Source organism: Thamnophis elegans, chromosome 16 (genome assembly GCF_009769535.1).
Source record: "Thamnophis elegans isolate rThaEle1 chromosome 16, rThaEle1.pri, whole genome shotgun sequence".
NCBI lineage: Eukaryota > Metazoa > Chordata > Lepidosauria > Squamata > Colubridae > Thamnophis > Thamnophis elegans.
Genome location: NC_045556.1, coordinates 1,869,924 through 2,127,963, shown reverse-complemented (window position 1 = coordinate 2,127,963; position 258,040 = coordinate 1,869,924). Strand labels below are relative to the sequence as shown.

The following is a 258,040-nucleotide window of genomic DNA, read 5'->3' as shown; positions in this document are numbered from 1 at the left end:
ACGCAATTTCAAGCGGGCGTGGGTCATCGTTACAAGCTCCGTGTTCTGTATATGCAGAGTGGAAGGTGCACACCGCCCCTCCCAAGCGCCCAACGAGTTTTGGGAGGGTGAGAATCAACGCTTCCCTGCCTATTGCCCCCCACCCCAACACGCAATTCACACACACACACACACACACACACACACACACACAATAGGGGGGCCCTGGCTGAGCACCTGATGATTATGAAAAGAGACCGGAAGAAGATTTAACGAAGGCTCAGCAAAGCTTATTAAAGTCTGCCACGCCGGGAAGGAAACTTGCAATCATCGAGAGGTGTTGCAGTACAGAATTAACATTTACACGCCCACACAAATAAGTCACTGCACAAAAAAGGAGAGAAGAACTGGCACCCCTCCCACTTCAAGGGATGGCAGCCTGCTTGGCAAGGGCGGACAGAAAAGGGGTCGCCCCGGGGGGGGGGGGGGGGAAACAGCAGGCACGTTAGCTGACAAAGAGGAAGGCTGAAAGTCTGCGCAGCTGGAACTCAGGAACTCCAGTTCAGGGGAAACTCCCCCCGTCTTGTTTCCAACTTATAGGAAGGAGGGTGGGCTGCCTAGGTCCGTTCTTGGCCCCCTTTTATACAAGGGGGCCTCAGGCTGACTCACGACGGGTCACCCGGAATCCGAAGAATGGGGGACATTGGGTTTCTCTTGGGATCCACTCGGATCCTCTCTTTTCTCCATCTCCCCTTTGAAGAGCAAAAAAAAACAACTCCCAGCCGGTGAAAGAGAAGCAGAGAACTTCCCGTCTTGTCGCTTTAAAGAGCGGAAAACACGCTTGTTTCACGCTCTTTACCAAGTTCTGCATGGTCTACGGAGATCCACCGTCATCCAGGTCGGACTTGTCCCAAAGTTGCTTTTCTTCCAAAAGGCAAGTGGAGTTTTTTTTTTTTAAACAAAAAAATATGCTTTTTTTCCAAAAGGCAACTGGAGTTTTGTTTTAAAAAGTCCATCTTCTTTTTTTGGGGGGAAAGCACCTTTGGGACACGTTCCACTTACACACACACACACACACAGACAGACACACACACTGAACCAGTGAGATCAAAAAGATTTGGAACAGATCCCCAGAGGACGAAAGGCTCTCGAGCGGCTTACCCAGAGATGTTGTTGAAGCTGAGGAAGAGGCGCTGCAGGCTGGGCAGGGTATCCGCATCTTTCTAAAAGGAGACGGGAGGAAGAGTCGTCGTCGGCGGCTGGGGAGGCAGCGCTCCCGAGGAGGAGGCAACCGTGCCCCCACCCCACCCCTTCCCTCCTTTCCCTACCCCCCTTTCCTGCAGCCCTGGTGGGAGGAGACTTGCGTGGCGCAGGTCGGAATGAAGGCAGAGCCCTCTTTGGGGAGGGGGGAAGGAAAAAAAAAACCCCCGCTGTGCGTCTTGCGACAGGGTGAAGGTGGCGGAGGAGAGAGAGGGGTGGGGAGGCTGGCCGGGGTGCCAGACGCAGCAGCTGCTCTCTGTCTGCTTGAAAGCCGGCCGGCTGGCTTCTCTCTCTCTCTCTCTCTCTCTCTCTCTCTCTCTCTGGTGCTGTCTCAGCATTTGAGGAGGGGGGGAAGCACAGTGGTGCGCAAGGAGGAAGGGAGAGTGCCGCAATGAACAGCAGGCAAAATAAAACAGGGCTGGAGAGCCATGTGGCTCTTCCTGCATCAAACTGCTAAGTCATGCCGGCGTGACGGCAAAAGACGGGGCTTTTAAGCCATGATGGCTGTTTCCCTTTGTTAGGGAACAGAGTCGGGGAGGGGGAAGAAGAAAGGGATCGTTTCTGATTTTGCAAAAGGGAAAAGACTTTAAAAAACTGTGTTGTGAGGGGTGGGAGGGGGGTGGGAGAAGAATTAACAGACCTTGGAGGTCTTCTAGTCCACCCCCCTGCTCAAGCAGGAAACCCTACAACATTGTCTGATCTCTTCTTAAAAACCTCCAGGGTTTGAGAGCAGAAACATCTTGCAAATTGCAGATCAAGGCTAAATATCTACGGAGATTTCTCTGTCATCCAGGCCATCCTTTTTTTATTTTTTCAAGAGGCCGCTGGACTTCCTGGTTTTTCTTTGAAGGTACGTTTCGCTTCTCATCCAAGAAGCTTCCCCAGCTCTGAGCCCGAGGACACCGATAAACCTCCAGGACTCCTATCGAAAAGGATTGAGAAACGACAGGCTGTCTGCAAGGAATTATCAATCTTTCCATTCCTCACCATCCAGTCAAAGCCGGAGAACTTCTCGGAAACTTCTTCAAAGAAAAAAACCAGAGAGTCCAATTGCCTTTGGGGACTACGGATCAGGCTGTTTTGGAGCCAAGGGGCATTTTCTTCTTCCCTCTGGTGTTGATTGATTGATTTGATTTATTACATTTGTATGCCGCCCTTTTCCCCGAAGGGGACTCAGGGCGGCTCACAACTCAATCAGGGAAGGGGGTACAGACAAGGGAATAAAAAAAGACGAGACATAACAATACAAAAATTTAAAAAACACACAACAGCCATACCATTCGAGAAGGGGGGCAAAAACTCTTTAGCCCCAAGCCTGTCGGAACAGCCAGGTTTTAAGGGCTATGCGGAAAGCCTGGAGGGTGGTGAGGGTTCGAATCTCCACGGGGAGCTCGTTCCAGAGGGTCGGAGCAGCCACAGAGAAGGCTCTCCTCCGGGTAGTCGCCAGTCGGCATTGGCCGGTGGATGGAATTCGGAGGAGGCCTAATCTGTGGGATCTGATCGGTCTAGTGGAGGTAATTGGCAGCAGGCAGTCTCTCAAGTGTTAAGGAAAACCCCTTTAAGGAACGAGTCGGGAGTCGGGCTGAGTGAGCGCTTACCACCGATCTGATCTTGTTGTAGCGCAGGTTGAGTTCCAGCAACGAATCCAGCCCACTGAGGTTTTCGGCGTGGGTCAAGCAATTTCGGGCGAGGTTCAACATTCGGAGATCTTTTAAGTGACTCAGGTTTTCCAGGACAGAAATCTGGGTTGGTGGGGAAGGGGGGTGGGAGGAGGAAAGAGTCACTATTTGACCCATGCATTTCCCTCTCATCGCCGCCATCGAAGAACCATTTGCCTTCTGAAATCTGAGATTTAGCAATAGCAATAGCAGTTAGACTTATATACCGCTTCCTAGGGCTTTCATTCCTCTCTAAGCGGTTTACAGAGTCAGCATATCGCCCCCACAGTCTGGGTCCCCATTTCACCCACCTTGGAAGGATGGGAGGCTGAGTCAACCTTGAGCCGGTGAGATTAGAACCGCCGAACTGCAGTCAGCTGAAGTAGCCTGCAGTACTGCGTTTAACCACTGCGCCACCTCGGCTGTGGCGATTTCAATGCCACAAAGGGATGTTGTAGAAATGAAATTGCCCATTATTTAATTAGAACACGTCTCTGCGCTTATTCCCTTGACGTCTCTAATTAGCGTATAAAGGAACAGTAAATCGCCTAACTTGGAGATAGGTTGGTTTCTGGTTCCAGTTCATCCCAGTTTAAATCTGCCATCAGTGAAGCGCCTGAGCAAACCACGTGCCTTTTATTAGAACAGGGCTCTCCAAACTTGGCAGCTTTTAAGACGTGTGGACTTCGATTCCCAGAATTCCCAGTGATGCTGGCTGGGGAATCCTGGGAGTTGAAGTCCACACGTCTTAAAGCTGCCAATTTTGGAGAGCCCTGTACTAGAATTAATAATTTATCAGAGACGGTGCCACCAGATTCCTCCTGATTTTGGGCTGCCGCAGAATAATACACCGCTCCTCCTACACGGTAGAGAAGGTGAAACCAGGAACAGTGTCAGAGTTCCAAGTAACACACACACCCCCACGAAAGAAGACTCTGAGACTTGAGGTTCCTCAAAGTTCCATTTGATTAGAGATGTCATATCGGCACATCTGGGAAACCCCGAATCTGAAAGTTTCCAGGTTTTCCCCACCCAAAAGAAAGTCCAAACCCTTGCCCAGCACCCACATCTCCCTCACATGGCCCAATCAGGCACCGTCGAAACTGGAGATGCCTCCCAGTCACACCCCTCAAGGTGCAGAGCAAGGTGTCCTTGACTCTCTGAGAAAGGAATGTTATTTAGACGATCTCTCCCATATTCCATATAATCCCCGCTCCCATTTCCCCCACAGCGTTGAACGGGGCAGGTCTGAAGGCCAATGTAAAAAAAAAAGACAGCTTCCAGGCCTGAAAAATAGTTGAGGCTCTCTGTAGTATCTCCTTTACACCCAATCCTTGGACACTCTCTTCTCTTTACTCATCAGGCTGTCGGAAGGAGTAGTTCCTACTAACTGCCAGCTGACAGTGACTTTCCCCCCCCCCTCCAACTGCCAAAGCATTGGTGAGTCCTACCTGATTGCCATGAAGATCCAGGACATCAAGGTTGACAAGATTATCCAGGTTGGAAATTCTCCTTATTCTGCAGCGGCATTTGAAGCGGATGGAAGGGGAGAAAAAAAGGGGAAATCCATTATGGCATCGATCTGAGAAAGAGCTCAAGGATCTTGTGCCAGGTGGCAGGAATTCTTTTAGCGCTGAAGAAGCTTCTTGGGTGAGAAGCTGAAAAAACCTTCAAGGAAAAACCAAGGCCAGATGCCTCCTGAAAATGCACTCTCACCAAACGGAAGCACCTCCAGCCATTTGAATCTTAGTAGCTCAGTTGAGGTAGTTACGTTGTTGGTTTGAGCTCCGAATTGCTTGGCAGCTTGGCTGCAATCGCTTCGTCCCCATTCGGGGAGACATCTTCAGTCCTCTCGGAGACAAGCACCATCGAACCAGAAAGTTCTGCTTGATCTAGACTGGATATCTGCAGCCAAACCAGAACTCTACTCCGCACAGGAAATAAAACCTGCCATAAGAACCCTGCTTTCCCCATTTCTTTACCTGTTATTCCCCAGCGAAAGGACCCGGAGGCACCTCAGGGTCGAAAGGCCGCTGATTTCCTCGATCTGGTTGTCGTACAGGTCTAAGAAAATCAGGCGCTGCAAGTTGGAAACGTTCTGGATTCGAGTGATGAAGTTGTGCTGGAAGCTCAGGAGGCGAAGGTGCTCCTCCCCGTCGATGAGGGGGCAAACGGTCAGCTTCTGCCTGAGAAGGGAGTGCCCAGATACAGCTCTGAGAAGGGAAAGGGTAGCCGGTGCCCCGGGGAGGGGGGTCGCTCTCCAACTGTGACCCCAGGCCTGTGTTTCTCAACCTTGGCAAAACTTTAAGCTGTGCGGACTTCAACTCCCAGGATTCCCCAGCCAGAAAAGCTTCTGGGGGGAATTTGGGGGAGTTGAAATCTGCGTAGCTTAAAGCTTCCAATGGAAGGAAACAACAACTTGAAACGAAAGGGAGGCGCCAACAAAACAAAGCATTACCCCCATTCCTAGATTTTTCAAGATTTGAAACAGCTCCCAATGTTTTTAAAAACTGTAAAAGCTAAGGAAGAAGAGGGGGAGAGGGGGAAAAGGGAAGACTGGAGAAGGAAAACAAGATTTAGCAAACCTGCTAAAAATGAAAGTCTTCCCAGATCCCTAAATCCATCTGTTCAAGCAGAATATACATTGCAAGCTTTTGTTAATTACTGGTAGAATTCCGAAGCTGGGAAACAGGGATTCTCCCTCCCAGGGGCACCAGGGCTGCAGATGTTTGCAGCCAATGTCCAGCTGCAAACACCTGCAACAAGAGCAGTTCCCCCTCCTCCCCCCCCCCGCCTTCTTTTTACCTCTCAAGGGTCATCCGGTCCGAAAGCTGGATTTTCTCTTCTGCCGAGCGGAAGACCAAAGGAAATCCTGTGATCCCATAAGTATTGCTATCTAACAAGGAGGGAAAATGAAGAGTTGTCTTCAGCTACCAAAATTCGGACCATTCTTAAAGCCAAGCAGCCCTTGCAGCCTCCGATGGGACATACTGGTTTTGTCACAAAGGAAGGGGCCATTGTTAAAGGCATCAGGCTAGAATGGTAGAGCTGGAAGGGACCTTGGAGGTCTTCTAGTCCAGTGTTTCTCAACCTTGTCAACTTGAAGATGTCTGGACTTCAACTCCCAGAATTCCCCAGCCAGCGAATGCTGGCTGGGGAATTCTGGGAGTTGAAGTCCAGACATCTTCAAGTTGACAAGGTTGAGAAACACTGTTCTAGTCCACACACACACACACACACCCCGTCCAAGGGCCTGTTCTCCCAGAAACTGGGGGACCATGAGCCAGTCACTTCCTTTCAGCCCTAGGAAGCAGGCAAGGGCAAAGATTTAAGTGACAGTTTAGAACAGAGTTTCCTCGACTTGGGAACTTTCCAATGTGCTTGGGCTTCGATTCCCAGAATTCCCCGACCGGTTTGGACCATAATTGCATCAGGCCTGCCGATTTGCAGAATTACCTGGGCCGTTCGCACTGACATTATGGCAGCCCTGTTGAACTCGGTACTTCAAAGGGTTTGGAAAAGAGCCGTCTCCACAGACTGCCAGAGAACCCTGGCTGTATTTCATTTCCAGACTGGGGACATCGACAAAATTCGCTGCGATGGGGAGGCAAGCTTTTTTACTCCGTGACAAAGGACTTAATCTTCCATCTGCTAGAAGGAGGGGGGGGGGCGGGGAGAGAGAGAGAATTATTTGCCAACAGCAAAAAGATTAATATCAAATTTTAGAGCCTTTCAGACTCCTGGGCATAAGAGCCTCTGAAAATATCAGGGGTGGCTATTTCACTATCCATTTATTATTTTGCAATCTTTTTTTTTTCATATATACATTCACAATTATATGATCTCATAACTGTTATTAATAATATGTATTTATAACAATTTTTTCCTACTGTTAACAATATACTTGAAGATTGCTTTTTTAACATCCCATAGATCCATCTTGCCTTACAACGGTCCTACTTCTTCTTCCCTCCCTCCCTCTTTCCTTCCCTCGTTTCTTCTCTCCTACTCCCCTTCCTTCCCTCCCTCCTTCCCCTTCCCTCCTTCTCTCCTTCCCTCCTTCCTTTTCTCCTTCTCTCCTTCCTTTCCCCCTTCCTTTCCTCCTTCCTTCCCCCCTTCCTTCTCTCCTACATTCCCTTCCTTCCCTCCTTCTCTTCTTCCTTCCCTCCTTCCTTCCCTCCTTCCTTCCCTCCTTTCTTCTCTCCTTCCTTCCCTCCCTCCTTCCCTCCTTCCTACCCCCCTTGCAATCTTATATGCTGTTGAATTGTTAGCAATCTTGATTTTGAGACAGCCACTTCCCCCCCCAAAATACCTAGTTTTCCAGGATGGTTTTTCTCAAGGTCGTGCTGCAAGAACCGATTGTGGAGATACGGCTGTTCTTTGTGCAACCTCAACTCCAGCTGCAGTAGAAAACGTCAGGAGGGAAATGCATTAGAGGCACCTTATGAAAACCAAAAATAAAAAGGATTCTCCCAAGAAATACTGAGATGATGAAACACACAAGATTTTATGGAGCTACCCTTGAAAAGCATCCGGAGACTGCAACTAGTCCAGCATGCAGCCGGGTGAGCGATGTTGGGTGTATCTAGGTACACCCACGTCACACCGATCCTCCGCGAGCTGCACTGGCTACCCATTGGTCTCCGGACGCAATTCAAGGTGTTGGTTATTACCTTTAAAGCCCTACATGGCTTAGGACCAGCATACCTCCGAGACCGCCTACTGCCACATGCCTCCCAACGGCCGGTGAGATCCCACAGGGTGGGCCTCCTTCAGATGCCGTCAGCCAGACAATGTCGACTGGCAGCTCCCCGGAGGAGGGCCTTCTCTGTGGCTGCCCCGACCCTCTGGAACGAGCTACCCCCAGAAATCCAGACCTTGCTCACTCTCATGGCCTTCAAAAAAGCTGTGAAAACCTGGCTATTCCGGCAGGCCTGGGGCTGTTGACCTCATTGTTGAGGTCCAGCCCCGATCGTAACGAATGTATGTGTGTTGTTTTAACATGTTTTTATTGCTATTTTTTTTTAATTATTCTTCTTTCTTCGATGTAAGCCATCCGGAGTCCTCCGGGATTGGGCGGCCTATAAATCGATTTAATAAATAAATAATAAATAAATAAAAGGAGTGGCCAGTTACAGTGACATTTCTCAAATTATGTCACGAGAAAGCTAATAGGACTACGTTTTCCAGGGGTTTTCGCAAAACCATTCCCACTCATTGATTGAACCTTATTACTGCTTCTTTATTTAAGGTAAGTTTTATTAATTCCAACAACGGGAATAATGGATGTGCTTGGGAGGTGTAAACGGTGCTCACCACAACACAAAGCGTGCAAGAAGCGTGAGCATAAGAAGAGCAAGAGACGGCACATCTACGCACCCACATCAGAAGACATCACAAAACACCAAATTCACTACACAACTTCAGTCGGGAGCTGGGGGGTGGGGGGTGGTTCTCTAAATGTTTATAATAAAAATACAAGTCTCACAGCTCTGTTCCTTTCTGCCGAAGACGTACTTTGGAGAACTAGCTGAACTCCGTAATTGTTGGCCTGTGAACAAGAAAGGAAAATTAAACACCTCTAAGGATCTCACATTGAAAAGAGGAATAGGCAGAAGAGCATTTTATCTTAGCCTTGTTTTAGGCAAATGGGGTGGGGAAAGGGCTGCTAAAATAATGCATGCATAAAATAGGGGGCATTTCATTCTGGGGGCCTTTGGGAAACCCCCACATTTTTCTAAGAATATATCGCTAAGGTTTAAGGTATATTGCTGTCTGTCTCACTTGGGTGATACTGAGGGGGTTGGAAGCAGAAAGCGACAGGATGAAATGAACAAGAGAGAGAGCAGAAATCTATTCCAAAGCATTATAATGAAATCAAAAAATCAAACCAAACTTAGAACCTAAAATGAAAATTGGAGGGGGGGGGGACAAGTAACATGAAAAATGGCTAAAAACAATGAAGGTAAAAAAATATATATAACTCAAATAAAAAAAAATAACAATAAACCATTAGAAGAAAATGATTAAATTTTAAACAGGATAAAAATCGATTAAAGTTTATTTTTAAAGGCCAAAATAAATATAATTTTAAATGACAATTTTAAAAAAGGTGATTTAAATGAAATTTAAAAAGTTTAAAAAATGCAAGGCGACATTATTTTGGGATTTAAAAAAAAAAAAAAAAAAGCAAAATTATTTCTGGATTTTTTTTAAAAAAAAACAAAAAGCAAAATTATTTCTGGATTTTTTAAAAAAGCGAAAAGCAAATTTATTTTTGGATTATTTAAAAAAACGAAAAGCAAAATTATTTCTGGATTTAAAAAAAACCGAAAAGCAAAATTATTTCTGGATTTTAAAAAAAAAACGAAAAGCAAAATTATTTCTGGATTATTTAAAAAAACGAAAAGCAAAATTATTTCTGGATTTTTTAAAAAAAGCGAAAAGCAAATTTATTTTTGGATTATTTAAAAAACAAAGCAAAATTATTTCTGGATTTTTTTAAAAAAAACGAAAAGCAAAATTATTTCTGGATTTTTTTTTAAAAAAGCAAAATTATTTCTGGATTATTTAAAAAACGAAAAGCAAAATTATTTCTGGATTTTTTTTAAAAAAAGCAAAATTATTTCTGGATTATTTAAAAAACGAAAAGCAAAATTATTTCTGGATTTTTTTTAAAAAAAGCAAAATTATTTCTGGATTTTTTTTTAAAAAAAAAAACGAAAAGCAAATTTATTTTTGGATTATTATTTTTTTAAAAAAATGACCAGTTGGAGGAGGAGGAGGAAATGGGGAGGGGGGGGAGCCACACTCACAATGGCCTTCCCAAGCAGAGGAAGGACTACAGCCCCCATGCTGCACGCCCCCGGCTGCGCTCCATGGGACCTGTAGTCCCCGGCCTTCACGGGGGGCCCCCCTCGCTTACCGAGACGCTGTGGGCCGGCCTCCCCACCCCGGCGGGCCTGCATTTGCTGGGCACCATGGCAACCGTCCCGGCCGCCGCAACAAAGCGCGGAAGTGGCCGCCCAGAAGCCGCCCCGGCTGTTGCCGTGGCAACGCCCGCTTCCGGGCACGCTTTCCAAGAGACGCCAGGCCGGGGTGCGCAAAGGGGATGCGGGCTCGAGGCATTTGACAAACACTTCGGGTTCCCCACCGTGGGTGGTTGGTGAGGGGGAAAAAATAAACGAACTTCCTCCCCTCACAAGCCGTCCTAAATGAACCGGACGTTGCTGTTGCAATTGGAGGAGGAGGGTGGGGGGAGAGAGAACGCCTTGGTTCGAGCCGGGGTGGGGGTGCAGGCTGCAATTCGAGTGGGAGAGCAACGGGGGCCCTGGAGGACCAGCCTGGTTTGTCAAGCGGGAGAATAACCTCCTCCTGCTTTGCTACTTGTAGTTGGGTCGAGTTGCCTGCAGAAGCCACGATGGGCAGACCATCATGGTTAGCTTAGCATCCTTGCCCTAAAGAAGCCCCCCGTTACTTTTTTGAGATCCCGCAGCTGGGTTTGAACCCACAGCTTTCCCCTCGGGCCAAGCCCAGTTGGCAAGAAATGCCAAGCACGGATGGAGAGTTTGCTGGCCAAAAAAAAGCATCGACAGCTAAATCTCAAAGTTAGTTTGCTTGGGGTTCCCATGACCCGCTAAGCCAGTGTTTCTCAACTTTGGCAACTTGAAGATGTCCGGACTTCAACTCCCAGAATCCCCCAGCCAGCATTCGCTGGCTGGGGAATTCTGGGAGTTGAAGTCCAGACATCTTCAAGTTGCCAAAGTTGAGAAACACTGTCCTAGACACTGAATTGTTTATACGTGAATGCTGGCTGGGGGATTCTGGGAGTTGAAGTCCGGACATCTTCAAGTTGACAAGGTTGAGAAACACTGTCCTAGACAATGAATTGTTTATACGTGAATGCTGGCTGGGGAATTCTGGGAGTTGAAGTCCAGACATCTTCAAGTTGCCAAAGTTGAGAAACACTGTCCTAGACACTGAATTGTTTATACGTGAATGCTGGCTGGGGGATTCTGGGAGTTGAAGTCCGGACATCTTCAAGTTGACAAGGTTGAGAAACACTGTCCTAGACAATGAATTGTTTATACGTGAATGCTGGCTGGGGAATTCTGGGAGTTGAAGTCCAGACATCTTCAAGTTGCCATGGTTGAGAAACGCTAAGCAATCCGAGACTCCGCGCGCTGCAGGAGACACGCAGCTGGCCCAGATTTCCCTTGTGCAAAGTGGCATCCCCAAGAATCGCTAGGCACACGGGTTGAGAGTCCGTCCCCACGAAGCCCTGGGAGTCAAAATCGGATTCGTCCGCCGGTGGGTTTGCCTTCTGCGAGGCTGCAGTTCCCACCCCCTGCAATAAGCCGAGGTGAGCGCAGTGGTTAGAGTGCAGTAATGCAGCCACTTCAGCTGACTTGTTAGTTGCAGTTCAGAGGTTCAAATCTCACCGGCTCAAGGTTGACTCAGCCTTCCATCCTTCCGAGGTAGGTGAAATGAGCACCCAGACTGTGGGGGCGATATGCTGACTCTGTAAACAGCTTAGAGAGGGCTGAAAGCCCTATGAAGCGGTATATAAATCTAACTGCTATTGCTATTGCTATTGATCCATCTATCTATCTATCTATCTATCTATCTATCTATCTATCTATCTATCGGATTGTTGGGGGCGATATGCTGACTCTGTAAACCGCTTAGAGAGGGCTGAAAGCCCTATGAAGCGGTATATAAATCTAACTGCTATTGCTATTGCTATCAATCCATCTATTTATCTATCTATCTATCTATCTATCTATCTATCTATCTATCTATCTATCGGATTGTTGGGGGCGATATGCTGACTCTGTAAACCGCTTAGAGAGGGCTGAAAGCCCTATGAAGCGGTATGTAAGTCTAACTGCTATTGCTATTGCTGTCTATCTATCTATCTATCTATCTATCTATCTATCTATCTATCTATCTATCTATCTGGGTGAAATGAGGACCCAGACTGTGGGGGCGATATGCTGACTCTGTAAACCGCTTAGAGAGGGCTGAAAGCCCTATGAAGCGGTATGTAAGTCTAACTGCTATTGCTATTGCTGTCTATCTATCTATCTATCATCTATCTATCTATCGGATTGTTGGGGGCGATATGCTGACTCTGTAAACCGCTTAGAGAGGGCTGAAAGCCCTAGGAAGCGGTATATAAGTCTAACTGCTATTGCTATTGCTAATAAAAAGCCTGTCCAATGGCCCATTGACAAAGACGGGGGCTAGTAAATCTGCTCCCTGCCTTAAAAAAACACCTTTCTCCATTTCTGATGCAGGGAAAGAGAATATTCCGCCTTTTCAACATTCCCCAGGAGATTCCACTTCTTCTAGGGGAAGGGATGGCTTTTAACCTCCTCCAAGCCCAGCTCTGAATTGCCCACCGCTGGGTTCGACCTTCTGTAAGGCTGCAGCCCCCCCACCCCCCGCCTTGCAAGCCAAGGCTGGACTCCGCTGGCTCCAAAGGACGCAAAGCGGGGACCACCTCCCTCCTTGCGCCCGGCAGGCAGGGCTGATGCGCGGCGTTCCCCCGTGCAGAAGAGGGAAGGTCTCCGCTTGCCCCCAGCCCTGCCCAGCATCGGAGGAGGAGCGCGGCGGAGGCGGAGGCGGTGGTGGGCTGGCTGGCTGGCTGGAGGCGAGGGAGGGGAGCCGCTGCGCCAAGGCCGGGCTGGAGAAGGATGGCGGAGCCGGAGCCCGCGGTGCAGATCCGGGTAGCCGAAGCGGAGGACGAGGAGCCGCGGTGGGCGAGCCCGCCGGGCGGCGGCAGCTGCAGCGAAGACGACTACGGGCGGGGCAGCGGCGGCTTTGGAGGGGACAAATCCAGGTAAGGGGCATCCCAGGGACTAGCGCCTTGGTCTCGTTTGGATCCCGGGGATGCCCAGCGATGGAGGGAAGTGGGGGGGGGGAATCCCGGGAGGAGGGGATCCCCTCTTGCTCCGCCAGGGCAGCCTTGGAATAAGGGGAGGGGGTCCCCAAGAGCCCCCCCCCACTGCAAAAAGGGAAGGGGGAGATGCAGCCCCGGAAGCCAGAATCCAGCATGGGCTACGAGGCTGCCAGGGGGGGAAAGGGCATGCAGGGGGGGGGCATGCATGCGTGGGGAGGGGTCTGTTTTGATGCCCGAGGGGCTGCCGGATGAGGGTCGTTCTGAGTTGGGCAGGCTGGGCACGACCCTCCTCTCTGCTGGTGGAGAAAGTCCCAAGGGACCTCCTGCCAATCAAAGGATCCGGGTTTGGTTGCTCACCTTGTGGTCCCCTTTCTGATCTGCTTTGGAGTCCCCTCCTGGCACGAGGTCTGGGGTTTTTTTCCCCAGCTCTGCAGGGAGATCCTTTCCGGATGGGATCTCCATCAGAGGGAGCTGCCTTAGCTAGAGGTCCCGAGCAAGAGACCCAACAGACAGAGTTGGATTAACCCAGTTTGTTGTCAAACCACCTTCTCTCCCCCCCGCCCCCCGCCTGAAGGAGGCTTCCCAGCTGCTGGGATCTCCAGCTTCATCCTGGCAGATTTTGGAAAGCTTGGTTGGGTCAGACTGGATCCGTGTTTGGAAGAGAGACTAGGGAGGGTACATTTTGTTAAAAAGAAAAAAGGGAGCCCCCCCCCCCCCCTGTGTCCCATGGTAGCTCATCAAGTATATGGTTACTACTCATTTAGCGACCAAAATTATAAAGGTTTTTTTTTGGGGGGGGGGAATTACTTATGACAGATCCTGGCATCATCTATGCCCGTCTCTATTTATCTCATTATATATTGGGCTGAAAAACACCGGTGTTTCCATGCTCTTAGGAAACCAACAGGCCCCTTCAGAAAGAAGGATGTTTCCCTTGGCATCTTTCTTTCCGGCCTGGCCATTTCTAGGATATGGGCCCGAGGTGGTGGGTGGTGGTATGTATTTTCTCTAGGGGAGGAGTAGCCCAGGAAGATGAGACGCTGGGCATCCCCATGTCATTGGCAGAAAAAACCAACAACAACAAGAAGAAGGAAGAGCTGGTTTGATTCTTTGCTCCCCCTTTGCAAGGAGGAGAAAAGGTTTTCGTTTCAGCCGACTCTTCTTCTGCCTACAATCCTGCTGGAAACAAAATTCTGTTTCTGACATTTTAATATCTTTTGTTGGGTTTAAAAGCTGGGAAAGGAGAGCATCTTTTCTGCCTGAGTTGCAGGGAGGGAGGAAGAATGGGCTGGGGGTGGGGGGGGGCTTTCCTCCCCACCCCCTCAAGGCTCTCCCCTCTTATATCCTCAAGCCAAGCCCACGTGGGCATCCTGTGCCAAGGCTGGGCCGGGCCGAGAGCTCGCCTGTTGCAAATTCGGACGGATGTTGCAACAGCCCTCCTTGGCCCCCTCCTCTCCCTCCTGAGCCAGATGCTGGGCAGGGAGCCGGGAAGGAGGGTCCCATCCCCACCCCACCCCTGTCCACCCACTAGTCCTAGGAACCATGCCGGGAAGGGGCTCTCCTGCTGACTTGGCACTGTGGCGGGCAGGAGGTGCTTCGGCTGCTGGGGAACATCTGTAATCTGATGCTGGGGAGGAGCATAAGCTGCCCTGCCCCACATCTGGTTCTCGGCAAAGCTTCCCCCTGGCTCAACAACCCTCCGTCTGACTCAGCTGCTGCTCTGGAGTTTTCTTTTTTGAGAGGGGGAGATGGACATTTCCCTCCTTTAAGCCAAAGCTTGTGGGTCCCCCTCCCCGAATTCTCCAGCCTTTCTCATGCTTGGACAGTTGAAGGGCTGGGGGATTCTGGGAGTTGAAGTCCACCCTTCTTGAAAGAGGCCAAGGTGTGAGAAGGAACTAACTCAGTGTTTCTCAACCTTGGCAACTTGAAGATGTCTGGACTTCAACTCCCAGAATTCCCCAGCCAGCGAATGCAGCGGCGCCATCTTGTTTTTTGGTTCTGCACATGCGCAGAACAATTTTAATTTGACGGCGCATGCATGCGCACATGAGAAAACCGGCAGTAGTGTTTGCCGGAACTCACCCCTGCTTTGAAGGTCACACAGAAGGGGATCAGAACGACCCCCCCCCGGTCCCTGCAACCGTCATAAATACGAGTCAGTTAGTTGCCAAGCGAACCAATGTTTCATCCTGCGACTATGGAGAATGCTGCAATAGTGGAGTGTGAAACGGTCATGCGTCTCTTTTTTTCCGCGCTGTTGAACGTTTCACTGAACGAAATCGTTGTAAATTGAGGATTACCTCTTATCCTCCCCGATCGGGAGGGTCGCTTTACTTGTTTAATGCTTTTAATTCCCTTTCCTTCCCAGGTCAAAATGTTCCTTTTGCAAACTTCCCACACTTTTAGGCACGCTGTATTTTATTTTTAAAGATGCACCGTTCGTTGCAAAAGACAGCGATTGTTCCAAAATGTTTGGGAGTTCGGGATGCCCAGAGACCAGAGCGAAATTTGTTTGGATTAAATATATATATAGAGAGATATTTGTTTTTCTGCTCACTGCTGGAAGCCCGGCTGAATTCTGCAGACTGTTTTCACGCCTGAAAACACCATCGAAGCACGTTGAGCAACATTTGAGGAATGTGGAAAGGAACAGATTCCTGGAAAGGAAAACCACACACGCGTTTTTATTTATTTTACCAGTCCATTTTATGTAATCTTTTCTACATTTGTTACGGAGAACGGATCCACATGAGCCTGATCTGTTTATTATTATTCGTTCCTTTCCTGGGCTATCCTTATCCTCTCTTTTTTTCTTCTTCTCTTTCTCCCCTTTCCCAGCGAGAATGACGGGGATGATTCATCCCCTGCTTGGAAGCCCCCCGAGCGCGACCTGATCCTGAAGCTGGTGGCTCAGGTAGAATATTATTTCTCCGACGGCAACCTGGAAAAAGACGCTTTTCTCCTGAAGCACATCCGGCGGAACAAGATGGGGTACATCAGTGTGAAGTTGCTCACCTCGTTCAAAAAGGCAAGCGCTGGAGGATCCACAGCTCTGCGGCCTGTGGTTTGGGGAGAAAGGGACCGTAGGAGATGACCAGGCTGAGCAGGAGGGAGGGTTCAAATGTGTCATCAGTCACGAGTTCCTGCGTGCCCACAACAGATCGAAATCCAGCCCAATTTCAATGCCTTTCTTATCTCCCGCTCATTTCCCTGGACTGTTAGTTGGCCAGATTCTTTTTTTTTTAATTTTGGGCTTGGGCTTTTTTTAAAAAATATTTTTTTTATTTATTTATTTATTTCCAAAACAAACATATGTTGTAAAAAGTATATCAGCTGGTTACAAAAGGCTTTTGTGCATCTCTCCCACCGTCATCTGATATAATTCATATTAATTCAAATGTCTTAACTCAAAATATTTACTATATTAACATCATCATACCTCCACTTTTATTTGACTACAGTTATTTAAACACCCTTCATCCTTAAATATACCAAGATTCAATCCATAACCACATGCTGGCATTTCATTTACTTATTTATAAAATCCTCCATTAACATTAAGTCCTCATATTCTGTTTTAGCTAAACATCCATAATATTTAATACCAAAGATTTCTAATCCTCCATGTATATAATTTATTATCATTATCCTTTCTTTATTTAACTATATCCTATATCATAGCATTTTCCCCCATTAGTTAAAATTTAACTGTATATAGTTTTGTTTTTATGATAATTGTTATTGTTATTAATAATCTTTATATATAGTCCTATATATAGTTGTGTTTTTTTTTTTGATGCCCGTCTGTGGGATCTGTGAGTGATTCTGGTCTTTTGCTCAAGATGGCCTCCTCTTTCTTTACAGATCAAACAGCTGACCCGGGATTGGAGAACCACAGCTTACGCTCTGAAATATTCCGACCTTCTGGAAATGAATGAAGATGGACGCAAAGTCCGCCGAAGCACGCCGGTTCCCGTCTTCCCGAGCGAAAACCTCCCCAGTCGAATGCTTCTGGTCTACGACATCTCCCCAGCTCAAGACCGGCACCCTCCGGATGACGGACAGGAGAACGGGGAAGTCCGGGAGAAGGTCATGGAGCATCTCCTCAGGGCCTTCGTCCAGTTCGGAGCCATCTTGTCCGTCCGGATTCTCAAACCCGGGAGGGACCTTCCGGCGGACGTCAAGAAGTTCAGCGGCCGCTACAGCCCGGTGGGGACCCAAGAATGCGCCATCGTCGAGTTCGAAGAGGTCGACGCCGCCGTCAAAGCCCACGAGTCGTTCTGCGTCGCGGAGAAAGCCGCCATGAAAGTCATCCTCATCGGGACGAAGCCGCCAAAGAAGAAAGTCGCCAAGGAGAAGAACGCGGAGAAAAACTCCGCCAAGGATCCGGGCAAGAACCGTTCGATGAACAGGAGAGTGGAGGAGCTTCAAGACGTGGGCGAAGACTTGTCGGCCAACAGCTCCTCGGATCCAGACAGCGACCCGGCCTCTCCCCGGCCGAGAAGAAGCAGCTCCTCCAACAGGCTGAGCCCTTCGGCCTACCCCAACCACCACCTGAGCCCCAACGTCTCCCCGAGGTCAAGTCCCTGGAACAGCCCTTCCTCCCTGCGCAAAACCTCCCGGATGTCCCCGCTGGCGGAGGACGCCAGAGCCCTTCTCGGCACCAGCCCCGAGGCGTCCAAATGGCCGGCTGATTACTCTTCGGACAGCAGCATCACTCCTTCCAGCAGCCCCTGGGTCCAACGCCGGCGGCAAGCTCGGACTCTGGCCCAGGAGAAGGCCCCCGCGGGCAGACCAGAGCCCAGCGTCAAAATAGCCGCCCCTGCTGGACTGCCCGTCGGGGTCCTGCGTTTGCCCAGGGGCCCGGATGGAACGAAGGGCTTCCATAACAGCCACGAAAGGAGCAACGTGGCCAAGAATGTATAAACTCTTGTTTTGGAGTGGGGTTTGCAGGGAGGAGGAGGAGGAAGAGAAGGAGAGGGGGGAGAGGAAGAAGGAAGAGGATGCAGACTATGGGGTCCTTGGTGCTCTCCGAAATTTGGTTGCTGGGGGTAGCCCTGGTGGTGTTACCTAGTTGGGTTATGAGATGTCTGCAAGAAAACCACCATGCTCAGAGAGCACCAAGGACCCCATAGTCTGCCTCCCCCTCCTCTTCCCTGCAAACCCCACTCCCTTCTAATCCTGATGGTGTTACCTAGTTGGGTCATGAGATGTTTGCAAGAAAACAACCAGGATCAGAGAACCCCCTCATTTCAGTCCTGAGCTACAAATATTCACCTTTATTGGTACTGATGATGTTACACAGTTGGGTCATGAAACGTCTAAAAAAAAGCCCCCAGAGCTCAGAGTGCACCAAGGACCCCACAGTCCTCCTCCTCTTCCTTCTTCCTCCCCCCTCTTTCTCCTCCTCCTCCTCCTCCTCCTCCTCCTCCTCCTCCCTGCAAACCCCACTCCCTTCTAATCCTGATGGTGTTACCTAGTTGGGTCATGAGATGTTTGCAAGAAAACAACCAGGATCAGAGAAACCCTCATTTCAGTCCTGAGCTACAAATTTATTCACCTTTATTGGTACTGATGATGTTACCCAGTTGGGTCATGAAACGTCTAAAAAAAACACCAGTGCTCAGAGTGCACCAAGGACCCCACAGTCCTCTTCCTTCTTCCTCCTCCTCCCTGCAAACCCCACTCCCTTGTAACACTGGTGACGTTACCCAGTTGGTCACGAGACGTCTACCAGAAAACCAGCAAGCTCAGAGAGCACCAAGGATTCCTCCTTTCAACCCCGAGCTGCAGAAATTCTCCTTTATTGTGAAGTTCCGTTTTTATTCCGTGTGGACACATTGCATCGTCTCCAATCGCGGAGTTCATTGCCTGCGGGATACAGGCAGTCCCTGACTCACGTCCATTCATGTAGAAACCATTTGAAGTTACGACGGTGCGGGGGGGGGGGAAAACGGGACTTATGAGCAGTCCTCGCAGTTAACAACTGTCTCTGTGTCCCACGGTCACGTAATTGAGACTCTGAGCATTTGTGGCGCTCCAGAATTACTGGGCCAAGTCATGGGGGGAAGCCAGATCTATATAATGACCATGCGATTCGCTTAATGACAATGGGAAACGATCGTAAAGTCATGCATGGTTCAACCTGATATCTCACTTAATAACTGCATTGCTTCTGGTCCTATTTTCGGATGTAGGATGAGGACGACCTATATCCCTCCCGAGCTCTTGGCACGAGAATGGTCCTTTCCTTTTCCAACAAAAGCTTTTTGTATCTCCATTGCTTCTCAGGTGTTGTCCGAAGCCGCCTTGTCTGCCCTTAAAAGTTGAATTGTTACTGCTGTTTTTAATGCCAGCCGCCAACAAGCCTTTTCAGTGTTTATCAATGTCTGTTTTGAAAAACAATCCGTGTGCAAATATATTTAGCAAGGGCAAAGCCCGAGGTTGGTTTTATCCCACCAGTGATGGTTGACGTCCTTCTCTCTTGTTCTCTTCTGCGGCTTTTGAAGAACTCAAGGTGCAGCTCTCAAGTCTTTTGTCTCGTGTCGGGAAGACGCTTCCTGGCCTAGAAGCCAGGCAGGGATGGGCATTTTGGGTGGCATGAAATAAACAGCACCTGCTCTTCAAACCGTCTCTCGGGCTGGATGGGCTGAAGAGCCGCAGATTCTGGTGCTGGAGTCGAGAGGTCCATGACCATTCGTAATAGCTTTAAAAAGAGACAAAATTAGCAGGGGAGGAAAACATCCCCAGGCTTTTATTACAGGAAAGTCGTCTTCCTTGTGAGCCTGAGGAAGGGTTGAGGGGGGGGGGGGGGAGAAGAAGGGAAGGAGGAGAGGAGGAAGCGAAGGGGAAAGGAAAAGGAAGAGAAAGGGGAAGGGGAAAAGGAAGGGAAGGGAAAAAGAAGGGGAAGGAAAAAAGAGAAAGGAAAGGAAAAAGGGAAAGAGAAGAAAAAAGGAAGGGAAAGGAAAAGGGAAGGGAAAGGGAAGGGAAAAGGAAAGAAAGGAAAGGAAAAAGGAAGGGAAAAGGAAATTAAGGAAGAGAAAAGGGAAGGGGAAAGGAAGGGAAGGGAAAAAGACGGGAAAGGGAAAGAAGGGAAAGGGAAGAAAAAAGGAAGGGAAAGAGAAGGAAAAAGGGAACGAAGAAAAAGGGAAGAGAAAGAAAAAGGGAAGGGAAAAGGAAAAAAAGGAAGGGAAAAAAGGAAGGGAAAAGGAAAGAAAGGAAGAGAAAAGGGAAGGGGAAAGGAAGGGAAGGGGAAAGGAAGGGAAAGGGAAGAAAAAAGGAAGGGAAAGAGAAGAGAAAAAGGGAAAGGAAAGGAAAAAGGGGAAGAAGAAAAGAGGAAAGGGAAGGGAAAAGGAAAGGGAAAAGGAAGCAAAAGGAAAAAAGGGAAGGGAAAAGGAAAGAAGGGAAAGGGAAAAAAGGAAGGGAAAGGGAAAAGAAAGGAAAGGAAAAGGGAGAAGGAAAAAGGAACGAAAGGAAAGGAAAAGGGAAAGGAAGGAAAGAGGAATGAAAACAAAGAAAAGGGAAGGAGACACCCATTGGAGAATGGTAGAATTCAGGTTTCTTCAGTCATTTAAATTAAAAAATGTTGTGCTTTAGTAGAGAGATTAATCCCAGCCTACGGTGGTCCACATCTCGGGCCACAATGCTTAGGCAGCCCTGGGTACAATCCATTGTGAGATCACTGCTCTTAGCAATGGGGTGGACATACACAAACACACCCACTGGCATCCCAATTCACATACAGGGCCGGCCAAGGATAGAAGATGGCTTATTGCTGCTACAGGTTAGAGTTGCGTCTGCTTACCCCATGGCTGGCTGGGGAATTCTGGGAGTTGAAGTCGACGAGTCTTAAACGTTGCCACAGTTGGAGACCCCTGTGGGTGTCCAGCAAATGTGTTGAGTTCACTGATGGTCCCACCTGCTGTGGGAATGCAGAAAAGGACCTGATTTGGTGGCCAGGTTTCATATCTTGGCGAATTCATCCTTTGGGCCGGCTGGGTGGAATCAGGATTGGGATTTCTTGTTAGATCTTGGGTTTGTCCAAATAGGTTGATTTTGGTGAAAAATAGTGGGAATTTTAACATCCCATGGACCTTTGGGGTTTTGTCATTGTTTTGTTTCCCGTAGACCACTCATTCCTCCTTACGCCATTGCTCCGGACTACACCTCTGATAGACCTCCGAACCTCTACTTTCCCAGTCCTGTAAGTCTTGGCCTTTCCCCGTCCTCCTTGGGGGGTTGGTTTCTTGAACCTCTAGAAGCAGCTGAGTAGTCTCCCTCAACTCTAGATTCCCCCGGATCTCAACTCCCAGAATCCCCAGTCACGTTGGTTAAGAGTGATGGGAGATGGGAGGTGTACACCTCTGAAGCTCCCGATTGGAGAAGACTGTTCCAAGGCCAGAGGACTGGACACCAGTGGGAAGATTCAACCGTGTTGGGTTAAAAATTAGACCAGTGTTTCTCAACTTTGGCCACTTGAAGACACCGTAGTAGGTGGACGTCAACTTCCAGAATTCAACCAGCCATGACTTCAAGATGTGTTGGATGTCCACACAACTCCAAGGGGCCAAGATTGAGAAACACTGCATCAGAAGAGGCTCTCCTTCTAGGTCAGGGGTCAGCTAACTTAAAGACTCAAAGAGCCATTTGGACCCGTTTCCCATAGAAAACACCGGGAGCCACAAAGGTCCTAACCGGAAGCCCCCTGTTCAATTCTGGGGCTGACCGGAAGTTCAGTTCCCCCACCATAGAGTCTCCTCCTAGCGTGGCGTCCTTTCTCCTCTACCTGTCATAACCGAGAGCCCTATCAATTGTGGAGACAACTGGAAAACCTTCTCCTTGCCATAGAGTCTTCTCCTGGTGCACTGTGCTTCTCTTCCTCCCCCACCACCACCGGAAGCTCCTTTCAAAATTGTGGTGCCGACCGGTGACGGAGCCGCAGCAGAGGGAGGAAAGAGCCACATGCGGCTCCAGAGCTGACTCCCGTTCTAGGTCCAAGGGTTCTGCAGGCCACTTCAGCTGACTGTTATCTGCAGTTCAGCGGTTCAAATCTCACCGGCTCAAGGTTGATTCAGCCTTCCATCCTTCCGAGGTGGGTGAAATGAGGACCCAGACTGTGGGGGCGATATGCTGACTCTGTAAACCGCTTAGAGAGGGCTGAAAGCCCTATGACGCGGTATATAAGTCTAACTGCTATTGCTATTGTTCTGCCTTGAGCAGGCTGGACATAGAAGGACCTTCAACAGCCCAAGTTTTGCACCACATTGTAGCTAACGGTAGCCCTCCAGCTCCGCGGTGTCATGTTCTTTGACTTAGTTGTGGTGTGAAGGATCAAGACATGAACCCGGTATTGTTGAAGGAGATGCTTTTCCTGAGCTCACCTCAGGATGGGTGGGTCTAAAGAGAAGCAGTAGAACCTTTGAAGGACTTCTTCAAAGCTTGGGTTGTCCCCTTTCCACCAGGTTTATTATGAGGAAGTATCAAAATATCCACCTTGGTTCCCGTTTCTATTATTTAAACAACTGGTTCTTTAAAAAAATGGCTCTTCTCGGGGCTTCCGGGGGGAGGGGTCTGCCGTCGCCGGTAGCTCAATGGAGCTGCCCTCAGAGTTCTGGTTCGTATATCTATTCAAGATCTATAGATATCTCTTTTTTCAGGCAAGAAAGAAGCAGGGAGGGACTCAGTCGTTAGAATCCTCTTTGTAGTTCACAGCTCTTTTTTTTTTTTTTTTTGGCTGTGAATGGAGAAGGTTCAACAAAAGCTGAGTCATTCACTCCGGCCAGATCTTCTCAGCTGTCTTTTTTCAGCTCAAGGCAAGTTACCCCCCCCCCCAGGACAAATTTTTGAAACTAAGTTATTTAAAATCAATCCGAGCAGTGACCATTCCTGAGAACCCTTTTTTTTTAATTATTATTCAAAAAAAATGGCTCTTCTCCAACACAAGGGAGTTAATTTGCTTTCTTCTCCTCGAGATTGTAGACAACTACGGTTACATGAGAGAAGCGATTAAACAGCGGGGAGCAATGATCATTGATGGGACTCGGGAGACAGGTAAAACCACGTTGGGAGGTTGAAACGTTCACCTTGGAGACTACCTGGATATTCCACATGGATCCATAGCAAAATTTGGGGTTCTCCTTTCCAGGACCAGGCCGTGCCTGGAATCAGAAGTGGATTAATTACGTCAACGTGATCAACTCCATCAATCCTTGGAGAGCGGCTGGGAAACCATTCGGTCAGTTGAGGGCCTCTTCTTCTCTGCCTCCCATCTTCTTCATCACTCATGGGTGGAAAGACACCTTCTGATGATCCCAGGCTTCATTTGCACCTTGGCGAGAAGGCCCCAATCGTGGCTAATCTCTAAGCCAGGAATGTCTCCAAACTTGTGGCCTTCAACTCCCAGAATTCCTCAGCCAACTTTTAAGACTTGTGGACTTTTAACTCCCAGAATTCTGGGAGTTGAAGTCCACAAGTCTTAAAGTGGCCAAGTTTGAAGACCTCTGATCTAAGTGGAGATATTGCAGAGGAAGGGATTACAAGAGAGTCAGTTATGCTGGCTGAGGAATTCTGGGAGTTGAAGTCCACAAGTCTTAAAGTTGCCAAGTTTGGAGAGCCTTGCTCTATAAAGGGGATTGCGACTGGTCCTCACACTTATGACCGTCGCAGCGCGCTTGTATGCCATTTGCAACAATCGCATGTGATTCGCCCTTTGCCACCTTCCCGGGGGGGGGGAGACAAGCAGAGTCAAAATAGGGGGAAGCTGGTTTCATTTAATGACCAAGAGATTCACTTAATGACTGGGGGGGAGAAAATGCTTATAAAATTGGGTACGGTTGATATAACGGCTCACTTAAGGAATCGCGTTGCTTAGCGGCAGAAAGTTCTGGCCCCCCTTATGGTCATAACTCAAGGACCACCCGTATTTTTCTACCGATTCTAGTTTCCCGGCTGTTGCCTGTTATATCATTCTCTTTGGCCCTTTGCAGTGTGCGACCGTCACTGGCTTTGGACTTCCTGAAAAGCAAAGGGAAGGAAGAAAAGAACGAACGAACGACAGAAAATCCACGGGAATCTCCTGTAAAACTTTGGAGACTTTTATTAAATTTGCCAGTTCCCAGGTCACTCCAGCAGGCCAGGCTAAATTGGACGCCAGCTTTTCTCTTCGAAAACTTTGGGAGGGGGATTGGGTGGGTGGGGGAGGGCAAAACTGGGAAGGTGTTGGAGGAAAACCCCAACTTTTAAAGGGAGGGGACCTTCGGAATTGGGGACCTTTTTCTTCCTTATATTGTGTTATTTTTTCCCCATAGATTTATTCTCTGTATCATATAAGGTAAAGGTTCTACTTGCACATCTTGTGCTAGTCGTTCCCGACTCTAGGGGGCAGTGTTCATATCTGTTTCAAAGCCGAAGAGCCAGCGCTGTCCGAAGACGTCTCCATGGTCATATCGGCATGACTAAACACCAAAGGCTCATCGAACGCTGTTCCCTTCCCACCAAAGGCGGCTCCTCTTTTTCTACTTGGAATTTTTTACATGCTTTCAAACTGCCAAGTTGGCAGAAGCTGGGACAAGTCACGGGAGCTCACTCCGTTACGCGGCACTAGGGATTCGAACCGCCGAACTGTCAACCTTTCTGATCGGCAAGCTTCAGCGTCTTAGCCACTCAGCCACCATGCCCCAATTTCTTCCATATATTGTGTAGTTTTTTTCCCCATAGATTTATTTAACATCCCAGAAAACTTAAAAAAGCATATGGAATGGAAAAGTAACAATGTGGGAACTAACAGAAGCGATAAAAAGACAGGGAAATGATAAAACTCCAGGCCCGGATGGGCTACACGCAGAACCGAGGAGTGTTACGGATCCGTCTCTCCATCTTCCCTCCGGAATCCAGAGGCCGCTGAGATACGAAGATACGGAGGGGGAAGTTTAAATTCTCATTTTGTGGATATTGTAGTCTTTCTTAGTACCGCAGAAAGGCACAGAACACCCCCCCACCCCCACCCTCCACCCCTCCTGAGGTGAAATGCTCTGAAGTCTGCTACCGGTTCGCTTCGACTTCCTGCTTTCTAGCGAATATAAATCTTGTGGCACAGCTGATTGTCGCACAGCTGATCATTGGAACTACCGCTTCGCCCAAATCCGTAGCATTTTTTTTTACTACCAGTTCGGGTGAACTAGTAGCATTTTTTACTACCGGTTCGACTGAACTGGTGCTGAACCAGTAGCGTTTCTCCCCTGCACCACCACCCCACCCCTTGTTTTAAGGTGGCGCAGTGGGTAGAGTGCAGCACTGCAAGCCACTTCAGCTGACTGTTATCTGCAGTTCAGCGGTTCTAATCTCACCGGCTCAGGGTTGACTCAGCCTTCCATCCTTCCGAGGTGGGTGAAATGAGGACCCAGACTGTGGGGCGATACGCTGACTCTGTAAACCGCTTAGAGAGGGCTGAAAGCCCTATGAAGCGGTATATAAGTCTAACTGCTATTGCTATTGTTTAAGAGAGCTACAAGCATTCAACAGCTCCTCTTCGGCCCAAGAATAAGAGAGGGAACCCATATTTTGACCACCTAACCGTGGGGATGCTACGACGGTCCTAAGAGCGAGGAACGGGGCCTTAAGTACAAATAGTCCTCAACTTAACCACAGTTCATAAGTTACTACGGGACTGAAAAAAAAGGACACATCCTTTTTTCCACACTTAACGACCGACGCAGCCTCCCTGCGATCGCGCGATCAACATTCAGGCTGTTGGCAAACTGAGTCATGTTTATGACGGTCGCAGCACCCCATGTGTGTGTGTGTGTGTGTGACGTGATTCGCTTTTTCGTTTAACAAATGTGGCGCTAACTGAACAACGGCAAGGAACCTGCAGAGCCAACCTGGCAAGGGAAGTCGCAAAAAGGGGACAAAGGTCCGCCCGTGTCTCACTTAGCAACCTAAAATTTGGGTGTTGGCACAACTGTGGTCGTAACCCGAGGACCGCCCGCCCATGCCCGTTGCCGTCGCAACTTTGAACCGTTGCTAAAGGGAGGGTTGTAAGTTGAGGACCACCTGTGTCGATCCAACCCTCCGCGGATCCCACCAGGCGTGTCCCGGGGGCCTCTCAATGATGTTCCTGCAGCAGGAGGGGCTTCAGCGTCCGCCATTGCTCCTTCAGCTTCGTCTTCGTGTGGCCGCAGGCAAAGACGTGGTCGATGGCCTGGGAGGAGAGCGCCCAGATTTGCTCGTCGGACAACTGGAAGGTCTCGGCCACCAGCTGGTACTCCGTGGACAACTCGGTAGCAAACACGCCTTTGTCGTCCGTCTAGGAAGGAGACAAAACTATGAGGAGCGAGACCTTCCTGCTTTGGGGGGGTGCAGAAAAGGGGGTTTAGCAAAGAAAACTCCTAAAGGTGGAGACTGTAGGTAGCTCGGGGTGGACACGAGGTGTCCTTACCACTCTCTGAGCTGGGCTGTTTTGCTGAAGATGTTTCATGACCCAACTAGGGAACGTCATTAATGCTAGAAGGGAGGAGGAGGAGGAGGAGGAAGAGGAGGACAACGACAACGACTATGGGACCTTAGTGCTCTCTGAGCTTGGTGATTGTCCCCAGACATTTCATTACCCAACTAGGGAACATCATCAGAGCTAAAAGGGTGTGTGGAGAGGAGGAGGACTGTGGGGTTCTTGGTGCTCCCTGAGCTGGGTTGTTTTCTTGAAGACGTTTCACGACCCAACTAGGGAATGTCATCAATGCTAGAAGGGAGGAGGAGGATGAGTAGGACAACAACAACGACTATGGGACCTTAGCACTCTCTGAGCTTGGTGATTGTCCTCAGACATTTCATTGCCCAACTAGGGAACATCATCAGTGCTAGAAGGGTGTGAGGAGAGGAGGAGGAGGACTGTGGGGTCCTTGGTGCTCTCTGAGCTGGGCTGTTTTCTTGCAGACGTTTTCATGACCCACACTAGGTAACGTCATCAGTGCTAGTCAGTACTGGTCATCGCTAGCACGGATGGCGTGACCTAATTTGGCTCATGAAACGTCTGGAAGAAAACCGCCAATTTCAGAGAGCACCAAGCATCCCTCGAGCAAACGCCTGGGTTCTTTTTAAGGGCTGGAGGAGTTTAGGCAGCCATGCGGGGCCCGTAGCATCCCAAAAGAAGGCCGTGCCGTGTCCCCAGGAGAACCCAAAGACCCCTTACACAAAGGACCACGGGATGACCCAGGCGGTACCAGAATCCAAAATGGTGCTCAGCCCTGGAGGGCACCGTCTCCGCTTTCAGGTTGGACGTCAGGCAGAGTTCTGGAGGGGGGCAAAACAGGGATTTAGTGCAGTATAAAAGCTAGTCCACAAAAACAGGTGGGTAAAAAAACAAAAAAAAGGCCAGTTTAGTTCATTACTTCTCAACTTCAGCAGTTTCCAGATGGACGGACTTCAACTCCCAGAATTCCCCAGCCTGCATTTCAAACTTAACACCTCCCCAAAGCACCCTCCAATTCCCAATAGTGCTTTTCTTAGCACAACATATCAGCTTTCCCAATAGAAGGAGTGGGGAGTGCGGTTCCTTTCTTTAAAAAAATGTTTTTATTCAACAGGGTTCCCCCCCCCCACCATTTTTTAAAACACAAATATCATCTTTGCAACATTTCCACATCAGTAAGCCTCCATTATACTCCTTTTATGCATACATGTATACATATATGTATGTATGTATATCTATGTATGTGTATGTATGTGCATGTATGTGTATGCATGTATATATGTGTATATGTATATATGTATATGTTATGTATGTATTTATGTATGTATGTATGAATGCATATGTGTGTGTGTGTGTGCTCCATTTGTGCTGATAAATATACATATACATATGCACACACATTTATATATATACATATACACATACATACATACATACATATACATACACATACATATATATACATACATATACACTTACATACATATACATATACATACACACATATACATACATATATACATACATATACATACATATATATATACATATACACATACATATATACATATCCATATATATATACATACACACACACATTTTTCATCTATTCATATGGTAATTTATGCTTATATTTCTTCTATACACATTACTCTTTCAATGTACTTATTTCTATACATCTCCTATCATTCTATGTACATATATTCCTCTGACAACTATTATTCTGTACTATTTTATATACAATCTATCTTACATTTTTTTCCCCTTCTTCTTAATTATGCGGCTTTAAGATCGTTTTCTAATTTCTTCATCTTTTTTCCCTTTAATGCTTTCTTATTCTTTACATCTTTCCTCTAGCCATTTGTTCCATAAATTCCATACTAAGTAGCACTCAGATTCTTCGTTCTTTATTTCTTTGTAAATCTGTCCATTCTAATACCTTTTTTTAAAATCACGTTTTCTTCTGTTGGTGCATTTTTGTTTTTCCAATTTTGTGCATATATGATTCTTGCTGCAGTTATTACATCCAGTATTAAGCATTGAATTTGCCCCCCTCATAATTCCCTGTAATTATCGCTAATAGAAATAGTGGAACACAGTTCCATCATCCCCATCCAGCCAACCCACCACCCATCAACCAGCTTCCGCCCCAAGTCTTTCCTTGCCTAAAGGTATCCTCTTTCGCCTCACGAGATCCACCAGATCCTGCGTGGCCAAATCTGATGTTTGAAGAAACGTCCCGTGTCCGATTCGGTCCGGAGAAAGACCCAGAAGCAGCCGAGTTTCGTCCTCCTGTTTTGGGATCTGGAAATAAAGACGTGTTGTGAGGTTTTATGACCCAGCTAGGCAACATCATCGGTGCTAGGCACTGTGTGACTTACTCCTTTGCCTTCTTCGAGATCTTCTACTTCTCAATCTAGTCCACCAACTAGAACAGTGATCACCAACTGGTGGTCCCTGGTGGACCACCGGTGGTCTGTGAGAAAATTTTCGTGGGCTGCAGAAAAATTATTTGCATTTTTTATACTGCACCAAATCAGTGGTCCTCAAACTACGGCCCCCCTGGGATGGATAGTTGCAATGGACGCTTGTGCTGTCAGGTTTCCGAAAGATGCCCTAATCAATTCACGAGCCTTAAGCCAAGTTTCAAAAGAAAACCAGTCATTTATTAGGAAATCCTGGCAACTTGATAACAGACATGCCAACGCTTTATGAGTTAAGTGTTGCTGTAGAGTTTCCCCCTTTCGGTGTCTTTTTGTACATGTCGGAGGGGGGCAGAAATTCTGACTTGGGGTCTGCGTCAGACTCCTGGTGGGGGGCTTTGGGCGAAGGCTGGAGGGAAGAGCCGCTGGTGGTGAAGAGCCGGAGGGCCTCGTTCCACTGGGACTGCATCATGGCCTGGAACTGGCTGATCATCTCAGCCTGCTGAGCCTCCAGGCGCCGGCACCTGGCCTTGCACTCCCGCAGGTCTTCCCTCTGCTTGGAAAGCCCATGCTCCTAGTCCTCAGTGAGGTGCTTCTGCTGAGCCTCCTTCTCGGTCAGATCCAATTTGAACTGAACTGTTTTGCCAACTCTTTCTCCTGGGGGCTGCTTAACTCCAGCAACTGCTCCCTATTGGGGCCCTAAGGAGCCCGGGCGGGCAGGCGCAGAGTAGCGAGTAGAGGTTGGTAAGGCACCCCTCAACGTGACATTGAGTTGGCCACACCCACCCAATCACATGACCACCTCGCCACGCCCACCCAGCCGGTCATTAGGCAGATCATATTAGTGGTCCGCGGGATTTAATATTATGAATTTAGTGGTCCCGGAGGTCCGAAAGGTTGGTGCCCCCCCCCCCCCCCCCGATCTAGAAGATGGCCTGGTGATCTCTCTCCGTGTACAGATGTGAGCCAACGAAGCGCAGAGCTCTCTCGGGGTGACCAGTCCAGTGTTCAAACCCTTTTAATGAACCTTCTCACCCGAAAACCCAGAAGGATGCTCGGCCGGCATCCAAGCGTTACCTCTGAGAGATGCAACGACAGCTTCAAACCAGCTTTCTTGGCTTCCAGAAGGGGCTCCAAGAAGTCCTGGCCACGCCACGCCTTCAAGTTAAGAGAAAAGATCAGCCCCATAAAATAATGATCTGACAGACCTGTCCCAAAAAATAAATAAATAAATAAACCCCGCCTGTCGCTTAAGATTTTACTTTCTGAGAAAGCTTACTTTCGGATTTCCACTGAGGTCCAGACCAAGGACCACACCGTCGGTGGAGAGCAAAAAATCCCCCGCCAACTTCACAGTTTCCTTGGCCGCAGCTGCCCCCTTGCTTCTGTCCACCGAGACGAGAAACCTGGAACGTATATATATAAAAAAAAACTCCCTGGGAACTTGGAAAAGCCAGGGATAGCACCAAGGAAGTGGGGAAGTTTTCGTTCCGACCGAGGTTTCCCCAGCAGCACGAAGCCACAACTCCCCGTCCCGATAAACCCCATTTATTTCATTGACAGCGAATTCCTCTCCAGCAAAGTCTTTCCTCTCCCGCAGCCTTTCAAGATAGTTCACCATTACCGACCTTGGTCAGGTTTGGAGAGCGGCCAGGTTGATATCTTTCAGACGCCGTAATACTTGGCGAGAATGCAGGAATGGACTAATGGCCTCCTGCAAACTCCATTCCCCTTTCGCTCTTCTTTTATTTCCCCTGGGAGGGGCCATTCACCGTCCACCTGTAGCCTTCCTCCCAAGTCGACCCCTGTTCCTCAGCTGCTCCCTTCGTCTGGTCACTCTGCGCATGCGCACACTGGGAACAGGCTCCAGCTGTTCTTCTGCCCCATTGATATCCGACTCTGAAGGCAGCTGATAACTGGCATACGGCTCTGCCCCCATCTCTCCGACACAGAGCCCTCATCCGAGCCTTCCCCAGACTCCAGGACTGGCCCATCTTCCTCCTCAACTTCCCTCCCTGTCTGAATCTGCTGTTCAGCTCCGTTGGCGGGCCACAACAGTTTTAAATTTAAAATTTTTAATTGATTTCTGAATATTTCAGAGGCTAAGGGTCTTCAAATGTGTTTTGGACATACGATAAACAGTTAAATGGTTTTTTTTTTTTTAAAGCAAATGGAGATGAAATGCAATATGAGGATTTCCCCGCTGGAAAAGAAATAGGGGGGCGTCTTGTGTGAGTTCCGTCCAGTCTCCGCTGGGAATTGGGTGTTACAAACTGGTGGACTTGGGCATTGTGTGGTAAGCTACGATTCAGCCGTAGTCGCTGAAAAAAACACATCCTGGGTTTCACTCAATGCCCCAAACAAAGCAATTTTGCAACGTGAAACTGGACTCTTGAGGATCTAACGTACCTCACATCTATGTCCAGTCCCTCTTCCTGACTCTGCTTGATGCCCTCGAGGACAGCTTCCACGTAGGTCCGTTTGGTCATGCCTGCAAACGAGGGAAAACAGATCATTTCCGGCTGCCAACAAGGAACACATTGGAGATGTACCTCTGGAGATGGTTTCCTTCAAAACCAGCCGAGAGGACATTTCAGGAAGAGGAGGCGACTTGGAGAAGCGACGAGCAGAGTTACCTGTGCTTTTCTCCTCCCTGGGCGTGCTCCTTAGTTCGAGATACTTGACTCCATCTGCAGCAAATTCTCGAATGACATCTTTGGTTACCTAAATAAAAATAGGCCGGGATGGATTCAAAGGAGGCTACGACGTCTCTTCTACCAGCTCTTCTGAGTACCCCCAACTGATAGAATAGAAATAGAAATAGAATACGAGAATAGAGAATAGAATAGAGAATATAGAATAGAATAGAGAATAGAATAGAATAGAGAATAGAATAGAATGCAATAGACTAGAATAGGAGAATAGAATAGAGAATAGAATAGAATAGAGAATATAGGATAGAATAAAGTAGAATAGAACAGAGAATATAGAGAATAGAATATAGAATAGAATAGAATATAGAATAGAATATAGAATATGGAATAGAATAAAATAGGAGAATAGAATAAAATAGAAGAATAGAATAAAATAGAATAGAGAATAGAATAGAGAATAGAGAATAGAATATAGAGAATGGAATAGAGAACAGAGTAGAATAGAGAATATCGAGAATAGAATATAGAATATAGAATACAATACAATACAATAGATTAGAAAATAGAATAGAGAATAGAGAATAGAATAGAATAGAATAGAATAGAGAATAGAATAGAATGCAATAGACTAGAATAGGAGAATAGAATATAGAATAGAATATAGAATAGAATAGGAGAATAGAATAGAGAATACAGAACAGAATAGAGAATACAGAATAGAATAGAGAATACAGAATAGAATAGAGAATACAGAATAGCATATAGAGAATAGAATAGGAGAATAGAATAGAAAATATAGAATAGAATATAGAGAATAGAATAGAATAGAATAGAGTAAAATAGAGAACATAGACTGGACTGGAATAGACTAATTTATTGGCCAAGCGTGATTTATCTTTGGTGCAGATGCTCTCTGTGTACATAAAAAACATGAAAAGATACATTTGTCAAGAATCCTCAGGTACAAACACTTTAGTGATAGTCAAAGGGTGCAATGTAATAAACACAACATTATCCAAAACGAAAGAGACCTTCCCCCACCAAAGCCAATGATGGAGCAGCAAAGGGGCCTTTTCAAAGGTTAACCCGGGATCTGGGTTCAAAATACCTTACCATTAATATGTCTTCGGGTCTGCTGGTCATCTGGTGTATCAACTGGAACATGTCGAAACATCTGGATGGACAAACATGTGTAAGAGCCACAGCAACAGGCAGAAGCTGGGAAACATACAGCAACCAGCATATAAACAGCCGTCTTTGACTTATGGCCACAATGGATATTTCTGTTGTTAACCGAGACAGTTGTTAAGTGAGTTTTCGCTCCATTTTAAGACCTTCCTTGACCCTGTTGTTAAGTGAATCACTGCGGTTGGTAACTTAACGACAAGGTTGTTAAGTGAATCCGGATTCCTTGTTGACTTTTGCCTGCCAGAAAGTCGCTAAAGGGGAATCACAGGACCCCGGGGCACTGTAACCGTCGCAAGTACGAGTCAGTTGCCAAGCGTCTGAATTTTAACCACAGGACGCTGGGGGATGCTGCAGTGGTGGTTAAGTGTGAAAAACAGCCACAAGTCACTTTTTTTCAGCGCTTGCCGCTGTAACTTTGAACAGTCACTAAATGGATCGTCGTAAGTTGAGGACGATTTGCATTTACGACAGTTGCAGCATTGTGGTGTCCTGTGATCGTTTTTGTGACCGTCCCAGCCAGCCCTGGAGAAGCAAAATCAAATGGGAGGTGTGTGTGGGAGAGAAGCTAGATTCTCTTAATAACTCTGTGATTCACTGACCAACAAACTGTGGCAAAAAAACGGCACGACTCACTTAACGGCCGTCTTGCTTGGGAATGGAACTTCTCGTCCCAAATGTGGCCATTAAGTTGAGGACCAGCTAGGTGGTCTCCAAGGTGCCCCTGAAGTAGGACTCACTCTTCCAGAGTCCTTTTCGACCCCTTGTCAATCACGACCATTTCCTCTCCGATCCGAAGGTGGGTTTTTTGGGCCATCAGCTTCTTCATGGTGGCAGCACTGATGGAGCCATTTAAGTGGGCGTGGAGCTCCTAAAACAGAAGGGGAAAAGGGTTTGTCTCTTTGGAAGCGTCCCGGGAAGAGAATTTGCCCCCTCGGGAGTTCTCCACGCTGATCTTTTCCCTAAAAAAAAAAAGCATTTAATTCTACTCCCAGTGAACTTTCTAGCACTGCATTTCTCAAACTTGTTGACTTTTGGATGTATGGACTTCAACTCCCAGAATCCCCCAGCCAGCCACGCTGGGAATTGCAAACCATTCATCTAAAAGTGCTTTATGGGTGTATGACCTCATAACTGAGGTCCTGCCCCACTAAAATTGAGTGCATGATGTGTTTTTAACCTGCTTTCTCTCTATTTTATTCTTTCTCTTTGTATTCTTTTTTTAGCTGTTTTTATGTAAGCCGTCCGGAGTCCTTCGGGATTGGGCGGCATATAATAAATTCATTAAATTTACAATTTAATTTACAATTTACAATGAGCCAGGAAAACTCCCTTGTTTGGTTCCTTTATCTATGGGGCCCTGATATTCCCGTGTAACAATTTCTTCTATGTTTTCAAGAACATCCCTAGCTTTCAAACCAAGAATAGAAAGCGGAGACACAGCAGCGAGATAACATTTGCAGTTAACGCCATCCAGGTATGAAGGTTACCATTAGAAAGCAACTCCTTTCTGACAGTCTACTCAATAATATAAACAGAAACCAAATAACAAAGCTTAGTTCCTTAATAAATGATTTTTTAGCAGTCTATCACAGCAGAAGCCAACAGCAAATATCGGTTTAATCAGTTAACAATTACAAATAGTAATGTAAGGTTTTTGAATTCAGCTCAGAATCTGGTCATTCCAATGAAACTCTGAACAGGAGGCTACTGATAATCAAGTTTTTTTTTTTAATTTTCTGCAGAAAGCAAAAAGACTTGATGGCATTTTTGTCTCCCACCTTAACAGAGCAGGTAGAGAGGGAGAAAAAAAACAGGCGTGAGCCTCACCCTCTGTGGAAAAAACACCTTTTTGTCAAACTTCTGATAGTTTTACAGATCATCCTAGTGTTAGAAACATTATTTCATGCTACGCAAAACCTCATGAGTTTTCTCAGCGCACTGAAAACAATGGACCTTAGAAGAGGAAAGAAATAATACTTTTTTGGGCATATAAGGCAGAGAGCTTTGTTAGGGAAAGCTGAACACGCATTTCAAGTTACCAGCAAGGTTGCTTTGCAGAAATCCCCTTGTTACTTTGCTAAAGAGCCGAGGTGGCGCAGTGGTTAGAGTGCAGCACTGCAGGCTACTTCAGCTGACTGCAGTTCTGCAGTTCGGCTGTTCAAATCTCACCGGCTCAAGGTTGACTCAGCCTTCCATCCTTCCGAGGTGGGTAAAATGAGGACCCAGATTGTTGGGGGCCAGAGGCTGACTCTGTAAACCGCTTAGAGAGGGCTGAAAGCCCTATGAAGCGGTATATAAGTCTAACTGCTATTGCTATTGCTATGCTAAGCTTGGCAATTCGCTTAGAAGTTTTATCTATGAGGTTGGCACCTTTAGGTTACAATGGAGCTTCTTTCGACAGCAATTTTAACAAAAGCTGGATTAGGTTACACCTTGTGTATGCTCTAAATCAGGGTTTCTCAACCATGGCAACTTGAAGAGGTCTGGACTTCAACTCCCAGAATTCCCCAGCCAGCAGAGCCCCACCTCTAGGCCACTGCACCACTTAGAGCAGTGTTTCTCAACCTTGGCAACTTGAAGAGGTCTGGACTTCAACTCCCAGAATCCCCCAGCCAGCAGAGCCCCACCTCTAGGCCACTGCACCACTTAGAGCAGTGTTTCTCAACCTTGGCAACTTGAAGATGTCCGGACTTCAACTCCCAGAATCCCCCAGCCAGCAGAGCCCCACCTCTAGGCCACTGCACCACTTAGAGCAGTGTTTCTCAACCTTGGCAACTTGAAGATGTCCGGACTTCAACTCCCAGAACCCCCCAGCCAGCATTCGCTGGCTGGGGAATTCTGGGAGTTGAAGTCCGGACATCTTCAAGTTGCCAAGGTTGAGAAACACTGTCCTAGACACTGAATTGTTTATACACGAATGCTGGCTGGGGAATTCTGGGAGTTGAAGTCCAGACATCTTCAAGTTGCCAAGGTTGAGAAACACTGTCCTAGACACTGAATTGTTTATACACGAATGCTGGCTGGGGAATTCTGGGAGTTGAAGTCCAGACATCTTCAAGTTGCCAAGGTTGAGAAACACTGTCCTAGACACTGAATTGTTTATACACGAATGCTGGCTGGGGAATTCTGGGAGTTGAAGTCCAGACATCTTCAAGTTGCCAAGGTTGAGAAACACTGTCCTAGACACTGAATTGTTTATACACGAATGCTGGCTGGGGAATTCTGGGAGTTGAAGTCCAGACATCTTCAAGTTGCCAAGGTTGAGAAACACTGCTGTAAATCCTCCAGGGGTCCTTTCAGTAACATAAGCAATTCATAATGAAAGCAAAGAGCCGATATTGATTCATATACTCCATCAATTAAAAGATTGCTAGGTTCTGAAGCATGCTCAACCCCCGAGACCCTCCCGATGGTCACTGGGTGCCCCACGCATTGCAAGCATTGGAGGCTCAGCTGCCCTGTCCAGTCCAGCGGGGGCAAGGGGACCCTCGGCTGGGGTCTCCCCGAGCTCCTTCCCCTTCCCTGGAGACCCCCCGACCCGCCACCCGCAGCTTCCACTCCAGGGATGCCCCCGGGCGGCTCTCACCACTTTGGGCAGCCGCTGGAAGAAGCGGGGCGCCCGCTCGGTTGCAGCCGCCTCCGCCATCGCCCGCAGCTGCTTTCCCCGGGGCGGGACGGAGGACGCTGCCCGCCTCTCGCGGGCGGAGCTCGGGTGCCGCTTCTCTGCAAGCAGCCGCCCCGGGGAGGGTCCGCTTCCCATCCTCCCCAGCCGGCTTTTTTCTCTCTGCGGCTGGCTGCGGGATTGCAAGTCCCGTCGTTCCCGGCCGGCTGGGGAGGATGGGAACCGCCGTGCAATGCCGTTGGAGGGCGAAGGGAAAGGCTGCAGGGGCGATCCCCCCCCCACCCAAACCAAGGGAGCCTCTGCGGGCAACGGGGCAAGGCTGGGGATTGAGAATGCTGGGTTCACACGACCCTGGCGCTTCGCCTACTGGGGGAAATGCCCGTAACCCGCTTTTTTTTTTTAAAAAGTATTTTTATTAGTAAAAGAAAAATACAACAACCAATAGCTGGTAAAAGACAATACAACATCCACTGTTTTGCTTTACATTTGACTACATTTCAAAACATTCCCATAATCTCAAAATCATTATAGACATCAAAGGTTAGGTATCTTCTTCCCTCCCTCCCTCTTTCCTTCCCTTGTTTCTTCTTTCCCACTCCTCTTCCTTCCCTCCCTCCTTCTCTCCTTCCCTCCTTCCTTGCCTCCTTTCCTTCCCCTTCCCTTTCCTCTCTCCATCCCCCCTCCTTCTCATACCTTCCCTCCGTCCTTTCCTCCTTCCCTCCTTCCTTTCTTTTCTCTTAAATTCCCTCCTTTCTTCCCTCCTTCCTATCTACTCTCCTTCTCTCCTTCCTTCCCTCCTTACTTCCCTACCTTCAGGTTAACCCGCTTTTTTGGGAAGCACTGGACCATAAGTACACGAGCTCCTTTTGCACACTCCCGAACCAGGTTTAATTTTTTTGCACAAGGGGCAAAACTCCCAAACTGGGTTTAATTTTTTTGCACAAGGGGAAAAACTACCAAACTAAGTTTAATTTTTTTGCACAAGGGGAAAAACTCCCAAACTGGGTTTGATTTTTTTGCACAAGGGGAAAAACTCCCAAACTGGGTTTGATTTTTTTGCACAAGGGGCAAAACTCCCAAACTAAGTTTAATTTTTTTGCACAAGGGGAAAAACTCCCAAACTAAGTTTAATTTTTTTGCACAAGGGGAAAAACTCCCAAACTGGGTTTGATTTTTTTGCACAAGGGGAAAAACTCCCAAACTGGGTTTGATTTTTTTGCACAAGGGGCAAAACTCCCAAACTAAGTTTAATTTTTTTGCACAAGGGGAAAAACTCCCAAACTAAGTTTAATTTTTTTGCACAAGGGGAAAAACTCCCAAACTGGGTTTGATTTTTTTGCACAAGGGGAAAAACTCCCAAACTGGGTTTGATTTTTTTGCACAAGGGGCAAAACTCCCAAACTGGGTTTGATTTTTTTGCACAAGGGGAAAAACTCCCAAACTAAGTTTATTTTTTTTGCACAAGGGACAAAACTCCCAAACTGGGTTTGATTTTTTTTGCACAAGGGGAAAAACTCCCAAACTGGGTTTGATTTTTTTGCACAAGGGGAAAAACTCCCAAACTGGGTTTAATTTTTTTGCACAAGGGGAAAAACTCCCAAACTGGGTTTGATTTTTTTGCACAAGGAGAAAAAACTCCCAAACTGGGTTTGATTTTTTTGCACAAGGGCCAAAACTCCCAAACTGGGTTTAATTTTTTTGCACAAGGGGCAAAACTCCCAAACTGGGTTGGATTTTTTTGCACAAGGGGCAAAACTCCCAAACTAGGTTGGATTTTTTTGCACAAGGGGCAAAACTCCCAAACTGGGTTGGATTTTTTTGCACAAGGGGAAAAATTCCCAAACCAGGTTGCATTAACCAAGTTGGCTTGTCGCGCCACCGCAGCAACAGACGGTCGATGCCCCTCCGGCCCTGGCGGGGGCGACCGAGAGCGATCGCCGAGGACTAAGAAAGGAACGTCCGACAGCCCCAGAAGCGCTTCTCCTTTTTTTTTAATCTCCGCGCAGGCGCAGAGCCGCGGTTTGCCTCGCTGCTCCGCCTCTTCCTCGGCCGTTTCCGTGGAGAGGGGAGGGGGCGGTGGGCGGAGCCGGGCGCAGTCCCCGGATGAGGGCAAGATGGCGGCGGTGGGGATGGCTGCGCTGCGGGCGCTGAAGCGGCTCTGCTGGGTCGCCGTTTTCCTCTCGCAGCTCTACGTCCTCTCCGGCCGGGGTGAGGAATGGGGACGGGGGGACGCTCGGAGGGTCTTCTTTCCCCGCCTTCATGAATTAGGCTAATCAGGGGAGACTCCTGGGGGGGGCACTTATGGGGAGGGGCCACAGGAGGAGGAGGGGGGCACTTATGGGGGGCCTTGAGGGTCCCAAGACCCCCTCTGGGGTATATGTGGGGGGGCTCTTAATATGGGCTGGGGAAATGCACTCTACACATGTCCAAGGAGGCTTTGATCCTCCCCAGTTGCTTCTGAATTGAGTAGGTGGGCTTCTGCCATGGGGGGGAGGGGGGGCTGTTGGAGCCCCCCACAGAGCGGGGAGGGGGGTCTTCTCTGGAGGAAGGGCTCTGGGGCAATTCTTCCCCCCACCTTTGGGGGTCGTTGGGGCAATTCTTCCCCCCCCCCCGCCTTTGGGGATCGTAGGGTGGGTGCAGGATGGGCTGAAAGCATAAACAGGAGGGAAGAGTGGGAAGGGACATCGGAGGTCATCTAGTTCAACCCCCTGCTCACGCATGAGACCTCCCCTAGGATTCGAACTGCCGACCTTTCTGATCAAGGAGCTCAATGTCTTAGCCACTGACATGGCTAAGGGGGTGGGGGATAAAAATGAAAAATGCAGGACCAAGGACAGCAGTGCTGCTCTTTAGGATGAGCTCTTCCCTACAAGCAATAGCAATAGTAGTTAGACTTCTATACCGCTTCATAGGGCTTCCAGCCCTCTAAGCGGTTTACAGAGTCGGCATATCGCCCCCACAGTCTGGGTCCTCATTTCACCCACCTCGGAAGGATGGAAGGCTGAGTCAACCTTGAAGGAAGGAAGGAAGGAAGGAAGGAAGGAAGGAAAAGGATGGAGAGAGAGATAGAGGGAGAAGGAAGGAAGGAAGGAAAAGGATGGAGGGAGGGATAGAGGGAGAAGGAAGGAAGGAAGGAAGGAAAAGGATGGAGGGAGGGATAGAGGGAGAAGGAAGGAATAGCAGTAGCAGTTAGACTTATATACCGCTTCATAGGGCTTTCAGCCCTCTCTAAGCAGTTTACAGAGTCAGCATATCGCCCCCAACAATCCGATAGATAGATAGATAGATAGATAGATAGATAGATAGATAGATAGATGATAGATAGATAGATAGATAGATAGATAGATGATAGATAGATAGACAGACAGACAGACAGAAAGACAGATGATAGATAGATAGATAGATAGATAGATAGATGATAGATAGCAATAGCAGTTAGACTTATCTACCGCTTCATAGGGCTTTCAGCCCTCTCTAAGCGGTTTACAGAGTCAGCATATTGCCCCCAACAATCCGATAGATAGATAGATAGATAGATAGATAGATAGATAGATAGATGATAGATAGATAGATAGATAGATAGATAGATGATAGATAGATAGATAGACAGACAGACAGACAGAAAGACAGATGATAGATAGATAGATAGATAGATAGATAGATAGATAGATAGATAGATAGATAGATAGCAATAGCAGTTAGACTTATATACCGCTTCATGGGGCTTCCAGCCCTCTCTAAGCGGTTTACAGAGTCAGCATATCGCCCCCAACAATCCGATAGATAGATAGATAGATAGATAGATAGATAGATAGATAGATAGATAGATGATAGATAGATAGATAGATAGATAGATAGATAGATAGATGATAGATAGATAGATAGATAGATAGATAGATAGATAGACAGACAGACAGACAGAAAGACAGATGATAGATAGATAGATAGATAGATAGATAGATGATACATAGCAATAGCAGTTAGACTTATATACCGCTTCATGGGGCTTCCAGCCCTCTCTAAGCGGTTTACAGAGTCAGCATATCGCCCCCACAGTCTGGGTCCTCATTTCACCCACCTCGGAAGGATGGAAGGCTGAGTCAACCCTGAGCCGGTGAGATTTGAACAGCCGAACTGCAGAACTGCAGTCAGCTGAAGTGGCCTGCAGTGCTGCACTCTACCCACTGCTTAAAACAGTCCTTTTAGCGACCCCTTGAAGTTACAACAACTTAAACATAGTGACTTAGGGCCATTTTTCAGGCGTGCGACCGTTGCAGCCTCAGAATCCAGATCAGAATTCGGATGCTTGGCCACCGACTCCTATTTATGACGGTTGCAGTGTCCCCGGGGGGGGGGGGTCACGGGATCCTCTTTTGGCGACCTTCTGATCTTCTAAAGCGGTTAAGATTCACTTAACAACTTTGCTGGTCGCAGAGAGCTTCTGCGCCGAGGACAAATTCCTTGCGTTGTCCAATCACTCTTGGCCAATCAAGAATTCTATTAACAACGGTGTCATTAACTTAAGAACCGCAGTTATTTCCTTAATGACGGCGGCAAGAAAGGTCGTACAGTGGGACACTGGGTACAATGGGTTGACTCAGCCTTCCATCCTTCCAAGGTGGGTAAAATGAGGACCCGGATTGTTGTTGGGGGCGATATGCTGACTCTGTAAACCGCTTAGAGAGGGCTGAAAGTCCTATGAAGCGCTATATAAGTCTAACTGCTATTGCTATTGCTAAAGCTCACTTAACCGATGTCTCACTTAACAAACAGAAATTTTGGGGCTCTGTTGTAGCTGTAGGTGAAGGACTACCTGTAAGTCTCCTTTTTGTGGGGTCCCAGTCTCAGGTCCTCTCTCTGCTTTTCCAGGGTCGCTGAGCTTGGAGCATTCCCAATCACAGGCTTCGCTCCCCAAGATGGCGGGGCCCCCTTCCAGCACCCACCTCCCAGCGTCCCAAGTGCCAGGTAGGTCAGGGGTTACAATCCCATGGCTTGGCTTCAGAAGAGTTTCCGCTTTCTGAAACATTCCAGCAAAAAAAATTTTTTTTAAACATCCGTGCGTAATAAGAGTTCAGGAAATCAGCTTAATCCAAACCGCCCGGAGTCCTTCGGGATTGGGCAGCATATAAATGTGTTTAATAATAATAATAATAATAATAATAATAATAATAATAATAATAATAGATTGTTGATCACATACTCAGCTGTTGTAAAAAAAATTGCGCAGACTGATTATAAATTGCGGCACAATTCAGTGGCACAAATGATCCATTGGAATTTGTGCAAAAATTATAATATTAAAACAGCAACAAACTGGTGGGAACATCAGCCTGAAAAAGTCACCGAAAATCAGATGGTCAAGATCTTGTGGGATTTCCGTATACAAAAGGACAAAATACTGGCGCATAATACACCAGACATCACACTGGTTGAGAAAAATAAGGTCACAATCATAGACATAGCAATACCAGGTGATAGCAGGGTCGATGAGAAGGAACGTGAAAATATCGCGAAATACCAGGACTTAAAAATTGAAATTCAATGACTATGGCACAAACCAGCAGTGGTAATTCCAGTGGTGATTGGCACACTGGGTGCTATTCCAAAAGCACTGGAATTACAGTTAAAAATTGGCAAAATCACCATCAGTCAAATGCAAAAAGCCGCACTGCTTGGATCTGCATGCATATTACGAAAATACGTTACAACGTCCTAGGCCCCTGGGTGGGGCCCGACTAGTAACCAATGCCAAATCCGGCGAAACAACTGGCCGCTGCGATACAATTGTATAATAATAATAATAATAATAACCTGCTACTTTCTCTCCCCTCGTTTATTTTGCTAGTTTTAATATTGAAAGTCACACTCCGCTTTTCTCTACTAAAGCCAGTCGGTCACTGATGTTTTCCAGACGAAAACCATCCATCATTTCCTCTGGGGGAAAGTCACGGCATTGCAGGGTGGATTTGATTTAAATCAAGTCGATTCAAATCACAATTTAAATCACTAGTAAAGAGGCTTGATTTAAATCGACTCGATTTAAATTGTAATTTTTAAAGAACAGCTGTCATCTCTGTCCCACAGCGGCTCCTCCTCTGACCCGCTGTTGACTCACCGACAATCCCAATGTTGCAGAATATGCAGCCTCCTCATGCTACATAGCTAAGCTCCATTTTCACGCTGAATAAACTACATTCTTAATGTATCTTAAATAGAAAAACATCGTTAGATTTTTTTTTACTCCAAAAGCTTTTTATTAAAATTAATGTGATAAAAATCAGATTTAAATTTTTAAAATTCATTTTTTTTTAATTTAAAAAGTCCCATTTTTATCTACCCATTGTAAAAATGTCTAAAATTTGGTTACATATCATTGCAGGGAGCAGAATTCGCCCAGGTTTCCCCCCCCCCCCCCCCCGGGAGCTACTGACCTCCAAGAAAAACCAATTCAGAGCCATGCTATCTCAGTTAACTATTTATTTATATTTCATGTTTCTTAACCTCCCATCGCCCTCAGAGTGAGTACTCCTATGAGTAGCTACTTGTAGAATTGCTAAACCAAGAGCTATAAATACGTGGTCAGAGAATGGTAATGTAATTCCCGAGGACTCAAAAGAAGCTTCATATATGTTATTTTAGGGAAGATAGGTAAAGGTTCCCCTTGCACATATGTGCTAGTCGTTCCCGGCTCTAGGGGGCGGTGCTCATCTCCGTTTCAAAGCCGAAGAGCCAGCGCTGTCCAAAGACGTCTCCGTGGTCATGTGGCCAGCATGACTCAACGCCGAAGGCTCACGGAACGCTGTTCCCTTCCCACCAAAGGTGGTTCCTGTTTGTCTACTTGCATTTTTTATGTGATTTCGAACGGCTAGGTTGGCAGAAGCTGGGATAAGTAACAGGAACTCACTCCATTTCGCAGCACTAGGGATTCGAACCACCAAACTGCCGATCTTTCTGATTGAAAAGCTCAGCATCTTAGCCACTGAGCCACTGTGTTCCTTAAGGAAGATACTGAAACATTTTTTTAAAAAAACTATATTTTATTTCTGCAGAGGGTACCTCCATCCCAACTTACGTGACCCGATGCCCCAGTAATGGGATTTGTAGCCGGCTGCCTCCAGAATGTATGGCCTGCAGAACGAATTATTCTTGCGTTTATGGCAAATCGGTTGCGTTTGAATGTGAAGCCAAACCCCAAGTCCATTGTGTTGTAAGTTAAAAACCTTTCTTTATAAACAAACAGACGTGGCATGGAAATAGCCCCTGGGGGTTCACTTCAGATAGGAATAAGTAATTATTTTAAGTCTATTCCAGAAAAAACGAACACTAACAATTACTTTCTCCTTCTGATTTGAAGTGGCGTTTCCTTGCTGGAGGCGAGATCGGTTTACTTGAAAAGAACAATTGCAGAATTCTCAACTAGCAGAAACATCACACTTATTTAAATGATTTTTTTTTAATTAAATAGCCTCGATTTCTATTAGGGCTGAAATCTGTATTTTTTTTTAGTTTTGTTTTTATTCTCATATATAGTTACAGTTATATGTTCACATAGTTATTATTCTTATTTATCTCTCACTTTTACATATTTGTTTCTCCATATAAGGTTAAAATATACATTCTGGCTTGCTTTGGTTACCATCCCATACACCTATTTTGTATTATCACCACCCTATTTTTTATTTTTATTTTCACCCTCCCTCCCTTCTCTACTTCCTTCCTTCCTCTCCTTTCCCTTACCGCCTTCCCTTGCCTCATGCCTCTCCCCTACTCCTCTCTTCCTCCTCCTGCACTCTCTTCTCTTTCTATCCCCTCCTTCCTCTCCTTTCCTCTTTCTTCCTTCTCTCCCCTTTCCTCTCCTCTCCCCTTTCCTCTCCTCTCCTCTCTTCCTTTCATTTTCTGTTATTGTGGTTATCTCTTTTCAACTCTGAACTGGTGTGTTTTCGGGATGATATTCCCGCAAACCCTATTATAACTTTATGCTTTCCTTTTCCCTTTTCTTCCATTATCATGTCCTAAATGTTAAGGCTGAAATCCGTTGTTGACAGCGGAAGGGATGAAACAGCAAGTGAGCAGAAACGTATTACTTTTAATCTCAATTTTTCAACCTCGACAACTTTAAAGATGTGTGGACTTCCAGAATTCCCTAGCCAGCCATGCTCTCTGGGGGATTCTGGGAGTTGAAGTCCAAACCCTCTTAAACTTGATGAAATTGAGAAGCACTGGCCTTAGCTGTGAATCACACCCAGGAGGAGGATGACCTTCACTCCTTCCTTTGCAGGATCAGAATAACAACCCTCAGAAGACTTTCTTGATTAACATGACTTGCCAATTTTGCTGGCAGCTGCCACCCTCCAGCTACCTTTGCTCCAATCCTACCAACTGCAAGACGGTCTCGTGCCCTCGGGAGCGCTACACGGCTAATTGCACCGTGAGAGACCACATCCATTGTCTAGGTAAGCCAGGCGTCTCACCAGAGGATGGGTAACCCGTCCTCTTTTCCTGCAGTTCCCGGAAGTCTGCCTTGTAAATCTTTAGCTTTGTATTCTGAAAGAAATAACGAGCTTATTTTATTTTTTTTGGAAAGTCAGCAGCTGAGCTACCCACAGAGATCCGGACCCTCCCCACTCTCTCGGCCTTCTTCCGAAAGGCTACTAAAACCTGGCTATTCCGGCAGGCCTGGGGCTGTTGAACCTCATGAATGAGGTCCAGCTCCGCCTAGATTGAGTGCATGATGTGTCTTTTTTAACCTGCTTTCTTCTCTTATTTTTAAATTTTTTATTCTTCTTTCTTTTATTCTTCACCTCTCTCCAGGCCTTCCGAAAAGCCGTCAAAACCTGGCTTTGCCGGCAGGCCTGGGGGTGATGAGTTCCCTCCCCTCTCGACATGTATGGTTGTGCGACTGTTGTTTACTTTTATTATTTGTATTTTGTTTTTTTATGTTCCCCTTTTTCCCCCTTGAATTGTTCGCCGCCCTGAGTCCTCCCAGAGAAGGGCGGCATACAAATAATAAAATTCTATTCTATTCTATTCTTTTAGGGATGTATTCCTGTAAGCCACCCAGAGTCCTTCGGATTGGGCGGCATATAAATTCATTAAATTTGAATTTGAATTTTTCCTCTGTGCCCCAAATACCGGGCTTATAATGTCTCTCTTGTTGCGATGGCAACTTTGCGGTGACAACAATTTCAAGGCTGTGCCTTGTTTTTCTCGTCCACATCCATCTTTGCAATCACACTTTCAAGACTTTTACATCTGTTTTTTTCTTTTTTAAAGGAAATCGTACTTTTCCCAAGATGCTCTATTGCAACTGGACTGGAGGCTACAAATGGTCAACAGCCTTGGCCTTAAGGTAGGATAAAGGTTAAAGGTTTATTGCATTTATATGCCACCCTATTCCCGGAGGGACTCAGGGCGGCTAACAAACCGGGGGCGGGGGGGTAGTATACACAAGGTAACACAACAAACAAAATACAGAGAAAAGCACCAACCTCTGGACACTCTGGATAATACTCGGATAGTGCTTTAAATATATATATATATACCAGGTGCTTGGACAAAACACCTAACCATTCCCCTGGCTCAGCTGATAAAGGAAGGAGAGCTTGTGGCTTAAAGGTTAATACAACTGCCTAACATGTAAAGTAGCCCAAGTTCAAATCCCAGTAAGGGTATGGCTAGCTGATGAGAGATAAATAGCTTGAAATAGATCTATGCTAGTCTCCATTTATTTATCAGCAAAAAAATGTTATATCTATCTGTCTATATTTCAAATTCAGGCTGCTGGGAAGAAATTGTAATCTACGTGTTAAATAAGCAAACTTTCTCCCAATTTTTAACCTGCCCAAACTGGCAGCATGAGTTCTTTCAGCGCATTGTGTTCCCAAACAACCCACTTAGGATTTGCAGAGTCCTTTTTTTTTTTTTTTTGCAATAACATTTATTCACTTTTGCTGCAAAAACCAACAGTGCCGGGACAGTTTCTAATCCTTTCCCGTGTCGCCTTTCAGCATCACGCTCGGCGGCTTTGGCGCAGACCGTTTCTACCTGGGACAGTGGCGGGAGGGGCTGGGCAAACTCTTCAGTTTTGGCGGCCTGGGGATCTGGACGCTGATAGATGTGCTCCTGATTGGAGTCGGGTACGTGGGTCCCACGGATGGTTCGCTCTACATCTAAGCATCGCAAACAATTGGGTGGATCACCCTGAGGAATTCACAGTTCGGACTTGATCTCTCTCTGGAACCACGTGCACGTCTGTTTTAATGTACAGTATCTGTACTCGGCCTGCCTTTATTTTAAGGTAAAAATAAAATGACTTGTGGAACGCCTGGCTGGTGTAGATTTCTTTCTGTTTTGGGGAAATCACCTTTATTTTATTTTTACGAAAAAACAAAGCCTACAGTATTATTTCCTTGCTGCATTGAACAAATTTAGCACAAAGCATGGGTGTGATATCATAATCGTGCCTACTACAAGCGTTAAGGATGGAGTTGGCTGTTTTAAGATTATTTATGATAGAGCCAAAATACAGCCTATACTAGAGGCTTTGCTGATTTCTTGGTGGGAGAAATGAAGCAAAAAAAAATGTTATCTGGACATATATTTATAATATTTTATACTTTTATCTCTTGTAAGGTTTTTTTTAAATCGAAATGTGAACGTGTGATACGATAAATTGTAATTTCCCAAAGAAAGAGGCTGGTTGAGACGGTTACCAGGATGAAATGTTTTAATTTTATTCAGCCAAAGAGGCAAAGTGCTCTCTACTTATGCCGTCCCTCAATTCAAAAGCTCCAGCTTTGGAGAATCTTCTGCGGCTTTCTTAGAAAAACTCCAGTGAGAGAACCAATCCAGGAAGACACAAATCTGCTTTCCTCCCCCTCCTTCCCCCTCCCCCGGGCAAGAAAGCAAAGTGTAAGGCAGGCATCATCAGGAAGGTACTTGCAAGCTCTCCAATGCACTTGTACAAATTTAGACAGCAACGAGACAGCAAAATTGATAAACTCATTTGGACAGAACAGCTTCCTCACAGATAGCATCCCTCCCAAAAATAATGAGAAGATATGAAGATGGAAGTTGGCCTATTTTGTAACAACTTCCTTATAGGATTTGAACTTGAGGGTTCTGGAGAACCGATAGTGGAAATTGTGAGTAGTTCGGAGAACCGGCAAATGCAACCTCTGGCTGGCCCCAGGAGTGGGGAGGGAATGGGGATTTTGCAGTATCCTTCCCCCGGAGTGGAGAAGGAATGAAGGTTTTGCAGTATCCTTCCCCTGGAGTGGGGAGGGAATGGAGATTTTACAGTATCCTTCTCCTGGAGTGGGGAGGGAATGGGGATTTTGCAGTATCCTTCCCCTCCCACGCCCACCAAGCCATGCCCACAGAACCGGTACTGGATCATTCCCTGCCTCTGGAGATGATGGTGCCTTCGGGTCAAGAGAGACCGCCTGCTGCCAATCACCTCCACTAGACCGATTAGATCCCACAGATTAGGCCTCCTCCGAATTCCATCCGCCGGCCAGTGTCGACTGGCGACTACCCGGAGGAGAGCCTTCTCTATGGCTGCTCCGACCCTCTGGAACGAACTCCATGTGGAGATTCGAACCCTCACCACCCTCCAGGCCTTCCGCAAAGCCCTTAAAACCTGGCTGTTCCGACAGGCCTGGGGCTAAAGAGCTGTTGCCCCCCTCCTCGAATGGCATGACTGTTGTGTGTTTTTAAATCATGCATTATTATGTTTTGTTTTATATTTTGTCTGTACTCCCTTCCCTGATTTGAATTGTGAGCCGCCCTGAGTCCCCTTTGGGGGAAAAGGGCGGCATACAAATATAATAAATCAAATCAAATCAAGTGCCAGGACATGACCCAGCAGTTTTCTTGGCAAGATTTTCAGAAATGGTTTGCCATTGCTGCTTTCCTAGGGCTGAGAGAAAGTGGCTGGCTCTGAATCCTCCTCCTAGCTCCATGCCTAAGGCAGGATTAGAACTCACCGTCTCCTGGTTTCTAGCCTGACGCTTAATCACTCTGCCTCTCATTCTGTATCTATATTCTACCTTATACTCTGCTTATCCTATATCATCAGATAAACTAACCTGATTCTATGAAGTTGCCTATAAAAGGCGGCTTCTGAGTCTAAATATTTCTGTCCATGAGAAGGGAGGACATCCTGCTCCCTCGCCCATCAATAGCAGCAACCACACTTAACAAATAAATATCCGCAAAAGGAATCTGTTACACTCTATGACGGGGCTCTCCAAATTTAGCCACTTTTTAAGATTTGCGGACTTCGGCACCCAGAATTCCCCAGCCAGCCGCCCTGGGAGTCGAAGTCCACAAATCTTAAAAAGTGGCTAAATTTGGAGACCTTTTTTTTCTATGAGATCCAAGCTGTTATCTTTGGAACTCTCTTTTTCCTTTTAAAAACAAAACATGCACGCAAACTGCCAAAAGAATCTAAAAGTAGTTTCAACATCTTTGGGTGACTCGAAATGCTACAACCCTGGATAATGGCAAGTAAATCCAAGGTTACAATTCCACCTTTCTGGAATTTTTCTTGGTTAAGCAATAGAAGTTAGACTTATATACCGCTTCATAGGGCTTTCAGCCCTCTCTAAGCGGTTTACAGAGTCAGCCTATTGCCCCCAGCAACAATCCGGGTCCTCATTTTACCCACCTCGGAAGGATGGAAGGCTGAGTCAACCCTGAGCCTGTCAGATTTGAACAGCCGAACTGCAGATAACAGTCAGCTGAAGTGGCCTGCAGTACGGCACCCTAACCACTGCGCCACCTCGGCTCCGGTTCTTTGTTGGCGATGAACTAGAATTCTTCCTCTGCGTGTAAAGTACGGGAGTCTTTCAGCTTCTGTAGTTTCTGGAGGGCCAAAGGAACCGAAACCTCTCCGTGAATTTTGTTATCCCGGGTTCGGACGTTGATGGCGTTGCTTGCTTTTTCCTTCTCCCCAACCACTGCAAGGAAACCAGATTAGAGCCACGGTGCCTCAAAGGAGGGTTAATTCCTTAGAAACCCCGATGGCACCAAGGAAGCATTTAAAAGACTGCACTGTCAAGAGTTATTTCAAAGAATTGCCCCCTTAAGGAAATTTCAACTTGTACAAATCTAAGTTTAGACTTCTCATTTACAGAGAAGTCCTTGACTTAACAACCGCTCCACTTGGTGGCCAAAATTACAGACTTTGTGATCTAGTTTGGTTGCTAGGCCATAAACCGAAACTTCTTCTCCGTGAATTTCAGCCTCGATGGCCATTTGTAGTGGCCTATAGTCACAGGAGCAAAACTTACAGTATATATTTTTTTGCTGGAAACTAGCCTTTATTTAAAATAAAAATGGGTTTACTTAACTATTATTTGCTTCCATAACACTGCCCCAAAAGTTATAAAATTGGGCTGGTCATGTGATGACTTGCTTAACAACTGACATAATTTAAGATGATAATTCCCAGCTCAAGCGGAGAACTGCCTCTATCAGGGATGTCCAAACTTGGCAGTTTTAAGACTCGTGGAAGCTAAGACTTTAAGCCCTGCTGGCTGGAGAATTCTGGGAGTTGAAGTCCCCAAGTCTTAAAAGTGGCCAAGTTTGAAGACCTCTGTTCTAAGTGGAGAGATTGCAGAGGAAGGGATGACAAGAGAGTAAATTATGCTGGCTGGGGAATTCTGGGAGTTGAAGTCCCCAAGTCTTAAAAGTGGCCAAAGTTTGAAGACCTCTGATCTAAGTGGAGAGATTGCAGAGGAAGGGATTACAAGAGAGTCAGTTATGCTGGCTGGGGAATTCTGGGAGTTGAAGTCCACAAGTCTTAAAGTGGCCAAGTTTGGACACCCCGGCCTATAAGGTTGGAAGAAATATTAATGGCAATTCTCTTTTCTGTAACTTGGCAAAGAGGCTCTTTATGTATTAGGAATAACATTTATCCTCATCACTTCTCCTAAGGTGATTCCCAGCCCCTCCAATGATTTAACAATTCTACCGCGCTCAATCGGCAGACCTGGGACACGGGAGAGCCGGTTTAATTTTCTTAAAAAAATATCATAGGTACCAAAAATGAAATTATACTGAGCCAGCTGTGCGTTTCTTATCTTCTTATTCAGCGTGCAGCTCTGGTCCAAATCAACATCCGCCATGAGCCCAGCTTCACAAGCCTCGTTGCAGACCTAAGCATGAAGAAATGCTGTTTTATAGCCCTGGCAGAACAAGAGATTAAAAAAGCAACAGAACCACGGAGTTGGAAGGGACCCTGGAGGTCCTCTAGTCTCACGTAGGAAGCCCTACAGCATTTCACAAAAATGGTCGCCCAATCTCTTCGTAAACGTTCCCCTCGCACATACGTGCTAGTCGTTCCCGACTCTAGGGGGCGATGCTCATGTCCGTTTCAAAGTCGAAGAGCCAGCGCTGTCCAAAGACGCCTCCGTGGTCATGTGGCCGGCATGACTCAACGCCGAAGGTGCCCGGAACGCTGTTCCCTTCCCACCTAAGGCGGTCCCTATTTTTCTACTTGCATTTTTTACCTGCTTTCGAACTGCTAGGTTGGCAGAAGCTGGGATGAGTCACGGGAGCTCACTCCGTTACGTGGCGCTAGGGATTCGAACCGCCAAACTGCCGACCTTTCTGATCGACAAGCTCAGCGTCTTAGCCCCTGAGCCACCGCATCCCTTAATCTCTTCTTGAACACTTTCAAATTGGAGCAGCCACAATTGAAATATCCACAGCGACGTTTTGAAGCATCCAAATGGGGCATTTCCCCCCCCCCTCCCCTTGCAGCCCTCTACCTGCCCTGCTCTTCCTTTCTATGGATCACCTCCGCTCTTACCTGCTGGGCATATCCTTCGCAGGTAGGTCCGACGGGAACCAGCATGACTTGCCGAGGGGAGAGCCAAAAGGGCCTGGATGAGAAAAGGGACGGGCCCAGGTTAACCGTTTTTAAACCTCACCGTGACAACCCGCAGGGAACCCTTTATTTCCTCCTAGGATCAGCTGCCCACCATTTGCCACTGTAGTTTTCTGCCAGAATAGCCATCATCCTCTCCACAGAGCCCAGAATCGCTCGGTGGATGATTACGGGCCTCGTCTTGTCGTTGCCGTCTTTGCTGAAAAGCGAAACGAACGAGAACATTTCAACTTCCGTTTCTTTTGCTGTCCTTCTAATTTGGGTTTCTGTTCTGTCCCCCCCCCTTCTTCGCTCGTTAACAGACGACAGGCAGACAGACTTAAAAGGAAATAACTTTATCAGTCCTCGGCTCAGACTGGCTGCGAGCCCAAAAATAAACATAAATCAAGTCTCTGGCAAGAAGATAACAGAATGCAAAACAAAACTCTTACAAAGCAATTCACTTCTCCAAGTGTCTCCTTGAATCAGGGTTACAGAAAGCAAATCACTTCTCCAAGTGTCTCTCACAAACAAACCACGACCGATGAACGATGAACGTTGACTCCTGCAACCAGGGCGTGGCACCATCCGTTCTTTTATCACCAGAAGACGCCACTAACGAGCCCCAGCTGCATTGTTAATCTTGCATCCCGACTCAACTCACAGCAGACTTCTGCTGAGTCACAACAGGTGTCCTCGTTTTCCGCCGTGCAATGTGGCCAAACAAGGCTACGGTTCCGGTTATTCCTTGCCCCTTAAGAGACCTTTTAAGGAAGTCGTCGTCAAATGTCTAAGCCAGGAGCTGGATATAATCAGAAAAGCGTTGGCCTTCGCGGAAGCAGATAGGCTCACTCTTGAACTTAAAAAATAAAAGGGGATTCGGAATATTTCGAAGCCTGGAACAGATTTTACGATTGGTGTAAGACAAGGTGACAAGACTGGAACAAACTGTATTATATTGTGATTGGACAGAAGGATAGATAATGCACTGAGTAGGCTAATAGTTAAATGGTTGAGAATAATTGTGTATAATGTGAATGTATGGTCATTTTGACTCTGGGGTGCTGTTTTAAATTTAAAAATAATAAAAATATATAAGATGTCTAAGGCAGGCCTCTCCGACCTTGGCAACTTTTAAGCCTGGTGGATTTCAACTCCCATAATTCTGGGAGTTGCCAAAGTTGCCAAGATTGGAGATGCCTGTTCTAAGCACTGACGTTTCTGTTTCTGCTCCTATCCCCCTTCATCTTTGCACAATGCAATATTCCTTCTTTCAGCTAGCACTGATGACATTCCCTAGTTGGGTCATGAAACGCCTGCAAGAAAACCACCAAGCTGAGAGAGCACCAAGGACCTCACAGTCCCTCCGTGCTCAAATACAAAATATCAAACGTTTCTCTTCTCCTTCTGGCCACACAGTTGGATTGAAGGACATTCAGGAACTGCCTAAGTGCAGATCGAGCATCTGAACTGGCTTAATTCCTCCTCGCCTCGTTGCTACCACCTTTGCTCCATCGCCTTGCCATTCCTTCCTGTTTTCAGCCTCTTTGGTCACAGCCTTTTCCGCAAAGCCTTCCCAAACTTCCCTGATTCCTCAGGGTTACAACCTTGGGTTGTGGATACTTACCCAACGTACGTCAAATTGAACCGGACGGGTAGCTGGAAATCAAGCTGGATCGTAGCACACTGGTGGTAGCGGCCGATAGCATCTTTGATTGTAATATCGATCTGCAAAAGTCAAAATAATTATCCATCCATCCATCCATCCATCTAATGAATCTCTCACTATATCTCTCTAATCTATCTATCCATCCATCCATCCTTCCATCCATCTATCTAATAAATCACTCACTATCTCTCTAAACTATCATCTACGTACGTACGTACGTATGTATGTATGTATGTATCTATTTATCTATCTATCTATCAAATCTCTCACTATATCTCTCTAATCTATCTATCTATCTAATAAATCTCTCACTATATATCTCTATCATCTATGTATCTATGTATCTATCATCTATGTATCTAGCTATCTATCATCTATCTGTCTGTCTGTCTATCATCTATCTATCTATCTATCTATCTATCTATCTATCTATCTATCTATCTATCTAATAAATCTCTCACTATATCTAATCTATCATCCATCCATCCATCCATCCATCCATCCATCCATCCATCTATCTTGTATGTTGCCCATCTTGTCTGACATTATGAAGCTATAACTTGTGATCACCAAAGAACAGAGCATGCATCTCTTTAACTTTAAAAGGAAATAAAAATCTAATGCATTGATGACCCACAAAAAAACACACAACAGGGAGCTTAACAACCACAGTGCAAACGGTGGTAAAATTAGACGCAACTCACTGCTTAACAACGGTACCAATGCTGGTCATAAATTGAGAAGTACCTGTGCAGAGTTTGCACGTTCCCGGGCAATATTTTGGCTCGAACCCAGAGCCTCTCACTAACCTTGGGCCCATAAAATGCCCCGTCACCTGGATTGAGTTTCCAAGGTTCCCCAAAGTCATCCAAGCTGTTCTGGAGTTGCTGAAGTCGGAAAGAAGAAGCATGGCGGTTAAAATCCCCTCCGTGTTCTGCCCCGCCCCACACACCTGGCCACCCTCACCTTCTCCGCCTGGTCCCAGATCTCCTTCTCCCCTAGGAAGTTGCTGGGCCTTGTGGACAGATGCAGCTGGAAGGTGAATCCAAAAACAGCATAGACGGACTGCAGGAAATGAAGACATCCTTTCATCTCCTCCTCGATCTGAAAGTGAAGACATCCATCAGCAGGAACTTCAAAGGTGAAAGGAGCTGGCATTTTCCTAAAAACAATCTCCCTGATGTGCCCCGCCAGTGGCCAGTGGAGCTGGCAGCAGACTCGGAGAGTGAGGAGGTTGGGGAGGAAGATGGGCCAGTCCTGGAGCCTGGGGAAGGCTCGGAGGAGGGCTCTGTGTCGGAGGCAGAGAGGGGGCCAGGGCCCTATGCCAGTTATCAGCTGCCTTCAGAGTCAGACATCAGTGAGGCAGAAGAACAGCTGGAGCCTGTTCCCAGTGTGAGTTGCCAGATGAAGGGAACAGCTAAAGAACAGGGGTCGACTTGGGAGGAAGGCCACAGGTGGACGATGAATGGCCCCTCCCAGAGGACATAAAAGAGGAGCGAAAGGGGAGTGGAGTTTGCAGGAGACAATTAGTTCGCTTAATTGGTTCATGACTCTCCGAGACTCCTTGCCAAGTTCTGCAGAGATCGGCCTGGCAGCTCTCCAAGCCAGATAAGGTCTGTGACTGTAAATCCTCCCTTGAAAGACTTTGCTGGATGTGGATGAGCAGAATTCACAGTCAATTAATAAAAGGGGTTTTTATTGGGACCAGGATTTGGCTTCAGGCTCTCGGGAAGCCTCGGTCAGAACACTCCCTCCCTTAGTTCCCTGCAGTGGAACAAGCCCAAATGAGGTGTCCTACCTGCTCCATCGTGCAGAAGAGGTGAGCGTCATCTTGTTGGAAGCGTCGGACTCGCGTCAGACCACTGAGGGTCCCCGAAAGCTCGTTGCGGTGAAGCACCCCAAAATCAGCCAGTCTCAGAGGCATCTCCCTCCAAGACCGAGGACGATGGGCAAACATCAGGCTGGCAGAGATGGGGAGAAATCTGCTAGATCGAGCAGCAATGTTCACCTCCACTTATGGAGATCCCATGACCCCGTTTTTCCCTGTCGGATTTCGACATGTAATCCCAGGGGGGTCAAAGGAGCCTCACGTTAAGGGCTTAATTCCACAACCTGCTGAGAAAAGAGAGACGGGGGACCCTCACCAGTGTCCGGGACAGTTCATCGGCTTCAGGGCAAAGATTTCTTTTTCCGCCTCGAAAGAGAACATGTTCTCGCTGTAATGCTGCCAGTGGCCAGAGGTTTCCCAAAGTTTACTGTTGTAGATATTGGGGGAAACGACTTCCATGAAGTTCCACCGCTGATACTCTTCCTGTACAAGATAAGGCGGTGTCAGGCCCCCGAAACACAAGTGCGACACATGGAGATACTGCTGAGTGGTTTACGTATTGATCCTACGGACAGAATCTTGCCAGATTAAAGCAACTATGCAGAATGAATTAGATACACTCTGTGAACTGCTAGGGAGGGGCAGTCTTAGCTGTCTTCCTGCCCATCAGACTTTCCAAGCTGGGGGTTGCCTCTTTGCCCTCTGGAAAGCAGCCCCTCCCTTCCTCCTGGGACTCCAGACTCCATCCCGGCACAGGTGGTCAACAGGTGGTGATGGGACAAAATATACCCTTTACACATGCTGACCGCCTTTGATCTGAGGCCCTTAAAAATTCACGTGATTTAGGCTAGATTTGGCAGATGGGAAGGACCAAATCAGACCAAAAAGTGTTGTGGCCCACCAGCAGAGCTGGCAGCAGACTCAGAGAATAAGGAGGTTGGGGAGGGGCATGGGCCAGTCCTGGAGTCTGGGGAAGGCTCTGTGTCGGAGGCAGAGAGGGGGCCAGAGCCGACTGACAGTTATCAGCTGCCTTCAGAGTCAGACATCAGTGGGGCAGAAGAACAGCTGGAGCCTGTTCCCAGTGTGTGCATGCACAGAGTTGCCAGATGAAGGGAACAGCTAAGGAACAGGGGTCGGGAGGAAGGCCACAGGTGGACGGTGAATGGCCCTTCCCAGAGGACATAAAAGAGGAGCGAAAGGGGAGTGGAGTTTGCAGGAGACAATCAGTTTGCTTAGTTGGTTTGTGACTCATTGCTAAGTTTTGCAGATATCGGCCTGGCAGCTCTCCAAGCCAGATGAGGTCTGTGACCGTAAATCCTCCCTCGAAAGACTTTGCTGGATGTGAATGTGCAGAATTCACAGTCAATTAATCAAAGGGGTTTTTTGTCAGGACAAAGAGTTTGCTTCGTGCCCCTGGGAAGCCTCAGTCAGAACAAAAAATATGTCTCATTTATACGTACTTCATTTCTGCAGGTAATCATTCTCTGGTTCCAAAAACCAAGACACCCTGAGGTTCGTGTAAGTAATGTGAGGTTATGGCCTCTCTATAAATGGTTGGGGAATTCTGAGAGCTGAAGTCCACACATCTGGTGGCGCAGTGGTTAGGGTGCAGTACTGCAGGCCACTTCAGCTGACTGTTATCTGCAGTTCAGCGGTTCTAATCTCACCGGCTCAAGGTTGACTCAGCCTTCCATCCTTCCGAGGTGGGTGAAATGAGGACCCGGATTGTTGTTGGGGGCAATATGCTGACTCTGTAAACCGCTTAGAGAGGGCTGAAAGCCCTGTGAAGCGGTATATAAGTCTAACTGCTATTGCTAACTGCTATTGCTATCTTAAAAGTTCTCAAGGTTTAGAAACATTGCTGTATCGGTGCTTACTTTGATGAAATCCACGAGTGTATTGTAAATAAAAGCTCCACGGGGAAGAAAGAAACAGCTTCCAGGGCTCAGGTCATGGAAAAAGAAGAGCTCTTGTTCCTGTAGGGTCAACCCAAAGTTAAAAGAAGCTTTATCAAGAGAAGAAATATATGTAGTTCAGGTTGACGTTTTCTTGCAAATCTTGCTCCTATTACCTAGTTGGGCCAGTCCAGAGAACACCAAATGCACCACAGTCAACCTTGACAGGCTGAAGTTGTGTAACTCTCAAATGTAACAACAGATGCACAACAGCCCCCTGAATTTCCTTGCACAGGATTCCAACCTACCCTACAGATTTCTGACCCGGAATCTCTAGGCCACCATAAATCCGAAGATTTTCAGGCCCCCTAAGAAGCTTCACTTTGAGTTTCTCCCTCAAAGTCCAAAGCCCACCTTGCCAATTTTCCTGTGGTCTCGTTTTTTGGCTTCCTCCTGGAATTTCTCCCACTCCTTCATCATTTTGGCCTCTGGGAAAGAGATTCCGTAGATCCGTTGCAAGGTTTCCATGTTGGACTTCCCCTCCCAATAGGTCGACGAATTCTAATAATGCAAAACAACAAAATTCACCAAAAAGTGGGGAATGGAGAGACGATTTAAGAGTCTGAGAAATAAATGCGCTGCTATGCTTTTCTGATCATCCGAACCCGTGCTTCTCGACCTCGGTGGCTTTAAGATGTGTGGACTCCAAGTCCCAGAATTCCCCACCCAGCTGAGTTGAAATCCAAACATCTTACATTTGCCAGGATTGAGACGCATTCATCTGAATCCTTCCCAGGGACAAAAGTATCATAAACGGACCGGGGTTTCTTGATAAAACTCAAAACATACTCTTCATTTTTTGATACACCCTACTTATATATCAGGGACACGGTGGCTCAGTGGCTAAGATGCTGAGCTCGTCGATCAGAAAGGTGGGCCGTTCGGCGGTTTGAATCCCTAGCACCGTTTAACGGAGTGAGCTCCCGTTACTTGTCCCAGCTTCTGCCAACCTAGCACTTCGAAAGCACGTAAAAATGCAAGTAGAAAAATAGAAACCACCTTTGGTGGGAAGGGAACTGCGTTCCGTGTGCCTTCGGCGTTGAGTCATACCAGCCACATGACCTTCGGACAGCGCTGGCTCTTCAGCTTTGGAACGGAGATGAGCACCGCCCCCTAGAGTCGGGAACGACTGGCACATACGTGCGAGGGGAACCTTTACTTTATATATCACTATATTTATATTCCTCACACTGGCTGAGGAATTCTGGGAGTTGAAGTCTACACATCTCTCCAAGTTCCCAAGGTTGACAAACACAGCTCTATTCGTTACGATTAATGCTTTGAATTGGGCCTGGGATTTTATCCTGACCTTTCAATTTCTACTAAAGAAAGTCTTCCTTACCTTAATGATCTTTAAGGCCTTTATTTTTCCAGTGTGCCTCACATGAGGTCCTCTGCATAAATCAATCAAGGGACCGCACCTATTAGATGAACATCGAAATAATTAACTCTGTTCGAGTTATTAGCCACTTCGCTCACCACGAATAAACGTGTTTACCCTGGAACATTTCTACACTTCCACAGCAACATCGTAGGTTGCTTAAACTTAAACCAACATTAACCTCACATGCTTCTCCTCTCTAGTTAAGAGAAGAGAAACTATTATTTTAACACACAAAAAAATCAAATCCATCTGCTTACCTGTATACTGTTGTGGTCGGTGTGTGAATTTTCTCATTCAGGATCCGGCATTTGAACTTGTTGTACTGTGAAGAGTGTATAAAGAAAATTGGCCAAATAAATATATTGAAACTTAGCCTTTTTTGGAGCCCAGGTTCTCTATCCTTGACTGCTTCACACCAGGACTTCTGGCCATGCTAGTTGAAAAATTGGAGGTCTAGAATTCCTGCATTTTTAGAGGTATCAACTAGGAAAAAAAATGCTATTCCGCTAACACTTCACAGAATTTGAACCAGGGAAAATTCCCTGCTCCCAGAAATTCTATGAATCTTTTTGGAGAAGCTCTGAATTATTATTAAAGGGATATTTTCATTGTATTCATTTATTCAGCCAATGGCCAGCCACATAAAATAACAAAAAAAGGGAATAAAAGAGAACAATTGTGATCGGGATCGACAGAGAAAAATGAGTGCAATTATATATTGATAAGAATGAAAGTATTGATAAGGTTGGGGAGGGAGTTGGGTTTGGGGGGGGGAGGTATATATTTATAAAACTTTTTTAAAAAAACTTTTAATTAAAAAAAAGAATGAAATGATTCAAATGTGGTATAATCTGAACAGTCCTATTACAAAAATATGTTTATTTACCTAGCACTAATGAAATTATACACTAAAATACACGTCCTCCGAAAATAACTAAGGATGTTGATAAAAAGAGAGGTTTTGCCTTATTATCACTGCAGTGGCACAAAACCAAACAGAGAATAATGAATTAATCAAGGGGAGAAGCAACCTAGAACTAAGGAGAAATTCCCTAATGGTGAGAGCAATTAAAACAATGGAAGAGGAGTTGCCTTCAGAAGTTGTGGGTGCCCCATCCCTGGAAGTTTTCAAAAATCAGACTGGACTACCATCTGTCTGAAATGTTATGGGGTCTCCTGTTCAAGCAGGGGGTTGGACTAGAAGACCTCCAAGGTCCCTTTGAGAACTTCAGGACTTACTTTAAACATTTCTAGCAAATCTTCTTTTCGGACTTCGAGCCTTTCAAACGGCTGCTTTTCCTTCATGATGCTTTTGCAAATGCTCTCCAGAGTCAGTAACTCTGTACTGGAAACCCCTCTGGAAAAAAAATTAAGAATTCTAAATCAGTTTGTCCAGCTGCAGCTCCAATAAAATGAAGCCCTGGTCACTTTTCCCACCACAGGTGAGTCCTACACCCCTTTGACCCAGGTGTAAAGGTAAAAATTCCCCTTGCACATGCGTACTAGTCATTCCCGACTCTAGGGGGCGGTGCTCATCTCCGTTTCAAAGCCGAAGAGCCAGCGCTGTCCGAAGACGTCTCCGTGGCCATGTGGCCGGCATGACTCAACACCGAAGGCACACGGAACGCTGTTCCCTTCCCACCAAAGGTGGTTCCTATTTTTCTACTTGCATTTTTTACGCACTTTCGAACTGCTAGGATGGCAGAAGCTGGGACAAGTCACGGGAGCTCACTCCGTTACGCGGCGCTAAGGATTCGAACCGCCGAACTGCCGACCTTTGTGATCGACAAGCTCAGCGTCTCAGCCACTGAGCCCCCGCGTCCCTCGACCCCAGGTGAGGACATCCTAACTGTTAAAAAATTCTTAAATTATTCCTGTGTATTTCAGGTAATTTATGTAAGACGTTGTTTTAAAAAAAACCCCACACCCTTGCAGGCTATTAATAACTTCAGTGATTTATTTTCATACATTCCAAACAAATTAGAACAGGAAGTCCTCAATTTACGACAGGCACTTCCCCAAAGGTACGACTGGTTCTGAAGTTCAGCAACCGGCCAGCATTTATGATCGTTCGCAGCACCCTGCAGTCACATGTGACAGGTGACCTTCTTTACAATCGTCACAACTTATAACCGTAATGGGCATAAACTCCATTACGGTCATAAGTTGAGGACTACTTATAACCATTACAAGCATTTTGTTTTTTTTAAGTTTAGCCAAAGCATCCTTGATTATTGCAAGCCGCTTTGGATGAAACATGATAAATATTTCGTTCTATTTTAATGGAACGTTTTATGCACCCCCCCACCCCTCTAGCTGGCAGAATGTACCTGTTTTCCATGTGCATGTCATAGTAGAAGCCGTTTTCTATGGGGGGTCCGTAACATAAACAGCCCCCGTAATAATTTTCCATGGCTTCACCCAGAATGTGGGCACTGGAATGCCAATAAACCTAGAAAAGGGGGAGAGAGGAAGGACCCACAGTGTTGAGAGTCAGGATTGGGGTGACTGGTTTGTATAAATCCAACTGCCAGGGAAGTTAGTTGCTTATGCTTTTATTGAACTACAATTAACAATAATATAAGATTAACATTCACCCAAGATGCACAGAGGGGGGAAAATAGACCGTATAAAATATATGAATAGAATAGAATAGAATATAGAATAGAATAGAATATAGAATATAGAATATAGAATATAGAATAGAATATAGAATAGAATAGAATATAGAATAGAATATAGAATAGAATATAGAATAGAATAGAATATAGAATAGAATATAGAATAGAATAGAATATAGAATATAGAATAGAATATAGAATATAGAATTGAATAGAATATAGAATAGAATATAGAATAGAATATAGAATAGAATATAGAATAGAATACAGAGTAGAATAGAATAATATAGAATAGAATATAGAATAGAATATAGAATAGAATATAGAATAGAATAGAATAGAATAGAATATAGAATAGAATATAGAATAGAATATAGAATAGAATATAGAATAGAATAGAATATAGAATAGAATATAGAATAGAATATAGAATAGAATAGAATATAGAATAGAATATAAAATAGAATAGAATATAGAATAGAATATAGAATAGAATAGAATATAGAATAGAATATAGAATAGAATATAGAATAGAATATAGAATAGAATAGAATATAGAATAGAATATAGAATAGAATAGAATATAGAATAGAATATAGAATAGAATAGAATATAGAGTAGAATATAGAATAGAATATAGAATAGAATATAGAATATAGAATATAGAATATAGAATAGAATATAGAATAGAATAGAATATAGAATAGAATATAGAATAGAATATAGAATAGAATAGAATATAGAATAGAATATAGAATAGAATATAGAATAGAATAGAATATAGAATAGAATAGAATATAGAATAGAATATAGAATATAGAATATAGAATATAGAATATAGAATAGAATATAGAATAGAATAGAATATAGAATAGAATATAGAATAGAATATAGAATAGAATATAGAATAGAATAGAATATAGAATAGAATATAGAATAGAATAGAATATAGAATATAGAATAGAATATAGAATATAGAATTGAATAGAATATAGAATAGAATATAGAATAGAATATAGAATAGAATATAGAATAGAATACAGAGTAGAATAGAATAATATAGAATAGAATATAGAATAGAATATAGAATAGAATATAGAATAGAATAGAATATAGAATAGAATATAGAATAGAATATAGAATAGAATATAGAATAGAATATAGAATAGAATATAGAATAGAATATAGAATAGAATAGAATATAGAATAGAATATAAAATAGAATAGAATATAGAATAGAATAGAATATAGAATAGAATATAGAATAGAATAGAATATAGAATAGAATATAGAATAGAATAGAATAGAATATAGAATAGAATATAGAATAGAATAGAATATAGAATAGAATATAGAATAGAATAGAATATAGAGTAGAATATAGAATAGAATATAGAATAGAATATAGAATAGAATATAGAATAGAATATAGAATAGAATAAGAACAGAGAATAAGAATGGAATAGAATAACTTTATTGTCACTTTACACAATAACTGGCATTCGTTAAAAATGAAATTTCGTTGCATTCAGCTCTTCAGTGGTCATCCCCTCCAAATTTACACCACATAAAACATATGTAGGTCCTCTACATACACAAATTCACCATTTATCTAACATATACCATATTATAGTTTATTGCTATTGGTATAAACCAATTCCCATGTTACGTTATCCAAAAATTTTCCAGTTTGTTATTTGGGCTGCTAAAATGAAACACGAGACATCGGCAGAAATCCTGCAGCACCAGCATCTATTCCCAGGTAAGGAAGTTCCTCACATCCATCGGGAAAGCTAGCCAAGACGGAGCAGCCTTTTTAACATGGCTTGTCCTCTTTCATCCGAGCTCCTGCCTTCAAATGCTTTGCAGGGAAAATGGGGAACCACCCACTTACCGCCTGAGCATCTTCGTTCTCAAAAGTCAGCAGCTCCAAGGTGGAATCTCCTTCCATCGGCCGGTCGAGGTCCCACAATTCCCCATTCACTCTGGCAATGACGACATTGTCGGCAACTCCGCGGCTGCGGACAGTGGAGATAGGCCACAGATTTAGCTGCTGCACAGTCCCCACATAACCCAACCATCCCCTTCGGATACGTCTCCGGGGAATCTCTTTTAAACTGGGCCTTTAATTCTGGCGTTTCAGAGAAAGGGATAAGACCAGAAGCGTAAAAATATAAATGTGTTACAATGCCCATCCCTTGCTGTGTTTCTCAACCTTGGGTGCTTGAAGAGGGGTGGACACAACTCCCAGAATTCCCCAGCCGGCTGGGGGATTCTGGGAATTGACGTCCACCCCTCTCTGCAAGCACCCAAGGTTGAGACACACTTCTTCCAAGTAACTTTTTAGAATAGAATAAGGAGTAGAGGAAGGAAGGAGGGAAGGAAGGAAGGAGGGATAACAATTAAACAATTGTAGTTAAATGGAGGTATAATGATGGTAATATGTACAAAATATCTGAGTTAAAATACTTCAGTTAATATGAATTATGCTTGATGACTGTGGAAGAGATGCACGAAAAGTCTTTTGAAACCAACTGATACACTTTCTACAGTATGTAAAAAAGGAAGATTTTATGTGTTGTGTTTGTTTTGAAAAAAAAAAATTAAAAAAAAAGAATAAGGAGTAGAGCAGAGTAAGTAGAGTAGAGTAGAATAGAATAAGGAGTAAAGTAGAGTAGAAGAGAAGAGAATAAGGAACAGAATAGAGGACAGGAGAATAGAATAAGAGTTGGAAGGGACCTTGGAGGTCTTCTAGTCCAACCCCCTGCCTAGGCAGGAAACCCTACACCATTTCAGACAAATGGATATCCAACTTCTTCTTCTTAAAAAAATTCCAGTGTTGGAGCATTCACAACTTCTGGAGGCAACTTCTGTTCCACTGATCAGTTGTTTTAGGTTATACATTTGTTTTATTTAAAGGTGTTCAAGATTCATTTGTGGCCTTTTTTTCCCACCTGTGGGTCTACCTCTGCTCACCGGCTTCCTAAAATTTCAAGCCAGCTGCAGATCACAGATAGGAAAGACCCAAATTGTCACGTTTATTTCCAATCGAGCAGAGAGGTTTATAATTTCAGCCAGCCTGGTTTTAGCTGCAAAAGCAGAACTGGGCTGCAATCTCAGATACGTCAAAAGTTTACCTGAGGTCGACAGCCACCTGATAGGGGGTCGTCTTCCAGGCCTGTCCGCCCGTCACCTTCCCATCGGAAAGCCTGATTTGGATTGTCTGACTTTGTCCAGATGTTCTGGAGCGGAGAATCGCATCGCTCTTCTTTTTCAGCTCTGTGTAGAGATCTAGTCTGCTCCGGATGAAGGTCGGACCCTGCAGGGACAGTTAAAAAGGGCACCTGGCAGGACTTACCTGCAGCTAGGTATGATCTGAGAGGAACATCTGTGTTACACTCATGCCTTGGTGCCAAGGACACCTGTCCTTGTTTCTAGGTTCTATCGTATCTCCAGGCTTAAAATGGACACCTAACATCAAAAACGTCATCAATAAAGCACAACGAAGATTGTTCTTTCTGTACCAACTCAGGAAGCTATTCAAGGAGCTGCTGATTCAACAGAGGAATGATGGAGTCTGTCATCTGCACCTCCATAACTGTCTGGTTTGGTTCTGCAACCCAACAAGACAGACACGGACTTCAACAGATAATCAGAACTGCAGAAAAACCAATGGCTACCAACCTGCCTTCCATTGAGGACCTGCACACTGCATGGAGTAAAAAAGGGAGCTGTGAAAATATCTACTGACCCCTCGCATCCTGGACATCAATTGTTTCAACTCCTACCCTCAAAATGATGCTATAGGGCACTGCACACCAAGACAACTGGACACAAGGACAGTTTTCCCCCAAACGCCATCACTCTGCTTAACAACTAATTCCCAAAACACTGTCAAATAATTTACTAAGACTGTATGACTATTATTCTTCTCTTCTTTCCTAGTATTGATCTCTCCACACTTATGACTATAACTACGTTGCTTGTATCTTTCAATTTATATTGGTTTATTTATTTGTTTTTACTTGTTTCTTTATTCTATTCTAATTCCTTATTCTATTCTATTCTTATTCCCTATCCTATCCTATCCTATCCTAAAGGAGATTGGCACAATCTGGACCACCCACCAACTTGGAGAGGGCTGGGCCACCTCCACCATACGGATTAGGGGGGGGGCACTGAAAGACACCCCCCCTCCTCATGTTTAAAAGGAGGGTCAGGCAACCAATGGGAGAGAAACTGGCTGCTTTTTTTTTTAAACCAGTATATGTACTTCACCTGTCCCAGCAGGGAAACCCCCCACCCCAGGAAAATGCAGCCCCCTCCCCAGAAAGACCACCTACTTCTGGTGGGCCCCCATCTGCAGCTGGGGGCTCCCTTGTCTTCTCCTCCTTTCCCTGCTTCCTGGGGGCGTCTTCAGTCTCCAGAAAGTCCTGGTCAAAATGAAATTTAATTGGCAGGGATTTCAGAGTTTGGCCAATGGCAGGCGCCGTCCCCATTCTCCTAAAGGGCTGGGGATGATGGGAGGTGCAATCTGTGCCCCCTCTAGGTTGGGGGGATGGTGGAAAACCAGCTGTCCATTCCCCCCCCCCCCAAGCCTCCGAAAATAACCGGAATTACAGCCTGTACTTCTCTAGGTTGGGGAATGATGGGAGCTGCGTTGTTCCTTTCTCTTTGAGGCTGGGGATGATGGGAACAGCTGCCTGCCCCTCTCTAGTCCAGGGGGGATGATGGGAGACGCATTGCCCATTCCTCCGAGGGGGCTGGGAATGATGGGAACTGCAGTCTGTCCCTGTATAGGCAGGGGAATGGTGGGAGATGCATTGGCCATTCCCCCAAGGGGTTGGGGATAATGGGAACTCCCTTTTTAGGCCGAGGGATGATGGGAGACGCGTTGCCCATTCCTCCGAAGGGGCTGGGGACGATGGAAACTGCAGTCTGTCCCTCTTTAGGCCGCGGGATAGTGGGAGCCGCATGACCCATTCTCCTGAAGGGCTGGGGACGATGGAACCTGCAGCCTGCGTCTGTCTACGCTGGGGAATGGTGGGAGGCGCATTGCCCATTCTCCCAAGGGGCTGGGGATGATGGGACTTGCAGTCTGTCCCTCTTTAGGCCGCGGGATAGTGGGAGCCGCATGACCCATTCTCCTGAAGGGCTGGGGACGATGGGACCTGCAGCCTGCGTCTGTCTACGCTGGGGAATGGTGGGAGGCGCATTGCCCATTCCCCCAAGGGACTGGGGATGATGGGACTTGCAGTCTGTCCCTCTTTAGGCCGGGGAAAGGTGGGAGATGCATTGGCCATTCCCCCAAGGGGTTGGGGATAATGGGAACTCCCTTTTTAGGCCGAGGGATGAAGGGAGACGCGTTGCCCATTCCTCCGAAGGGGCTGGGGATGATGGGACTTGCAGTCTGTCCCCCTTTGGGCCGGGGAAAGGTGGGAGCGGGCCGAAGGAAGCGGCGGGGGTCTCGCTCACCTGGCGGGCCCGCTCGGCGGCCAGGCTGCGGCGGAGGTGGAGGAGGCGGTAGCGCAGCTTCTCGTTCTCCTCCCGCAGCGCCCGCAGCTCCGGGCCCGGCCGCTCGGGGGACGCCCAGGCGGAGGCCTCCTTCAGCCGCGCCACCTCGGCCGCCAAGCCCCGCACCTCGCGCTCCTGCCGGGCCAGGCGACCCTCCGCCGCCGCCGCCGCCGCTGCCCCGGCCGCCATCGCCATCGCCCCGCCGGGGAAGGAGGAGGGCCAGGCCGGGCGGAGGCAGAGAAGAAGACCCCTCCTCTCCGCCGCCGCCCCCAGGAAGGGTGGGAGGGAGGAAAGGAAGGGAGGAAAGAAAGAGAGAGAAAAAGACAAAAGGAAAAAAGGAAGGAAAGAGAGAGAGAAGGAAGGAAGGAAGGAAGGAAGGAAAGAGAGAGAAAGACAAAAGGAAAAAAGGAAGGAAAGAAAGAGAGAGGGAAGGAAGGAAGGAAAGAAGGAAGGAAGGAAAGAGAGAGAAGGAAGGAAGGAAAAAGAGAGAGAAGGAAGAAGAGAAAGAAAAGGACAAAAGGAAAAAAGGAAGGAAAGAAAGAGAGAGAGAAGGAAGGAAGGAAAGAGAGAGAGAAGGAGAAGAGAAAGAAAAAGACAAAAGGAAAAAAGGAAGGAAAGAAAGAGAGAGAGAAAGAAGGAAGGAAGGAAAGAGAGAGAGAAGGAAGGAGAGAGAGAAGGAAAAAGAGAAAAGGAAAACAGAAAGGAAGTAATGAAGGAAATAGAGAAGGAAGGAAGGAAAGAGAGAGAAGGAGAAGAGAAAGAAAAAGACAAAAGGAAAAAAGGAAGGAAAGAAAGAGAGAGAAGGAAGGAAGGAAGGAAGGAAAGAGAGAGAAGGAAGGAAGGAGAGAAAGAAAAGAGAAAAGGAAAACAGAAAGGAAGGAAGGAAGGAAATAGAGAAGGAAGGAAGGAAAGAGAGAGAGAGAGAAGGAAGGAAGAAGAGGGGAAAAAAAGACAAAAGGAAGGAAGCCGCAGCAATGGGATCGCAACAATGTATCTCTCAGCGGAGAAAGTGGGCGGGGCGCCGGCAGACCACGAGGGGGCGTGTCCCTGGAGCCCCGCCCCTTTGGGTGGCCCTCCCTCACCAGAAGGAAGGGGGCTTCCCTGGCAGCCATCTTGACTCCTTGGACCCTCTCCCCCCTCCCCAGAGATGTGAAGGAGAAGCAGGTCGGGGGGCTACGGTTCCTGTGGGGAATTTGGGGACCTCAGGTGACCCTGTGGATATAATATATTTTTTTTGGGTGGGGGGGCTCTCCTGGTCTGGTTCCCCCTCCCTCCCCCCTTCAAGAGGAAAGGAACAAAGTCATTAGGGTGGCGAAGAGTTAATAGAATAACCGAGCTGGGAGGGACCTTCGAGGTCTTCTAGTCCAACCCCCTGCTCGAGCCGGAGGGGTCTCCAAACTTGGCAACTTTAAGACTTGTGGACTACAACTCCCAGAGTTCCTCAGCCAGCTTAGCTGGCTGAGGAACTCTGGGAGTTGAAGTCCACAAGTCTTAAAGTTGCCAAGGTTCACACCAATACCTGTCCAGCCTCTTCTTCAAAGCCTCCAGTGATGGAGCAACAACTTCAACAGGAGCCGACACTTATGGGGGCCACCAGACTTCTGGGGTGGGATGTATGGGCTACGAGACCCCCCCAAGGTCCCTTCCAACTCTGGGATTCTGTTATTCCTTTCCAAGCAGCAGCAGTTGTCATCTGGGTGGGCTGCAGGCAAGGAAAGGAGACGGGGAGATTGTGGCCACATCCCCTTCTGATGCCCACCAACCCCCCCCCCCCCCTGAGACTCTGGTCAGCCCCACAAAATGATAGGTGAAATCAAAACGACAACACAACAAGGACTTCAACCCCAATTTACAAAAATCGCACTACGGGTAAGGACGCCATAATGACAAGGTGGCCCATTCCTAAGCCTCCCTTAGCTGGGAGAGGCCTCGGGAGTTTCGTTTTTATGACTCCCCCCCCCGCCCCATTTCTCTTCTCTTTCTGTGCCCCCCTCCCTCCCTCCTCCCAGACGAGTGGGGGTTATCAAAAGGGAGGGATTGGGGGGGGGGGAAATAATAACCGTGGGAAAAATAGCCCGATGAAGCAAAACTCCGCGGGGTGCAAAACCGCGCATATGAGCAGGAAAAAAAACTAAAGCAATTAAAAAGTTGCCACTAAAAAAAAAAAAAATCTAAAACACAAAGGCAGCTGCAAAGAAAAGCCTCTTTGGGACACACACACACACACACACACCACACACCACACACACACTCCCCTCCTAATTGAAAGAAGAGCTGGCTGGCTGGGGGATTCTGGGAGTCGAAGTCCACTCATCCGAAGGACCAACTCTGCGTTAAACCGGCAAAGGAGGCTTGCAAAGGAGAATGCAGAAATTCTTTCGAAAGGAGGCTGATGCTGCAACGTGTGTTTGTGTGTGTGTTTGTGTACTTAAGTGTGTTTTATGTGAAAAAGACCAGAAGCCTAGGACAGAAATCTGACCAAAGTCAGCTTCTTTGTGGGGGGATAGAATGAAAAAAAAAATGAATGGGGAAAAAAATGAAATGGATAGAGGGGTGTCATTTTGTAAAAAAAACATAACACAAACCGCAGAGAAAGAAAAACACCACAAAACGTTATTTTCCTTCCTAGGCCTTCATACCTCGGAAAGGTAGCTTTTGCAAGTGTGTTTCCTGGGTGTGTAATTACCCCTGACGGGAGTGGTGCAATTCTCTCCCCTTTAATCCTAATTCATTAAGTAGGTAGTATTTATATCAGTGTTTCTCAACCTTGGCGACTTTAAGTCCTGTGGACTTCAACTCCCAGAATCCCCCCAGCCAGCTCTGCTGGCTGGGGGGAATTCTGGGAGTTGAAGTCCACGGGACTTAAAGTCGCCAAGGTTGAGAAACACTGATTTATATAGTCTGTTTTCACAACCGCCCCTTCATTCCACCCGGCACAGAGCAACACGCTTAACGTTAAGGATTCCTGAGTGTTCATTGTTAGAAATGTCAAGTTTCCTCTTCAAATGCTGTCAGTGGGCTAAACACGATGCCTTAATAGGTAAATAAATGAATACATAGACCCTGAAAGAGGCTATAGCAGTTCTGAATTGCAAACTGAATTTTATACAGCTAGGCCTCAGCTTACAACTGTGAAATGCGTCTCATAAGTCCCATCGTTCAGTGCTGCTGTAATTTTGAACAGTCACTAAATGAACTGTTGTAAGTCAAGGACGTAGCTTGGATTCGGGGCAATTGGGAGGCATCCACAGAGGCTGCGTCCTTCTCTCGTGCTTTCACACCTGTTCGGGTAATCGTAGGGGCTTTGCAATAAACTTGGATTCCAGACAAAGCTGGGATGCCACTCCTAAAAGTCCCAAATAACAGATTAACAGGGAATTTATAGGTCATCTAGTCCAACCCCTGGCCAAGCAGGAGATCCTACACCATTTCTGACAAATGGCAGTCCAGTCTCTTCTTGAAAGCCTCCAGGGATGAAGCTCCCACAACTTCCGAAGGCAACTTCTGTTCCATGGGTTGACTGTTCTCATTGTCAGGAAATTTCTCCTTATTTCCAGGTTGAATCTCTCCTTGGTCAGTTTCCATCCATGATTCCTCGTCTGGCCTTCGAGTGCTTTGGAGAATAGCTTGACCCCCCTCCTCTCTGTGGCAGCCCCTCAAATATTGGAAGATGCTCTCCTGTCTCCCCTGGTCCTTCTCATCCCTAGACTAGCCATGCCCAGTTCCTGCAACCGTCCATCGGATGTTTTAGCCTCCAGTCCCCTCATCATCCTGGTTGCTCTTCTCTGCACTCTTTCTAGAGTCTCCACATCTTTTTTTATAGTGTGGTGCCCAAAACTGGCGGCTGCTGTGGCCTAGAGGTGCAGCTTTTGACTCGCAATCAGGAGGTTGTGAGTTCGATCCTAGGTAGAAGCAGATGAGCCGAGGTGGCGCAGTGGTTAAATGCAGCACTGCAGGCTACTTCAGCTGACTGCAGTTCAGCAGTTCAGCAGTTCTAATCTCACCGGCTCAAGGTTGACTCAGCCTTCCATCCTTCCGAGGTGGGTAAAATGAGGACCCGGATTGTTGTTGGGGGCGATATGCTGACTCTGTAAAACCGCTTAGAGAGGGCTGAAAGCTCTATGAAGCGGTATATAAGTCTAACTGCTATTGCTATTGCTATACAGATGTACGGTCTCCTGCTTGGGCAGGGGGTTGGACTAGATGACCTGCAAGGTCCCTTCCAACTCTGCTAACCTGTCAAACGTGACGGCCTCGCACGCCGCACCATAACTCAGTTGCCGTTTCTGCGCCTCCTCAGGAGGCCGGTGGCCATGGCTATCGGTGCTCCCAGAGGGTTTAATGAGCATCAGTAATCCTCTTAGGGGTCTGCCACCGGGCGTGTTGTGTCGATGCCGTCCCTTGGCACGGGGGAGACGGTCGGCCAGGGGCTCCTGCTGGCCTGGTAGGCTAACTCTCTCGCGAACCGCCCGCCTGCTGGGGAAAAAAACCCAGCTCAGCCGACGAAGACTTAAGACGTTCTTCTTTTCCCTTCTCCTTATTTTTAGCACAGCAAAGATGCTTGGTTTGCCGGCCCGGCCTTGGTTTTATAATAACTCTGCGCACCCGGAGAAGAAGGAGAGGCGGGATTGGAATCGCTGGCTCGACAATATCCTAAGCAACCAGCGGGAGAGGATTGCGAAGGAGTTGGACGTAGGGAAAGTGCTGTCCCCTCTGGTTGGCAAGGAGGTCCTTTCCTGGGAGGAATACCGGGACGTGATCTCCTGCGAGGAGCCGGCGGCCTCGTTGCTGGAGACGCTCAGCTGCAAAGGTCCCGGGGCCTTGGCCGCCTTCTGCTCCGTCCTAGAGGAGGTCTGCCCTCACTGGCTGCTCTCCCTTCTCCTTGACGCTCAAGGTAAGTGCCCCGCTCACTCGCTTGGAAACGTGCCACCAGGCGGATCAGCAGCGCTGCCTTCTCACGCCCCTCCAGTCTATAATTAGGAATTACTTTCACTCTGCCAGGCGGGACTCACTCTTGGTGGGGAGGGGGGCTCTTGGGAAGAAACACGGAGAGTGGCCAGGCCCATCAAGGGGCCACCCTGCCTATCTATCTATCTATCTATCTATCTATCTATCTATCTATCTATCTATCTATCTATCTATCTATCATCTATCTATCTATCTATCTATCTATCTATCTATCTATCTATCTCATCTAGCTATCATTTATCTATCCATTCTCTTTCTCTGTCTCTCTCTGTCTCTCTCTCAATCATTTATATATCTATCTATATCTCTCTATCTTTTATCTGTCTCTCTATCTATTCTCTCTCTGTCTCTCTGTCTCACTCTCTCTCTCAATCATCTATATCATCTTTCTATATCATGTATATCTATCTATCTATCTATCTATCTATCTATCTATCTATCTATCTATCTATCTATCTATCTCTAATCTAGCTATCCTCTCTCTATCCATAGCTATCTATATCATCTATCATTTATCTATCTATCCATTCTCTTTCTCTTTCTCTCTATAAATCACTTATATCCTCTATCTATATCTGTCTATCATTTACCTCTCTCTCTCTATTCATTCTCTCTCTCATCTAATTATATCTATATATATCATCTATATATATAGCTATCTATCATCTATCTATCTATCTATCTATCTATCTATCTATCTATCTATCATCTATCTATCATCTATCTATCATCTATCGCTCTATCATCTATCATCTTTCTATCATCTATCTATCTATCTATCTATCTATCTATCTATCTATCTATCTATCTATCTATCTTTCTATCTATCTATCTATCTATCTATCTATTCATCTTTCATCTATCATCTATCTATCATCTGTCTGTCTGTCTGTCTATCTATCATCTTTCTATTATCTATCTATCATCTATCTGCATTTTCTATCTATCCACCCATCCTCCATCCATCCATTTTATTTCTCAGCCTTTCTGGAAGAGAAGGCAAGGGTCATCTGGTTCTAATACATTGGCCAGTTCTTAATATTTCAAAGAGGTCATCAGCTGCCAATTTGCAGCTAGGTTGCCATGGTGGCAAATCAATCTTTTCCAACAACATGCCTTCAGGTACTTTTGGAGAATAATTTGACCCCCCTCTTCTTTGTGGCAGCTCCTCAAATCCTGGAAGACTCCTGTCGTGTTGCCCCTAATTCTTATTTTTCTTTAGAAAATTCCACATTTCTTGTGGGAAAGCACCCTATTTCTTTTATTGTGAGCTCAACTCAGAGGCCTCCAGAGGCAGAATCCCAATTTAATTTCTCCCACTCCAGGTGGCCCCTCCCAGACTTCCTTGGAGGACACGCCCGAGAGCTTCAAAATGAGAAGAGCTTCAGAAGTTGACAACCACGATCCCAGCGAAACCAGCGATGTGGAAGGAAACTCTTTCCTGGAGGACCCGTTAAACCATCCCTTCACCAAACACAGGTTAAAAACTGGATTATTATTCCCCCCCCTCCAATGTTTCCACTTTGCACAATTGTACAATACATTTTGATGTTCAGCAGACAGGAGGCATTTCTCCCCATCCCTGCCCCACATCCCTTGCGGGTGAAAGAGAAGATGGGGAAGGGATGAGCTTTGGGCCAGCAGGTGGCTTTGCAGAATCATCATAGCAATAGCAATAGCAGTTAGACTTATATACCGCTTCATAGGGCTTTCAGCCCTCTCTAAGCGGTTTACAGAGTCAGCATATCGCCCCCAACAATCCGGGTCCTCATTTTACCCACCTCGGAAGGATGGAAGGCTGAGTCATCCTTGAGCCAGTGAGATTTGAACCCCTGAACTGCAGATAACAGTCAGCTGAAGTGGCCTGCAGTACTGCACCCTAACCACTGCGCCACCTCGGCTCTTCAGCAGAAATCATCTTCATTTAACGACCTTATAACCCCTTGTGGGGTGGAGTCGTGGGCAACCGAATGGAGTTGAGTGTTTAGTGGCCGGATGCCTTGACTGTTGCCAATGAGGAGTTATATTCGGAAGATATATTCTCATTGTGCCCAGAGAGAGAGAGAAATACCAGTCTCTACCTAGGATCGATCTCACAGCCTCCCGATTGTGAGTCCACCTCTAGGCCACCGCACTATTTCGAAGAAGGACCGGTGGGAATACAGAAACAGAGTTAGCGCTGCTTCGGGAAATTGTGGTGCCATGGAAGCTATCAAAGGGAACTCCCTTTTTAACTAGCGAACCTCTGGCGGTCCTCTCTGGGGAATTCTGGGAGTTGAAGTCCACACATTAAAGTGGCCACAGTTGAGAAACACTAGCCCTCTGATGGCAAATCTATAGCACGCATAAACAGGTGGTACACGGAGACATATTTGCCAGCACATGAGCTGTCAGCTACAGCGTGCATGCGTGTGCCGGCCAGCTGACTTTCAGCCTTCTGGAGGGCCGGAGGAGGGAGAAAATCAGGCCAACCGGAAGTTCGGAAACAACTCATTTCTGGCTTCCGGGGGGGTCCAGGAGAGGCTATTCTCACCCTCCAGCGCTTCAGGAAAGCCTTCGGAGCATGGGGAGGGCGAAAAACAGGTCCAAAAGAGGCTTTCCTGGAGCCTGGGGAGTGTGAAAACGGCTTCCTCCACTGCCCCCACCCCAGGAGAAAATACTAAGCTCAGCTTGGAGGCGAGTAATGAGAGGGAACGTTGAGGCGAGGGGAGATGTGCACGCATGTGCATGTGAGGCCATGCTTTGCATTATGGGTGCCGGTGTGCGTGCGCCCTCACAATTTTGGCACCCCACCACAAAAGGGTTAGCCGTTGCTTCCCTGGCCCATCGGGTCATTGGAGAGACTCCCGTTGCCCACCAGGACAAGAGAGAAAATTCCAAATATTGAGATACTGAGACAGCTGGATCTGGCTGGCGACTCCTGATAAAGAGGGAGGATTTCCCCCCCAAGGAAAGGCACAAAGGGAAAAAGGGGGGTCGTATAATTTATAACGTCAAACCGTAAAGCTGGGCCGATCCCGCTGCCTGCATAAATTCACACGCCGTACGGAAAAACCAAGGTAACAGTTTCTCTTATCAACTGGCTGGCCAATTAAAAGCAACCGATTCATTCTATAAATATAACTATATGCCGAGACTGGGATCAGTAGGAAGAAATCTGCGAGAAATCCTTAAGAAGCTGCAAACGGAAAAAGAACACCGCAAGCGAATGTTAATCACAATATCTACTCCGTTCACCAAATAAGGGGAGTTCTTCTTTTTTAAACATATTAAAACTCTCTCTGAAAATTCATCTGTTTACCTAGTTTAAGGTTGCCTTTTCTTTTTGCTGTTTGCCATGTTAACCAGGTTCCACTGCTATTTTAAACCAAATATCCTGGGTTTAATTTTGACAGTGCAAAACCGGCCCCTTTTTTTGGAACCCCAAATCATGCACGTGTGGCTTAGCGTTCTGTCTGAACTCAGCCATTATGGCTTATTCAACCAACCATGTTGAAAGTAACTAAGATTTAGCGAGTCGATAAGCTCACCTTCTCTGGAATTGGGGTTTCAAGTGTCTGGATTAAAGCAGGAATACTGCTCCTCACTGGTTTTTTCCCCCTGCCCATCCCAACCAGCTCCCTTCCAAATATTTTATACTACAACTTCCATTAAGAGCCGAGGTGGCGCAGTGGTTAAATGCAGCACTGCAGGCTACTTCAGCTGACTGCAGTTCTGCAGTTCGGCTGTTCAAATCTCACTGGCTCAAGGTTGACTCAGCCTTCCATCCTTCCGAGGTGGGTGAAATGAGGACCCGGATTGTTGTTGGGGGCGATATGCTGACTCTGCAAACCGCTTAGAGAGGGCTGAAAGCCCTATGAAGCGGTATATAAGTCTAACTGCTATTGCTATTGCTTGTGGAAGATCCCCAGTTGGTAAGCACGATTTCTGGCAGCTCCCACAGCTTCCTCCACCTCCGAATGGCACTTCCGGGCCTGTGGGCTCGCTGGAGCTGACATGCGGCCCCTCTACCATGGAGGCAGCACCTGGGGAGATAAATACCACAGTCAGTTAGGAGCCAAAGTATAAACGGTGGTGGGGAGCACCGGATGTCAGCTCTAGCAGAACTGCCAGGTTCCGGATCTCTGGGCCTGGTGGCTCACCAGAGCTGACACAGAGGAGATGCACAAAGAGCGTTTAGCCCACACAAACAATACGGTGAGCCGAGGTGGCGCAGTGGTTAGGGTGCAGTACTGCAGGCCACTTCAGCTGACTGCTATCTGCAGTTCGGCGGTTCAAATCTCACCGGCTCAGAGTTGACTCAGCCTTCCATCCTTCCGAGGTGGGGCAAATGAGGACCCAGACTGTGGGGGCGATATGCTGACTCTGTAAACCGCTTAGAGAGGGCTGAAAGCCCTATGAAGCGGTATATAAGTCTAACTGCTATTGCTATTGCTATTATTCCCAGCCCAAGGGGATCGCACTACTATGCATCGCTCCGTTTTTCTTGCAACCAGCAGGCACCCTCTTTCTAGGCAACACCGACCAAACGCCATCCGTTGATTCCCCCAAAGCTAAGCAGGGTTGCACTGGGTTGGAGCTTGGATGGGTGACGACCAAGGAATCGGACTGCTGCCATCTACACCAGGAACTCAAAAACACCTTTTTGCAAATGCAATGACAAACGATCTCCACATCCTTGCCAAGAAAGCAACCACAGATGCGTCACTGGGAGCTGAGTCAACACAACGGCCCGTGCATTATTGTCCCCGTTATTATTGATAACAGCTTCTTCAATGCACGGAGCTCATGCTGAAAGATAACGTCGATGCCTTCTGGCCCACCGTTCAATAGGATGCGAAATGTGAAATGAAAAAAGGGACAAGAGAGGGACGAAAACAGCAACGGCTGGAGCAGGGAACCGGTCGCAGTCACAGGAGAAGCTGAGATTGCTCTTCTTCCTTCAGCCACGATATCCTTTCAGACAAGCAATGGTTATAACTTATTGGGGTGTCTTCTGGATGATGGAGGAGGCCAAGCATCTGCTACCTTCCGGCTCTGCGTCCCCAGCCTGATACTTAAGGGTTTCTTTTGAGAAGGATGGAGATCCTGCTCCTGCTTCCTCTCCAGCAAGAGATCAGACCAGCTGTTGCTCAGTTACTTGCCATTGTCTTGTGTTGGTCATTGGCTGCTTCTCTAAAGAGCCAAGGTGGCACAGTGGTTAGAGTGCAGTACTGCAGGCTACTTCAGCTGACTGCAGTTCTGCAGTTCGGCTGTTCAAATCTCACCGGCTCAGGGTTGACTCAGCCTTCCATCCTTCCGAGGTGGGTAAAATGAGGACCCAGACTGTGGGGGGCGATATGCTGACTCTGTAAACTGCTTAGAGAGGGCTGAAAGCCCTATGAAGCGGTATATAAGTCTAATTGCTATTGCTGTAAAGAGGCTGATCAGTCAACCAGGATCCCCACGTCTCTGAATTTCGTTGGATTTCGCCACTAGATGGTACTGTATTAATGTAATTAACCAACTCGCCTGGTAGCCATTTGAAGGTGAGTTGGGAGACCTTGCTCCTTCTCTGAAGAAAACACCCCCTTCTTCTCCTTGAGCTACACCTGTTGGACTTTCACCACTGCTTTCCCAAGCGATAGAAAACCTCAGTAGGATTCGGGTGATTTGGGGTATCCTGAAATGTATTTCATCTCAAAAAGATGCTCGTTCAAATCAAGTGGAGCTAAATTCCATCATGATGTACAATACAGGTAGACCTCCATTGGGAACTGTTGGTTGAGCCACTGATCGAAACTATGACAGTGACTTACAACTGGTCCTGAAACTTTCTGTATTCCCACCGGTCCTTCTTCAAAATAGTGCGGTGGCCTAGACTCACAATCGGGAGGCTGTGAGATCGATCCTAGGTAGAGACTGGTATTTCTCTCTCTCTCTCTGGGCACAATGAGAATATATCTTCCGAATATAACTCCTCATTGGCAACAGTCAAGGCATCCAGCCACTAAACACTCAACTCCATTCGGTTGCCCACGACTCCACTCCACAAGGGGTTATAAGGTCGTTAAATGAAGATGATTTCTGCTGAAGAGCCAAGGTGGCGCAGTGGTTAGGGTGCAGTACTGCAGGCCACTTCAGCTGACTGTTATCTGCAGTTCAGCGGTTCTAATCTCACCGGCTCAGGGTTGACTCAGCCTTCCATCCTTCCAAGGTGGCTAAAATGAGGACCCGGATTGTTGGGGGCGATATGCTGACTCTGGAAACCACTTAGAGAGGGCTGAAAGCCCTATGAAGCGGTATATAAGTCTAACTGCTATTAAAACCATGGCAACGCCTGTTGCATGATCAAAACACCCATTCCCACCTCAAACTAAACCCATCGTGTTAGGCTGGCTTCGTAAACCCTCCGTCACTTATGGGTTTGGGGTTTATTGGACTACAAACCCCATCAGCTCCATTCAGCAAAGCCGAGGCGAGAACAGCTTAAATTTAAAATAAAATAAAATAAATGGATTGCATCTGTTAGTTAGGTTATCTGCAGAATATTCAGGATTCTTGTAAAGTTAACATAAAGGTTTGGATGACCGATATATACGTGTGTTTAGAAATACGATGCGTTTCCAAACCCTCCACCTTCAAGCCAAAGCCTTAGCGCTCAGAACTGACTTTTTTTTTTAATTGTCCCGACTTTACGATGATTTAAACGCTGCCAAAGATCTTAAGTGAGACTAGGGATCCGTAAATCACTTCAACAATTACCTCGGAAGGAATCAACCTTTGCAAAATAAAATAAAAAAAACAACACCAGGCTGCTGCGTGGAATTGATCTTTCACGTAAAAGCAACTCAAATAACAGGAGGCTGTCAGGAGAAAGGAGAAACCAAGAATTAAAATTAAAATAAAAAACCACGAAGAATTACAAGCACCGGCGTGGCTTGAGGTGAACTCACAACTGCCTGCATTTCTGTCTTAGCGCTTCCTTCCTCTCCCCTGCCCAGGGACAGGGCTTTGCTGACAGTTCTGGGATCTCACCAGATCTGTTCATACCGATCACATCCACAACAGCAATTCATTTCTCCAGCGGGAAGGGGATCCAGTAGAGGAACGTGACCATGTTGAACAGACCCTGCCCATGGGGTGTTTGAGGGACAGGAGAAGACAGCCCCCCTCTTCCAATCCCACCGCAGGAATGGCGTGGTCCTGAATTTATCTACAGCCGTGTGAATGAAATACTCTCGCCCAGGATTGTGAAATCCAGCAGGTTCTGACAGGTTCTGTAGAACTGGTAGTGGAGATTTTGAGTAGTTCGGAGAACTGGCAAATGCTACCTCTGGCTGGCCATGCCCCCATCAAGTCTCTGCCTCCCGAGTCCCTGCTGATCGGGAGGTAATGGGGATTTTGCAGTATCCTTCCCCTGCCACGCCCACCAAGCCACGCCCACAGATTGTTAGTAAAAAAAAATTGAATTTCACCACTGTTCTCATCCATAGCACCAGGAGCAACCAGCTCAGGAAACATGGACCGCCTGCCACACCCAACTTTGTCCTCCTCAGAATCGCTACGATGATGGTCCTGCCTTCTCTGAACACCCCATGAAGGACAGGGCTGACTCAGGAGCTCATATAAATATTGGGGATGGGTGGGGTGGGGGTTGAGGTTAACACTTGATCAGACCCAGACAAGGAACAACAGCAGAAATTGTGGGTACTCCTCCAACCCAGGAGGTTCTTAAGAAGAGATTGAGCAGCCATTTATCCAGAATGGTAGAGAGAGAGTCTCCTGCTTGTACAGGGGGTTGGACTAGAAGACCTCCCAGGTCCCTTCCAACTCTGTATTCTGTAATTCTGTGAGGGTCTCCTGCTTGAGCAGAGGGTTGGACTAGAAGCCCTCCCAGGTCCCTTCCAACTCTGTATTCTGTAATTCTGTGAGGGTCTCTTGCTTGAGCAGAGGGTTGGACTAGAAGACCTCCAAGGTCCCTTCCAACTCTGTATTCTGTAATTCTGTGAGGGTCTATTGATTGAGCAGAGGGTTGGACTAGAAGACCTCCAAGGTCCCTTCCAACTCTGTATTCTGTAATTCTGTGAGGGTCTCTTGATTGAGCAGAGGGTTGGACTAGAAGACCTCCCAGGTCCCTTCCAACTCTGTATTCTGTAATTCTGTGAGGGTCTCCTGCTTGAGCAGAGGGTTGGACTAGAAGACCTCCCAGGTCCCTTCCAACTCTGTATTCTGTAATTCTGTGAGGGTCTCTTGCTTGAGCAGAGGGTTGGACTAGAAGACCTCCAAGGTCCCTTCCAACTCTGTATTCTGTAATTCTGTGAGGGTCTATTGATTGAGCAGAGGGTTGGACTAGAAGACCTCCAAGGTCCCTTCCAACTCTGTATTCTGTAATTCTGTGAGGGTCTCCTGCTTGAGCAGAGGGTTGGACTAGAAGACCTCCAAGGTCCCTTCCAACTCTGTATTCTGTAATTCTGTGAGGGTCTCTTGCTTGAGCAGAGGGTTGGACTAGAAGACCTCCAAGGTCCCTTCCAACTCTGTATTCTGTAATTCTGTGAGGGTCTCTTGATTGAGCAGAGGGTTGGACTAGAAGACTTCCAAGGTCCCTTCCAATTCTGCTAACTCTGTTGTTCTGTTAGGTGAAATTTAAGAATAAATTGGGAGAGAAAAGGGAATCAAAAAATGCTAGGAAGGCACCCAATTGAGGGGAGATTTTCTGAGCTGTGTCGTCTGCTTTTGCTGGATGCCATTCATGTCACCTTCTCTTCCTCTCCTGTGGGCCATTTTGGCTTTGAACACGGTGCAGAAATTCTCCTGGGCACCACATTCCTTCTGGCTCCAGCTAAACAGCGCCTAGTTTTATCGCGGTCTGCTAAATGAGCTACAATCAGTCGGTTTGCACATTGAGCTCAGTTCTCAACCAGAGTTTGCACATTTTTCTGCTAGGATCTTTCGTATGTACAGCTCAAACACAATGGGACGCACAACAGTTTATTAACCTCAACACGCATGTGCTGTAGTGTAAACCGTGGTGCTCTGCTACAGAGCAGGCGCAATGGCGGGGAGAAGATGCCAGAAGACTTGAAGGATCCCAGTTCTTCTGCTTTGGGTTCCCCCACCTCAAAACAGAACCTCGTGGCTTCCCTTGCTTGGCAAATCCCACCGAAGAAAAATAATAATAATAATAACTCTGAGCTTTTAAACATTTATTTTTTTTCAGTCCCGACAACAATCCTGTCAGGGCGTCTAGTGGCATCATCCTCAATTAATGACAGCTTGGCACAGAAGTTGACATTCAAACATCGTCTACCGCTCTTTCCTGAACATCAGGCTGCAAGAACCGTGACGCCCAACAACTGAGATTCATTTTATTTTATCTTTTAAAAAAGATGCCATTATCTCTGCAAGGAGCTTTTTTTGCCATGAGCCCTGGGTTGCTCTGTGTGTGTGTGTGTGTGTGTGTGTTAGCAAAGTGACTGTCAGGTGCTGCTTCATTTAATAATCAGGAAAGAAACCACTCAACTCCATTTGGTTGAAGTTAAGTGTACTTTTACTAATTACAAATGAATAGTAGCGAAGCAAAGCTGAGTCTGGTTAATTAGGCGTGAAAGCAATGAATATCATGTATAGTTCAATCCCCCCCCCCCCTTGGCATCCCAGTCCATAGTCCAATTATAATTCCCCCAACTGTCAGGTGGGAGATATCTTCAAAAAAAACCTCATCAGGGTGGAATGCTGGACAGTTAACCTTGGCGGGAAACTCCCTTCCTCCACATGCCCAATGAGATGGTCAGGACAGCTTCTAGAACATTCCTCCAGCACATAATGATTCCCCTCCCAAATACCATGCCCGCCCCCTCTCCGTTTCAATGGCAGCCGAAGCAGCAGCAAGGCAGAGGCTGACAGTGACAGTCCGTAGCAAAATAAACTTTGCATGTGGCATTTGCCCCTCAAGGATTTTAGCCAGGCCTCTGGGATATCCAAATCTACCCCAATTCCTGCAGTTTTGGTGGCAAGGAAAAATCTTTTTTTTATTGTTTAGACACCTCTGTGTTTTGATCTTTGGCATGTGCGACCATGGAAAAAAGCAATGGTCCCTAAGAACATCTGGATCACAAGCTGTGTCCGATGCATTTAAGTGGAAAGCCAGGGCTGTACGAAGCCAAAGACGGGGATATTTGTCATTGCAACCATCGCATTAAAACAACTGGCAGGAGCTGCTGCTTCCTTGCTGGCTGCCAGTTCAATCCACCTGCAGTTGCAATGATGGGAGAGAAATCTACAGATCTATTTTTGCTCTTCCTTTCGGCAAATCTTTTTTTTTTTTTCCTGCTTCTTGCAGTCAAAGTCCGTCATTGGTTCTATGCCCCTCCTGCTTATTCTCCTTTTCTAAACAGGGAAGCGTACTGTAAGCCCAGCCCTGTGACTCATCCCCCCCCCCCCAAAAAATAGAATAGAATAGAATAACAGAGTTGGAAGGGACCTTGGAGGTCTTCTAGTCCAACCCCCTGCCTAGGCAGGAAACCCTACAGCACTTCAGACAAATGGTTATCCAACCTCTTCTTAAAAACGTCCAGTGTTGGGGCATTCACAACTTCTGGAGGCAACTTCTGTTCCACTGATTAATTGTCCTCACTGTCAGGAAATTTCTCCTAAATTCTAAGTTGATTCTCTCCTAGATTAGTTTCCACCCATTGCTTCTTGTCCTGCCCTCAGGTGCCTTGGAGAATAGCTTGACTCCCTCTTCTTTGGGGCAGCCCCTGAGATATTGGAAGGCTGCTATCATGTCTCCCCTAGTCCTTCTTTCCATTAAACTAGACACACCCAGTTCCTGCAACCATTCTTCATATCTTCATATCTTTTATCCTCCAGTCCCCTAATCCTCTTTGTTGCTCTTCTCTGCACTCTTTCTAGAGTCTCCACATCTTTTCTACATCGTGGCGACCAAAACTGGATGCAGTATTCCAGGTGTGGCCTCACCAAGGCCTGATAAAGTGGCCTTAACCCTTCACGTGATCTTGATTCTCTCCCTCTGTTGATGCAGCCTAGAACTGTGTTGGCTTTTTTGGCAGCTGCTGCACACGGCTGGCTCCTATTTAAATGCTTGTCCACTAGGACTCCAAGATCCCTCTCACAGTTGCTACTGTTGAGCAAGGTACCACCTATACTGTACCTGTGCATTTGGTTTTTCTTGCCCCTAAATGTAGAACCTCACTTCTGATGCAGAACGGGGGATTCCCTTCCAGTGCTAAGAACTTCCATCCACTCTTTGGGGCCTGGAATTCCCAGTAGGGTTCTTCCGTCTCGTTCAGCGCCGTTGTCCCTGCTGCGTTCTCTGGCTGACCTTGACACTTTTGGATGCGCCTCTCTGCAGACTCCGGCAAATGTCTACCCAAGACCCATTGATTCCTTGAGAAATCAGAACTCTCAGTTGGATGGCAGCCCAGCTGCGAAAGATGCTTTTCTTTCATGGCGACAACGCCCGAGAACTCCGGGGAGCATTCAAGGTTTCTTTGGAAATCACGCCGGCACTGTCTTCCCCCCCCCCCCCGATCAGCGCTTACGGTTGGAAAAGAGAGGAACATCTCACCTGAATTCAAACTTAAAAAAAAAAAAAGCTGAGAGTCTTTTTCACACCTCAGCTCCAGAGGTAGCGATTCTGATTCCTAGAATAACATTTGCCAGTGAGATTGAGAGAGAGAGAGAGAGAGAGCCCCGAGGCCTTGCGCCTTCGAAATTGTGGCTCAGAACAGAAGAAATGCCAGAATCGTGGTGCTTCCATTGCGCTGCTCATCAAAATACTTGAGTACTTGAGAGACCTCCTGCTGCCAATTACCTCCCACAGACCCATTAGATCTCACAGGGTCGGCCTCCTCCGGGTGCCGTCTACCAGCCAATGCCATCTGGCTATTACCCGGGGGAGGGCCTTCTCTGTGGCAGCTCCGGCCCTCTGGAACGAACTCCCCGTAGGGATTCGGACCCTCACCTCTCTCCAGGCCTTCCGGAAAGCTGTCAAAACCTGGCTTTGCCGGCAGGCCTGGGGGTGATGAGTTCCCTCCCCTCTCGACTTGTGTGGTTGTGCGACTGTTGTCTACTTTTATTATTTGTATTTTGTCTTTTTATGTTCCCCTTTTTTTTTCCCCTTGAATTGTTCGCCGCCCTGAGTCCTCCCGGAGAAGGGCGGCATACAAATAATAAAATACAAAATACAATACAATACAAAATGCATTTCAACAACCGTCCTGTTCCATACAATGGTTCCCTTGTTTAGCAAGATTCCTGGCTAGGAAGACTCGAGGTCCCTAGCAGTAAAACGCAGAATGAAACGTAAAATGTCAGCGGAAATGAAACCCCCAGAAGGTCAGCTCCCACGACGAGTCATGCTCTTAAAGCAGCCGCATCTTTCCCGCAGTGGGGAAAGTTGCAGAAACCTTTAAAAAGTTGGGTTGCTTTGACAGAGAGCCGATAAGTGCTCACACGGGAGATGAGACATCCTCCTGCATCCGTTTTGGAAGAATGCACGACTTATTCCTTAAGCCTCTTTTTGGCTGCATTGACTTCTGAGTCTGAGCCATAGTGGAATTTGCTTAGATGTGGTGAACCGGTGAACCTGCGCTGTGGGTCAGCTTCAGAGTTGAGAGCTGCCCTTGTTGGCCTTCTAAAACCTATCATAAAACCAAGAGGTTATTGAAAGGGCAAGGAAGTTATTAATGGGTGGCTGCGGGGATGGATAATGGAGCTTTATTGTAAGGGATGGCCAGGCTGGGCCTGACGGTGGGGTGAAACACGTCATTCGTTTGGAGCCCTTACTTCCCCACAAGAGACCCCCTACCCCCTCGTGAATTCTCTTGCCTCCGATCTAGCGCCAATTTGCCTTGACCGCTAGTAGATTAGCGTCTCTTATACAGGTAGCATAATAGAAGCTTGTAGTATTTTTGAACTCTACTCCAATTCCTGGGTTGTTGCACCTGATATCCTGTATTTTTCGGAGTATAAGACGCACCTTTTTCCCGAAAAAAAGAGGGTGAAAATCTGGGTGCGTCTTATATACCGAATACAGAATTTTCGGCCTCTTGAAACCCCCCTTTTCACAAAAATGGACATGCAGAGGGTTTGGGAGGCCTGCGAAATGCTCCTGGGGGCTGGGGAGGGCAAAAACAAGTGATAAAATTCCCCCCACAGCTCCCAGGAGCACTCCACAAGCCTCCTAAAGCCTATGCATGATGGTTTTTTTGCAAAAAAGGGCTGTTTTTTGCTCGTTTTTGCCCCCCCCCCCCAGCCCCCAGGAGTAGTCTATAAGCCTCTCAAATTCTCTGCATGCCCCGTTTTTCACAAAAAAATGAGGCGTGCAGAGGGTTTGGGAAGCCTGCAGAGTGCAAAAGCTTTTTTTTTTTTTTTTAATTACCTCTTCAAAAATCTTGGTGTGTCTTTTACTCCGAAAAATGTGGTATATATTTATTGATTGTTCTAGGGCTGGAGCAGTTGTCTTATCTACTGGTCTTATCCTGGCTGTTTTGCTTGTATTGTTGAGGATCTGATATGATTATGACCCAGCAAGGGCCTGGTTGGGATCCCAGCTCCCCCATTGATGGTTGATGGTTGGTGTTCTTGGGTCCCTCAAGAGTCTCTGCTCTCCAACCACCACCCTATAAGGGCAGTGGAGGGTGATGGGCAGATTAGAAGAAGAGGGGGCTATTCTGGGCCCTGCCTAATGAGATTAGCATCTTGAGGACAGGGGTAAAGAGCAAGGCCTCCAAGTTCTGGCCACTCTCCCGAGACTCTGTTTTAGAAGGGGAGAGATCCAGCCTGGGGGGGGGGGGAATAGCCCGAGCCCCATGGGAGAACATGGTGGGGAGAGCAGAACAGGTGCTTGGAAAGGTAGCATGATGAGCGAAGGGGATCTCCATCCAGAACTGAGAAGGGCAGTGGCTGATGGGCATAATAGAGCTGTGGTGGTGCAGTGGTTAGAATGCAGTATTGCAGGCCAATTCTGCCCACTGACAACAGTTCGATTCTAAACTGGCTCAAGGTTGACTTACCCTTCCATCCTTCTGAGGTGGGTAAAACGAGGACCCAGATTGTTGGGGGCAACAGGCTGACTCTGCAAACTGCTTAGAGAGGGCTGGAAAGCACTGTGAAGCGGGATATAAGTCTTAAGTGCTATTGGTATCTTCCTTCCTTCCTTCCTTCCTTTCTTCCTTCCTTCCTTCCTTCCTTCCCTCCCTCCCTCCCTCCCTCCCTCCCTCCCAGTGGTTAGAATACAGCATTGCAGACTAACTCTGCCCACTGCCAGCAGTTCAATTCTGACTGGCTCAAGGTTGACTCAGCCTTTCATCCTTCTGAGGTGGGTAAAATGAGGAGCCAGATTGTTGGGGGGCAAGAGGCTGCCTCTGTAAACTGCTGAGAGAGGGCTGTAAAGCACTGTGAAGCGGTATATAAGTCTAAGTGTTATTACTATTGCCCTTCCTTCCTTCCCTCCCTCCCTCCCTCCCTCCCTCCGTCTCTCCCTCCCAGTGGTTAGAATGCAGTATTGTAGGCTAACTCTGCCTCACTGTCAGCAGTTTGATCTTGACCAGTTCAAGGTTGAAGCTTGATTCGGCAGATAGAATCTCATCGGGCTCAAGGTGGACTCAGCCTTCCATCCTTCTGAAGTGGGTGAAATGAGGACCCAGATTGTTGGGGGCAACATACTGACTCTGTAAACTGCTTAGAGAGGGCTGTGAAAGCCCTGTGAAGCGGTATATAAGTCTATGGGCTACTGCTATTGCTCATAGCTCCTGGAAAACAGGGCAGTGCAGGGTTGCTGGAGCTGGTCCAGTATGATGGAGATGGACTTCTTGCAGGAAAGAGCCCATCCTTGAGTCCGGAGTCTCGTGGAAGATCATTGTTTCTAAAGAGGCAGGGAGACAATGCATAAAAGACCAGGCGTGGATTCACCAGGTCCTACAAGAGGAGGAAGTCCTTAGGAATGGAGATTCTCAGCCATTCCAAGAAGGCTCTACATTCAGGTGACCCCTGAGGACATAGACAAACCTCCAAGTGGCCTCAGGGACCCTCTCAAAAGGATGCAAATGACCAGCTGTCTGCAAGGAATACAAATCCTTCCATCCCTCACCATCCAGCCGGAGCTGAAGAACCTTCTTGGGTGAGAAGCGAAGAAAAACCAGAACATCGAGTTGTCTCTTGAAAAAGCATCTCGGGGACGGTTGTGAGATGCCACGTTGCGTGTCTCCTCTGGGCCTCAAATCCAAGGAAGGTTTTCCCGGTGTCCAGGAGAACGAGCGATGTGCAAGGAGAGCGACGAGGGTGTGGGATACTGCAGATGTGGGAGAGAGATGAGGCCCTTGGTTGAAGGACTGGGGGGTGGGGAGTGTGCAGCTATGGAGATGAGCAAAGAGGAGAATTAAAAATGTGCACTACGGTTTTCGTCCTCCTTGGCTATTAGCCATGCTGACTGCACCGATTGGAGTCTTGGTAATATCGGAGCATCACAAGGCTCGCTGCCTCTGAATTATGCCGAGGTGGACAAAAACTCCCCCCCCCCCCCGCTTCTGACATCTGTTTCTTGGTTCGGATGCAACGAAGGGTGTGAAATGTGAGTTGACTAACATCTTGAGATCCTGCGTTGACCTCAAAGAGCGTAAAAGCACGCTTTCTCACCGCCACAATCCGTGAAGGAAGGGAAAACGATGCCAAGTCATTCCGAGTGTGGACGTACCCTCAGGTTTTTCGTGACCTGGCCTGAGCCCCTAAAATTGTCTTCTCCATTGTGTTCTGCCCATGTGACTTCAGCTCCTCCCCCCCCCCAGTCCCAAGCAGGACAAGGTGGTTCAGCTCAGGTGGCCATAAGGAAAAGCAAGCCAAGGGTCACATCGTAAGAGCCGAGGTGGCGCAGTGGGTAGAGTGCAGTACTGCAGGCCACTTCAGCTGACTGCTATCTGCAGTTCGGCGGTTCAAATCTCACCGGCTCAAGGTTGACTCAGCCTTCCATCCTTCTGAGGTGGGTAAAATGAGGACCCGGATTGTTGTTGGGGGCGATATGCTGACTCTGTAAACTGCTTAGAGAGGGCTGAAAGCCCTATGAAGTGGTATATAAGTCTAACTGCTATTGCTATTGCTATCTGCCTTCCTGTGCCTCATTTCTCTTGCTAGAGATGCAGGAAGAATATCTGGGTTCCACCTTTCTCAACTTTGGCAGCTTGAAGATGGGTGGAGAATTCTGGGAGCTGAAGAAGAATCTGAAGTCTACAATCACCTATTATTATTATTTTTTATCCATCTGCTTCTAGGCCCAAACCAGTTTCCCAAACCAACTATCCATTGGCATAGATCTTTTGGGTGTTCTACTCAGCCTATCGCTGAGAAGAGCATAGGAATTGGTTTCTGGAAGGACTCCGTTTCCTAGCGCAGGGGTCTCCAACCTTGGCCACTCGAAGACTTGTGGACTTCAATTCCCAGAATTCCTCAGCCAGCTTTTCTGGGAGTTGGAAGTCCACAAGTCTTCAAATGGCCAAGGTTGGAGACCCCTGCGCTAGGGCATTAGATGGCCTTGTTCAGATGGTCCATGGACGTCCTTGAGAGTTGTCTTGGTGATGGGCCTCCGAGTTCTCATTTCTGGAAGATCTTCTATTGATTGGAGCCCCGGATTCCTTATCACTTGAAGACACTTCCTAGAGTCCCGCTTTCCGGATCTGTCCATGGTTCTGAAAGTGGTACCGGCAGACGAGAATCTCTGTAGCTTCTAGGTCCAACACTGTGGCTTGCTCTTTTCTTGCAGACGTTTCAGGACCCAACTGGGGGAACACCATCAGTGCTAGGAGGGGGAGGGGGTTTGCTCTCTGTTGATATACAGCGCCTCGCCTTGCCAGTGGTTTCCTCCTTGGGGTTGAGGCTGTTGTTTACGGCTCCATTGTTGGTCTGGTGGCAAAGGCTGGATCAACACCCGGCTCTACTCTCTAGAGATGGGCTTTGCAGCCTACCAGGCTTACAACACACCCAAACCGTTTGGTCCGGAGCCCTCCCCTCCCCCCATCACGCAGGATGGGGAGACCCAGGATGGCTGTGCCTTCTGGGCCCCCAAGGCCCCTTCCTCCCTCCCTCCCCCGGTGGAAGACGAGCCCGGAAGCCCACCCACCCAACTCACCCAGCAGGCAAGCTCACCCCGGAGGTCCCCCCTGGCCAGAGGAGGAGGACCAGAAGCCCCGGCTAGGAGCCAGCCATCCCGGGCGCATCCGGGCCGCCCCCTTCCCACCTGCCACGCGCAGGGCACGTGTGGGCGCCCCAGCAGGAAGCGGAATCCCAGCCCGGGCGGGCAAGGTGGGAGCGGAGCGCGGAGGGCGGCATCGGCGGCGGAGCGGAGCGGCGGGAGGAGGGGGAGGGGGGGGCTCCGGGCGGGCGGGGCGCGGGAGGGAGGGAGGGAGGGGAGGCGCGCGACGCGGCGGCGGCGGCGGCGGCGGATGCCTGGAAATCAGCCCTTGATGGTTGCATGCGGCGGCTGGAGCGGCTCTGGCGGCGGCGGGGACGCAGCGGGGACCGGGGGGGCGACGGCGGCGGTGGCGGCGGAGGCGGCGGCGGCGGCGGCACGATGAAGTACCAGAAGTACCTGACGGTCCTGCAGATGGCCATCGGGGTGACCGCCTCCAACCGGGGCAGCTTCATGCCCTTAAAGAGGAGGCTCTGGTGAGTCGGCCCAGCACCGGCCGCCAAGCAGGAGGAGGAGGAGGAGGAGGCTGCGGGCGACCCGGGAGGGAGGCGGGCAGGAGGAGGAGGAAGGGGGGGCGCCCGCTGGGTCTGGGCCGCGGGGAGGGGGGGCAGGACCCGCCTGCTGACCTCCGCCCTACCCGCCTTGCCTGGCCTCCCTCTCCCCCCGCCAAGCCCGCCTGCAGCGCCGCGATGCGCGCTCCCACCTCGCCGCTCGCAGCCCCCGGGGACGCTGGGGGAGGGGAGGGGGGTTGCAGAGAGGCCCCGCGGCGGCTCCCGTGCTCGGATGGCTGGCTGCATGCACCGGCGCCTTGCCTGCCTTCCCTTCCGTCTCCCCACCTCCTCCCGACCGCCTCTCTCTCCGCAGCCGTTGCTCCGGGAGCAGAGATGCAGGCGCGGAGCATCCTTTGCCACGGCCGCACCGGGAAACCCCCCCCCCCGCTTCTTCCCCTACGGGCCCGGTGCGATGCTGCCTCTCTCGCCCGGCCGACCCCCTCCGTCCGTCTCCCGAGGCGGCGCGACTTGCATCGGTGCTGCCGCGGGGCGACGGGGAGGATGCGGAGCTCGGTGCCCCGGAAGGCCCAGGCGGGCCCGTTCCCTTCCGAAGCCTGGCTGGAACCAAGGGGGACTCTCCCTTCCTATCTTACTTCACTATCTTAGCTGGCTGTCTTGCAAAAGAAGGGCATGAAAGCACAGGGCCCGCTCCAATTCTTGGCCAATCAGTCTCAGGTGAAGGAGCCGAGGGAGGAGGATGGTGGTGTCCATCGTGGCCCCAGCAGCTCAGGCCAGGTGGTCCTTCTGCCCACTTCCTCCTTGGCAGAAGACTTTCCCAGCAGACCAACACAAGATCAGGCCCAGATTGGCTTTCTTCTCTCTCTCCTTGGAGAAAGAAGGGAAGACGTCCCACCCATTGTGTAGATGGGCTTTTGAGTTTTGCCGGAAAGGCGGGCTGCAGCTGAGGTTGCCCCCCCCCCTTGAGCAGTGCAGGATGGTTTTGGTGGTGCCCAGGATGACTGAGGAGGATTAAAAAAAAAAACTCAGAGAAATGTTGACAATCCAGATGTTGGTAGCACCTTCCTTCCTTCCTTTCTCCTTCTTCAGAGGCCTAGTGATTGGACAATACCTCTCCTTTCTTCTTCCTACAGAGGATGAGCGAAAGAGGGACCACCCCCCCCCGGGAGCCCCTCTTATTTTATTTAATTAATTTATATCCTGCCTTGGTTCTATTTATGAACAACTCAGAGGCTGTGATCACACTTCGTACTCCTTTCTCCTTCTACGTGGCCCAATTTATGGACTGCACTAATTATCTTTGGACATGCAAGCCACTTTCTCCTCCTCCTCTTCTTCCTGGCAGTCTCCCCTCCTCACTCCTGCAGGCTTTGTTTTCGGTTTTGTTTTACTTTCTAGCAACGCAGTTAAATGATTTCGGGAGGATGGGAATGAATGGGCTGTGCAGGTAAGGAACCTTTCAGAAGATCCCTCCTTAAGGCGTCTCTGTGGTCTAAATCAGGGAGGTCTTTAAGACTGGTGGACTTCAACTCCCAGCATGGCTGGCTGGGGAATTCTGGGAGTTGAAGTCCACGGATCTTCGAGTTGCCAAGGTTGGACAACCCTTTTGTGTCAATAGAAGAATTGGGATGGTTCTTCCCATGAAAAGGGATCAGCAAGGCGTGTTAAAATATTGTAATTGTTGCTTGAAACGTGCTGGAAAATCGAGACAATAACTTCATTTTGCCCCAGATCAATGTCTTCTCTCATCTCTTGTGCTTGCAAAAACGGGGAGAGAAAATGAGCATTAAATAGTTTCAGAATTTGGTGATTTTTTCCCCGGAGTTTGTCATCTTTGGGGGAATTTTCAGCTCAGGCTGTAGCTCTGTGCTGTGGTTTCCTGGAGGGTGAGAATTTAGGAAAGAGGCACTAGAGAAATGCTCCCTCTCAGTTCTGGCATTGATGTGGTGTGCTGGAATTGATCTGTCATTGCTATGAAGGGTCAGGTGTGTTTCGTTAAATTATATCCTGTTTACTACCTGTGTTTAAAAAGTCCATCAAAGGAAGGCACGCAAATTGGTCCTTATATCTACAATGAGAAAGAGAATTCGAAATACTCCCTAAATTCAACAGGATGTCTTTTTGAATCCATCTATCTATCTATATCTGTGTATCGTATGTATGTATGTATAAATCTATCTATCTATCTATCTATCTATCTATCTATCTATCTATCTATCTATCTAGCTACCTACCTACCTACCTACCTACCTACCTACCTACCTACCTACCTACCTACCTACCTACCTACATACCTACCTACCTACCTATCTATATCTGTGTATCATTATGTATGTATGTATGTATGTATCTATCTATCTATCTATCTATCTATCTATCTATCTATCTATCTATATCTGTGTATCGTATGTATGTATGTATGTATGTATGTATGTATCTATCTATCTATCTATCTATCTATATCTGTGTATCGTATGTATGTATGTATGTATGTATGTATCTATCAATCTATCTATTTATCGATATCTGTGTATCGTATGTATGTATGTATCATATCTATCTATCTATCTATCTATCTATCTATCTATCTATCTATCTATCTATTTATCTATCTATATCTGTGTATCGTATGTATGTATGTATGTATGTATGTATGTATGTATCTATCTATCTATCTATCTATCTATCTATCTATCTATCTATATCTGTGTATTGTATGTATGTATGTATGTATGTATGTATGTATGTATGTATCTATGTATCTATGTATCTATCTATCTATCTATGTATCTATCTATCAATCTATCTATTTATCTATATCTGTGTATCGTATGTATGTATGTATGTATCTATCTATCTATCTATCTATCTATCTATCTATCTATCTATCTATCAATCTATCTATTTATCGATATCTGTGTATCGTATGTATGTATGTATGTATGTATGTATGTATCTATCTATCTATCTATCTATCTATCTATCTATCTATCTCTGTGTATCATATCTATCTATCTATCTATCTATCTATCTATCTATCTATCTATCTACATGTTCAATATATGATTGCCTGTTTGGTCATTTTTCTTACTCATCCTGCCGTGTGGTTGTTCATGTCATTTTTCTCTGTACGACTGTTTCTTCTAAAAGCCCAATTATCCTCAAAACCAGTGGAACAGATACTGCCCAGGGGATAAGAGGCTTCATGGTGTCTTATGTTTATTAGGACTAATTTAAGTGGCATTTTTGTGGAAGAGCAAGAATTGATCAACGTAAAATCTCCAGGGCTTAGATTTTTTTTAAAAAAATGGACAGTGAAAGCTTTATTTATCTTCAAAATGCCCTCGGAACACACCAACAAAATGTTTTTCATTTTTAAAAAAAAGAGATGATGGGCTTTTAAAATTAAAAATGTAGTTCCTGATGGAAGATTTAGCGTGTGATGGTTGTTTTTGATTTTTGTGAGCAACGTGATATGATATGATATGATATGATATGATATGATATGATTGGGATAGGAAAACCCAGGAGGAAGATCAGTCTTTTGATTTACTAGCTATTCCCCACTTCCTCCAAATGTGAGCGCTAGTAAAAATAAGTCACACAGTAAAATTAAAAACAAAGATTTAAAATACTTAGGCTTTTTTTTGGGCCAGATAATCCTTTTTGAATCCAGTTGAATGAAGGTAGCAGCTACGGTTTTGGCTCCCCTGTGGAACATCTGTCCATTGAATTTCCTCCAAGCTAAGCACACCTTCTCCACCGGGACACAGGAAATTCTATTAATCTGGGGATGATGGGGTTTTGTCTTGAAGGTCACACTCTCACGTCTCATGGGAAAATCTCATTTCTCATGTGGGCCTGCCAGGGTCAAAACTGTGGCCCAAAGAAAGCCATTGAAGAACCAAATAAATGGAACATGTCTCCAAATTGAGATTCTCGGGGACAGTTTTGATATCATGGAATTGCCACCAGTTTAAAGGTCTTCAAGAGACACAGATCTATATCTCGGCGAGTTTTTGTAGTCCAAAATAGTGGGAAGCACCAGTGTTTCAGCTTTTATACTTCCCAAAGGAAGAAGTTCTCAGCATCTTCTTAAGTTAAAACCAAAGCAAATGATGTCAGTGAACATTTTCAGATGTTTGGGGGTTCCGTCTCTCAGAATTGCCAAGGACGCTGAGTTTTCAATTCTGGGAGTTTTAGTTGAATTTGAGTGACTAATGCCAGGCCTGTTTAGGAATTTTATATTGGCATCTCTAGGACTTTCTGTTGGAGGAGAAGGTTCAAGCCTGGGTTATCTTAGCATCGTCAGATGGATCTCAGCTAGCCTGAAATCCTGAAGTGAATCCTAAAATAGGGATTTGTTCTACGCAAGCATCCAAGATGGCAGAAATATCTGTTATGTTATCAGAACACGCAACTCGATATTGCTAAAAATATTCCACCAAAAACGTGGAGAAGGCTCACATTTTTCTCAACCGTAGCATGAACCAAGGGTGTTTTTGAGAAGACTTTCTCGTGTCGCTTCTCTTATCTGGTTTGAGGGCGATCCAGGATGGCCTCTCTTGCGGTTCATTTACCATATTATCCGAACCATAAGCTACCTCCCTTCTTAACAAACCAGAATTGGAAGCCGTGGTTTGTTCTTGGATGGGGATATATAGGGCTTGTGTAGGAGAGAAAATCCAGGGGTGCTGTTTTAGATCCAGCAGGAGGCACCATTCGTGGTAAGGTAGAAATCTTTTTTTAAAAAAAATGATGATTTGATCCTGGTAGGAACGAGGAAAAGGATTTTTCCTGGAATGATATGTATGTATGTATGTATGTATGTATGTATGTATGTATGTAAGCATTACTGTATGTACTATATGTATGTATGTGTTGCATTTGTGCTGATAAATAAATAAAGGGAGACTAGTATAGATCTATTTCAAGCTATTTAGCTCTCATCAGCTAGCCATACCCTTACTGGGATTTGAACCTGTCCTGTATTACATATTAGGCAGTTGTGTTAGCCACTAAGCCACAAGGTTCTCCTCCTTTATCATGTATGTATGTATCTATGTATCTACCTACCTACCTACCTTTTCTATAAAATATCCATCCATCCATCCATCCATCCATCCATCCATCCATCCAGTTATCTAGCTATCACCATCTAATTTAGATACAGCCCATCTTACTCTTAGAATGATTAGATCCCTTCATTTTTCTGGACCTTGTCAGAGAATCTTAGAAGTCCAACTTCCCAGCTTAAGTGATTGTGGTAGATGACTTTGTGTCTTTTGTTAAATCTCCCCCTCCCCACACACTGAAAAAAAGCCCACTAGAGGCCGGGTGAGCTGTGCTACCCCAGCAGAGAGCAACATCTGCGCCATCATCTGCCCAGCAGCCTTTCAGATGCTGAAAAATGATGGTCCTGTCTCCTCTTCACCTTGTCTTCTCTAGCCTTTCCTAAGTGGGGCTTGGCTTCCAGACCCCCCCCCATCTCCACCTCTGCTTTCTTGGCTTCAGTAAGCAGTTGTAGCTCATCCCGCGTTCCTGCAGAAGCTGGACCGCATTTCCTATCTCATTGATACGAAACGTGGCTCTGGGTTAGAAATATCGTTCTCCAGCTTGGCTTCCTCCGGGTGTGGTGTGAATGGCAACTCCAGTTGACCTGGCTTTGCTGGGAGACCCCGCTGCCCATCCACAATGGGTCTTTCGGTCCCAATGTGTCTAATTCAAGTATTGAAGTCCACACGCCTTCAAGTTGCCAATGTTTGAGAGAAATGCTGGTGTAATGATTCTTCTGCCATGTGAGTATCCCTGGAAGCGTGTCGTCTCGGAGTGAAACGCAACATTCTTGGCACTCTCCTTCCATTAATTACACCTCCATTATGGAACATGTAGTTTGAGATTTCAATAAGTGCCATCTGCGACACGCACTTTCAGCTCCCCCCAGGCAAGTCATTCATTTAACCAAGCAATTAGTCTCTCAATTTGGGCTTCCCTCTTCAGTTCGACCTTGGATGGTTGGGGAATGAACGACCGGTATTAATTCTTGGCACGGGGAGCGAACTTGTTAATGATACTCTTCTTCTGAGTTTTTCCTGTTCTTTTTTTTCCCCCCTTTTGCAGTAGGAAAGAGAGGGAGGATCTAAGATGATTAAAGCAGTGTTTCTCAACCTTGGCAACTTGAAGATGTCCGGACTTCAACTCCCAGAATTCCCCAGCCAGCATTCGCTGGCTGGGGAATTCTGGGAGTTGAAGTCCGGACATCTTCAAGTTGCCAAAGTTGAGAAACACTGGATTAAAGGCCTGGAGACAAAAACATATGAAGAACAGTTGCGGGAATTAGGTATGGCTAGTTTAGAGAGGGGCTCAGTGGCTGACAATGAGCTTGTCGATCAGAAAGGTCGGCAGTTCGATGGTTCGAATCCCTAGCGCCACGTAACGGAGTGAGCTCCCGTGACTTGTCCCAGCTTCTGCCAACCTAGCAGTTCGAAAGCACGTAAAAAATGCAAGTAGAAAAATAGGAGCCACCTTCGGTGGGAAGGGAACAGCGCTCCGTGCGCCTTCGGCGTTGAGTCATGCCGGCCACACGACCACGGAGACGTCTTCGGACAGCGCTGGCTCTTCGGCTTTGAAACGGAGATGAGCAGCGCCCCCTAGAGTCGGGAACGACTAGCACATATGTGCGAGGGAAACCTTTACTTAGTTTAGAGAAAAGAAGACTCGGGAGTGACATGATAGCAGTGTTCCAGTTTTTGAAGGGCTGCCATAAAGAGGAAGGGGTCAACTTATTTACCCAAACACCAGACGGCAAGACAAGGAACAATGGATGGAAACTAAGCGAGGAGAGATGCAACCTGGAATGAAGGAGAAACTTCCTAAGTGAGGACAATTGAGCCAAGGTGGCGCAGTGGTTAAATGCAGCCCTGCAGGCTACTTCAGCTGACTGCAGTTCAGCAGTTCGGCTGTTCAAATCCCACCAGGCTCAAGGTTGACTCAGCCTTCCATCCTTCCGAGGTGGGTAAAATGAGGACCTGGATTGTTGTTGGGGGCAATATGCTGACTCTGTAAACCGCTTAGAGAGGGCTGAAAGCCCTATGAAGCGGTATATAAGTCTAACTATTGCTATTGCTATTAATTAACCAGTGGAACAGCTTGCCTCCAGAAGCTGTTCATGCTTGAACACTGGAGGCTTTTAAGAAGAGACTGGACCACCATTGGTCTGAAATGGGATAGGGTCTCCTGCCTGAGCAGAGGGCTGGACTAGAAGGCCTCCAGGGTCCCTCCCAGCTATACTCTGATTGATCGACTGGCCTCTAAGGAAAAGGTGGGAAAGGTGTTATTTTTCCATCCAGCTATTTTTCTTTCCTGAATTGGACATTCAGTTTTCCTAGCTGTTTTTCCAATATCCCCCCCCCCCCCCCGATATTTAGTCTGTAGCAATCTACCGCACGTCTTTTGGAAGTTTCCTGCTCTGGTGTGTTGTTTTTCCAAAGATTTTAAGGATTTGTGCAAATCTCTGATGACTCTTGTCTTTTGCTCCAAGCTTTAGAAGTGACACCTCTGCAGACTCTACAGTGGAAATAGAGGGGATTAAACAGAGAGGATTATGGAAGCAAAACGCTAAAATTAGACTGTTGGACAGACAAAGCGATCCAATAAGAATTCTCCTGGCCTCAGGGAGCTCGCCTTGCTGGGGAGATATTGCGTCCTGCTTGACCGCTGAGGCTCGCCACAGTGGAGGAATCCCTCCAGGCTAGCTGTGTGATTGGCCAGAAAATCATAGAAACGTACAGGACCAGCTGCAGGGGCTCTGAGAAGTCATCTAATTGGCCCCTCTGCTCAGTGAAGGATCCACTAAAGCAGTGGGCCCTTGAAGATGGATGAACCTCAGCTCCCAGAATTCCTCAGCCAGCATGCTTGAAGAGGTGTGGACTTCAACGAGCTGGGGAATTCTGGGAGTTGAAGTTCACCCAGCTTCAGATGGCCACGGTTGAGAAGCACCATAGTGGAGACACTTAGACAGGTGACTGCCCAGGCCATAACTCTGCCTACTCCTCTTTCTTAATCTCCACCATGCTGAAGAAAAGTCTTGCCTAGGACATCAGCATCTACAGGAACTGCCATGGGAATGCACTGAGAATGTGGCCCCTTTTGTTTTTTGACGTGAGCACAACCACGTTCTCATGATATTGAAAAGCAATGATGGAACCTTCTCTGTTGAGTGGTTGGAAAATCCACCATCTTTTTCTTGGGGGAATCAGAGTGAAGGATCCCAAACATGGTTGAATTTTCTTGGCTCCATCAGTGGGGCGGAGGGGGGGGAATCTGGTGTTTGATATATTGTGGGTTGGGGATGGCCGGGATGTTGTAGGGAAAAACAGGACCAGCTCTTCAGGGAAGGAATAGTTTGTTGCGCAACCCCGAATGACATCAGGAAATTCCTTTTTATAGTCCTTAGCTTTAGCTAAGCCACCTGCTAGGTTTTGGATACACCCCGCAAGATGTGCCCTTGAATTACAGTAAAATCATGTCTACAGGAAGTAATAATACATAGCCAGCTAACAGCCAACATAGCATACATTTGAGGAAGTAAATTGTGTCCTTTCAGACGGTTTTTAAAGTCAAGCCAGCAGATATATTAAAATAGAGACTTTTGCTACAGCAGCTCTTATGTGCAGACTTCCTAAAAGCGAACGTTTGCAATTTCTATATATGAACAGCTAAAGCTTAATATCATGAGACCCTAGTTTGGTTCAGGCTCGAGGCCTACTCTGGTCCAGCCTGCTCTCTCAGGGAGATGAAGCAGAGCCAAGAAGAAGAAAAGATGGAACAGATGTGGAGGTCAGATCTGAATAACAACAGCAGCGGTAGGCTGGAGTAATGTGAGAAGCAGAATTATCCTTGTTGGCTCCACACCTAACTTTTTTTAAAAAACTTCTGGCTGTGAACATCTGCCTGCAGAGATGAAGCAGATGTGGAGGTTGGATGCCACCACCTTGGTCTTAAGGCTGAAGGGTTGGGAGAGTTAGTGGGTTCCCACAGCCCTACGTCCTTGCTGCAATACTTCTTGGAGATTTGTAGTTTGACGTTCTTTAAGCACAACTCTCCGTTCTCCTCCTGTGACGTTGGGGGTCCCAGTGTCCCACATCTCAGTGGAGATGCAGAAGAGAAAGGAGGGGCTGGAATCCAGCCATGGAACCAAATTGTAGACGGGAGTAGCACAAAAGGAGATTTTCAAGGTTGGGTTGCTTGCAAAGTTCATCATTGATGTTTCTTTCCACAAAGCTGTAGGTTTCATTTCCGTGTGTCCGTGTGCGTGTGTTTGTGTGTGTGTGTGAGAGAGAGAGAGAGAGTTTGTTCTCCCTTCTTCTGATGGTTTTGTTCAGAACATCTCACAAAACAACACGGTTCTGTGAAGACACATTCACCTGCAAAATTAATCTATAGTTTTCCTTTTCCTTTTTTAATTTGTTATTACAAGGACTTATACCAGTGTTTCTCAACCTTGGCAACTTGAAGATGCCTGGACTTCAACTCCCAGAATTCCCCAGCCAGCATTCGCTGGCTGGGGAATTCTGGGAGTTGAAGTCCAGACATCTTCAAGTTGCCAAGGTTGAGAAACACTGACTTATACACGTTGACAAAAACATACGCAACACTTGTAAATAACATGGGAACTGCATGTTCCTTCTTACAGCAGATCTCTATCGGTACATCTTTACAAAAACTATTCCCCTCTCAATACATCTCTAAGTAATTTTATAATCCTATTATTTCTTACTCCTTTGATTCTCAGTCTATGTTTGGTTATTTGTATCAGACAGTCTTTCCTGTTCTTCTACTAATGTATAACTTTTCTTACTTTTATAAATCCTACTTTCTCTACTTTCTTATCACTAATTCCTACTTCTTCTATAATACAAAGTATATTTTCCAAGTTCTTATTTTCTTAATCTATAGTTTTCCTAACAAAGACCAAACCTCAACTTCCCTATTGTTTATTGTATTGCTGTTGTTAGTTGTGAAGTTGTGTCCGACCCATCACGACCCCATGGACAACGTTCCTCCAGGCCTTCCTATCCTCTACCATCCTCTGGAGTCCATTGAAGCTCATGCCTACTGCTTTGGTGACTCCATCCAGCCACCTCCTTCTCTGCCGTCCCCTTCTTCTTCTTTTGCCCTCCATCGTTCCCAGCATGAGGCTCTTCTCCAGGGAGTCCTTCCTTCTCCTTAGGTGGCCAAAGTCTTTGAGTTTCCTCTTCAGGATCTGGCCTTCTAAAGAGCAGTCAGGGTTGATCTCCTCTAGGACTGATCGGTTTAGTGAGTCTTTATCCAAATCAATCTACCTACCTATTTATCTACCTACATATATATCTATGTTGTTGTTAGTTGCGAAGTCACGTCTGATCCCATGGACAACGTTCCTCCAGGCCTTCCTGTCCTCTACCATCCTCTGGAGTCCATTGAAGCTCACGCCTACTGCTTCAATGACTCCATCCAGCCACCTCCTTCTCTGTCGTCCCCTTCTTCTTCTTTTGCCCTCCATCGTTCCCAGCATGAGGCTCTTCCCCAGGGAGTCCTTCCTTCTCCTTAGGTGGCCAAAGTACTTGAGTTTCCTCTTCAGGATCTGGTCAGGGTTGATCTCCTCTAAACTGACCGGTTGGATGGCCTTGCAGTCCAAATTATTGCAGTCCAAATTATTGTATTATTTCACTACTAAATCTCCTTTTTTCCAAGTCCCCCATTCTCTATCAGCCATCTTGGCTTCGTTAAAGTTGCCTCTTCAGGTTTTCGGATCTTTTCAAGAAATTCTCCCCTTAAACCTCACAGAGAGGATGGACGTTGTTTTATTATTTTCCACTTTGTTACAATTTGCACAGTTGTACAAAAATGTGTGCAGGATGACCCATGGCAGGCTATTACAAGCTCCGATAGCCCATCCCAATGAAAACATCTGTGTTGTGTTGTCGTTGTGTGACTGCCGTGCGTTTATGATTTGCCGCAGCCCTGCCATGAAAGCCAATGCAAATATAGAAGTCGGGTTTGTTGTGCAATCACAACACAATGTGTGTGTGTCGTCCTCCCACAGGCACCGATGACAAGATATACATTTCTTTAGACACCTGCTGAGAAATGGGGGGGAAAAGCAAGATGAGAAACTGGGCCTTAAGATTCTCTTGTTGAGGAAAAGGGTCAATTCTGATCAATTCTGGGGAAAGCATCTTCTGCTCTTCTAATTGTCCCACACAATTGTCAAGCAGCACTGATGAGGTTACCTAGCAGGGTGACGAAACGTCTGCGAGAAAACCACCAAGCTCAGAGAGCACCAAGGACCCCACAATGGTCAAACAGCTTGATGTCCTCTGAACTCTGAGTGTTATTACAAGTAACACATTTTAGAATTCAGCTATATGAGGCTTCCACGTTCTGAATTCTGCATTGTGCAAGAGACAGAGGCATTTGGGGAGGGGGCATCTGCGATGGAAGAGCCCACAATTTCTGAAGGCCCCCCCCTTCGGATGGTGCCAAAATAGCTTCTTCCTTCCCCTTGACTTCCTTGAAATTCCCACTTTCTGTCTCGCGAATGAGGTAACGATGATCTTGGGGAAGAATGGGTTATAGTCGGTCCTTTAGTCTGGGATACATTGGCAGAATGTTTAGAGATACAGATTGAAAAACTTGGCCAGTCTATCCCACCTTCTGTTCTCCCTCTCGTGGGTGCCCCATGGTGGGATGGCGTGGTGGAATGTTCCACCATTGGTTGAGAGGGGGAACCACCTGCAGGAGAGAGGAATAGCGCGTTTCTCTTGATCCTGGGATACCCTCCTAAGGTCTATAGTGCCTGGGGGATTCTGGGAGTTGAAGTTCATTCATCATCCAGTTGCTAACGTTGAGAAAAACTGGCCTACAGGATTGCACCACAGGTGAAATCCTCCCGAACCTGTAGGGACGATTGTCCTTGGCTCTGGGAATCAGTTGGGGAAAAAACGTTTCTGAGGATCACATGGCTCAGCTGTGAGATAGATAGCCGAGAGGGGAGGGTGCTGAGAAAGAAAGAAAGAAAGAAAGAAAGAAGGAAGAAATGATGGATGGGAGAAAAAAGAGGGAGGGAAGGAAGAAAGAAAGAAAAAGAAAGAGGGAGGGATGAGAGAAAAAATGGAGGGAAGGGAGAAATAAATAAATAAATAAATAAATAAATAAATAAAGGGGATGGGAGAAAAAAGGAAGGGAGAAAGAAAGAAAGAGAAAGGAGGGAGGGATGGGAGAAAAAAGGGAGGGAAGGGAGAAAGAAAGAAAGAGAAAAAGAAAGAGGGATGGGAGAAAAAAGAGGGAGGGAAGGAAGAAAAAGAAAAAGAAAGAGGGAGGGATGGGAGAAAAAATGGAGGGAAGGCAGAAAGAAAGAAAGAAAAAGAGGGAGGGATGGAAGAAAAAAGGAAGGAAGGGAGAAAGAAAGAAACAAAGAAAGAAAGAGAAAGGAGGGATGGATGGGAGAAAAAGGAGGGAAGGGAGAAAGAAAGAAAGAAAGAAAGAAAGAAAGAAAGGGAGGGAGGGAGGGATGGTTGGGAGAAAAAGGGAGGGAGAAAGAAAGAAAGAGAGGGAGGGAGGGAAGGAGGGAAAAAGGAGAGGGAGGAAGGACCACAAAACTGACATTAGATGCAGCTTCAGAGGATCCCTTGAAACAGCACAGCAATCCAGGTCTGGAAGGGACCTGGAGGTCATCTAGTCCAACCCCCTGCTCCAGCAGGACATTGTTAAAGTGAGTTTCTGTCTTTTGACACCCCCTTCCCAGTCACAGGACCACATAGCCATGCCCACGCAGTCACATGACCAATGCCAAGCCATACCCACAGAACCGGTAAGAAAAAAAATATAGATTTCACCTGACGTCTGGAATGTGTGAAGTCTCTTTGGGCCGAGGGTTGAACTAGAAGACCTCCAAGGTCCCTTCCACCACTACAACTCTATGATATACTTCCAATGTAGTGTAAATCCACCAAAACTGTTCCTTCTCCATCTAATTTTAAAAGCCAGCTTTTGTAAGAAATATTCTTCTTCTTTTTAATCTTTTCCTTACTAAAATAGCCCTTGGGTCTTATTGGAAACCTTGCTGCAAACAGCCAATATTTCCTTTTTAAAAAAATTTGGCCAGTTTTCTTGGTTTGAGTTTTGGGGAGGCGAGGGAGATCTGATTTGTGTTAATCAGTGTGTGTTCACTTCATTGTCTTGTTGTTGGGTTAACTGCTTTGTCAATAGTTAGGTTTGTGGGGGGGGGGGGGGCAAAAGCTCTTAAATATATTGAGCCTTGCATTTTAATCAAGTGGGGAGGCAGCTTTGTGTTCTGTGCGAAGTTGTGAACAGGACATTGTGCATCTCACACCTAGACAGATCCTTATCATTAGTGGACAGTCATTTCTCTGGGTTGCAATAAGATCTCGAGGTGGCGCAGTGGTTAGAGTACAGTACTGCAGGCCACTTCAGCTGACTGCTAACTGCAGTTCGACGGTTCAAATCTCACCGGCTCAAAGGTTGACTCAGCCTTCCATCCTTCCGAGGTGGGTGAAATGAGGACCCGGATTGTTGTTGGGGGCGATATGCTGACTCTGTAAACCGCTTAGAGAGGGCTGAAAGCCCTATGAAGCAGTATATAAGTCTAGCTGCTATTGCTATTGCTATCTCCTGCCTTGGGCATAGGGTTGGACTAGAAGACCTCCAAGGCCCCTTCCAGCCCTAGGATTCTATGAGACTTGGTGTCCCCAAACCTGGAATCCTCTGCCAGAAAATGCTTCAACAGCTCCTGGCTTAGTTGGCTTTCGAAGAGGAAGTAGGCCAACCGCTGGAAAAGAAGGCCATTGGTCAAGGTGGCTATTAGCAATAGCAATAGCAGTTAGACTTATATACCATTTCATAGGGCTTTCAGCCCACTCTAAGTGGTTTACAGAGTCAGCATATTGCCCCCAACAACAATCCGGGTCCTCATTTTACCCACCTCGGAAGGATGGAAGGCTGAGTCAACCCTGAGCCGGTGAGATTTGAACAGCCGAACTGCAGAACTGCAGTCAGCTGAAGTAGCCTGCAGTGCTGCATTTAACCACTGCGCCACCTCGGCTCTATATTGACTGCCCCCAGTTGAAAAGGCAAGTGATAAGAGGATGGTCATTCATCCCACCTTGTCTGTAGGCTTTCCAAAGTCATACTGGGATGAGAGACTGACCATTCGCAGCCTTGTGGCTGATCCAGTAGATTCTCCTTTGGTTTTATGGTCCAGTGCTATCTCAAGTTGACCTAAGATGATTTTTCCACTACAGCACAGACAAATTTATCACATTTATGACTTGGTTTGACCTCTGTTGGCTCCGAAAGACCCACCGTTGCTTGAAAAATAACTGTCCGTCATTTTTAGTCCTCAAAGAGCATTCAGGGTCAGACGTGATAGCATCCGCCTTCCCTCCTGGTGCCTTGGAAGGTAGAACTATAAAATCATACCTGCTAAACTGGATTCTCCATCATCCTGGCAGCTTTTACAACAATAACCTTTGGATAGCGTAGCATACAACCTTCTATCCACCATTCCTGGGAAGGTAACAAGAAGCGACGGGCAATGAAGACATACACCCTACCTTCAGGTTTTCCCAAGACTTTTGTTATCAACCTGGACCTCTTGACTTCTAGGAAAGAATTGGGTTTCCCTCTTTTAATTGAATGCTGAACATTTAAGTGAAGCTTAAGCTAATTTCCCTTGTTCCTTGCCAGAAGATTGGCATAAATAAAACGAGACTCTTTATGAAGGACACAAGTGATGTATCTAAAAGGATATCAATCACCCTATTAACTTCCCTCTAGGGTGGCATTAAAATGGGACCGGAGCATCAATTTTTCTTTCAGAGAGGTTGTAAATCTGGGCTTCCTACTAGCAGTTTATGTTTATGGATGTGTAAAATGGGTCTGGTGGAAGAACTTCATAAATATGGATGGTGTTGGGCACGAAAGATCAGATCTACAGATGAAGATCCAGTGAAACTGATTTTATTGCTAAAAGCCTCCATGCAGGAATCTTCCCAACTAATGGTTAGCACCAGAGGTCGGTTCCTACCGGTAGCCGAACAGGTAGCAACTCGGCCAGAAACGTGATCGTACCGGTTCTATCCTGGGCGCCGCCATCTTTATTTTCTGTTCTCTACATGCGCAAAATGATCTTCATTGAGAAAATATTTTTAAAATTCGTTTTTTAATGGTGTGCTCATGCGCAGACCTTTTAAAGCGCAAATGTGCACTTGTGTGCGCATGAGTGAAGCGAGCGTGCGCATGGAAAATTTTCGGGCATTGAACCAGTAGTAATGTTGTCAGGAACCCCACCCCCACCCCTGGTTAGCACCTGCTTGGAGTTATTTAAGGGTCAATGGAAGTCAAGAAAGGCTGGATTTAGTTTGCTTGTGGCCACGTGGGGATTCTAGACCGAACCCTCTTTTGACGCTGCCCCCAGGTTCTGCCACTTCTCCTACAGACGGGCTCTTCACCGATTGTTGCAAGTTCTTACTTGCTGTAGTCTACCTTGTCCGGCCATATGGTTATGAAACCCCCCCCCCCCCTTGATGCATTGTTGAAGCATTTACTTACTTCTTTTAAATTATATATCTATAAATGATTATACGATGACAGTCCACAGATGGGGAAGCCAGAGGGAAACCTCCCGCATAATGTAAGAAGGAGATTTGCATCCAGCACAGTTTTGCAAGGGAGAAGAAGGAAAATCTTGATTGCTGTCAATGATCAGTACGTAATAAAACTCAATAATGTAGAACAGATTACATGTATAATGGATGAATGAGTAACACAAGCTTAACTGGATGAATCAATCAGTGGACTACACGTTTTGCATACGGTATAAGAAAGGTAGCTACATAATAGGATTGCATAGTTAAAGTAAATCGAAGGAAGGAAGGAATTGAAGGAAGGAAGGAAGGAAGGAAGGAAGGATAGGGGAAGACTTCCAATTTTCTTTTACAACCTTTGCAAATTTAAACTAATCTCTTACTCTAATGTTACAACAGCTTCCCTTCGTCTACGATCTAATTATTATTTTTCCTAAGCATCAAACCCATCCATCATCATATCATTTTTCTTAACACTTCACACACAAAAAGCTAAAAAGGAGACCGCCTGCTTGTTTCTATATGTATTAGGTTGGCAATATTTGTTGTTCTCGTCCATGCCCTCTTTCCCTGAAAATAAGACCTCCCCGGATAATAAGCCCAATCGGGCTTTTGAGCACATGCACTAAAATAAGCCCTTCCCCCAAAAATATTGCAACACAGCAGCAACCATGAGATGACCCCGCTTGCCGCCTCTTGCACCTCGAAAATAATAACCACCCCCCCCCAAAATAAGGCCAAGCGTTTATTTCGGGGGTCAAAAGAAAATAAGACCCTGTCTTATTTTCGGGGGAAACACGGTATTTGTCGGCATTACTGAGCAAGTGATTTGATCCTGTCGTAACTTGGGGGGCTGCTCTAAAATCCAGCAGAAATGGACGCACAAGGGGCAGGTATAACCTCTTGGGATAAAGGGAAAGAAAATGTATTTATTCATAAATAAATTCATTGTAAGAGCCGAGGTGGCGCAGTGGTTAGAGTGCAGCACTGCAGGCCACTTCAGCTGACTGCTAACTGCAGTTTGGCGGTTCAAATCTCACCGGCTCAGGGTTGACTCAGCCTTCCATCCTTCCGAGGTGGGTAAAATGAGGACCCGGATTGTTGTTGGGGGCAATATGCTGACTCTGTAAACCACTTAGAGAGGGCTGAAAGCCCTATGAAGCGGTATATAAGTCTAACTGCTACTGCTATTGTTTTCCACTTCCTGGTTATTTAGGCTCAGTTTCGAGAGCTTTTTCCAGTCCTCGCAGAGCGTGAAGGTTTCTGCTTTTTTTTTTTAAAGGGAAATCCAGCCTAAAATGCAGTCCCCCCTCTTTTTCTCTCTCTCTTTCCAGGGTCACCCCCTCTTCCGAAAACCCCAGTGGTTCGAACTGTAGCATCAGCCAGGGGAAGCCGTCCTTAAGAAGGATAAAAGGCCGCATCCATCGGAGCAAAAGTCTTGACAGCCTCGATTTCTGTGAGTTCAATGTAAGTAACTGGTTGGTTCTGTCTCTCTCCCCTCTGAGGTCCGATCTGTGCAGAGTGGCAGCTGGATCTTGGCCGGTCAGTCGAGGTGGGGAACCGCGCAGGCGCCCGGGGCAGCCCAACTGAATGCGGGGGGGCAGCGGTGTGCACTCCTGATGTGCCTGCACACTAGCAATGCGAGGTGCGAAAGCTATTTCTGGATGATCCTCGCCGCTCGCAGGGAGAGAAAGTCAGGGCTGAATTGTTTCCTGCTAGAGAGAGAAAGAAGGGGAGGGGGGAAAAAATCATTGTCCATGGAGAATCAGCATGGCTTTCTTGAGGGTCTACTTTTCTACTTGCAGGGAGTGGTTAGGAGAATTAGTAAGTCTTGTTGTGAGCAAATATGAATGTTTTGGACAATATACAGGCCCTTTTAAACTGATTGTATTATTGTTGGTTGCACAATCAGACAGATGTTTAAACTGGATCTGGCATTTTTGGTCCAGCTGTTTAATTCTCCCCAAGAACCTGGGATAGACAGATGTTCTGGCTTGATGGTGTTAGAGGTACCATTGCAGGATGTGAGCTGTTGCAAATCAAGCTGCCTTTTGCAATTGACTAGTGGTGATTTTTGTCAATTCCGGTGGTGTTCAAGCAGTGTTCCAGATGTTGTTGTTGTTGTTGTTGTTGTTGTGGCACAGTCATCCAGATGCTTAGACTGGATTTTGCATTTTTATTCATCTCTTGAGGCCTTCCAGAGGACCTGGGATAGGTAGACATTGTTCTTTGATGGGGTTAAAGGTTTTGACATAGGACATAAGCTGTTCCAAGTTAAGCTGCCTTTTGCAATTGACTGATGGGGATTTTGTCAATGCCAATGGTGTTCAAATGATGCTCCAGCTGCGCATCCACTAAGCTCCCCAGATATAATCTTTAAAATTATCTGGCAGATAACAATGAATGATTTGGACTTTCTTTCAATGGGAAATTTTGCCCTCCGCCCCTCCTCCCAAAATCCCCAAGGGAAACTTGGTGAAGGGTTAATAAATTTCAAAGGACCCTCAGGTTTTAAACAAAGCCATCTCGCTCTTTCTGTTTTTTTTTTAAAAAATTCTTCAAGTTTTAAATAAGCGCAGGCTTTAACTTCAGGTATTCGGTGCTTTGCTGTTAATTAGAATTCAGTGGCACATTTTAAGAGTCTAAAAATACGATCTCGCTGTTAGAAAGAGGGAGAGGGATTTTTTTTTCCCTTCCTTAGCGACTGCCTGGACAAATATGTTGTCGTGAATTATAAACCTGGATAGTTTATTTTCAGCTCCATCTGCCTCTGATTAAACTTGTGAACCTGATTTAAGGGAGGGCAAAAGGTTTGCTGGTGGAAGGGTGGAAATGAGGTGTGTGGTTTTGGTTTTTGCAAACTGTGGGGACTTGGCAAGTTAATGCGGCAAGTTATTGGTCAGATCCATGAATAAATGTGTCTGCTTAAAGGTATGGGCCAGTGGTGGGTTTCAAAAATTGTTGGAACCTACTCTGTGGGTGTGGCCTCCTTTGTGGGAGTGGCTTGCCGCCCATGTGACCGGATATGAAATTATGAATTAGTACTTAGGTCGGTCCAAGTAGCTATTCCAAGAGCCAAGGTGGCGCAGTGGTTAAATGCAGCACTGCAGGCTACTGCTAGATCAGCAGTTCAGCGGTTCAAATCTCACCGGCTCAGGGTTGACTCAGCCTTCCATCCTTCCGAGGTGGGTAAAATGAGGACCCAGATTGTTGGGGGCAATATGCTGACTCTCTGTAAACCGCTTAGAGAGGCCTGAAAGCCCTACGAAGCGGTATATAAGTCTACTGCTATTGCTATTGCTATTGCTATTCAGAAACTCTGGCATTGAAGCATGCAAGTCTTAAAGCTGTCAAGTTACAAGATCCTTGCCAGTGGTGGGTTTCAAAAATTTTTGGAACCTCTTCTGTAGGTGTGGCCTGCTTTCCGGGTCCACTGGTGGAACCTCTTCTAACCGGTTGGGTAGATTTGACGAACCGGTTCTACCGAATAGGTGCGAACTGGTAGGAACCCACCTCTGGTATGGGCCCATTTCAGGTTCTGGAGAACGTGGTTCGATCGCACCAGGCTGCATGAGGATTGCAAAGCTGGTGCTTTCCCTGTGTTGCAGGTCCTGGAGGAATCTTCTCTTAGCCAAGAGCTGATGGCTGGGCAAGTCTGTTTTGATAGTTTTCTGCCGTCCTGGAAGATCTGGGCAGGGTGTCAAGTCATCAGAACAAGCAAGAGACCCTCTACCATTCCAGACAAACGTCTTCTTAAAAGCCTCCAGTGATGGGAGCCCCCACAACATCTGAAGACAAACCCTCCCACTGATTGATGGTTCTCACTGTCAGGAAATTCCTCCTTAGCTCTAGGTTGCTTCTCTCCTCGCTTAGTTTCCACCCACCATTGCTTCTTGTCCTGCCCTCAGGTGCCTTGGAGAATAGGTTCTATTCTTTCTTCTTTGGACCTTTCCTTACAGATCAATCAATCAATCCATCAATCAATCAGAATAGAGCTGGAAGGGTTTAGGTTTTAATGGATTTGTATGCCGCCCAATCCCGAAGGACTCCGGGCGGCTTACATAAAAACAATTTAAAAATATTAAAAGAATTTAAAATACAAGACAAAGCGAATTAAAAAACATAACATGCACTCAATCTTAGTGGGGCTGGAGATCAATCAAGGATCAACAGCCCCAGGCCTGCCGGAACAGCCAGGCCTTAATAGACTTCCGGAAGGCCGAGAGAGTGGGGAGGGTCCGGATCTCTGGGGGTAGATCGTTCCATAGGGCCGGGGCAGCTACAGAAAAGGCTCTCCCCCGAGGAGCTGCCAGGCGACATTGTGTCGTCGATGGCACCTGGAGAAGGCCCATCCTGTGAGATCTTATTGGGCGCTGGGAGGTATGTGGCAGGAGGCAGTCACAGAGATATCCAGGTCCTAGGCCAAGGTCCAAGGGACCTTGGAGGTCTTCTAATCCACCCCCTTGCTCAAGCAGGCTGGGTGGGGAATTCTGGGAGTTGAAGTCCGGACATCTTCAAGTTGCCAAGGTTGAGAAACACTGACTTAGAGCAAGATCCTACAATGCTGGGAAGGGAAAGGCGAACTTCTTTCTATCCTAGTTTTACCCCATTTCCAGTTTGAAAAAAAAATCTGTTGGACCGGCATAAAACTCTTGATATTTTTAACCTTGGTGTCCATTCATTCATTCATTCATCCATCCATCCCTGATCCTCCTACTCAAAGCTGCTCCTGACAACATTACAGCCTCCACCTGAGCTTTGTGGCTTACTATAATGCTCATCTTCGTAATTTCTGACCCAAGATGCTCCGATGAAACTGGCAGCTCGCTCCTCGCATTTTCCCCTCCATTAAACTCAATCTCGTTGACTCCCGTCCTGGTTGTGAAGGATGAGGCAGCCAGTTGTCAAAGAGTCATGACTTCTGAGACGGCTAGCCTACCCTTTAGTAACAAAAAGAGGGACAGGTGGGAGAGCGAAATGAGAAAGGGGAAGGAGATAAGGCATCTTTCTTGGAGGAGCTAACGTCATGACTCATCCATATGTTTTGGTCTAGTTTGATGATGTTCTCCAGAGGCAACAGCGTAAGCTTCCATCAGCCTTAGGCAGGAGAAGATCCAGGTTGATAAAGATCGGAGGCTAAACAGCCGGAGGTAGGGACGGGGATGACAGCCTCAATTACTTCTTGGAAACCGCTGATGGACTCACAAGTCTTGACCTTCCAGATGTTAGTCCTGCTGACATGGCTGGACAGCTCCCCTCTTTCTCTCCGAAAAGCTGCAACAGCCAGGATGGAGAAGGTGGAATGGATGTGGGGAATCTAGCAGGAAATCCTGGAGGGGCAAGGAGGGGTCTTCGCTCAGGAAACGGAGCAGAAAATTCATTCAGACTTCATGTTAGTAGTTCCCGAAAGAGGCTGTGCAGAGTCCTTGAATTCTCTTCTGTCTTTTTCTCCCAGGCCTCCTTTCCTGGATGGGAAGCGACACACCGCTTCTCTGTTTTATTAGAAGGAAACAAATTGGGATTTATTTTCATGCGTCCTGGCAGGTTTATGGGGAAGAGAAAATGTGCGGAGCAGGCTATGGTGACATGCTTGAAGACAAGACAGAATTATAAAACCGTCCTTGCGGGTCAGAAAGAGAAAGGAAGCAAAAGACACAGTTGTCCTTTAAAAGGAGACTTCGATGCGGGCAAGCTGTTTGGGAGCTCCGAAATTAAGTGGTCTATAAAAGCAGAAGTATTTATTTGTTTTAATGGAGTGGTCCTATTCCCACGTGTTTGTTTAAGTGATGGATCTGCTCTCTCTCTCTCTCTCTCTGCTCGCTCCCTGGAGCTTAGGTATAAAGATCAATAAATCAAATTTCGGTTTTCATGACCAGGTGGCTAAAAATACAACTTAATCTCTTTTATGTGGGCCGGGAATGCTGATTCAAACATTACTTGGCTAAGAGAGCAAATGTTATTTAAAAGAATAGAGGGTTATTGGAGTTTCCTGGCATCGCAGAGAAAGTGCTTACGTGTGGTCCTGGCTTGTGCCCGTAATAAACGGCATTTCTTGTTTTCTTGCACTCTTTTATCTCTTCCTCGCACAGGCAAAATGTTTGGGTTTAGCTGGAGAAATACCAGAAAACCTATGATAAATCCCTTCCTGCTTGAGTCGCTGTGTTTACAGATTTCTGTAGATTGAGTTCCTTGGAAAAGGACACCTTTTCTTCAAAAGTTTCTTGTGTCCCTTCTATGCAGACGAATTTGAGATCAAAGAACTGTTGAAATAAAAAAGATTAAAACCCCCATTCGGGTTTTAGTAGGATATATATTAACCCTTTCAGCGATGGACAAAGTTGTATGAATCCAGAGATACGTCACAATGTCTTAATTCTTAGTTGCGGTTCCTGAACTAAGAAACAGCAGCTGCAGCGTTTTTTGAGATGCAGAAAAATGTGGATCTCTAAAAAAAAAAACCCTGCAAACTGTAAGCTGATCCTCGTGTCAAGATTTAAGGAGGAACCGCTGAACTGATTGGAACGATCTCTGCAAGTTTAGCTATAAATATCTTCACAGCTTTGCTGGCTGAGGAGCTCTGGGAGTTGAAGTCCACAGGTCTTAAAGTTGCCAAGGTTGGAGCCCACTGTTCTATAGAGCCGAGGTGGCGCAGTGGTTAAATGCAGCACTGCAGGCTACTTCAGCTGACTGCTATCTGCAGTTCGGCGGTTCTAATCTCACTGGCTCAAGGTTGACTCAGCCTTCCATCCTTCCGAGGTGGGTGATATGAGGACCCAGACTGTGGGGCAAATATGCTGACTCTGTAAACTGCTTAGAGAGGGCCGAAAGCCCTATGAAGCGGTATATAAGTCTAACTGCTATTGCTATCTATCTATCTGTCTCTGTCTCTGTCTCTGTCTCTGTCTCTGTCTCTGTCTCTGTCTCTGTCTGTCTGTCTGTCTGTCTGTCTGTCTGTCTGTCTGTCTATCTATCTATCTATCTATCTATCTATCTATCTATCTATCTATCTATCTATCTATCTAGAGCCGAGGTGGCGCAGTGGTTAGGGTGCTGTACTGCAGGCCACTTCAGCTGACTGTTATCTGCAGTTCGCTGGTTCAAATCTCACCGGCTCAAAGTTGACTCAGCCTTCCATCCTTCCGAGGTGGGTGAAATGAGGACCCGGATTGTTGTTGGGGGCGATATGCTGACTCTGTAAACCGCTTAGAGAGGGCTGAAAGCCCCGTGAAGCGGTATATAAGTCTAACTGCTAGTATTGCTATTGCTATAGGATTGTTTTTCCTTTTTTTAATTTTTATTTTACAAAGAAGCAATACAACATGGGATCCGTATGCAATTTCCAGCGGTGGAATTTTCTACCTGCTCCAAGGGAATTAAAACGAACAACGACAACAACAACAAAAAATAACTTCTGTGCTGGAATAACTCCAGGAGGAAGGAAAATGAAAGCTAAGCTCTCCTTTTCGAGGCTGCAGGATGCCAAGATGGTTTGTTTTGTTTTTTTGGAAATCCTCCACCAAGGCCTGTTCCAGAATTTGAAATCTGGGCATCGCTGTTTTCGGTTATTCCAGCAGAAAAGCCAACCATTCCTCTCCCCCCTGCCAGGGAAAAAAAAAAAAAAACAAAGCCTGCAAACCATCCATACCTCAACGAGGCTTCTAGGGAAGAGAAACCATCCCAAAGTACTACTGCAACGTGCTCTACATGGGGCAGCCCTTGAAGAGTATTCGGAGACTTCAACTCATCCAGAACGCAGCCGCGCGAGTGATTGTGGGTGCACCTCGGTTCACCCACGTAACACCTATCCTCCGCGAGCTGCACTGGCTGGCTATTGGTCTCCGGATACGCTTCAAGGCGCTAGTCGTCACTTATAAAACCCTTCATGGTATTGGACCTGGGTACTTGAGAGACTGCCTGCTGCCAATCACCTCCACTAGACCGATCAGATCCCACAGATTAGGCCTCCTCCGAATTCCATCCGCCGGCCAGTGTCGACTGGCGACTACCCGGAGGAGAGCCTTCTCTGTGGCCGCTCCGACCCTCTGGAACGAACTCCCCGTGGAGATTCGAACCCTCACCACCCTCCAGGCCTTCCGCAAAGCCCTTAAAACCTGGCTGTTCTGACAGGCCTGGGGCTAAAAAGCTTCTACCCGCTTCTGGAATGGTATGACTGTTGTGTGTTTTAAATTATGTATTGTTGCGTGTTGTTTTAATTTTTTGTCTGTATCCCCCTCCCTTAGTTGAGTTGTGAGCCGCCCTGAGTCCCCTTCGGGGGAAAAGGGCAGCATATAAATAAAATAAACATCAACATCAACATCAACAACATCAAAGTAGGAATTAAAAAGGGGGCTGCAATCTCACGTGCCAGGATGGAGGACTTTTATGAAAACTATCTTGAGGCTTTTTCAAATGGCTTGCCTTCCGATCCTTTCCTAAGGCACATAGATTTAGCTTTTCGGCTCCGTTTCTGTATTTTGGGTGACCAAACATTTCTAGGGAATCTGCTGGCTTCTTGAGCAGCTGGAGATGCGGATGTCCCTACCTTATCTGAAGCCTCTGTAGGACCACATCCTATCCTCCTGAAGTGGTGCTGGCCAGTTGCCTTCACCTCAGCAGGAATCCACCAGGATCCCGACTGAAATCTCTCCTGCACGGGTTGTGCATCAGGAACCAAGGGCAGCATCAAAATGTGACACACCAGCTAAGTCAAGGTTGTGTTTCTTGTCGTGCCCTTCCCTGTCCCTTTTCTGGCTGACGGTGTAAGTAACATTCCCCCGAAGAAGAGAGGCAGATCATATTTTTTCCAACCGTGTGGAGAAAACATGCATATGTCAGTCTCTCCTGGAATGACCTTGGCTAGATTGTCGCATGTTGCAAAAAAGTCAGGTTGAATGCAGTGGTGAAATTCAAATTTATTTACTACCGGTTCTGTGGGCGTGGCTTGGTGGGAGTGGCAGCGGAAGGATATTGCAAAATCCCCATTCCCTCCCGATCAGCTGGGACTCGGGAGGCAGAGAATAGATTGGGGCATGGCCAGCCAGAGGTGGCATTTGCCGGTTCTCAGAACTACTGAAAATTTCCGCTACCGGTTCTCCAAAACTGCTCAGAACCTGCTGAATTTCACCCCTGATGCAACAGGACACCTATTGGCTCATCTCTGCAGAGGTTATTTTCTACCTTCTTGAGAAAGGTATCATTTCCTTTCTATTGGAGCCGCGGTGGCATAGTGGTTAGAGTGCAGTACTGCAGGCTACTTCTGCTGATCGCCGGCTGCCAGCAGTTTGGCAGATCGAATCTCACCAGGCTCCAGGTTGACTCAGCCTTCCATCCTTCCGAGGTGGCTAAAATGAGGATCCAGATGGTTGGGGGTCAAGAGGCTGACTCTCTAAGCCGCTTAGAGAGGGCTGTGAAGTCCTGTAAAGCGGTATATAAGTCTAAGTGCTATTAGTATTGAGCTCGGTTTCTGCAATTTCATGGCCATCTCCTTGTAGTTTTCTTGACATCAATCCCAAGGGGGTTTGCCATCCCATTTTTTAGATGTTCTCTCAGCCTCCCAGTCTGTGCTGTAACTGTTTTTTTTCCCCCTGGGTGCTCAGCACTCAATGCATACCAGGGTTCTCTGTGCTGAATTTGTTTTTGAGATCAGCCAAGGTCAATGAGGTGCTTGGGGAAGATCTTTAGATGTAGCCCATCTCAATTCTAGACTGCTGTTTGGCATTTATGCTTGCGTATGGATGTGAATGGATGTGTGTATGGGTCAGTGGTGGGATTCAAATAATTTAACAACCGGTTCTCTGCCCTAATGATTTCTTCCAACAATCATTTCAATAAACTGCTCAAAAATTTAACAACCGGTTCTCCCGGAGTGGTGCAAACTGGCTGAATCCCACCACTGGTATGGGTCAAGTGAAGACTGGAAACATCAACGAAACTTGCTTTTCGACATGGCTTTCAAAACCAGGAGGAGCTGAGTTCAAAGTTTTCATCACTGATTCTGGACTTCTTTAAAAGACAACTTTGCAGCTTTCTTCCTCCATAAAAGCAAGGAAAAGGCTAAGGCAATGTTGGGTAACTTATTGGAATAGTTCTCTCTTTAATGCCTTATTTCCAAGACTGGAAGGAACACGTTGAACTGGGAATCTTTGGAGCATAGTTCTGTCATCTCCCTGTGCTTAGAATGGTTTCAGTGGGACCAGCAGAGGTAGACTTCGTGAAAATTGAATGAATGGATGGCTGGAAGGAAGGAAGGAAGGAAGGAGCGAGCTATGGAGGTCATTGAATCCATCAACCGTTGCAATGAATCCCACCAGCTCTTGCAGTTTCTCACCATGAGGGTGGGAGAGATAAGTAGCACATGTCTCACGTCCGACTGGCCTGTGATTTCCGTCCCCTCCTGCTTTCTCCCGCCCCATCATCTCCTCCATGTCACGCGCCCAGTTCTTGTCCTCTTTTCTGAAAACGTTGACGTTGATTCTTCCTGATCGTTGTCCTTTGGAAGAGAGATGCCTCCCAAACTTTGCCATCCTGTCAACTGTGATGAGATTCACTGTGCTGGAACAAATCAACAACACTGCAACCCCATCCATCTCTCTCTTCTGCTGAGCAAGTCCCGTCCCTTGAGTCCATCTCCGTCAGGCTCGCTGCTGGCCTTCTTAGCTGGAAGCCCAGTAGCTGTTGTGATGCCTACAAGGCCGCCATGTTCTCTTCTGAACTTTGGCTCAGCGATCACAAACATCTGAAATTAGTCATCAAGGCAGGCAATGAGAACAGCCTGGATCTTTCATCTCTAAAAGGCCTGGATGGATTCTGGGGAGCGATGGGGGGGGGGGAAGCAAGAGAAATAACCATCAGCAATAACTGGAGGGGCAGAAGGATTCAATAAGCTCCTTTTGCTATTCCTGGACTGTCAGGCAACCTCTCGCCAAGCAGTAAACATCATGACTAAATCTATTAGTTCAGGAAACCACAATTGTCTTTTCAGGTCAAAACTGCTTCTGGAAGTTGTTTCTGAGTAAGTGGAACCAGATGTTGTCCAACTTCTGCATCGGGGGCGAAATCCAGCAGGTTCTGACAGGTTCTACTCCAACTTTCCGATAGCTGAAAGTTGGAGTAGTTCGGAGAACCGGAAAAAACCACTTCTGGCTGGCCTCAGAGTGGGGAGGGAATGGGGATTTTGCAGTATCCTTCCCCTGGAGTGGGGAGGGAATGGGGATTTTGCAGTAACCTTCCCCTGGAGTGAGGAGGGAATGGGGATTTTGCAGTATCCTTCCCTTGGAGTGGGGAGGGAATGGGGATTTTGCAGTAACCTTCCCCTGGAGTGAGGATGGAATGGAGATTTTGCAGTATCCTTCCCCTGGAGTGGGGAAGGAATGGAAATTTTGCAGTATCCTTCCCCTGGAGTGGGGAGGGAATTGAGATTTTGCAGTATCCTTCTCCTGGAGTGCGGAGGGAATGGAGCTTTTGCAGTATCCTTCCCCTGGAGTGAGAAGGGAATGGAGCTTTTGCAGTATCCTTCCCCTGGAGTGGGGAGGGAATGGAGATTTTGCAGTATCCTTCTCCTGGAGTGGGGAAGGAATGGAAATTTTGCAGTATCCTTCCCCTGGAGTTGGGAGGGAATGGAGATTTTACAATATTCTTCCCCTGGAGTAGGGAGGGAATTGAGATTTTGCAGTATCCTTCCCCTGGAGTGGGGAGGGAATGGAGCTTTTGCAGTATCCTTCCCCTGGAGTGGGGAAGGAATGGAGATTTTGCAGTATCCTTCCCCTGGAGTGGGGAAGGAATGGAGATTTTGTTGCAGTATCCTTCCCCTGGAGTGGGGAAGGAATGGAGATTTTGCAGTATCCTTCTTCTGCCACGCCCACCAAGCCACGCCCACCGAACCGGTAGTAAAAAAAATTGAATTTCACCACTGCTCTGCATCAGATTCCTTTAAACATCAGCATGTTGATGAAAATTACTACCAGGTCCTAACTACATGCTACCTCTGGGGAAAGTAGTTGACTCTGAGAAAGAGACTGACAATGAAACGGATGTCCCTTGTTCTTTGATGCCAGATCCCATGAGCTAGCTGAGGAATTGAGGAAATTCAATTCAGTCTCTAGAGATTCTCCGTCGTCCAGGTCATGGTTGTCCCAAAGGTGCTTTTCCAAGAGGAAATTGGACTTTCTTGTTTTTTTTCTTCTTTTGAAGATGTTTCAATCCTCATCCAAGAAGCTTCTTCTGCTCCGACAGGATAGTGCAAATTCTAATTTTACAATTCTCAATTTACAATTCTTATTTTTAAAGTACAGTTTTGGGAGGATTTCATTTGGCTGCAGAACGACATAAACACAAGTGCATTAATATTTATTCCAACAAGAATTCTTTCTAAGGAATCAAATCCAAAATCTAAGCAGGGTGTTATCTCTACCTCTGCTTTGATCCGTATTTTTATTCTTCGCCTCTTCGAACAGCGACGTTAAAGCGGCGTCTTCGTCAGCCAGGGACGGGCAGAATCTCAATTCCTGTCAAAGAAGGAAGATTGCGTAATTAAAAATTGAAAACATAACTTAACGGGAAGCACGCCGCTGTTACCAACCTGCTTGAGCCTATTCAAGGCCATGGAGTCCGCTTCGTTTTGCAAGAATGGCTTTAAAACTTCAGTATCTTCTCTGCATCTGGCAGAAAATCCTGCAGACCTGAATTCTCCTACCTGCCACTTCCATTGTTCAGCCAGGCGAAGGTGGCACGGTGCCAATCTGTTATGCAAGCCCAAGATGTAGACTCAAAGGGTGACAGAGTACATGGAAGTGCATGAAATATGCATGGGTGGAAATTTAAGGAACGTCAGAAGTATTTAACGTCGGTTAACAACCAGAAGTCATGCAGGTTTTTTTTTTAAAAAAAAATATCTTGTTTTTAAGTCTGCTTTGGCCATCTGAAATGTGAAGGAGGAGATGAGATACTGGTTTTGGGGGTTTGGGGAGGGGTCCTACTTGAAGTCATTTCGCACAATGACTTCCCAAAACCTGCTTCAACACCCATCCTTTGGCCGAGCTTTTCATTAACAGCAAAAGTTTAACGGATTTTGAGAATATCCAACGGAGAGAAGGCGCCAACTGATATTCCCGCGATAGTTGTAGAAGTTAGTAATGTACTTGCTGATGGAGCTGACCACAAGCTCTCTCTGTGTTCAACTGAAGATTTGAAGAACACGTTTAAGTAGTAGCATCTCCAAATGGAGACAGATTCTGCTTTAATTGGTCATAGTAGCAATAGCAATAGCAGTTAGACTTATATACCGCTTCATAGGGCTTTCAGCCCTCTCTAAGCGGTTTACAGAGTCAGCATATTGCCCCCACAGTCTGGGTCCTCATTTCACCCACCTCGGAAGGATGGAAGGCTGAGTCAACCTTGAGCCGGTGAGATTTGAAGTGCCGAACTGCAGATAACAGTCAGCTGAAGTGGCCTGCAGTACTGCACCCTAACCACTGCGCCACCTCGGCTCATAGTTTTGGAATGCAGAGCTCGACCATCAGGTGTGAAATCTAACCAACGTGTGGCCCAAATCAACTTACCTTCTCAGTAGACCAAGTAGCACCAGTTGACCTGAACCTGAAGTTCTTTCAGGCACTCTGAAAGAAATTGCACCAAAGGTGGGGGCCTCGAAAGACATTGTCCCCAAACAGCCCGAAGGTGCAAGCGTGAGCTGCATATCTTCATTGTAGAAGGAGCAACTTCAACAAGGGAACATGGCGGAGAGATGCTGTTGAATTCAGAAGGCCGAGTCAAGGGGTGGTGGGATTCCTATCACTGCTAGTGTTGTCCATCCCAATATTGGTAGCCACAATCTCTCTAATATAAGTAAGAGGGTCTTCTGTTTGAGCAGGACATTGGACTAGAAGACCTCCAAGGTCCCTTCCAGCTTTATTGCGGTTGATAGTAGGAGTTATGGTGGGCTTCCGATGGTTTGGCTAACTTTCGGGAGGCAGTACAGGTAGTCTCCGACTTATAACAGTTTGTGACTGTTTGAAGTTACAACGGCATTGAGAAAAGGGCTGTTTTCTCACACTTACAACCATTTCAGTATCCCATGGCCATGCGATCCCCATTTGTGACTTTCTGCCAAGCAGAGGCAGTGGAGAAGTTAACAACCGTCTTCCCAACTTAACAAATGCAGTGATTCGCTTAGCAATCGTGGTACGAAAAAGTCACAAAACAGGGCAAAACCCGCCCCCAAAATGTCTCGCTTAGCACCAGAAATTTGGGGTTGAGTTCTCTTCGTAAATTGAGCACTGCCTGTGCTTAATCCACGCCTCTTAGTGAACCGTATGAAACCAGACAATTCCTGTGTTTTAACAAACCTTAAAAAGTGCGAAGCCTGGTATTAATTTAATGAGCGCATCACATCTGTGAATCACGGAGCTTGTTTAAATATAACGGAGTGCGGTTTCTCCAGTGGGACGGGAGCTGTTTTCCCAGCCCTTCCCCTTCAATCCATTGATGCTGCTCGGAGAGAGGAATGCAGAGCGTTGCACATTCGTGTCTGCTCCAGATACGGAGGTCTCCTATGATCCGGGCCCCGCTAGAAGATCCCAGGGGTGTCTTCGGTACCACCCTGTGCGTTAATTAAAAGGTGTGTGTTAAATCCTAAACTGTAACATCCTTTCTTTCTAACTGTGAAATAATCACCTGGGTTTAAAAAAGCATTACATCAAAAACGACAAACGAGCAGAGGCCGGGGCCAGGAACGCGACTGGTTGCCAAAGGCCAGCCAAAGATCGGATCGAGGAAAAACGAGTCTTTGATGGAGAAAGGAAGCATTTTTGCATTAAACGGGAGGGCTTCTAGGTTGAGTAACTGCATCCGAATCTACGGATTCAGCTCTCAGCATTTTTAACTGAGCCCGTATTACGTTGTAGGAAAAAAGGAGGCAGAGTCAAATCAACCCAGAGTCATTATATTCCCACAAATGGTCTCTTGAATTCCATTAGTTCTTCGCTAGCACCAATAAAGGGATGCGGTGGCTCAGGGGCTAAGACGCTGAGCTTGCCGATCAGAAAGGTCGGCAGTTCAGAGGTTCGAATCCCTAGCGCTGCGTAACGGAGGGAGCTCCCGTGACTTGTCCCAGCTTCTGCCAACCTAGCAGTTCGAAAGCACGGAAAAATGCAAGTAGAAAAATAGGAACCACCTTTGGTGGGAAGTTAACAGCGTTCCGTGCGCCTTCGGCATTGAGTCATGCCGGCCACATGGCCATGGAGACGTCTTTGGACAGCGCTGGCTCTTGGGCTTTGAAACGGAGATGAGCACCGCCCCCTAGAGTCAGGAACGACTAGCAGATATGTGCGAGGTACCTTTAGTACCAATGTAGTGCTGACCATGAGTTGAGTAGACTCTTGTGAATAGGCAGGAGCAATAAATCATCTTAACCGGAATGTGGCCCTGTGCTTTGTTCCTTTCGCATGTACTCCTAATGCCCAGCGGTTTTGGACTTCAGAGTCCTTCGTGTTCTCTGAGCTTGCTTGTTTTCTTGCAGACGTTTCCTTACCCCACTAGGTAACACCATCAGGACTGTAAGGGAGAGGGGCTTGCTCTCTGTTGATAGACAAGTCGCCTGCCTTCTCAATGTTGGTGGAAGTGATCTTAGTCATTCGTGGATCAGGCTGCTGTCTACTTTTTAATTGTCTGAGTTGGTAGTTCCTTGACTGGGGTGTTGTTGATGGCTTCAACCCATGACTTCTTCGCCTGGGGTGCATAATGGTCCTCATCATTGTTTCCTTTCGAACATCTCAAGGAGGAGATGGAAACTTCTCTGCCTTTTATCTTGGTTTCCTGTTAATACTCATTTGATATTCAGAGCTAAAGACCTCGAGATGAACTCAACTTCCCGGGCATTGCCTCTGTGCAGCGTTCTTGGCGTTGACATCAAAGCGGCTTGACGTTGTCTTCTTCCAAGATATATATATATTTTTAACGGCTTCTTCAGCATTGGAGGGAGAGGTCCTAGGTTCGGCCCAGATCTGTCTTTCCACGTTGCACCTGCAGAGGGAGCTCTGGGACTCCTTCATGGTTGGTAGGAAGGTCTCATTCGCTATTCAAACCCCTTCCGAGATGTTCTTCCTTTTCATGTGGACAAGAAGTCCCACCACAAACTTCTTGGTTGGACATGGAAAGAAAAGAACATGCACAGGCTTCAGATTTCCTCTACAGAGGTGGGTTTCACATAATTTAACCACCGGTTCACCGTGCACCAAAAAATGTGGGTGCGCTCCTTCTACGCACGTGCGCAGCCTTCTGTGCAATGAGCTTCGCTCGTGCGCAGGGCTCGTACGCATGTGTGCAGCTAGAAAACATGGCTAAATAGGACAGCATAGTGCCAGGACGGGGGGGTGGCCCACCTGCAGGTTGCCACTACCAGTTCACCTGAACCAATCCAAACTGCCTGAATGCCGCCACTGTTCCTCTGCTATTACAGTTTTCTTAGGAACACCCCAAATCTCCATCCAGTGGTGGGATTCAAAATTTCTTACTACCGGTTCAGTGGGCGTGACTTTGTGAGTGTGGTGTGGCTTTGTGGGCGTGGCGTGGTTTTGTAGGCGTGGCGTGGCTTTGTGGGCGTGGCAGGGGAAGGATACTGCAAAATCCCCATTCCCTCCCCACCCCACTAACCTGCTTTCCAGCTCCGTTCTCCTGTTCAGGGTGGCAAAAGAAGATCGGCTGGGAGGCAGCAGGGGCGTGGCCAGCCAATTTGCCGGTTCTCTGAACTACTCAGAATTTCCACTGCCGGTTCTCTAGAATTATATGTCTATATGTGAATTTGGGGTGGGTGGGTGCAGTGGGTCTTATCTCAAGCCCCCCACCCCTGTTATGCAACCAGATAGTAGGCACAGTTGACCAGACCAACTGCACAATAAAGGAAGTGAATCCCCCCCAAAAGGTGGCCAGACCAGGAAGAAATATAATGTAGATATTGCTTTCTACCATGGCGGACAAAACGGAAGGTCTTTCTCAACCACTGTTGGGTTTCAGGCTTCCTTTGTGCATGAGTTCGGATCTTGGTTTGGAGGGGCTGAAACCTCTGTAAGTACTTAAGTTCTGTTGGGGGGGATTTTTGGTTCTGTTTCCAAACTCTGCTGGGGAAAAAAATAGGGCTGGTTGGTTTGTACGATCCTCCCCACAGGAAAGAAAAATAAGAGAAAGTTTGTGTTTTTGAAGCACACGCATAGGACATGCCTACACACACACACACGTGCACACATGCAAGCTTTGGAGAAATATTTGGAAAGCCAGAGAACGGGATTCTTGCCAGATCAGTGCTGGGAAACACAGCCGTGTGTGTCTTAGCACCCTGCCAGTTGGCCGGGAAAACATTCCAGACCTGCTGGTAGTTTTTTGGGTGGGAGAAGCTGCGAAGGTGACTTGAAGATGCTGCTTCCAGCACAAGATTCCCTGTTTGCGCAGGGGAGCCACAGCGGGAGGAAGCCACTGCTTGTGGGCTTCGTCTCTGAATCTGTGGCAGGTAGTTTCTCCCCCCCCCCCTTTGACCACCATTGAAATGGGCCTCTTTCTCTAGCAGGCTAGGAAACCAGCATTGTTTGCGGTTATTACGTTTAAATTCTAACCACGTTCTTTGCCATTAAGGACAAACTAAGGCAATGTAATAACCCACAGGAGTCTTAATGGAAACCTCCAGGATAAGCATAAGGTAATAGTTGTCTGTTCAGAATAACAGAATTGAAAGGGACCTTGGAGGTCTTCTAGTCCAACCCCCTGCTTAGGCAGGAATCTCCACTCTACTTCAGACAAATGACTATCCAGCATCTTCTTAAAAACGTCCAGTGTTGGGGCATTCACAACTTCTGGACGCAGGGAGTTCCACTGATTAATTGTTCTAACTGTCAGGAAATTTCCCCTTAATTCTAAGTTGCTTCTCTCCTTGATTAGTTTCCACCCATTGCTTCTTGTTCCACCCTCAGGTGCCTTGGAGAATAGTTTGACTCCCTCTTCTTTGGGGCAGCCCCTCAGATATCGGAAGCCTGCTATCATGTCTCCCCTGGTCCTTCTTTCTATTAAGCTAGACATGCCCATTTCCAGCAACTGTTCTTCATATGTTTTAGCCTCCAGTCCCCTCATTCGTAATTCGTCCCTCACTGCTGCCTTCCCCTGTGGAGTTAAGCCACAATCTGCTTAACTCTGGCTTATTGACTAAGCCACAATGGGGATGGAATCGTACAAGGTGTGCATTGCAGCAATTGGGTCTACAAAGACGGAAGGTTGCAAGGAAGCATCACCCATCAAATTTGCAAAGTTTTCTGCTTGACGTCAACACCTTGGAAGAAGAGTATATAATTCGTCGCCCACCTTCATCCCTCGGGTGCCCTTCCTTCTTAGAAGCTCAGGGCTTCTGCCTTCTTAAAAAAAAAATCCATTCGATTATTTTGTCTTTTCCTGAAGAGTGAGGTTCCAGAAACAGCTGGGCTGAAAGAGAGCGACTGGTCCAAAAATCAACCAAGGGAGATGTTGCGGTTGAGAAGGACTTCAAATATCCAACTTCCCACAAGTTCAACAACTCCACAACTCTGCCACCTGGCTCTCTTTTGGAAGCAACAAGGCTTCCATTATACCCATCCCTTCCTCAAGAGGGTACCTGTGGCGCCTCCAATATGAAAGGAAAATCAGTTGGCAAGGAAATAAAATAGAACCAGGCTTGATTTCAGCAGCTGGCCAAGTGTCAGGCCCCTCCGTGAAGTCAAGAGTACTAGAAAACTGAGTAACAATGCAGAAAACATATTAGTTAAATATGAAGGCTGCATAATGCTTGTTTTGAAGTGAAATATGTGGATATCCAGAAAGATTTCTCTGTGTGTTTGTGTGTGTGTGTGTTTCTCTCTCCTCTGTCTCTCCTCTGTCTCTCTCTCTCTTTATCTTTCCTCTCTCTCTTTCCCTTTCTCTCTCTCCCTCTTTTTTCCTCTCTCTCTCCCTTACTCCCTCACTCTGTGTCTCTCTCTCTCTTCTCTCTCTCCTTCCCTCCCTCCCTCCCCCTCTCTCTGTTATTCCAGGGCACGGCTTCTGATTAAGTCATATGCTCTTGTCTTGTTTTTTCCCCCCTTAAGCTGATGTGCTTAAGCATTCTTTGTACTTTTAGCAGCTGACAAAGAGATCCTGTCTGTTTTCAGCCAAATTATCTACTTCTGTGAGGTGTGTGTGTGTGTCTGTGTGTGTGTGTTAATACTCGCACAGCCCTAGGAAATCATAGGTTACCCCCCCCCCCTCCCTGCTCCACAGAGAACAAGAACTTTTCAACAAAGGGAAAACTTTTTCTCACAGGAATCTTTGTCATCAGCATCATAGGCCTTTCTTGGTTTTGCAAAATCCTTTCCCCCCCCCTCCCACTTTTTGAGTGTTCTGTTCGTTTTGGTTGCAATGAGCTGAACCACAAAGGCAACAGGGGTTCCTCTCCCTTGATGTCCCCTCTAGATTGTTGAATTTGGGGGTGAATGTGGGGTGATTGGCCCCCCTCCACCCCCACCAGGGAAATCCCCATTGCAGAGTGGATGCTGCACAAACACACACTCTCTCTCTCTCTCTCTCCCCCCTCTCTTCCTCTCTCCCTCCCTCCCTCCCTGCCTCTCTCTCTGTCTCTCTGTCTCTGTCTCTCTCTGTCTGTCTCTCTGTCTCTGTCTCTCTGTCTCTCTCTGTCTCTGTCTCTCTCTCTCTCTCTCTCTCTCTCTCTCTCTCTGTCTCTTTCTCTCTCTCCCTTCCTCTCTCTCTCTCTGTGTGTCTGTCTGTCTGTCTCTCTCTCTCTCTCTCTCTCTCTCTCTCTCTGGCACACCGCTGCAGAGGAGCCTTTCCCAAGCAGGACCGGTCAAAGCGGCAGTTGTAGAGCTGCCATCTCAGTACGCCTGGGGGCAGCAAGCAGCTTCAGACTCGCTTGGTCTGCTCCGGATAGGAATCGAGCGAGCAGGGGACGCAACCCCAAAGAGAAAGCAAATTTGGTTGGCTCGGTGTGGTAGCTGCTCAGTAGAGTAAGATATATATATATATATATATATATATATATATATATATATATATGTATATATGTATATATGTATATATGTATATATGTATATATGTATATATGTATATATGTATATATGTATATATGTATATATGTATATATGTATATATGTATATATGTATATATGTATATATGTATATATGTATATATGTATATATGTATATATGTATATATGTATATATGTATATATGTATATATGTATATATGTATATATGTATATATGTATATATGTTTTTTATTTGTGCTGATAAATAAATAAAGGGAGACTAGTATAGATCTATTTCAAGCTATTTAGCTCTCATCAGCTAGCCATACCCTTACTGGGATTCGAACCTGTGCAATATATATATATATTGTGCAATGGGTAAGTTGGTGGGCATCCGTTGGCTTCAAGGTTCGCATTGGGCAACCCAAAGAAAATGTGCTTCCTGATGTTTTTTGGGGGAAGGGGTTTGCAAAGCAGCCCATCCGTTCCTCCCAAGCAACGAGGAAACCTGGGTGAAAGTTAGCCCAAGTGTGAAGTTTCATCCTCTGACCAAGAAGGCAAAAGAGCATTGCTCCATCCTGTGTGTGTGTGTGTGTGTGTGTGTGTGTGTGTCCATTCCCAAGAGGCATGAAGAGAAAATAAAGGGAGAATGGCACATGCACCATCTGGCCAGGAGGGGGAGCCCCACAACAGACTGCTGGTTAGGGAGCAAAGCAACAGAACTGAAAGCAAGAGATAATTTTTATTTATTATTTTTTATCCCGCCTTTATTGGTTTTTGTTTTTTTACAAATAACTCAAGGCAGCAAATACACACAATATTCCTTTCCTCCTCTTCCTCTTTTCCCCCACAACAACAACAACAAATTTGAAATTTAATATTTAATATTTGAAATTTAATAAAATTTTGTATGTCGCCCACTCCCATGGGACTCTGGGCGGCTTACAGACAAGATAAAATGCATTTAAAAATTAAAGATAAAATACAGTTGTTAAAATTGCACACCATCCACCATCCACAACAACCCTGTGAGGTGGGGTTGGGCTGAGAAAGAGAGGGACTGGCCCAAAAGACACCTACGGGTTTTCGTTCCTAAAGCGGGACTAGAACTCCCGATCGCCTGGGGATTGGCCCGAACGCACCCGGCCGGCTTTCGTAGTGTGACGAGAATTCACACTCTCCCTCTTTCTAGCCTGATGTCTTAACCACCAGGCCTTAACTACTCCACTTTGCAATTGTTTTGCACGCACACACACAAAAAGGTTTAATTGTGTGAATTGGAAAGAGAAATTGGAGAGCCGAAGAAAGGAGGGAACTGGCGTTTGGGAGGCCAGAAGAACAAGCAGAACTCTGGTGATGGGGGGGGGGACCCAGCCTCCCCCCCACAAAGCAAAGACATGTAGCTGGCTATAGCCGGACATTTGCCCAGGTCTCCAGTCCCCAAAAAGCAGGGACTTCCTTCCTCTTGCAGCCACACAATAGTAACCCAAAACAGCTTTCCTGAATATTGTTTCGTTTGCAAAGATGCAAAGAAGAGCTGCCTTTCTGGAATGCCTCGGGGTGGAAGTCAAGTCGAACCCGGGGCAGGAGGGCAGAGAGGAAGGACTCGAGCACATCTGCCTAGATTTTTTGCTCCAGTTCGCAGGGCGGTTGTTCAGACTTCCCAAGAGCATGAAGCATACGGCTTTTCCGGACCAAAAAAAAAAACCCCTTTTATTAATTGAATTCTGCTCCTTCCCATCCATCAAAGTCTTTCAAGGGAGGATTTACAGCCACAGACCTTATCTGGCTTGGAGAGCTGCCAGGCCGATATTTGCAGAACTTGGCAAGGAGTCTCGGAGAGTCACGAACTAATTAAGTGAACTAATTGTCAAACTCCACTCCCCTTTTGCTCCTCTTTTATGTCCTCTGGGAGGGGCCATTCACCGTCCACCAGTGGCCTTACTCCCAAGTCAACCCCACTTCTTTAGCTCTTCCCTTCGCCTGGCACCTCTGCGCATGCACACACTGGGAACAGGCTCCAGCTGTTCTTCTGCCTCATTGATGTCTGACTCTGAAGGCAGCTGATAACTGTCGGACGGCCCTGGCCCCCTCTCTGCCTCCGACACAGAGCCCTCATCAGAGCCTTCCCCAGACTCCAGGACTGGCCCAGGTTCCTTAGCTGTTCCCTTCTCCTGGCAGCTCTGTGCATGTGCACACTGGGAACAGGCTCCAGCTGTTCTTCTGCTCCACTGATGTCTGACTCTGAAGGCAGCTGATAACTGTCGGACGGCCCTGGCCCCCTCTCTGCCTCCGACACAGAGCCCTCATCAGAGCCTTCCCCAGACTCCAGGACTGGCCCATCTTCCTCCCCAACCCTCCTCACTCTCAGAGTCTGCTGCCAGCTCTGCTGGCCACTGGGAGGCCACAGCAATGGTGGGTGCCACATCTTCTCCAGGGCCTTTTGATCTTCCTTCTCTGGAGAGCCAAGAGAGCCAAGGTGGCGCAGTGGTTAAATGCAGCACTGCAGGCTACTGCTAGATCAGCAGTTCAGCGGTTCAAATCTCACCGGCTCAGGGTTGACTCAGCCTTCCATCCTTCCAAGGTGGGTAAAATGAGGACCCGGATTGTTGGGGGCGATATGCTGACTCTCTGTAAACCGCTTAGAGAGGGCTGAAAGCCCTATGAAGTGGTATATAAGTCTAACTGCTATTGCTATTGCTATTGCTATCGATCCATCCATCCATCTATCTATCTATCTATCTATCTATCTATCTATCTATCTATCTATCTATCTATCTATCGGATTGTTGGGGGCGATATGCTGACTCTGTAAACTGCTTAGAGAGGGCTGAAAGCCCTATGAAGCGGTATATAAGTCTACTGCTATTGCTATTGCTGCTATTGCTGGGCCTCTTCTCCCAAGCAGTCCTGCGTTGTCCTGCCTTGCCAGGTGACTCGGATGGCCTCGTATTGCTGGAGCTTAATGGGCAAAGCCAGCTTTTAAATGGCTCTTTTTTTTGGTCTTTGAGGAGGAAGCTGTGCGGCTGTCCTGAGTATCGACATCCTGTCTCTTGCCGGGAAGGGAGGAGTCGCTGCAAGAATGAAATAATTAGATAGGCGACACTCCGGATAATTAGAAGAGGAAGCGAAGATCCTTCTGGAGAAAATGTCTTCTCCACCACCCATAGGATTTAGTCCTCTTTGCCTCCCGGATCTTCCTCTGCATTTACAGCCAGGATGCCACGATTTGGGGGATTATGTGGTTTCCAGCAAAAAAAAACCACGCCCCTATTGTGCAAAATAGGTTCACTTAACGACTGCAGCATTCGCTTAACAGCTGCCGCAAAGAAGGACATAAAATCAGGCAGGTGTGACCCAGTGGTGAAATTCAATTTTTTTTTTACTACCGGTTCTGTGGGCGTGGCTTGATGGGCGTGGCAGGGGAAGGATGCTGCAAAAAGAGCCGAGGTGGCGCAGTGGTTAGAGTGCAGCACTGCAGGCCACTTCAGCTGACTGCTAGTTTGCAGTTCGGCGGTTCAAATCTCACCGGCTTAAGGTTGACTCAGCCTTCCATCCTTCCGAGGTGGGTGAAATGAGGACCCGGATTGTTGTTGGGGGCAATATGCTGACTCTGTAAACCGCTTAGAGAGGGCTGAAAGCCCTATGAAGCGGTGTATAAGTCGAACTGCTATTGCTATTGCTAAAATCCTCGTTCCCTCCCCACTCCTGGGGCCAGCCAGAGGTGGCATTTGCTGGTTCTCCGAACTACTCAAAATTTCCTCTACCGGTTCTCCAGAACCTGTCAGAACCTGCTGGATTTCACCCCTGGTGTGACACACTTAACACCCGACCTGTGGCAATAATTCTGGCCTCAACTGTAGTCATGTTGGCCAATATTTCCATTATGTTGTGTATCATTTCCCCCTACGCCCACTCACACAAACACAAACAGACATGCACCCATACACAAACACACACACCACATATCCAAACGGATATTTCCCCAAAAACCCAAACTCCTGGAGATGGGAGCTGCAATAAATCACGGATTTGCTGACACTGCAGAGCATTCGCTAACATATAGCATCTTCCTTGAGGCTGACACCCCATTAATCTTACTCTGCTTTCTTCGGGGGGAAAGAAACACTCAGCCTGGACCCAGCCTGGCTCTTTTGCTGTCGCAGGAGAGCTCAGTTCAGTGTTTCTCAACCTTGGCAACTTGAAGATGTCCGGACTTCAACTCCCAGAATTCCCCAGCCAGCATTTGCTGGCTGGGGAATTCTGGGAGTTGAAGTCCGGACATCTTCAAGTTGCCAAGGTTGAGAAACACTGGCTCAGTTAGTGTGGAATTTGGGGTGCGGATGAATTGTAGGCTGGGGTCACCGTTGGGGCACCTCGTGACTTCTGAGAGCCAAGAGTCCATCTTTCGTTCAACAGTGTAGTGACCCAAGGCTGTTCCTGCTTAGTGCCCCATTGCTAGGGGATGTCCGGTCAGGATGGGATCCAGGGTGCAAAAAAATAAGAAGAAAACTTGATATTTTTTTTAAAAAAGGATGAGATCTGGGGTGGAAAACAGGCGTCCCTCGATGTGACCAGGAAGAGGGGAGGCAAGTTCTGATTTCCTCAAAGATCCTGCAGAGATCTCAACCTTTTGGGGGGGGGGGTTGGGGGGGAGGGAGGGATGAATATTAGGCTTGACGAGGGGTGTTAGATTTTAAAGCAATTTGATTGCACATGTATACTGTCTTCTCTTATTTTTTCTTTAAAACTAAGATATGTTAAGTATATTGATATGGAAGCATAAATACCATCAACATAGAATGGGGTTTGCTCAGAAGCTGAAATACACCAATGAGAGGAAGAGTGGGAAACAGAGGAGAGAAGAAAGATGGGAAGAGAGGGATAGGAGAGAGGAAGAGTGGGAAACAGAGGAGAGAAGAAAGATGGGAAGAGAGGGATAGGAGAGACGAAGAGTGGGAAACAGAGGAGAGAAGAAAGATGGGAAGAGAGGGATAGGAGAGAGGAAGAGTGGGAAACAGAGGAGAGAAGAAAGATGGGAAGAGAGGGATAGGAGAGACGAAGAGTGGGAAACAGAGGAGAGAAGAAAGATGGGAAGAGAGGGATAGGAGAGAGGGTAAGGGGGGAAGATGAGGAGGATAAGGAGGAGTGGAATGAAGAGAGAGGAGAAGGAGAAAGGAAGGGGAAGTAGAGTAGAAAATGATGATGGAGGGAAGAAAGGATGTAGAAGAGTGGGAAACAGAGGAGAGAAGAAAGATAGGAAGAGAGGGATAGGAGAGAGGAAGAGTGGGAAACAGAGGAGAGAAGAAAGATGGGAAGAGAGGAATAGGAGAGAGGAAGAGTGGGAAACAGAGGAGAGAAGAAAGATGGGAAGAAAGGGATAGGAGAGACGAAGAGTGGGAAACAGAGGAGAGAAGAAAGATGGGAAGAGAGGGATAGGAGAGACGAAGAGTGGGAAACAGAGGAGAGAAGAAAGATGGGAAGAGAGGGATAGGAGAGAGGGTAAGGGGGGAAGATGAGGAGGATAAGGAGGAGTGGAATGAAGAGAGAGGAGAAGGAGAAAGGAAGGGGAAGTAGAGTAGAAAATGATGATGGAGGGAAGAAAGGATGTAGAAGAGTGGGAAACAGAGGAGAGAAGAAAGATAGGAAGAGAGGGATGGGAGAGAGGAAGAGTGGGAAACAGAGGAGAGAAGAAAGATGGGAAGAGAGGAATAGGAGAGAGGAAGAGTGGGAAACAGAGGAGAGAAGAAAGATGGGAAGAAAGGGATAGGAGAGACGAAGAGTGGGAAACAGAGGAGAGAAGAAAGATGGGAAGAGAGGGATAGGCGAGAGGGTAAGGGGGGAAGATGAGGAGGATAAGGAGGAGTGGAATGTAGAGAGAGGAGAAGGAGAAAGGAAGGGGAAGTAGAGTAGGAAAGGATGATGGAGGGAAGAAAGGAGGTAGGAGAGAGGTGGAAGAAAGAGGTGTATGGAGAGCAGAAGAGCTAATAATGGGTTTTTATCTTTTTGGGCGTTGATGGCAAGAGGAACTGATGTAATTACTACTTAATACAATAGGATATTGGCTATGTAATAGTATACATGTGATTATATGTTTTGAAAATGGAAAATAAAAAAGTCTATTTAAAAAAATAAAAATAAAAACAACACCCCCCCCCAAAAAAAAAAGTTCCTGCAGAGATCTCAAAGACGCTGCCCACAAATGAACAGATTAACGTTGGCAATTCAAGAGAAGGAAGAATCAGAGCATGATAAGAGATGGGGATGTTTTTTATCACTGGATAGAAAATCCATATAGAGACAAAAAAGAAAGAGAAAATTGAATCCTTTGGAAAAAGAACGTAGAATTATTGGGGAGGAGTTGAATTAAAAGGCGGTTGAAATGTAAAGGTAAAGGCAAGATAAGAATAGATTAAAAATGATGTTAGATATGATGATACAAAAATTGTACCCAGATGACACACAGTAAGATTAATGATGTAAGAGAGGTTATGGGGGGAAAAACTTTTCATAACAACAACAACAACAACACTGGTTGAGAAAAACAAGGTCACAATCATAGACATCGCAATACCAAGTGATAGGAGGGTCGCCGAGAAGGAACATGAAAAAATCGCAAAATACCAGGACTTAAAAATCGAAATTCAACGATTATGGCACAAACCAGCAGTGGTAATTCCAGTGGTAATTGGCACACTGGGTGCTATTCCAAAAGCACTGGAATTACATTTAAAACCGTTAAAAATTGACAAAATCCCCATCAGTCAAATGCAAAAAGCCGCACTGCTTGGATCTGCACGGATATTAAGAAAATACGTTACGATGTCCTAGGCCCCTGGGTGGGGCCCGACTAGTAACCAATGCCAAATCCGTCGAAACAACTGGCTGCTGTGATACAATTCTGTTGTTGCGATAAAATAATAATAATAATAAAAATAATAATAATAATAATATTATATAATATAATAATAATTATTAGGCATTCTGCAGTTGGATAACATCAAGCATGGAGAAGTAAAAACTATTGTCAGGCGAGAGTACACCAACAGAGTTAGGAAAATTTTGAAATCTAAATTGAATGGTGGAAATACAATCAAGGCCATAAATACCTGGGCAATACCAGTTATAAGATACACAGCTGGTATAGTTAATTGGACACAAGCTGATTTGGACCTTTTGGACCGAAAAACCAGGAAACTAATGACAATGCACTACAGTTTACATCCACGTGGTGATACTGATAGACTGTACCTGCCCCGAAAATCAGGTGGCAGAGGATTATTACAAGTGAAGCAAACAGTTGAAGAAGAAAAACATGCACTGGCTGATTATTTAAAAGAAAGTCAAGAACATCTATTAATCGAAGTAAAGAACAAAAATCTACTGAAGGCCCAACAGACGAAACAAGAATACAGAAAAGATGTGATAAAATCAAGAATGGAGAGTTGGCAGAACAAAGCACTGCATGGCCAATTTCTGGAAAAAATAAAAGATAAAGTGGACAGTGAACAAACTTGGTTATGGTTAACAACAGGTACATTAAGAAAGAAACAGAGTCACTAATCCTGGCTGCGCAAGAACAAGCTATCCGCACAAATGCCATTAAGGCCAAAATCGAAAAAATCCTCTGATGATGCCAAATGCAGACTTTGCAAAGAAGCTGATGAAACTGTTGATCACATACTCAGCTGCTGTAAAAAAATCGCGCAGACTGATTATAAATTGCGGCACAATTCAGTAGCACAAATGATCCATTGGAATTTGTGCAAAAATTATAATATTAAAACAGCAACAAACTGGTGGGGACATCAGCCTGAAAAAGTCACCGAAAATCAGATGGTCAAGATCTTGTGGGATTTCCGTATACAAACCGACAAAATACTGGCGCATAATACACCAGACATCACACTGGTTGAGAAAAATAAGGTCACAATCATAGACATCGCAATACCAGGTGATAGCAGGGTCGCCGAGAAGGAACATGAAAAAATCGCAAGATATCAGGACTTAAAAATCGAAATTCAACGACTATGGCACAAACCAGCAGTGGTAATTCCAGTGGTAATTGGCACACTGGGTGCTATTCCAAAAGCACTGGAATTACATTTAAAACAGTTAAAAATTGACAAAATCACCATCAGTCAAATGCAAAAAGCCGCACTGCTTGGATCTGCACGCATATTACGAAAATACGTTACGACGTCCTAGGCCCCTGGGTGGGGCCCGACTAGTAACCAATGCCAAATCCGGCGAAACAACTGGCCGCTGTGATACAATTGTATAATAATAATAAACACTCTGCCCAGAAAATGAGTGTGGAACACGACGGAAGCGCCTGACACAGAAGCATTTTCTGGCAGCACACGTAACGTAGAAGGAAAACTTGCCAATCCCTCAACAGAAGCTGGCATTACTCAACCATCAAGCTCCCAAATGGGGCAGGGGGTAAATCATGCAAGATCACCTTGGGGAGCCCTTTCTGTTTCTCTGCATTCTCTCCATCCCCCCCCCTCCTCCAACTCTGGAGAGACTCAAAAGTAGCCCAGTAGCCCAGAACTAACACACACACACACCAAGGCCCACCAGGACTTGTGATTCCCACGGCTTTGCTAGCAGCTAAGTGGGGTTGTTCTAAAAATAGACGCTTTGGTTTTTGACAAAAAAAACAAACAAAAAAAAACAGGCCGGCTTAAAAAGATGCAGAAATAAATGAGGCACTTGCGGGGCGAGTGTGTGTATGTGTGTGTATGTGTGTGTTTGTGTGTGTGTGTGTGTGTGTGTGTGTGTGCACGCGCGCATTGCACAACAAAGAAGAATATAGCACATCCTGGAAAGGTTAACTGTAAGCAGAGTATCAGAGAATCTGATGAGTCCTCGGGAAAACGAGGGATGAGGGAGCGAAGGGAGGAGGACGGGATATATAAAAAATGAGTCATTCTTAAAACAATAGGAGGCTGGGATGACACATCACCCATCTGTCAGGGGAGCCAGGCGGACAAATGCCCATTGTTCTCCCAAGACGATCTGGTGCTCTGTCTTTCTGAGTGGCCTCCATGGCAGCTCCCTGGACTGGTTTTTCTTCAAGGATGTTCACCGGGCATGACCAGCCCCACCATTCATGGTTGTGAAACATCTCCGTGGCATCTGGGAGGGTCACGTTTAGGGAGGGAATCCAGGTCAGAAGCCCATTGAGGCGAACTAATTCTGGTTTTTTATTTTTATTTTATTTTATTTTAAACACATAAGCACATCAACAAAAACAGACACATGACTTAAAAACAAGATAGGAACAATAAGTTCCATCGTATATCATACCGCAGTTCCGAATCGGTTTCTTTGCAGTTAGTGTTTTCCCTTCTGTACATTTCTATCTTGCGTTCATAATCTCCTTACTCATTATCCATTTTTATGTACATTTCTTTATTTATTTATACTTAGCTACTTATGACCAAGTATTATTTACCTATATTATGCTTTATATTTTGACTGTCATTTATTCTCTTACATACAGATTATAGATATACATTCACATAATTATTCCTTTTCTTTGCTAGAAGACCTCTGAAGTCCCTTCCAGCTCTATTCTGAATCAGAATAATGAATGACATCCTTATTGTTTACAGCACCAATTTAAGAATCACTTTGTAAATAGAAGAAGTCAAATTATATCTGGCAGAATGGGAAGACTTGTTCCAAGTATGGCTGTAAATATGTGTGTGTGTGTGTGTGTGTGTGGGCACGCACGCATGCATGCATGCATGCATGTATGTTTATGTGGAGTGCAATCCTACTTCTGTGGCTCCTCACCTGTAAATATAAAAGAAATACAAGTTTGGCAGGTTTTTGCTATCCACGCCAACTCTAAACCGACTCTGATCAAGTTCCTGATGTCGCAACTTGTGCTTAGTATTTATCCTTATTTACTTTATTCGAAACATTCGCACGGCCTCTGATTCTGTAGCCGAGTCTGTTTATAATAAATTTGCATTTCTGTTCTCCTATCTCGGATGTCCGCTTTGTCAAGAGAATTCTTCGCGGAATTCTCTGCAAATAATTTTGCAGATCCCAAAGTCTCTGCAAAGGATCTTGTTTGATGATTACTCCGGTCATCTCATGAATCAGGAGCAACAATCATGATTTGGAAAGAACGGAAGTACCGTTCTGCTGTACGGAGCAAGGGCAAGGGATGGGAAATTGTCCTTACTGATATATTCCCATGGTGCTCAGGTTAAGAAAGTCGTGATGTCACTGGGTTTTGGGATGTACCAGGACTGGACAAAGAGCCCCTAACCTCCCGTTCTTCCTATGGAAGGAGAGAAACTCAGAACTGGGGAAAAAGGATATTAGCTCTGAAAGATCAGGGCAAGAATGGCTCGCGGGGTTTATATCCGAGGACTTAATCCGAGAAGATACATGCCAACTTGTCTTTGTCTGATGTCCTGAATGAAAGCTAAGAGCTCAAGATCGCTGCTTGCCCAAGAGGGAGAATCAGTCTCTTAATTTTGGTTGCTTCAACAGAGAACTAGACAAATTCACGGGAAGGGCTAAACTACGGAGTTACTATTTGTACCAAATCTCCATACCTGTGAAATAGACCAGAACATGGAATGGTTCTCCTGTTCAGGAGCTTCTTAGATGCATGGAGTTGGCCGCGTGGAAGCTTCTTAGATACATTAGATGAATTGGCTACTGTGGGACACCCATGCTGGGCCAGATCCACCATTGCTGCATGGATCCAAGTGTCTTTGGCCAAGCATGGCAGTTGGCCACAAGTTGGCCTGAAGTTGGCTTGAATTGAGTGCTGAGTTCTGATTTGGAGGGAGGCAGATTTGAACCATCCCAGAGACAAGACAGTTGTGACAGTGAACAATTTCTCTAGCATTGGCCTAGTTTTTGCATGCAAATGGATAGGTATCCATGAAGTCACCCAAAGCCCTCCTTCCCTCCCTCTATCTTCTTTTTTCTTTCTTTCTTTCTTTCTTTCTTTCTTTCTTTCTTTCTTTCTTTCTTTCTTTCTTTCTTTCTTTCATTCTTGCTTGCTTGCTTTCCTTCCTTCTCTCTTTCCTTTCTTCTCTTTCTTTCCTCCCTTCCCCCTCCATTTTTTCTTTTCTTTCTTTCCTCCCTCCCTTTTCTCTTTCTTTCTTTCTTTCTTTCTTTCTTGCTTTCCTTCCTTCTCTCTTTCCTTTCTTCTCTTTCTTTCCTCCCTTCCCCCTCCATTTTTTCTTTTCTTTTTCTTTCTTCTTTCTTTTCTTTTCTTTCTTCCTCCCTCCCTTTTCTTTTTCTTTCTTTCTTTCTTCTTTCTTTCTTTCTTTCATTCATTCATTCATTCTTTCATTCTGTCATGCTTGCTTGCTTTCCTTCCTTCTCTCTTTCCTTTCTTTTCTTTCTTTCTTTCTTTCTTTCTTGCTTGCTTGCTTGCTTGCTTGCTTTCCTTCCTTCTCTCTTTCCTTTCTTCTCTTTCTTTCCTCCCTACCTCCATTCTTTTCTTTCTTTCTTCCCTCCCTCCCTTTTCTTTCTCTCTTTCTTTTTCTTTCTTTCTCTCTTTCTTCCTATCTATCTGTCTGTCTGTCCCCCTCCTCCCCTCCCCTCCCACTATCTCAACCATCTTTCTTTTCAAGGCTGGGATACAATAATAGGGTTTTTCAGAGAAATTTATCAACCGTCCAGTGTGCATTTGGGGAGGGGGGGAATCTGCAGGTGGGCCTGTCCCGTCTGCCAAAAACATTACCTCCGCCTAAACACACGGGCCTTGAATTCGGGCTCAAATACGAAGCTACAAATATAAGTAGCAGCCCCTGAATTTAAATAGAAAAAAAGCTCTCTCCCTCTGCACAATGGCAAGTTCATTGTGATTTCTTTGTCCTGCGAGAGCTGAAAGCCTCATTCATTGCTGTTGTGTTGTGTTGAGGGGGGAAATAAACCTCTGCTACTCAGGCTAAAGGCCTCACCAGGCGTTGTGGGTCATAAAGCTTCCCGCATGGTTTGGCCTCCTGCGTCTGTTTAACAAAGTATGTACCACTAAAGAAAGAACAGAGAGATGGAAAGGAGGGGAATGTTAAATTCTCTTGGCATCATACTAGGAAATGCTGGGCAGAAAAGTTAGTCGAAATATTTCGCCCACCCAGCCTCTTCCCTCTGCCCACTGATGCACGAAGAGTCATGGGAATCTGGGGAGTGGGATTTGTGGAGGGGAGGAGGAGGAAAAGGAGGACTGGGGAGAGGTTGGTGCTCCCTGAACTTGGCTGTTTTCTTGCAGACATTCCATGACCCAACTAGGTAACATCATCAAAGTTGGAAGGGAGTGGAGTTTTGCTAGAAGAAAGAGGGGTTTGTGGAATGGAGGAGAAAAAGATGGGGGAAGGAAGAGGAGGAGGAGGAGGATGACCGTGGGATCCTTGGTGCTCTCTGAGTTTGGTGGTTTTCTTGCAGACGTTCCATGACCCAACTAGGTAACATCAGCAGAGTTGGAAAGGAGTGGGGTTTTGCTAGAAGAGAGAGGGGTTTGTGGAATGGAGGAGAAGGAGATGGGGGGAGGAGGAGGAAGAGGAGGATGACCGCGGGGTCCTTGGTGTTCTCTGAGTTTGGTGGTTTTCTTGCAGACATTCCATGACCCAACTAGGGAACATCATCAGTGCTAAAAGGGAATGGGGTTTGTGGAGAGGAGGAAGAAGAGAAAGGAGAAGGAATAAAGGGGAGGGAGGGCGGAACAGAGGAAGGAAGGAAGGAAGGAAGGAAGGAAGGAAGGAAGGAAGGAAGAAATGAGAAAAAAAGAAGGAGGGTTCTTGGTGTTCTCTGAGCTTGGCTGATGTTCCATGACCCAACTGATTAACATCTTCCGTGCTTCAAGGAAAAGGGATTTGCTCTCTGTTTACGTTCAGGTGGCTTTGCCTCTCAGAGTTGGGGTGTGTTCTTGGTGGTTTCTTGACTAAGATCAGAAAGCACCAACCCCCCTCCCCCTTGTTCAACCCTGAGTTACAGATCTCCTCTTCTCTTGAGAGCCCTGAAGGGTTGGCCATAGTCATCAAAGGAACCTCCCCCCGTTGGACTAGAATCCCAAGAGCTTCTCAAGAAGCTTCTCAGATTGTTTCCTGGGCTGTCATACCACAAGCAGCAGGTGTGACGGGAGGAAGGGTTTTCCCAGCTGAGCGTTGTGCCATCAAGGCTGATCAGCCACTGATAAATCCTTGGTTCCTTCTAAGTGGGGATGTTTTATGACAGACACAAATAAACATCCCAGCGAAGACATGCCTGGAGTTCTCATCCCGTTCATGCATGAAGAACATGGTCCTTTCCCCCCCTCCAGCCATCCAATTAATTGCTCCTCGGACTGGCTGGTCTTCTGGCCAGCCTCTCTCTCTCTCCCTCCCTCCCTCCCTCCTTCTCTCTCTCTCTCTCTTTCCTTCTCTTTCTTTTTTTCTTTCTCTCTTTCTCTCTTTCCTTCTCTCTCTTTCTCTCACTCTCTCTTTCTCTCTCTCTTTCCTTCTCTCTTTTCTTTCTCTCTCTCTCTTTCTTCTCCTTCTCCTTCTCTTTTTTTGTTGGCTCACAGCTGTAACTAACCTTCCGTAACATGGACTGTCAGGGGGGGGAAAAATATGACAACTTAATGCTGATGGCTTGCAAGAAAAAAACCCACAGATCTCTGCCGGGAGAGCATGCAAAACTCCTGGGACATATCATGAGAAAAAGGGCAGTTTTTGTCATCCTCCTGGGTCTCTCGAGAGTTTCTGTGCATCTTCTGAGGAAGTCCATGTGAAGATCTCAAACCTTTCTCTCCCTTTCTTCTTCTTCTTTCTTTTAATCTTCAGTTCGTAACCCTTTTATCTAATTGCTATTAACGTTTTCAATATGGGAAGGTTGCAAATGATACGTAGTTGTCGTAAGCCACTTTTTTCCAGTGCCGTTGTGACTTGGGGGGGTGGACGAGCGGTGGGTACATTGAGGACGAATGCCTTTATAGCTTCCAGTCTTGTCGGAGAAGAAAGTTTGGTTCTGCAAGAATTGTATGTTTTTAAGAGAACCAGACAGAGGGATCAATCAGAATAGAGCTGGAAGGGACCTTGGAGGTCTTCTAGTCCAACCCCTTGCTCAAGCTGGAGACCCTATCCCATTCCACACAAGTAGCTGTCCAGTCTCTTCTTAAAAACCTCCAGTCATGGAGACCCACAATTTCCTGGAGGAAGAGGCACAGTGGCCCCAGGCATTGGGAGTGGGCCAATGGTGAGATTCAAATAATTTTAACAACCGGTTCTCTGCCTTAATCACCAGCTGGGTAAGCATGGCTCGATGGTCATATGACTGATTGGGTGTGGCCAACTCAACGTCACTCATGTGGATGGGCACTTTGCCTTAGCTGTCACAATGTAATAAGGATTAACCGGAGAGGCAGTTTCTGTATGCAGGGCAATAAAGATTAGGCTAGAAACAACACCAGAATGTTTGTTTCCTTCCTTCCTTCCTTCCTTCCTTCCTTCCTTCCTTCCTTCCTTCCTTCCTTCCTTCCTTCCATCTTCCTTCCTTCTTTCCATCCTCCTTCCTTCCTTCCATCCTCCTTCCTTCCATCTTCCTTCCTTCCTTCCTTCCTTCCTTCCTTCCTTCCTTCCTTCCTTCCTTCCTTCCTTCCTTCCTTCCTTACAGGATTAGCCCTGTAAAGTGGGAAAAAACAAAATGAGATTTCTTCCAACAACCGTTTCTCCGAACTTCTTAGAAAGTTAACGACCGGTTCTCCCGGATAGGTGCGGACTGAGTGAAACCCACCACTGGAGTGGGCGTAAGGAAGAGGACTTTCCCACAAGCCGGAAGCCCATGAAATTGCATCCTGTCCCTTCCCACCTTGTTGGGGATGCCCATCCTGGGTGTCATCTCAACAAGGTTTTGGAGGAAGGATGCTCCGTTTTTGGCGTCCAAGAGGAAGAAAGCCTCCTTGTCCTGCCGGGGAAATCAATTATGCACGGTGCCTCGGTGCTCCGGCTGTGTGCTTTTCTGTTGGGTTTTACCGTTCTCCTCCCCTCCCTCGGACCTATAAATAGCCATCACAAAACGCGGAAGCAACAGCTCCTTTCCCTGATGCAGATTTATAGCACCGGATTGGGCCCGGCCAGATGAAGAAGAGAGTCAACGTTTGGCCTTTGCCCGGGTGATTTTATCGGACCGGTTGGCTTGGCTGGGGTCGGTCTCCATGTTGGCTTCTCCTTTGAAGTGTCCTGGAGGGAAAGGAGGATTTGGGGAGGGGAGGAGGATGAGAAGGGGAGGAGAGATGCTTTGATAAGGAGATAAGGTCCCTGCTGGGCTTCCCTGCTTGATGAAAGCCAAACCTATTTGTGTCTGGTTCAAGTAAGAATAGCAATAGCAATAGCAGTTAGACTTATATACCGCTTCATAGGGCTTTCCGCCCTCTCTAAGCGGTTTACAGAGTCAGCATATCGCCCCCAACAACAATCCAGGTCCTCATTTCACCCACCTCGGAAGGATGGAAGGCTGAGTCAACCTTGAGCCGGTGAGATTTGAACAGCCGAACTGCAGAACTGCAGTCAGCTGAAGTAGCCTGCAGTGCTGCATTTAACCACTGCGCCACCTCGGGGGAGGAGGAGCCGTGTGTGATAGGAGCTGGTGGATCAAAGCAGATCACTCTGCTTCTTTGCAAGTTGTCCACACAAGCAACCATGACTGGTGCCGATGGAGCATGGCTGGCTGAGGAACCCTTGACCCATGGAGCATGGCTGGCTGGGAAACCCTCGTCCTGGTTGACTGAGGATTTCCGTGGACATCTGTGGAGTTGAAGTCCACAACTCTTAAATTCATCAAGATTGGACACCCTTGCTGGACAAGGGGGTGGGGATCATGCTCTCCCCCATATCTGGCCTAAGATATCTAGAAAGGGTTACGAGAGTTGATGTTGGAGGGATGAATATTAGGTTTGACGAGGGGTGTTAGATTTCAATGTAATATGATTGCACATATATACTGTCTTCTCTTATTTTTTTTCTTTAAAACTAAGATATGTTAAGTATATTGATATGGAAGCATAAATACCACCAACATAGAATGGAGTTTGCTCAGAAGCTGAAATGCACCAAGTGAATGAGAGGAAGAGTGGGAAACAGAGGAGAGAAGAAAGATAGGAAGAGAGGGATAGGAGAGAGGGTAAGGGGGGAAGATGAGGAGGATAAGGAGGAGTGGAATGAAGAGGGAGGAGGAGGAGAAAGGAAGGGGAAGTAGAGTAGGAAAGGATGATGGAGGGAAGAAAGGAGGTAGGAGAGAGGTGGAAGAAAGAGGTGTATGGAGAGCAGAAGACCTAATAATGGGTTTTTATCTTTCTGGGCGTTGATGGCAAGAGGAACTGATGTAATTACTACTTAGTACAATAGGATATTGGCTATGTGATTATATGTTATGAAAATGGAAAATAAAAAAGTATATTTAGAAAAAAGAGTTGATGTTGGAGGGACCCACTGAAATTTGAGTGCCGCCGTGGGCCTTGTGTCTTCTCATGACCTATAACCTTTGGGACACTGCCCCGAATAAAGGACCCCTGGCAATCATTGGCTGAATTGCTCAGGGTTCAAATTTTAAGCACACGTCAAATGCTTCAATATTTGCATTATCCATTTCCTTCTTCATATTCACCCAAAAACGAACATCCGTGGCTTCATAATGATTGTTGTGTGTGATTGACTGCAAGTTCTGAGAACTTTCAGAGTTCTTCTGACGGCTGGTTTGATCTTGATCGGTGTAGCCTGCAGAATAAATACTCCAGCTTTCTTTTCTTAAGCTGGGTTTAGATTTAGCATTGGTTTAGCATCTCCTGTGAATGAATCCAGCTCCCCCCCCCCCCGTCTTTCTCTTTGCTATCATCTACGACACCAAGTTGGAATTTACCAGGAAAATGCTCCTTTAGAGTCTCACTCTTCATATTGTCTTGGATCTATAACAGAGTTAGAAGGGACCTTGGAGATCTTCTAGTCCAACCCCCTACCTAGGCAGGAGACCCTAGACCATTCCAGGCAAATAGTTATCCAATGTCTTCTTAAAAACTTCCAGTGTTGGAACATTCACAATTTCTGGAGGCAAATTGTTCCACTGATTAATTGTTCACACGGTCAGGAAATTTCTCCTCAGTTTTAAGTTGCTTCTCTCCTTGATTAGTTTTCACCCATTGCTTCTTGTTCTGCCCTCAGGGGCTTTGGAGAATAGTTTGACTCCCTTTTCTTTGGGGCAACCCCTGAGATATTGGAAGATGCTATCATGTCTCCCCTAGACCTTCTTTTCATTTAACTAGACATCCCCAGTTCCTGCAACCGTTCTTCGTATGATTTAGCCTCCAGCCCCTAATCATCTTTGTTGCTCTTCTCTGCATTCTTCCTAGAGTCTCCACATCTTTTCTACATCGTGGCGACCAAAACTGGATGCCGTATTCCAAGTGTGGCCTTACCAAGGCCTTATAAAGTGGTATTAAGACTTCACGGGATCTTGATTCTCTCCCTCTGTTGATGCAGCCTAGAACTGTGTTGGCTTTCTTGGCAGCTGCTGCACACGGCTGGCTCCTATTTAAATGAAACGGAAGAATCAGAAAATTCAAAACTAGTCTGGCGATTGAAAAATGGCCCTTTGTCAGAGACAGGCAGGAGTTTATGCAGCCAGATGAAACACAGGGATTCCTGGTCACCGCTGCTTTTGATCTAGGTGCTGGGGGGAAAAAAATAAGTATTTTAGATTTATTTAGTCGGTGTCTCCATGTTTGGCTTTCTCTTTCAAAAGCCATTTCTATTTTCTATGAAGTCCCTCCCCCCCCACCGCAAAACTCTGCGCTGATAGATGTGTAACTCATAAAACTTTGCCTGCCGTTTCAAATCCATTGGTAGCGATCCAGAATCATTCATTTGTCTTCCTGTAGCTCCCCTCCTCCACATCCTTGATCTTCCAAAGTTATTTTAAACTCCACGGGGCTTAAGCCCTGGCCGGCAGTTTGGAGGGGGGGGGGGACAGACTTCAAACAGAAAAGTCACATGCACAAAAGTGGGAAGGGGATGGGGGTGTGTGTGTGCGCTGCTGGGGGGGAGGCTTGCCAAATCTTTGCTTAAACCAGCATGCTGGAGATGGAGGGAGGCCAAAAGAAATGAACTCAAGAGTCCAAAAGGGGGTTTATATTTGTATAACACGCATGAAGGTGGGCTTGGCTGCTTTTTCAAGGGGGCCGATCTCCCCCAACAGCCCTTTCCCAGAACTTGATTTACGGAACGGAACCAGCCCCACTATAGCCAGCAGCCTGTATCTTTTGCACCAAAATGCAGCAGAATTCAACAGCCCGTTGGTTTGCAAACTCTTGGAACCAGAGAGAACGGTTTTCACAGTCTGTATTCTTTCTTTCTTTCTTTCTTTCTTTCTTTCTTTCTTTCTTTCTTTCTTTCTTCCTTTCTCTTTCTCTTTCTCTTTCTCTTTCTTTTCTTTCCCTCTCTTTCTTTCCTTTCTCTCTCTCTCTTCTCTCTTTCCTTTCTTTCTTTCCTTTCTCTCTCTCTCTTTCTCTCGTTCTCTCCTTTCTCTCTCTCTTTTCCTTTCTTCTCTTTCTTTCCTTTCTTTCTCTTTATTTTCTTTCTTTCTCTTTTTCTTTCTCTTTCTTTCCTTACTTTCCCTCTCTTTCTTTCTTTCCTTTTTCTATCTCTCTCTTTCTTCTCTCCTTCCTTTCTTTCTTTCCTTTCTCTCTCTCTTTCTTTCTCTCTTTCTCTCCTTTCTCTCTCTCTTTCTCTTTTCTTCTCTTTCTTTCCTTTCTTTCTCTTTATTTTCTTTCTCTTTTTCTTTCTTTCTTTTTCCTTTCCTTTCTCTCTCTCTCTCTCTTCTCTCTTTCCTTTCTTTCTTTCCATTCTCTCTCTTTCTCTCTTTCTCTCCTTTCTCTCTTTTCCTTTCTTCTCTTTCTTTCCTTTCTTTCTCTCTTTCTTTCTTTCCTTTCTTTCTCTCTCTTTCTTTCCTTTCTTTCTTTTTCTTTCTTTCTTTCTTTCTTTCTTTCTTTCTTTTCTTTCTTTCTTTCTTTTCTTTCTTTCTTTTCTTTCTTCCTTTCTCCCTCTTTCTTTCTTTTCTTTCCTTTCTTTCCTTTCTCTCTCTTCTTTCTTCCTTCCTTCCTTCCTTTCCTTTCTCTCTCTCTCTTTCCTTTATCTCTCTCTCTTTCTTTCTTTCTCTCTTCCGTCCTTCCTCTCCTTTCCTTCCGCAGTCTGTCTGAGGAGGAAACGCAGTTGCTGGGGCCAGAGATAAGAATTAGTCATGTGGGGAAATGAAAACAAAACAGAGATAGAAGGAGGCTTGTGTCAACCACGTGTGTCCACCCAGGGCAAGCAATTTAAGCTTCTGGCTTAACAAGAAGGCATTCCTGGCATACTTTCGGCTGGAAAAGAACCACCAGATCCCAGAGTGTTTCCAGATTGCACCAGGCTCCTTCAAATGAGCCGTTTGTCCAGATTTTGTCAGCAGCTTCATCCTTCATCCTCCAAGAACGTTTGCCCCCCACTATGCAGGGCCACCATCCAAAATTTGCAGAGGAAGGTGAAGCGGTTTCCCTCTTGTCTTCTTCAAGAGCTCTAAGGTGGCACTTCCTAAATTCTTCCTAAATTCCTCCTAAGTTCCTCCTAAATTCTTCCTAAATTCTTCTTAAGTTCTTCCTAAGTTCCTTTTAAGTTCTTCCTAAGTTCTTCATAAATTCCTCATACATTCTTCCTAAGTTCCTCCTAAGTTCCTCCTAAGTTCCTCCTAAGTTCCTCCTAAGTTCTTCATAAATTCCTCATACATTCTTCCTAAGTTCCTCCTAAGTTCCTCCTAAATTCCTCCTAAGTTCTTCATAAATTCCTCATACATTCTTCCTAAGTTCCTCCTAAGTTCCTCCTAAATTCCTCCTAAGTTAGAACAATTAACCAGTGGAACAGAAGTTGCCTCCAGAAGTTGTGAATGCCCCAACACTGGAAGTCTTTAAGAAGATGTTGGGTAGCCATTTGTCTGAAACAGTATAGGGTTTCCTGCTCTAGGCAGGGGGTTGGACTAGAAGACCTCCAAGGTCCCTTCCACCTCTATTATCCTATCCTATCCTATCCTATTCTGCATTCTATTCCTATTACTTCATATTTCTATTTCTGTTTCTGTTTCTTCTTCTACTCCTCCTCCTCCTCTATCCTATCCTATCCTATTCTCTATTCTATTCTGCTGTATTCTACTCTATTCATTCTGAATTCAATTCAATTCAATTCTATCCTACCCTACCCTATTCCTATTCCTATTCCTATTCCTATTCCTACTCTTATTCCTATTCCCTATCCTATCCTATCCTATCCTATCCTACCCTATCCTATTCTGCATTCTATTCCTATTACTTCATATTTCTATTTCTGTTTCTTCTTCTTCTACTCCTACTTCTATTCTATCCTATCCTATCCTATCCTATTCATTCTAAATTCAATTCAATTCTATCCTACCCTAACCTATTCCTATTCCTACTCTTATTCCTATTCCCTGTCCTGTCCTACCCTATCCTACCTTACCCTATCCTATCCTATCCTCAATTTAAATGCTTCCTGCCAGCAACCTTGGGCGTTTGTGAGTGATGGCACCAGCCAGTAAGTAAGTAGAAGAAACAATTAGCAAAAGCCTAAATGGTCAGAAAGAAGCAGGAACGTCCGGCCCAAGGCAGACCTTTCTCCGACATCGGCCAGAGATCCAAGTAGCAAATACAGCTTGGCTGGGAGACAGAGGAAGGCTGGCGATCTTCGGAGAGAGAGAGAGAGAAGCCTGGCGCTTGTGCTGATGGCACCGGCCCAGGAAAGAGAGGCAGGTTCTTAGAAGAGAACACACGTTGTGTCCACTCAGCAAATTGGCCCCATCCGCAGTGCCTACGGAGAAGAAAGAGAGAGGGGAGAGCTTCCTTTCCGAAAGCCCGCAGAGCTCACCTCGGTGGCTTTAACCGTTGGGTTGGGGTAGCAGCCTAGCCAGCCTAGGAAGACATGGAAGGAGCGACCCAAGCTGGAACGAAGGGGGAGATTTCCTGACAGAACCCTTGGAAGGATGACTCGTCTCTAGAAGTTTGTGGGTGCTCCATCACTGGAGGCTTTCAAGAAGAGTTTGGAGGCCCCTTTGTCCAGAATAGGCCCTTTCTGGAGAAGGCCTACTTGGAAAGAGTCCCAATTTCATGGCTTTCTGACGAAAGCAGCAGGATAATAAAATATCTCAGACGCCAGGGCTGAGAACTCAAGTAAAGTTAAAAATTAGTATGTGGAAATGGATTTGATATTTTTGGCATGATTGGAATCCCACGTGAAGAACTTTTCTGTAGAATCCAACACCTGATCCATGGGTGAGGCCAGCATAAATACTATATTCTGGGAATTAAAAGAAACAGAATAACATGAGCCGGAAGGGGCCAGAGAGATCTTCTAGTCCAACCTCTGCTCAGGCAGGAGACCCTGTACCATTTCAGACAAATGTCCATTCTTTTCTTAAAATTTCCAGTGATGAAGAATCACCCACAACTTCTGAAAGCGAGCAGTTCCGCTGATTGTTTTCAGGAACAGGAAATTTCTCCTTCCTTCTTACATTAAAAGTAGGCAGATTTTTTGGGGAAAAATTTTAGGCATGGCATTGATTTAGAGAAATGGCAGAAATTGTGGTCTCAAAATTATAAAACGACAATGTTTACTGCCTATAGAGAAAATTTGTATAAGATGTTTTACAGGTGGCATCTACCCCCAACGAGAATTGCAAGAATGTCCCAAGAATAAATCAGAAAAGTGTTGGAAATGTCATCAGATGCCGGGCTCATATTACCACATGTGGTGGACTTGCATTGAAGCTAAAAGATACTGGACTAAAATCCACATGCGGTTGGAGAAAATGACACGCAAACACATAGATCTTAAACCAGAGGTCTTTTTATTGGGAATTATACCAGAAATCTATAAACAAAGACTTAAAATATTTGATTATAAACGTGTTAACAGCAGCCAGAATCGTATTTGCAAAAAACTGGAAAAATGAAACAATACCCAAAACAGGAAGAAGTCATTCGAAAAATAATGGAGTGTGCTGAAATGAGTAAATTGACATTTGAAATTAGGGAACAGGAAGACGAGCAATTTTATAAGATATGGGATTTGTTTTATCAGTGGCTAGGGGGAAAAAAAACCTTGGAATTGAAAAGTAGACAGATTTTTCTGTTTACATCTACACCACCCATAGTCTGAGATACGACTACTTGTTCTTGCATGGATTCACTATTTATGGCGTTCATTCCATTTTTGCACTCCCTTCTTGTTTTATCTTATTTCTTTGCCAAAGAGAAGGAAAGAAATAAAGTTTTCCAGATGCTTTAGTTTTACACCTGAGCAATATTGATCATCCTCCCTTTTTCAATGTTTCTTTTTTGCTACGAGCCCCTGGTCCCTTACTACTCTTGTTGTCCAAAAAAGCTACAAATGGATTTTACCCACTCTGAAATCCAATTCCACAGCTGTTCAGTTTTGGAATCTGTAGGGAAAGTGACGTTGGAAGCAGGGACAAGAGTGAATTGGGCAGGACAGAGAAACAGGCAATAAATAAAAAAAAATAAAAAATAAAATGCAGAATTGGAAGACTGCCCTATTATTGCCCATCCCTTAATGAATTCAGTTCCCCCACCCCCATTCTTAACCCCAGAGTCAAATTGACACAACGATAAACAGCCTTTCAGGCCCCTTGGAGAACCCCCCCCCCCCCTGCATTCGAAGTTAAACGGCTTGAAAAACCAACGGAAATTATTTCCTTGGCCATTGCGGCTGTGTGGTTTCCCCTTTTGCCTTCTGCTAGGGCTTTAAAAGAAGTCAAAGGGAGAACACGGCCCATCCAAAAGAAGCTTCTGGTTCTTTCAGCCCGGAGCCAGCAGGGTCTGGGGCTGCTTGCAGCTGGAGCTAAATTGCCACCAAGACAGAGGTGGTTTTGCAGAGAGGGTGGAGACGAAATTCCAGAGGAAACAGCCACTTTTACCCTTCTAAAAATTGCACAATTGTGGGCAAAAGTTCCTTTGCTCGGGCGCGGCCCTTCCCCACCGAGGACGGGGAGATAACTTATTCAACACACCTAAGCTTAATAGGGTCTCCTCCGCCTTCCCACCCACCCACCCCTTAAGGGCTAGATTTCAAGGTTGTTGGTCCTTGAGTTGTGATTTCTGAATTGTTTGGGAACAAAGTCGAAGCTGTAAATAGCAGGCGAACCTCCATCCATTTGGAGAGCTATAAGGATCATTCCTGGTTTGAGGTCTTTTCATTTCTGGTTTGAAACGATAACATGCACCCCCCCCCAACTCACTGAGCATCAAGGAATTCCTTGACTTATGACCATTTATTTAATGTTCGTTCAAAATTGGAGGCGGTATTCCAAGTGTGGTCTTACCAAGGCAACATAAAGTGGTAGTATCACGTCTCATGATCTTGATTCCGTCCTTCTGTTGCTACTCCTTGGGATTGTGTTGGCTTTTTTGACAGCTGCAGCACATGGCTGGCTCGGATTTAAATCATCGCCCACTAGGACTCCAGGACCCCCCTCGCAATTCCTGCTGTGGGGCCAAGTTTCACCTCGTTTGTACCTGCACGTTCGGTTTCTCTTCCCCAAGTGCAAAACCTTACACCGAATTTCATTTTGTTAGAGAGGGCCCGGCGGGGGCTACCTGCAATTTTCCTGGAGGGAGGAAAAATGGGAGGTCCCTTTTGCGTGGACGCAGGGACGCGGTGGCTCAGGGGGCTAAGACGCTCAGCTTGTCGATCAGAAAGGTCGGCAGTTCGAATCGCTGGTGCCGCGTAACGGAGTGAGCTCCCGTTACTTGTCCCAGCTTCTGCCAACCTAGCAGTTCGAAAAATGCAAGTAGAGAAATAGGAACCACCTTTGGTGGGAAGGTAACAGCGTTCCGTGCGCCTTTGGCGTTGAGTCATGCCGGCCACATGACCACGGAGATGTCTTCAGACAGCGCTGGCTCTTTGGCTTTGAAACGGAAACGAGCACCGCCCCCTAGAGTCGGGAACGACTAGCACATACGTGCGAGGGGAACCTTTACCTTTACCTGCCTTAAGATCCTTCCAGGTGGAGATTCTGAGCATCGAATCTCAACTGTTTGGCCTGCAAAAAAACGGGTTCAGGATCCAGAAAAATTGCTTCCATCTTATCAATCTTCTCAGGCGATTATAGCCACCCTTAACAGGAGCAGAGCTTTAAACGCTAAATTACATTTGTGCTGCGTTTGCAAGGGAAGGACGGAAAGTAGCACACCACGCTGCAGCTTCAGCGAGATTTCCTTCCCTGCCAGAGGAAGCTCAAATGATCCGCTGAGATGATCCTGGTGGCTCTGCAATTTTTATTTTTTTTTAAAAAAATTTCCTTCCTCCAGCGATCCTGTCCTTCCTTGGTATTACAGGGGAAAAAACACACACAGCGTCTGCCTTGTGGGATAAAGATAATTGCAGCTCCAGCAGGAACATTTGCCCAGGTTCGCCTGGTCCGTCAGTTGCGTCCCTACCTGAACCGGGAGGCCCTCACAACAGTCACTCGTGCCCTTGTGACCTCTAGGCTGGAGTACTGCAACGTGCTCTACATGGGGCTGCCCTTGAAGAGTATTCGGCAACTTCAGCTGGTCCAGAATGCGGCCGCGCGAGCGATCGTGGGTGCACCTCGGTTCACCCACGTTACACCTATCCTCCGCGAGCTGCACTGGCTGCCTGTCGATCTCCGGGTGCGCTTCAAGGTGCTACTTATCACCTATAAAGCCCTTCATGGTAGTGGGCCTGGGTATTTGAGAGACCGCCTACTGCCAATTACCTCCACTAGACCGATACGATCGCATCGATTAGGCCTCCTCCGAATCCCATCTACTAGCCAGTGCAAACTGGCAACTACCCGGAGGAGAGCCTTCTCGGTGGCTGCTCCGTCCCTTTGGAACGAATTCCCCGTGGAGATTCGGACCCTCACCACCCTCCAATCCTTCCGCGCTGCTGCAAAGATCTGGCTGTCCCGGCTGGCCTGGGGTTAAGATTATAGCCCCACTCGAATGGTGTGATTGTTGCATTCTTTCTCTTTTAATATGTTGTATTGTTTATTGTCTGTTGTTTCCCCCTCCCTTTTGAATTGTGAGCCGCCCTGAGTCCCCTTAGGGAAAAGGGCGGCATACAAATAAAGGCAAAATCAAAATCAAATCAAAACTTGGCTATTGCTAAGTGTGAAGGGCTGGACGAAGGGATCCTGCTAAGCCATTGTTTGGTCCCACCACGATTGGCTCGGGAGACCAACATTGGGCTGAATTTGTACAGCAGATTCCGCGGCGAACCGGGATTGAGAAAGCACGAACAAATACACCACCCCGAGAGTAAACACAGACCATGAGAGTGGTGTTCCTCAACCTTGAAGGTGGCTGGACTTCAACTCCCAGAATTTCCCATCCAGCCATCTCCCAAAAGATGGGAGCATTCTGGGAGTTGAAGTCCACAAGCCTTGAAAACGTTGCCAAGGTTGGACATCCCTGGAGCAGATGCTGCCTGCTCAGGGGCTGCTGGAATTCTGGGAGTTGAAGTCCACCCATCTTAGAGCTGCTAACATTTAAAGACATGGAATCGCAGTCTTAACGTAGCTCAGCCTGGATGAAAGGAGAAGACTTCTTGCTGGATGACTTGGAGGGTCTCTGCCCCACAATCCTTAGAGTGTGTGTGTGGGGGGGCATCTTTTGCAGATCTCTCATTAACATTAGCTGCTAATTTTAATTTTGATAGCACGGCCTCAATATAGAGGCCACTCGTGCTGGACCTGGAGTTCATTCTTCCTTGAAACATTTTAGGGTTAGTGGCCCTGTTGGGAGTATATTGTGGGGGTAGGCAATATATATCTATCTACAATAACAAGTGGTCGTTCTTGCTTTAAATGAGTGGATGTACTTAACAACTGTAATTAACTTTACTATAAGAAGGAGACAAGAGAACTCACTCTCTCTCTCTCTCTGCTTGTCCTATGCTTGATGACTTGATGACTGGAATGTGAACTGCGACTGTAAGCTATTGTTTGTTCTTTGAATTGTGTTTCAACTAATATCTACTATCACTGCTTGTGAAGCAATTATCAGTAGTAAAGCTACTTGTTTTTACTAGCAGTGCCTGAAACTCTATTCGCGTGTTTCTACTAGCAACATTCTTCCTCTCTAGCTGTACCTTCCGCTGCACTATTTTCTGTCTCCCAACGGAGATACCCCTAACAGACCCCAAACATTTCCATTTAACTCTTAATTTGTTTTTGTAAAGCTGAATTCTAAGAACTTTTCAATGCATTCCCAAACACGACGTCCTTTAGAGCCACTGCGACAGTAATGGAGAACCTTTTTGGCACCGAGGGCTGAAAAGGTTACGTGGAAATGTTGCATGCTTGCATGCACACTCCTTGGGACTGCGCCCCGCAAAAGCCAAACTTCTGGGTTATAGCACACATACGTGCCCAACAATCAGTTGACCGGCGTGCATGTGCCGAAGGGATCACGCTCCGGAAAAGCCGAATGTTTGTGTTCTGGTGCGCATGGGTACCCAACAATGTGCAGGCTGGTTTCCAGCACTGCTGTGCGCACGAAGGACAGCTGATCGTTGCGTGCGCATGCAAACCAGAATCCCGGAAGGCCAACAGGGAAGCCCGTGCGTGCTGGGCGACATGGCTTCGCAAGCCACTTTAGGCACGTGTGCCATAGTTTCGTCCTCACGCCAGTAGAAAATGGCTGATCTATCTTTAAAAAAAAAGGCCCGATAAACACAATTGAAGAATGGAAGAGAAGTTCTTCTGGGGATGCCAATTCTGGAAGAGATTGCAAAGTTTGTTTTTCGGGGGGAGAAAGTTTTGCAAGTTGGAGCCGCTTTCGCACGAGTTCTTTCTTGGATGTTTTCTGTTTCAAGGCATTTCCAGCGGCTTCTCTTGCAAAAGGAGGGAGGCTGCATCAAATATTAAACCCCGGAATTTGATCCCGTGGAACAGAAGGCGATCCGGTTACGTTGCTCTGAGCCCCGGAGAGGCCTTTAATTCAGAAGAAGGGCCAAATGTGAAGACCAGGTCTGGAGGCATCTGGTCCAGAGCAGGTGGGAGAGATGGGACTTACTGCAAGCAAGCACAGCTTCTTCATCCTGAGGTCACCGTGGACGAGGAGAGGCCGATCAGAAATAACGAAGGAACAGAACGCAATACTGAGCCATTATACAATATTTGAGCTTTGGAAATCATCTTAATGGCATTTCCCAGGTCTTTGGGTCTGGGGCAAATGAGCAAATATCCTGCTCGGATAAGAGCTGACTCATTTGTGGCTCAAGATAAGGCGTAAAAAGGAGCCTAGTTTCAGAGTATTTGAAGAGTTTATCCAGGTTGATTCAGTACATCAAGCCGTGATTAAAATACACCACGGATGAGCGTGCGGTGCGACGCAGCAATCAGCCTGCATTAAAAAACAAACTCAGTTTTGTTGGTCGACTTCAGCTCCCAGAATTCCTCAGCCAGGCATGCTTTAAGATGCATGGACTTCAATTCCCAGAATCCCCGAAGTCAGCAAACTTTAAAATGGGTGGATTTCGACTCTCAGAATTCCCCCGTTAGCATGGTTGGAAAAAACGCTTGCTTTAAGGCCCATCTAACGCTCTCCTCCAAAGACTATAAAAATAAGAACAAAATGGAAACATGTTGTCTCTCCCAAAATTTATCATTTTTGGAAACAGAAACAGACCCGGATAAATAAACAAAGGCCGTGAGCTGAACATGTTGGGCCAGCATCAGATACCATGAAATATATACACCTCCAGCTGTGCTGGTTTGTGTTTTTAAATCAGGAGTGTTCATTCTCGGATCGGAACACTCCTGGAAAATAAAGTGGATTCTGGAAAGGTTTTGAACCCGGGGGCCTCTCGTACTTCCTGAGCTCCAACACAGGTTTCCTGTTGTGGTCCCAGCCCTTTCCTTCCCGGTAACTCACACACAGCCGGGCGATGCAAACAATAGAAGCAGAAAGTTTGCAGGCTTTTATTCACATTAGGGATTAATACAGGGTCTGGCATTGTATATAAAGCTGTGCCAAAATTCAACGCTATCCTAACTTCAAACGGATCCCCAATGAACTGTTTTGAGTCTAGGACTACCCTTATAACGAGGCAGTATTACTCTATCTTGCATTTGTATTTATTAGTTTGTCAAACATGTACAAGATAGCAGGTATAAATATAAAGATGGATATAAATCAGGGGAGGAATTCAGCAGCTTCCGACGGGTTCTGGAGAACCGCTAGCGGAAATTTTGAGTAGTTCGGAGAACCGGCAAACACCTCTGGCTGGCCCCAGAGTGGGGAGGGAATGGGGATTTTGCAGTATTCTGGGAAGGAATGGAGATTTTGTAGTTTTCTTCCCCCTGGAGTGGGTGAGAATGGAGACTTTGCAGTATCCTTCCCCCAGAAGTGGGTGAGAATGGAGATTTTGCAGTATCCTTCCCCCAGAAGTGGGGAGGGAATGGGGATTTTTCAGTATCCTTCCCCTGGAGTGGGGAGGGAATGGGGATTTTGCAGTATCCTTCCCCTGGAATGGGAAGATAATGGGGATTTTGCAGTATCCTTCCCCTGCCACGCCCACCAAGCCACACCAAGCCCACAAGCCATGCCTACGGAACTAGGTAGTAAAAAAAATTGAATTTCACCCCTGATATAAATGAAAGGCACCCTGGTGCATTTATGCACACCCCCCCTTTATGGTCCTCTTCAGTGGTGGGTTTCAAAAAAATTTGGAACCTCTTCTGTAGGTGTGGCCTGCTTTCCGGGTCCACTGGTGGAACCACTTCTAACCAGTTCGGTAGATTTGACGAACCGGTTCTACTGAACCGGTGCGAACCGGTAGGAACCCACCTCTGGTCCTCTTAGGAAATGGGTGAGGTCCATGGTAGACAGCTTAAGGTGGAAGCGGTGAGGGTTAGAGGATGTAACAACGGAGTCAGGTAGAACATTCCAGGTAGAGCATTCTTATGGGGGGAAAGGTGGTATTTGGCATTTTTCATGTGTTCAAGCATTATTCTTTCCTTTCCTTTCCAATCAAGCCTTTTATTTCTCAGAGCTCACAGGAGGAGCGGGGCGGGGGGGGGGGGGGAACCTGGTATGTGACTAAAACTCCAGCAATTGTAATAACAGAAGAAAAGCTGCTGGGTCTGCTTTAATTTAGCATGACCTAAATTTGCTCCCGGAATGGGTAATTTAGCCGCAAGACGATCTCCGCAGGATTATTTTGAAAGTTAGGCCTATTGAGTTCGCCGTGATGAACAGCCCAGCAACTCTATATTAATCACAACTGGCCTCTTCTTCCCCCACGGGTTTGCCCAGGAAGCCTTTCGAGTTGGGCCGGGTCAGGACGTCCTATGTTTTTGGCTTTTGCAAAAGAGCCCGTCTCTTCATTTGGATTTGGGAGCAGCGCAAAATTGTGGGCTGGTTGATGTATTCAGTGCTAAAAGGGTGTGTGGAGAGGAGGAGGATTGTGGAGTCCTTGCCACTCTCCGAGCTTTGGGGGTTTTCTTGCAGGCGTTTCACGACCTATCTGGGGAACATAATCCGTGCTGGAAGGGAAAGGGGTTTGTGGTGTGTGAAGCAGGAGGAGGACTGTGGAGTCCTTAGTGCTATCTAAGGTTGGTGATTGCCCTGCAGATGTTTCATTACCCAACTAGGGAACATCATCAGTGCTAGAAGGGAGGAGGAGGAGGTGGAGGAGGAGGACAATGACGACTATGGGACCTTAGTGCTCTCTGAGCTTGGTGATTGTCCTGCAGACATTTCATGACCCAACTAGGGAACAATATCAACGCTAGAAGGGAAAGGGGTTTGCAGAGTAAAGGAGGACTGTGGGGTCTTTGGTGCTCTCTGAGTTGGGTTGTTTTCTTGCAGATGTTTCATGGCCCAACTAGGGAACATCATCAGAGCTAGAAAGGAAAGGAGTTTGGGACCTTAAAAGCCACCCTGGAGAGTTGGGGAGAGGGGAGGTTGGGGGAGGAGGCCTGGCAGAAAACCATTATTCAGGCTTCCTTGGAAAGGAAGTTGTAAAACTGCAAACAGCATCTTCTTTCTGAGACATCTGTTGGTAAGGCCTGGGGGGGGGGGAGCGAGGTGGTGGTGGGGACTGAAGAAGTAGGAAGGCACTGGGCGCTTTAAGAAAGTACAGAAAATTCATTGAGTGACCGTCCGAAGTTACGACGACAAAAAGTGACCTGTGGCCATTTTTCACATTTATGACCGTTGCTGCATCCCTGCGGTCGGTCCCGTGGTCGAAATTCCAACCGCTTGGCGACGGATTCATACTTATGACGGCCACAGTACTCCCGTGGGGGTTACGTGGTCCCCTTTAGCGACCTCCTGGCAGGTGAACTCAAAGGGGAGGGGAGCGAGATTCACTTAACAGCCGCGTTACCCATTTTAACACCTGCAGTGATTCACTTAACAACCGTGGCAGGGCAGGCTGTAAAACCGGGGGGGGGGGCAAAATCCTTTGGACCACCGTCTCACTTAACAACGGGAACGTGGGGCTCCAGGGTGGAGGGAGGTTTGGATGTAGTTCTTTAACTGCCAACTGTGGCTTCTTCTGCCCATCCTGGTTAAGGGAAGCGCAGTTTGCAAGGGCAGCTCCGGCGGAGGCGAAGTTTGGCCGAGGCTGGCCGGCAGAGGGGGCGGACGGGCGGGCCAAGCGCTCGGGCTCCGCTCCTGCCAGCCAGCCTTCCTTTCCCTTCCCTTGCCATGCCTGCCCAGCCTCTCCTCTCCCTCCCCTCCCCGTGGCCGTTGATAGGCTCGCCCGTTCCAGGAAACTCTCTGCCCCAGTCCGTGCCAGCTCCGCGGCCGGAACCAAAGCGCCCGGGAGGAGAGGGGGGGGGCGACCCCAGCGGAGCCCAGGTGGGTCTGGGGACCGGCGGGGGGGAGGGAGGGGGAAGTCACTGGAAGCTTGCTTGGCCAAGGGCGTCTCGTGCCCAGGCTGCCTTCCCCCCCCCTTCCTTCTTTTTTTGTGGGGGTGCAAAGCCTGGGGAAGGGGCGATCGGGACTCAATGCGGCTGTATTTATTTTGTAAAATGAGAAGGAAGTCTATGCATGCATCAGAGGGAGGGATGGGAGGAAGGAGGGAGGGAGGGAAGTAAGGAAGGAGGAAGGGGAGAGAGTTGGAGGGAAGGAAGGAGAGGAAAAGGAGGGAGAGAAGGAAGGAAGGAAGAAGAGAAGGGAGGGAGGGAGGATGGAAGGGGAGAGAGTTGGAGGGAAGGAAGGAGAGGAAAAGGAAGGAGAGAAGGAAGGAAGAAGAGAAGGGTGGGAGGGAGGATGGAAGGGGAGAGAAATGGAGGGAAGGAAGGAGAGGAAAAGGAGGGAGAGAAGGAAGGGAGAAGAGAAGGGAGGGAGGATAGAAGGAGAGAGAGATGGAGGGAGAGAAGGAAGGAAGGAAGAAGAGAAGGAAGGGGTAGGATGGAAGGACAGAGAGAAGGAAGGAGGAAGGGCCAGATGGACGGATGGAGGAAGGGAAGGAGAGAAAAGGGGAAGGAAGGAGGGCGCAGCAGCAGCAGCGGCGGCGGCTGCAACCAGGCGCTTCCGTGCCCGCTGCCTCCCTCTGCCCACCCCTTTGCCAGCCGCTCTCCAGCCCGGCCAGCCCCTTTCCCGGCTCCTCCAGGCGCGCAAAAGCGCCTCTTGCTGCTCGCCTGGCTTCGCTTCGGGCTGGGCTGGGCGGCTGCGCGCGCAGGGCGGGGGCGGCGGGGGGGGCGGCGCCGGAGGAGGGGCGGGAGCAGGGGCCGAGCCCCCCCCCCTCCCTGCTCCCCCCCCTCCCCGCCCTCCGGCCCGGCCCCTCCGCGCTCCCGCTGCCTCCTCCTCGGCCGGAGCCGCCGGGCGCAAAGTTGCTGGGCGCGCTCTCCTGCTCTGCGCCCGCGTGCCGGGGATGGCGCGGGGCTCCGCGGCCTGAGAGCCGGCGGGCAGGGCAGCAGCAGCGGCATTAGCAGCCGGAGGACGGGCGGGGAGACCCCCGGAGACGGAGCCCCTGCGCGGCTGGAGGAGGAGGAAGAGGAGGCAAGATGTCCGCCCGAGTCGTCGCCTCCGCCGCCGCCGCCTCCAAGGTGAGCCTTGCCGCGCCGCCTCCCTTCCCCCGTCCCCCCTCCCGGTGGCCCAGGGGGAGCCTCGCCCCGCCCGGGGGGCGCCCCCATCCCAGCCCTCCCCCCTCCCGCCCGGGACCCCCGCAGGCGCCGCCAGGGGAGCCCGCCCGCCCGGGCGCAACGCCAGGAGGATGCCCGGAGAGGGGCGCGCGGTTGGCGAGGGCGCCTTTGGGGATGGGGGCGGAAAGCAGCCCCCCCCCCACCTTTAGAGTCCCCAACCCCGGGGAGGGTCTGGCTTTTTTGGGGGGGGAACAGGAGGGTCTCTACGGGTCTCCCCCTTCCCCCCCTTTCCCTCCCCAACCTCCGCGACTCCGCGGGGAAAGTTTTGCAAGAAGCGGCGTCCTGGCGGGCGAAGCTGTTGCTTGGAGCCAAAGGAGAGGGGGGTCTTTGTGGGGGGGGGGAGAAGCTTTTGCAAGGCGGGGAAGGGATCAGATCGCCCACGGGGCCTCGTTTTGGGGGGGGCAGGAAGGAAAAGCCCCCCTCCCCCGCCTTCCTTGCATTCCCAAGGCGCTTTGTTTTCCTAGAGGAAGTCCTTGAGGACTGGGGGCTTTGCTGGCAAATCTGGCCTGGGAGCGCGGGGGGGGGGGGGGGGGAAGGATTGAGGATCTGAGGCCGGAGCTCCCTTGGGCGACCCCCGCCTTAATCCTCCCCTCCCCCTGCGACCCCCTCCCCTTCCCCAGCAGTGAAGGGCGTGTTTCTTACTGTCTCCTTCCTGTGGAATCTGGGCAGAATCGGCTCCCCCCCCCTCTCTTATTTTAAATCTGCATGCAGGTCTTTTGCAGTTGGGTTCATCAAGGCAAGGGGCCACTCTGGGTCCCCTCCCCACAAATAAGCCTGGGGCTGATGCCTAGAGGCTCTTCCTCCCACACCATTGAAACCAACACAGCATAACAAGCATTCAGGGGGTCCTTGGAGGTCATCTAGTCTCCTCCCAAGTGTTGTGAGCTGGGCTGTGAATGGAAATAGTTGTGCTAGCACGTGCCCAGACAGGGCGGGGGGGGGGGGGTTGTTGTGTTGTTGTGGGCTCACAGACGTGTCCTTTCTTTGGAATTCTTTGCAATTCCTGAAACCCAACCAACAGGTTTGCCAGAGCCTTGACAGAACAGGATCCGACCAACAACTCCCCCCCCCCGCCCTGAATCAGCTGCTTCGCAGTCCTGTTTTGGAGTGGTTTCCGTGGGGGAAACACCTGCTGGGCACTCCGAAACAGGTGTCTCCTGCAATGCGCCGAGTACATGCGTGCTTAGCAGGGGGGCGGCGCGGGGGGGGAGTTGGCGTGCCTGGAACATGCCAGGGAAAAAGAGGATTCCCAAGACATCCATCCCACCTGTTGGATGTGCAGCCTTCGGCTTGGCAGAGGGTGGGTGGGTGTGTTTCCTCCTTTACAGACCTGTGGAATGGCAACCTTAATTCTGGGGCTCTCTGGCGGAAGGAAGGAAGGAGGGAAGCATGGCTCCATCTCCCATGAGAGTCAGCTCCGAGTGGCAGCAGCTCCGGGGCGAAACTCTGCAGTTTCGGTGTGATCTCATTGCTGTGCCTCCCTTTCCCCGATGCAGCAGCCTCCTCCTCCGTCTTTGGAATTTGGCAGTCCTTCTTGGCATCTGGCGGGGGTATTTGGTGGCAGCCGCCGAGGCTCCTCGGCCAATAAATATTGGATCGGCGTCCTGGAGCTTATTTTAAACCTCCATTCATTGGGTGGTGCCTGCAAAGGGCCTGTGATGGGCCCCCCTTTGCAGGAAAAAAAAATCAGATTTAGTGGTGGGGCTGCAGGGGTGGAAGAGGTCAGTCTGTCCTCCACCTCTTTCTTTTTAATTACTGCAACAATCACTTTGTGTTGCAAACCTTTGCCAACATCCTCAGGAGAGGAGGGCTCCAGAATCTAAGCCTCCATTTTCCTGAATTTTTTGGAAATCCATGCATTTATTCCTTCCTGGAGCAAGTGGTAGATCAGAAACAGAATCCCAGATACTTTCAAAAGAAGAAAGTGTTTTGTAAATCCCAAACTCTCAGATCAGAGGGTGCCCAACCGTGGCAACTTTTTAAAGACTTGTGGATTTTCAACTTTGGGAGTTGAAAGTCCACAAGTCTTTAAAAAAAGTTGCCACGGTTCGACGCTCCCGACTTAAATAATAAACGCTGGCATTTTAATGACTTGCCCATTATTTGGCCTGGCAAGAATGCAGAGAGTTGGTAGCTAAGGGTTTGCTCCGGAAATATGTCTCTCTCTGTATGTGTGTGAATTTGTGTGTGTAAGATAGGACCTAGGCCCTCCTTTGTAGCTTATTATTTTTGGCAAAATATTGTTCCTGGGCCTCCTTTTCCATTGTGCAGTGAGGGAAGGGTTTTTTATTAAACCTTGCACTCAGCCTGCCCAAAGGAAGGAAAGTAATTTTGAGCCAACTCTCCTTCAAGCTCTTTACGACGTTTTTAACTCTGCTTTGTGGCACACACCCTGGTGTGGTGCTTGTGTTTGTTGAAGCACTGCATGTTGACCGTTTTACAGGAGTGCTTTGGGTCAGAGATGAGAAAAGCAGACTTAAATTATTCAGACTAGCTGGCTCCGAACGTCCAGAGGCGAAGCCAACATTTGCAAAAGTTTGTATGGGTTCAGATCAGGGTGCAAAAATGACCCCCCGCCTTCTTTTTAAGGACACATCAAGAGCAATTTGGAAGCCTTGAATTTTTGGTGCACCCAAAATAGATGAGGAACACACCTGCACGCACACACACACACACACACACACACACGTCTGTGTATAATGTGTTCCCTCTTGGAGGTGGTTAGTGGACCAGGATGGCAATCCCACAACCATCCCATGGTATTATTTTTTTTTCTGGCTTTTAAGGTCTTTTAATTTGGGCTCATTTCACGTTTAATGTTTTATACCTCCGTTTTGATGATGCTTGCAAGTCGCGCATGGTGTGTCTTGTCAGTGAGATGGGAGGCCTGCAAAATGTAATTAATTAATCATGGAGTGGAATTACTTCTTTCCAGTGCTGTCCTTCTTGGTTACTACGGGGTCTTGTCTGAAATAAAATTCATGCATTGTGTTGAATTTGAGCTGGGGGGTTTTACACGGTCTGGATTGTTTTAGTTTCCCCTTCATTATGTTTTTGGTTTCTCTGTGTGTGCTAGTAGCATTGTCTGCTTTGTGAATGGCCAATGTGCTGACTTCATTTCCACTGGCTTTGGAGAAATATTAACCAATGTTTTCTTGATGTTGTTGAGATAAGGGGGGGGAAAAAAACCTCTTTCTGGTCTTCTGTTGCTGCATTTTGGAGCTCAAACAAGACCAGCTTCAGTAGGAGTGAAAGGCACTAATTAATGCTTCGTTTTGCTTACGAGGGACGAGTCGGAAGTTCATCTAATTATCTGTTTTTTTTTCTGCAGACTTGGGAGACGTAAGCAATCTTTATTTGGGAGCAGCCTTGGAATCAAATCTGTCACGCGAGGCTTAATATAGTAGTTTTGTTGTTCGTCTATTGTGGAAACACAATTCAATTATTTATCATGAGATATGCTAATCCCCTGGGGTTTTAATAGCCTGTTGGATTGGGAGGGCCTCCAGGTCTCTGTTTTTTTTTATATTTAATTCTGAAAACAAGGGGTACAGCTTGCAAACTGCACCCCCTGCCCCCCAGCAAGGAGCAGTTACACCTTAGGCTCCAAAAGCCACACGTATAAATATATATATATATATATATATATATATTTAAGGATATCTTCCCCACTGCTGTAAACAGCTTCCTTTGTTTGATCTAAGAATTACTGTTCTCCCGTTGCACTGAATTTGGGGGCTTTGCTTAATGACCTCTGAGTTAAGACCTGTCCTTAAAATGGCCAGGCTGTTGCAGGGTTGAACAAAGTTGTGCAAAGAAACAGACATTGCGATCTCCGCAACTGTAAAATATATTGCTCAGCTTTCGTTAGCCGCTGCTAGCATCGTCACAGTGTAAAAACCATTAAGGAGATACCTGCCTTTATACATTATTAATCAATTTGGCCATTGCACGCCTGGGGCCTATCATAATGGTGTATAAAGGCAGGTATCTCTTGAATGGTTTTTACACTCTGATGGAGATCGCGATGTCTGTTTCTTTTACATACACACACACAATTCAATTGATTCAAGCAGAGGAAGGGAAGGCTTCTTGGCACAGTCCTTAAGTGAATCACTGCGGTTGTTAAGTTAGTCACACGGTTGTTAAGTGAATCTGGCTTCCCCGTTGACTTCACTTGTCAGAAGGTCGCAACGGTGGATCACGTGGCCCCCGGAGACTCTGCGACGGTCATAAATATGAGTCAGCGGCCCAGCATCTGAATTTTGACGGCGTGGCCGTAAATAGGACGGTCACAGCTCACTTTTTCTCAGTGCCGTTGTAACTTCGAATGGTCGTTAAATGAGGGCTGGGTGTAGTAGATGGCTTCCTCCGTTGCTCTTCCCTCTCTAGAACTTGGGCCACTCTTAAGTGAAGGGGAGGGTGGTTGAACGGTGTGTGTAAAAACCCTTTGCTTTTGGCCACCGTGGTTGAGTGGAAAGGAAATCAGCTCATGCAATATTGTCAATGCAGTATTTTGAGTTGGGAGGGGATTTGCAGTTGGCCCTGGTCCTACAACTGTGTGTAACAATCCATGGCTAGACGCAGAGCATCGATTGCGCCTTCGCGTGTTGCCTCGTTGCCTCATTACATCCTTCCCGTTGCTTTCTGTCCGTGGATTCCCCCACCCAGGCCAAGCCAGGAAGAATCCAGGAGGATCTTATGACGATTGTAGAGGTGACTCAGGCCCGTTTGAGACCCTGCCCATAGTATCTACTCATCCGTTGTTGGTTTTTTTTCCCCCCTGGTTTGCAAACTTGCAGCTTTTGAATTTCCGGGTGGAGAGACGAGGGCGAGGAACGAAAACAAATAGAAGGAAGGCGACGGCTGAGCCAAAGAGGAGGGGTTGTTTTCCTGGGATTGGGTTTGGTGGAACCAGTTGAGAAAGAAGGACAACATTGCAGTAGGTGTTGGCTTCCCTGGCCTGATACACCTGTGCCTCAGGTTTCTGTTGGGTGGTTTCGGAAGCCTGATAAAGGGGTGGGGTCAGCTAGAACGTCACCGGGGAAGCACCGCACACTTCCTCTTGTGAGTTGGCCAAGGTCCTTGCAAGGAGGCCTAGAACAGGGGCCTCCAGCCTTGTCAACTTGAAGCCTGGTGGACTTCAACTCCCAGAATTCACCAGCCATTCACTGGCTGGTGAATTCTGGGAGTGGAAGTCCTCCAGGCTTCAAGTTGGCAAGGTTGGAGGCCTTTAGCCTAGAAGCTTCTACCACCCTTGATTTCTCCCCCTGCTTCAAAAGTCAATTTTGTAGAGGAGAACCCAACGGAAATCCTAGGCTGGAAGTTTGGGTTGTGTATCTTTTGTACAGGGAGTGGCCCTCAAGGTACAGATACTCCTTGACTCAACAACAGTTCATTTCAAAGTTACAACAGCGCTAAAAAAATTAACAGGATTGTTTTTCACACCACCGTTGTAGCATCCCCATGGTCCTGTGATCAAAATTTGGATGTTTAGCAACTGGCTCATATTTATGACCAGTTGCATCACCCCCATGATCAAGGGACTCCTAGTTATGACCTCTGCAGTGTCCTGGGATCATGACCTTTGGCGGCCTTCTGACAAGCCAAGTCAACGGGGAAGCTGGATTCACTCAACAACGGTGTTACTTGCTTAACAACTGCAGTGATTCACTTAACATTTGTGGCAAGAAAAACGGGGCAAAATTCCCTTAACGAGTAAGTTTGCTTAGCAACAGAAATTTTGGGCTTGATTGTGGCTCAGGATAGTAGAGGTAGGCCTCAAAAGTTGAGAACTACCTGTGCTTTCTTGATTCTAGATCAGTGTTTCTCAACCTTGGCAACTTGAAGATGTCCGGACTTCAACTCCCAGAATTCCCCAGCCAGCATTCGCTGGCTGGGGAATTCTGGGAGTTGAAGTCCAGACATCTTCAAGTTGCCAAGGTTGAGAAACACTGTTCTAGATGGAATCCTTGAAGATTTTTTCTTGAAACCATCTAGGGTTGATCCAATCAACCGATAACTTTTAAGCTGTTGATTCTGCAATTCCTGCGTTTCCTTCGTCAGAAGTAAAACCTCTTGGCATCTAACCAGCCTTAGCACTCAACCTCATGAGATATGCAAGAATTGGCTCAAGTGAAGGGCTCCCATCTTGAGATCTTGGCAGTTGGCATCCTTGTATCAAAAGGGAAAGAAAGAGCTTAAAATGTCAATTTTATGGGACACCAGAATTGTTGGAATATTTCTACTTACCGCTGTAGTCGGTGAGAATCTGTAGCTTGCTACAGCTTTTAATTTTTTAAATACAGTTTTCCAACGGTTTTCACGAGCCTTGGTGGGTGGGTGGGGGTGGCGATGTGTCTTTTTTGCTGGCGTGATTAATGGCCCTCATAATTCTTCTGCTTAGAGTGGATTAAGCTAATAGATTATTGCTTTTTTTCAGGGGACATTTAATAAATTTAAGAGAGAGGCTACTGCTGTAGCAATCGGGCTTGGATTCTTACGACTACCAGTACGGGGGCTTGTTTTGGAAAAAAAAAAAGGTTTTAATTAGCAGGGTGTGCAATTTCTGAGAAATAAACGCAGCGTGGATGAAAGCGGAGAATTTCAGGAGAGTGTGATGCTTGTTTTTAAACATTAGTTAATTTGGGCAAATCAAATTTTGTTTGATTTATAGAGTAATGGCAGCAAATCATAATTCTCTGCTCTTCGAAGAGATTTCTGCTTACTGTTAATTTACTGATGATAATGCTGAGTCTGCACAAGGCGACAACTTTTATCTTCTTCTTCACCAAATCTGATCAATTTCATATTTCCTGCGGTTTACATGTTGGGAATCAAGAGGGTTGAGTACAACTTACTTTAATTTTTGGGGGGTTAGTTCCGAAGTCGTGTGTGACCCATCGCAACCCCATGGACAACGTTCCTCCAGGACTTCCTGTCCTCTACCATCCTCTGGAGTCCATTTAAGCTCACACCGTCTGCTTTGGTGACTCCATCCAGTCACCTCGTTCTCCGCCGTCCCCTTCTTCTTTTGCCCTCCATCGTTCCCAGCATGAGGCTCTTCTCCAGGGAGTCCTTCCTTCTCATCAGGTGGCCAAAGTCTTTGAGTTTCCTCTTCAGGATCTGGCCTTCTAAAGAGCAGTCAGGGTTGATCTCCTCTAGGATTGACTGGTAGGATGGCCTTGCAGTCCAAGGGACTTGCAGGAGTCTTCTCCAGCACCAGAGTTCAAAGGCCTCCATTCTTCAGTGCTCAGCCTTCCTTGTGGTCCAACTTTCACAGCCATCCATTGCAACTGGGAAAACCGTAGCCTTGGCCAGACACACTTTCACTACCTTCCCTCAAATGTCCCAGGTTCCAACTTTTATCCATGCTGTCTCCTTTCGTTCACATCGATTCTTAGAGATTGGCAGGCAGAGATTCAAAACAACTAAGTTAGTTTTATTATACAATAGGTACTAAAAATGATATAATGCAGGATGGAAGCTTCCTCATACTCATGCTGTACAAGCACAAGTTCTAATAACTCTTTTCCCCTTACATTCTTGTGGACCAAAGGATCATTGGAAGGACTCAATTGGCCTTTTTTTTGTGTGCATGGTCTTCTTCATGGACCAGTGTGGTTCCTACAGCTGTTTGGTCTTCCCTTCATTGTATTGTCCCTCTCTTGGACATGATGGAAGCTGGACGAAGCCGATAATGTATGAGATACCACCAGAAAAATACGAGGAACTTGTGAGAACTTCTGCTGGTTGGAAAGAGCTGCCTTTGAAAGTGACTTCAAATTTTGGGAATTGGTGGGGTTTTGAAACCTGGAGATATGAGGAGAAGGAAAACAGCTCCGTCAACAGGAACAGGGAAATCTGGGAAAGGTCTTCTGATCAGGTGCAAAATAGACTTAGCCGTTTTCTCTTGATCTTTGGTGTCACATCACCCAAAGCCATAATAGATATTTTGAGTTGAGTGGAATGTGGAGTATAAACCCAGCTATTGTGGTTTCCAAACCAGCTTGTGATAAGGATCCAACCAAAGCTATGTGTGTTTGTGTATATGTGTGTTTTAATCGCACTTGAGATTAACTTCTTAAATGTAACTGGATCCAGGGTTTCTTCTGGGCACTTTCCAAACTGTGGGAAAATCTTTTTTCAAGTTGTTTTTATTTTTTTGGTCTCTTTTAATCAAATGTTTCGTCACATTTACAAGAAACTCCTCCTGTGGAGTTAAAATATGACCTTTATCCCTTATACTGGAAAGATGAGAATACATTTCATCTTAGTCACCCTTAATGCCTGGTTCCCAAGCACGCAGCAACGTTACTCTCACTTAACATTCCCCAAATCCTTCCCGTTGCCCGTGGGAATAAAAAAAAACTTGGATTTGAAAAGCTCTCCCCGAGATATGGTCATCAAATCAACTCCAGTTGTGCATCAAAAAGGGCCTGGCCCCATTGTAGGTTTTACCAAGTAGGGTCTGTGGTTGAAGTAGACTTGGCATTTTTATGGAGCAAATTGATTTAACCAGCATGAATCATTTTCGACCAGATCCCAACAAGGAGGGATTAAAGCAGAGGTCTCCAACCTTGTCAACCTGGCTGAGGAATTCTGGGCTGGCTGAGGAATTCTGGGAGTTGAAGTCCACAAGTCTTAAAGTTGACAAGGTTGGAGACCCCCTGATCTACAAAGAGAGTCCAGCTGAGTTTTGCTTGCTGAGGGATTCTGGGAGTTGAAGTCCACAAGTCTTAAAGTTGACAAGGTTGGAGACCCCCTGACCAAGAAGGGAGTCCAGCTGAGCTTTGCTGGCTGAGGGATTCTGGGAGTTGAAGTCCACAAGTCTTAAAGTCGCCAAGGTTGGAGACCCCTGGATTAAATGACTCCCATCCCCACGTCTTACACCCACGTTGAGAATTATAGAATAAGGGGAGTGGGAAACTTGACTTTTCTCCATGCTGTATCAAAGTTTCGGTCCTACGCTGGCTTCAATTCTGAATAAAATTAGGAAAGGAAACCTTAATCTGGATGGGTTGAGGATTTAAGGCAGGTGGAAGGTTGACATTTCCGGCGCCTTGTGTTTATCGACCTTTGTGGGGTTTCGCTTTGTTTCACATTTTTGTCGTCTGCGTTACGAGTTCTGCCAGTTTCACTATCTTCACAGGTCGGAGTTCAGTAGAACAAGATGTACGTTTGAAGGCAGTGGAATGGCATTTAATTGCTGGTGGCCTAGATAAGCGATGATACAACTTGGAGAACTAAGCTGGGTTGAACTTCCTGTACACCTCTTGGGAGTCCCAAGGTTGTACGATGTACAAAACACACCCAACAAACCCCGAAATAAACAAGGAACAATCCACATCTGTATTGTGGTTGCAGACGTGATGTGACGTGGTCCTTGGGAGTTAAGATTCATCCGTAGAGTTTTATCTTGAAAGCTTAGCCAGTCCTAAAATAAAGATGGTTTTGTAGCATTCTTGGGTCGATGCATCCGTGATTTGCAATCACCATGGCAATTTATGGAACACTTCTACACCTGTTTACCCAGAAGTAAACCCACAAACCCCAGTGGGACTGACTTACAGGTAAGTGTACGTAGAACAGCGACCTTGGGGAATAAAGCAGCTATTTTAATGTTCTGCAACTAATAGCAAGGAGGAGGTTTAACCAGCTCCTCTTCTTGGGGGGCTGCAGGGTTGACTCCTGTTGGGTTGAAGCTGACCCCTTGCCCTTGGGGGGGGGGGCTGGAGGTCAGGAAAGCCAACCATACGACGTTCAAACTCCACGAACTAATTTCCACAGAGCAAGTTGTTAGAGAGGTGTTAAAAATATTCCAATAATCTTATTTCTCAAGGGAGTTGGGGAATTTTAATAGGATGTTTTCCACCAACCCTAGGAGCAGATTTATTCTGCCTCTCTAGGGCGTGCTGGGGGAAAAAAAAAGCAGGGTGGAAAATCTATCGATGGCTATAAAGGCACGAAAACACCCTTAAAACGCAGGAGTCCATGCAAGTGGGAAAAAAAACCATCCAAAATTACTGGTTGTAAATTCGGGTCTATTGTAGTATTGATGGTGGGAGGTATAGCACACACACATACACACACACACACGCAGATATATGTTTGCAATTGCAGTTGTGTAAGATGGGCTTGTCTTTAGCTGCAGACAATTGCATGAGAGATTAGCTGTTATTTGAAGATGATCTTCTGAGTCATAAATGAATGTAGATCCGTGTCTGGGGCCACCAGAGAGTGCAAATCTTGTAGATCAAACCAAGTGGGTCATTGTTTTAGATGTCGGATCAGGTGGTCCCGTGTCCACGTGAGGTGCAGCTTAAGGATAAATTCAGCTTTATCGGCGTAGGACCAAGCAAGGAATCCTGATTTTATTTTTCCCCACCCAAGCATCAGAGAAGTTTTGCGCTGAACTCATGAATAGGAAGTAAAATAGGAACACAAAACAAATATAAGGTGCAACATTGGCTGGATATATTTATTTCGTGGTGCCTGGCTGATCGGGTTTATTTGTTTTGTGTTGTGTATTGGTGAAGCAGCCACACTCATTGCCACTGGCACTGTAGTGAAAGGAAGGTGCTTGAGGCTTGTTCTGTGCCTCAAAGCTTGGGTGAAACGAGACAAAGTCCTTGTTAGTATAAGAAATTCCTCAAATATTTCTCCAGGGTATTCAGCTCTGTGGAATTGCTTTCTAAAAAGGTTCTTTCCCTGGGTCATTGTTTCCTTGCTCAACTTTCATTGGTTTTGGCCGAGGCCAGCTGGTTTCATCACAAAAAAAGAAAAGAAAAAGGCAATTGACACAAAAGAGCCCATTGACCACGAAAAGCTACAATGCACAAACTTTTATCAAACCTAAACCTCTTTGTGGTGCAAAATAAGAGATAAGGATTTCTTACAACTTGGGAAGCAGAACTTTAGCCCGAAATCTGCGGTCTTCAAAAACAGGACCAGGTTTCATCTGGATAATATTTTACGTTGCACAACTTGAACGATAAAAATTATAAAATTCCAGCTAAGGGCTGCATTATTCATATCTCGGGAGCAATAGCAATAGTTAGACTTATATACCGCTTCATAGGGCTTTCAGCCCTCTCTAAGCGGTTTACAGAGTTAGCATATCGCCCCCAACAACAATCCGGGTCCTCATTTTACCCACCTCGGAAGGATGGAAGGCTGAGTCAACCTTGAGCCTGGTGGGATTCGAACAGCCGAACTGCTGAACTGCAGTCAGCTGAAGTAGCCTGCAGTGCTGCATTTAACCACTGCGCCATCTCCGTGTGAGCAGCGTCCGTGTGGCCCTGTACTTGTCGCTGCTTGTTTAATAACCATTCGAAGGTCTTGAGAAAAGGGACTTACGACCTGTGCTTTGCACCTGGGACCATCACACCACTGCAATGACTCCTGGCAACCAGCTCACCTTTACAATCGGGTGTGCGGTCGTAAAGTCCGATGCAAATGGGGGCCTTTATTGTTGTTCTCCAGCAAAATAAACCAAAACAAACCCATTGCGGACGCTAGATTCGCAATCTGCGTAAATGACCATCGTAAAAATTGTCGCGTAATTGGGTCCCACTCAGAGGTGGGTTCCCACCAGTTCGCACTTATTCAGTAAAACCGGTTCGTCAAATCTACCAGACCGGTTAGAAGAGGTTCCACCAGTGGACCCGGAAAGCAGGCCACACCTACAGAAGAGCTTCCAAAAAATTTTGAAACCCACCACTGCTAAAGGGTTAGGGGTGCAAGGATCTTGTAACTTGACAGCTTTAAGACTTGCACGCTTCAATGCCAGAGTTCCTGAGCTAACATGACTGGAGGAGGAATTCTGGGAGTTGAAGTCCACAAGTCTTAAAGCTGTCAAGTTTAAACACCGCTTGGTTTTCTCTCTCTAAAGGGTTAGGGGTGCGAGGGTCTTGTAACTTGACAGCTTTAAGACTTGCATGCTTCAATGCCAGAGTTCCTGAGCTAACATGACTGGAGGAGGAATTCTGGGAGTTGAAGTCCACAAGTCTTAAAGCTGTCAAGTTTAAACACCGCTTGGTTTTCTCTCTCTAAAGGGTTAGGGGTGCGAGGGTCTTGTAACTTGACAGCTTTAAGACTTGCACGCTTCAATGCCAGAGTTCCTGAGCTAACATGACTGGAGGAGGAATTCTGGGAGTTGAAGTCCACAAGTCTTAAAGCTGTCAAGTTTAAACACCGCTTGGTTTTCTCTCTCTAAAGGGTTAGGGGTGCGAGGGTCTTGTAACTTGACAGCTTTAAGACTTGCACGCTTCAATGCCAGAGTTCCTGAGCTAACATGACTGGAGGAGGAATTCTGGGAGTTGAAGTCCACAAGTCTTAAAGCTGTCAAGTTTAAACACCGCTTGGTTTTCTCTCTCTAAAGGGTTAGGGGTGCGAGGGTCTTGTAACTTGACAGCTTTAAGACTTGCACGCTTCAATGCCAGAGTTCCTGAGCTAACATGACTGGAGGAGGAATTCTGGGAGTTGAAGTCCACAAGTCTTAAAGCTGTCAGGTTTAAACACCGCTTGGTTTTCTCTCTCTAAAGGGTTAGGGGTGCGAGGGTCTTGTAACTTGACAGCTTTAAGACTTGCATGCTTCAATGCCAGAGTTTCTGAATAGCTACTTGGACCGACCTAAGTACTAATTCATAATTTCATATCCGGTCACGTGGGCGGCAAGCTACTCCCACAAAGGAGGCCACACCTACAGAGTAGGTTCGAACAATCTTTGAAACCCACCCCTGGTCCCACTTGACTTATCACTGCAGTCACTCCGTGATAAAAAATTCTGGTTGCAATTGCGAGGCAGTTGAACCTTCAGCAACTACAGGTTGCCTGTTGTTGGTCTGCAGGAGACCATTCTGCAACCTCCTGCAGGTCAGGAGAAACCAGCAGTCCTTCTGTCAACCTGAGTTAACAGAGTTGGAAGGGCCTTATTCCCAGGTAGAATCTCTCCTTGGTCAGTTTCCATCCATTATTCCTTGTCTGGCCTTCGGGGGCTTTGGAAAATAGCTCCTTTCTCTCTGTGGCAGCCCCTCAAATACTGGAAGATGCTCTCCTATCTCCCCTGGTCCTTCTCTTCCCTAGACTGGCCATGCTTCTGCGGGGTGATTCATCCTAGCAAGCAACTGAAGGCATCTGGAAGCTTCCAGAAGCAGGAGAAAGATGGACTCTCATCTGGGGGCCACCTAAGAAGCATTTAAGGGAAGCCAAGGTTCCTGTTGGATAATCCCGGAAGATGCTCTCCTGTCTCCCCTGGTCCTCCTCTTCCCTAGACTGGCCATGCTTCTGCGGGGTGATTCATCCTAGCAAGCAACTGAAGGCATCTGGAAGCTTCCAGAAGCAGGAGAAAGATGGACCCTCATCCGGGGGGCCACCTAAGAAGCATTTAGCGGAAGCCAAGCTTCCCGTCGGATAATGTATGCGAAGTGCTTCAGACCCTTGAAAGCAACGTCCAAATGTTTACACTGCGATTCTTAAAATGGAAGAAAAGGATTTTCTTCTCAACGCAGGGAGTGGAGTCTTGCTATAAGGAAGGGGAGATCCAAGCATGTGTTTCCTGTCCATTTTTTTTTAAAAAAAACCCACAATTGTTCTGCCTTGAGAGATTTATTTTAGCCATGGGTCTAAAGTTGGGTTCTCCCAAGTGGTCAACATTGTCCTTCAAGGTGATGGGACTATCCGAGGGTCGATGCTTCGTTGTTTCGGCATTTATTCCTAGTACTATTAGTCAAAGTCATATGTATTAAATTATTTTCCTCTGATCAGGAAAGAGGGCAGGGGCTGAGACTCCTTGGAGGGAACAGGGAGCCCAGATCTAGCTCCTCAACTAGAAGGATCTCCTTGTCTTCTCTCTCGAGTCCACCTTCCTGGACATCTCCTCTTCCTCCTCCCTGCAAACCCCAGTCCCTTCTAGCACTGGTGAAGTTACCTAGTTGGGTTATGAAATGTTCTGCGGGAAACCAAGTTCAGAGAGCGCCAAGAACCCTAACAGTCTCGTCCCCCCACAATTGATCCACTGCATTTTGCTTCTCTTTCAACCTCTCGCAAACTTCTTATTTTTTAAAAATATATTTCTTCCAAGCTTCCACTGCTGTATAATTACAGATCTGGAAATAACATGATGTCCAGCTGGGCAGAACTGCAAAAAATAATAATAATAATGGCATTTCTCCCTGGCACCAGAGCTCTTCTTTTATTTATTTATGAATTAGACTTATATACCGCTTCATAGGGCTTTCAGCCCTCTCTAAGCGGTCTTCACGTGTCATCTCAGAGCATTGAACCACTAGTTGAGTTTTTTGCTGGTCACCAGAAGCTGGAGAGGCTGAGCTAGCTGTAGATCTCTCTTCCCCTCGACTCCCCTCTTTCCGAGAAGACCCTGTAAAGCCCCCCACCTCCCCAGATAACCCTGGGTTGGGCTTATCTCAAGCAGCTGCAACTTTGTCAGTCTGTGTCGAGCAACAACAACAACAAAAAAACCTTGGAGAGTTGATTCTATTGTCTCAAAGTCTTTATTTGTTCCACCCCAAGGTTGGCAGGACCAGGGGGCTGCGAGGGGCTGTTTGCAGAAGGAGCTGAACTGTGCGTCCCATTGTTTCGAGATTGGGGGATAACTGGGCCAGGAAAGGGAGATACACACAACACACACACACACACACGCGCACACACACACACACACACACACACACACAAACCCCTTTTACAGGAAGCTTGGCTTCCTGCAAAGAAGGCAACTGCTGGGAAACAAAGGAAAAATGGTTTAAATTCAAGGTGGAGAACCAAGAAAACATTTCCTCTCTTTATTTCAATAAAGAAAGAGCTATTTTGCTTAGCACAGAGGTCCCCAAACTGAATTCAACAAGTCTTAACAGCGACCCAATTTGGAGACCCCAGCTTTAAGATCCCGTTGGAGCTACAGCTCCCTCCTTCCCTGCTGTTTTAACAGAAGATGGGCCTTGTAGTCCCAAAAGCCAGTATGCCTGCCTGGGAGGAAAGGAGTTGGGGGTTTAGGGATTAAAGCTTAATCTGTCTTAATTTGCCAGACAGGGAAACTTGGTCTGGGAGATGTGGATCAAGCTGATTCCACCAAGTCTGCGTTTTGCTTTGTGGCGAGTCTCTTTGTTAGAAAAATCTTGACGTAATTTCACCCCCCAAAAAAGGCTGATTGAAGTGAGAGAGTTTGAGAGAGAATTCCAGCATTTAAGCAAATTCTGAGACCGCAAAGTTTATTATTATTATTATTATTTTCTTTCAATGCAGCCCATCTTCAACTGGGCAGGAAATTAAAAATTGATTTTGTTCAGGTGCTACTCGACTTACAACAGTTCACAGTGACTGTTCCAACTTACAACGACACTGGAAAAAAGTGTCTTGTTATGATCGTTTTTCACACTTATGACCATTGCATCACACACACACACAGATACCAAGATCAGGTGATTAAAATTCGGATGCGTGGCAGCCGTCTCATAGTTGTGACGGTTGCAGTGTCCAGGGTTCATGTGATCCCCTTTTGCGACCTTCAGTGGGGAAAGCCAGTTTCGCTTAACAACCATGTAACTGATTTAACCCTGCAGTGATTCACTTAACAACCATGGCCAGAAAGGTGGTAAAAACTGGGACAAAACTCAACTTAAGGACTGTCTCGCTTAGCAACAGCAACTTTGTGCTCAATTGTGGTCATAACTCGAGGATTGCGCTGGTCAGGGAGAACATTGGCCTTACAGCGTTTAACTGGTAACCTCGTTTTCGTCTCACATAGCAACAACAGAAAGTTTGGGCTCAATTACTGTAGCAGGAGATGGCCCATTTTGGGTCGAAAGACATGGATTAGCCAGATGAAGAGAAGATGAATCAAGTCTTCCTTAAAATCTTTCCTTTTTCATCCTCTTCCTGTTTGGCAGGAGCATTTCTCCTCTCTTCTCCATCTCAATTCTGCACCACCTCCCAAGTTTCTTCTTCATTTTAACGAGGAAACAATGACAGCTTATGTCAGAGGTCTTCAAACTTGGCCACTTTAAGACTTGGGGACTTCAATTCCCAGAATTCCCCAGCCAGCATAACCGACTCTCTTGTCATCCCTTCCTCTACAATCTCTCCACTTAGATCAGAGGTCTTCAAACTTGGCCACTTTAAGACTTGTGGACTTCAACTCCCAGAATTCTCCAGCCAGCATAACTGACTCTCTTGCAATCCCTTCCTCTTCAATCTCTCCACTTAGATCAGAGGTCTTCAAACTTGGCCACTTTAAGACTTGTGGACTTCAACTCCCAGAATTCCCCAGCCAGCATAATTTACTCTCTTGTCATCCCTTCCTCTGCAATCTCTCCACTTAGTTCAGAGGTCTTCAAACTTGGCCACGTTAAGACTTGTGGACTTCAACTCCCAGAATTCCCCAGCCAGCATAACTTACTCTCTTACAATCCCTTCCTCTGCAATCTCTCCACTTAGATTGCAGCCCCAGAAATGTTTTTTCTTTAAAGTTCTATAGGTTTATTATTTTCTCTTTTTGCATGCTGGGCTGGGACTAAACAGTAGAAGCGTCAATGATTCTAATCAAATTTTCTCAACTGTGTTTTTAAGAGGTCCCCTTTCCTGTGTTTGCGATGATCTTTTAAAACCTAATCCCAATTCCCCATCTGTTGATATTTACCAAACGGAGACAGATTTCATTTTCCGGGCAGGCCTGCTGGTAATAGACTTTATTATTTATCTCGGGATCTGCTGATCCTTGCAAAATTTGCTGGAGGGGAAGGTTTTGCAAACTATCCCTGAAATTTGCACCAACTTTGGGCCTCGCTTGTGCTTGAAGTAAAAGCACCTTTCGGAAAAGAATCAAATGGGAATATCAGGGCAGCCAATGCTTTCTAATTAACCGAGGGATTTAGGTTTGAAGTTTGTGTCCTGCCTTCATTTCATCCAGGACCACGCATGGTTTCTCCTGAAGTTCCTTAGCCGTAGAGGCCACGTCCCTCCTGCCCCAGAAGGGCACAAGAGACATTTTTAAAAGGAGACATTTCTCCTCTCTTTTTCGCTTTGATTTTTGCAGGCCTTGAACTCTTCCCACGCGAAGGAGAAGGAAGCCAAGGAAATGGCACCCAGCAGAATTTCTGCGCAGGGAGTCCTCAACGTACGGCCACAATTCAGTCCGACATTTCTGTTGCTGAGCAGAAACGTCGGTGAAGTGGGATTTTGCCCCGTTTTGCGACCTTCCTTGCTGCAGTTGTTAAGCGAGTCGTTGCAATGGCTAATTTAGGGTCATGGGGTTGTTAAGTCAATCTGGTTTTCCCATTGACTTTGCTGGTGAGAAGGTGACATGATCCGACCCGACCCCCACCCCAGGGCGCTGCAACCGTCATAAATATGAGTCAGTTGCCAAGCCTCCCGAATTTGGATCACGTGACCATGAGGGCGGGGGGGGAGGGAAATGCTGGAATCGGCGTTAGTGTGAAAAAACAGTCGCAAGTCACTTTTTTTCAGTGCCGTCGTAACTTTGGTCACTAAGTGAACCGTTGTAGGTTGAGGATTAACTGCACAAGGCAAGCAATTTGCTGTTGCTTCTGTTTTCTGCCACCATAAATTTCCTAACCTTCCAGGCCAGGAAGGACGGCTGTTGAAAAGTTTGTTGGTCCATCAAACCAAGGGATTTTGGTTTATTTGCCTGACTTTATCCCTCCCTCTCTCTCTCTCTCTCTCTCTCTCTCTCCCTCCCTCCCTCCCTCCCTCCCTCCCTCCCTCCCTCCCTCTCTCTCTCTCTCTCTCTCTCTCACACACACACACACACACACACACTCACTCACTCACTCACTCCAGTGTCCTTCAAGCCTAGCTACTTTAAGAAATCTGGACTTTTTAACTCCCAAAATTCCCCAGCTGGCATGTTCTCGAAGTCCATGCAGTAGAAGGAAAAGATGGAATAGAATGGAATGGAATAGCAATAGAATAGGGATAGGATAGAAATGGGAATGGTGATAGGAATAGAATAGAATAGGAATAGGATAGGGATAGGAGAGGATAGAATAGAATAGCAGAGTTGGAAGGGACCTTGGAGGTCTTCTAGTCCAACCCCCTGCCTAGGCAGGAAACCCTTTAGCATTTCAAACAAATGGTTAGCCAACATCTTCTTAAAAACTTCCAGTGTTGGAGCATTCACAAAACTTCTGGAGGGCAAGTCGTTCCACTGATTAATTGTTTTAAACTGTCAGGAAATTTCTCCTTAATTCGAGGTGGCGCAGTGGTTAGGGTGCAGTACTACAGGCCACTTCAGCTGACTGCTAACTGCAGTTCAGCGGTTCAAATCTCACCGGCTCAAGGTTGACTCAGCCTTCCATCCTTCCGAGGTGGGTGAAATGAGGACCCAGATTGTTGTTGGGGGCGATATGCTGACTCTGTAAACCGCTTAGAGAGGGCTGAAAGCCCTATGAAGCGGTATATAAGTCTAACTGCTATTGCTATTGCTAAGGTTGACTCAGCCTTCCATCCTTCCGAGGTGGGTGAAATGAGGCCCCAGACTATGGGGGCGATATGCTGACTCTGTAAACCGCTTAGAGAGGGCTGAAAGCCCTAGGAAGCGGTATATAAGTCAAATAAATAAATAAATAAATAAATAAATTCTAAGTCTAACTTCTCTCCTTGATTAGTTTCCACCCATTGCTTCTCGTGCTGCCCTCAGGTGCTTTGGAGAAGAGCTTGACTCCCTCTTCTTTGGGGCAGCCTCTGAGATATCAGAACACATCGCAACTTAACTAATTTTAGGGTCGTCCTCCTTCTCCTTCTCCTCCTCCTTCTTCTTCTTGGAGGTGTCTTGAAAAAAAGCTCCCTCCGGACCGAGTGATCGGTGACGATCCTTTTTGGGCTGGTTTTTTTCCGACTCACCTTCTCCACCCCGTAATTTCTCACCCCCCTCCTGCCCCGTTGTTTACACCCTGCGGTTCTTCCGCAGCCCTGTTTGTGCAGGAGAACCTTCAAAACATGTTTGTGACTGTTTTGCTTTTTTTGGGTGTGTGTGTGTGTTTTGTTTTTTGGCCTCCGCTTTGCGAGAGAAGGGCAAGGAGAGGGAATAAAGAAAAAAAGGAGAGAAATATGCCAAATATTTTTTTTTTGCATTGCTCTAGGTAGGAGCGGAGGGAGGGTTTCAGATGGAGATTCCCTGCTGAGCAGCCCTTGAGTCTGTTTCCAAGGTAGTTTGTGGATTCTCCCAGAAGGGTTCCAATGCACACGCGTGTGTAATAACCGGTAGCACAAGGCGGCTGCCCGTGTGAGCACCTGGTGGCAACAAGTCCGTGGAAGGGAGGTTACCTGTGGTGGCCAAGTGCTAATGCAGGATTTCCCTAAGAACTTCCTCCACTCTCCTGATAATTTCCTTTCCCTTCCCCTCCTTTCCCTTCCCTTCCCTTTCCCTCTTTCTTCCCTCTTCCTTCTCCTTTCCTTTCCTTTCCTTCTTTCTTCCCTCTTCCTTCTCCTTTCCTTCTTTCTTCCCTCTTTCTTCTCCTTTCTTCTTCATTCCCCTCTTTCTTTGTTTTCTCTCTTCCTCTCTTTCCTTCTTTTTCTTTGTTTTTCCTCTTTCCCTTTCTTCTTCTCTGTCCCTCCCCTTTCTTTTCTTTCCCTTCCCTTTCTTTTCCTTCTTCCTTCCCTCTTCCTTCTTTCTTCTTCCTTCCCCTCTTTCTTTGTTTTTCCTTCCTTCCTCTCTTTCCTTCTTTTTCTTCGTCTTTCCCTTTCTTCTTTCCCAAATGCAAAAGGGGAAACGTTCCTCCTTTAGTTTTGTTTTCAGTTTGTTTTGATAGCCCTCTGCAGGTAAAAACTCAGGCTGGTGGCTATGCGTGCCCCCCACCCACCCGCACCCTGTTTTCACTGGCAGAGGGCTGCAGGAAGACACCCCCCCAAGCACCCTCCCTGGGCCAGATCTAAGCACGCGCACACACACACACACACACCGGGCTGGATCTGGCCCCCGGGCCTTGAGTTTGACACCCCTGCTCTAGGAGATCTGGTGGGGAATGGAAGCGTTGAAGCTTGCATGAAAAACATGGCTGCCTTCTGTGGATGAATGAAGATGGAAGTGAGTTGATTGGCAAAGCCTCTAATGGAGCTGGTCAGATTTGGTCAACTCCTATCGTTAAATAGACCCCAGTTCTGATAGAACCAGGTTTGTTTCTTTGCTGCCCACCTTGGTGGTTCGGCATTCTGCAGTCTAGGAATCTTGGTTTGTTGTTGGTTATCTGGAATTAGTTAGGAACATTGCTCGAACCTGCTTGGAAACAGTCTGGGGCAGCCGTCTCTCAAGACGCTTGAAGGTGAGTGGGCTTCAATCCCCAGAACCGAAGTCCTTGCCGGGGCCTCCACCTCTGGCACCTGGGGCATTGTGTGCTGGCTGGGGAATTCTGGGAATTGAAGTCCACCCGCCTTCCAGCTGCCGAGGTTGAGAAACACGGCTCTAGAGAAACAGAAGGGGCTTTGTTCCCTCAATTCCTCCTTCCTCCTTTTGCACAGAGTGTTTGGTTTTCTTGGCCACCTTCAGCAGGAGAAACAGGGACACCACCAGAAAAGTGGGGAGGTTGAGGGGGGGGAAAAAAACCCTTCCGTCTTCATCTCCCTCCCTCTCTCCCCCAAAATATTGGCCGGTTCTCCCTCTGCATCTAGGAACCGCCGGTATCGGAGCCAAGAGGCTGAAGCATCATTTATTTGAAATGCGCTCTGCTGCTGCTGGCGTGGGAACACGCAGGGCCTGCCGTTGTCCTCTCGCCAAGGCAGGAATGCGAGCTGCAGCAGGTGCCGGCTGAAGCTGCGGGGACGCCATCCCAAGCGGGCATCCCCATGGACCAGCCTGGAATTCGCCCGCTTGACTCGGGGAAGCAAGGGAAGGAGGAGGGGAAGGTGGAAATTCCTGAGTTAATTTTGGCAGGGGGGACGGGGACCTCTTGGCCGCTGTCCTTGCTGCCATCGCGAAGAAGCAAGGGAGGAGGGCTCCTCTTCTGGGTATCAAAGGGCTGGAATGACGGCACGGTCTCTGTTCCGGCTAGCTATCCAGATTTTGAGGCTCATTCCTCATTCCTCTAATTATACTCCTTGGGGCTCACTTTAAAATTCTTGCCAAGAGAGGCAGAAATAAAATACTGCAGCACCCAAGACAAATTTGCTTTCTTTAGAGCAGGGGTCTCCAACCTTGTCAACTTTAAGACTTGTGGACTTCAACTCCCAGAATTCCTCAGCCAGCTTTGCCGATTAGAACGTATGTGTGTTGTGAATTTTAAACTATTTTTTTACTTATTTTGCTTTTCTTTTTTTTTCTTTCGCTGTAAGCGATCCTCCGGGATTGGGCGGCCTATAAATTTAATAAATGGTTTAATTTAATAAATGATAGCAGTTAATACAATACAATAGCAGAGTTGGAAGGGACCTTGGAGGTCTTCTAGTCCAACCCCCTGCCTAGGCAGGAAACCCTATACCCGTTCCAGACAAATGGCTATCCAACATCCTTATCAGTTGTCAACACTGGCCCAATGTCTGGTTTTTTCCAACACAGGCCACCTGGTCCTTGAATGGCTGGGTGGACTGGACATTAGCATTTGAGCCACTAAAAGCCACTATGAACCGCAATGGTGCAGTAGTTAAGTGTTCAAGTGTTGTCAACTGATAAGGAACTGGTAGTCTGTCTCGCACTTAACACCCAGCAGAATAAGATTTTAATATTCTGGAAAGCATGGAGAGAAGATGCCCAGAATCTGCCTGGGGCATTCAGATGCCAAGTGCCAACAATTCAGTTATACAATTATGGACCCGTCTGTGCACACCACGCTGGCTCGTTTCAAATGAGTTCACAGAAGCTTTTGTGGAATAAACTTTCTGCCGAGCTTTTAAAAGGAGTTTTTTGTTTAACGCGAAGCAAATGGATTTCTACCTCCGGATAGTTTTCGTAGTAAGTAACACTCGGTCTATTATGTCCTCCTTATCTACTCAGATTTGTCCAATTTTTCTTTTGGAAACTCTGAGCCGCGAAATAAACAAGCAGGGTTTTGATTAAAAGGTTACACTTAACAGCAAAAGAGGAAAGGGAACATTTTGAAAAAAAACTGTTCCTTGAGTCAAACATTTTTGAGCTGTTTGGCGCCTGAGCTTCATATCTGGGTTGGTTCGCATGTGGCCATTTTCAGTGATGTCGATTTTGAATTTCGCTTATCCTTCCTAAGCCCCCCCCCCCCCCCCCGGGAGAAGGGATGGTTTAAGAAGGGACTTGAAGGAAGAAAAGAATGCAATATTTGGCAGTTCACCAGAATTTCAGATGGATGTAGCGTGAGAGTGGCAGAATTAAAATGCAAAAAAAGAGATTGAAAATAGGTAAATAGCAGAATGAATTTCACCGAGCATTTCTGTAACATTGCTAATCCTTTTTGATTCAGAATACTCAGGTAGCCGAAAGAATCCTTCTGTCTGAGATGGCTTTTGTTAGTATTTTTAGAGGGGGTGGTGGTGGTGGTCTCGATGACCTCAAGAGTGTTTTCCAATTCCGGTTCTGCGTTAAAAAAATTTCCTCTGCAAGATTCTTCTACCCACGATGAAAACCCGCTTCCCTCTTCCTGGTCAACGGTGCCACGTTTTGATTTTTTTCCTCTCTCCCCTGAAATAAATACCCTTATTAATTCGCTCTCTCTGAAAATATAAGCGTCCCTAATCCGGATCACGTTCCCCACCCCACCCCTTCCATGCAGCACCTACTTCTGGATTATTATTCATTTTGGGGGGAAAAGCTTCTATTTATGCCGGTGGTGTATTTTTTTTCTTCTTTCTTTCTTCCTTTCCTCCACGGCATGTCAAACAGGCATAATGTATGAGGTTTCCAGATTACTCCCTGGAGAGTAAGAGAAAGCAATAACCGTCTCTCTGCCTAGTTAGCTCCAGAAGAAGGGAGCGTTTCATTGCAATTACACGGCTCGTGACGTATGTGGAAGCAGCACGCAGGAGTTTGCAAAAGTTCCCCCCCCCTCCCTGGAAAAAATGCCACGAGGAAAAAGAGGCACTAAAATAAAGAATAGCAGAACAATAAGAGTTGCCACAAAGAAGGGCTATTTTCCAAAGCAGAACAGAAGGCAGAACAAGAAACAATGGGTGGAAACTAATCAAGGAGATGAAGCAACTTGGAAGGAAGGAGAAACTTCCTAACAGGGAGGACAATCAACCAGTGGAACTGTTTGCCACTAGAAGTTGTAAGGGCTTCACCACTGGAGGTTTTTAAGAACAGTCTCAAATTGTATAGGGTCTCCTGCTTGAGCAGGGGGCTGGACTAGAAGACCTCCAAGGTTCCTTCAATCAGAAGAGAGCTGGAAGGGATCTTGGAGGTCTTCTAGTCCAGCCCCCTGCTCAAGCAGGAGACCCTATACAATTTGAGACAATCTGCTCTTAAAAACCTCCAGTGATGAAGTCCTTATAACTTCTAGTGGCAGGCTGTTCCACTGGTCGATTGTCCTCCCGGTTAGGAAATTTCTCCTTCCTTCCAGGTTGCTTCACCTCCTTGATTAGTTTCCACCCATTGTTTCTTGTCCTGTGCTTTGGAAAAATAGGTTGTTTCCTTCTTCTCTGTGGCATCCTCTTAAAAGCTGAGGATCATCGCCATATATTTGCAATGCTCACATTAGAAATGGCATTTTGAGGCATTTTACTTGGAGAAGGAGTCTTGGGGGGGGGGAACCTATGTGCCTTTCAGCCTACAGGTGGTCCTCGTTTTATGGCTAGTCACTTGGGGACTATTGGAAGTTAGCTGGAAGTTAGCACAGCCTCCTGAAACTACAAATGGGCATCTATGGCCTCTTCACGACCTGTGGACTTCAACTCCCAGAATTCCTGAGCCAGCCACGCCCCTTCACGACCTGTGGACTTCAACTCCCAGAATTCCTGAGCCAGCCATGGTCCTTCACGACCTGTGGACTTCAACTCCCAGAATTCCTGAGCCAGCCACGCCCCTTCACGACCTGTGGACTTCAACTCCCAGAATTCCTGAGCCAGCCATGCCTCTTCACGACCTGTGGACTTCAACTCCCAGAATTCCTGAGCCAGCCATGGTCCTTCACGACCTGTGGACTTCAACTCCCAGAATTCCTGAGCCAGCCATGGTCCTTCACGACCTGTGGACTTCAACTCCCAGAATTCCTGAGCCAGCCACGCCCCTTCACGACCTGTGGACTTCAACTCCCAGAATTCCTGAGCCAGCCACGCCCCTTCACGACCTGTGGACTTCAACTCCCAGAATTCCTGAGCCAGCCATGCCCCTTCACGACCTGTGGACTTCAACTCCCAGAATTCCTGAGCCAGCCATGCCCCTTCACGACCTGTGGACTTCAACTCCCAGAATTCCTGAGCCAGCCATGGTCCTTCACGACCTGTGGACTTCAACTCCCAGAATTCCTGAGCCCAGCTGGCTCAGGAATTCTGGGAGTTGAAGTCCACAGGTCGTGAAGGCGCCATAGATGCCCTCTCTTGCCCCAAAAGCTACTTAGGCCAGGTTTCAAAGTTTGGCATCCTCCCACCAAAAGCAGAAGTTTTCAGTTTCTCCATCCGAAGATCCCTTTCGCAACTTAAAATAAATGGTGCAGTAGCAATGCGCGAAAGCCTTGGACGCCAAAGCGGAAAAATGCCAACCTATCTTTTGCAGCGCATAAGTGCCAGGCGGCTGAGCATCCACGAACTGATCTTCTTTTTTTTCTTTTTCTCCCAAATGGGGTGTGCATATTCAGCCTCCCCCCGGCCAAAGGAAACCCTTTTCAGGGCCCCGGTGTTTGCCATTCCCCATGAAACAGCTGACGAGCGAGGTTTCGGAGGGGTTTATATCCCTGCCGTGTGAGCAGAGAACAACTGAGAGATTAAATTTGTGCGACTTCTGGATTACTGGCATTTTTTTCTGTTTTTGTTTTCAGAGCTGTGAATTCGGTCGCTTTTTATTTTTTTTTGCCCTTGTCAGAAGGACTGCGAAGCTCAGCAGAATCGGGGTTGAACTCTGCATAATTGAGGAAGTTACTCTGCTTGGATTCCACATTGCCCCCCCCCCAAAACTGGCTGATGGGGGGGGGGCAAAGGGGCCGAGGTGAAAAGGAAATGCAACACTAACCCCCCCCCCCCAATATATATATATATATATTATCAGCCTGCTTGAATGAGAAATGATTCAAATTCTTTGCTCTTGTGGATTGCAGATTTAATTTTTAATTAACGTACGGCAAATACGTGGACTTATAGCAATAGCACTTAAGACTTATATACCGCTTCACACTGCTTTTACAGCCTTCTCTAAGCATTTTACAGAGTCGGCCTCTTGCCCCCAACAATCTGGGTTCTCATTTTATTGATCTCGGAAGGACGGAAGGCTGAGTCAGCCTTGAGCCATCAAACTCCAGACTGTGGGCAGAGTTAGCCTGCAATACTGCATTCTAACCAGTGGGAAGGAGGGAGGGAGGGAAGGAAGGAAGGAAGGAAGGACGGACGCTAGCAATAGCCTATAGACTTATATACTGCTTTACAGCCCTCTCTAAGCGGTTTACAGAGTCAGCCTCTTGCCCCCAACAATCTGGGTCCTCATTTTAATGACCTTAAAAGGATGGAAGATTGAGTCAACCTTGAGCCTGGTGAGATTTGAACTTTCAAACTGCAGGCAACTGGCAGTCAGCAGAAGTAGCCTGCAGAACTGAACTCTTAACTACTGCGCCATTGCGGTTCATAGCGGCTTTTAGTGGCTCAAATGCTAATGTCCAGTCCACCCAGCCATTCAAGGACCAGGTGGTCTGTGTTGGAAAAAAACCAGACATTGGGCTAGTGTTGGTGTGTTGCAGAACCTTGGAATAGGAAGCCAGATTCGGACCATGTTTGTTTGAGGAGCAAATAAGCAACCACGTTTCCCTCCCCCCAAAATATGAGGTTATCAGTTAAACATCGTAAGGCCAAAGTTCTCCCTGGCCAGCATAACCCACAACAGACAGCTAATCCTCGAGTTACGACCAGAATTGAGCCCAAAGTTATCTGTTACTAACCCAGACAGTCATTAAGTGGGTTTTGCTCCATTGTCACGCCTGGCCACAGTTGTTAAGTGGATCCCTGCAGATGTTAGTCACACGGTTATTAAGTGGATCTGGCTTCTCTATTGGCTTCGCTGGACGGAAGGTCATACAAGGGATTGCGTGACCTCGGAATGGTGCAACCGTCTTAAATATGAGTCAGTTGTTCAGTCAAGTGTCTGAAGTTTGATCATGTGACTACGAGGGATGTGCAACGGTCGTTAAGTGTGAAAAACGGCCCTAAGTCACTTTTTTTCAGTGGTGTTGTAACGTCGAACAGTCGCTAAACAGACTATCGTAAGAGAAGGACCATCTGTAGTTGGGTTCACCGACAAATGTGCAATAGACATATGCGCGCCGACAAAACCGCGACAGACAAATGAGCGCTGACAAAATCGCTAATTGATTTTCGACAACAGCGCGCCGACAAATGCGTGACGACAAAATCGCGCCGGTGAGTAACCCTAACCCTAACAGTAATTTTTTTGATTTTATTGTGCTTGTCATCGCGCTTTTGTCGTCGCGAATTTACCGGTCGCGAATTTGTTGGCGCGATTTTGACGTCGCGTTTTAATCGGCGCGCTATTTTGTCGGCGCGCACGTGTCTATCGCGCAATTGTCGGGTCACACTGGAATTGCTAGGACTCCAGGGGTGACGAGTGGTTCAAAACCAGAAGTCTCCAGCGAGACGGACGCTCTCCACTAAATGCCTCTTCCCCCCACTTCCCCCCCACACACACACAAAATAAGCTTTCCTGTGTGGGTGGGGGGGGGGAGTGTTTCATCTTGAAAGGCTGCATTTGAAACCCCCGTGGAGGTTTGGTTTTCGTCCTGCGTCTTCCTCGGCCGCTTCTGAAGGTCAGTCGGAGGCTTTACTTAGAAAGGCTGCAGGGTGGATTTCAAACCTTTCAAAACATCCCAGAAGGAAACGGTGGCAAAATCACTTTGGCGTTGCTGCCAAAAAAAAAAAGGCCGCAAAAAACACACACACATTGCGAGGAAGGAAACGTTTGAGTGCAAAAGGAGGGTTTTGGTTCTCTGAAGGCAGATTTCTTGCTGGGGCCAATTGGTGTGTTTTGGGGCCCAGATTTAAATGCCTGGGTGCCCCTCCTGACCTGCCATCTTACAGCTGATCCTGGGAAGATTTTCTGGGTCCATCTGTATTGTGCCATTTCTTCTAAATTTCAGGGATTCGAATGTCTTTTAACGTATTTAACAGATTGACAGAGTAGGAAGGGACCTTATAGGTCATCTAGTCCAACCCCCTGCCCAAGTAGGCCCTACACCATTGCTGACAAATGGTAGTCCAGTCTCTTGAAAGCCTCCAGTGATGAAGCTCCCACAACTTCCGAAGGCAACTTCTGTTCCATTTGGTTGATTGTTCTCACGGTCAGAAAGTTCCTCCTTATTCCTAGGTTGAATCTCTCCTTGGTCAGTTTCCATCCATTCTTCCTTGTCTGGCCTTCATGGAGAATAGTTTGACACACCCCCCTTCCTCCTCTCTATGGCAGCCCCTCAAATGCTGAAAGATGCTCTCCTGTCTCCCCTGGTCCTTCTCTTCTCTAGACTAGCCAGGCCCAGTTCCTGCAACCATCCATCGTATGTTTTAGTCTCCAGGCCTGCTTTGATCATCTTAGGTAGATTCAGATTAACAGAGTTGGAAGGGACCTTGTAGGTCATCTAGTCCAACCCCCTGCCCACGCAGGAGACCCTACACCATTTCTGAGGGGTGGCAGTCCAGTCTCTTCTTGAAAGCCTCCAGGGATGAAGCTCCCACAACTTCCGAAGTCAACTTCTGTTCTATCGGTTGATTGTTCTCACGGTCAGGAAATTCCTCCTTATTTCCAGGTTGAATCTCTCCTTCTTCACTTTCCATCCCATTATTCCTTTTTTTTTTCTTGGGAGAATTGCTTAGAAATGCAAATGAAGCTTTTGTGGGGGGGGGGGGGAAATGTTGAAAGTGTTGAAATAACCTGGTGTCCTTGTTTAAAGCGCATCTTTCCTTTAGCAACGCAATGCCCCCTTGGGCATCTTATCAGCCCTGCAAATGCAGGGAAATCCTGTTGCGTGTGGACGCTGCTCTTTGGGAGCTGCTAAATACATGGCTTGCTGTGTTCAGACTTCGTGGGTTGTGCGTCTAACCTGCCATTACGGCTCTCTTTGCAGGATTAATCCGTTCAGCTCTGTTGCCTAAACTTAAGTGCTTGCTCATTAGGCCAATAATGTATGACTGGAATGCATGAAGTCTGAACTCAACCACTGGCTGCCGAAAGCAGCTCCTGGTACAACACATCAAGTCAACATCCAGGCTTAACTTTAGTCAGCCGTGAACCTCTGGCTTCTCTAAGCTTTTCGTTTTACAGCTGTGTGTTCTCACAACTCCGAGGATCGAGGGCCTCCGTTTGGAAAATGCAGGCTAGCAATGGCCCTTAGACTGATATACCGCTTTCACAGTGCTTTATAGCCCTCTCTAAGCAGCTTACAAGGTCAGCCTCTGTGCCCCCAACAATTTGGGTCCTCGTTTTACTAAAAACCTCAGAAGGACGGAAGGCTGAGTCAACCTTGAGCCTGCTGAGATTCGAACTGCCAAATTGCAGGCAGTCGGCAGAAGTAGCCTGCAGTACTGCACTCTAACCTCTGTGGCACCACTCGCCTTCCTTGAACCTTGTTTAAACCAAGTTAATGGCCTTTTAGGCTTCCTCCGCGTGAGTATAGAGTTCACTTTTTGAGTAAATTAAGAATTATATGTTGAATTGAATTGAATTGAATTTTATTATTTGTATGCCGCCCTTCTCCGGGAGGACTCAGAGCGGCGAACAATTCAAAAAGGGAAAAGGGGAACATAAAATGAAATACAGATAATTAAAATAGCAAGAATCACACAACCACACAAGTTGAGAGGGGAGGGAACTCATCACCCCCAGGCCTGCCGGCAAAGCCAGGTTTTGACGGCTTTTCGGAAGGCCTGGAGAGAGGTGAGGGTCCGAATCTCCGCGGGGAGTTCGTTCCAGAGGGCCGGAGCTGCCACAGAGAAGGCCCTCCCCTGGGTAATAGCCAGGTGGCATTGGCTGGTAGATGGCACCCGGAGGAGGCCAACCCTGTGAGATCTAATGGGTCTGTGGGAGGTAATTGGCAGCAGGTGGTCTCTCAAGTACCCAGATGTCACAAGGGCATCAGGATTTTAGAGATGCTTAGGTGGGGCATGGCCAAAAATAGGTTGGGAACCACTGGTTTAACCCAAGGGAGTCCAATCTTGGCAACTTTTAAGACTTGTGGACTTCAAGTCCCAGAATTCCCCATGGCCAGTTGGGCAACATCAGAAATCCCCAGATTCATCTCAGGGGGGGTTCTGGGAGTTGAAGTCCACAAGTCTTTATATGGCCAAGATTGGACACCCTTGGTTTAAACCGAGATCGTTTCCCCCGGAGAGGATCAAAGCAATGATAGCAATAAAGAACAAGGCCTCCATCTTCTAAATATAAGCCCGCTCCCCTCCCAAACCCACCCCCTTCTTGTTTGCAAACGAAATACCGGAGGCTGTAATTTAGCCGATCGTGGTTTGAGTTTGTACCATCAAGGCTATCATTAAGCTGCAAGACGGGGCTGTCGGTGTACATTTCTTCCTCAGTCCTGAAAATGTGCGTTGCCAAATTTCCTGCCTACACAATCTTTGTGGAGGTTCAAACCCTCTATTAAAAGGGCCTGCGCTGCCAAGCCCCTTAAAATGTGCACGTTGACGAAATGCTATGGATGTTTTTTTAAAAATTTAATCCAGAGGAAGGTTTCAGGCTCGGGTTTTTTTTGCTTGGTGGGGTATCCGTCCCAAAGTGGGGCGAGGGCTGAAAGGCCATGGAGATGGTCAAGAATCCACCCCTTGGGTTTGCCAAAAGGCGGAAATACACCATGTAAAATAGAGAATGGAAAGGCGATAAAGAGAGGGAAAGGAGAGGGAAACAGAAGGGAGGGAATTCCTTATCTACCACCAAATTGCCTTGCCTGTTAGTAGTCCAGATTCTTGTAGAAAGCTTGCAATAAATCTTTATACTCGTTTAAAAAAAAAAATCCACGCCTTGGATCCCTAAATAATATCGGTCCCTTATTAAACAAACAAGGCCGTTTCCTTCACTCTTTCGTCTCCTTCCTCTTCCATTCCTTCTCTTCACTCTTTCATCCTTCCGCCTTCTCTTCACTCCTTTCTCCTTCATGCCTTCCTCTTCTCTTCATTCCCTCCTCCTCCTTTTCTCCTTCCTCCTTCATTTCTTCTTTCTCTTCACCCCTCTCTGCTGCTCCTTCTCCTCCGTGAAATGCCATGGACTTGGTCAAGAATCCACCCCTTGGATCCCCCTAATATTGGTAATAAGTAATATTGGTCCATTATTAAGCAAATTAAACCATTTCCTTCTCTTCCCTTCCTCCTCTCACTTCATTCCTTTCTCCTTCATTCTTTAGTCCTCACCTTTTCTTCTCTCCTTCCTCTTCCTTGATTCCCCGTCCTACTTTTTCCTTCACTCCTTCCTCCATTCCTTCCTTCCTTTTCACCCTTCCTCTCCTCCTCCTCCTCCCAATACTAACATGAGTTCAAAAATCCTGTGGCTGGGGGTTGATAGGAGGGCAAACTTGTTATAAAAAGAACAGTTCCAGATTGCCAATATGTTTTTCCCTCCTTCACTTGGGCATGGAACACAACATGCCTACTCCAAAACCTCCCCTTTTTTTCCCTGGGTTTTAAAATGCCAGATTCCTAAGGGTGCCCCCCCCCCCCCGGTTCCTTGGCTGAGGTTCACCATCCTTTGGCAAGGGTGGAGGAGCACTGCCTGTTCTCTGCCCATCGGCCCGAGGACTGATTGATGACATGCAGGGCAGTTTGTAAGAGTGTAATATTTATTATATCTCATGTTAGGGGAGGAGGAAGATTTTGGAGGAGCCTCAGCACCGGTTAGTACCGGGATAAATTTGTGCGTTCCGTAAACGAACCACAATTTAAAAGAGATTGTACCGCATCCGTTTGTTCCTTGCAACCTGTACAGTGATCAAGTACGAAATCCTTCAAGGATAACTCCTTTTTTTTTTTTTTTGCAATTTCCCTCTCTGTTTTGAGAAATGACAGTATTTATTTATTATTTATTTATTTATTAATTAGACTTATATACCGCTTCGTAGGGCTTTCAGCCCTCTCTAAGCGGTTTACAAATATTTTTAGCAAATTGAGTCAGCAACTTGCCCCCACAGTCCGGGTCCTCATTTCACCCACCTCGGAAGGATGGAAGGCTGAGTCGACCTTGAGCTGGTGAGATTTGAACCGCTGAACTGCAGATCACAGTCAGCTAAAGTGGCCTGCAGTACTGCACCCTAACCACTGCGCCACCTTGGCTCTTATGTGTTGGCTTTCCACTCCCACAATGGTCAACCCACCCGGCCAAGGGCCTGAATACAGAATAACAGAAGAGTTGGAAGGGACCTTGGAGGTCTTCTAGTCCAACCCCCTGCTCAAGCAGGAGACCCTATCCTAGTGATGGCGAAACTTTTCGCCACCGAGTGCCCAAACCGGAACACACCCCGGAGCCCTGGAAAACTGAAGACCAGCTGATCTTTGGATTTCCGGCGTGCGCCGGCCACCTAGTCTTCTGGTTTCCGGTATGTGCTGGTCTTCACCCATGCCAGAGCCCCGGGAAGCTGAAGACCAGGTGGCCGGTGCCAGCTAGTCTTTGGGTTTCTGAGCCTCTGGCATACTCAAAGATCAGCTGGCCCAGAAGAGCCGCCAATGCAATGATGCGCACAGAGAGGGCTCTGCATGCCACAGGTTCTCCATCACAGCTCCTTATACCATTTCAGAGAAATAGTCCTCCGATCTCTTCTTAAAAACCTCCAGTGATGGAGGACCCACAACTTCTGGAGGCAAGTCACTCCGCGGATAAGAACAGTGCTCCGAAGTTGGGTTAAAAGTGAAGGCGAACTACTTTATGCCTTCCAAGCAAATGAATGGGTTTGGTCCCAAAGTATACAGAGAAGATGGCCATCTTTGCTATTATGCGGTAAACTGGAGTTTAAAGATAGCTATTGTTTAAATACACATTCTCTTTTACTCTGTCCTTAACGGACTCTGGCGTTTATGGCCGTATAACATAAATAGAAATCAGTTCTTTATCTCTGCTGCGTTGGGAAGGCAGAATCTGTCTTACCAAAGCTTGCAGCTGCTGCTTCTCTCGGCCACAAATAGCAGTTAGACTTATATACCGCTTCATAGGGCTTTCAGCCCTCTCTAAGCGGTTGACAGTCAGCACATCGCCCCCACAGTCTGGGTCCTCATTTCACCCACCTCGGAAGGATGGAAGGCTGAGTCAACCTTGAGCCGGTGAGATTTGAGCAGCCGAACTGCAGAACTGCAGTCAGCTGAAGTAGCCTGCAGTGCTGCATTTAACCACTGCGCCATCTCGGCTCTTCGCCACAAATGGCCAAGTGGAACCATGATGGGATTTCATGTCCCACCATGGACTTGGGAACTGAGATTTATTTTTCCTCTGAAGCACTGGGATCTCCACGGTTGGCTCTGGAACCTGTTCCGATGGGATAGACCAGACCTAAGTCCCAAAAGTGTTCTCTATATGGATACAATTCCATACAGTCGCCATAAATGGACGCAGACTTGCCTCCGTTCTTACCTGAAAGCATCCATTGGCCATTGTCTACCAATATGTTTGCGCATCAGGGAATTTATGAGATTAGCAGTTGGGGGTGTGTGTGTGTGAGTCTCCATTTTCCTGATGTTAAGGGGCTCCACATCTGGAATTGTCTTCTGGAGTTTGCAAAACAAACGAGCTAGGTCCTTGTGGAAGGATGGGTGCAATTATGCCGGTGGGTGGGCGTTTCGGCATAACTCTTTCGGGTGTGTGCGAATGAAAGGAAGAGGCAGAGGTGTCAGAATGTCGAGTGGGGTTTGGCCTGCAAGATTCCTCTAGTGTAAGCAGAAACTCTGGCACAATGTGAGTAAATAAGGATTAGAGCTGCGTCCTTCCAGATTCGCTGGTCGTGGTCCAAGGGGTGTGTGGACTTCATTTCTAATTTGACTACGTTTTGATCTTGCTCTGAATGCACCGGGGGAGGTCTGAACCCCACCCCGCTGCCTTGCAAGGTTCAGGGGCCGCTCTTGTGGGGAAGATAAAGGGAGCTTTTCTGATATTTATTTAGAGGATATATTGGCTTCCCCCGTGTTCATAGCGTGATGCACACCCAGATGCCTTGCCCTGAATAGTTGCACAGTTAATGCGCATATGTGTCACACCTCTTCCTGTTGTTAGATAAAGCAACTTGAGAGTTCATTTAACTCCTCCCCTCCTGCCAGCAGGTTTCTTCCTTCAGTTTTGCTCCTTCCAAGAAAGGTGGACTTTGGCGTTGGTCCACTGAATCAGTTCTCTTTGAGTTGCGAAAAAAAACACCGCAACCTACACGAATAGAAAGACATGGGTTGGGTTGTGCTTCAGGGCGAGAATCCCAAAACTGCTTTGGAGGGTGCAGGGGGTGTGCGTGGAAGACCCAACAGTTGCAGACAACAGCTGCGTGATCCAAGAAGAAGTCCCAAGTTGAGCTGCAGGCAGGTGGTGGGATTCCGTAATGAGATCCCAACCGTAGAGACGCCTTAAAAGCTATCTGAGGAATCCAGAAGGAGCACCTGCCGGCTTCGGGTTGCCTTCGCCCCAGAAGAGGAGCAGGAGGGCCAAACCAGACCGTGAGAAGCAGGGATGAATTGGGGTCCCATGGCGGAGAAGACCTCCTCCGTCCTCAAGGGAAGCAAGAACTTCAAGCAAAGGGCAGATTCAGAAGAAGAGGGAGAGGGACAGACAAAGAGGTGGGAGACCCCACTGATCTAGAAGGCTAACATTTTGGCCATCTGGTTGAAATAATCCAGGCTTCTGTTGAAGATCTGCAGTCGAATTCTAGGAACAATATTTAGCCTCCTTGGCATTTTTCTTTCCGCTTCGATCCATTCGTGGTGGTGCAGAAGCTCCATCATTTCAAAGTCTCTTCTCCTTCTCCTTCTTCTTCTTCTTCTTCGGAGCAAAATTGCATTTTTGTGCCTGAATCCGGTCACTGCCTCCATGCAATTCATTTTGCAATTTGTAGCTCCATCGAGCCAATAAAATCTCAATAAACTCTCGTGAAAGTTAATTTCTGTTTCTTTGTAGGGTTTCTTTTTTTGGTCTTTTCTACCCCCCCCCCCCAATGGTCAGTAAAGATTGAGAAAAAGAAACCCCTCCTGTTTTGGATTGGGAGATAAGCCTTTGTTGATACAAAAACGGCCAACGCTCTTTTCAAAGCTCACAATACAACAGCAACATCCTGTTCATTTTGAAAACTCTTTGGGCCTCGTCCTCCGGAAGCACACAAAAAAATGCTTGCTGAAAATTTCCTGCAAAAATAGGGAGCCTCTGTTTTCGGATCCAAGAAGCAACACCAATTTTATTATTCTTTCTTCTTCCCTGGGCTGCTGCTTCGTGTCGATATTTTATCAACACTCCCCCCCCCCCCAAAAGGCAGCCTGGCCTTTGCAGTTTAATCCCCGTGTCTCGCTTAATTGGGGGGTGGGTGTGTTTTCCCAGCGATCTTTCAAACAGGACCGGGGTTTGTTTACAGAATATTTGAACCTTGCCAAGTTTTGTAAGCATTGTTTTCTTCTGGCTGCCTAAAATTGTCCAGGCGGTTCCAATGAAACAGAAATGCAATTATGTCTGTGTGTGTGTGTGTGTGTGTGTGTGTGTGTGTTGTTTATTTGTGCTGATAAAGAAATAAAAGGGAGACTAGTATAGATCTATTTCAAGCTATTTAGCTCTCATCAGCTAGCCATACCCTTACTGGGATCAGAACCTGTGCTGTATTACATCTTAGGCAGATGTGTTAACCACTAAGCCACAAGGTTCTCCTCCTTATCAGCTGAGCCAGGGAAATAGGCATGTATTTATCAGCACAAATACAACACAAATGTAACAAAGGCAACAGTAAAAATATTGGGTTTCTGTCTGGATGGTCTCTTGTGATGAGCCGATAGACAGAGAATGGAAGCAATAGGTTTCCTCCCATATTTGGGCATACCAGGGGTTGTGACACTACATACATACATACATACATACATACATACATACATACATACATACATACATACATATTCTTTTTGCAATCCCAAGACAAATGGAATGTATATTTTTTTTATAACTTTAAAACTTTTAATCTTAAATGATTTGGGGTTTGACATTTAATTTTATTGGTTAATTGGACGCCACCCAGCACCCTTCTCCTTGGACAGATGGGCTGGTAAGAACTATGTGCAATACAAACAAACAAATAAATAAACTTCTGCAGTGTCCTGACAGAATTGGGATAAATCATTGGGTGTTTTTTCCCCCCCCTCCCCAATTCTGCATGAACCAGTGTTTTAAGTGAGGCTCCTCTGGTGCCAAGACTGGCATTTTTAAACTGGCAGAATGGGGGCAAACAGTAGAATAGTTCCTTTAGAGCAAACTCCAGTAGCTCACCCATGTTTTTGTTTCCCACTTAAAAGACTTTTTTTTTTTTTAATAAGAATGCCTCGCACACCTTCAGCTGAATGCTAACTGGTGTTTGCTAAACATTGGAATTAGGTGAAAGGGATGGGAAGGACTTTCCTTGAAAAAAAAAATCTGAACACATATTTGATTTTCAGAAGAGGCCCCTGTCTGAATATTCCAATATCAGCAAGCCTTAAATCGAAATTCACTTTTTACAAAAATCACTTTGCCTCTGGTTGACAAGGGTTGTTATGCGAAGCCTGAAGTCGCACAATCTTAACCTGGGTCCTTAGAAAACAGAGAATGAATGAACACCCAGCGTGGTGTTTTTAACCCATTGGGAGAGGCAAATTCTGGGCCGGAGAAAGACATTGTATGATGCAGAAACGGTTTGTCTGCGAATCCTAACCCCTGGCGCACATCTGGTTGGCACAACAGCACAAAAATCAATATTAAAATCAAATTATCTCCCACTTCCGCACTGTTTAGTTTTAACAACTCGGTAATTGTTCTTTTCCCCTGTATACGGCTTCCGGGATATTCTTTACATCCCTTTTTTCCTCTTTGTTCCTCCTTACAAAAAATAGCTTTGGCAAGGCCATCTCCGAAAGATGCCAGGTTTAAAAACCAGGAAGATTTAGAGGTTTTAAAACTCTGGGTTGGGAATTTTTTTCCCCCTTTTTTTCGGACTCCTTCCTTTTGTCTCCTCGGTTTTATCCTTTCTAAAATCAGAGCTACTTTCTCGCAGCCCTAAATTACGGGAGTTCCTCTAATCCAGCTGCCTTCTCACTTGGGGGGGGGGGAATAAATTAAAACTGGATAGGAACTCCCCCCCCCGCCCCCCTTTAATCCGTTGGGTTCTGCGTTCACCAGAGAGCAGATTAACTGCAGTGTCAGTTAAACGTGACTTTCCTCCACCGTGGCTCACGTGCTCTAATCCTCCTGGCTGGAGTAAAATCCGTGCCAGGTAGTATCCCCTCCCTCCTACGAAGCAGCCGGGGTGGGTGGGTGGGTGGGACGCTTTCTTAAAACAGTGAGTGGAAAAGCACAGCCAAGCCAAAAGCACCAGACGTTATAATTTACGGTAACTGGATCTGGTTGCTCCTTTTAGGTCAGTGGTTCCCAAACTTGGCAACTTTAAGACTTGTGGACTTCAACTCCCAGAATTCTCCAGCCAGCATAACTGACTCTCTTGTAATCCCAGTTATGCTGGCTGGGGAATTCTGGGAGTTGAAGTCCCCAAGTCTTAAAAGTGGCCAAGTTTGAAGACCTCGATCTAAGTGGAGAGATTGCAGAGGAAGGGATGACAAGAGAGTCAGTTATGCTGGCTGGGGAATTCTGGGAGTTGAAGTCCACAAGTCTTAAAGTTGCCAAGTTTGGGAACCACTGTTTTAGGTCATGGAGATGACGGGAGATGAAGGTGGTGTAATTTGGTGCTGGGGGGGGTGAAGATTGGTGCCTTTTGGTGCTTGGGTTGGGGTCCTTCGAATTCCAACACTTTATTTTTCACGGATTTGGAAAGCCAGTTTGCAAACGAATCAATTAGCTGGGGTGGGAGATGAGGAGCAGGGAAGAAGGTTTTCTCAGTATTCTTGGCCCAGAAATACTTAACGACTTCGTGAAAAAATAATACTTTTTTTGCAAGTCAGTCTTGCCTTGACCGGTTCTCCGTTGTATCCTGGATCGGAACCCTCCCAGAGTGACTCTTGAGGTCGTTATTAGTTTATCAACAGGGCTGAACATCTGCTGTGGCATTTGCCATAATTCGGGATTATGCTATTTTTTTGCATCCAGCGCCGGAAAGGTGTTTCCAAACAAATCTACCTGCTCCAAAAACTCCTTTTCCAGATTTAGAAAGGGAACCAATTCCCTTGACGGTATTATTCTTTAAAAAGACTGCGAGAAAAAGTTGGAACGTGGACGCATACTATTTTTATTAGAATTTTTCAAAGCAGCAAAGGTGTAACAGATTAAAAGAAGAATAAAGAAAAAGGTATACAGAGTGGGGGGGGGGAAGAAAGAAAACATGGCATTAGGCTACTGCGCTTCTTTCTATCAAATAATTGATTTACTATTTTTTCCTCTCTCTCTTAATCATTTTAATCCTCAAATCCATAAAGCATAAATTCAGTTGTTTCTTCTTTTAGCAAAAAAATTCATATAAGGCTTCTAGTTTCTTAAAAGGAGATACACACATAAAGACACACACACACACACAAACACACACATATCATTGCCTATTTGTTCCCTGAGCAAACTGATAACAATTTCTGCAAGCTCAGTCGGTTTTATAATTCAGTCTTCTAATGTGGGTATTTCATTATCCTTCCCCCTTCATGCTTCCAATGATTTATATATATAGGAAGTGATTTTTTTTTTTATAAAAAAGGGAAATGTCTGATTTCTGCTCTGTTTGGTTAACCTTTGGAGTTGCATGCCTTTTAAGATCATTTAATATATGAGCTTTACTATGCTGGTTCACTATAATTTTTTGGTTTTGCCAAAATGAAAACGGCCGTGCATTCCATACTTAATAGCTTTTTCAAGCTAACAAAAAAAAGGGACTGAATAAGTACCAGGATCATAATTTTAAAAGCCGTGGTTTGACTTGGGCTTTTGAAGCCGGATGACCAAAGTCATTTGGAAAGTGGCTTGCTGCATGCTTGGGATTACGAAAGTTTTACGGAAGTTTAATTAGTGAAATTAATTCCGATTTTTTTCCCCCTCTCTCTCTCTTCCTTTTCTCCTTTCGTCAGAGCACAACAATGGAAGAAACCGCCATATGGGAACAACACACGGTGACACTTCACAGGGTGAGTTTCCACAATGACAAAAAATCCGGACTATTAAAAGCAGCGAGAAAAATAAGGACTCTTTAGAACAGTGTTTCTCAACCTTGGCAACTTGAAGATGTCTGGACTTCAACTCCCAGAATTCCCCAGCCAGCATTCGCTGGCTGGGGAATTCTGGGAGTTGAAGTCCGGACATCTTCAAGTTGCCACGGTTGAGAAACACTGCTTTAGAAGGTAAAACCAGAGCAAAATTCCTTGCTCCTTTTGTTCGAAATTGACGTCGTCGTAATCAGCGTAGGATAATTTAGGTGACCAATTTTTTTCCCCCCATGACTTGGAATTGAATGGGATTCACCCACCCACCTGAGAATTGTCTTCTAGAAACGTTAGTATTTTATTGTGCTTTATTGTGTGGTTCAATAAATGGAGCTTTGTGGTAGAACTCCATGCAAGATAGCAATTGTACAAAAATAGTCTCCAGCCCTGGAATATTTCGCGTTCATTTTATTTTGATTTTTCAGTCGCCTTTTCTCCCCCAAAAAAATTTGTGGTGCCCCAGAAGAAATCCCTGGAATAGTCTTATACAGGCAGTCCTTGACTTACGGCCACGATTGAGCCCACAATTTTTATGTTGCTAGGCGAGACAGTTATTAAGTGAGTTTTGCAACAGTTGTTAAGCAACTCACTGCAGTCCTTACATTAGGAACACGGTCATTAAGTGAATCTGGCTTACCCATTGACTTCGCTTGTCAGAAGGTCGCAAACGGAGATCGTGTGATCTGGGACACTGCAGCCGTCATAAATATGAATCGGTTGCCAAGCGTCTGAATTTTGATCCTGTGACCATGGGTCATAAGGATGAAAAACAGTCGCAAGTGACTTTTTTCAGCGTCGTCGTAATTTCGAACGGCCACGAAATGAATGGTTGTAAGTCAAGGACTACCTGTTATAAGATCCCCCCCCCCCAAAAGCCAAAGGTAATATCAAAATAACAACTACTGAGTTATTAACACGACCGAGTTGCTGAATTAATCCACTGGTCATTATGTAAAAAATACGGCTTATCCGTATCCAGAAAGTCATGGGAGCAAAAAGTGGAAAAAGTTACCCAAAATGAGAAGGTGAAGAACTTGTGGGACTTTCGAACACAGATGGATCGTCATTTGGAACACAACACGCCAGATATCATAGTTGTCGAGGGCCGAAGAGTGCAATTGATTGACACCACAGTAGCAATAGCAATAGCAATAGCAGTTAGACTTATACACCGCTTCATAGGGCTTTCAGCCCTCTCTAAGCGGTTTACAGAGTCAGCATATCGTCCCCACAGTCTGGGTCCTCATTTCACCCACCTCGGAAGGATGGAAGGCTGAGTCAACCTTGAGCCGGTGAGATTTGAACCGCCGAACTGCAGCTAGCAGTCAGCTGAAGTGGCCTGCAGTACTGCACCCTAACCACTGCGCCACCTCGGCTCATAGTCTCCGGTACCAGGAGACGCCAGAGTTGAAGAAAAAGAACTGGAAAAAATCACGAAATATCGCTACCTGGCCATCGAAACCACACAGCTATGGATGAAGCATGTAACAGTGATACCCATTGTCATCGGAGCACTTGGCACCATGTCCAAGACTTTTATAAGATACATCCACAAATTGCAGCTTCCTGCAATAACACCAGCAGAACTGCAAAAAACTACACTAACTTGGAACATCTTATATTTTGAAAAGGTACTTGGTTGATACCCAGGACACTGGCAGCATCCTGTTTCAACCATTAGCACCAGTCACTGGTATTTGTGATGCTTTTTTGAATGTTCAGTTGACTTGAGTTTCATGTTCAATGAATAAAGTGTAATAATAATAATAATAATAATAATAATAATAATAATAATAATCCTCTGATGATGCCAATTGCAGACTTTGCAAAGAAGCTGATGAAACTGTTGATCACATACTCAGCTGCTGTAAAAAAATCGCGCAGACTGATTATAAATTGCGGCACAATTCAGTAGCACAAATGATCCATTGGAATTTGTGCAAAAATTATAATATTAAAACAGCAACAAACTGGTGGGAACATCAGCCTGAAAAAGTCACCGAAAATCAGATGGTCAAGATCTTGTGGGATTTCCGTATACAAACCGACAAAATACTGGCGCATAATACACCAGACATCACTCTGGTTGAGAAAAATAAGGTCACAATCATAGACATCGCAATACCAGGTGATAGCAGGGTCGCCGAGAAGGAACATGAAAAAATCGCAAGATACCAGGACTTAAAAATCGAAATTCAACGACTATGGCACAAACCAGCAGTGGTAATTCCAGTGGTAATTGGCACACTGGGTGCTATTCCAAAAGCACTGGAATTACATTTAAAACAGTTAAAAATTGACAAAATCACCATCAGTCAAATGCAAAAAGCCGCACTGCTTGGATCTGCACGCATATTACGAAAATACATTACGACGTCCTAGGCCCCTGGGTGGGGCCCGACTAGTAACCAATGCCAAATCCGGCGAAACAACTGGCCGCTGTGATACAATTGTACAACAACAACAACAACAATAATAATATGAAAATCTGAAAGGACTGAGCAGCCAGCCAGTGGAGAAATTGCTCAGTTGCTCAAGAATTAAAACAGCATCCGAACCAGTTTGTACATGACTAGACATTACCCACTGGGGTGTACGCAACATGCACTTTAAGTGTGGTTAAACACCAGCCTAGTTGGATTACACGGTTGCGAGCTACGCCATAAAACTGTTGTAACATTAGAAATCTAGATCGCTGACTCAAGCGATGCCTTTCCCCGATAGCTTGAGTTCATTCATCTCATATTTCCGTGTGGCTAAAAAATAAAAATAAAAAAATTAAAAATTAAAGGCACAATTTATTCCGGGCACCTCCCTTTCTTGCTCATCGTTCCACTCCCTTCCTTCTTTCTTCCTTTAAAAAACTTCGTTTGGCAAAACTGAAAGGATGGAATAAAGTAATTCTGTAAATACTGCAGGTAACCCTCGAATGAACGTCCGTAGCCCAGCTCAAAATTTCGGTGGCTGGACGAGGCATTGGGAGTGCGTTTCGCCTCCTTTTGCAACCGTTCTCATCGCCACAGTTGTTAAGTGAAGCACTGCAGTTGTTAAAATTAGTAGCAGGGTTGTTAAGTGGAATCACTGCCGTTCTTAGGTTTCATAGTGAGGTTGCTAAGTCAGTCTGGCTCCCCCATTTACTTGGCTCATCAAAAGATGACAAAATAGCAATAGCAATAGCAGTTAGACTTATATACTGCTTCATAGGGCTTTCAGCCCTCTCTAAGCCGTTTACAGAGTCAGCATATTGCCCCCAACAACAATCCGGGTCCTCATTTCACCCACCTCGGAAGGATGGAAGGCTGAGTCAACCCTGAGCCGATGAGATTAGAACCGCTGAACTGCAGATAGCAGTCAGCTGAAGTGGCCTGCAGTACTGCACCCTAACCACTGCGCCACCTCGGCTCGTACATGATGAAGTTAACCGCGGGGCACCACAATAGATATGAGTTAGGTGCCAAGGGTCTAAATTTTGACCATGCGACTGTGGGAATCCTATAACGGTCGAAAGTCACTTTTTCTCAAGTGTTGTTGTAACTGTTCTGACCGAGGCTTCCCAAGAGCATGAAGCAAACTCCTTGTCCTGACAAAAACCCCTTTTATTAATTGACTGTGAATTCGGCTCATTCACATCCAGCAAATGTCTTTCAAGGGAGGATTTACAGTCACAGACCTTATCAGGCTTGGAGGACTGCCAGGCCGATCTCTGCAGAACTTGGCAAGGAGTCTCGGAGAGTCAGGAACAAATTAAGCGAACTAATTGTCTCCTGCAAACTCCACTCCCCCTTTGCTCCTCTTTTAGGTCCTCTGGGAGGGGCCATTCATCCTCCACCTGTGGTCTTCCTCCCAAGTCGACCCCTGTTCTTTAGCTGTTCCCTTCATCTGGCAACTCACACTGGGAACAGGCTCCAGCTGTTCTTCCGCCCCACTGATGTCTGACTCCGAAGGCAGCTGATAACTGTCAGACGGCCCTGGCCCCCTCTCTGCCTCCGACAGAGAGCCTTCCCCAGACTCCAGGACTGGCCCATCTTCCTCCCCAACCTCCTCACTGTCCGAATCTGCTGCCAGCTCTGCTGGCCGCTGGCGGGCACCACAGTCACTGAATGAATTGTTGTAAGTCGAGAACTCCCTGCATTAATATTCAGAGATGAACGGAGGTGGGAGAAAGCAGTTTACTTGTCTTCAATCCGTCACAGTTATACGGACTGGAACCGCACTGCTCGGATGGCGGCCTGGAGCAGAAGTCCAACTGGGAGGGTTTCGGAGTTGTGCAGAAGATAAAAACTGCACCAGATGCTCTTAATTCCTGCTTGGGGGGAAAAAAACATCCCCAGCTTTATTGAGCCTTCAGCGCAAGGCATGTTTTTTTCAACGGAAACAGAAGTCCAGTAGGAGATTTGCACTTCCTCTAATTCTTGATTAAAACTTTGATTTGGTCAAAGGAAGATTACCCCTTCAGCTTCTAAGGAAGGGCATCTGCTTTCCAAATTAGAGCTGCAGGAAAGGAGATGACCTCGGTGGGGAGGGAGGAGGGGTTGCTCTTTCTCCCCCTTGGTGGGGGTTGACGAAGAGTGAGGTTATGGCTGATTGAAACTTCCTACAAGCTATAAATAGTTCAACAAGGAGTTCTGGGTGTGACAAGGCTCCGTGGAACATTCCAGCAACTTTAATACACATAACGTCTTACCAGGCATATTCCCAGGATTTGGCCTTCAAACAAACAACCTAAGATGGTCACCAGTCCTGAACCAGGTCCTTCAATGTTTACTTTTAAGATGGAAGGACTTCAAACTCCCAGAATTCCCCCAGCCAGCCATGTTGGCTGGGGAATTTTGGCAGTTGACATCCACAGACCTTAAAAGTCACCAAAGTTGGGCAACACTTGATCAACTTCATCAATGAGAAGCAAGCTCAAATGTTGATGCAACCCCCTCTGATATTTCATTAAGGGCAGAATTTTCCCGTTGTTCTTAGGACGGGTTGTGTTAATGAGCAAAAATAGCAATAGCAATAGCAGTTAGACTTATATACCGCTTCATAGGGCTTTCAGCCCTCTCTAAGCCGTTTACAGAGTCAGCATATTGCCCCCAACAACAATCCGGGTCCTCATTTCACCCACCTCGGAAGGATGGAAGGCTGAGTCAACCTTGAGCCGGTGAGATTTGAACCGCCGAACTGCAGATAACAGTCAGCTGAAGTGGCCTGCAGTACTGCACCCTAACCACTGCACCACCTCGTCTCTTGCATGTGAACGTTGATCCTATAACCAGCAACCCTGAAGATACGTAGCCTGTAGAGAAAGTTCTCACAAGAAGGAAGGATGTTTTTATTTAGCCTCTTCCGAATTCTTTCTTACAGCATAATTGTCCTCTGGAGAAAGGTTTTTTTCTAGTTGCCATCCCAATCTTGAGAAAGCTACTCTTCTTTCTGAATAGGCATTTTTTTGGGGGGGTGGGAACGGGGGCTAAGAAGACACTTCAGAATATTTGCACGCTGTCCAGGTGCAAAAGAACAGGGCCACCAATGAAGGTCCAATTAAATTGCTTTATTGCTAAAAGCCTATGGACAGGAATCTTCTCAACTAATATAGTCAGTCCCAGCTTGGAGTTAAATAAAGTCAATGGCCGCCAAGGAGGGTTGAACTTAATTCGTTTGTGACTACGTAGGGATTCTGGGTTGGTTCCTCTTTTGACTCCAGTCCCAGTTTCTACGACTCCTTCCGCTTACACGCAATGTGTGAAATTTTTAAGGGCAGACCACCTCAATTTCTCAGGTCCAGCTTCATGAAAAACCGCCGCGCGTTGCACAACACATGCAACAATTCGGAAGCAAGATTACTCGGCTATCGCAACTGACTCCATCAGCCAGCCAGTGTAGACTGGCAACTACTCGGAGGAGAGCCTTCTCGGTGGCTGCTCCGACCCTCTGAAACGAACTCCCTGTGGAGATCCGGACCCTCACCACCCTCCAGACCTTCCGCGCCGCACTTAAAATCTGGCTATCCCGGCTGGCCTGGGGTTAAAGATTCTAACCCCTACTCGAATTGTATGACTGTTGAGTTCTTAAATGATGTAGTGCTTTTATGTTGTAAATTGTTTGTCCTTCCCCCACCCCTTTTGAACTGTGAGCCGCCCTGAGTCCCCCCAGGGAAAAGGGCGGCATACAAATAAAGTGAACTGAACTCCAGAAACCATTGTCAAGGGAAGGGAAGAAGTCACACAGGCAAAAGGAAGGGATTCCTGCATTCTTCCTTTAGCCAGAGTTAGAATTTCAGCTTGGGGTGAAGTCTTGCTTTTCATGATGGGAAAGAAAAATAAAATAAATAAATAGAATGTCTTCCCAGCTGTGTGAGAAATAATCTTGGAAGCCTTATCCCCATTGTCAGGTTTTCTGCGCATAATGAGCCGAATCCCATCGAGGAAGAGAAGGCATCTCTGTGGTTTTCATCTCCCCAAGCGCTAACCCAACCCCAGCCAGCAGTTTTCCTTCTTCAGATTAGGAAGGGCTTCTTATTTTGATTCCTCGGTTATTTTATTCGCACCGAGGGGGCTGCTCCCTTGGCCCCTGCCGATGTCTTGGCTGTGCAATGGTGGAAGCCTTCCAATTCTCGCCTCGCCTTTTGACCAAGCCCGGAGGGATTGCAGTCATCATATCAGCCTTAATAGGTTGGGTTTTCCATACCCATTTTTGGCTTCTAGCTGCTCCGTTGTTCGCATTTAAAAATCCAGAGTTTAGCAACCCTTGGTGATGTCTATATTTATTTATTTTTATCTATCTGTTTACTTTTATTTGTCAACAAGGAAACAAGTATGTAAACACTTGAAACAATGGCACCAATAAATGGATATAAATAAGAGCCAAGGTGGCGCAGTGGTTAGTGTGCAGTACTGCAGGCCACTTCAGCTGACTGCTAACTGCAGTTCGGCGGTTCAAATCTCACCGGCTCAGGGTTGACTCAGCCTTCCATCCTTCCGAGGTGGGTAAAATGAGGACCCAGATTGTTGTTGGGGATTGTTGTTGTAAACTGCTTAGAGAGGGCTGAAAGCCCTATGAAGCGGTAGATAAGTCTAACTGCTATTGCTATTGCTACAATTGTGTGGGGAAGGGAAAGGCAGGTAGTGTGTAGTATGTAGCCTTTACTGTCGTTGTACATCATGTATACAACAAAATTGGTTAATGGTCCTGATGAGAGAGATCCAGGTGGGCCACCCCTGGATTGGAACAGCTGTAAGGTTGGGATGACCTTCTGGTCTTCAGAATGGGACGTTTGTGAGTTGGAATGGTCCGAAAACATTGAACAACCCACGCACACGGGTGTAATTCAGGGCCCTTCTCATGTGTTCTCTCATCATGGACATCGCTGTGGGATTTCCACAAGGCCTAAGGTGGGTTGGAGTCTCACGGAGAGGAGACGTGGAAGAACGTGGGAGATGGTGCTTCAGTAGATGTCCCCTTGCTCCGAAGGATGACATGGTGGAATGTAGGCCTTCAACCTTCTTTCTGATCTTCTCAGGCGCCTGGGTTCGGCTTCGGCATCGCAATATCCGGTGGGAGAGACAACCCTCACTTCCAGAGCGGTGAGACCTCCATTGTCATATCAGATGTGCTCAAAGGAGGCCCGGCGGAAGGGCTGTTGCAGTAAGTGTTGATGCAGCCTGGGCTTTGGGGTGTCTAGAAGGCCCCTCTACTCCTGCTCCTTACCCAACCATCTCCCCTAAGCCCTTACAAGAATCGCATCCATCCTATCATGATGACCGTTGGAGTAAAAAACCAACACAGTTCTAGGCTACATAAACAGAGGGATAGAATCAAGATCACGTGAAGGCTTAATACCACCTTATATTGCCTTGGTAAGGCCACAATTGGAATATTTGCATCCAGTTTTGGTCGCCACGATGTAGAAAAGATTCTGATACTCTAGAAAGAGTGCAGAGAAGAGCAACAAAGAGGATTAGGGGACTGGAGGCTAAAACATAAGAAGAACGGTTGCAGGAACTGGGTATATCTAGTTTAATGAAAAGAAGGACTATGGGGAGACATGATAGCATCTTCCAATATCTCAGGGGTTGCCACAAAGAAGAGGGAGTCAAACTATTCTCCAGGGTGGGTAGAACAAGAAGCAATGGGTGGAAACTAATCAAGGAGAGAAGCAACCTAGAACTGGGGAGGAATTTCCTGACAGAACAATCAATCAGTAGAACAGAAGTTGCCTCCAGAAGTTGTGAATGCCCCAACACTAGAAGTCTTTAAGAAGATGTTGGATAGCCATTTGTCTCAAATTGTATAGGGTTTCCTGCCTAGGCAGGGGGTTGGACTAGAAGACCTCCAAGGTCCCTTCCAACTCTGCTATTGTATTGTAATGGCTTTAAAAGTGTTCCACAAGTTAACAATCACAGTTGGGACCCTAATTATGAGAAGGAGAAGGAGAGCTTCCCCCGTTCTTTACCTTGGGCCTGGGAAAACTTCCATGCTAAAAAAATAAATAAAACCAAGAAAAGATGCAAAAATTAAAAAGGGACTGAAGAACGGAAGAATTTTGACTTTCAGTCTTACTGTGGATTTGAGCCAATTGTTCTCCTTCCTTTATGTGGAGAGAGGGGGGGGTGGTGGTCTTCTTGACTTGCTGTTCTCTTATTTTCTTTCTTTCTCTCCCCCACCCCCACTTGCTTTTCCAGGGAGAATGACCGTGTCGCGATGGTTAACGGCGTTTCCATGGATAACGTGGAACACGCTTTCGCCGTCCAGCAGTTGAGGAAAAGTGGGAAAAATGCCAAAATTGTGAGTGGGGTCTTCTTCCCCCTCCCCTCCACCCTTCCTGTCTCTCAGGAAAGCAGTTGCCATGTTGGGTTTACAAATGATTTGGCAGGATGTGCATATCATATAGGTAAGGGAGGGAGGGAGGGACGCGGTAGCTGAGGGGCTAAGACTCTGAGCTTGTCGATCAGAAAGGTTGGCAGTTTGAACCCCTAGCGCCGCGTAACGGAGTGAGCTCTTGTGACTTGTCCCAGCTTCTGCCACCCTAGCACAGGGGTTCCCAAACTTGGCAACTTTAAGACTTGTGGACTTCAACTCCCAGAATTCTCCAGCTAGCTCTTCTGGCTGGAGAACTCTGGGAGTTGAAGTCCACTGGGAGTTGAAGTCCACAAGTCTTAAAGTTGCCAAGTTTGGGAACCACTGCCCTAGCAGTTCGAAAGCACATAAAAAGTGCAAGTAGAAAAACAGGAACCACCTTTGGTGGGAAGGGAGGAGCGTTCCGTGGTTTGAATGCAGCATTGTAGGCTCACTCTGCCCACTGCCAGCAGTTTGATCCTGACTGACTCATCCTTCCATCCTTCCGAGGTGGGTAAAATGAGGACCCAGATTGTTGGGGGCCAGAGGCTGACTCTGTAAACCGCTTAGAGAGGGCTGTGAAGCGATATATAAGTCTTAAGTGCTATTGCGAAGGGAGGGAGGGAGGGAGGGAGGGAGGGAGGAAGGAAGGAATGAGACAGGGAGGCACAGGAAAAGGGAAAAGATGTCACAGTGGTTGGAATGCAGCATTGCAGCCTAATTCTGCTCACTGCCAGGAGTTCGATCCTGACCGGTTCAAGGTTGACTCAGCCTTCCATCCTTCCAAGATGGGTAAAGTGAAGACCCAGATTCTTGGGGGCCAGAGGATGACTCTGTAAACCGCTTAGAGAGAGCTGGGAAAAGCACTGTGAAGTGGTATATAAGTCTAAGGGCCATTGCTGTTGCTATTTGGCATGTGGACAGTTGACACCCCCTACCAGAAATGACTGTTGCCTTGGATGTCTTCCAGACCATCCGAAGAATGAAGAAAGTCCATATCCCAGTGACTCGGACGGATCCTGACCCCGTCTCTGAAAACGACGAGGACAGCTACGAGGAGGAACTGCATGACCCCCGAGGTCCCCACGGTGCTACAAGCAGAAGGCACGAGAAAAGTTGGACGAGGGATCGCAGCGCAAGTCGAGAAAGGAGCGTGTCGCCTAGGTCGGACCGGAGATCCATGGCCTCCAGCCAACCCGCCAAACCCACGAAGGTCACGTTGGTGAAATCGCGGAAGAACGAAGGTACTTTGACGGCCCCTCGGTTGAGAGAATTAACCCCCCTTCCCTTTTGACCCCACTTGGCCATTTTGATCTAATTTGGGACAGAGCTAAGGGTCAGGATTGTTGGGAGCTGGATCCCTTTACGTCCTAGCTGAATTATTTGAAAATGGATCGAGAACATGAAAAAAATTGGAATCCATCGGGAATTAATCTTAGCAAGTTCACCCATCTTGTTTGGAAAATGTAAGTGCATGTTGCCAAAAAGTGTTTTCTCTAAGTGCTTTTTTAAAGAGTAGGACTTTTTCTGCGTAGCCGTTGTGGAGAGAATTGGAGGCTGGAATATCAGCTGTGTTCATGACTTTGAGTTGGCCAAAAATGTATAAAAGATGGCATAGAAATCACCTTCCTCTTCCTTGACTTCTTCTCCACCATTATTATTATTATTATTCGCAACAACAGAATTGTATCACAGCGGGCAGTTGTTTCGCCGGATTTGGCATTGGTTACTAGTCGGGCCCCACCCAGGGGCCTAGGACGTCGTAATGTATTTTCGTAATATGCGTGCAGATCCAAGCAGTGCGGCTTTTTGCATTTGACTGATGGTGATTTTGTCAATTTTTAACTGTTTTAAATGTAATTCCAGTGCTTTTGGAATAGCACCCAGTGTGCCAATCACCACTGGAATTACCACTGCTGGTTTGTGCCATAGTCGTTGAATTTTGATTTTTAAGTCCTGGTATTTTGCGATTTTTTCATGTTCCTTCTCGTCGACCCTGCTATCACCTGGTATTGCGATGTCTATGATTATAACCTTATTTTTCTCAACCAGTGTGATGTCTGGTGTATTATGCGCCAGTATTTTGTCCGTATAGGGAAATCCCATAAGATCTTGACCATCTGATTTTCGGTGACTTTTTCAGGCTGACGTTCCCACCAGTTTGTTGCTGTTTTAATATTAAAATTTTTGCACAAATTCCAATTGATCATTTGCGCTACTGAATTGTGCCGCAATTTATAATCAGTCTGCACAATTTTTTTTACAGCAGCTGAGTATGTGATCAACAGTTTCATCAGCTTCTTTGCAAAGTCTGCATTTGGCATCATCAGAGGATTTTTCGATTTTGGCCTTGATGGCATTTGTGCGGATAGCTTGTTCTTGCGCAGCCAGGATTAGTGACTCTGTTTCTTTCTTTAATGTACCTGTTTTTAACCATAACCAAGTTTGTTCACTGTCCACTTTATCTTTTATTTTTTCCAGAAATTGGCCATGCAATGCTTTGTTCTGCCAACTCTCCATTCTTGATTTTATCACTTCTTTTCTATATTCTTGTTTCGTCTGTTGGGCCTTCAGTAGATTTTTGTTCTTTACTTCGATTAATAGATGTTCTTGACTTTCTTTTATTATTATTATTATTATTATTATTATTATTATTATTATTATTATTATTATTATTCCTCCTTCCTTCCTTCCTTCCTCCTCCTCCTCCTCCTCCTCCTCCTCCTCCTGAGTGCTGGTGCCCAAACTCGTTGTGTGCTTTTTTCCTCATGAAATCTTGCAGAGGTAGAACTCTAAAAATCCCTACGATGCATAATTTAAAAGTTTCATTAATAAATGGGAGTGGAATCTTTGTTTCTTGTCTAACCTTAATCCTGGTAAAATCTTTCACCTCATTCCTGGGCGGGGAAAGGTGATTGCCCAAGTCCTTTTATCTTTGCAGAGCATCACATCCTCACATCATTTGAAAACCACGTGTTTAAGGAGAGAATACTTATACTTCAAAAAAAAAAAACACCCAATTTCCTTGTATTTATGTACAATGTCAATAAAGATTATACTTATAGAAGATGAAAAAGAAACAAGGGATTGGTGACCCAGCCCTCCCTGGCTGACAAATCTAAAATAGGTCCTGTTGGGCTGGATCAGGGTTGATCCCAGCTGTTGAAAAGTATGGATTTAATCCTTCTCTTCTACTTCTATGAGGGGTCATCACTTCAAGTGGTTCTCCTAGAACATTGTCTCCCAACCTTGGCCATTTTCAGAGGTCTGGATTTGAACTTCCAAGAAATCCTCAGTCAATCCTAGGAGTGGAAAGTCCACACATCTTAAAAGAGGTGATCTTGGGAAGTCTACGTCTCTTAAGGGCCAATGTTGAAGTACACTGGGCTAGGCGGGACAGAAGCCCAGGAAAATAAAGAGGGCACTGGATATTGTTGGTAGAACATGACAACTTATGGGAAACCTTCATTGAGAAGGTCTTCTCCTGCACAGCCTCTCATCTTACCCCAGGAGGAGACAGAAGAAAGAAAGAAAGAAAGAAAGAAAGAAAGAAAGAAAGAAAGAAAGAAAGAAAGAAAGAAAGAAAGAAAGAAAGAAAGAAAGAATCAAACAAGGATCAACTTCTCCCTCCACCCCCCACCCCCAAAATGTAACCTGCCATGCTCTGTGGGAATTGGTAGAGTCCAGGGAAGTGCAGTTGGCAGAGAAAGCAGGTTTACGGAAGTTGTGCTGTCCTTGTTCCGGGTTGACAACATCTCGCTTCGTTTTTCGTTTGGCACAGAATACGGGTTGCGCCTGGCCAGCCACATCTTTGTGAAAGAAATTTCTCAAGACAGTTTGGCAGCCAAAGATGGCAACATCCAGGAAGGAGATGTTGTGCTGAAGGTATGGTCTCTCTCTCTCTCTTTCTTTCTCTCTCTCCCTCTTTCTCTCTCTTTCCCTCTCTCCCTCTTTCTCCTCTTCTTTTCTCTCTCTCTCCTCTCTCTCTCCTCTTTTCTCTCTCTCCCCCCTTTCTCTCCCTCTCTTTCCCTCTCTCTCCCTCTTTCTCCTTCTTTCTCCTCTTTCCCTATTTCCCTCTCTCTCCCTCTTTCTCCTCTTCTTTTCTCTCTTCTCTCCCTCTCTCTCCCTCCCTCTTTCTCCTCTTCTTTTCTCTCTCCTCTCTCTCCCTCCCTCCTCTCTCTCTCTCCTCTTCCTCTTTTCTCTCTCTCTCTTTCTCTTTCCCTCTCTCTCCCTCTTTCTCCTCTTCTTCTTTTCTCTCCCTTCCTCCCTCCTCTCTCTCTCCTCTTCCTCTTCTCTCTCTCCCCCTCCCTCCCTCCTCTCTCCTCTCTCTCTTCTCTCTCTCCTCTTTCTCCCTCCCTCCCCCTCCTCTCTCCTATATATATATATATATATTTGCGTTTGAGCATCTCTTTTATTTAAAGTACAAGTAATCCTCAAGATACGACCATTCTCTTAGCCACTGCTTGAAGTTGCTTTGAAATGTCCAGCTTTTTAATCAGCTATATTTTGGAGTACTAAACAATTCAACTGTTTAAAGGGCAGAAAAGGTAGGATATTCTTAATCTAGTTTGAGGGAGCAGTGAATGCCCTTTCTTCCACCTTTTATCTATCATTGTTTGCTGGAGGGAGCTCTAGTTCCAGTAGATCCAGAAGGTTGCAGATGGGGACAAGCTGGTTTAGACAAAACTGCTGACATTTGCCACCCCAAACCCACCCTTTTAATTCTTCAAAGATGCCAGGAAGGTATAGATGAGGGAGGACCAACCTTGGCAGTTTTAAGACTTCTGGACTTCAACTCCCAGAATTTCCCATCCAGCCATCTCCCAAAAGATGGGAGGATTCTGGGAGTTGAAGTCCACAGGTCTTTTAAAAAGTTGCCAAGGTTGGACATCCCTGGAGTAGAGGCTAACTTCTCATCGGTTACTCCTACCAGTCTTTTCCCTCTGCTCTCTTGCAGATCAACGGGACTGTCACGGAAAATATGTCCTTGACAGACGCCAAAACCCTGATAGAGAGGTCAAAGGGCAAGTTGAAAATGGTGGTCCAGAGGGATGAAAGAGCCACTTTGTTGAACATCCCAGATCTTTCCGACAGCATCCACTCAGCCAATGCTTCAGAAAGAGACGGTGAGTATCGCTTGCCTTTTCTCGGTTGCCTTCCCCGCTGACCAACAGTTGTGAATGTGTCAGGTGGAGCCGCAAGGCTTCCGGGATCTTCCGCAGGGGAAGGAAGGGCTGAAGAAATGCCCAAAGAGTCCACCTTCCACTGACCAAACGGGGCAAATCAGTGGAGATCCAGTTCGGAAAGCCGGACGGCTCCCTCCCAAGTCCTGCCCAAGCCTTTGCGTTCATCCCTCAGCGAAGGTCATGCCATCTTTTTACTTCTGAATCATCTCATGAAAAACCCCACTTTTATTTAACAGACATTTCAGAAATTCAGTCGCTGGCATCTGATCATTCCAACCGATCCCATGACAGGCCCCGCCGCAGTCGTTCACGATCTCCTGACCAGAGGTCAGAACATTCTCCACAGCAGCCCAACAATGGCAGGTGATGGTTGCCTTGTGCTCTTTCGAAATAGACCTTTCTTTTTGGTGAAAAGAGTGGCGGGAGGATGGCTGCTTTGTAGGGGGGGGACGGGACGCAGGAGCCCACGGGTGGGGAGGCACCCCTGGACATCGGTGAGGTGATGGACCCTTTCAAAGGCCTTCTCTTTGGAGTTCTGATTTGGTCTTCTGGAGGGTTCACTCTTGAGGTGCCCCCTAAGGGAAGGATGGGGAATTAGATGCGTAAGACAAATGTACGTGTTCTGAGTACGTGTTACAGGATTCAATCTGGGTAGGTCACCGAGACCAGAGATTTTCAGTGTCTTCTAAGCTTCTGGATTCATGCTGGAGACCATCCTCACGGAACTTCTCTCTGTCTTCTCCCTCCGGAATATATTCTGGAGATAATCAGATATTCTGTTAGGGAGAAGTTTCCTGACGATGGGTTCCAGCAACGAGAATCCAAAAGCGTAGAAGAGTCTGAAAATCTCTGGTCTTGGAGGCTGTCCTGATTTCGCTAAGAGTTTTGACTAGATTCAACCAAGGGGTTCTTGGAGAATTAGCATCTGGGAACATTCTCTTCCCCCCCCCCTTACAATTAAAAACAATTTGAGAAAGGCCCAGCCCCCAAAAAAGAAGGATTGGATACATCAGTGATGTGGAAGTGCTACTGAGAAGTCCCAATGGCAGTGTTTCTCAACTTTGATGGCTTGATTGTTGCAGAAAATGACAGGCGTTAGACTTCTCAGGATACAGGAAAAGCTTATTTGGCAGCCAGGTTCAGAAAGCCAGCCCATGGCTTAGCATTGCAAGTTCTGAACCACCTTCATTATCGAAGCAATCATTCTTATACATTCTCAAAAGCATTGCAACACAGAAATACTTAACACATTTCTTAGTGGTTACCTTGAGGAGAAAGCCTTATAAGGAGATGGGGGTCTTACTTCTCCTTTTGTTTATGGAGTACGTGTCATTAACGAACTTTAATTGAACCCTGGACTTTTGACATGGACTTTTGACATAGGGACATCGGCTTAGAACATCTTGTGGTTAGGCACTGGCTCCCTGTTCTTTTGCAAGCTGCAACTCTGCCTATGTTTTGATTTGATTTTTTTGATTTTATTAATATTTGTAGGCCGCCCTTTTCCCTGAGGGGACTCAGGGCGGCTCACATAAAATCAGGGAGGGGGAATAACAAAACAATGACAAAGACACATATAATAAAAGTAATAAGCAACATACATTCATCATTCGGGAGGGGCGGCTATCCTTGTCCCCAGGCCTGACGGGCTAGCCAGTTCTTAAGGGCTGTGCGGAAGGCCTGGACGGTGGCGAGGGTACGAATCTCCACGGGGAGCTCGTTCCAAAGGGTCGGGGCAACTACTGAGAAGGCCCTCCTCCTTGTGGTTGCCAGCCGGCACTGGCTGGCCGATGGAATACGGAGGAGGCCCAACCTGTGAGATCTAATTGGTCGCAGGGATGTAATTGGCAGAAGGCGGTCTCTCAAGTATCCGGATCCACTACCATGTAGGGCTTTATGGGTGACTAATAGCACCTTGAAGCGCATCCGGAGATCCACAGGTAGCCAACGCAGCTCGCGGAGGATAGGTGTTATGTGGGTGAACCGAGGTGCACCCACAATCACTCGCGTGGCCGCGTTCTGTACTAGCTGAAGTCGCCGGATGCTCTTCAAGGGCAGCCCCATGTAGAGCACATTGCAGTATTCCAGCCTAGAGGTCACAAGGGCCCGAGTGACTGTTGTGAGAGCCTCCCGATTCAGGTAGGGTCGCAACTGGCGCACCAGGCGAACCTGGGCGAATGCCCCCCTGGTCACAGCCGTCAGGTGGTGGTCAAACGATAGCTGTGGCTTTAATATAGAAGTAAAGGGGCTCTAAGAGGCTGTCCAGCCTGACCCAGTAGGTTTCACACTTAATGTCCAAATCTCACTTTACGTCCTGCTTTATGAAGAGGAGTGGACTTTAACTCTTAAGCGCTGCTGGCTGGGGAATTTTGGGATTTAAAGCCCACCCTTCTTCAAGCCACCAAGGTTGAGAAACCCCATCATGGAAGCAGAAACAACTCTTAATAAAATAGGCTCAAATATTATTTGTATCTTGGGTGTATGGAGTTAGCCCTACTAAAGTCCTCCGTGATAGAAGTATGCATGTTTTGATGGGGGAGATGGACCTGGGGCAAGAGCTGAATGGCCCTCAATGAAATCATCCTGTAGCCGACTTCCCTTGTTTGGTGACTGAAGGTTATTTTAGAATGCTGCAATGTTGAGCATGCTTTCATAGAGACCCAGGATCCTTCCTGATGCAGCACAGATGTTACAAGTCGAAGCTCTACTGCCAAAACACATAAGCCGAGTGAAATCACACCTTGGGTGACTCATGGGAAATGTAATTTTTAACAACATTCTGTCATCCAGAAACAATGACGGTGTCAAGACACTTCCTGCACCCTCCTGTGTGTGTGTGTGTGTTTTTTTTTATAGAAGCAAAACAAAATTGAATATTTACTCGAAAGTTCAAAACTGAGGATAGTCGAGATAGCGTCCGACCCATGATATTCTTTTCCAGGTTCATGTCGTTCGATTCTCCTCCTTCAGAATTTTTATAGGAGAATCTGTTTTCTCCTCCGTGGCTGGAGGTGATTCCAGCGGGATGAGCATCTGGAATCCTATGTAGTTCGGCTCCTTGATGGTTCTTAGCCAGTGGTCGTCATAAATTGGATATAAAACGACCCTCCCAAAATTGTCACGAGCAAAGTGGGGTCCAGGATTAGTGTGGGTAGAACCGTTTGCAGGTGCTGGCAATCTGAGTTGTGTCTTGTTGGTCTGTTGTGCTGAATCGTGGGTAACTCTTGCGATGCAGAAGGCAGGTTCCAACTTCAACTATTGTTATTGTCTTGAGCAGAGGAAGGCCGAGGACGGATAGCATAGTTTTTATTGTTGTACAAAATAAACACAACGGAATTGGTTTGGATCTGGCCACCTTACCCAGGCCATGTCTTCTGCAACAAGGAGAGGAACGCTCTATTTGACCTGTAGGGATGAAGAGCATCCTCCGGCTTTTATCCTACCCCGGAAAGTTTACTCCAGGTGGAAAAATGGAACAGCCCAAGGATTTTTTTTTCCAAAGAGGCTTCCGCAGAACTTAAGAGTTCCACGTGAACTTTATGGGATTCTGTGAGAGATTAAGTTTGCTATGGGAGAGATTTTCGGGACATTGACTGCTGTTATATAGACATCGGAGTTGTCCTTGTCTGCATAAATATCATGGAAAAACAATTCACCCATTGAAGCAGAAGGTGGGGTGCAGTGGAGAGCAGGAGAAGCTGAGCGAGGGCCACTTGAGGATGCCGGGTTTGAGTGTTGGCTTTTCAAGAAAACCCTGAAGAGCTGAAGAAGGTTAGCGGGCCATTCACTGCCTTCTGAGAAGCAGACACAGATACCAGAGGCAGAAGCTTTGGGGCTCCTGGACTCTCCGGCGACTGATCTCCCACCCTTGCTTGTAAGACTGAAGGAGCTTTCTCCCTGAGGTGGTTTTTCCTCAACGCCGTTCTCTGTTAAGGAATGGCTTCCGTACGAGCCGTCCTAGGGCTGGGATGTGACTCCTGGAGGATATTTCAGAGGCCTCGTGGTGATTCTGGAACCATTCTGGGTGGTTTGGTTTCCCTCTGGAACTTGGCAGGGTTCCAGGAGGAGCCGGAGCACATCTGGGAGACAGGCAGGTTGAGTCTGCCCAGAAAGATCGGTTGACAGACAGATGTTTGTAAGTCAAGGACTATATGGATGTTCCTTGCTTCCTGTTGAAAGAGTTGGGGAGAATGGCATCCGTGTATACCTGTGGAGTTAGGTTCCTTCTAAAATGTCAACGTTGGGAGGAGATCTCTTGCAGATGATCTTTGATAGCCAGTGCTGCTGCTGCTGCTGCTGCTGCTGCTCTTCTTCTTCTTCTTCTTCTTCTTCTTCTTCTTCTTCTTCTTCTTCTTCTTCTTCTTCTTCTTCTTCTTCTAATTCTTCTAATTCTTCTAATTCTACTTCTTCTAGTTCTTCTAGTTCCAATTCTTCTTCTTCTTCTTCTAGTTCTAATTCTTCTTCTTCTTCTACTACTACTACTACTACTACTTCTTCTACTACTACTACTACTACTACTACTTCTTTCTAATTCTTCTTCTTCTTCTAGTTCTAATTCTTCTAGTTCTAATTCTTCTTATTCTTCTAGTTCTAATTCTTCTTCTTCTACTTCTACTTCTTCTTCTACTACTACTACTACTACTACTACTTCTTCTACTACTACTACTACTTCTTTCTAATTCTTCTTCTTCTTCTAGTTCTAATTCTTCTAGTTCTAATTCTTCTTATTCTTCTAGTTCTAATTCTTCTTCTACTTCTACTTCTTCTTCTTCTACTACTACTACTACTACTACTACTACTACTTCTTCTTCTTCTTCTTCTTCTTCTTCTTCTTCTTCTTCTTCTTCTTCTTCTTCTTCTTCTTCTTCTTCTTCTTCTTCTTCTTCTTCCCATATTTGTTTTGTCTTTTGAGATATATCGTTTTTGGGATGAATCTCCACTTGTTTTTTGTTTGTTTACTTCTATCCTTCCTTTATTATTTTTACAAATAATTCTAGGCCGCAAACATAACCAACGCATCTTCCTCTTCCTGTTATGACAATAACAACAACAACTCTTGAAGAGGCAGTTTGGGCTGAAAGTGAGTGACTGGCTCAAAGTCACTCAGTCTGCTTTCACAGCTAAGGCAGGACTCGAACTCACCGTTTCCCAGTTTCTAGCCTGGTGCTTTAGCCACTAGACCAAACTAGCTCTTGGTTTACCAGCAATATCATATCTGATTGTACCTTTTTTTAAAAATTGCAACATACAGGAGGAGCAGATGCTTTAATTAAACAAAAATATTTATTTTAACCATGCCCCTAGATTCCAGAGTGATTAGAAAATGTCGTGACCCATCAAAACCGCGGTCCACTAAAGCGCGCTCGACGAAAGCGCGTACCTGACGTCATCAGCAGCGCGACGAAAAAAATTAAACATAAATTAAATTGAAATTAAAATAAAATTAAAGCAAGCCGATTCACAGAAAGGTAAGGGTTAGGGTTAGGGTTAGGGTTAGGTTTAGGGTTACGTTAAGCGTTAGGGTTAGGGTTAGCGTTAGGTTAAGGGTTAGCGTTAGGTTAAGGGTTAGGTTTAGGGTTAGGTTTAGGGTTAGGTTTGGGGGGGTTAGGGTAAGGTTTTCGCTTTAATTTTAAATTTACCGCTCACAGCGCGATGTTTTTGTCGCGCTGTGATGATGTCACGTATGCGCTTTCGTCGAGCGCGCTTTTGTCTACCGCGGTTTTGTGGTGGAACCGAAAATGTTCTGTCAAGCTGGGGTTTTCCTTATATTTATCATAAGCTACTCTTTAGATTTTCCTTTCTGCACGAAATTACGTGAATTTCTTTTCCCCGCCGCCGGCAATTTAGTATTCATATTTGCTTTGGGAATCAACGGGGGTTTTTTTGTTCCCCCCCATAAAAAACATTAGGACTTTCCCCCTATTTAGTCAGCAGTAAGGCACGCCCATGATTGCACAAATCAATAATTGTCATTGCAAAGATAATCCTATCTTTGTCATGGTAATCAGTCATGCTCATTCTTGCACCTTCTCAGTTCTTCGGTGTTGAGGGCTTTTGGTACAGATCTCTTGACCTTTCAAGGAACGGTTGTGTTTACCAGGCAACAGCTGAAGTCCTCATTCGAGGAAGTGCGTTGTTGCGTACAGGGGTCTCTTCTAGGATTATGAGTTGGTAGAGGTGATGATGGTGCCATCTACTTGCCGGAAGTGGCTCCATCCGAGCTAAGGCAGAGTTCTGGGCTGGATTTTGCATTTGTTGTTGTTCATTTATGGAGGAGGAAAAAACAGCTGTTAAAACCCAATCTCGCTTTGCACATTAATTATTTCACCAAGGATAAATTAGTATTGCTTCCTGGGTGCAGGGAAGCAAGCAAATTCAGAGAGAGTAACGAGAATGTATCTGCTCAACCTCAAGGATATTCTTTGCTGTTCCAATACCTGAGCATATTAGCTGTGCCTGGGGAGGAGGGTTAGGATAGCAATAGCAGTTAGACTTATATACCGCTTCATAGGGCTTTCGGCCCTCTCTAAGCGGTTTACAGAGTCAGCATATCGCCCCCAACAATCCGGGTCCTCATTTCACCCACCTCGGAAGGATGGAAGGCTGAGTCAACCTTGAGCCGGTGAGATTTGAACCGCCGAACTGCCATCTCACCGGCTCAAGGTTGACTCTGCCTTCCATCCTTCTGAGGTGGGTGAAATGAGGACCCGGATTGTTGGGGGCGATATGCTGACTCTGTAAACCGCTTAGAGAGGGCTGAAAGCCCTATGAAGCGGTATATAAGTCTTATTGCTATTGCTTCTAACCCAACCCCCTGCCCAAGCAGGAAACCCTTGTTGCATTGCAGACAAATAGTTGTCCAAACTCTTCCATACCTGGGGAAGGGCCAGTTCTCCAGACACCTTCCAGCAAAAGAGCCCAGACAGGTTCCTTCTCTCCCCCCCCCCCCCCCCCCCCCCGGTTTTGTGCCACATTCCCATGTAGTAGCTCTTTGTTTATGAAATGTCTGGATTTCCTCATTGGAGCCTCTGATTACGCTTTGCCAATTTGAAAAGGGAGTGTGTTGTTTCTCTCGATGTAGTCACCGGAGTAGAGATGACGAAAGAATAAGCAAGCCGGGAGCCGTTTCCACGCCCGTGAAGAACGCGGAGGAAACGTCTCTAGCCAAAGCCGTAGAAGAATCCGTAGCAGAGAAAAATGACAAACAGACTCCGCCACTTCCCGGTAAGGAATTGAGCGATCGCGTTTTCCATGTTTCAATTTCCACACAGGCAGCTTCAGGAGCGGTGCGGTGGCCTAGTGGTGGTGCCTCTCGCCTCACAAAGCAGGAGTCTGTGAGTTCGATCCTAGGTAGAGACAGATATTTCTCTTTCTGGGCACATTGAAAAATATACCTGCCGAACAAAACTCCGCATTGGTGACAGGAAGAGCATCTGGCCAGTAAAATATTTTGCTATTCGGTTGCCCCAGACTCCATCCCGCAAGGGATTACGGGGTCGTTAAATGATGATGATGGTGAGAGGCAGTCCTCAACTTACGACCCCAGTTGACCCCAAAATTTCTCTTGCAAAGTGAGAGATTTGTTAAGTCAGTTTTCCCCAACCTGGTTGATAAGTGAATCTGCCACCCCCCCGTGGACTTCGCTGATCAGAAAGGGATCACATAACCCCGGGTACATTCCGACCGTCATAACTACAAGTCAGTTGCCAAATGTCTAAATTTTGATCAGGTGACTCAGTATGAAAAAAAATGGTCGCAAGTCACTTTTTTGCAATGCAGTGGTAGCCCTAAATGAACCATTGTAAGTGTGTAAGTGTGTGTGTGTGTGTGTGTGTGTACATAACTCCACTTATATGGAGAGGGACGCGTTGGCTCAGTGGCTAAGATGCTGAGCTTGTCAATCAGAAAGCTCGGCAGTTTAGCAGTTCGAATCCCTAGCGCCGCCTAACGGAGTGAGCTCCCGTGACTCGTCCCAGCTTCTGCCAACCTAGCAGTTCGAAAGCACGTAAAAAATGCAAGTAGAAAAATAGGAACCACTTTTGGTGGGAAGGGAACAGCGTTCCATGAGCCTTCGGTGTTGAGTGATGCCGGCCACATGACCACGGAGATGTCTCCGGACAGCGCTGGCTTTTGGGCTTTGAAAGGGAGATGAGAAGCGCCCCCCTAGAGTTAAGAACGACTGGCCCAGATGTGCGAGGGGAACCTTTCCTTTTACCACTTTTTATGGAGGCCTGCCTGAGTGAGAAATACACACCAGGAAACTCTCGTTCTTTATTGGAAGTGGATAATTTCCAGACCCAGATTAGCGTGTTCTTAATGACGCCTAAGATTAACTCCTGGCTCCCTTCCAAACATTCCACCACATAATGACTCCTTATTTACCTCCCCGTTCCTATTATCTGCCCTCCTACTATATTTATGTGGTCTCCCACACTCCAAATTAACAGCCAGATGGTGATGGAGGAGCTTTGTAAACAGCTGTTGGAACTCCCTCCTAAGCCCCGTTGTTAATATTTCTGAATTGTGTAACGTAATGAACTTGCTTGCTGCTGCGAGGGGCCAAATGTTTTTCTTCCTGGTCTTCCACCCCGTCTGTCTTCGGTAATTATTGTGACGGCGGGTTTATTATTGAGGCGATCTAGTATCTCGGCCTTTTATCCAGCAGCTCAAGGGCGCGAAGGACGTAATCGGCTGCACCTCCCAGTTGATGGGGTCCTTCGTGGTTTTCCTGCAGGCGTTTCATCACCCAGCTAGGAAACGCCATCAAGCAGCTTGTATAGAAACGAGAGAGCAAACGCCCCACTCCCTGCTAGCACAGATGAGGTTATGAAGCTGGGTCATGTAACGTCAGCAAGGGGGGGAAAAAACAAGCTCAGAGAACCCCACAGTCCTCTTCCTCCTCCTCCTCCTTTCCACAAGCTCCCCTCCCCTCTAGCCTTGATGATGTTACCTAGTTGGGCCATGAAATGTCTGTAAGAAATTAACCAAGCTCAGAGAAGACCAAGTGTGACCTTCTCCTCCTCCCCTCTAGCCCTGAACACCAAGGACGACCACCACCACCACCTCCTCCTCCTCCTCCTCCTCCTCCTCCTCTCCCTTCTAGCTCTGATGATGTTCCCTAGTTGGGTGATGAAACGTCTGCCACGAAACCACCAAGCTCAGAGAGTACAAAGGACTTTACAAATTCTCCCCCTCCATCCCCACTCCTTCTAGCCCTGTTGATGTTACCTAGTTGGGTAATGTAACGTCTGCAAGAGAATAACCAAGCTCAGAGAGCACCAAGAATGCCACAGTTCCCCCCCCCCCTCCTCCTCCTTTCTAACAGTGATAAGGTTATCTAGTTGGGTAATGAAACATCTGCAAGAAAATCACCAAGCTCAGAGACCCCACCGTTCAATCCCGAGCTACAAATATTCTCTTTTTATTGACGCCACCTTATTTTCCTCCATCGTGAGAACTTGCCTGGGTAGTTGGGCTGAAAGGAGAAAGAGCCCAAAGCCAGCCCTCAAGGAGGACTAGAATCTGGGCTCCCCCCCCCACTCCGTTCCCGATCTAGTCCCTTCAACCCTAACCCCACATGGCATGCTAGATGCCTTAGCAATAGCAATAGCAGTTAGATTTATACACCGCTTCATAGGGCTTTCAGCCCTCTCTAAGCGGTTTACAGAGTCAGCATATCGCCCCCAACAACAATCCGGGTCCTCATTTCACCCACCTCGGAAGGATGGAAGGCTGCGTCAACCCTGAGCCGGTGAGATTTGAACAGCCGAACTGCCGAACTAGCAGTCAGCTGAAGTGGCCTGCAGTGCTGCACCCTAACCACTGCGCCACCTCGGCACCTTCCCCCCCCCCCCCCCAGCCCAAAACGAAGCCACCCTAGAGAGGAAGGTCCAGGTTCGTTCTCTGAGCTTGTGGGTGGGTTTCCGAACGTTTCATTACCAGGCTGAGTAACATCTTCAGCAGAGGTTGGGGAACGTGGCTGTCGGTGTACTGTCCATAAGGGCTCCAGGTGTGGGTGCATGCAGAGTTCTTGTGATTCCCGATGGCGTAAAAGGGTGAGCTTAAAACTGCAGCCGTGTCCGAGCCTCGTTTTCACCAAAAGGGCATCCTTCATCCCATGCAACCTTTTTGTCTTGTCCGAACAGAACCGAAGCCCGTCTATGCACAGGCTGGACAGCCCGACGTGGACTTACCCGTTAGTCCCACCGACGGCCCCCTACCCAACTCAACGCACGAAGACGGGATGCTTCGGTAAGAGGATATTTCCACCTGTCCCGTGTCTCGCGCCGGCTGTGAACATTGACTGATAACGCCATCGTCTTCGTGGACCACGTCCAGTGGAGGGACGATTGTTCCCTGGCCAATGATGGAGCTATTCGGACCGCTATTCTCTGGGCTTCGGCTCTTTTTAAGTATAGGCAATGGTGGGCCTGGGCCAAGGAGTATCTGTGGTGGATTCCTGGTTACGCTGCCGGAATCTGTACTTTCCGCAAGACCAAAGTTCTCCTTGAAATGAGCAGGGGTCTCTCTTGACCGACTCCGTGGCTCTTCACAGTCAACCAACCCGTCACGATAGGCCAAAAGGAAGAGCCGGGCCAGAGACACACCCGGCTTCCAAATCCTCCTCTTCTCCTTCTTGCAGGCCAAGCATGAAGCTCGTGAAATTCAAGAAGGGCGACAGCGTTGGCTTGAGATTGGCGGGCGGCAACGACGTTGGCATATTTGTGGCCGGTGTTTTGGAGGACAGCCCCGCGGCCAAGGAAGGCTTGGAAGAAGGCGATCAGATTCTCAGGGTAGGTGGGCAGCCCTGCTGTCACCCCAGTCCAGCTGCAACCCCAGTCCAGCTGCATAGGCGGCCATCGAAGAAAACACCTGGTTGTATCTGTAGACGCAGAGAGGAGGAAAAGTATTTGCAACTCAGGGTCGGATTGTGGGAGGCTCAGTGCACCCTTGAGCTTGGTGGTTTTCTCGCAGATGTTTCGTCACCCAACTAGGGAACATCATCAGTGATAGGAGAGGGTGGTGTTTGCAGAGTGGAGGAGGAGGAAGATGGTGGTGGGAGATGCTCTCTCACCTTGGTTCTTTTCTTGCACTGATGATGTTCCCTAGTTGGGCCATGAAATCTCTGCAAGAAAAGACGTTCAGAGAGCACCAAGGACCTCAGAAGTTCTCTTGGCCCTCGACTCCGCAAACCCCACTCTCTTCAAGCACCGATGATGTTACCTAGTTGCGTCACGAGCACCACCCATCAGGAAATGTTGGAGATTAGCAGAGAAGTTTACCCTAAGAAGAAGGGTTACTGTAACGTGCTCTACATGGGGCTGCCCTTGAAGAGTGTTCGAAGACTTCAGTTAGTCCAGAACGCAGCCACGCGAGCGATTGTGGGTGCACCCAGGTACACCCACATCACACCTATCCTCCGCGAGCTGCACTGGCTACCCATTAGTCTCCGGACCCGCTTCAAGGTGCTGGTCGTCACCTATAAAGCCCTACATGGCATCGGACCTGGGTACCTGAGAGACCGCCTCCTGCCGATTACCTCCCATAGACCAATTAGATCTCACAGGTTGGGTCTCCTCCGGATTCCATCTGCCAGCCAGTGTCGGCTGGCGACTCCCCGGGGGAGAGCCTTCTCTGTTGCAGCTCCCGCCCTTTGGAACCAACCTCCCCGTGGAGATCCAGACCCTTACTACCCTCCCGGCCTTCCGCAAAGCCACCAAGTCCTGGCTGTTCCAGCAGGCCGGGGGGCTTGTGAAACATCTAGCCCCACGGAAATTGTGAATGTTGCGTTTTTTAAAGTGTTGTCTTTGTCTATTTATCCCCCTTCCCTTGTCTATTGTGAGCCGCCCGGAGTCCTTCGGGAGTGGGCGGCATACAAGACAACTAAACTAAACTAAGGCTAAGAATGCACACTGGGGAGACATCTGCAGGTGGCTGTGAAAGGCACTGTCCAATAACAGAACATCTGGAACATGACTCAGTATGACATAAGTTCAGCAAAGCTGTTTCAGAAAACTAGATGGCTGCCCAGTTGGGTTCGTTGCGTCGTCAGTGCATTTCTGTAACGTTGATGTTCCTTTTGGGGGCGCCAGGTAAACAACGTCGACTTCACCAACATCATCCGGGAAGAAGCCGTTCTCTTCTTGCTCGACCTTCCCAAAGGAGAAGAAGTCACCATCTTGGCACAGAAGAAGAAAGACGGTGAGTCGGCGGCCTTCACGGGCCTTGGTAGGTTCGCTGGACTGGCGACGGAAGCCTTCATCCTCCTCCTCCTCCTCTTCTTCTCTCTCTCTCTCTCAACAGTTTATCGGCGCATCGTGGAATCCGACGTGGGAGATTCGTTCTACATCCGGACCCACTTTGAGTACGAGAAGGAGTCTCCTTACGGGCTGAGCTTCAACAAAGGGGAAGTTTTCCGCGTGGTGGACACCCTGTACAACGGCAAGCTGGGCTCCTGGTTGGCGATCCGGATCGGCAAGAATCACAAGGAAGTGGAAAGAGGCATCATCCCCAACAAAAACAGGTGTGTTTCAGCGTTGTTCCTCAAGCCAACCTCTGGCGGGGCAGCCAAAGTTGCGTTTAGAAGAACCTCAGGGTTGTGTTTAGGGGTCACCAACTTTTCGGACCTCAGGGGCCACTAAGTTTCTAATTTTAAATCCCACGGACCACTAATACTAATGACCAGATGGGTGGATGTGGGTAAGGTGGTCATGGGACTGGGTGGGCGTGGCCAACTCGATGTCACTCACGTCGAGGGGCGTCTCACAAGCCTCTACTCGCCCCTCCCCTCCCAACCCACTCCTCGCTTCCCCGCCCGGGCTCCTTAGGGCCCCAACAGGAAGCAGTTGCTGGAGCTAAGCAGAAAAAGCATCACAAAAATCAGACACAAATCAGCACATTAGAAATGTGCCTGGTACATTTTTAATTATGTTAGCTTAAAACTTTGGTTCGGTGAGGCTTGCAAGGTCCGATTATCCTGCAGCTTTCCAACGGATATTTTTCTCCCCTCAACCAGCTTCCCAACGAACAGCAAGGGTTGGTTTCCTTTAGAGGTGATAGATTGGGTCTCCTTGCCGTCCAGGGGGATTCTCAAAAGGGTTTTCTCCAACCCCATTTTTCACTTTGATTACGTTGGAGCCGGGCAGCTGTCCTCCTTGAGGTCATCAGGCCCTCCCTTTGCTGGTCCTCCATTGTTTCGTCCTCCTGTCTGTTGTGCCCAGAGCCGAACAGCTGGCCAGTGTCCAGTACACCCTTCCAAAGACCGCCGGGGGGGATCGGGCGGATTTCTGGAGATTCCGAGGTCTGCGCAGCTCCAAGCGAAACCTGAGGAAAAGCCGAGAAGATCTGTCTGCCCAACCAGTCCAGACCAAGTTTCCTGCCTACGAGAGGGTGGTCCTCCGAGAAGGTGGGTTCCAAGAGTTGGAGGGGATCCTCGAGGTCATCTAGTCCAACCCCCCCTTTGCTCAAGCAGGAGGCCCTCCCAGAATCATAGAATAGCAGAGTTGGAGGGTACCCTGGAGATCATCTAGTCCAACCTCCCCCCTTGCTCAAGCAGGAGGCCCTCCCAGAATCATAGAATAGCAGAGTTGGAGGGTACCCTGGAGATCATCTAGTCCACCCCCCCCCCCCTTGCTCAAGCAGGAAATACGCTCCTCTAGGAACAATGGTGAGAAAAAGCTTGTGTTTACACAGAGGACTTCTTTCCGATCCTTGTTCAGGGACTTATTTTTCATCCTGGAAGCTTCCTAGGGAAAGTCAAGGTCAGAAGTTTGACCTCCAACCTTGATAGGACAGGGAGATTGTCACTTTGTCTCTGGGCCATATCTGTCCTTCTACTTGATGTTCTCCAAAAGGGGTTGGGGGCTCCAGATTCCTCCCATCCTCGACCAGAACAAGAGTCAAGGCCACAACCTTTCTCGCAAACCAGCACATCACTCAGGGTTTTTCCGGAGACAACTTAACTCTGACGTCGCTTTCTCCTTTCTAGCTGGATTTCTCAGGCCGGTGACCATCTTTGGGCCGATTGCCGACGTTGCCCGGGAGAAGCTGGCTCGCGAGGAGCCCGACATCTATCAGATTGCCAGTAAGCATCTTGCTGCTCTCTTGAATCGGTTGCCGCTCTTCTCAGTCGAGCAAAAGGCTCAATTAGCTAGGAGGAGCAATTAGGAATAGCCCTTAGACTTATATGCTGCTTTACAGCCCTCTCTAAGCCGTTTACAGAGTCAGCCTCTTCCCCTCCAACAACAATCTGGGTCCTCATTTTACCCACCTCGGAAGGATGGAAAGCTGAGTCAAGCTTGAGCCAGTCAGGATCAAACTCCTGGCAATGGGCAGTGAGTTAGCCTGCAATACCGCATCCTAACCACTGGGAGGGAAGGGGAGGGAGGAAGGAATGACAGATAGCAATAGCAGTTAGATTTATATACCGCTTCATAGGGCTTTCGGCCCTCTCTAAGCGGTTTACAGAGTCAGCATATTGCCCCCAACAACAATCCGGGTCCTCCTTTTACCCACCTCGGAAGGATGGAAGGCGGAGTCAACCCTGAGCCGGTGAGATTTGAACAGCCGAACTGCAGAACTGCAGTCAGCTGAAGTAGCCTGCAGTGCTGCATTTAACCACTGCGCCACCTCGGACAGACGGACTAGCAATAGCGCTTAGGACATATACCGCTTCACAGTGCTTAACTTAAGCGGTTTACAGAGTCAGCCTCTTGCCCCCAACAATCTGCGTCCTCATTGTAATGACCTCGGAAGGATGGAAAGCTGAGTCAACCTCAAGCTGATCAGGATCGAACTGCTGGCAGTCGGGCAGGATTAGCAATAGCAATAGCAGTAGACTTATATACCGCTTCATAGGCCTTTCAGGCCTCTCTAAGCGGTTTACAGAGAGTCAGCATATTGCCCCCAACAATCTGGGTCCTCATTTTACCCACCTCGGAAGGATGGAAGGCTGAGTCAACCCTGAGCCGGTGAGATTTGAACCGCTGACCTGCTGATCTAGCAGTAGCCTGCAGTGCTGCATTTAACCACTGCGCCACCTTGGCTCTACAGGATTAGCCTGTAGTGCTAATGCTGCAGCCAATTCCGTGGCATTTGTTTTGTATAACGATTATACTATATTCTATGCTGCATTCTAACCACTGCGCCACATCAGAGAGGGGAAGGACGATAGAAATAGCCCACTGTTAACAGCCGGCAGGTGTCACTTTTAACGAAGAGCGTCAACATCTGGAATAGAGGGTTTTTTTTGCACCCAGAGCTTGCCCGTTTCTCCAGAGCAAGGCCCCCCGCAAAAAGGGGCATCAAGACACCCATTCAAATGTATGGTGAATAATGGATAATGTGCGCTGTCTTTTTCCCACCCCCCTCCAACAGAAAGTGAGCCCAGGGATGCTGGAACCGACCAGCGAAGCTCGGGTATCATTCGCCTTCACACAATCAAACAGATAATCGACAGAGTAAGTAATTGGGGTGCTCCTGTTCCCCGTTATCCTATCCATGAGCATAATGGTACTTCCGACTCTCCTTCCCCAATCTGGAAAGGCCCCAAAATGCAGGATTACACAGCGTTCATTCATCAACCTGAATTTTATTTATTTGTTTTCTTAATAGCAGGCTTTTCGCAATTTTGGTGCCTTCTAGTTCTGGGGGCAGGGCTACCTCGGTACCCATCATTCATTGGTTCCAGGAGGTGTGATGAGTACCCAAAATGATTGAGTACCAGACAAATTCTTCCCATAAAGAGTAATGTAGTGAGTCACAAAGGTAGCTGACACCGACAGGTTCTCTATAGCAGATTTTTTTATTATTATTTTTTCCCTTCTACAACACCTTACAGTCCTTACATCAACATTGTTGTGTCATCATAAGGTAGGCTGTATGTATCATACCTGTACGTATATAATATTTCGCTTCTATATTTACACACCTTTATGCACAGTTCTATATATATATTTATATATATTGTTTTTTTGGCTTAATTAATTTTATTCCCGTTTTGCAGCCATTTGTACCAATAGTTCCAAATTCCATAATATTCCGACTCTTCTTTATCTTGTTAATTTCTCCATCTCTGCACAATCCAAAGTTTTTTTTTTATCACTAATTCGTCCGAAAGGGGTATTATTTTGTTTCCAGCATTGGGCAAATGCTATTCTAGCTGTAGTTAGCAGATGTGTTAATATGTACTTAATATTCTTTGTATATTTCCCTTTGATTATTCCCAGTAGAAAGATTTCGGGTTTGTATTTTTTTCTGTTCTCCTGTAATTTCTTGCACCCATTTCCAAATTTTTGTCCAATATTTTTGTGTTTCCGGGCAGATCTACCATATGTGATAATAAATAAAAAAGTACAAGTACAAGGGACACTAATTTGTGTGTTGTGTGTTGAGTACCAAACAAACAATGAGGACCGGGACAATTTTTTTTGCATCAAAATTGTGTCGAGTACTCAATGAGTTTCAAAGCCGTTGAGTATCAAGGTGCCGCTGTACTTCAACTCCCAGAATTCTCAGCAAAAGCCAAACTGGTTGTGGGAGTTGAAGTCCAGAGGTCCGTGCCTTGTACCACCCTCATCCGGATGCTGCGTTTTGTCAACTGATGGGCAGACGTGCCCCGCCCCTTTCTCACCCATGTTCTCGTTTCTCAGGACAAACATGCCCTCTTAGATGTCACCCCAAATGCAGTGGACCGCCTAAATTACGCCCAGTGGTATCCCATTGTGGTGTTTTTGAACCCGGACTCCAAGCAGGGGGTAAAGACCATGAGGACGAGACTCTGTCCAGAATCCCGGAAGAGTGCCCGGAAATTGTATGAGAGGGCTCACAAGTTGCGCAAAAACAACCATCACCTCTTTACGGGTGAGCATGCCAGGAAGAAGGGTTGGGTCGAATAAATAAAATTCCTTCCTTCCTTCCTTCCTTCCTTCCTTCCTTCCTTCCTTCCTTCCTTCCTTCCTTCCTTCTCTCCTCCCTCCCTGTTTTCCTTCTTCATTTCTCCTTCCCTCCTTCCTTCCTTCTCACTCTCCTCCTTCCTTGTTTTCCTTCTTCATTTCTCCTTCCTTCCCTCCCTCTTTCCTTCCTTCTCACTCTCCTCCTTCCTTGTTTTCCTTCTTCATTTCCCCTTCCTTCCCTCCCTCCCTTCTTCCTTCCTTCTCACTCTCCTCCTTCCTTGTTTTCTTCATTTCTCCTTCCTTCCCTCCCTCTTTCCTTCCTTCTCACTCTCCTCCTTCCTTGTTTTCCTTCTTCATTTCTCCTTCCCTCCTTCTTTCCTTCCTTCTCACTCTCCTCCCTCCTTGTTTGCCTTCCCACATTTCTCCTCCCTCCCTCCCTCCCTCCCTCCCTTCCTTCCTTCCAACTTCCATGTCTTTTTCTCGATGCCCATGGGCCTATTTTTTAAAAAAGTGTCCTTGAAATAATGAAATAATGTCAAACAAGCAGGTCTGGGAAAAAGAAAGACTGAAGGTTCTCCATGAAAGCAGCCACGTTCTGCAAAGTCTCAGACACCCTCTTTGCTCTTAAGCAAAATGCCCTAGGATTCTACTGAGGCTTGCGAGATAGGTGACAAAACCCGGAAATTTTCCCCCCAGCCCAACCTAACTTTGGAAGGGAGTTCTTTTGGGATTTCTAAGTCCAAGGCCTAAACTCTCCAGATCAGACTCTTCTGTAGCTTCCAAGGCTTCTGTAATCGATGAAGACCTTTGAGCGCTGGGTACGAGCTGTGGCTGTGGCTTAATTCCCGCGCCTCGCCCCCTCATTCTTGGCTCTTCCTTCCCTGTCTTTCTTTAGCTACCATTAACTTGAATTCCTTGAATGACGGATGGTATGGAGCCCTCAAGGAAGCGATTCAACAGCAACAAAATCAGCTCGTTTGGGTGTCAGAAGGAAAGGTATGGAGATCTTCCCCTTTTTTCTGGTTTAAGTTGGTTGGGAAAGATTTGAAGGCAGCCATGTCTGAAATCAGAGTGGGCCAATTGAAGAAGAACTAACTAGGAAGTAGATACCCCAAATCCTGGGATTTGAGATGAGGGACATAGAGACTCGGTTGACCTTTATGCTCGCAAAGCTTTGGTTGATCCCTCTTGAGACTTGCATGCTTGATAGACAAGGTTTTGGGGAAATACGAGCATCTGCCTAGGTGGGCCGTCTGGATGGTAGACATCCTGCTCCTCGTGGGGGAGTTGGATGGAAGAAGAAGAAGCTGACAATGTTTCTGATTTTCTTCTGCTGGACCCAATTTAGGAACCTGTCAGCTGCTGGTAGGAAAAGGTGGTAGGAAGGATGAGCCCAGCCAAGCTTAAACTCAACCATGTTGATGATGGCGGTGGTTCTCCAGGTTTAGATAAAGAGATTTCTCCATCTTAGAAGAGACTATTTGTAACTCAGGGTTGAGTTGTGGCCTCCTTGGTCCCCTCTGAGCTTTCTCTGCCTTATTTCAAGAGATGGTCTGGAGGAAACTCAAGGCCCTTTCGAAGTTGACTCTTGCGCAACTTCCCAAGGAGAGGTGCGGTTAGGTCCTCTCCTTTGCCGTTGAGACCAGTGCGATTCCACCAGTTCTCCATTCAACCGTCCAACTCTGATGTGTCTAAAACAGGCAGATGGTACTACAAGTGATGACCTTGATCTACATGATGACCGGCTCTCCTACCTGTCGGCTCCAGGTAGCGAGTACTCCATGTACAGCACCGACAGCCGGCACACCTCCGACTACGAGGACACGGATACGGAAGGTGGAGCCTACACAGACCAAGAGCTGGACGAGACACTCAACGACGAGGTTGGGACGCCCCCGGAATCCGCCATTACGCGCTCCTCTGAACCCGTAAGAGAAGAAGCGCCGGGGGTCCATCCAGAGAGCCAAAGCTTTCCTCCGTACGGGTCCCAAGGCCAGGCACAGCCAAACCACAGGATTGATTCTCCGGGTTTTAAAAACAATACTGCTCAACCGGTAAGAAATGTTAGCAGAACGCAAGGCCAGCAAACTTCTCCAGGTCCCACCAGCCCAGGACCACGAATGGGCACCCTTGGGTTGTTCTTAAACACGTCAGTCCCTCTTTAGTCTCTCAAAAGCATCCGTGGTGTACCAGCACTTTCAATTGTTTTGCCGATTTTTCAGTTTCAGTCTTTACTAAGTCACCTCCCATGTTCTCCTCCTGACCTTGGTGGTGTTTTCGTAGTTACAACCGACCCAGATCCAAAGTTTTAATGGGTTCCTCTCCACCTCCCCCACATGACAACACCCCAGCAACACAACTGTATTTGGGCCAGTTTCCAAAGTGAGGCGTGGGAGGAGTCACACATTGGTATTAACACAGCCCTTTTGCCCTGGAGACTCCTGTTTTATGACGGTTTTTGGCACCCCTAGCAAACCATTCGCCCTTGTGGGAAAATGGGAGGGGAGATTCTGGTTAACGTCAGGGTTCCAAATAGCATCCAAAATTAAATCAGAGTCCGAGGCAAAGGATTCCTCAAAGTTCCAATTTATTAAGAGAGACACATTGGCACATCTGGGAAAACCCGAATCTGAAAACTTCCAGGTTTTCCTCACACAATTGAAAGTTCCAAGATCTTGCCCCAAACACCCACAAGTCCATCCCATAGTCCAATCGTCCACTGCCACGAAGACAGATTCCTCCCATCCAGTTCCGGTCAGGTGCAGAGGTGCAGAGACAAAGGATAATGACCTTGGCTTTCTAGAAAGAATGTTGTTATGGCTACATCGCATCTAACTCCTTACAATCCCCCCCTCCCATTTTCCCACCATAGAAAACGCATAGCAGAATAACAGAAAGTGTGGCAGGCCAAAAATCCCCAAAAAATATGGCTTCAGGCCTGACAACCACGGCAGAAAAGATTGTAAAATCGGATCAGTTAAGTGGCCGACCCCTTTTACGCCTGTCGCAGTTTTAAGAACCACGATGCACCGGTCCCTTACAGCCGTAACTCGAGGACTTCCCGTAGATCATGGTGAATTTAGCAGGGAAATGGAAGAGAATTGCTTAGCGAGAATCTGACGGGTTACCCTGTGTCTGGCCCCCGTTTCCCTTCCCTTTTCCCCACACGAAATCCACCAGAAATGCTCTTGTTTTTATTCCTGGCTGACTTAATTGTCCTTTGGAGAGAGGAATATTAACCCGTCCAGTTTCACAATCCAAAGAAAACACACACACCCAGCACACAACCCACGTAGAACATACCTCTGTCAGGATTGTGGAGTGATTATAACTAATAGCCATAAGCTGCCCAGAAATCGCCTTATGGGTGAGACAATTTAATAAAAGAATAATAATGTTTTTGATGCACTGGGAGAGTCTCAGCTTGACCGAAACCTGTTATTTTAAACACTCCGCAGAAAGCAGAGGCTTCTTCACCCCCCTACCTTTCCCCGTCGCCTGAAACGGGGGGCCCGGCCTCTTCGATGCCCGCCGCTAACCCCTGCGTAAGCCTCCCCAATGTCAGGCTGGAGGAAGCCGGCGCACCCCCTTACAACTCGTACCAGCCACAAGCGGGGCCCCTAAGGATGGCCGGCCCCGAGGCACCCCACATAGTGCTCAGAGACCCGGAGATGCCTTCCTTACCGCCGCACCTAGATTCAACCAAGGTACCCGGGGCTGCCGCCGCGGCCTCCTACGGGGGATCCGGGGGCTGCCCGTCAAAACGATCGCTTGATCGTGCCCGCTTTGCTTGCTTGCGTACTAAAGCAACTCTCACCGCTGCTTGGCCACCTTTCCTTCCTGCCATCCGAAATAAATTCAGGGGTGGGGGTGGGGGAAAAATAAACCTAATTCGGGTGGGTGGGATGGAGATTGATTTGCATGCGTTCAAAGACCAATCCTCAAATCCGCGGCAACTAAATCCCAAAATGCGCTTCGCATTTCAGCGCTTCACAGTTTGAATCATTTTTGTTTTTGTTCCTTTGCTTGTGTCGATGCGCCGTGGCTGAAGCTCCCTCCTCTTCCTTTGTTAACGCACTTTTTCAGGAAATTGCAGATAATAATTGATAATAACGCGGGACTTTTTTGGGGAGGGGGTGAAATAAAAAAAATGGGTTTGGGTCGCCCTGTATTTTGATCAGCTGTGTGTGTGTGTTTGGGGGGGGGGGATTGACCATCTCAGGACTGTTTGATTCAGAGCTTCCCTTATCAAGGGCTAAATTTTTAGGAGGAGGAGGTGGTGGTTCGTTAGGCTGATTTTGACGACTGGTTTATCCGGCCCTCCTCGCTTAGCGGCCACCATTGGATCTGGCAACTCTGTCGCGGAGGGGTGGCTGTGGTATGTAAAACCACCACCGTGCTTTTGCCATCCTTGACTAAAAGCTTGGGAGGGTCATAAAGGTGAGGATTGGTTGCTGGGCGAGGCAGTCACTGAGCGAGGACTGCCTGTCAGCTTTTGGAAACTGGCTGAGGAACTCTGGGAGTTGAAGTCCGCCAGCCTTAAAGTTGCCAAGGTCGGAGACCCCTGCTCCAGATGTTCAGCAATATCTGACTGCAGCAAAACTCTCTTTTTCCCCCAGATGTACCGGAAAGAGCCCTTCGTCAACGAGGACCTCCCTCGTCAGAACTTTGCCTTGAAGCAGCCAGGACAGAGACAAGAGAAGGACCCGAATCTGACCTACGAACTGCAGGGTCCCTACCCGGAGAAGCCGGCCAACCGGGATTACGAGCCCCTGGCGTACCGCTACGACTCCTCCAACTACGTGGACCCGTTCCCCCACGGCTACGACCCTCGCCTGCCCTACGACGAGCGGGTGCCCCCTTACGAAGACCACTGGATGTACTACGAGGAGAAGCAGCCCTACCAGCCTCGGACGCCGTACGAGAGCCAGCCACCCCGGGATTTCGACCCTCGGGCCAACGCCGAAGAGAGCGCGGCACGCAGCGGCTACTACGCGGGCCAGCCTCACTTCGAAGATGCGCCTCCCGTGGCCTACGACAGCCGGCCCCACTACGAGCCCGGCCCCAAAGCCTTCAACCTCTCCCAGCTGAGGTACGAGGAGCCGCCTCCCCCTGGCTACGAAGTCCACGGGAGGTACAAGTCGGAGCCCCAGCCGTACTCAGCCACAGTGCCCCGCTCGCCCGAGCCGAAGCATTACTACGAGTCGCAACCGCGAGGCTACGAGCAAGCGCCCCCGCCGGGCTTCAGCACCAAAGCAGCCCCCTACGATGCGTCCCTCGGCAGCGGGGGTGCACACCCGGCCCTCCCTCCCCAGGGCAAGCCCGAAGCCATGCCTTGCAACAGTAAAGCACTGCCCACCCCACCCACCGAGGAGGAGGACGACCCGGCCATGAAGCCCCAGTCAGTGCTCACCCGGGTGAAGATGTTTGAGAACAAGCGCTCCTCCTCGTTGGAAAAGATCAAGGACTCGAACGATGTCTCGGCGGTGAAGGTAGGGCCTCGGGAGGGGTCTGGGCAGCCTCTTCCTCTCCGAATGTCTGGTGGGATTTAGAAGGGCGTTGGGGATTTGAGAAATAACACGTGGGAGGTAGTTAAAGCTCCTCTCTCTCCTTCCCTCTCATTCCCATCTCCCTCCCTCCCTCCTTCCTTCCTCACTCACTCCTTCCTTCCTCTCCTCCCTCCTTTCCCCTCTCCCTTCCTTCTTTTCTCCCCTCCCTCTTTCCTTCCTTCCCTTCTCTCCTTTCTCCTTCCCTCCCTTCCTTTCTCTCCTTCCTCCCTCCCTTCCTTTCTCTCCTCCCTCCCTGCGTTCGTTCCTTCCGCACTCGCTCCTTCCTTCCTCTCCTCCCTCCCTACCTGCTTTCCTTTTTTTCTTCCCTCCCTCTTCCCTTCCTTCCCTTCTCTCCTTCCTCCTTCCTTAACTTCCTTTCTCTCCCCCCTCCCTCCCTTCCTTTCTCTCCTCCCCTCCTCCACCCTCCCTCCCTGCCTTTGTTCCTTCCTCACTCGCTCCTTCCTTCCTTCCTCTCCTCCCTCCCTACCTGCCTTCCTTTTTTTCTTCCCTCCCTCTTCCCTTCCTTCCTCCCTCCCTCCCTTTCTCTCCTCCCTCCCTTCCTGCCTTCCTCCCTCCCTCGCTCCTTCCTTTCTCCTTCCCCCTCTCTTCCTCCCTCTTTTTCTCCCCTCCTTCCCTTTCTCTCTTCCCTCCTTCCTCCCTTCCTTCCCAAGGACACCTATTTTATGCAATATCAACCTAACATGGTCCACACCGTAATAATTTGGGTCGTGCCAATTTGCCAGGGCAGGTGGGTTGAATCAAGAGGAGGAGTGGATGTGGCTGAAATGGGGGCCCCCTCTTAAAAGCGCCACGCCCTGCCTGAACCGGCTCCTCCTTACACACAGGATGCTGGTTTGTCCAGACAGAAGTCGTAAAACGAGCACCTCCCTGGGGTTGTGGCTATTCGTTTCTGACTTTCTGCCTCTTTGCTTTTTAGCATCCTCCGGAACTTGCACCTAAGCCAAACGTGGCCCCGCTGACCGGCCCCAAATCAGCCTCTCAAAACCCGAGCGACAAATCAGCTTACAGGTAAACGCAGGTGGAAGGGGCTACAACCGACACACCCTCGGCACACAAGTGTCCCGTGGAAACCCTGGCCGCCACTCTGGTGTCTGCTTCCTTTCGCCAAGAGAGGCCTCCGTGGCTTCTTCCTTTGGAACGATCCCAAGCTTAGATGTAGTCCTCGCTTACTGGCCTTTTGGTCATTGAGTGAAGCAGTCCTTCAACGAAACTGCGACTGTGCTTAGGATCTGGCTTCGGCTTTCCTTCACTCTGCGGGCCTGTGGAGAATCCGAAGCCTAGAGTTGCTTTTTCATCATGGCCGTAAGCTGCGAAAGGTCATTAAACAAGGACTACCTTTTCACCCAAAAGTGCTTCTGACTTTTTGCACAAATCTCGGGAGTTTCTATAGCACAATTTGGGGCTGTTTCCCTCGTGTGTGAAAGGCGCAAATGGTTCTCTCTCCCACCCAAATCCTGCTATTAAGTTTTTTATTTTTATTTCTCATACATACATTGACAAATACACAATCTGATAACTCTCATTAATAATGTGTGTTGTCTTTTAATATCTATAAGAGTTTTTCCTCCTCCTAAAGTTAAAAATATAATCAAGATTGCTTTGCTATTGCTTTGAAGGAAGGAGGGAAGGAAAGAGAGAAGAAAGGAGGGAAGGAAGGAGGGAATGTAGGAGAGAAGGAAGGGGGGAAGGAAGGAGGAAAGGAAGGGGGAAAGGAAGGAGAGAAGGAGAAAAGAAAGGAGGGAAGGAAGGAGGGAGGGAAGGAGAGAAGGAGGGAGGGAAGGAAGGGGAGTAGGAGAGAAGAAACGAGGGAAGGAAAGAGGGAGGGAAGAAGAAGTAGGACCGTTGTAAGATAAGATGGATCTATGGGATGATAAAAAAGCAATCTTCAAGTATATTGTCAACAGTAGGGAAAAATTGTTATAAATACATATTATTAATAACAGTTATGAGATCATATAATTGTGAATGTATATATGAAATTGATAAAAAAAAGATTGCTTTGCTACCATCCCGTACACACATAACAACTCTCCTCCTCCTTCTTCTCCTTTCCTCCCTTCTTCTTCTTCTCCTCTGCTTTCTTCTTTCCCCCTTTCCCTTCTCTTCTTCCCCTTCCTCTCCCACACTCCTCCCTTCTTCCTCCCTTTCCTACCCTCTCTCCTACTCTTACTTCCCCTCCATTTCTTCCTCTCTTTTTCCCTTTCTTCTTTCCCTCTCCCTTCTCCTCTCCCTTCCTTTCCCTCTACTCCATTCCCTCTTTCCGTTGTTATATTTACATATTTCCCTCTTTAATCCGGTGTATTTTTCGGGATGGCGTTGCAGCAAATCCGGTTCTGTGTTTACATATCCCATCTCCAATTCCCTCTCCCACCATTTATTTTCCATTTCAATAGCTGCCCATGTGTCGTCCTTTAAACGCCGTCGTTGTGTGGGGGGGAAATTAGGAGGAAGGAGTTAGCCACTTCTGAGTTATTTATCCAACCAACAACAGGTTGGGAATAAATGAAATTTGAATTTTCCCCGGTGCCCCTAGAGCCCCTGAACCGCAGAGACCTCAAGCCAAGCCTCCCGAGGACATCGTCCGAGCCAACCACTATGACCCGGAAGAAGATGAGGAGTATTACCGCAAGCAGCTCTCCTATTTCGACCGCCGGAACTACGATGGCAAGCCCGCCACCCAAGTCCCCAGCAGCCATCACGCGGAGCAAGGAAAAGCCGCTCACAATCAGCTGAACTACACCAATTACTCCTCCAAGTAAGGCCTTGTGCCTCTTTCCGCACGCCTCCTTCTTCTTGAGCAGGGGGGTGCGTGACCCATCAAAACCGCGGTCGACAAAAGCGCGCTCGACGAAAGCGCGTACGTGACGTCATCACAGCGCGACGAAAAAAATTAAAAATTGAAATAAAAATAAAATTAAAGCAAGCCGATTCACATAAAGGTAAGGGTTAGGGTTAGGGTTAGGTTAAGGGTTAGCGTTAGATTTAGCGTTAGTTTAAAGGTTAGGGTTAGGGTTAGGTTAGGGTAAGGTTTTCGCTTTAATTTTACATTTACCGCTCACAGCGCGATGTTTTCGTCGCGCTGTGATGACGTCACGTACGCGCTTTCGTCGAGCGCGCTTTTGTCTACCGCGGTTTTGTGGTGGAACCGGGGGGTGGGACTAGAAGACCTCCGAGGTCCCTATCGTTCTAGGCTCCGTGTCTCTCGTACCTGTAACAAAGCTTCCTCATCCTGTGGGTTTCTCCACTCAGCCCTCTTTCCTTGTCTTTCTCCATTATTGTTTTTTTCCCATTATTCCTAAGATCTTGGGGTGGGGGGTGGGGGGCTAGGGGTGGAACTTGGGGGTCCTTTAAGCCCAACGAGAGTCTTAAAACAGGACTTTCCAAACTCAGCAACTTTTAAGACTTCTGGACTTCAACTCCAAGAATTCCTTAGCCGGCCCTGGAGAATTCTAGGAGTTGAAGTTCATAAAATTGCTGAGGTTGACAAGGATTTCTTTAAGGGTCCTCCCAGGGCTGGCTGGGGGATTCTGGGAGTTGAAGTTCCACAGGTCTTGCCAAGTTCGGAGAGCCTCAGTCTAAAGCAAGTGTTTCGCAAGCTGAAGATACTGTATTTTTCGGAGTATAAGATGCACCTTTCCCCCAAAAAAACAGAGGGTGAAAATCTGGGTGGGTCTTATACACTGAATACAGCTTTCTTTGGCCTACCAAAATCCCACTCCCTGTGCAAAAATGGACGTGCAAAGGGTTTGGGAGGCTTGCAAAGTGCTACTGGGGGCTGGGGAGGGCAAAAACGAGCCTCTTCAAAATCATGGTGCATCTTATACTCCCATGCGTCTTATACTCCAAAAAATACAGTAGGTGGACCTCAATTCCAGAATGGCTCAGTCAAGAGGTATGGACTGTCCCAGAATTCCCTGGCCAGGCCTGGAGAATTCTGGGAGTTGAAGTCTGTAAGATTGTCCCAGAAATGAAATATTCTTGGTGGGCGGAGGCGTTAGGGAGTCTCCGGGAATTGAATTGGGGAAACCGAATGGCAGGAAGTTGTAGGGTTGATGATGCCTCTTTCTTGTGCCCTAACAGGGGGAAGTCAATAGATGTGGAGCCCTTAGAGAGGGGACTTGGAGACAAGCGCTATGAGCCCCCTCCTCAAGTAACTCCCCCGCTGCCCTCCGTCCAGTATACCCAACCTCAGTCCATCAATAACCCCATCGTGTCTCTTCAACCCAAGTCGGTCCTGGCTGACGGTGAGCCCCAGATTTGTCCTGCATCCACTGAAATATTTGTGTCTTCCGTTTTGAGAATTGTGGGCAACTACACACTTGATCTTAGCCAAAAGGCCGAGAAGCGATGGATTGTGGGTAGCAAATTGGACATGGGAATCCCTCGTGGGATGACGGTTTGCAACAAGGAAAACACAGGCCCAGGTAGCCTTGACTCAGGGCCACCATCGAGCCCAAAATGTGGTTAAATTTGCTAAGCGGCACAATTGATTTTGCCCTGATTTACGACCTTTCTTTTCACTAAGTGAATCGCTGCAGTGAAGTTAGTAACACGGTTGTTAAGTGAATCTGGTTTTCCCATTAACGTGGCTTGTCAGAAGGCCACAAACTGTCCATAAGTACATGCGGTGGCCAAGCGTTTCAGTTTTGATCTTGTGACCATGGGGACGGTTCCACGGTCGTAAGTCTGAAAAACACTCGTAGCAATCACTTTTTCCAGTGCCGTTGTCACTTCGGTCACTATTTGAACGTCCAGAACTACCTGTGAGATCTGACTTCAGCAGAAAGTCAAAATCAAATCAAGTTTATTGCAGTCCGAAGACCAGAACGAATAAAAACACTCCTAGAATATCCAGTTAAAAAATTCTAGAACAAAATAACAAATCATGAGGTCTATTATTAAAGCCACGATTTGGCATCTGTCAGTTGGCAGAAAACCCGATTGTCCAAATCTCTTTCTAGAAGAGCCAAAACTGTGGCATGATTGTGTAGAATCAGATGAACTTAATTTTTGCTGCTGCTTTTTTTTAATCCAAAGTTCTTTTTTTTATTTTTTTAATAGAAATTTACACATAGAAACAAAGGGTTGACCGGATCTTATCCTTTTACATTCTCTCATTTACATCATAATCCATTTTACGTCATAGCTTGGTTTTCGCTTTCAGCCAAATTATTTTCTCCCATTATTTTCCATTTTTTTAAACTGTTTTTTTTCTTAAGACATAAACAATATATTCAATTTCCTCTTCCAAGATTACACCAAATTATCATTTCATATTTCTCTCTTAGTCTATTTTACTATTAACAACATATATCCTCTAATTAAGTTTTAACATGGAGAGCATTTCTTTCAATTTTTTCTACAATTAACAATATACTATAATTTCTTTATTTCTTAATTAGTTGCATAACAACACCAATCATACTACTATCCTCTTTAATCTACTAATACAACTCTTTTCCCCTTTCTTCCTCTTTTATCCATTTTCTTGGGCTCTCACGAATTCCACTTTTGGTCGTTTTTCTTCTCTCCCTTTCTCCTCCTTATTTTTCTTTTTCCTGTTTTTATGGTTATAGTATCTTTTCTTTAGAGGATTCATTTTTATTATCCTGGTACCCTTTTTTTTTAAAGGAGGTGGGGTGGGGAAGAAATGAGACCGGTCACTGCCTGATTCTGGCGCAGATTTGTGGCGATGGTGGGGTCTTTCCCAGGGACTTAGTACAGCCTTCCACCCTGCAACCAATGGTGCCGTGGAGAGCGCAAACGCGATGGTGGAGCGCTACTTAAGGTGTTACATTGACTACCAACAGACCGATTGGGCTGAATTCTTCCCCTTTGCCAAAGTTGCATATAACAATGCAGTGCACAAAAGTACAGGGTTTACCCCATTCCATGTGGCTACAGGGGAGGGGGGAGTTTGTCCCAATTCCGGAGTGTCCCCGGAACCTGACATGCAACTTGGACCTGCAGATTTTTAAAATACTGCTTTTTTCCCCCCTCTTGTTTTTTTAAAACATATTTTATTGCCACCCCATCTATGCCAGACTTCCAGAATTCCCCCCTGTCCAAACCGGAGCTGCCTCCACCTCAGAACAAACCAGCGGCTTTCAGATCTTCCAGCCGAGAAGACACGGTGCAGGCAACTTATTACCCCCAGAAGAGCTTCCCCGACAAAGGACCCATCAACGGGATCGAACAGCTCCCCAAAACCACCACCCCTGCCTACAACCGCTTCACCGCCTCTTCCAAACCTTACACCAGCGCGGCCCGGCCCTTCGAGCGCAAGTTTGAGAGCCCCAAGTTCAACCACAACCTCTTGCCAGAGGAGACGCTCCCGAAGCTCTCTGAGATACCTTCAGCCAAGCCTCAACCTTCTCCCCAGCCCCTTCTGAAAGCACACGGCTCCGCTCAGCCCGAGTTCGAGAGCAACCTGGAGAGCTTCTCTGGCCAGGGAGACAAACTCAAGTACCAACCAAATAACATCAGTGCCGTGCCGAAGGCCATCCCCGTCAGGTAAGCTGGGTCCCCTGAAGGACGTAGGGTGGTGCATTTGACGCCGGTCGTGTCATGGCCGTTTGGGGCTTTCCACAGGTCGGTGGGGGGAGCTGGATTCACTTAATGACCATGTGATTCGCTTAATAACTGTAGGGATAACTGAGTGGTGTGGTGGCCTAGAGAGGGAGCTCTTGCCTTATAATCAGGAGGTTGTGAGTTCAATCCTAAATGCAGACAACATAAATAGTATAAAGAGTAAAATGCAAGTAATTAGGGGGAAAGAAGAAAGAAAAAGGAAAACTAATCATACGTTTCCATGTGTGCGTGGGGTGATTGTGATTGTGTTTAAGAGTCTTGACAGCCCAAGGATAGAAATATCTGCTGAACAAAACTCTCTGCTCCACTCTGTTGCCCCAACTCCACCCCAATGCAAGGGTTTACGGGGTCATCAAAAGACATTCTTGATAATTGTACAAGATATGTTGTCAAATTGGGCATGACTCGCTTAGCGATGGCCCTGATTGGCAACTGAAATTCAGGTCTCAATTGTGATCGCAAGTAGAGGGCTACCTATGTATGAATGGCGGGCCTGGGACAGGGGCTGCTCCCCTGTCCTGGTCTATTAGACCTCTCGGCGGCTTTCGATACCATCGACCATGGTATCCTACTGCGACGACTCGGCGGGTTAGGGGTGGGGGGCACCGTTTTACGGTGGTTCTCCTCCTACCTGTCGGATCGGTCGCAGTTTGTGTTGACTGGAGGGCAGAGATCGACCCCGAGGCGTGTCACTTGTGGGGTGCCCCAGGGGTCGGTTCTCTCACCCCTCCTGTTCAACATATATATGAAACCACTGGGTGAGATCATCCGTGGTTTTGGGGTACGGTATCATCAATATGCTGATGATACCCAACTTTTCATCTCTACCCCAAACCACCCAAACGACGCCCTCGACGTGATGTCCCGATGCCTGGAGGCTGTGCGGATCTGGATGGGGAGGAACAGGCTCAAGATCAATCCCTCCAAGACGGAGTGGCTGTGGTTCCATCATCCCGATTTGTGCATCTTGTTCCATCTTTGATGCTAGGGGGAGAAATTTTAGCCCCCTCAGAGAGGGCCCGCAATCTGGGCGTCCTCCTGGATACGCGGCTTAGTTTAGAAGAACACCTGACAGCCGTGACCAGGGGGGGGGGGGGGCTTAGTTACTTAGTTGGGTAATAAAACACCTGTAAGCCAAGCACCAAGTTCGACTCTAATTCCGTGTCTCTCTCTCTCTCTCCAGTCCTTCTGCTTTGGAAGATGACGAGGAAGAGGAAGGCCACACGGTCATCGCCACCGCGAGGGGCGTTTTTAACAGCAACGGGGGTGTCCTCAGCTCCATAGAGACTGGCGTCAGCATAATCATCCCGCAAGGAGCCATCCCGGAAGGAATAGAACAGGAGATATATTTTAAGGTCTGCCGGGATAACAGTATCCTTCCACCTCTAGACAAAGAGAAAGGTAAGAGGACAACGTTCCCCCTCAGCTTTCGTTCCTTACCTGCCCCCAAGGTGCTTTTTCCAAAAAGGCAGCCGGACTTCCTTGTGTTTCCTTTCCGTGAAGATGTTTCGCTTCTCATCCAAGAAGCTTCTTGGGTTCTGACGGAAGGATTTACATTCCTTGCAGTCAATTAATAAAAGGGGGTTTTGCCGGGACAAGGAGTTGGCTTCAGCCTCGGTTGTAACCGAAATGTCCCTTTAAGCAAGAGAACATTTCTCTCTCCCTGTCTCCTTCCTGCCAGCCACTTAGCGTATATCCAGGTGAGAGAGCAGGTGCACCTGTGGCCCAGGTGTGCGAAGTCCCTCCTAATGCCTCTCCTTTTTCCGTCCTCCTCCGCAGGCGAGACGCTCCTGAGCCCCCTGGTGATGTGCGGGCCACACGGACTCAAATTCCTGAAGCCCGTCGAGCTGCGTTTGCCACATTGTGCGTCTATGACTCCTGATGGTTGGTCTTTTGCTCTAAAATCCTCCGACTCCTCGTCGGGTATGCTGTCCTCCCTCTGTCCTTTGGGGGCTTATGGGTGCTATCGAATAATTTAAGCTCACCTGTCCCAGGTGGGCCTTGGCCCCCCCACCCCCCCGCCCACTGTGGAATCTTGAGATGGGACTATATCTCTCTTGTCTCTTCGTCTCCGCTCTCCATTTCATGTGTCATCGCCAATGTCTTCCTCACCCTCCTTCACGATGCCAAAAAATACCCCCCCTCCAAAACCAACCATTTGCACCAAATCGTGACGAGTCCGTCAAAAACGACACGGTAGATAATCCAGGACGTTTCCACGGTCCGGTTTAACGATGCAATTATCTATCCGCTGTCTTGCCTTGCGCCGTTTCCTCCCTCCCTCCTTCTCTCTCTTTCTCTCCCTCTCTCTCTCTCCCTCTCTCTATCTCTCTCTCTCTCTCTCTTTCTCTCTCCCGCTTTCTGGCGAGACTGGCGCAGCTGCCAAATCCCTTCCAGACGGGCAACCGATGCTAATAAGACGAGGAATCCTCTCCTTTTTCTTTCTGTTTTTTTTTTTGGTCAGTTGTGTGTCCTAAGTTGTGTCTCCGAGTTGTGTCCTCCATTGCTCGTCCAATGACACGCACGATCCGCTGAACCCCAAAGCGGTGAACATCGGCCCAGGGTTTGTGATGGGACAGGTGGATTTGGCAGTTTAAGAAGAGGCCCCTTTTGCCCAAAAAACGAGAAGTCCTTGCTTTCAATCCCCCACCCCCAATATAAACAGGTAGTCCTCAACTTACGACCACAAGGGAAGCCAACATTTCTATTATTGAGATGGTTATTGAGTGAGTTTCCCTGTTTTACGACCTTTCTTGCCACAATTTTGAAGCCAACGGTTGTTAAGTGAATCACTGCAGTTATGTTAAGTTAGTAACATGGTTGTTAAGTGAATCACCACATCTATTAAGTTAGTAACATGGTTGTTAAGTGAATCACTGCAGTTATGTTAAGTTAGTAACATGGTTGTTAAGTGAATCACCACATCTATTAAGTTAGTAAAGTGGTTGTTAAGTGAATCACCACATCTATGAAGTTAGTCACAGGGTTGTTAAGTGAATCAGTGCAGTTATGTTAAGTTAGTAACACGGTTGTTAAGTGAATCACTGCAGCTATTAAGTTAGGCACACGGTTGTTAAGTGAATCACTGCAACTATTAAGTTAGTAATGTGGTTGTTAAGTGAATCACCACATCTATTAAGTTAGTAACGTGGTTGTTAAGTGAATCACTGCAGCTATTACGTTAGGTACACGGTTGTTAAGTGAATGTGGCCCATCGACTTTGCTTGTCAGAAGGTCACAAAAGGGGAACACGCGTGACACTCGGACACTGCAGCCATCACAACAACAAGCCAGTTGCCCATTTTGACCTGTCACGCAACCCTGGGAATGCTGCAGCGGTCGTAAAAGTGTGAAAAACGGCCACAAGTTAGATTTTTAAGCGCCCAGCATAACTTTGAGCGGTTGCTAAGTGAACTTAGCCGAGGTGGCGCAGTGGGTAGAGTGCAGTACCGCAGGCCACTTCAGCTGACTGCTAGTTCGGCGGTTCAAATCTCACCGGCTCAAGGTTGACTCAGCCTTCCATCCTTCCGAGGTGGGTGAAATGAGGACCCGGATTGTTGTTGGGGGCGATATGCTGACTCTGTAAACCGCTTAGAGAGGGCTGAAAGCCCTATGAAGCGCTATATAAGTCTAACTGCTATTGCTAACTGTTGTAAGTTGAGAACTACCTCAAGTATTTACGCTCCCTTCTGAATTCGGAGGAGTTAACGGAGGGCCGAACGCTTTGCAAGGCATTTTAAGCGGGAAGAAATCTTGACCGCAGGTGGGATTCTCCTGGGCTCCCCTAAAGTAGTAAGAACGAAAGCCCCCCCCCTCACTCCCTCCCCCTGAAGAGGGGGGGGGCGTCTGGTTGTGCTTGGAGCACAGAAGTCCCTGGTGCAAATTTTGAGCAATTTTCTGATGGGGGCTTCAAACTAAGAACCTTGAAGTGGGGGGAAAAAAACAGCCAGGAAGGCTGTGACGGATGAAACAATCATTTTTAAAAAGGGGGGTTTTTTTCCAGCCACGCAACCGTTAAAGATATTTGGCATCCTTCAATGTATACATATCTGCATATGGTATCTATAGAAGCAATGTATTTATGTGTGCAGTATTTAAAAATGTATTCCGAATCGTTCCGCTGGTGTATATCCTCATCCCCAATGCCAGTGGGTGGGTGGAGGGGAAATCCAGAGCAGCACTGAGTAATATTCATTTAGGAGGTCCAGTTATGTAGCGAAGCCATAACTGGGCTCATTTTGACTGGAATTCAGTGCTTCGTTTGCATGCTGCTTGGGGTGGGGGGTGTCAACACCCCTCTCCCTCCCCCCCCCCCTCCAAAATTGGGAAGTCTTAGAAAAAGGGAGCAGTTAACTCCCAGGACGCCTTCAGACCCTGCTTTTCAATCTCTCTTAATTTTGTAACGAAGGAAAAGAGGGTCTTACGGTGGGCCCGCCACGTACCCCCTCCCCTTCTCTCTCTCCCCCTCCCTCTCCTACGCTTCTGCCTTTGGGGGGGGTCTTTGCTGGGTGCTGCTGTGGTGTGTGTGAGGGTGTCGGTGTTAAAGCACTTTGCCTTTTTTCCTGTTTGTTACTCTGGCATCTTTGCAGCTTAACCTTCATTCAGTGTGCTGTTGCGTTGCTCCACCGGACAATTTTCACCACTGGCCAAAACTCTTTGTCTTTCTGATGTGTAAAAGCCATACAAATGTTTTAAATAAATACATTTTCTTTTCTTTTTTCTAAACCAACCAACCAACCGACAGAACGAAAACTAAAATCAAAAAAAAGAAACTTTCTCTTCTTAATTGGTGCCGGGATCTCTTTCTCGCTGTCTCCTTTTCTTTCCTGAGCTCCTCCTAACATGTTTTCCATGCTCTTGTCTTTCTCGAAATGAACATTTTATGACGCATACTAACCTCTCGCAACACATCATGTTTTACCCAAAAAAAAAAATGTTCAAATGTGCTGGCCACATTATCCTTCCGATTATATTGTTTTCCAATTGTTTGGTTTCCATCTCATCTCATGAAGCACAAGAGGGGGGAAACTTCACAACTCACTTTAAACCCCACCCGTAGCACCCTGAATCCTTGAATGGTAGCAGCCAAGCGCTTCTCAGAGGGGGTTCCACCACAAATGCGCGCACAACAAAAGCACGCCTGACTAAACCGCGGTGTCTAAAGCGCGGTTACAAAACCGCGCGACGAATGAGCGACTAATTAGCCCCAAAGCGCGCCGACAGAAGCGCGCTGTAATGTAACCCTCAACCTAACCCTCAACCTAACCCTAAACCTAACCCTAAACCTAACTGTAAATCTTACCTTAAATGAAATCGCGCTTCTGTTGGCGCGCTGTTGTCGGCGTGCTTTTGAAATCGTGGTTTTAGCGCCGTGGTGTTGTCGGCGTGCTTATGACGTTCGCGCTTTTGACGGGTCACGCTCAGAGGGGTTTTTTCTCTGAACTAACCATGAATTTCCCGTGTTCACACTGCCGTTTCCTTCCACGTTAAAAAAAAGAGGGGGACCTCTGAATACCGATTTGTCTGCCAAGTCTCCAACAGCTTCCCTCTCCTCCGTTGCCCCTGGGAGTTGGAGACTTGTAGTGCTAACACTCTGGTGGATCTCAGCTTCCAAAGATGATCTTCCACGTTGGTTTCTCAACCAGCCGTTGGATGATTTAGCTCAGGTGCTGAACGGTCTACTCGGTGTTAAAGTAGACATTTGACTTGAAAATGTAGTGTTCTGGTTTTTTTTTTAAAAAAAAAAACTGAAAAACAAAATATTTGGGGAGCTCTGAATTAACCCACGATTTGCTCTTTTAAAGAATTAGGAGCATTTTGGGGGGGGGGGCTCTCCTAAACGTGGGCTCGCTTTTGCAATTCCAAGGAGGTCGTAACGCAAGGGTCTCCCTTCCTATGTGTCGCAATTAACACCAGCACCTGGGTCGTAGTATGGATCGCTGGTTGTGTTTAACGTGCATACGGAACTGTGCGTGCCTACGGAACAAGAACTGTGCGGGATTGGAAGAACGTTCTTGTTTGCCCGCATCATTCTGGTGTTCTGAGTGTCTGTGAAATTCCCAAGAGTTTCAGGGAATTGCACGTTCGTCAAAGATAAGGGGGCAAAGTAGCGGAAATCGATACGGAGCTTAAATTAAACAGTAGATAATTGGGACTGCTCCAAGGAAGAAACAAGTAGAAAGAAATCAGGCTAACTCCGGTTGCATCTTAATCACTCTGGGAGCGCAGGGGTTAGAATGCAGTATTGCAGGCTAACTCTGCCCACTTGCCATCAGTTCGATCCCGATGGGTTTCAAGGTTGACTCAGCCTTCCATCCTTCCGAGGTGGGTAAAATGAGGACCCAGATTGTTGGGGGCAAGAGGCTGACTCTGTAAACCGTTCAGAGAGGGCTGTAAAACACCGGGAAGCATTATATAAGTCTTTAGTGCTATTGCTAAATGCTATTAATCCAACATAAGGCGGTAGTAACTTAACCTGTTAAGGTTGCCTTGGGCATCATACCCTAGAAGTAAATTTTAGCTTTTGTTTCTAAACAATCTGATTTCCGTGCGTTTGCAGAAAGATTCCGAGCTGGCCTAAAAAGTGAGGTTCGACATGGCTTAGAAACCAAGGTGCCATCATAACTTGGCTTGCATTTCAATAGCTACATTAGACCTAAAACCAACATGGCATCCATGAAGAGCGTAAGGCTCTGTGATGGGATTATATTATAGCTAGAGGAAACGGTGGTGTGGAAAGGAGGTGACAAGATTGTGATCCTCAGCGACAAATTCGTAGCAGCCACAGCTAATAACGGTTAATAGAGACAGATGATAAAAGTCACGGGGAAAACGTTGGTTTGAGTGACCCCCCCCCCCCATTCTTCATTCTGTTTTGCCCTTTGGAATGGAACTTCAAGAGGTTTGGGTTTCCATCCCGTTATCCGGGTGGATTTATTTGGAGCAAAATGAGCAAAGAAAAAATTAGCACAGGTTGTGGGAAACTGGTACAGAGTTGGAGTGTCAGTCCTGCAGGAGAGTTGCCTGACACCCCACAAATGCATTTGAGAGGTCTACATGGCCCCCTCTAGGAGGAAAAAGTCTCCTCCTACGAGGCAGGTATGGACCCTTAGCGTCCATTATTCCTTTGAAAGCTTCCTCGTCCACTTTGGCTGTTGAGAATGGTCAGAGGTCTTCAAACTTGGCCACTTTTAAGACTTGTGGACTTCAACTCCCAGAATTCAGCTATGCTGGCTGGAGAATTCTGGGAGTTGAAGTCCACAAGTCTTAAAAGTGGCCAAGTTTGGGGACCTCTGCCTTTAGGTTGACCTGATCTAACCACCGCTTGGTTCTCCAGAGCTCCAGGGGACCATCCAAAGCCTCAAAATTGGCCATTCATTCATTTGTACCCAGGGGAGGAACACTCTCTGTGGCCACCTTAATAATTTGACGCCGCGTTGAAGTGAGATTCCATTGGGAGCATCCCAGCCTGTCCTGCGGTTGCTGGATCTCATAACCAGATCTGACGGTTCCACCTTGGCCAACTGGAAGACTTTAAACACTGACGGGAGGGATTCTGGAGAGTTGAAGTCCACACATCTACTAAGGAGCCAAGGCTGAAAAAAAACACTACTCTAGGAAGGGGAAGGTTCAGGAGTAACCCCACACTGGGGAAGTAGGCGGCCCAGTGGTTAAGAGTGCAGCACTGCAGGCTACTTCAGCTGACTGCTAGCTGCAATTCGGCGGTTCAAATCTCACCGGGCTCAAGGTCAACTCATCCTTCCGAAGTGGGTAAAACAAGGACCCAGATGGTTGGGGGGCAAAAGGCTGATTCTCTCAACCGCCAAGAGGGGAGTGTAAGAGCACTATGGAGCGGTATATAAATCCAAGTGCTATTGTTATCCCATAGGCAGGAATTCCTTGGAAGTATGGGGTGCTTAGCGCTCTTTGAACGTGGCTGCTTTCTCGCAGACATTTCATCACCCAACTGGGTAACATCATCAGCGCTGGGTGATAATCTGCAAGAAAGCAACCACGCTCCCAGAGCCCTCCCCATTTCAACCTGTGCTACCAAACCTCTCCTCTATCGATGCTCGAAGTGTTCCCGGGGCCGCCTGAGATCAGAACAGCAACCTGAAAATCTTGTTACGTCTTCGCTTGTCCCTCCCCTAAAGCGGGATCTGGTTTTTACATTCTTGTTATCTTTTAACGGTACTGTTGTCCCAAGATGTTCCTTTCCCCCCCTGTTGATGATGGATACTAAACTACCTCGTTGTTTTCCTCCCACAGGTGACCCCAAAACTTGGCAGAACAAGTCTCTTCCCGGAGATCCCAATTATCTTGTTGGAGCCAATTGTGTGTCAGTTCTAATAGATCACTTCTAACCCTTTTTAACCTTAGTGAGTGGATCTTGAGTGCGGAGAAAAAAAACAAAACAAGATTTTTTTTTAAAAAAAAAAAAGAAAAAATCAGACCAAAAACGAAATAACAAAACCAACCACCTGCATAGAAACTGAACCACTGTTTTTCCTCAAGTATTAACCGTTCTCCTAGTATTAAGCAATCTCTGGTTTGACTAACCACAGCTTAGTCAGAACGTTCTTGAACCGTGATCAGGGTACATGCCTTTGCAGCAACTAAACCGGTCAGCGGGGGCCACGCCACGTCCTGGCGGCCAAGCCCCTCACCTTCCTTAAAACGGGACACTTTTAACGCATCGTAGCTTAAAACCTTAAAACTACCACCGAAGCAATGCAATTTAGTGTTTCTTCCCCATCCTCCTCCTCCTCCTCCCCACAGAGGTTCATAATTGACTGTTGAATTAGTGGGGGGTGACCTCCCCCCCATCCCCCCCTCCTTTTGTTGTTGTGTTCCTTTTATTTGGTCTCTTGTTAAAAGTTTTCACCTCCTTTTTGTTTCTTTTCTTAATTTAAAACACCGGACACCTCGGAGCATCCTTAGAAATATGCAAAGATGACATCCATTCCTTCGTTCTCGTTTTTTTGGGGGAACCCAGCAACCTGAGAGTGAGGGGTTTCCCCCCCCCCCCACCCCACCCCTTCCTCTGTGTTTTTGCCCTTTGGAGGACAAAAAAAGATGATTTTGCTAGCACAATAGTGGGAAATTTGTCCTTCCTTTGTCCAGGATTACTTTACCTGTCAAGTTCACCTGTTTGTGTGAAAAAAAACCACCTCTTTCCCACGGCTCCGAGAAAGAGAAAACGCACGGGGGGCAAGGGGGTTTGTCTCTGGTTCATGTGCCTCTCTCAATTCACCACATCTGTGACAGACATACTTAGCGGTGTTGCCTTATCCTCCTGCTTTTAACGTAGTTTCCATCCTCATCGTAGCTCACCGTACTACTACTACCACTACTCCTACATTGGTAGGGCTTCCGTACTGACCTAAGAGAAATTACCACTTGGGGGGCTGGGGGTGTGTGTGTGTGTGGAGAGATGGGTGGTTTGAGGGTCACCAGAAGAGAGTTAGTGACATCCTGGGTTTTGCATTGTTTAAAGCCGAGGGGAATTCTGGAGAACATAACGATGGTAATATTTTCCTTTCTTTTTTTTATTTTTCTTTCTTTTCTTTTTTATTATTAATTTTCATTTCGTTTCCTGCTGTGCATTTTGGGGGGAAAAATTTATAGATATTCTAGATTGCTTGTATATAAAAAAAACTTGTGCGTACCACTTTTGTTCTTGGTTTGTAAATTAACTTTTATAAGCTTTACCTTTTTATATATATATATAATATATATACGAGGATATGTATTATATATATATAGATATATATATATATATAATACAAAACGGAAGTTTCTTAATATCTTTGTATTCTCAGACCTTTTGAGCCTTGAACTTTGAAATCCGGCAGCAATAAAGCAGCATTTCTACCGTACATGAGAACAAGGACTTTTTTAAAATATATAAATATATATATATATATAAACAAAACAAACAAAACCTGAAAATGCACAAAGTTGTTACCTTTTTAAAGTGCTGCATTTAAAGACTAACTTGGAATTCTCTAGTTTGATTATCTTCTTGGGGAAAAGAAAAAGAGAAAAAAGTATCCCTACTGTAATTTTGTGATAACGGATACTTGTACCATGTGCCCTGAAATGTATTTTTTTACTAATAGACAATTTATTATGGCACATCCACACTCTCTCTCTCTTGTTTAGATAATATACCACTGCATTCTGTTAATCGGTTCTTTAGCTATTCAGGTGTGGCTGATTTTTCTTTTCTTTGCCGTTATTAAAAGAAAAATTACACATTTCTAAATATGCAGAATAAAAACTGTTTTTAAAATAGAAGATTCCCGCATCTCCTTGTTTCTGTCTTGACATGCGTGGAGCTGATGACGACGCCCCCGATTCCATAACCTTCCTTCCTTTCCTTCCAAAACGCTCCCACTGACGGAGCTGCCGCAACTCCGGCGGGGATTCCTCGCGTTGCAAAGCTGCGTCTCAAACCCAGAATATATTTCCCCCTTTTTTTCCCGCCCCCCAAAAGTTCTCCTTAGCACCATCCGATTGAAAAACAAAAGAAACCTGGACGTAACCCAAGTTTGTGAGCCATCTTACCATCTTCATTCTACAGGTTTCTACTTTGGGGTTGGCTGTAGTGGTGTGTGTTTGTGTGTGTGTGTTTTCTTTTCAGGTCCCTCCAAAAGAGCATTGATAGGTAAGTGAGAGGGAGGGGGAATTGTACGTTGCAGCTACATCGATTTTTAACTACTATAACCATCTGCCTTTGCTCTCCGGTTTTGAGGTTAAAGGTCTTAAGGCAGTGTTTCTCAACCTTGACCAGCTTGAAGTCCAAGCTTGAAGTCCAAGCTTGAAGTCCAAGCAAGGACTTGAAGTCCAAGCAAGGTTGAACAAGCTTGAAGTCCAAGCAAGGTTCAAACTGGGAGTTGAAGGACTTCAAGTTGGCCAAGGTTGAGAAACACTGTCTTAAGGGGTCTTTTGGATCTCAGGAAGGGCTGAGAGCAGTGGGGAAATTCGAATTTTTTTTTAAGGACCAGTTCTGTGGGCGTGGCTTGGTGGGCGTGGCTTGGTGGGCGTGGCAGGGGAAGGATACTACAAAATCCCCATTCTCACCCCAGAGGTGGCATTTGCCGGCTCTCCGCACTACTCAGAATTCCCCATCACCACCAACCAGGATCTGTCGCAACCGGCTGGATTTCACCCCCTGGCTGAGAGGCACTGCTGTGAGATGACAACATCTGGCTTTCCTTGCACAAAGTCAACATCTGTGGAGTAAGGAAGTCGCCTTCTTTGTAATGGCTGGTTTCCCACCCACCCAACCCCTTCTGCTCTGTGGTTGCCCGTCAACCAGATCCAAGGTGGCCTACAAGTCGTGATCCACATAACCATAGTAGCTTTTCGTTGTGGTTTCTCTGCTGTTGCTTTGTCTCCGTCCGACACCCGCAATATCAGTGTGCCATGACCTTTATATCAACCCATCTCCCTGTTGTGGTCTCTAGGCAACCTCACAGCAGAGGTCCCCCCCCCCCCCAATGGGGAGTGGAAAAGGCTACTCAATTGAACAGGAGGTGGGTTTCTGCTTTCCCAGGTTGTGTGGTGGAAGCTTCCATCGTGGTTTCTCGTGTCTTCATAATCCCCATCCCAATTCCATCTGAGGGTTTTGGCCAAAAGATGGGCTAGAGTGTAGACTTATCCATGGAGACTTAAACTTGGTTCTCGAGCTAAGCAGGGTCGGACCTGGCCGGTGTTTGGATGGGAGAAAATGCCAGGATCATCGACTAGCCTGAGAAACCCAAGAAAACCAAGAAGAACCAAGCAATCGACCACCTGCCTTTTGATGCCGAGCTAACTGCGGGAATCAAGTAGATTTGTAATTGTTTGTGCTGCAGGAGAAGATGAAGGGCCACGTGGACTTAATTCTGTTCCTTGGTCAGCAACGAGCTTGCCCTCCATGGGAACCTAAGGTCGCCTCCTTGAATGAGAAGGAGTCAAAAACGAGGGCCTTCAGATGGAGGAAAGATGCATATGGGATCTACCTAAAGCCATCCAGAACGGCCTTCACCCAAAGCAAAGAGAACTTTCTCAGTCCCTTCATGAGGGCGATGGTTCTTCTCCTGGGTAAAGAGAAGCCGACCATCTGCTTGAGCCTTACCCAAGGCTGGGGAGGAAGAGGAAGGCCCATAGTTCAGCCAGGAGAACCTCTGTCCCAAAGGCTCCAGATTCTAAACCTTCTAGAGAAAGATCTCTGCCATCATTCTTGAAGACCTCCAGGCTGCTGGATCAGAACTTCAACTTGGGGCAAAGTTTCATCGCTGTCCTACACTTCATTGCACTTGGAGCCCACAGATCCTTTCTCCTTCACCTCCATGTCCCACCTCCATATTCTGGTGCTCCTTGTTCTCCTCCCCCGAATCTGGACAAGGAAGAAGACCGTTCTCATCCGTTTGAGCTCAGCAGAGACCGCTCCCTCTTCCCCCTGAGATGTTGTCCCAGCCTGGCCACGCTCTCACGCAGATTTCCTTACACACTCAACTGCTGCTAAGGACCACCAGGGGGTAGTAAGCAACCATCAATTGTGTCCACACTGCTTATTTCTCTTCTGGGTGCATCATCGGTGATTAATTTTATATGAGAAGGACCAAATGCAGATCTAACTGGAGAAAATAGCATTTTCCTCCTCCCCCCCCTCCCAGCCTTCATTTTTCAGAATTGATTGATGACCCTCCCTGGTTCCCATCTGTCTGCTTCCTCCCACCAACCGTTTGGATTCACTTGGGTTTCTCTGAAGCATCTTCCTTGCAAAGGATGGCCGAGTTCAGAAGACTAGAGATTGGGGTGGGTGGTGGGGGGAGATACCGTTCTTAACCATTTTGAGGTGGGGGAGCAAACAGGCATCTGAGGGGCCCACCCCAGTGGTGGATTCCTACCAGTTCGGACCGGTTCTGCTGGAACTGGCAGCGACCCAGGCCTACCATGTCCCCGAAACGGTTCTCCAGCGGTGCCATAGACGCCGCCATCTTGTCTTTTGCTTCTGCACATGTGCAGAGCAATTTTTGTTGCATTGCGCATCAAGTGCGCCTCTTGGCCACGAGCAAACCAGCAGTAGTGACCGCCGGAACCCGCCTCTGGCCCACACAGTCTGTTTGGGTAGCCTTGGTCAGGGGACAAAGTGCCTGACTCCAGTCCTGGGTCTCCAGAGCCCACGATGGAGAAGACCTTCCTCTTCTTGAGAGTTGCTGGCCATGGTGCTGTCGTTGGCCAAGGCAAGTGAGAGCTGGACCAAGTTAGTTGGCCAACTGTAGATGTCCTTCAAGTACTTCCGAAATTCTCGGCAGGAGCTTCCGTTCCAAGACGTCAGGAGACCCCCACCTTGTGTCCTGCAGAAGACTTCAGGCCATCAAGCCCCCTCCCCAAAAATGGAGACCGTCCCAGAAGCATTCTCCATGGCTACCACCACCTTTCTAGAGAAAAAAATAATATATTCGGGCTCTAAATACACAATTGGAGGAACCTGACGTTTTAGCAGAACAAACACATCAGAAATCATAGTTCGTCGAAAGCCTTTGCCTTATCTTGAAAGCTTTTATCACAATTAAAAAAAAAACCCTCTACGAATACTGTATAAATACCCCCGTCCCCCACTAACATCACCTATTGCTTGTATCATAAATAGAATAAAACGTTTTTCTAAACAGAGAAAACCTCAAGAGATTTCTGCACAGCAACCTCCTCCACCTCCAGAGAAAAATATACTCCGCTGCAAATTGTACAATTGAAACAACCTGGTGGCCCACAATCACCTGTCAAGAAATCATAGTTAATATTTACAAAGTCTCCCCCCCCCCCCGGTTATTTTTAAAGGCCGTAAGCGACCTCGGTCATCATAGTAGTTAACTGTATGAACACCTTTGTCCCCAAATCATCTATTACTTGCATCTTCTAATCAAATAAAACATTTTTTTTAAACACACAATATAGAGAAAGCACCAAGAGAATTCTACAAGGCTGATTTTTCTAGAGAGAGAGAGGAAAAAAACCCCACACAGACCAAAGCTACCTTTTAGGAACATTTCCACATCTGGCACAGAAAACCCGAGGTGTATAACACCGTGCTCTCTCTGCATCTCTGAGCTCTGCAAACTCACTCGCCCTCCCCTTTCCCCCCCTTAATTTTCATTCATACAAGGCCGCAATTCTGCAGTGTCTGCTATATAGCCTCTCCCCCCCCCCCGTGTTTTTTTTTTTTTTATGATGATGATGATTATTCCTGCCTGCAGAAAATCTGAGGCTTCCCTGCTTAAACCGAAAGCCGGGAGGTGTTGAAATGGGGAAGATGCAGCAATTTCCCTGCAAGGTCAGTCCAAGGTTAAAGAGGTTTTGTGCCATTTTTTTTCTCCCCCTCCTGCTTGCCTGGCCTGGGGAGGTTTTTAAATCCCAGAGTTTTTCAAAGAGGCTCTTTAATTGCCTTCTGCCCAGGTTGGGCTGGAAAAGCGGAGCTGGGTTAGCAGAAGAGGTTTTGAGAGCCTTCTTTTTCAGACTAACCAAGGGCCAAACTTTTCCTTGAACTTCCTCCCGTGCAAATTTTACCGAAAGGAGCAAGCTTTTGGGAAGCACAGCTCTCTACATCAGATGCATTTTTTAAAAATAAATAAATTGAAAGGCATAAATACGTATGAATTGCAGTTCACGCCATGGCGTGCGATTTTTCTATTAAAAGGTGTAGTAGTAACACTTTGGAAACCACAGCGCACTTCGTCGGATGCTTTCGTTGAAGGTTGTAAGATAGCTGAAGGATGCTGAGGGTTGCCAAGATTTGAGTCCTCCCATTGTAAAGTTGCCAAGATTGAGAAGCATTCTTAAGGCAGGGCGGCGGGGGGGGGGGGGGAATGGGTGGCCCTTTTATGACTTGTGGACTTCAACTCCCAGAATTCCTGAGCCGGCCATGGTGGCTCAGGAATTCTGGGAGTCCACAAGTCATAAAAGGGCCATCGTTTCTCTCTGGCTTAAGGCAAGTCATCCTGTCTGACTAATAGCCTAGGCCAGTGGTTCCCAAACTTGGCAACTTTAAGACTTGTGGACTTCAACTCCCAGAATTCTCCAGCCAGCAAAGCAAATTCTGGGAGTTGAAGTCTACAAGTCTTAAAGTTGCCAAGTTTGGGAACCACTGGCCTAGGTGGGCCCTCCCGCATCCAGCATTCCCTACCTGTGTGCCTAGACTGACACACCTAGAAGGCACTGCTGGGGCAAAAGATGCTTTAGGGGACCCCCTTAATTGCAGGAACAGGATAAACGCTCAAATGGATTCCTTCAGCAAGCCCCAGAGTGCAACCTTAGATGGGGAGACGGGAGGAGAGACATGTATTATCTTTATGGGACAAAACAGAATCCCTGCTTCTGTCCCCTTCCCCCTTTTCCCAGTGTCATTATTTCCTCTTGTCTCCAAACAGGCCATTTAAAAAAAAGACTCTTGTAACGGCTGGTTGATTTACAGACATCCTTCTGTCTGCCTCGAAATTCCAAAGCTTAATAAGATATAAGCTTTGCCGTTAATGTGGTCCCTCAGCCCCTCTTCTCCTCCCTAACTTTGCTATCTCAGCATTTACAGAAGATAAAAATCATTCAGGGTCCCAAAGGCAGACAGAATTGACCTGATGCTGTCCTGAAAGGGGGGGAGGGTTGAGAAAAACCCAAATCTGTCCTCTTTCCAAGCTGAAGAGTGTTTAGATATCCCTTTAGTTTTGCGTTTTGGTTTTTGTTTTGAGCCAATTGTTTCAATTAAAAGAGTGATGTGCGTAAGCCTTAAAAGCTCTCATCCTGTTCTTCATCCGGACATCTGATCTTCAATGCTCCTTTGGTACAATTTTCACTAAAAGTGTCTTTCAGGGCACAGGGAGGTTTGGCTTTTAAAGTGCAAGGCTGTTGTGAAAATCAGGACGGGGGAATAATCATTGCTCACATGCCCTTCAATTCCTCGCAGAGGTGAAGGAGGAAATGCACAAGCTACGTTCTAAGCAATCCAGAGACGTAATGCTTTGGGGAACCGAGTCCCAAAACAGAATAACATTGGAAGGGACCTTGGAGGTCTTCTAGTTCAACCCCCTGCGCAAGCAGGAGACTATATACCATTCCAGACAAGTGGCTGTGCAATCTCTTCTTAAAGTACCCACAACTTCTTTTGTTTGTGTGTTATTTTCTCCAACCACATGTGGATTTTAGTCCAGTATCTTTTAGCTTCAATGCAAGTCCACCACATGTGGTAATATGAGCCCGGCGTCTGATGACATTTCCAACACTTTTCTGATTTACTCTTGGACATTCTTGCAATTCTTGTTGGGGGTAGATGCCACCTGTAAAACATACAAATTTTCTCTATATGCAGTAGACATTGTCATTTTATAGTTTTGAGACCACAGTTTCTGCCATTTCTCTAAATCAATCCCATACCTAAAGTTTTTCCCCCAAGCTGTCATAGTTTCTTTAACTTGTTCTTCTTGTAATTTAACCTCCAATAAGTATCCGTATAGTTTTTTAATTACTTTTTCATCAGTACCTGTTAAGATTTTGTCTAACTCAGTCATTTTATTGTAAAAACCTTTGGATTTCCTATCTTCATTCTATCCAGATTGTATCTGTACATATGAATACCAATTCATTTCTATCCCTTCTTGTTTCAACTCTTGGATAGATTTGAGTTCACCCTCTGCATTCAATATTTCAACATATCTGTTTGTTCCTTTTTTATATATTATTGGATATGAAAATGCTTCAATCGTTGATATCCAGACTGGAATTTTTAAGTAGTGTAATCTTTTAACCTTTTCCCAGTTTAATAACAAAGCCTCCCTTATATAATGTCTTCTAAAATAACCATGTGATTTAGTTCCCTTATACCATAAGAAAGCATGCCATCCCAACAGTAAATCATGACCTTCTACATTCAATAATCTAGAATTTTTTAGTGTTATCCACTCCTTAATCCACATCAAGTTTGTTGCTTGGTAGTATAACTCCCAATCAGGTAAGCCCAATCCTCCTCTAGTTCTAGCGTAACAATTTAAGTTTTATTCTAGCTTCTTCTCCCCTTGGTTAGTTTCCATCCGTTGTTTATTGCCTTTTGGTGCTCTGGAAAATAGATCAAACCCCTCGCCTCAAATATTGGAAGGCTGCTATCATATCACCGCCTGGTGACTCAGTCTTCCATCCTTCCGAGGTGGGTGAAATGAGGACCCAGATTATTGGGGGCGATATGCTGACTCTGTAAACCACTTAGAGAGCGCTGAAAGCCCTATGAAGCGGTATATAAGTCTAACTGCTATTGCTATTGCTCCTTCTTTTCTGCAGACCAGATGTAGCCAATCCCTGTAACCGGTCTCTGTATGTCTTCGCCTCAACTATGTAGATCAATGTTTCTCAACCTTAGCAACTTGAAGATGTCCGGACTTCAACTCCCAGAATTCCCCAGCCAGCGAATGCTGGCTGGGGAATTCTGGGAGTTGAAGTCCGGACATCTTCAAGTTGCCAAGGTTGAGAAACACTGGTGTAGATTCACTCTTGGCTTCTGTAGCTTGAAAGGAGAAGTTAATTATAAGAAAAAGGGCATTTTTAGATTCCCCCCTTCCCTCCCCCCTGCCCCTCCCCCTGAATCCAAGACCAGAGCCCTTGTTTTGACTTCACTGGGAGATTTAATTCAAGGCCGCCTACTCCTCCTCCTCCTCATCCTCCAAAGAGAAGACTTTCAACAAGAGCTGTCTTTTTTATTATTATTATTGATAAGACAACGGCTGTCAGGTTCTGACTCTGCGGTTGGGAGAGGAACGCACAACCTTGAAGCGTGGCTGTGCCGCGCGGGGATGAAATGACGTCAGTTCCATGTCGTTTGGTTTTTAAAGGCCAGCCCCGTCCTGGCCGGGGGGGGGGGGGGGGCTTAGGAAGCAGTTTGGGAATCTGCCAGGACGCAGCAAGCAGACGGCACAGCTGTAAAACTACCCACTCAGACACACAATCAGTCAACAACAACAACCGAATTAAGGAACCACCGGAAGAAAACCACACAAAAATAAGACGCTGAGTTTGTCGATCAGAAAGTTCGGCGGTTCGAATCCCTAGCCCTACCGCGTTAACGGAGTGAGCTCCCGTGACTTGTCCCAGCTTCTGCCAACCTAGCAGTTCGAAAGCACATTAAAAAATGCAAGTAGAAAAATAGGAACCACCTTTGGTGGGAAGGGAACAGCGTTCCGTGCTCCTTCAGCGTTGAGTCATGCCGGCCACATGACCACGGATGCGTCTTCGGACAGCGCTGGCTCTTCGGCTTTGAAACGGAGATGAGCACCGCCCCCTAAAGTTGGGAACAACTAGCACATACCTGCAAGGGAAACCTTTACCTTTACCTTACACCTTCAAAGGAGGTAACTTGCGCCTTTAAGGAGTTTGGAAGGAGATTGGCCACCTGTGCAGCTCCTGCAAGAGAGGTGACCCGTGTGCGAATGTTGGACTTGCGCAAAACCATGCAGGCGAGCCACACTTGGAACCAATAGTCTTAGTGATGGTGTTAATTTGCACTGGAGTCCCTGGGAGGAATTGTGAAGTAGGGTTGGTTGATTGGATGGTTATAGAAAAAGAACTGGAGATGGTTTTTATCCAGTGCAGGAAGCGCCAATCTAGAAAGCAGGAAGCTGTGAGTTCTAGTCTCACCTTGGCCATGAAAACCAACCGGGTGACTTTGGGCCAATCACCAGGAAAGTCCTGAGTTCTAGTCTCGCCATAGGCAACGAAAGCCAGCTGGGTGGCTTGTCTCACTTAGCAACATAAATTCTGGGCTCAACTGCGGTCATACTGGGCGATTCATCTACGTGACCTTGAATGCTGAACCCGCACTCAGTACCTGGAGGCCTGGGCTTACTGGAGTTCCCCTTAAGGGTAAAGAGCAGGTCGTGTAGGACTGATTCCGGCTAAGGGCGTTGTCAGCATTCCAAGTATCATGTAGAATTAAATCAGAGTCCAAGGCAAAACGATCCTTAAAGTTCCAATTTAATAAAGCAGACATCTCAGCACATCTGTGTTATTCCCAATGCTGGAAATGACATCAGAATCCCACCCAGTTAAAAGTTCATGATCTTGTTCCCCACACCCACAATCCATCACATGGTCCAATCTTCTTCCACGCTGGCGTCTCCCCCCAGCTGCTTCCGGAGACAAAAGATGACCTTGGTCTTCTAGGAAAGAATGATAACAATACATTCCACAATCCTACTCCTGTCTATTCCCCCCTCCCATCGACTACACTAATGAAACAGCATAATGAAATCGGAGAAAGTGTGGCAGGCCAAAATTCTAAAAGGAATATAATTGCAGGCCTGACAGGCGTCCACAGAGAGCCCAGCTAGACCGAAATATCTCATTTCAATATTTGGTAATAAGTCAAAGAGGCCGTTTATCCTTGGGATGTAAAAAAGAAGGGAAAACTGCGGCATCTTTGGAATTGTAAATTATTTTAGACCCCTTTTTGTGTTGACGGGGGCTTTTGGCTGCCACCCTCCCTCACTCACCCGGCTCTCCTGTTGATTAAGTTATGGAAGGAAGGAAGGAAGGAAGGAAGGAAGGCAATGAAGGTGTATTGATTTTTTTTGAGTAAGATAACTTTTCCTGTTGCATCTTCTCATTCATTTGCAGGCCGGTGGTGGAAAATCTTTCCGTGATGTGCATGTTGTGCTCCAACGAGGACAATGATTTCCTGGGAAATATGGAATTCGTGTATTGCTAGTCCTCCAATTATAACCATTTCCTTTAGTGACCAACCGTAACCAAAATTACAAGGGGGCTAAGGAAAAAATGGTCCTTAGACCCCCCCCCCCAAAACCATCACGGTCACACGGTCAAAAATTTGGCTGCTTTAACAATCTGCTTGCTTTCACGACCAGTTGGGGTATTTTCAGGTGATCTTGATTATTTGGCTGATTTGGGGCAAGAAACACCCATTGAGGAAGCTGGATTCCCTTAACGACTGTTATTTGCTTAATGACCG

The 258,040-nt window shown here is 46.8% G+C and overlaps 6 protein-coding genes across 13 annotated transcripts in view; 3 read left to right on the top strand and 3 right to left on the bottom strand.

Annotated features, from left to right (window-relative positions):
• Nucleotides 1-9,893, bottom strand: part of LRRC49 (leucine rich repeat containing 49) — a 31,969-nt gene extending 22,076 nt beyond the window's left edge. The window contains exons 1-9 of one of the 2 annotated variants that reach the window (XM_032232373.1): nt 9,823-9,893; nt 8,386-8,448; nt 7,210-7,297; nt 6,354-6,548; nt 5,703-5,793; nt 4,880-5,083; nt 4,349-4,415; nt 2,838-2,981; nt 1,141-1,202 (exon numbers count right to left, since the gene is read on the bottom strand). In XM_032232373.1, the coding sequence (XP_032088264.1) occupies nt 1,141-1,202; nt 2,838-2,981; nt 4,349-4,415; nt 4,880-5,083; nt 5,703-5,793; nt 6,354-6,548; nt 7,210-7,297; nt 8,386-8,448; nt 9,823-9,879 (971 nt within the window). In that variant the 5' untranslated portion in view covers nt 9,880-9,893. The remainder of the gene's footprint in view (nt 1-1,140; nt 1,203-2,837; nt 2,982-4,348; nt 4,416-4,879; nt 5,084-5,702; nt 5,794-6,353; nt 6,549-7,209; nt 7,298-8,385; nt 8,449-9,822) is intronic. The other variant, XM_032232374.1, reaches the window with a different exon arrangement.
• Nucleotides 9,894-12,595: 2,702 nt separating this feature from the next.
• On the top strand, nt 12,596-17,888 carry LARP6 (La ribonucleoprotein 6, translational regulator). The gene is made up of 3 exons (XM_032233105.1): nt 12,596-12,741; nt 15,640-15,829; nt 16,666-17,888. Exons 1-3 carry the CDS (start codon nt 12,596-12,598, stop codon nt 17,725-17,727), a joined length of 1,398 nt encoding a protein of 465 aa, XP_032088996.1. The 3' UTR covers nt 17,728-17,888.
• Nucleotides 17,889-24,543: 6,655 nt separating this feature from the next.
• On the bottom strand, nt 24,544-36,199 carry ADAL (adenosine deaminase like). Of its 3 annotated transcripts, XR_004256662.1 has the most exons (11): nt 36,118-36,199; nt 33,269-33,399; nt 32,457-32,517; nt 31,326-31,413; nt 31,099-31,180; nt 29,969-30,095; nt 29,767-29,847; nt 28,432-28,570; nt 26,987-27,087; nt 25,852-26,104; nt 24,544-24,699 (listed from the first exon to the last, which is right to left on the bottom strand). XR_004256662.1 is itself a non-coding variant. In XM_032233675.1 (10 exons), exons 1-10 carry the CDS (start codon nt 36,175-36,177, stop codon nt 25,904-25,906), a joined length of 1,071 nt encoding a protein of 356 aa, XP_032089566.1. In that variant the 5' UTR covers nt 36,178-36,199; the 3' UTR covers nt 25,636-25,903. The 3 variants fall into 3 exon arrangements, 2 of the variants coding, with proteins under 2 accessions (XP_032089566.1, XP_032089567.1); XM_032233675.1 differs by lacking the exon at nt 24,544-24,699 and having other exon boundaries at nt 25,636-26,104; XM_032233676.1 differs by lacking the exons at nt 24,544-24,699; nt 33,269-33,399; nt 36,118-36,199 and adding an exon at nt 33,165-33,254 and having other exon boundaries at nt 25,636-26,104.
• Nucleotides 36,200-38,235: 2,036 nt separating this feature from the next.
• On the top strand, nt 38,236-46,496 carry TM2D3 (TM2 domain containing 3). Its single transcript, XM_032233679.1, has 6 exons — nt 38,236-38,361; nt 41,023-41,118; nt 43,203-43,360; nt 44,432-44,606; nt 45,427-45,502; nt 46,161-46,496. The coding sequence occupies exons 1-6, from the start codon at nt 38,268-38,270 to the stop codon at nt 46,324-46,326; spliced, it is 765 nt and encodes a 254-aa protein (XP_032089570.1). The 5' UTR covers nt 38,236-38,267; the 3' UTR covers nt 46,327-46,496.
• A 2,376-nt stretch (nt 46,497-48,872) lies between these two features.
• On the bottom strand, nt 48,873-66,305 carry LOC116519505 (threonine--tRNA ligase 1, cytoplasmic-like). The gene is made up of 19 exons (XM_032233394.1): nt 65,961-66,305; nt 64,829-64,918; nt 63,623-63,804; nt 62,380-62,503; nt 60,195-60,316; nt 59,104-59,221; nt 58,122-58,186; nt 57,823-57,901; nt 56,835-56,981; nt 56,403-56,501; nt 54,842-55,008; nt 54,496-54,658; nt 53,664-53,801; nt 53,507-53,584; nt 52,656-52,756; nt 51,144-51,248; nt 50,972-51,044; nt 50,201-50,315; nt 48,873-49,115 (listed from the first exon to the last, which is right to left on the bottom strand). The coding sequence occupies exons 1-19, from the start codon at nt 66,192-66,194 to the stop codon at nt 48,967-48,969; spliced, it is 2,349 nt and encodes a 782-aa protein (XP_032089285.1). The 5' UTR covers nt 66,195-66,305; the 3' UTR covers nt 48,873-48,966.
• A 797-nt stretch (nt 66,306-67,102) lies between these two features.
• On the top strand, nt 67,103-248,097 carry TJP1 (tight junction protein 1). 5 transcript variants are annotated; one of them, XM_032233484.1, is made up of 31 exons: nt 67,103-67,205; nt 70,547-70,893; nt 72,293-72,446; nt 105,640-105,772; nt 194,851-194,907; nt 202,493-202,617; nt 203,655-203,757; nt 204,779-205,052; nt 207,590-207,693; nt 208,766-208,934; nt 209,231-209,357; nt 216,076-216,218; nt 219,140-219,245; nt 219,637-219,787; nt 221,087-221,195; nt 221,298-221,517; nt 222,215-222,399; nt 222,982-223,077; nt 224,370-224,452; nt 225,644-225,854; nt 226,782-226,882; nt 227,587-227,940; nt 229,345-229,593; nt 230,506-231,378; nt 232,373-232,464; nt 233,990-234,211; nt 235,537-235,700; nt 237,501-237,969; nt 239,231-239,448; nt 239,827-239,910; nt 246,316-248,097. In XM_032233484.1, the coding sequence occupies exons 2-31, from the start codon at nt 70,557-70,559 to the stop codon at nt 246,408-246,410; spliced, it is 5,808 nt and encodes a 1,935-aa protein (XP_032089375.1). In that variant the 5' UTR covers nt 67,103-67,205; nt 70,547-70,556; the 3' UTR covers nt 246,411-248,097. The 5 variants fall into 5 exon arrangements, with proteins under 5 accessions (XP_032089375.1, XP_032089374.1, XP_032089373.1 ...); XM_032233483.1 differs by having other exon boundaries at nt 239,827-239,931; XM_032233482.1 differs by having other exon boundaries at nt 239,827-239,970.
• The last annotated feature ends 9,943 nt before the right edge of the window (nt 248,098-258,040 follow it).

Coding starts and splice junctions, on each gene's coding strand:
- TJP1 (XM_032233482.1), top strand. CDS start 70,557: ATGCTTGGTTTGCCGGCCCGGCCTTGGTTTTATAATAACTCTGCGCAC. Junction 207,694..208,765: donor AAGGAGATGTTGTGCTGAAG/GTATGGTCTCTC, acceptor GCTCTCTTGCAG/ATCAACGGGACTGTCACGGA. Junction 208,935..209,230: donor CAATGCTTCAGAAAGAGACG/GTGAGTATCGCT, acceptor TTTATTTAACAG/ACATTTCAGAAATTCAGTCG.
- ADAL (XM_032233675.1), bottom strand. CDS start 36,177: ATGGCGGAGGCGGCTGCAACCGAGCGGGCGCCCCGCTTCTTCCAGCGG. Junction 27,088..28,431: donor GCGAAAGAGGATACCTTTAG/GCAAGGAAAGAC, acceptor GCCCCCCTCCAG/AACTCTGCCTGACGTCCAAC. Junction 26,105..26,986: donor GTCATCCCGTGGTCCTTTGT/GTAAGGGGTCTT, acceptor TCTCCTTCCTAG/ACGGACGACAAAGGCGTGTT.
- LARP6 (XM_032233105.1), top strand. CDS start 12,596: ATGGCGGAGCCGGAGCCCGCGGTGCAGATCCGGGTAGCCGAAGCGGAG. Junction 12,742..15,639: donor TTTGGAGGGGACAAATCCAG/GTAAGGGGCATC, acceptor CCCCTTTCCCAG/CGAGAATGACGGGGATGATT. Junction 15,830..16,665: donor TGCTCACCTCGTTCAAAAAG/GCAAGCGCTGGA, acceptor CTTTCTTTACAG/ATCAAACAGCTGACCCGGGA.
- TM2D3 (XM_032233679.1), top strand. CDS start 38,268: ATGGCGGCGGTGGGGATGGCTGCGCTGCGGGCGCTGAAGCGGCTCTGC. Junction 38,362..41,022: donor CTACGTCCTCTCCGGCCGGG/GTGAGGAATGGG, acceptor CTGCTTTTCCAG/GGTCGCTGAGCTTGGAGCAT. Junction 41,119..43,202: donor CCCAGCGTCCCAAGTGCCAG/GTAGGTCAGGGG, acceptor TTATTTCTGCAG/AGGGTACCTCCATCCCAACT.
- LOC116519505 (XM_032233394.1), bottom strand. CDS start 66,194: ATGGCGATGGCGGCCGGGGCAGCGGCGGCGGCGGCGGCGGAGGGTCGC. Junction 58,187..59,103: donor ATTTGCTAGAAATGTTTAAA/GTAAGTCCTGAA, acceptor CACTCTTCACAG/TACAACAAGTTCAAATGCCG. Junction 55,009..56,402: donor CACTCGTGGATTTCATCAAA/GTAAGCACCGAT, acceptor TATCTTGTACAG/GAAGAGTATCAGCGGTGGAA.